Source organism: Paramormyrops kingsleyae, chromosome 15 (assembly GCF_048594095.1).
Source record: "Paramormyrops kingsleyae isolate MSU_618 chromosome 15, PKINGS_0.4, whole genome shotgun sequence".
In the NCBI taxonomy this organism is placed as follows: Eukaryota; Metazoa; Chordata; class Actinopteri; order Osteoglossiformes; family Mormyridae; genus Paramormyrops; species Paramormyrops kingsleyae.
Genome location: NC_132811.1, coordinates 13,464,955 through 13,753,312, shown reverse-complemented (window position 1 = coordinate 13,753,312; position 288,358 = coordinate 13,464,955). Strand labels below are relative to the sequence as shown.

The 288,358-nt window shown below is 40.1% G+C and overlaps 2 protein-coding genes and 1 non-coding gene across 5 annotated transcripts in view; 2 read left to right on the top strand and 1 right to left on the bottom strand.

The window, feature by feature from the left end:
• dpyda (dihydropyrimidine dehydrogenase a) overlaps window positions 1-116,421 on the top strand; it is a 121,281-nt gene extending 4,860 nt beyond the window's left edge. Inside the window, exons 2-23 of the mRNA XM_023804550.2 lie at window positions 5,749-5,859; window positions 8,939-9,021; window positions 18,112-18,199; window positions 21,107-21,268; window positions 26,131-26,327; window positions 28,869-28,950; window positions 30,455-30,542; window positions 34,344-34,451; window positions 35,778-35,947; window positions 38,066-38,276; window positions 45,115-45,299; window positions 47,970-48,185; window positions 65,665-65,829; window positions 70,768-70,836; window positions 73,329-73,412; window positions 77,772-77,892; window positions 79,608-79,727; window positions 90,206-90,348; window positions 96,577-96,756; window positions 112,873-113,016; window positions 113,211-113,351; window positions 114,851-116,421. Coding sequence (XP_023660318.2) covers window positions 5,749-5,859; window positions 8,939-9,021; window positions 18,112-18,199; window positions 21,107-21,268; window positions 26,131-26,327; window positions 28,869-28,950; window positions 30,455-30,542; window positions 34,344-34,451; window positions 35,778-35,947; window positions 38,066-38,276; window positions 45,115-45,299; window positions 47,970-48,185; window positions 65,665-65,829; window positions 70,768-70,836; window positions 73,329-73,412; window positions 77,772-77,892; window positions 79,608-79,727; window positions 90,206-90,348; window positions 96,577-96,756; window positions 112,873-113,016; window positions 113,211-113,351; window positions 114,851-115,021 — 3,039 coding nt within the window. The 3' untranslated portion in view covers window positions 115,022-116,421. The remainder of the gene's footprint in view (window positions 1-5,748; window positions 5,860-8,938; window positions 9,022-18,111; window positions 18,200-21,106; window positions 21,269-26,130; window positions 26,328-28,868; window positions 28,951-30,454; window positions 30,543-34,343; window positions 34,452-35,777; window positions 35,948-38,065; window positions 38,277-45,114; window positions 45,300-47,969; window positions 48,186-65,664; window positions 65,830-70,767; window positions 70,837-73,328; window positions 73,413-77,771; window positions 77,893-79,607; window positions 79,728-90,205; window positions 90,349-96,576; window positions 96,757-112,872; window positions 113,017-113,210; window positions 113,352-114,850) is intronic.
• A 38,381-nt stretch (window positions 116,422-154,802) lies between these two features.
• On the bottom strand, window positions 154,803-278,937 carry ptbp2a (polypyrimidine tract binding protein 2a). Of its 3 annotated transcripts, XM_072699948.1 has the most exons (17): window positions 278,764-278,937; window positions 259,582-259,648; window positions 245,103-245,209; window positions 170,297-170,327; window positions 163,479-163,551; window positions 162,577-162,749; window positions 161,998-162,141; window positions 161,586-161,750; window positions 161,078-161,188; window positions 160,688-160,886; window positions 160,150-160,227; window positions 159,442-159,557; window positions 158,005-158,038; window positions 157,507-157,599; window positions 156,535-156,751; window positions 156,368-156,445; window positions 154,803-156,216 (listed from the first exon to the last, which is right to left on the bottom strand). In XM_072699948.1, the coding sequence occupies exons 5-17, from the start codon at window positions 163,531-163,533 to the stop codon at window positions 156,087-156,089; spliced, it is 1,593 nt and encodes a 530-aa protein (XP_072556049.1). In that variant the 5' UTR covers window positions 163,534-163,551; window positions 170,297-170,327; window positions 245,103-245,209; window positions 259,582-259,648; window positions 278,764-278,937; the 3' UTR covers window positions 154,803-156,086. The 3 variants fall into 3 exon arrangements, with proteins under 3 accessions (XP_072556049.1, XP_023660415.1, XP_023660414.1); XM_023804647.2 differs by lacking the exons at window positions 245,103-245,209; window positions 259,582-259,648; window positions 278,764-278,937 and adding an exon at window positions 171,574-171,662; XM_023804646.2 differs by lacking the exons at window positions 245,103-245,209; window positions 259,582-259,648; window positions 278,764-278,937 and adding an exon at window positions 171,272-171,513.
• An 8,736-nt stretch (window positions 278,938-287,673) lies between these two features.
• trnae-cuc (transfer RNA glutamic acid (anticodon CUC)) lies at window positions 287,674-287,745 on the top strand. Its single transcript has one exon. It is a non-coding gene; the product is annotated as a tRNA-Glu (tRNA).
• Window positions 287,746-288,358: the final 613 nt, after the last annotated feature.

Here is a 288,358-nt window from a genome sequence, read left to right as displayed (position 1 = left end):
CATGACTGCTCGTGCAGTACCGGGTGGTAAACCTGGCAAGGCACACTCAGGATTGGATGCTTTATCAGTGCAGCTGATATTGAATGGAATTAATTTAATAATGCCTACAGTTAAAATTCCTAAAAATGTTAGTGGTGAACAGACGTCCTTAGAGGTTTGTCACTGAACTGAGCTTGAAGTTCTCTAGATGTTTCATCTGATCATTTAGAAAATAGGCATTAGCTTTAAACTGTGCACTGTGGAATATATACATAGTCAATTATCCATGAAGCTGGAGACAAAAGGTCAGAGAAATTGTCGAGTAAAGTCTCTAAACAATATTATGCGATTTTGTCATTATTTAAAATGGAGAGTGAACAGAACAAATGTAAGTGTTTAGAGCAGAATTGATATTCTGCAATTTTGATATTTATTGCAAGACTTGCAAAAAAAAAAATAGAATAAAAATCGAGTACTCAGAACAGTAGTAAAGATTGCTACTATTATCATTGCCACATGACTTTGAAAGAAAATCAAGGGACGTTATTTTTGCCTGAATATTTGCCATACTTTAGACTTTCAGTATTGATGGTGCCACAGGCATATACCTTTAGTGAGGTAGCCCACGATTAATTGTGAGTTACAGTTAGTAGGACTGTGGAAGTAAGTCATCACTGACCTCAGAAACTTTTTCATTGCAGATATTTGAAAATGTTAGTGCTTCTATTATAACTATAAAAAACTAAAGTATACATACCAAATACATATTTTGCAAGCCTTTAGTGATACGTGTGTTAATTGTGGGTTTATTCATTTTTTTTTTACATTTTCTTACGTTTCTTGTCTTCCTGAGAAAATAGATACTGTAATTTACCAGAAACTCCATAGACCTGCATGTCTGTATGGGCCAGATAAATGTGTACAGACTGGAACTGGCTGCATGGTGAAACTCATGCACACAATCCTGGTCCAGTGCAGTGATACAAAATGAGAGCATTTGTGGAAGCTGTTAGCCAGTGTTAACTACTATAAGCTTGTAAGGGGCCATACTGCCCATATTTAGAGGTCAGTGTTGACACACCACAGCACACAGTGTACAACAACAAAATGTGTCCTCTGCAGTTAACCCATATGTGACATAGCAGGGGGCAGCTAATTCAGCGCCCGGGGAGCAGCGCTTGGGGGCGGTACCTTGCTCAGGGTACCTCAGTGATACTTTGCTGGTCAGGGATTCAAACCAGCAATCTTTCAATTACAAGTGCGCTTCCCTAACCATTAAGCCACCACTGCCGCAATCTTGTTTAATATTGGTGTTGTCATGCTAAACTGTGATACTACTGATAACTTTTGCATCAGCAGATTCAGTTCTCTTTGACTTCAGCATGAAATTCGGAAAAAAATGCTCTAACATTGTGTAACATCTGACTCATCCATCCATCCACCCATACTTCCTTCCATCTTCTAACTACTTCCTAATCAGGGTTATAGGGAGCGGAGACTAAAAGACTCGTATACAATGATTATATTTCAAAAAGTTGTGTTTACCACATTAAAATTTTGATCAAAGAAGTTTAACAAAAAAACGTGTTAGCCGATGATCGATAAACAGTTTGATTTTATCATTAGAAAGCTGAAACCATAGTCAGACAGCCCCCAGGTTATGAACGAGTTCAGATCAGTTCCTTAAGTCTGTCTTTACCTCAACATTGTAGGAAAGCCACAAAGATAATAATACAAAACACAATAATAATAATTAAACAGTAATAATAAAAGTAACTGCATGAACCGCTGAAGCAGCGCAATGATTTAATGAGCGTCACAAAGTAGTGCATGCTTTTGTTATTACAAACCACTGTATTTAACCCAAATTCTATATAATAGTTTTTTATGGCAGGTCTGTTTGTAAGTACGAGTTGTTCTTAAGACGTATGTTCTTAACCTGGGGATTGTGCTTAGCGAGGAACATGAATCGAACTCTGAAGTTATTTACTCACATTACTGCTTCGTGTAAATACTGTTCATATTTACTGGATGCTGATCTGAAGTTTTCTTGCATTGAATATAACTATATAAAATGATGAGTAACATCAGTCTGTCTTTCACCCTGTATAGGATGCCAGTCCGTTGCCGAAAGGATGAATAACATTCTGATGCTGTATTTAATATTGCTGATTCAAGGCTTGTTGCCATATTTCTGTAACAGCCGATCAATATGTGGAAATTTCTGTATTGATTTCATGAGAAGACGAAGTGTATGCCAAAAAACTGCTAAGTCATGTTAGCCACTGGCCACCTCATAGACGTAAATCATATCCCATTCAAATATTTGAGCTTCTGTTGTGAAGAATGGATCCCGTATGTCTTCGTGTATACATGTATGGATTGCTTGTTTTTTAATTTAAGATATTAATTTCATTGTAATGCACCTGTTTATAGGGGAAAAAAAGTCAAGTTATCCTTATGGTGTGTGAGTGTGCCCTGTGATTGGTCGATGCCCTATCCTGGGTTGTTCCCTGCCTTGCACCCGTAGCCTCTGGGATAGGCTCCGGACCCCCCACAACCCTGAATAGCACAAGTGGTTACAGAGAATGGGTGGATGGATGGAAGTTATCCACATGCTGGTATGAATGGTTAAACCCCTGTACCTGTATTGGTGAAAATGAAGTCATATATCGATTAAGCAAATAAACTGAACATTCTTTAAAATTTATACTAGGTATATGCGACTTAAATGTTTATTTGAACAAATTTTACTCACCTGAATAATTTTTGTCATTTCTGATGTTGTTTCTGTAATCATGCATTCCTCCCTTTGTTTTTCCTTAACTTCTGAACGCTTCCCCTGTTTTATCACTTGCATTTTAAGGCAGCGGAGGCCTCACTCTGGCAGGTATCGATCCCCTGTCTGTCTGGGGTGGCGTGATCAGCCGTGAATGATAAACACAATCCTTAAAACATGTTATCGAGATGGGGGGGGGTTGGGTCCCCTCCTGGGAGTGTCCATTTGATTAAAGAAACAAAAACATACTGAACTTACACTGTGAAGTGTAGACAGCTTAATAGCCCAGGTCTGTCCCCAGTAGACAGTGCATTGTGTTTAAATTAATTTAAGACAATTAAAAAAATCACAGTTACTTACAATGAAAATAATTTCTTATGCACATTCACTTACTTTTCAGTGTTTTTTTTTAAGTAACTTTTTTTCGCTATTACATTAAGACATGTACTTTGTTTAACACTGAGTTTGTTAAAGTCATAAGACAGGCGTGCTTTATTGGACGTATTGATTGACACCATACAGATGGTCGCCAGTCCCTTCGCAAAGCATTGACCTTCGAGGCTGGAATGCATAATATCTGACATTATTTACAAGGTGCTGCCTGCCCACTAACACGATTAATTCAGTTACTTTGGCTGTTCTTTGCTCCATATGTGCATCACTATGTACGCGGTTTAACGGTGCCGTGGCGGCGGTTACTTTTCCGTAGCTGCTCAGGAGTGTCTGCATCCGTATGCCATAGTCGGTATAAAAAGAAAATGCTACTTATTCTCGCCTCTGGTATTCCACTATTGTGGATTTTTTTATTTCATGGGTGTGACAAAATGTGCTGCTGTTTCTGAATTCAAGAAATTATTACCATAAACAAAATAAGGAGATGAACATGTTGACCATTTTGGGTTACTTTGCTCTAATGATAAGCATTAATTTCCCGTAATGGCCACTTTAAATGAAGTGCAGATTCTATTCTTGCTATATATAGAACAGTGATTGTGGTTTTTGTTTTGTAAAAATAATTGGCTAATTTTATGTCTTCAAGTTTATGTCTAAGTAGCTTATATTTTCAACAGTTATACGGGATTTGTGGCATCAAAATTGTGCTTTTTTAAAGTTCTTATCTTTGACATGGAGACCTATGTCTTGCTAAATATTAGCAACAACATGAATAAAAGATCTCATCTATATTACATAGCTTTTAAATATACAGATCTATGAATATATTCTCAAATAATGTATTTTACTCTCAGTATGTGGGCAGCTACTGTTTTCATTAGTAATATTTATTGACAGGTTTTAAAGGTTAAGCAATATATTTAATGACCTTTATCATTTACCGATGACAGTTGTTTATTTTCTTTTGTGGGGGGGTTTTGTTTGTGTGTGTGCAGGGTCAGGTACAGATTACATTGTAGGGATGAAGTGCTGTACAGTAAATGTGATAAAAACCTGCTTTGGTCCCCACAAGGGGAAACTCTGTTTTATAAAAATCTGTGAATGCAATCAAAAAACTAAAATAACCAAAAGTCTTATATTTTGTTTTGTTACTTATGGTTAAGTTTACGGCTGGGTAGGGGTTATGGGTAAGGTTGTCAATGTTGGGATTAGGGTTATGCCCAAAGAAATTAATTTAGAGACCCCACAAAGATATAGATACGTAATGTGCGTGTGTGTAGGTGGATTTAGTTTACCAAATGTCCCCCACAATGCAATTAAAACCTGTCTTTTTGACATGGTGGGGACCATTTTTCTGGTCCACTCAGAGATCTGTGAATGCAATCAAAAAAGAAAAAATGCCAGAAGTCTCGTATTTTGTTTAGTTACTTATAGTTAAGGTTAGGGCTGGGTAGGGGTTAAGGTCGCCATGTTGGGGATTAGTGTTTTCCTAGGAATGATTGCAGAGTCCCCACAAAGATATAATTACTAACCTGTGTGTGCGTGTGTGTGTGTGCGTGTACATGACATGTGCGTGCGTGTGTGTGTGTGTCTTCTGAGGTGTTAGGGTTAGGGTACCTTAACCCCAACCTTGTGCACTGTGCTGTTCTGTATCAGCCTTTGACTTCCTATCCTGACTGTAAGAGTCTGGAAGGCTTATAGATGAAGAAGCTGAGGGTTAATGCCAAAAATGCTATGTGTTTCCACAGTTTTGGCCACTAATGCAAACTGGACAGAAACTTTAATCGTTTTATATTGTGTAGCTGAACAAACATTCATTATAATTCAAGTATTTGTATTCATTTTAATTATTAGCTTTGGTAATTCAGTATTGAGCAGTTAAGTATATCTAAAACAGAATCTTGAAGATGGGCTGTGACACTTTGCTTAGTTATTTCTGCCTTTAACAGATGGTCCTTCTGCTTGGGACTTTCACCTTCAACCTCTTGGTCTGGTCCAGAAGCCACTTTATTAGTTGTTGCCCCTTAGACAGGGGGTGACGGGGCAGGAGGTGTTGGCTTTTTGCCCCTTCCTGCTGGCAGGTGTGTCTCTGAGCGTTTTGTTTAAGGGGCAGTCCAATCTGTCGGATTCAGGTAGAGCAGAGCTACTTAATTTGCCATTCCTACAAGAGCAGAAGTGTGTGTGTGTGTGTGTGGGCTTTGGTCACAACCCTCATCAAGGAACTAATTACACGTTACCGAGCAGATAAACCCCTGCTGTAAATGTGAATTTTGTGTAGAAATTAAGATGCAACCGTTTGTAATAGCTTGCAGAAGTGACACCTCTATTTTGAGAAATGTGTGGCTTCAGCTTAGTTTTTGATAAGCAAAAATGACCTTTTTTTTTGGTAAATCAGTTAAATGAGATACAACAAGGACAGAATGAAGAGCTTGCATAAATTGAGGCCCACAGGAACAAGTCTTAAGTACCCCTAATTTAGGATAGTGTAAAACAATTAAAATGAACTTCACCTAATTAACAGATTTACAGTCCCTTTGGTGTTCCTGAATTTGACCTGCTTTATTTATTTATTTTTTGACATGCTTTGTATTTTACAGAATATCCTGGCGTTAAATCCCAGAGTGAAGAATCATGCTGCTATCTGTTCTACAACCTCAAAGAAAACGGAAAAGAAGCTTTGGAAGAGAAACCCAGAGAAAGGCTGCGATGTAAGTGTCTCTTCTTTGATTTTTTTTTTTCACGCTTGTACAAGCATCAAAAAGGACCTTTTTCCTCTTCTAAAACACTATGGATATTTATATAGATCTTTAAAATCCATTGAGGTTCTCTTTTGTTGCAGAAAATTAAGTTATCACTATAAGGCTTACATTACTGACAGATGTAGAAACCACAACTATGACATTCATGTACCTAGAAAAATGAAAGATTCATAAGTAAAAATGTTAAATAAATTATAAGCAGATCACCATATTTACACAGCAGAACCATTAATATTACAATGTATGTCATTTAAGTTTGTTGCCTGAACGCTCTATCAACTAATACTTTTTTTTCCTCCGTAAATGTTGTTCTGGAGCATTTCGTTTAGGGTATGTTGATCATGCATGGTGGTTGAGGACATGCACAAACTGAAGGCTACACAGCAATACTAATTTGGAATTGAATTGTATAATTTTTATATATATTTAAATTGAATATTCATATTAACTGTTTTGACATTCTGTAGGTTTATCCAGATTGGATGATCTGTAAAAAATAGCTTTGATATGAACATTTTTTGACAGTTACATTATGCAATAAAAATGCAACAGCCAGGAATTATTTATAGAACAAAGCACACCGAGGTTAAAACTGAAATTTAATTTATTGCCGTGCACTTGCATCTTAAAATGCAAAATCGCTTTGACAAGGTTTATGTTCAATATCAAACGTGACTTTCTTACGTTCTGAGTGCATTCTAAGGACGATTAGTGAACGCAGGGGAAATTATTTTTAAGCTTGAAATTCCTGAACTCACAGTTAAAAAAAAAAAATCACCTACCTTTCTCAAATACGTGTATTGTGTTATGGATGAGGTCCATTTAATGAGTGTGCCAGGTTTATATCTCACTATTGAGGAGATATTGATCAAGTAAAACAAGGAACAAATGATCCATTCAATCATTTTGATATATAAGTAAATTAATCATGTCTAAAGGAGTAAGGCAATAAGAAGACAGATTGCTCATTAAAAGTTTTGCATGTTGAAGAGAGGGTTGTCTCTATAACAAATATCGCAACATCAGAATAAAATAAACTAAATAGATTCTTCACAGTGTGCAGCCCTGACACAAATGAATGTGGGTAATTTTTGACCTTATTTTATCCCATTAAGCACGTTAAGTTAAAAAGTATTTAAAGAATACTTAAAATACTTAAGGTTTGCTTTTATTTATTTGTATATACAATATATATATATATATATATATATATACACACACACACACACACACACACACACACACAAGTTGCTTTTTAGAATAGCCAAATCATAGAGTGAAAGGTAGCCTTATGTGGAAATTCAGTGTCGTTAGTGAATGGAGTTTATTAAACAGCTACTGGGTGACAAGACAAGAGCTTGAGTGGATCCTCTTCGGTTCCCACACATGGATTGCAAAGAATTGCTGTATTTAAGCACAATTCAGCATACAGAGGATTTCAGCTTATAAATAGAGTTTGCTGCGCAGATTGGTTTATGTACCATAAGTGTTCCGTGCTGAGGGAGAAAGAGGGTATCGAATGAATTATGTTAAAGATCCTGTCTCACCAAATTTGCATGCTTTTCAGTGGATATACCAAGTGTTTTATGTCTAGTCAGCTAACTGTATTTACAAAGTGAGGTAATATCCTGAATGGGCTGGGAAATGGGAAATGACATGCACATTAATTTTGCATTGTGGTTGCAGCGAGCAGATCTTCTTAAGTCAGTTAAGTGTGTCCGGCGCTAAATTGTATTAGTTGCATTTGTATTTCCATCTAACCTTGTCTCTTAGCTGGTGGGGGGTTGGGGGCGGGGGCATTGCCATATCACAGTTCTAAATGATTTGCGTTAATACTGCTTACTTGAAATTAAAATTTCGCAAACATCTAGTAAGATTCCAGCATCAATTAACTTTTACTTTTAGAAATACATGTTTTCTTTAATATTTTATTAACTAGTTGTGTACAAAATTTGGTTTCGAAATATTTAAGCTTGTGTATTTCATACATACGTCCAACATTTATATGTGTTTTTGCTATGAACAATAGTTAAAACATATTTAAATGTGTAAAACTAAATATAAATTAACATTTGTAAATTAAACACATGATAAATTATACATTTTATAAAATGTACTGACATGTGTAAAATGTAACTATCTTTTTGTGTTGAACACAAACACAGCTGAAGAACCAATAAAGTACTCTAGAAAATACATTTTAACATTACAACATAAAGCCTATATTTGAAGCCTCAGGCTACTTTTGTTGTACATTTTTCTTACTCAGAATGAAAAAAGCATTTTGCTTAGGTGTACATTCGTTAACTCCTTGACACCTGATCTAGTGAGTGTCTTACGTCTGTTTTGCTTTGTTCTTCAGCTTATACATATACGAAAATGTTTGCCTTTCAAAAAATTATTTTCCTATTCCAGAATCTGTGAGTATAGTTAACTTTACCATGCAACGGCTATCAGCAAAAGTTGATATTTTTGTGATAATCTTCAGATCAAATAGCCTCCTTTCTTGTATTAAATGATTTGGGATTAAGGGTATAAATACCTAGTAATGTTACATTATTGTAATATTTAAGGACCAAAGAAAATGTTACCTAATCAGTCGAATGGAATGTGTGGTTTTATTGTGACTGTTTGGAATTTAACTAGCAGAAAGGATATTTTTGGGCCCTCACTCTGTGTTCTGTGGGGGGGGGGCAGGGGCAGCTCTGCACTAATTATGAGTGTGTCAATAACAACAGACGTTTTTCCATCCTGACACTTACTCCAGGGTTAGGAAATTGATAAGAGCATTACCATGGCAACAGCACGCCGAACAAAGGGAGGGACTTTTCTTTGACCCACAAGTTCACATCGCCATTTTTGATTAATCACAAAGCCACCTGATTTGCACGAGTGTTTTCCATAGGCTGGGGAGAAAAAAAAGAGATTTCCACATTGTTTGTGATTTCCACATAGTTTAGCGAGCAAAAATAAATAAATAAATAAAATCTTTACCTTACCAGACGCTACTTTTTTTTTTTAATAACAGACCTGCATGAAACTGGAGAACAATTTTGATGACATCAAACACACGACTCTGAGTGAGCGAGGAGCACTCCGAGAAGCAATGAGGTATGACAGGGTCACCATGGAAACAGTCAAAGATTGGGCAAAAAAAAACTCTTCATTTTTGGGGAACATATTAGTTTATTGCAGCGTTCAGCTTCACTCTCAGTGGTATATCCCTGTGGCCTTATGTTTGAGGCCACAGTAAAGGTGGTAAAGCACTGTAAAGCCCTTCAGTGTTTATTTTATATTTTAAAATTTCTCACAGCTTATTCCGAAGAGGTCTTTTATGCCTTGACACATATATGTATGTATTAATTGTACAGGTATTTTATTTTCTGTTTGCTTTCGCTTAATGGTAACTTGTGGGACTTGCGTTTGATGCCTTTATTTGAAGCCATACAATATTTGATTTTGTACAAGTCAAAAGGTAGTAGCTCATGCACATATCTTATATTAATATCACTGCAATTTAGATGATATCTTGACCTCCAGTCACATAAAAATGGATACTCCTTGCATTAAGTATTTAAAAGGTTTAATCATTTTAAATAAAAGCACTGCGTGCCGTCATGATGTGATTTTGTACTCTTTTTGTCTAATTATCGGCTATTATAGTTATATGAAGAAGGTCCAGCTGATGAAGCAATTCATTTTCGAGCTGGAAATATAGTTGTATGTCTATATGTTTGTGTCTTTTTTCATAAGTTATTTTATTAAAATTTGCCTGATATGGGTGACTGTTACTCTGATCTTTAAATTAAACAGTCAATTAATTTAGTTTTAATATAAAAGTTATTCTATTATGTGATATATTTTTCAGCTCTGCATCTGAAAGGATGTTGCACTTTGTTTAAAATCTCAGCCCATGATTTCTTACGAACCTGCTAACGCCACCGTGATTCCATTGGTACAGTACACCACAGTGTGTTACGGCTACAGTAAGACAGGAATGTTCGTTATCAATAAGTGAAATTGATGGTGAGCTGTCAGCTGGCTTCCAGTATCGCGATGTCAGAACGTTTGAGAGAACAGGGAGTGAACAGCTTAGGTTGGTACTTAGATTCCAGGTTTGGTTGAAGAAAGTCACAGTTTGTTTATGTTTGTTTTGATTCCTGAAGGTGGTGAGTGAAGGATTTTGCATATTATGTAGGTAAATATCGAGTGTTTGTGATATCAAGATAAATGGTCACATGTATGTTACGTTTGTAGACAATGGAAACATCCTCTCAGTGCCATTAGATAGCCTAGCTTTATTTGAAAAATGTTGACGATTCTGTGTTTATTGTCGCTAGATTGCAATAAAAATGTTTTACCTTTCTTTTTTTAATTGGTGTATTGCTATGAATCTATCTATGAATTATTTTGAGTTATCTAAAGTACAAACTGCTAAGCGGTTCATAGGTATAAGAGTCCTCATTTTGTTTGTTTTTAATAGAATAGGATTACAGCACCTGCATGTTAATCAATGTAATCTTTATCTGAAATCTAGGCATCTTAAACAGGAATATGTCATTGGCGACAGACAAACATAACCAAAAATAATTAGCTGGATATTTATTATGAGTGATCGTAAGCTATTTTCCAGACTTTTGAAGACTTCATAGAAGATGCATATCTTCCTAACATGTGTATGTGTAAAAAATGGATAACTTGTGCCAAGCAATTTTCCCTGACAAATTCAACAAACACAAACACCAACCACCTTAAAGCCTGCATGGTGAAAATGGAGATCCATTAACATTCAACTGATTTAATTCCTTTGTAGCTGACCCCCCACTGAGCTGTGCAACAAATTTGATGAAAGAATTGGATTCCCCCACCAAAAAAAGCTAATAGCGTTGGACATCAAAGTCTGAACAGCAAGCCTTTATCTGCAAATGATCATAAGAAAGTTTAAGCTTTATGGTCTACTGCTCAGGAGCTAAGAAATGGTGTGACTCTGACAATCAGATTCCTTATTTGCCTTGGAATGGAAAGTAGAAAGTATATACTGTAATTTACGAGCAAATAATTATGCAATATAGCCAGTGACATATTCATGGCACACAAGGGGCTTAAACATATTCTGGTATTTCCCTTAACATATGAAATATTCACTATTCCCTTAGTAATAATATCAGCTTTTTTTATCAATATGGAGCTAGTTAAAGGAAACTTTTTTTCCCCAGGAATTAATGTGTTCTACCTCAATGAAAGGGTGTTTCCGGTATGTTCCCGGTGGTCTGATTTCCTCAAGGTATTTAGTTTCAGCTGTATTACTGGCATTATTTTTTCAGCCTTTTGTAAGTATCAGTGATCTGGATAGTGAATTACTATAGATCTTTCTTGAAGCTCAATATCTGATGAAAAAATTAAGATGGAAGGTTAGCACTTGTACAGTATGTAATATTTGTTATGCATGCAGTGCTATGTAAATTGTATGGTTATTTACTGCCATTGTATGAGAATGATTTCGGAAGATGTGGGTGTATCGGTGTATCACTGATAAACTTTTTATATATTTACAAATAAATTCCCTGGAAAAGAAGCAAAACATAGTTTTTTCTTAAGCATGTTTTGTTCTGTGATGATTATTTCCCCCTTTTTTCTTAATTGGGAAACTTGGTCATAATTACTCTCAGCTTAGTAATAATGCAGTGTAAAGTGTATGGAGAGCAGCCAACCATATGATTAAAAACACAGAGAACCACCAATCAAATATTAGCATATTCTGCAGCGTGTGTCAGGACTGTATGCATGTTATATCATGTGACACTGTGACACCATGAAAACACTGCTGACACTGTGAAGCCGCAGCCCTTTTCATATCGTTTATCACCAGCAAATGCTGTATAAAAATGTAGGGTGAGGGAATGAATGTTTCATCATTGGCTGGTGTGAAACGCTGACCTGCGCTTGACAAGGGCAAAGAGGGGGTGGCAGGCGACACGGATAGACAGTGCGGGGGCCTCAAAGGAAAGGCCATCAATCCGGGAGCGCTAATGAATGCCGTCGCATGCCCCGCGTGGCATGGAAAGATGCTGCATATTCGTGTCCGTGTCCTAATCAACTGGGCCGACCGTCAGAATGAGCGAATAGTGCAGATGCCATGGGGCTGGCTGGAGATGGATGGTGGCCATCCCATAAACCTGGCTCTCCTTGATGAGGCTGCTACTGGTTATTTATTCATTTTTTTAAAAACAATTTTGCGATGCATTTACCCCTTTAAGCCCTTCTCCGATTTGAGTGACTCGCCGGAGGAGCACAAGGACCGAAGGAACATCTCATTGATTGGCACCAGCTGGCCTTGTCATCGGGCATTGACCTTCGTTTCTGGGTGATTAAATTTGAGGATAAATCCTCATTAGATTAAGAAAAAAAAGTATTTTTTGTAATCATTTGCATTATTCTCATAAATATTTGTATTGTATTTTATTTTTACCATGATTGTTAAATAGGATGTTAAAAACATGTAACAGCCTGTAATAACAGTGGCACAGATGGTGTGTTTTGTAATTTACCTCTGTGCAGACTGTTGTGTGCATGGTGTGCATAATTCTCCCTAATGCTGCTCTCTGCTGTCCTCTGCAGGTAACTGTTCTGATCATTTGTTGCGCTTCGTGTTACTATTTGCACTCAAATGGTTTGTTTACAAGAATATGGAATATGGAATATGGCATGCATGAATATTAAAATGTTAGGATTATATTCTAGAAAGAGAAACTTTTCCTTTTCTTTTCCTTTTTTTTTTGCTTTTTAATGCAAATTCCATGATCTGGGAATGGTTTTACAAATACATAGAACTGGTCAAAAATACTTGTCACTGGTGTTTTTGATGTCAGAAGCGTACTGGCAATTTTATGGGTACTTAAAACACTTCACAGCTGTCCAATAAAAAATGTAAAAAAATAACTCAATGTCCCCTAGTGACATCTCCACAAGATCTTTATGAGGACTGCCTTTTGAAAATTTTTTGTTTGACGTGTAAGACATTGCTGAATAAACAGTTTGTCGTGATTTTAAAGTCAAATTTCATCTTAAAGTGTACAGAAATACTTATGAATATGATCGTTATTAAATTGCCAAGGTGATTTGTGAAAGCAGTAGCGTGAGGAACACTACTGTTGAAATAAGAACAGAGCAAAAGAAGGATGGCACACATTTGCGATGCCTCTGGTATAGTCAGCCTTTATACCATTACAAGCACAGCTGTATGTCTGCCTGCACTGCATGTGGAATGTTGTTGTGTTGCAGTCAGGGTTTGTTGAGTGGAGCTGTTGGGGTGATTGTGCTGTAACCACAGTGGAGTTGAAGGGCATCTCTTTAACCTTCTCCATCTGCCTGTGCTGATAGCACCGTGCATTGTCCCCGTTTGCATGCTGCTGTTTGCTGTCCCTGTTGGGTCCTGTGTTGGCTTCCATACGAGGACAGCTCTAGGGATTCCTGTGGAAACCGCCAAACATGCCATAAAGCTCTTCTCCTTGCCTGGATTCCTCATGTCTGTTATTATGTTTGATGTGCACAGTGAACATCTCCATCATATCTTTATTCTTTTTTGGTTTATTAATGTACCTTTTTTTCTTGCTTTTATGTTCTTTTTGGCAATTTTGCTACCACTGTGCTATACCTACATAGCATATGTGATCCTTGTTAGAATGCACTTAGATTTTAATGTGTGAGTGTATATATATGTGTATATATATATATATATATATATATATATATGTATATATGTATGTATATACAGTATATGTATATATGTATGTATACATATATAAATAAATGTTCCAATATATATATATATTGCAATTACTCTTGCACTTTATGTCATTTGTGTCCTTGCTCAACTGCCCTGTGTGCCTTTAATTGCCAAATAAAGTTATTTTGAATTTGAATTTAAATATATATAAAAAATCCCTTATTTGGTAAACAGGCAAACTCTACCGGCAAAGTGATGCCACTTTGAGCCCAGTGCTCTGGAAATATTGCACAGTGTCGCCCAATTTTGTCACCCAAAATAATTTTTAAATGTTATATTAAAAGCTGGAAGTCATACTATGTACACCTCGCTAATGAGGTTTATTGTCTGTTTTCGGTTTGATAAACTGTCATTGATTAGCTATTTTAACTATGTTCAGTATTAATTTATGGTTGCCCTTCACAAAAAAAAAAATAGTAATAAATTAATGCTGGAACTTGAGTTGCTGTAAATCCGTGATCTGGAAATTCGATAAGCTTCAGCCTTTTGTGGAAATATCCTCCCCTAGCTACTGACTTCTAGTGGTAGGTTTTCTGCATGGCAGGTAAAATTACATCCACGTTTACTAATAATGAGGCAGAAAGGGAAAAGCCCCAAGACTGACCCTTGAGCCACAAATTGATATACATTACTTTAACATGACTTTGACAGGTCTCTATTTCTTCTGCCTTTGAGCCAATGGCACCATAAGGATTGATAAAAAGATTGTGGTGGCTTACAATTGTAAAGGCGAGGAAGTGAAACTAAAGGGACAACTGTCAGAAGATTGCAAGATATCTTTGACAGTTTTAACGAGAGCTGTTTCTGTGCTATAACTGCATCTCAGTGCTGCCTCATTTCTGCTCTCTGCGGCCAGGAGCTGGTGAGAAATGGCATTTCATCGGGATTATTTGGGGTAAAGAGTAAAATTGCAGATGTGGCCATCAGTCAAAAACTCTTTATAAAATGACTCTGAGACTACTTTAAATGTGTCTTTTTTGTTTCTGAAGTGGGAGAATCTTTTTTAATGGATCCCAGTGTCAGAACTTTCAGTCTTGTGTATATGTTACAGAAATATATATTTACTATATGAGTATAGTGTTTTACTATATGAGTATAGTGTGTTATATTCACTGCTAAGAATTAAAATATGGTGAAATATTCTTCAGGTGTCTTTTTTATTGTTTTCCAATAAAACTTCTTGGTTGCATCCTTTTTTTTATCATTTTTTTTTTTTTTAGAAAATTCTTGAGTAATTTATATTCCCGTTTTTGCCCTTAAGCTGTTTTCAAGTGAATGCTGTGAATTTAATTTGCTTGAACATTTTTTTTTAAATTCTGCAGTGTAAGTGTTAATTGTTGATTTGGAAATGTAATTCCCTTCTTCCTCACGCTGACAATGACAATGAAAATGATATATTAGCAATTCTGATTAAGGAATGACCTTTACGGCTAATTTGTTGTTCTCATCAAAAGTCACTGCTTTCTTTCAAATTGCGTTGCCTTTGCATGTTAAGAATATTGCGATTATAATGGGATATTATCAGTTGATTTTAACACTTTCAGATGCTGTTAGTGCAAATGGCTCAATCAGTAGCCATTATTTTAATAGTCTTTTTAAAGCTGTACCTCAGTAGGACACCTTTGACAGCACATTTAACCTTCTGCACCCATCTTGGCATTTGTAAATGAATGTTTTAATTGTTTTAAATGCATAGAACTGGATGCCTCATATAGATCGTTATGATGATTGATAGCTGATTTTGAAGTCTTCCTTTTTTGCATTGATGACGGTTTACTAATCTGAAAGAACGAATAAATAAATACAAAATTGTCATTTAAAAGCACAGCTGGAAATACTTATTTCGGGTATTAACATTAAAACAACATGGTTGACTAAGGTCTTCCTGTTTGAGCCGCTGCCGTAGACCTTCAGAAAGGTTCTGTTTTACCGAACTCTTTGGTTCTTTCGCTGCTGTATGACTGTTTGAATGCATAGGCATCGAAAAAACATGAATTACATAATTAGGCAGACGTACGCACAAAGGGTTTGTATTGCCCTGGAATATGCACAAAGTGTGTGAAATGCCTCATTCATAGATGGGAGCTGGGAAGCCATGGAACTGCTTTGTGTGAACACTCAGGGAAATAAGTCGTATAGTAACTTGATTTTATTATGCGCTGGAAACCACAGGTGTCGCTCCGAAGGTGCAGAACTCAGAAATGTTCTTTTGTGAGGGTGCTCTGTGTGCCTGCCTGAATTACTGTGACCCAGGGCAATTCCTGAACAAATAAGACTGCCTTTGTGTGCGCATTATTTTCTGTTGACATTTACCATGCACTTGGACGGCTGGCCGGGGAGATGAATGAGGGTCTAAAATGTAGCTGTATCATCCTGTGGCGTTAATGTTACCTTGAGAGGAAAAAGCAGGGGAAAAAATCTTTCCAATATAAAGCCAACATTAGCTTTATATGATGGAACGGTAAACAGGTTATTTTTCTTTTGGGTTCTTTGTGATCTACCCCTTCAGGTTTCTGTAAATCTTTAATTGTTCTTCACTGAGAATCTTACATACTAGGTTTTCCATGCATAGGGTTTTTATTGTATGATGTTTGTGTGCTTGATCTCTTTTCTTAGAATTAGTGTTTTGGTCTCTTCCCATTAGTTCTAAGCCTCTTAATAGTTTGTATTTAGTTTCTAAATCTTAATTGTTTTTCTTATTTCTTTTAATAAAACACCACCATATTATCTGTTTAATATTCAATGTATTGTTTCATCTATATTGATAATTATTAATTTTAATTAAAATTGAACGGAGCTAGCTAGAATACTTTAGATGTGCCTGTAGTACTGTATACACCATAAATATACATTTAGAATGGTTGTAAAATTAACTGATCTTGTATTTCAATTATTCTTATAAAACCAGAACAATCACTGGTATATGTTGAGGGGTGCATATGGATTGCAATCAGGATCCATGTTTGATGAAAGATTGCAACAGTTAATTTACTGGAATCAGTATTTGAATAGTCACATATTATACTAATTTGAACAAAACTTCATTGTTGTGGTTGCGTATGATATTTGGTATTTTATAATAAAGTATTTATATTTTTGTGATCACATCCAAGGTTAAAACAAATTGTAAGTTTCTGTGTAAATGGTTCATTTCATTTATGTTTTTGCGACTTCCTGAAGTATGATGCTCCTGTCTGGCCTACTGTTGCTCTTGTTTGGCTCAGTAAGCTGCAGTGCACTTTGGTTATTTTTTTTTTGTTTTCCTTTTTTTCTCCTAATGCAATTGCTGCAATGTAATAAAATAAACCAGCAAGGCTGGAGGTGACCTGAGGCTGGGGTCCAGATCCAAAGGTTTTAAGCTCTAGTGACAGCAAGGGGGATGCATCAGTTTAAAAAAAAAGAAAACTGAGCAAAAGGTATTACTACTGTACTCTGTTTAAATACAAATCTTTATATTCCTGCAAAGCTTAAATTCCGCAGTGCAACAGGACTTTCTTGGAATTGAACATTGACATCTAAGTAGTGGCAAAATATTTTGATGAACTTACTGGAGTAGATTGTGTTTGTGTGTGCATTTATTCCTTTATTTACGGTAAGTTCGGAGGCACATTATTTTAAAACCGACTTATTTATTTTTATCTGTCCTTGTGATATTAATCAGGCTGAGCCTGGAGAAGAGACAGGCTCCTGGATAAAACCTCTGCAGCATTTAACTTAACGTCTGCATTGCGCGACCATTCCCTATGTTGCAGTGGTGGCTGTTCCGCTAGATGGGACTCTGATGCAATATCTATTATGCTGTGGGCAAGGGATAATTTATTGTCAAATACAAAAATAGGTCAACACTAATGTCACTTGATGATCAACCACCCAGATTTAATAAAACATCTTACGGGTGTGCTTTCCTGTGCGGCCGCTGCTCCTCCAGTGGTACTAACGCACCGCACTCGCTACTCCTGTAATTACCCCTCTGTCAGCTTGATAAGTAGTATTAATGGGAGCCATGTGCACTTTAGTCCGCAGTGAGCTCTGAGAATTGCAAGACGGTATTATTACAGGAGGCTGGCTGCACTGGCCCTCTCTCCATCTCTTTTCCTCTCTTGGTACTTTCACTTTTTGTAAAAAAAAAAAATAAAAAGACAAAACGCCATTCCAATACATGCCTCTTCCTTGCATTAGCCCTCGCTTGACTCTCCTTTAATTCTCTTCTGTGGGAAAAGCAGGTTTGTCTAGTTTGCTTTCTTGGAGCTTTGTGTATCCATAAAGTCTTTTTAGAATGCACATGTTCATACAATTATTCTGCATGCACCAATTATATCTGCTTGTTTGCTAGGAGGGAAACGTCCAGTATTAGATGAGGCAGTTCTGTCTTAGGTGGTGAAGTGAATACATGTATTTTCTTATTTTATTTTTAGGTGTCTTAAATGTGCAGATGCACCATGTCAGAAAAGCTGCCCAACCAATCTGGACATTAAATCCTTCATTAGTTGCATTACTAACAAGGTAAGATGTCTGTTTATTTGGGTTTTTTTTGCTCGTTTGCTTGTTTGTTTGTTTGTCTTTGTTATCTTGATTCTGGAAGCAGCTACACAATTTTTTATACGATGCAAACTGACATCCTGGAATCTTAGAGTTGCTATTAATTACCATTTAACGTCATCTATTGCTGTAGCTAAGGATACACTGTTCTTTTTCTGCGAATGAGGTACAAAGTACAAAGTTTAACATGTACCCTTTGCCATCTAACCACGATCTGTATTTTTGAATAAAACTGTTGACGAACTTATTGAGACTGTTTTCCACGATTTTCTAGCACATGGCCTCACTGCACAAATGAACAGTCTAATGATTTGAATTTCTCAGTGAAACCAGGATGGCAGACCATCTTGGTTTAAAAATTGCAGGAACTGGTTTTGTAATATTATCTCTGGCAAATTTACCAAAATCAGTAAATGATATTCTGATGTTTTATGTATGTTAAGTATTATAGGCAATTTTCTAAATTTCTGATTTATACTAACTTTCGACTTTCAAACATACAATTAATGCTTTTTCAACAGGCCTTTAATAATTAATATATTTCTTGAAAATTAAAGAATTAAACTTAATGCAAAAGTTAACTTTCCCTTTGAACTGCTTGGTATCACGTAAAGGACTGTTACCATCAAGACTAATTATTTTTCAAAATAGATAACCATGCTGATATTGCATATTTGAATTTAACAACAATTATGCTTAAGATATAAAATATGACTTTCTTCTGAACTCAGGGTTTTAAAACAAAAAGAAAAGCTGTACTGTTGTCTCTTTGTCTTCACTAAAGTCCATTTTCATGTTGTTTTGTTTTGCCAGGATAATCAGAGTAGACATGCACCAATTATATAGACTTTCTAATTAAATAGCCAGAAAGGCTTAATGGTTTTACTTTAATGAAGTACGACACAACTAATGGTCAGCTGAAACTCTGAAACAGGTCTTATCTGTTTAAATAGTCAATGTAACCTTTTCTATTTAAAGGGCATGTCAATTAAACCACACTGCTTTAGACATTAGACAAAATTCTGAACTTCTGTATACAAGTTCTCAGTGTTTCTTACATTTTTTATTTTTTTCATAAAATTAAGTTGAAAGCAAGAACAACTTTGAAGATTATATTTCAAAAGAGATCAATTTAAGAAAATTATTAACTACATTGTTTTTACTGAAATATTCAAATATTTTATTCAAAAGCCCTTTTTGGTAGGCATCCACTTTTTAAAGAAAATAATCTGCTTTTTTCTTTATTGAAATCAGCCATTGATTGTATTTCAGAGCTTGTCTTAATATGTGTTACTTTATTGCTTTTGTAATTTTAAGTTTTTCCTGTGACCCATTTAGTCCTCATACTGTATATAAATATAAACGCAGTGCATTGACTAGGTAACGGTAAACACTTATGTGTGAACAGGGGAATTAAATGACAATGTTTAGAGCAAATAAAATACAGAAATTTGTTGGAGGGCATAATGATAGCATACACGATAATGAAAGTGAACTTCAGCTTTTTCTCTGCTATGGCCATTGAATGGCCGTCCTGTAAAAATACTAGAAGGCCTCAGTCATCATTATCCTAGGAGTGCTTGTTACAATGTTTTGTTGAAAACTAAATTGAAAAATCCAGCAACCTCTCTGCTCGCTATTTGCCGTACAAAAGTCAAGTTAGGCACTGATTTCAGAAATGAAAGGGAGGGTGGGGGGTGTAATCTTTCTGAATTCTTGATGAGTAATCAGCTGCTAGATAAATGCGGGCTTCACTTTTTTTGGAGTCATCAGTGACAGTGAGATACGTTTTGCCTTCTAGCTCAAAATTTAAGCTCTTACGCAACAGTGGTACTTAAACCTCTTCTTAAAATAAATGGAGTGTGTAAACTATTTCACAAAGAAAAAAAATATGTATGGAGCACTGCCGTCTGAGTAGTCTAAATATTAATATGGCGTCAAAGCAGAGGAGTCTTCAGGGGAACATTGTAACTGCAACCTCAAAATGAAAAGTACATGCAGGGCTATGTAAACGTTTGCAGCAATTTTTTTTCAGGTCCAGCATGGTGATATTGCCTTGCTTAATTACAGATACAAAACATTAAATTAGCTTTTATCTATTTTTTTTTGTTAGCCTTTATTTATTTGTTTATTTTTTTGAGAATGCAGGGTTCCTGGAGCAATTGGGGTTAAGGGCCACGGTTAGGGGCCCAAGAGTGAAATCACTTTGCCAACCCTGGGGTTCAAACTGGTGACCTTCTGATTATAGGCATAGCACCCTAACCCGCTGAGTCATACACTGCCCCCCCTAACATGCCTTTATTGCCAAATCAATGGAATAAGCTATGGTATGATGACGCGTTCTACCTAACGAAGGCCTCGGACTTAAGAACTGGGCTGGAGCTGCTCCCTGTGACACCTTGGCAACCTGCTATTTCTTGACCAGAAGCATCTCCAGCCAGGGTGTCGGTGTTATTGGACGGATGTATTGAATTGAAAGAAATAGCTGCCAAATGTCAAAAGCCGCCCCTCTACATGAAATGGGTTGCAGTTTCGCTCAGTGCCACCTTTCACGGAAGACGTGGAATTAGATTAAGTCTTAAGCCGCGGATATACTTAGGCTGTACTGCCAGCTGCCACTTTGTAACTCTGATGCTAAAGTGTTATTCTACTTAAAAAAAAAATCTCCTTGCCCAGGTTGGCTTGAAAGGGAAGAATTTGTGCCAAAGTTCTATAATAATTTTTGAAATCTTCCTTAGCACCCTAACTTGTATGGAGTTGGTTCTTTGTATCTGGAATCATTCAGGGCCTCTGAGGATCCCTGATAATCCCTTTGTGGCTTCCTGTGCACCTTTCCTGTTCATATGCATCGGGCACATGTGTCTGTTGCAGAACTACTACGGTGCAGCAAAGGCCATCCTGTCGGACAACCCGTTGGGGCTTACATGCGGCATGGTGTGTCCCACGTCTGACCTCTGCGTGGGGGGCTGCAATCTCTACGCTTCGGAGGAAGGTCCCATTAACATCGGTGGACTGCAGCAGTTTGCCGTGGAGGTAGGTCTAAATCTTCCCGTAGTTGCATCAGCCTCTTTGAATTGTACCTTCTCATTTACTGCTGTCGTTCTACACCATGTGTTTCTGAATCTGGGAAGACACAGACCTGTTGTTTGCATTCATCGTGTTGTGTATCCTTCTTAAGACTTCACTCGAGCTGCTGGATTGTCAGTTTAACCCTTGTTAGCGTTTTTTTGTCCCGCTCACCAGCCATGTTCCTGCGTACTTTGGCAGTGATAACTCCGCTCCTCTCGGTTAAGTTCACGTAAGCCGTGATGGAGTGGCGCTCTCTCATATCCGAATCGCATTAATGTCGCCCCCGAACCCCCCGCAATGGCAGCCTCTGCCGCTCAGACTCATGGTGTCTGTCAGGCCGCACCATTACAGTCATAATTCTCCCTTATTTTATCACACAGGCCGTCTCCTGCTATGATAAATGTCAGATTTACCATTAGAAATACAAGCTTACACAAAATGAGGGGAAAAGGGGAAAAAATGACTTATGGTAGATGTCAAAGTCACCACGCATCAGAGAAGTAAATGTGAGTGTTTGTCTAAAACACGAGATGTGAAATCAAAGAAAATTCACTTTGTATCATAAATAATAAATAAATACATGCATACATACATACATAGAGAGTGGGAAATATATATTTATATTTTTAAGGTGATTGTTAAAACCTTCACAGCTAGTATATTTACATATTTCCGGAATAGCGTCGTTTTTTGGGCCCTTTGACTTCAATCATAAATGACAGACTTTATGTTTTTTTAAATTGTTATATTCTTTTTTTTTCTTTGTTGAACAATGATTTGGACTATAATCAGGGTGTCTGTTGTCAGTGTCATCGAGGGTTTTGTTTAGTTTCATGATAAATGCTAATTAAGTGAAAATGTCAAACATAGCAGGTGGGCTTGAATTGCAACCTTTGATCTTCTGCCTCGTGTGGCTGCTGCTAATGTTGCATTTTTCTGGCCTGATGAAGAGATGAAAGTGTCGTCCTTTGAATTGTACACAGCATATACAATGCGTGTAATCAGTAGATGCTGTACAATTTAAATTCGTGCTTCGTCACTCGAGCACCAGCACCACTTAATGAATTAACGCCACAATCAATTTCATATGATTCGGTGCACACAGTAGGTAGGAGGTAGCACAGGAATTCTTACAGGCAGGCCGGGAGTTTTGTATGGTGGTATGTGATCAGTGGGTTAGAACTCTGTGCTTGTGATCAGAAAGTCACTGGTTCAAATACCAGCATTGGCAGAGTGATTTCACCATTGGGTCCTTGAGCAAGGCCCTTAATCCTTGTTGATCCAAGGACCAACTGCCCCTGCTTTCTCAGTTGTGTGTTGCTTTGGATAAAAGTACCTGCTAAATAAATAAATGTAAACGTTTGCTGTAGGTTGATGTCAATAGCTTTGTAGCTAGCTCTAGATATGGTTTTCACTAAGCTGACCTTGAACCTATGTCTTCTTCTTTTTTTTTACTCTCTATTCTGTGGATACTGATCCAAATAATACTTTTTGTCACACCAGTAATTATAAATAGGTTTTTTAGGCTAATCCTCTTGTCACAGATCCATCAGCAACATGTGTTTTATGACCTGTAAGCTGTCACTACAGTCAGTCTTTATGCCGTGCTGCTACTTCCATTTATGTATTTTAATTGTCATTAATATGCTCTATTTGGACAAAGGTATTGGGACACACCTCTTAATCACTCATTCAGTCCCATTGCCACAGGTGTATAAAATCAAGCACCTAGCCATGTGGTCAGGTTTACAAACATTTGTGAAAGAATGCGTTGTTCTGAAGAGCTCAGTGAATTTAAGTGTGGTGCTATTATAGGATGACACCTTTGCAATAAGTCAGTTGATGAAATTTCTTCCCTGCTAGATATTCCACAGTCATCTGTAAGTGGTATCATTGCAAAGTGGAAGCGTTTAGGAACAAGAGAAACTCAGTCACAAAGTGTCAGACCACGTAAAGTAACAGTGGGTCGCTGAGGGCTGAGGCGCATAGTGCGTAAAACTCGCCAACGCTCTGTTGACTCAGTAACTGCAGAGTTCCAAACTTCCTCTGGTATTAACCTGTGCGCTAGGGGTTTCTTGGAATGGGCTTCCATGGCCGAGCAGCTGCATGCAGGCCTCACGTCATCAAGCTCAATGCCAAACGTCAGATGGAGTGGTGTAAAGCACGCCGCCACTGGACTCTGGAGGAGTGGAAATGTATTCTGTGGAGTGACGAATCGCACTTCTCTGTTTGGCAGTCTGATGGACGAGTCTGGGTTTGGTGGATGCCAGGAGAACGTTACCTGCCTGACTGCATTGTGCCAACTGTAAAGTTTGGTGGAGGAGGGAGGATGGGGTTGTTTTTCAGGCCTCTTTCAGTGAGGAGAACTCTTAATGCTTCAGCATACCAAGACATTTTGGAGAATTCTATGCTTCCAACTTTGTGGGAACAGTTTGGGGAAGGTTCTTTTCTGCTCCAGCATGACTGTCACCCAGTGCACAAAGCAAGGTCCATACAGACATGGTTGGGTGAGTTTGGTGTGGAAGAACTTGACTGGCCCGCACCGAGCCCTGACCTCAACCCCATCTAACACCTTTGGGATGACCTAGAACGGAGATTGTGAGGCCTTCACGTCCAACATCAATGCCTGACCTCACAAATGCTGTTCTGGATGAATGGGCAAAAATTCCTACAGACACACTCCTTAAATTTGGAGAAAGTCTTTCCAGAAGAGTGTCAGCTGTTCTACCTGCAAAGGGGGACCAACTCCATATTGATGATCATGGATTTAGAACCGGATGTCATAAAAGTTCCTGTAGGTGTAATGGCCAGGTGTCCCAATACTTTTGTCCATATGGTGTTTATCTGTAGATTTTATTTTACTGAACAGCAAAAGCTGTATGAAAAAAAGAAATGTAATGCAACCAATGTGTTTTTAACAGAAGGTGATGTTTTATAGTTTAGTTTCAGTTTTTGGCCATGTTTATCATTGCTGTAAGTGGAATGCCTTTTAATGTCTTGCAGTCTTATATTCAGCCCAAATTATTATTTTGCTCCATTTTTTCCACTTTCTGCCTGTTATACTTTTCAACACAAAGAAGGCTCAGTGTAAAGTTTTACTAAGGTTTACAGGATAAAAAGCAGTTATTATAAAGTGACGGTTCTCTTATGTCACCTGCCACCCCTATGACTCGTTAGATATCTGTGTCTTGGTGGCAGTTCCTTTTTCCTTAAATGTTAAAGGTCACAGTGGTTATCGGGCTGATAATTAGATAACCTTAGGGGAGGAATGCCCAGCTGTATTCACTAGTGCCCCACTGGCTTTGAGTGCAGATAAAGTCATTGCTTCTCCACAAGCAAGTGAGAAATGCGGTATTTCTTCTAATCAAGTCTGGCTGGAGGACCAGGAGAGCTTCTGATTGCTGCTTTGGCTTCCTTGATGTAAAGTGCATTTTGAGCTAATCCAGAACATCCATACGTTTCCTAAAACCACTTGTCCTATTTAGGTTCGCAGGAGACAGGGAATAACACAGGATGGGGCACCAACCCATGGCAGGACGTACTCACACACAATTTCGTAACTCCAATTAGCCTCAGCATGTTCCTGGACTGTGGGGGGAAACCTGAGTGAGGAAACCCCACGGGGAAGAACATACCAACTCCACACACATGGAACCCTGGTGGAGACTCAAACCCTGACCCTGGAAGTGTGAGGTGACAGTGCTCACCACTGCACCCCCATGCCACCTCTCTGAGCCAAGCCATTTCCTTGATATCCACAAGTAAAAAGCTGTGTTTGAGTTCAGGATTGCTACATGTACAGAATAGTGATCCTTTATGTTACAGGGAAGTTCTATTTTCAGCTCCCCCACCTTGCTTTCTATGAGACACACTTGCGGGTGAGAGCAAGCGTGGGGGTGAGAGCACAGGGTCCGTCAGTGTGCAGCACTCCTGATGCTGGGGAGAAGGAGCCTCACTTAATGGCCCCCGGACACGTGATTATGGTGCCAAGGCGGGGGCACAAACCGGCCAGCTGCCCGCTGAGCCACACTCCACCACAATTAAATTCTTGGTTGAATGATGCTTTATTGTCACTTGGCACGGTTGCACAGTGGCTCAATGAGTAGCAGTTGTGGCCCCTCACCACCATGGTTCAGATATTGCCCCTGTTTGTAAAATTTGGGTTCTCCCCTTTCCCTCCTGACCAAAAATTTAGAGATGCAAATTGAAGTCTCTGAATTACGATGTTATAGTTTATATAAAAAAAAAGTTAAATTACTGTGGAACATTTAGGTGCTTATTGCTTCTGCGACTACAGTCAAACGTCATCGTAATGATATGCCTAAGTGTCTTTTAAGTGCCATCATTGAGTTTCACTTAGGAGCTGCGTCATCCGGTCCTCATTGTCGAGATGGCCTCTCATTCAGGTCTTTTCATGGTTGTTGGGGACTTCAGGGGAAGGGAGGAGCACTCCTGGAAGGGAGGAGCACTCCTTCAGGCTGATAGATTTGGATCTCGGTCTGCATTTCGGCTCAGGGTCCGGAGAAAATTAAGTATGATAACCTGAACGAAAGTCCACACTTGTCATGGTGTCTTTCTGTTTGGCTACGCATTGTGGTTTCTTAGCAAATGGTGATATATAAGGAAATGGAGGATAAGTAAACATGGAAAGGCATGGAAATAGTTTGCTTTATTATAATGAACCAGTACTTTTAAATAGTGCAGTTAGGGTAATAAAAGCGTTGAACCTAATCCATGGTCCACTCTTTTGTCATGGATGGGTCTACATTGTTGAGAATTTTAAACAGCTTTTTTTTTTTTATTAATTGCTTGTTTTTCATCTCCAGGTTTTCAGCCAGATGGGTATTCCTCAGGTTCGAAATCCTCAACTGCCTCCTCCGGATCAGATGCCAGAGAGTTTCCACTCGAAGATCGCCCTGATTGGCTGCGGCCCAGCCAGCATCAGCTGTGCCTCCTTCCTCGCCCGCCTTGGCTATGACAACATCACCATATTTGAGAAGGAGAAATATGTTGGGGGGTTAAGGTAAAAAACAAAATAAAAGGGGAAAAACACCATTCATCTATTATTTGGTCACTTCTTGTTTTATAATGCCTAGTGTGAAAACAAAACAAACCAATATTAACGTTGGTTGTACGGCATGACAAGCCTTTTCAGCTTATACTGCATAAAAAAATTAGTATATTCAATTTAAGCAGTTGGCTTATGTTTCACAATGAACTGTCGCCAAGGTGTTGAGGTGTTGATACTGGTGTTGAGCAAATCATCAGCTCAGGGAAAAGGTGGATGAAACTGCTTGATGGTTACATTCAAACATTGTTTTGAGTAACTAACTCGGAATCAGCTGACTCCAGATGTCAATCTAAGGTACAGTATGAGCAGCCACTTTCATCAATTCCTACCTGAAGAAATCTGCAGAGATGCTCTGTCTTTGTTGCGGTGCATAAACTTTTTATTGCACCTAAAATACACCTAAAAGTTCACAAAGAAAATACTGAGATATCCTAAACAGTGGAATATTATAATTAATTGATAAATGATTTTGTCAAATGAGTCATCCTTCAGCTTGTTGCCTATAAACAGAAGAGTATGAGTGTGGCATATGGCACAGAAGTCTAGAGGATCCAGTGCTCGATTCCAGTGATGAAGGGGCTTGGCGGCTCTGTAATAGCATGGGATTCTTTTCCTGGCATGGATTAGGTTTGCTGAGGCGCTTAGAGGGGAGAGGGAATGCTAATAACTACGAGGCAATTCTCAGTGCTGACATTTATCCAGTGGCGAGACATTGATCTCCTACTGAGAGTTTGAGAGGACAATACCTCCATCAACAGGGTGCGAGTAGCCAGTGAACGGTTTGATTGGTTTACGTTAAATGATGCAAGACACAAGTTAGCCGCTCTTCTCGTTGGACCTCAATCCAGTTGAGCTCCAATACTTCACCGGCAGTTGAATATAGGTTCTGAATCCCCATTTTCCACCAGTGCCATCAAAATATCACAAGATGGGAATTCTCATGGAAGAATCTATTTGATCCAACTTCGCAATAGTCATAGACACATGCCAAGGCGCAGTGAAGCCTTTAAAACCCATCTCTGATTATTTTTGCATAGGGTAAAAACAATAACGAAGGTCACATGTATAAATATTTCTTGGAGAAAAGTAGAAACAGGCGCTTGTTTATCAGCATCTAACAAGAGTCAGTTTTTTAATCTCTAGGACCTGCTCTCAGTCTCTGTAATGCATTAATTTTAATGTTCTAATTATGTATGAAGGTCACACTTTATGGGGCAGCATGGTGGTGCAGTGGGTAGCACGGTCACCTCATACCTCTGGAACCTGGGTTTGCATTTTGCCAAGGTTCCATGTGTGTGCAGTTTGCATGTTCTCCCCGCGTCCTCGCGGGGTTTGCTCCGGGTATTCCAGTTTCCTGGGCTGTTCCCCACCTTGCACCCGTAGCCTTCAGGATAGGCTCCAGACCCCCTGCAACCCTGAATAGGATATGTGGTTTGAAACCAGATGGATGGTAACACTTTACTTGATGGTGCACGAATGCTTAGTAATAACTCACTTACTTCTGAAGTACAAATTATGAACAAATCATAAACAAATATAGTTGCTACTTGAGATTAAAGATGCGTCATGTTTCATTAATGAGCAAACATGAGATTTCACTTGTATTATTCATTACTTATTCCCTCAATAGTTCCTTAGTAGTTCCTTCAGTAGTTCACAAAGGTTTATAAAATTAACAGATGTAGTAACGAATATAGTAACTACTTGGGATAAAACTTAATCATAAATGATGAATTAACATGAGATCAGTATGTAACTAAGACTTAGTTTGTGGTTAATTAATACATATGTGATAATATAATGCTATATGATTTGTGCCCCATGTTACCAGTATGAATTTCCATTCTAACTTGTCTGATATAAACATACTGCATGAACAGGACTCTATTCAGCAGGAAGCAACTCTTTGCTTTTGTTCAGGTTGACCGATTTACAAAACAAGACCCTTTAACTGTGTGTCGCTGTAAAAGCTGTACATGTACATCCTATTTATATAGTTACCTCTGAAGGGCACTGTTGAGATCAATACACAGGCAAATAGGCTTGAAGGTTAAAGATGTTAATGAAATAATTAGTCATAGTCATTCTTAAAGGCCTTGGTTTTTCGGTGCTTTTAATTGTGTGTTGTTGCATATTTATCTCGTGGCATCGATGCGGGTTTTTTCCTGATGCTGGTCGTCATGGCTGTGGGAAGGTGTGTTACCCTCCCCCTCCCGCTCCCCCCACCGCTGTTTGAACATTCTGCTAACATTGTGTTTCCGTTTCCCCTCCAAATTTCAGATCTATGTCTATGTCATATAAAAGTTCTGCTTACATGTCCAGTACTGTTTTATATCCGTGACCCAAGGAAGATAACTGTGAACAGGGCATTTCTTTTTTGCCAGAGCAAAGGATAGATGAGAAAAACTGGAGAGACAGATGCATCATTTTCCCCCAACTAGCTGTGTGTATAACCCAGAGTGTTTCTCTCTCTCTTCTCTGCCTTTTGTTTAGCACTGGAGAGATCCCCCAGTTCCGGCTACCCTTTGAGGTGGTGCAGTTTGAGATAGAACTAATGAAGGACCTGGGTGTGAAGGTAATGACCGGGCTCCTCGCTCTTCTGCATCGGCCGGGTTCATCCGAGCGGCCGAGGCCGCGGCAATCTGGAAAGATTACCTGCCAAATGTCAGCCACGTTAGCTAAGAAAAATTAAAAGCAGCCATAGGGATGCCCGCAGGAAAGATGCCTCCTTCAGCCTTTGGCTGCCAGCATCCATCTGTCTGTTTCCTTAATGCCGCTCTGGTGATAAAGGGTAATCTATAGTCTTCATCTAGAACAGCAGCTCATGATTAATTTTGAGGAAGAAGCAAATTCCCCGAGTTGCCCGAGAGGTGATGAATTTGCATATTTTTAAAATAAATTTTCTCTTCCTGTGTTTTTTTTAATAACCCCTTTCATTAATGGCCACATTAGTCTTGTGAAATAAATTAACTGATTTATAGTTCATTTATTAAGTTCATTCATGGCAATAGAAAATGAAAGAAAAGGCATAAACATTTAGTACTTAATATTTACCATTATAGTCAGATTTTAGAGTCAAATAATCATCAAGGCCGTAGCTATGCAATATTTACATAGTGTACCTGAAATTGGTGTCCAGATATGTGAATATGGTTGTATATATGGACAGTTAACACATCATTCTAAAATTGCAAATATCCTTAATATCTTGCAATGGCAATCTTTACTGTTCCATCCAAGGGAAGCCTTCAGTACATTGGTGAGTAAAGTGCATGGTATGATTAGTAAAATTACTTTGTGTTGTCATAACTGTTTTAATTCCAGTTCTATCTTATAGTCTTGGTGAGAATAGTGCTTGGGTAGAGATTCATGCAAATCTTCATAGTAAAAGTAAGAATAGCGTTTGTTAACTGTAAACTTGCCTTGTCCCATAGCATCATACTGTTTTCTGACGACAGGAAAATTGATTCTTTTCCAGTATAAGTATATGGAATAATCATTCATTGTCAATCACTGTTGGGTTTAACACAGTGGCCCCCGGTGAATCACAACAATGGTGGGACCAGTGTTTGACAGCCCTTGCCGTCCCACCTGCTGTGGGTTGTGTAACCTTGTCTTTCTCCATCCTTCCTTTTTGTTTTGCGGTTCAACGGTGTTATTTATGGCACCAATTGCATCAGCAAGATAGACGGCTAGAAGATGGTTGAATGTATGAATGGTCTTAATAATTAATATAAATCATTAACTTTCGTTCAATAGCTTGTATTGTACAGTACAGCAATACTGTTTTGATTTTGATTGGATGTTAAGTTGCTATTTATTGAAGCAAAATACCCCATGCATCACTTTCAGTTTGAACCAAACAAATGTGTTTACACACAACTTCCTACTACACTTACTTTTTAACCTCCGCACAGTTTTTCGTGTCACTTCCTAATTACTTCTGCAATCGTCCAACAATTTATATACTTGCCTTTTGCAGATGCCCTAGATGTTCATGGTGACTGTTTCACGTGTAACAGAATCACAGATCCTGCAGTCTGCCGCCGCTGTTTACATGTGCCTCTGCTGTTTTGCAGATTGTGTGCGAGAAAGGCCTCGGTCAGGATGGGATGACTTTGACCACGCTGAAGGAGGAAGGATACAAAGCGGTTTTCATTGGAATCGGTTGGTTTTCCTTTATTAACCCCCGCTTGCTTTTTGCATTAGTCGCTAATTGCCTGCTGAAATGTCAGGTAAGACAGTAATGAAGCGAGTGGAAATGGAAAAGTGCAGTTATATAAAGCAGAAAAGTTCATACAACTTATTTATCTGATTAATTGGACTTTGGTGGTTCTTTTGACCCCTTGAAAATATTTCCGCTGGCAATTTTATGTTAACATCAATGGCTGCATGCTTACATTCACCGCGGCTTAACTCATATGATAAAAAGATCTGCCAAAAACAACCAAACACAAATGTTGTAGAAACTCGAACTTCGAAATGCTATTTTCTCATTCACGTCACATTGCAGTACATATATAAAATATTTCCTATAACTTCTGAAATCTCAGCATCTACCCTGACATTGAACATTAATAACCGCATTACGACGAGAGTTGCTGCGCTTGCCACATGTTTGCCCATTGTATTACAGCCCGTATTGCAAGGGAAAATCCTGTACCATGAAAAATGCTATGATCCGCACTAGGTGACAATAGGGAATAAAATGGTTACTATTACGTGTCATATTGTAGAAGTATGACAATGTTTATTAATGATGACATTTGTGTTGAATTCACTATAACATGACGGATGGCCTGTGTCCGGCTTCTCGTCGAGTGATCGGTGCGATGGCTTTGGGAGGTGAATGAGCCGCACTATTATGTATTGCTGATAATCTTTGGGGAAACAGCAATGCTTTATTTGAATGATCGCCCAGTCTGTTCATTATCATATTGGCAAATATATAATTATTGGATGATTGTTAAATAATAATAACTAATTGCTGTACTATAAATTTATAGATACATATGATCACTATGCATGCAGATAATTCTGTGTTTTGCTAGATATATAGGTGCATATTATTATACATTTAAAAATAAAATGCATTTTTAATCTTGCTGTCCCTGTTCTGCTCCTATTAGCTTAGTGAAAAGATTAGAAATCATAGCAAACTAATAGCCTTAGGTGAAGGACTGTTATTTTAAGAAATATTCTCACTTGCTGTGTTTTTATATGTATAAATATTAGGTATAACCAGTTGTATGTAATGATATAATTTATTCTGATGGATTATTCTTTTGTGCTCTCCCAACAATTCAGTGATGCATTTGTGTACTTTGAGCTTGATGTAATACTATACATTTATCTGAATCTACATAGTCTGACCTTAAAGAGGCTGGGATCATTTATGGGCTGCATCCATCATGGAGAAAATACACTCATTCAGCCATAATGGCCAAATGGTAGCAAAAGGGCATTTAAAAAAATACTACTCCACTTCAATTTCTCACTCATTTTAGGACAAGGTTAAAGAATATCATGTGAAAATGGCATTTAATGCGTTCAGAGTCTCTATTTATGTTAAATCCCCGTATGCTTAGTTTTCCACCACAGGTTATTGCCGCGGCCCTGTCTGTTCACGTTTGTGTGATTCACAGGGCCGGTGACCGGGTGTTGAATGGACGTCAGAATGAAGTGCTTTTCATTCTTAGCTTCGGGCAGCAATAGCTTCCCATAACATGTGATTAAGGAGTGCCTGCCCAGTGGAAAATAATATGATTTATTGTTTTCAATGGTATTCGCCTGCTCATTGTCTCTTCTGTAATTGAGGCGTGTAGATCAGAGCAAAGTAAATGAGAATCACTCTGTGGAAAATGGAAGCGTATTGCATATAAAAGATGGGGCAGAATAAAAACTGTTAGTGTTAAAATGTGCATTTTAACAGGCTTTTCTTTTTGACTTGTAATGAACCCAGTGAAGTCCATAATGGTTGGACCAACAATCTTTGGGGTCAGGGGTCAATACCATGGTGAATTCTGCCGGAAAATGTCATCAAAATTAATTTTTAACCACGCACGTGGTATTTAGAAACAAAGCCCACATAGTTTTATTACCACGGACACAGATAAGTCTTGTTACGGATACGTTTATTTGTGTGCAGACTGGTTGGCGATCTCTGTTTACAGTCTCTTAGCCGTAACGCACATGGATACTAAGGCAGTGTGGTGGAGTCCAGCGTAATGCCAAATCTCCATCTACAGAGAAAATGGACCATTCAGATTATGACGAGTACATACTTAAGACTTGTTTGTATGGTCACTGAATATTCTGGGTGGTTAAGTGCCCCTCCATGGCTGTGCAGAGTTTTAATAGGAGACTCCTGAGAGGGCCTGTTGCCAAGGAGGTCCACAGTGATTATCTGCCCATCCATTTCCAAGCACAATTCAAAAAATATGCATTGCCTGCCTACACTTTTCAAGTGTATTCGGAATCATTTAAACTGATTCCAATGGTTTTTTTGCATCAATATATTTGTTCAGTTTCTTTCATCTGAATAAATGGTTAAAGGTCACATTGGATAAAACTGTTGAGTAAGCAAAAAATTACAGTAAATTTGTGTTGAAAATCGAACAGTTTGGTGCAATATACCACAATTTATATTTAGTGTGAAATTAAGTAAATTGTATCCTCATTACAGCTCATAAATTGGGCAGTACATTATAGGTTAGATAAGCCAGTTCAGAGGATTACGGGTTTCAGATGAAACTGTTTATTAAGGTATGATAACAGCAGTGTTCTGCCCTTTGATGTATAGCGTTGGTGACTTCTGTGTGACTTACGGTCATTTCATTGAGCACTGAGCACGGCAGTAAGCCAGAATGCATTTAACCGAAACCCAAATGACAGCTTGGTAATGAGATAGTGATTGATAATACCCCCCCCCCCCCCAGCCCCCGACACATACCCCATGAACAGTATCCTACAAAATATGGATATCTATTGGGGGTGGAGTGTTCAGTAAAACAAAACCTCACTCACTTATGTCATTATAATTGATTCATATCCAGAGGTTGGTTCAAACATCTCATTATTTCACTTTATTTTGATTAGTCCCATATTTAGTAAATAATAAATAATAAAGCCAGTGGTTATAATGCAATTCATGATAGTCTGTGAAATGCACAATATAACAAAAAGGTGTATAATAAAAGAATTCACAGAGTCATATCTGTTTATATAGATTTATATGTACACATGTATACAGATCTTACATATGGTACATATATATGTATGATTGTATATGACTTAGAGTTGTCGTATGTCTCACAATTTATAAATTGTAAGATATATTTATGTCATATATAATCATTCATATACAACATCTTAGAATGACAGTTTGACTTGCTTAGAGGCCTGTACAGATTTCTCATTATTTCATCACTTGCAATACCATTTCGAAAATCGGAATTAATAAACCAAGTACATCTGGAGACACCAAATGTGTTAGCACCGGGGATATCGCAGCACGCATTGTGTCGAGGGCGTCCTGTTCCTCATATCTGATTAGCAGGAGACACGGGGGAACAATCGCGGCATCAGAGCTCCCGGTTAACAGGCATCGAGCACTCGGCGAGTATTTTGCTCGAGTGAACAATTACAAATCACACTTGTTATGGAGCATGCATGCCGTTTTGGCCTGGTTTGACACTTACTGAATAGGATCCCATTAGAATCGGGCAAGCTCTTACGAGCCTCTTCAACTGTGTGCACTGCGATACGCACGTATGGTGAAATCCAGTGATAAGCTGTTCAGGCTTCCTTGCTGTGGTAGACAATGTAAATATACAGTATGCCTAGGGTGCTATTTTCATCTCCAGCAAAACACAGAGACATAGATCTGTGTATTATTCTTTTACAGTATAGTATGTATGATATGAATATAAATATTTTGTTGTTGTTTTGTTCTCCCTGGTCAAACAGGTCTACCCCAGGCAAACAAGCACAAGATCTTTGACGGCCTCTCAAGGGAGCAGGGTTTTTATACATCAAAGGACTTCTTGCCAGTGGTTGCCAAGGCCAGCAAAGCAGGTAAGCATTTCTCTCACTGACGGAAAATCTGCACGTTGAACTGGGGGGTGAAGCTTCGTCACTGTATTCCCCTGTGACAAATATTTACTCACATTCATTTCCAAATTTTATAAGTTGGGAGAGAGAGGGTTGCAGTTCTGATCTTCTCCCTTTCAATTTTTTATTTTTTTTTTTAAATGGACATCTGCTAGAATGATGTCATATGTTTCATATCTAGGCGTTTTGTTCTGTGAAAATGCATTGTGTAAAGTTGAGGTCGGAGGAAAAATGCTGTTAAACTCAGCTAAATTCATTATATATAAATATAAGTGAAAAAAAACGAGTAAGAGCACTTTCTTGTGTAACTTTTTTCTCCTCAATCTTTTCTTGCAACACTTTATCCTTCACAATGTCTGCACAATAAGCACAGCTAAACATAAGGGATGCTTTAAAGTGGGCAGGAAGTACAATGTAAATACAGTAATTTCAGAAGTAATAATATGCTAGCAGCTGCTAAGTAGTGTGTAATATCAGTTGTTATGCATGTTCAATTTTGTCGTCTAATGCAAACCTGGTTTGTGTAAGTCTGAACTTTGCTGGCTTAGAGTTAAGGGTCTACTTAGCATTTGTATTATGTTTGCGAAAATGTTGGCATTAATGTTGGCTTTTAGCTTTTTGCGGAAGTTATGCTGCCCTGACTGTCACTGAACCTGTGGAATTTTGTCCTATCATCAATATTTGTCGACCAGCAGACTATCCATGGTATATTTATGACTTATTATTATTTATTGTTATTAATTATTATTGTTATTCATTTTCTATAGATAATTAATCAGGACAGGTGCCTTACAGGAAGATTGTAATGAGAAAACTAAAAATGAATAATAATAATAATAATAATAATAATAATAATAATATAAATACAGTCTTTATTAATGTAAGCATTAATGTAAAGAGTATGGTGACCTGCTAAATGATGCAATTTCTTGAAATTAGGATGAAAATTAGGATGCAAGTGCAAGTAGAACTTGAAGAACTAGTAAGAGAAAGGTTTTAAATTTAATTTGACCAGCTTGTGACAGTCGTTTACCTCACGCATGCCCACCACTCTCATCATGACCCTGTTTCATTGTAATTTAACTACTAAGAAAGTCCGGTTCACTGGCATCCAAACTTTTTCTAGAATTTGAGGCATATTAGTAACCATTCTGCGCAATCTGCACTTGACCATTGTATTGAATCAAGATATGTACTTTATCAGTGGCCTGGTTACTGCGAAGAAGCAGTTGTAGAGCCGTATGCATGCTGAGGAGACAGAAGAAGAGGTGATATTTTGTCCCACCCTAGGAATGTGTACCTGCCGCTCCCAGCTTCCTGAGCTGCAGGGCAACGTCATCGTTCTGGGCTCTGGTGACACCGCCTTCGACTGTGCCACCTCCGCCCTCCGTTGCGGGGCCCGGCGTGTCTTCGTCGTTTTCCGAAAGGGGTTTACTAACATCCGAGCCGTCCCTGAAGAGGTAGGGGGCCAACGGTGCTCCTTCCTGCACTCCTTCCTTTGCTCTTTCCTGCGCTTCTTCCTGCACTCCTTCCTGTGCTCCTTCCTGCACTCTTTCCTGTGCTCCTTCCTGCGCTCCTTCCTGCTCTCCTTCCTGCGCTTCTTCCTGCACTCCTTCCTGTGATCTTTCCTGTGCTCCTTCCTGCTCTCCTTCCTGTGCTTCTTCCTGCTCTCCTTCCTGCGCGTCTTCCTGCATTGATGACACTTGTTAAGACGTGTCTCGTTAAGGCACCTGCACGGGAGATACTCCATCCTCCCCACTTGCTGTTTCCTTGAAACAAATACATTTGCCATTTTTGGAAATATATTTCATTTTCATCAAGGGCGGGGTTATGGTGTGCAAATAAGGGGCATCTGAGAGTCACAGCTAGGAAGATAAAAATGTGTCTGTCAGTGATTGTTACTTGTTTCAGTGATGTATCAGGAAAAGCAAAGAATCTTTCATCAATCTTCCATAACTGCTTATCCAGTATGGAGTCTGAAAGTCCAGGGAGTATGGCGATCGCAGGGCAGACACAGACAAATGCTACTGACTGTTTCATGTAGGGGGAACCAAGGACAGCTGCTGAATGGGGTCAGTTGTTGAATGGACTTTTAACTCGCTTTAACAAAGGAGCACTTCAGCTAGCTTAAGGCTCCTACCAGCAACTGTGATGCTCATGAAACTTGTCATACTAAAAGTAAACATATTAATGAATAAATAGCCAGATTCAATTCAGCAATTATCCCTGGTCTTCCCTATCAGATACTCTGTCTTCGATCTCTCAGAGGTATCTGGAGTACCGGAGGAAATCCGTGCAACACAGGAGAGCATGCAAAGTCCTCTCACACTGTTCCGGGCTTTTTCATTAGCTATCTGTTAAAGTATCTTTCTTAACTGAAAAAAACAGTTTGTATTATTATTAATAAGTAGATTAACTCCAAATAAAAATTGTAACTCACAGTAAGTACTGTTTGACATAAGGGGTATGTTATGCAAAGTACATTTCTAACGATAAAAGACATTAAGGCTTCATTTACGCAGATGATATATTAGGATTAATTTAGCTACGGCAGTGTATCCACAGTTTGGCATGTTTTTGTTAAATGAGCCCTTTATCTTTCCTGATGTGCGTTACATTTGTAAGTTGGGTTTGAGCTTGTTGCTATGCAGTATAGCAGTTATTTATTGCCAGCTGATGACCAAACAATTGTGTCAAGGTTTAGTCCTCAGGAGAGGACTTTATACTCAATGTTTAGGCAGTGCACTTGTTCTGAAATCATATAGTATATATACAGCTTTGCAGAGGAAAGATTTTCAAGCAGACAAAAAGTCATCTAGGCAATTTAATAACAGCGGTAACAACAATAACTACTTTTGTCAGTTTTTACATTTTTCTCTTATCATTATACTCTTTTACTTCTATTCCACCTATAGGATTGGGAAACAAAATAATGCGTCTAAATATGCATTTAAAATAACATGTAAATATTAAACCTGGTTTCCCTGTTGCTTTTAAGTTTTGATTTGTACAAATTATTTTGTGCTTCTTTTAAATACACGTTTTGAACCCGGAACCATGGAAACAGCTGGTACCATGGAAACAGCTAACAAAACTGAAATAAATCAGAAAATGTGATAGCTATTCATATCTCTTTATTTAAAGAATCATAATGCTGTGCCTCTGCTGGCTTATGCCAATTAAGTTTATTTATATAATACATAATATTTTTCATTCTAGAAGGTGAATGCAACACAAGGAACTTTAATTTTAAGGACTAAAGATAATTCTTCCAGCAAATAAAATATATCTCATAAAGTGTATGATATTGCTATATATATGTAAAAATAACTCAATAGAAGCTTTTCCTTGGGCCATATAATTCATTTTATAATTGAGAGAGCTTTACTCTCTACTTTCAAGGAACACATTTTTGCAAATGATTTTATTAACAATGCAATTTGACTTTTACAATAAAAAAAACTTGCTTTGAGAACCTGGAATGTTACCTCTTCTGGACGGTTGGTTAAGATTTTACAACATGTAAAAAATCTGATTCGTTGTTGATGTATTGATACATATGCATTGAATTTGTTTAGGTTGAACATGCCAGGGAGGAGATGTGTGAGTTCCTGCCCTTCCTGTCTCCGCGTAAAGTCATCCTGAAGGGCGCACGAGTCTCCGGCATGGAGTTCTGTCGTACTGAACAGACTGACACCGGTGACTGGGTCGAGGACGAGGAACAAACCGTACGCCTGAAAGCCGATTTCATCATCAGTGCCTTTGGCTCATTGCTTAGTGACCCCAAAGGTAAGAATTTGTTTGGAACAGTAATGAACCACAAGAATTCCTTCAAAAGAAAATAACGGGTCTGGTTCATCCTTATAATTAAAACCATAAAAGCATTACATAGACCTGTCCTAAAATAAGCATTTTTTTTAAATACTGGTCAGCTGTTTATTTTACTGAGATTTCTTTGATACTAACCTTGTGAATTTGTTTGAAATGTTTGAATCTACATAGTCATCACAAAATCTATCTTTAGTAACATGTAACAAATACTGAAACAATGATCAGAATTTAGTTTTCAGATTTATTTACATGACCAAAAGTAAGCTATCGGGAACTTTTGTATGATATTATAAATTTTTTTTTATAAAATTATTCACATTCATCGACATGAAATACAGTACTAAATACAGGAATTAAAAATCACCGTCTTTATAGATTTAATATAATTCATCTCTTTTTAGAGAGCTGTTCATGTCAACTGTATAGTTTATACATAGAAATAATAAGAATAACAATTAGCACCTACAAGAAACTGGAAGATCATGCAAACTCATGCGAACACAAACATTATATGCACAAAAGTGTTGGGACACCTGACCATTACTCCTACAGGAACTTTCATGACATCCAATTCTACAGTACATCCATAGGCATCAGTACGGAGTTGGTCCCCCCTTTGCAGCTATTACAGCTGCCACTCTTCTGGTAACACTTTCCACAAGATCTTGGAGTGTGTGGGAATTTTTGCCCATTCATTCAGTAGAGCATCTGTGAGGTCAGGCACTATTGGACATGAAGGCCTGGCTTACAATCTCCATTATAGTTTATCCCAAAGGTGTTTGATGGGGTTGAGGTCAGGGTGCTTTGTGGGCCAGTCAAGTTCTTCCACACCAAATTCGCCAAACCATGCCTTTTTGGATCTTGCTTTGTTAAAGGTTGAAATAGAGTTGAAAAATCCTGATCAGCCTGATCTACCTCTAGCTAATGCACTGTAGTATGTATCAGTTTTATTAAAGTGCAGTAGAAAACTGTTCAGTACTGTATTAGTTAGTGTAAAGTATCTTGGCTTTTTAGGCAGCACAGATACTGTATCGGGTATGTTTACAGTATATATGATGTTTGCATAGTGTCCGAGTCGCCTAACGTCTTATTGGGCAGAACATAATGTGAATGCTAAGTGATACATACCTGATTAAGAGTAAATTACAGTACATGATATATACACAGTATCAGTCACAGTATACAGTAGCTATACACTATATCAGTCACAGTATCACAGTATACAGTAGCTATACATAGTATCAGTCACAGTGTCACAGTATAGCTATACATAGTATCAGTCACAGTATCACAGTATAGCTATACACAGTATCAGTCACTGTATCACAGTATACAGTAGCTATACACAGTATCAGTCACAGTATCACAGTATACAGTAGCTATACACAGCATCAGTCACAGTATCACAGTATAGCTATAGACAGTATCAGTCACCGTATCACAGTATAACTATACACAGTATCAGTCACCGTATCACAGTATACAGTAGCTATACACAGCATCAGTCACTGTATCACAGTATACAGTAGCTATACACAGCATCAGTCACAGTATCACAGTATAGCTATAGACAGTATCAGTCACCGTATCACAGTATAACTATACACAGTATCAGTCACCGTATCACAGTATAACTATACACAGTATCAGTCACCGTATCACAGTATAACTATACACAGTATCAGTCACCGTATCACAGTATAACTATACACAGTATCAGTCACCGTATCACAGTATAACTATACACAGTATCAGTCACCGTATCACAGTATACAGTTGGGGGTGTGTAAGGATCTGTGCCCTTGGGAAGTCCTCGGCATGCCCCCCCACCCTGACTGCTCCAGGGGTGCCAGGTGCTGGCTCTCTGACCCCAAACTTCCCTCATTTGTAGCTTACTGTAGACAAAGTGTCAGCTAATTTAATAATGCTAACAAACTGACTTTGGAACTTCAGAATAATAAAGAGAAACTGTTTTACACGCTCGTTTTTTTTTCAGTTACTGTTTGGATGCTACAGGTGCCGCATAGGAAAGGACTGTAGTTTAAGTACAGAACCCCACCATCATCCTGGCTGGTGTCAAGAGCGCACTCTGCTAACAGTGTTACTCATTGCATTCAGAATATTGAGCTCGAGCTGATTACGAATCCGTGCTTAAAATGATTAGACAAATACATTCTGCCGATACATGAAGAGGAAGACCTTAACGGGGAATCATTTTCAGACATCTAACAATATCGACTTTTCTTGTTTTCTAATTGGTTATCAGTGCTGTTTTAATTATTTGCTTTATACTGAATGAAGGGCTAAGTGATATAAAAATTGTCTTTGTTATTACTGTTTTTCAGCATTAGTTTCACAGTTTTAAGGAAACTCATTGTGGTTGTGTCCAGGAAACTCATTAAACAATATAATGTATCTTATAAGGATAGTAAAAGTTATACCTACAATGCTATTTTATAAATATAGATAATGATTTAAAAATTCTAAAGAACCCTTCTTAATTTTTCATTATCACTGTATTTTTTATTTTGCTCCTGGCAGTTCTGATAGCTGTATTCCTGCTGATTGTGTTTAATAGCATCAAAAACAAAAATAACATTTAAATCCATATAGTCAGAGCAATTGATGCTTCTGTCTCTGCATGCTTGCTTCAGTCTGTAAGGTGCAGCTGAAGCTGCAGGGTGATGTAATGACTCAGTAAGTACCACTCTTGTCTCACATCTTTAGGGTTGTGGGCTTGATTCTTGCCGCTAGGTCCATATGTGTGGAGTTTGTATGTTCTCACTGTGTTTGTGTGGGATACCTTCCGTATCATGTATCAGAGCAAAAGACAGCCGTTTCAACACAGGAAAATATACAAGAATTTGGTTATGTATGAGGCTGGAGTGCAGTAATGGCATGGGGTCTAGCTGTGTTTTTGGCCAGGAGGAAAGAATCTTATACAACTGATAATAAGTCACACGTGAAGTGAATGGATATTCTTGAATTTACTTGTTTGTTATACATATCACAACATATTTTTTTCAAGGAGGGTTTATTGCATATGTTACGGTCAATCCAGGAAGATAAAAAAAACAACCTACTACTGGCCTAGTCATTTCCATTGAGATAGCATTGTATTACCATGATTTTGGATTCTGGGCAAAATTTGGTTCATACATAAACAAGGAGCTATTGCAGTCTGGAGATGTAACACTGCCCATGGTCAGGAATCATATTTGAGCACAGAAACTTTAAGAGGTTACATAAGTGACGGAGATAAAATCCTTACGTGTCAATGGAGTAGGAAAAATAAGGTGAAAGACTTATCACAGTTCCAGGTTTTGTACAAGTTGAAGGATGTTTAAGGAAACTTCAGAGATGCCATAAAGCATTACATAAATATAGCCTTGATATAATAAAAGTATGGGTTGCAGAATCAGTTACCAACATGCAATTTATAATTTGTCCTGTTTTTAAGCTAACGGCAAACTGTGGAAGAATGGGTACGGAGTTATGTGTGAGTCCAGAGAGTCATCAGTTCAAAACCCCGTGTCTGGGCGAGTTATCATATAACTGCTAGGCAAAGCCCATATGTGTTCCGGGGGGCCAACCCTGCTCAGTGACCTCAAGCTTTTCTTGCTTTGAATTAAAAGGTTTGCCAAATAACTAAGTGAAGTGTGGTGTTTTGAGGATTTCTTTTTAAACTTGGTTTTAGAAGAGAGCTTGTGATCAAGTCCTTATGAAACTGACAGACATCAAGGGGTTACACTTTGCCAAATTAAGAGAAAGAGTAACCGCAAAATGCATTCCATTCTGCATTCGAGTGTCTAATGGAGAAGAAATTAGCATCCCTGTTTTAAAAATGTATTAGCATGAGCTTTTATTGTTATGCAGACACATTCATGCATCTGTTTTCAATTTGCTTTTCCTAGCGAGGGTTACAGTGTCATGTACATACCTGTGACTCATTTTTTGCAGGTGTTATTGTGAGTCGAGCTGACACACGTACCACAAAGTGTCAGCATCTGCGCTTTTGCAGAGACCCATCATCTGAAAGTTAAATACGGGGTCTCATAAGGCCCCCGTGTCATTCTCTTTGCTCGTCACTTTATGCCAAATTTGTCTAAAGTAGCGTGTGGGTCTAGGAATTCTGGTAGAGAAACTTTCATCTCCATCAGCAGGAAAAGAGAAACCTTTGTCGATTTCAACGGGGGCTCCCTTATATGAAGGCTGACAGTAATATTTCATTTCCATTACATGTCCTTAAAAAGCTGTCACAGACGCACATTGCTCTGCATTTTCACATGAAATGCTAATGTTACATTTTGAGGATGTTCTCGGTTGCATTGACCCGAATTACGTTCCTTGAAAACGGACTTGATTATCACATGAGGCATCTAAAAGTGAATGAAACAGCATTTTCTAAGCATCGCTTCTGGGCAGCACAAGGAGACTTCAGAAGTCTTTCTGCAGTTTCATCTTGTGAGATGGTGGAATTGCTCAGAGGATATAAGCTATTCAGTGGAATAACTCTGTCCTGGTACTCGCCTTTGTTCTGGAGCATGTTAATGGAGGATGATGTTTTGTATGGTATGGGTTGGTGGTCTGTGATACCTCAAGTGGTCAAACATGGGCTTGTTTCATATTTGCACTTGTTTTACATTTGATCTGTGATCATTTTCTATTTTCTGATAGGAGAGGGGAAAAAAGTAAAACCACCACCTGAGTTGAGATGGTTCTGCAAAAAAATGTGACAACCAAGTATTGGAAATAGAACCGAAAAGGTCGTTTCAGCTTCTGCTGTGTAGTTCAGAAGCTCGTGATGACAGAATGACACCTCTTCTACATCACGCTACTCTCCTCCAGCTCCCGAGAAGATCTGTGATTTAATCCTTAATCATCCTTCATTGTCTGCAGCATGTTTGTTTCGGAGCATGAGTATGACGTTGTTTTCCTTTATTTATTTATTTTTTTCATTTTAAGTGCAAAGGCACAAGTAAGTTTGTTTAATTAAGTACATTTATTAAATGATCGGCAAATCATAATGAAACTGGGATTTGGGGAGCTCATCAATAAATTCCTGAGCTATAATAGAATTAAATATATGGGTAATAGAGGTGTGAAGACTCAGACTTGATTGAGGAAAGGATTTAGGTTTGAAAAGTAATAGGAAATTGCTGTACTTTGACTGGGTTATAGAGCAAGACGATTGCATTAAGTATCTCCAATAGGATGCCCCATAGGATTGAACCACATCTGAAGGATGCTTGGGATAATGGATATGTTTAGCTATGTTTTGCATAAACTAGTGATGAACAAGAAGGTATGTCGTTTATTAAAAAAAAAAAAAATGAAAACAAAGTATGCACTCAGCAGCACCCACCCACAGAGTATGGAGTACATATCACGGCGAGGTTTGTTCCCCCCCTTATGGAGCGTGTCGTCTCGCCGTGTGCTCCACCACGCCGTGTGGGATGCCGTGCGTTCCTCTGCTTAATGGAGCTTGGCAATCAGCATCTTCCACAGCATCTCCCTCCCGAGAGCAGCTGGCTGCAGAGATGCTGGGGGGGCGGGTGGGGGTGGGGGGGGGGGGCTGGCTGCAGAGATGCCTCTTTTTTTCTCCTTTTCCTATTCAAAAATAATCCTTCAGCGGTGAAGCGCTGTCACACTCTGCAATGTCTCAATAGCAGAAATGTAAGGGGTTCGGGGGGGGGGGGGGGGGCTGGGAGATTTGAGTGCATGTTTGTGTTGAGGGAGCGGTATCATGGGCTGTCGTGATCACTGAACACTCAGTGGGGGGGGGGGGGGGCAAGGGGGGGGTGCCAGATACAAAGGTGAAGTAAAGGGAAGGTGTCAACTATGTGTGTGTGTTTGTTCTTCTGCAGTGTGACATAGCTAATCAGTTTACCATTTGCCATATGCATCTCTCAGGACGCTGGGGCGGGTGGGTTAGTCTGATTATCTGTTCGACCTCCTTGGATTGTGCCTCCTTCAGGTTCATTAGCTAGACTCCCTTCCTTGTCTGATTAAACGAGTAGCGACCCGGATTACACGTGCCCCCCCCCCCCCCCCCAGGTGCTGCTCTGGACCTGGTTCGAGGTCACTAAAGCAGAAATACAAGACTAGCTTTAATATTTATGATATAAGGCTCTCTATGGCAATTCGCTCTGGGCTTTTTTCCAGCTTCCTCCAAATGAATCCATTCATCAAGGTGAGACGACTCTCGTGTGTATGTGTGTATCCATTCACACCCACCATAACTTGATAATTGTGTTCATTCATCTATATTGTTCGATCTTTTTCCTATAAGAATCAAACCCCGACATGGGCTCACTTTCTCTGTATCTACGTTGGAAAATGTATGTATTTTTTCCCTACAGCATTTATGGATCTTGCTGTAGAGTATTTGGGTTTCCTTATAAAACCACTCCTTGTTTAGCGACCACTTCAGTTGGTGACCATTCACAAATATGGTGATAACACTGCATTCATTGACCTGGTCATTGAAACAAAACATGATCGCTAAATGGGGATTGCTTGTACATCTTTGTTGTATATAAAAAATAAAGTGTTTAATAAACCTTGTAATATGTTTATGCACTTTTGCACCTTATATGCATTAAAATGAACGTAAGCAAGCACTCATGCTTAAAGACTGTTCCTGAGAGATCAGTGATAGAGAATTAAGGGTAAAATATGCATTTTGTAGTGTTGATTAGACCAGTAGAGAATCTCCTTATGGCTAAACCGACCAACTCTCCAACATCTGCTCCGGTGTCAGCACACCGTAACGGCTGCTTCCCCCCCCCCCCAGTGAAAGACGCCATGACTCCCATCAAGTTCAACAGATGGGGTCTCCCCGACCTGCACCCCGAGAGCATGCGGGCGAGCGAGCCGTGGGTGTTCGCCGGCGGGGACCTGGCTGGCCATGCGCACACCACTGTCGAGTCAGTCAATGATGGCAAGCAGGCTTCCTGGCACATCCACAAGTACATCCAGGTGCTCGACGCCATGCTTCAGTCATCCGCCAGCTTGCCGTCGCGTCTTCCCGCTTATTCTGACTGACTCCAGCAGATGCTGAGAATTAAGACCCATGTTAGGGCTAAGAAAACAGTGTAACAAGGGAAGCGCTGTGAAGCCGATTAAAATTACAGAGACAGGCTTTTACATATGCGCCAGGCAGGAATCCTGTTTTTTTTTATTGCCTGCTGTGTCTAATTAAATATGTGTCATTAAATTTATTAATGCTCACTGTAAAGTATTCCAACCAGCAATAACCTAGAGAAATGTTTTTTTTTAAGTTCCTTTTATCATTGGTGCACTTTAAGTTCAGTCTCAGAGTTTGGAGTTTACTGGTATAACTGGAGGCAGATCGAGGTAAATGCCCACCCAAGTTAGCCAGGTGTCACAGAGGGGGCGAGTACCATGCCGATAAGGCGGGCTTGAGCCCGACCGCGCGGCATTCGGCGTTTTGTCAGGGGCGGGGTTTGGCGGTTAGCTCCGTTGCCTGTCGCTTCTCTACGGTGACGCCTACCATTGGCCGAATGCCTATGGCACCAGTGTAATAATCACTCTCCCAGAGCTGGTCTGGCCGTCACGTAAGGTGTGACCTGCTGGGCTTACTGGCAGTTCCAACCTGGGAAAAAAACAACAAAAAAAATTCAATTACACATTCAATTAACAGTGTACCTGAGTCCTATTTCGAATGCTTTTTATAGGCGTTGTGGTTTTCAGTCCTATTTCGATATTTAATTATGCCATTAGAAGTACAGTGTATAAGTAGATCATAAGTGTCAGCTATGCATTGCGATCTTTTATAATGTCATGTGTCAAAATTGAGCTGAATAAATTAGCTCTATTTAAGTAGAGGTACTGATAAACTTAGGTAAGTTTTCAGGCTTATCCATGGTGGCGTAACAGACCAATAAATAATAGAACATTGAACAATTGTTCAATTTCATACTGCCTTTTCAGTTATATGACAGTTCATTTGTTGATTATCCAGCTGGTGGTGTTTACACTTTGAGCCGTTTCCAGCTGAGATTATCACAAAAAGAACAAGTGACCGTCGGAGAAGTGAGTTTGACTTCTCGCCATAATGAAATGCACGGAACAGCCACAGTGTTGCATAATATATCACATGCCACCCAGAAAGGACTGGGCGTGTTTGGGAGACGCTTGGAAAGAGCGGCTGCACAGGGGACAGTATGGCTTTAAATGTTCAAGTTATAATTTATTATTATTATTATTATTTTATTGTAAAAACATCTGTAAAAACAAAGTGATAATTCATATTTAAAACTGCTGCATAGCTACAATATTTAGTTGATATACAGTTTCTTTCTCTGGGAAGCCTATGGAAACATATATTAATGAGCTTACTAATTACTTTAAAGTTATATAGACAAACTATGAAATGCAGGATTGCTCTTAATATAAAAAATAATGTGGTGCTGTAGTTGTCATCATATTCAGCTGCATTACTCTTACAGATGTACTCGTAATGGAAGGTGCATCTATAAGCTATTCTATGAAATGAAACTTTTCTTTGACTACTATAAATTACCATTTAAAATATATTAAATGTTATTACATATAAGTATAAGGACCAGACTCAATTAACACTTAAGTGTGGAGTATCATTTGAATTGTATATTTCATATATATAATTTGATGTTTTTCGTTTATACAGCTCTAGTTAATGCAAAAAATATTACTCTGCCTTTGCTTATGAAATATCACTGTGTGCCACTTGCAGGTTTTATGTCTGAACTAAAGTTTAATGAGGTTCATTTGCATAAGTGTAATGAGTTTTTATTTAGATATAAAGTAAATACCAAAGTTTAATGCACGTGTGCAGAAAATGAATATTTATGATCATAGGATGGGAGGTTTGTTTGTATTCTGGATGTTATGTATTTTTTATTAATTTTTTTTACCCCCGTTTATGGAGTCACACGCTTTCCAGTGCTTTGGGTGGTCTGCGATTCCCTACTTCTGATGCCTGTGCTCTTGTGATGATTTTGCTTTTGGCGAACAATCCTTTTGTGAGCCCAAACCTGATGCATCTTGTAAAAAGAGCAGGAGATCAAATTTGCCCACAATGGGGGGAGAAAGAAGATTAAATGCCAGATTTTATGTGCACGACTTAAGAGTTTTAATTTGCATAGACCTCTACGTTAAAATCTGCAAATATTTAAACTTGCCTTTTTGCGCATTTTCTACATTTAAGTATATAATTGAAATTTAACTACATTCCAAACACTGCACATGCCTACTATACAAGCTGGCTATCTTCATTCTCTGCCCTTCGTATGCTTTCCCTATGCTGTCTTCATGCTTGCCAGGGTGTTATTTACTATGCTGATGTGACATTATTATAGAAGCAATTATGGCGCCTCGATAAACACTTTGCTAATTAAAGTGAGTACTGATGTATGACTGTTTTCCCTTTATATCATAAGGAGTAAAAACGTGCAGAATGATTCTAAAACAAACAGTCTGCTACCGTATCATACCGTCAATATCGTCCTTCAGACGTCATTATATCCTTTCATGTGAAACAATAAGTGAATGATGACATCACACTATTATCTAGCTCTCGGTGTAATTGGTGGGGAGATTGGAGAGAGTGGTAGTGATGGGACCTGTATATGCTTTTGTTTACAGTCGCTCCACGGCGTGACAGTGGACAGTGACGCCCAGCTTCCCCTCTTCTATTCCGCCATTGACACTGTGGACGTCGGCGTGAAGATCGCTGGGATCTGCTTTCCGAACCCTTTCGGCCTGGCCAGCGCCCCCCCCACCACCAGCGCGCCAATGATCCGCAGGGCCTTTGAGGAGGGGTGGGGCTTTGCGGTCACCAAGACCTTCTCCCTAGACAAGGTACGTGAAAAGCCCATCTGACATCAATTTGTCTGTCCATCTTCTGTAATCATTTATCCAGTACAGGGTCAATGAGAGCCTGGATCCCATCGCAAGCAGCACAGGACACAAGGCAAGGGGACATCCTGGATGGGATGACTTAACCAGAAGAGTTTATTTTATTTTGGTTATTTATTAGGATCAGCCATTTTTATAGTGGCAGTCTGTACTCATAACGTCTTCGTACTATTTCATCACAAAGGGTGACTTAATACGCTGGTCAGATACATGGTCTTGAGGAGTTCCTTGCAGGGCACAGGCTGACGACATTTTTATGACTGCTTTTGAGAAGAAAGAGATGTCTTTATTGAGGGAGATTTGAGACCTGTGACCCAGTGCGAGATATATAGTCGCTGTTTATAGAGTGTTAAGCACTCCATGTGTTCCTGTGGTCTGGCATGCGTATTTCCTGTACCCTTCGATGCGATTCCTGTTCCGCTACCACAGAGCTACTAAGAGTTATCTCATCTTTTTCATTTGTCTTCGTAGTGATGAGGTAAAAATTAGTCATTGCAGAAAGAAAAATGTCTGTGTGTCTGTGGCTGAGTATGTATTAACGCCATTCAGATTTCCGAAGCCTCCACGTCTTTGGACCATAACATAACATAACATTTCACGTGTTTGATTTCCATTAGGAGTCTGGTTACTGTTCATGCTGCCAGTTAGGGTTTGGTGAGGAATCCAGAATCTGTTTTATTCCAACTGGTCAAGCATAAATGAACATGGGTTCACAAGTTCATCATGAGCCTCATCCTGGAGAAGCTGTAATGTTGCGTGTCTTTTTGCTTAATGCTAAGCCAGTCGATGCTGGCTTTCTGTAATTATGGAGATCGATTTAAAAATAACACAACATGCAATATATGCAATATATACCAAGGGCTATAAGTTCTCTTGTACCAGTTATATTGCTCTCAATTAAGTGATCCATAATTATAGCTATAACAATCATCATCACCATCATCATCATCAGTGGAATAATCCCTTTTACTGCAACCCTGTTCAACACTGAATTGTTGCATAACTGTTGCATTATTGTTTAAAAATTTTAGTGCTGGTATTTCCATAACAATTCTAATGCCTACATAGCTTAATAAATCTTAGTTATCATGTGCTAACCTAATACAAAAGGATGAATTAATCTTGAATAAAAATCAAAACTTAATGAGAAAATTCACAGTGATTTATAAAATGACTTTTTCTTTTTCTTTTCTTGTTCTTTTATTAATATTTGCAGTATGTTGATGCATTTTCTTTTCGTTATTATTATTATTATTATTATTATTATTATTATTATTATTATTATTATTACTGTAGCGAGAGATGCAGTGTGTGTTTAGATGAAATACTGTATATGCAGAAAAAAATCCCACGGTTATTGGTTAACGTTCAGAAGTGATAACCAAAATGATAACCTAGACCGTATTAACATTGCAGATTATAGTTCTGATGACATAGACGTCCGCTTGCCTGCCCCACCAGGGGAGTTTGATGTGAATTAATTAGTAGCTTGTTTGAACATATGCTTTGAATTGTATTATCCCACATCCAGGTTGATGGTGAAGATTGACAGCTGAATATTGTTCTGATTTGGCGTCAAATATGTTTATGTGAACTTTGTTGCTTTTTTATGAGTATTGCATCTAGCCCAGCTCCTGTCCTCCTCCCTCTACCTCTGACATTTGTAGACGTCAGATTAAGGTCCCTTACACTGTTGCATCTATTGGCTGTCAGCGTGTGGCGAAATACCAGCTGATATCACAGTAAACAGAAGTCGCATTATTCTTTATTGTATGCCGTGTGTGAAAGATTGCGCTGTGCTTTCTTTTGGGAGTAAGATAAAGAAGTTCTTAATGTCAATATGAGTGAATAGGCGGCTCTGTGCTATCATTAAACTTAAACATGAGGGACTTCTTTTTTAATATCCTGTTCCTTGGTATCACTCTCCTATCTAGGCATTACCATAGTGCGGCATTGATACTATTTCAGATGTATCAGGGGAAAAGCTGTGTATTGAATCTGTCATTAACTCATAGTGGAGAAGAATCTCTGAAAGGTTAAACCTGCAAGCTATGCTGGTATTAAGTATGAAGGCATGCTTCTCTGTAAATGTTTAGCTTTGTTACCTCTAAAATATCCAAGACCTTGTATTTCTGGTCACATCACATCAAATATCGGAAGGCTGCGTCTCTGATTTAGACCATCCCTTGTTAATTATAATCCCCAAAGATCTATTTCGGCGTGGCACACGGAAGCTGGAGAGGCGGCTAATCTTTGATGGATGGACCACAGGGGCCCAATTAGCCCTTTAACTGATCAAAGTGAGATAGATCACTGGACCATGTGGCTACCTAAGGAAGAGCTGCAGCTCACCGTATGGGAAGTGCCAGGCTCAGGGATTACACCTGTAACTGTTAATAACCGACATAAGCAATAGGGACTCTTTATATAACCCAATAGGCAGTTCAGTGTAATTGTCCTTTTCAGGTATTCATCCCTACAAAGCTTGATGACCTGTCAGGTACAACGGAGAGCGTGGTGAACTGAGATATTATTAAATGGTAAATGTGGAGGTTGGTCTTTCATGCCATCTTGAGTTTCTATGGATTCTCAACAATTAAACCTGTAACACTGTGCATATTTCTGTGTGTGCCATATGCCCCTGAATCCTTATAATGATGCAGAGAAATTCAAGAATGTGTGAACCATAAAAATTCTGCCAAACTTGTGGAGCTTCCGCAAAGTTTCCGGAATGTTGATTTCAGCTTACCTACCTTGTAGTAATGAAAGCAAATTCCACCTGTGGTCATGAAAAATGATTCTGATTCTGAGTCCATCACAGGAGTAACATGTCTCATCCTGCTGTGCGTCCGGAGAAGTTGGTAAATCTGGCCTCCGGTGACTGAAGCGTCACACGAAGGTGACAGAGGTGATGACTTTTGAGATTGTCAAGCCGAGTGATCTCCTGTGTACAGATGCCATGCCAAGCTCATGCATGATGCAGGTGTCAGTCAATATGTGGTATTTACCGTGTTGTAATGCGGATTCCAAGTTTATTTTCATAGTGGTGTAATCCGGAAATGCATTTAGTTATTAAGCAGAAGTGAATGGGATGAGTAAAGTACTGTGACTTCTGACGTGTACTCATTGTGTTCCTGACCTATGGAAAGCCAGGTATCACTGTTGTTGGGTATCCATCTTAATTCTTTATGATTCGATGCCTGGAATAGGTCGTTAAGAGTGGAACTCTTGTTTCTTTGTCTTGTTTTGATGTTCCTTTGCACTGTTCAGAACCCTGCAAAGACGAAGGTGAAGTATGCGTTTAATGTATGCACCTGTCAGAGGCATTAGACCAATGATTCCATTAGTAGTGACTGACATATATTTATATATTATAGACACGCACACAAAAACAGCTCATTTTTTCATTTATTTAGAATCATTTTCTGCAGCTGATATGAGTCACTACCCTTCCTTCGGACAGAAATGTTTGAAAGCCGTGAGAAACTGCTTACAGTCAAATACGATCTGTCTCCGAGATCTCTTCTTCCGAAGGGTTTGCGAAGAGTTTACGATTGACACGACCGGTTTATCGTGCGGTTTGCTCTAGTGTCAAGGGGGAGTAAAGCAAGGCACTGTGGACTCTTTCATTAAAACCCAACCTGTCTGTCTCCTGCCATACTATACGTCTAATTATTAGTGTTCAGCAGCTGATTTTACACTCCAAAATTTAACTAACATCATTACAGGTGATGTTTTCCCCCCCCTCCCAAATCTATGTAGAAAACAGGGCTGTCAAAGCAGTCAGTAGGATCTGAGAGGTGTTGACTAATTGCCTGCTAATTAAACAGTAAATTGTCTAATTAAGCTGACGGTTAATTAGGGTAAGCTTGCACAGCAGTCCTGTAGAATTTTTTTTTTTCAACTGGGTGTCTGGGAAGCAGCTTGTATAATTGGCAAACTGGCAGTGACTGGTGAGGAACATGACACTGGGAAGTGGTGAGACGGAGTGTGACAGTATCGGGATGTGCAGGAAACATGGAGCTTGTCACGTGTGTGTGTTTGTGCGTGTTTTCGCTAAGGGTGTGTGTGTGTGTGTGTGTGTGTGTGGGGGGGGGTTCCTTCATACAACCACTGCTGAGCAGAGGTGGGGAGAAATACCAGATATAAAAAAAGAAGCTTTGTTTCTTGTCTGTGTTTGTCTACTGCAGCCTGGGGATCGCTCGGGCTTTCATTTTAAAACACTGAGCCAATTTCGTTCCATCATGTAAAAGCTACAGTCGATATCTGTTGTTTTTCATCTGTCGGGACACCGTGAATATAAGTCTTGTCAAAAGAGCGTTGTTTACTCCTGGACCGAAACTCTTGACTCCCCATTGCCCATATGGGATGTGTCTGGCAGCCCATTCAGTGATGTGACCAAGGGTCTATTGCAAAGTCAGAGATGCTCATTTCCTCGCAGTGTGGGTACAGCCAGAGCTTTGAAATGTGAAATGATGATAAACATTTTCTGAACCACATGCAGGGTCATCATTACAATGGGGCTAACTGAGGTCAATGGGAACATGAATCTGTGTGATTAATAATAATAATATTAATAATAATAATCAGACAGGCAGACAGACAGACAGGCAGGCAGACAGACAGACAGATAGATAGATGTAATTAATCATACATTTTAAAATTTGTTTGCTGAGTAATATTTTTATTTTGATACCCAGGAATATTAGCTGCTGAATAGAGAAAAGGTTCCCTCAGTGATGGTGTAACACAGGAAAGGGATAAAAGGGAAAGAATATAAAAAAAAAACTTTGAAATTGTATTACAGAGGAACACCTTCTATTGCGGGTGAGTTCCAGGAGATCCGGAAATAGAATTACAGCTATTATGCTAACTGATTCAATGCGACTGCCTTATTTCTCAGTGCTGTTAGTGGTTTGAAGAGACGGATTCAGCTCATCAGGAGGGCCTGCTAACTATATTCACACCTTATAGTGAAGCGACAGAAGGAGAAGAGTCCTGTAAGGGGGTGGGAGCTCGAGGTCAGAGACCAGCATCTCACGGCATGTGTGGGTCGCATTTAATATAAATAGCGTATCATTGTATGTACTGAGGTATTTAGACAGGGGAGTGATAATTACAGCGGAATTACTCTGGAAATCCGGTCATGGTATAAACAAATGTCATGTGATTACTGTACTTGTGCCATCATGAGGTCTGATGCTTTCAATATCCGGCAGCGTGTGTCTGGGCCTCCTTGCATGGGAATTAGCAGATAATCTGCTTGGTTGAGTAGCCAAGTTCGCATCAGTTGTGCTTGGTTTTGAGAACGACAGGTTTTTCATTCCTAATTTTTGCAGAAATGTATATATTTTTTTATTTATTGAATAATGTATGTTGTATACATCTGTCTGTCCATCCATCTTCCACTGTCTTACCTTGGACAGGGTGGTTGTGCTGTTCAAATGAAAAGATGGAACTGAGGTTTTTTTGTAGTTTACTGCTCTCTGATATACTTTAACTGTGGTATTTGTGGGGACACGGAAGGGTCAATGGGCTTGTCGTCTGCAGGGAGGATGTAGCCCTGGTGGGAAGAGGTAAGAATGGTTACATAAACAAAGAACGGACCCCCGTATGGGACTGTTTAAGTGAGAAAGATGAGTGTGTTGCAGTGCAGAAACAAATGGCTGTGCGTGTCGCCCATTTAAGACACGGACAACATCGGATAAGACAGTGACCCATAAAGAAAACCCACAGTGTCAGTGTGGCAATATTAGTGAAGAATGGCAGCCCAGGAATGTGGAGACATGATGCGCAAATGGGTGATCTATTAGCTACACCCCGTCGCGCGATCAATACAGGATCGGCGTGCATGTGTGCCAGCGAGCGGTGCTACCACTGCCTGAGAAACCTGTCCGCCATCCATGAAAGAGTATCCAATTGGGGAGAAACGTAAAAGGATGCTTCGGGAAGACTTTGCAGTCAGCTGCGTTTGATGGAAGGAGCCTGCGCGGTGTGCAGGGTTTGTGTAAAGTTCAGGTGCAATGACATCTGCAGAGCTCTTCAAGTTGTGTTTTCCTTTAGTTTTAGCTCTGCTTTTTAGGCAAAGTGCGTTATGTTTATTTGCTTTTTTTTTGTTTATTCATTTAGTTAGCTGTCTGCTTGTTTGCTTATTTGCTTTTAGATATGAGAGACGACTTAATCCTTTAAAAATCTGATTGTAGAATATGTTTAAAATGTTATTGAAACTAGTTTTGTAACACAAAACAGACAGATGCTAATGAGCTATTTGACAAGAGCATATACTGTACTGTAAAAATAACTGATATCAAGAAGTTTCAAGATGTTTTATTGGCTGTTTGTAACTAGTGCGCTGGAATGCATATTCATTAAGTCACACCAAGTACAAAGAATTAACAGTGTACAGATAAATGCATATTTATTAAATACATTTATTTAGTAAACAGCTGACATGCAATAGTGAGAAACCAGTGAAACATTGCAATTCACATAAAGAGTTTTGAATTACTGAGAATTTAATTTGGGGAAAGTTGGCTTTGGGAATTAAAGATTCCGACCTGATTCTAGGCATGAAGTATCAGTTCCCACATATGCCCAGGTCCATTCACATATATGTGTCTCCACCGCTGTGCCAGACAGTGGGTGAACAATGTGCTCTGCACTCCAGGGCTGTGGAAAAACACAGTAGACAAAATATACAAAAAGGCAGATTGACCAAAATAAGTGAGCCGAAAATGTATTTGTAAAATAATTTGAATGTATGAAACACTTGTGACAAAGCAACCCCTGTGCGAATGCGAGAAGCAGGGGGCTATCGGCATACTTATTAATAAATCAGGAATGTCGGAACTCTTATAAACAGCACTGAAATGCAAACATGGCACTGTTCTTAAAAGTGTGCAGGATTTCAGATGTATAGATGCCGTTCATTACCCAGCTGTCCTTGTGCTGTCACGGCTGGCATTTACCCCCCCCCCCCCCCATAAAAGCTGTGCCAGGGGTGCCATGTTGACAGAAGGCCCGCTCATTAGATTCTCCGGCAAACATGAGGCACAGTGAAATGCACCCCACGCTGATGCCGGTGCACCAGCCTAGCTATTTTTAATTCTGTTTGTGGGGGGGTTTGCAGAAACCTGCTCTTTCATTTATAAAAATATATAATGATGTATGAGAAGGATAAGATGTATCATTCAACTTTTTTGTCTTTAACTGATATTTACTCTCAAAATATTTGGTTCTCCAAAAATATTTCTTTATGTGGAGACATCCATCCTCAGCAACCACTTATCGAGCACAGGTCACGGTAAGCCTGCAGTCTACGCCAGGAAATAAAAATTGCAGTTGCTTGTTTTAATGCCTTTTCATTGGCATTTCCCTAAACTCACTTTGTCTGATCTTTCTTAAATTAAACACGAGGACAGGTTGTATTTACGAGTGATTTGATGGCGTTAAAAGGTTGTCACCCGGTTTGTCACTATGCTGCCTTCCTGTGTGCGGATCTGACCACTGGATGTTGCAAATGGATTAAAGGTTGCAAGTTGTTAAGGGATAGCTACAGAGAAAGCTTTAGAGGAGCTGAGCTTAACTTTGTCTGCGGTCTATACCCGCATCAGTCAGGATTACACAGATCAATGGATATCTTCATGGGCTATAGTAACGGTAGGGTTCTGTTTTGGAGAAATGGGGAATTAATGCCTTCACGTACCATTTCCCAGTCTGTTTCCAATGCTGCTCCCTTTTCCAGTTGGTAATAATTATAAAACACTCTTAACTTGTTCATTGTTTAGTCCCTCCCCTTTATCGTAAAGACATGAACATCTATTACTATATAGATCGCACATAGAACCTGTTTAAATTTATGTTAAAATCAAAGAAGCAGTTAATTAGGTATCGCACATACCTTGTTGTATCAAGGTATGATATTTAAAAAAGGTCGTTAAAAATAAGGACAAATGAAGAATATCTCCCCTGCTATTAAAATATCGATAGATCTAGGTAACTAATTGTAAGATTAAATGCAGGTTGTGAACCTAGCGTAACAAAAGGTTTTACTATTTACTAATAACTAAGAGGGAATTTTTTTGAAAGCATTTGAATAAAAGATTTAATTGTTAATTCTTTTGGTCTCACACATTTAAATTTCTCCCCTGAGCGCTCTTGGATAATACTGTGTTAAGAGTGGTCAGCCAGCCAGTCTGTCTGTTGGCCAAGGCTTATCCCTGGGTGTGTTAATATGTGTGTCAGTTTGACGTTGCCATCTATGCACCAGGTCGTATCCCCAAACTCCCCCTTCCAGAAAAAAAGAAGTCTTGTTGCGGTAGCAGTAACAAGCCGCGTGTTAAACCTGACAAAGACGAATGTCATCAGCAGCCCAGAGCAGCGGGAGCAGCAGCAGAAACACCAGCACCTCTTTTTTTTCAGAGAATGTTCTGGAAGCATTGCTTTAGACAGCCAGGCTGTGTCTGGGAACTGACACGGACAGGCTTTGATTTCCATGTCATGGGTATTTGCAGTGATTAATGCTTCAACTTGGGCGACTCAGTGTTACTCTGGTGCCTTGAGATTCTCAATGTAAGTGGTGCACTCTCTCAGAACCACTGAGCTTCCAGTTTTGAGTTTTATTTATAATTGTATTTTAAAGCTAGTTTGGCGCTATGTTACACCAAAGTCCGCATTAATATTCTTTGGCCTTTCCCCTGCAGGAAATGCATGACATACAAATACAGAATTTGTACATCACGCCACAAATCACGCCGAATTTACAGTTTCCTTATATTCTAATACAAATATGTGAAGATTTATTTATGAATAAAAAGCATCTCTGTAGGCCATTAACTTTGTAGCATAACCATCATCGTGCGACGCTGTCAAAAGAACCTCGCAGCATGTCCGGAGGGGTACAGTATGCAGTGGTGACCACTTGCTATTCGTTATCTTTCCAAAAATATAGGGAAATGAAGAAGTACTTACACTGCAGCTTGAAACGGTTCAGAAAGCTTGCAGACATGGGGGATATTGCAGTAATGAGCAGCAAGCCTGACTTATCTTTAAAGGCGTCTCTGAGTATATAAGAATATTTCTGTTGCCGCAAAAGTAGCTTAAGTTGTAATGTGCCAGAGGCAATCTACCAGATATATATAGGTGATAACACAAGCACTAGAAGGCTAATGCTTTTAGTAATGACTGAGACATGCCCATCTATCTCCAGAATATTATTATTATTTTTTTATGATTGAAGGGGGAAAAAATGAAAAAGCTCTGCCTGCAGCCACAATTTAAAAAACAGAACTAAGACTGAGAATGTGCGTGAATTGCTTTTTAATAAATGCTGTAAGTTGCATGTATGCATTTGTGCAATGAAATGCTTCAGTTAGAGTTATGCCAGTTTCGTTATTATATTTATACGTAGACACACAGGCTTATTCATATATTAATTTATGTCGTAATATCCATCCATCTATCTACCAAGCATTTATCCAGTGCAAGGTGATGAGGCAATGTTTAATATGTTAGCAATAAAATACAAATACAATAAAAACAATTACAATGCCTTAAAGACCAAACCAAGAGAGAAATGTAGGATAATTTTTGCTTGCATTGCTTCCTGCAAACAGATTAAATCATCCTGCTTCATCCAGGACCTGATACTGTTTCTCTAGACATGCAACCAAAGATCGACACCTCAGAGCGATGTGATATTTGATGTGACGTCAGTGGCAGCGGCCCTCGTACGGCGGCCCTCGTACGACAGCCCTCAGAAGGCGGCCCTCGTATGGTGACCCTCGTACGGCGGCCCTCGTACGGCGGCCCTCGTACGACAGCCCTCAGAAGGCGGCCCTCGTATGGTGGCCCTCGTACGGCGGCCCTCGTACGGCGGCCCTCAGAAGGCAGCCCTCGTATGGCGGCCCTCGTATGGCGGCCCTCGTACGACAGCCCTCAGAAGGTGGCCCTCGTATGGTGGCCCTCGTATGGTGGCCCTCGTACGGCGGCCCTCGTACGGCGGCCCTCAGAAGGCAGCCCTCGTATGGCGGCCCTCGTATGGCGGCCCTCGTACGGCGGTCCTCAGAAGGCGACCCACGTAATGCGGCCCTCAGAAGGCTGCCCGGGATTTCCTCAGGGCAACAGAGCCGTTTTAAAAAAGTCTAATCTTGCTATGGAAGGGAAGAGAAGGAAATGGGAAGAAAAACACTTAAAATTCATCACCATTAACCTCAGCCTCCCAAGATAATGACAGTTAAAGTCTAAGATAATTGTAGTCGAATGATTGTCTGTGTCAGACTAAAAATAGCCGACATTCAGTGGAATTTCTAGTATGGTCTGATTTGAATAAGGATTTGTCACGATAAGGTCAATGAAGGTAATGGCCTTGTAACTGCTATAAAACAATTACTTTCATACAAATATAACATAAAATTGGACCAATCGCATTTTGTCTGCTTGGTAGGTGCCGCATAACATTTGCTTGCTATTTATCTCATTTTCCTGTTTCAAATGGCTGTTTGCTGGGTGCAAGGATTAGGAGCCTGGGCCGGCGTGATAAACCCGGTTAGCTTAAAAACATAGAAGTAGCTGTAACAAATGTTAACGTGTGTGAAAGGCATGTAGCCAGATTGATGTTCAACAGGTTGCCCAGGAATTGTCCCCCCTCCCCAAATTGTGTTAGAGGTTTTACTGTAAAAAGAACTGGAAATGGTTGCGACAGAGGTGTAAAAAATGATTTAATAAAAAAATAAAATACGTTTGATCTGCTGGGTAAGTATTTGAATCAGCCTTCTGCTTTTCAAGAGAATTTTTCTAAGCGTGCACAATAATGTTGATTTGTGTTGTTATATATGGTTCTGCGAGGCACATGTCTACTGAGATAAATTTTCCCGAATCCAATTTGCTCAGGATGCTAGTACAAAAACTGGCAAAGAAAAAGTAAACCTTATCTCTGGCTGCTATGTGTGCCACCTCTGTTTCTGTAATGTGCCATTTCCTTTGCTTTAGGCATTTTCATGGTTTCCAGTTGGTTAATATTAAATCTCTTGTTCCGAAATGTCCTGATAACAAATAACGCCAAAAGCTAAATGTTCCCGGGTCACAGCTTCATTAAATACAGTCTTGCAGCGTTGGTCCCAAGGCCCTCGAATGCCTGTTCCAATTCTCTATTGTAGTTTTACTGCAGGGCACGGCACTCATATTGAAAACAAGCTATGTCTTCATTCACTATTCACAACCACATTCCAAATTCAGAAAAAGAAGGGGGGGGGGAGGGAGGGAGGGGGTTGTAAAGCACTGGAATAAGTGCTAAAAAAAACTCAAAATGATTTTCTGAAGGTGTTCCCTGACAGGGTAGCTGTAGGTGACTATAATGAAGATATGAAAACAGGGCATATTTCATATTTACAAAAGATTTTTTTGTTTGACATATAATTTTATTATGTTTGTATATAATAATAATAATCATCATCATCATCATCATCAACCGTCTAAACATCCTTCATCCAGTACAGATCCTGAAACTTATCCCTGGAACCACAGGACACCCTGGATTGGACAAATATTATCCATCCATCCATCCATCCATCCTTCTATCCATCTTCCAAATGCATGTCCTGGTCATGGTCGTAAGGAGACTAATATCAGTCTGGTATAAAACAGTAATTGGTTGTTGGATGGATGACATGGTGGCTGAACGGGATGGGGGTTTCAATTCTCCCCCGGCTCTGTATGTAGCATTCGCATGTCATGTGAATTCTGCTTCGCGGTGTTGCTAGGCTAATTGGGGTCCCGGAACAGTCCATAGTTTGTGATAGTGTGTGTGATAGTGTGTGTGCGTGTGCCCTGCGATGGGCTGGCGCGGTGACCTGGGCGGATCCTGGCGTGGTGCCCTACGGTGCCTGGGTTAGGGTACAGCCCTCCATGCAACCCTGAGTGAGCATGGAAATAATAAAACAAATGTTTCTGAGTAAGAAGAGTGTAAGCAGTATCACAGTATTAAGTATTAACTATTTATGTGAGGGTCTGTGTGTGTTACCATTATTCAGAGGGATCATCAGGATCAGTCCAGAAATTCACCAGCTGCAAAGTGTTTGCTGGAACTGAGTCGTGAAAGTGAATTTTTTTGTTATTGTATGTTATTAATTTTTGTAAAAATGCTCATTATACGGCAAAACAAGCATGTACTGTTATTACACCATTAATGTACTGCTGGTACCCCAATTAAATGAGAAGAAGATTTGGGGGAATGAGGAATGAGGATTTTAGAATCTGCTTATTAATTAGCTGTTCAGGAATTTTGCTTTTAATTACAGGCAAGTTTATCAGATGGAAACTCCTGTTCTTTGTGAATAAGCAAGGTAGAGATAGCGGGAGAGGGAGAGAGGAGAAGGGAACAGAGGAAGTGGTAATTAGTTTTTCATTAGCTAATCAGATAGCCCACTTTGTAGAAATTGTAAATCATATGACCTTTTAAGCTTTGTGTGTGTGTGTGTTTTTGTATGTATAATTTATACCCTTATATACACGCTTATGTGTACATATGGTATGAAAGCTAAGGAAAGCAATAATAGTGTAATTGCTAATACCTAATATTTGTCTAATTTATTTATTTTAACAACTTAATGAGAGCCAACTGAATACTGGGAGACTTGGAAACAGTTGGTTAATTTTTTGTCTCTTTCTTCAGTGTATGTTATTGTAATTCAGTGTTGAAGCTGACAACCTGAGGATGAACAAAGTGTGTCTGTATGGTAGTTTGCAAGTCGGAAGTATTCAGGGTTATTAGCATTAAATATGCAGCTTAATGAATGTGGAGGTGTGACGGGAATGAATGGCATTGTGGTAAAAATCATCCCAGCAGCTGAATGTTCAGGAAGATGATGATCTGTTATGTTGATGCATTCGAGTGAATGTTATGAGTCGTCTTCCTCAGAAAGGGAGCAAAGTTTTGCATGTAGGCCACATTTTTTGGTGTTAGCCTGGGATGAACAAATGTGTTGTCAACTTCAAATGTCTGTGTAGAAAATCAATTAAATTCAGTTTATAATGTGTTTATAATGTGTATGTCGATTTGATTCGCTCAGTTCAGGGGTGCATTTCGCGAAGATGATGGATCTTGGCGAATAACGAACAAGATAACGAAGGATGTAGGTAAAGAATGAGTGAGATTCAAGTATTTCCCAAAAGCCATCATTATTCCAGAATTAACAAAAAAAACTTGCAGGAATAAAGCACAAAAAAAAAAAAAAAAACTAAATTAAGACCAAAATAAATTAACCTATTTGTTGAAAATATATGAATGGACTCAAAAATGTGATGTTGCTTCCTTACAAGAAAAAACAGCAGGCAGCAATAGAAAAAGGAAGTGACATTTTTCAAAATACGTAGTAAAACTTTAAACTTTAAAAAATGTATATTAATAAAATAAGTACTGCAATGTTGTGCAGCATATCACACACAACAATAACAGCACAATATCATTCGAGGTCCTGAGGACTCCTAAGGCAGGCATCAGAATCACATTTTCCACATTGCCACCGCACTCTATGCAGCAGTGTGTGTTCTTTGCTGTGTGATGTTGTACCTCTGCTCAGCCGCAGTTACACTGGAGCCAGCAGGTGTTCGCTAAGAGGATTCCTGACGTCTCCCAATAATCAGCCACCAGCAAACACACCATCCTATGCCATCTGACACACTACAAACCTGGACCAGATTTAAACATCATGTGTCCTACTTGGCCACTTGGACACAATGTCTATAAAATGTCCTTGATGGCTGCATATCAGCTAGACATTTAGGCCTAGTGCCAGGAGCCCTTTTTGACAGGTGCAGGTGGGATTCAACAGGCTGCGAATATGAATAGGACTGAGAGTTGCATCCACTGCACCTTCAGTGCCAGGTATGCCTACAATGGCATGAAAAACAATTATAGTGTCATACAGGGTATCCCCTCCAGCTGGAACATGTGTGTAGTTGTGCATACGGTGCAACAAAAATGTGATCAGTGCTTGCACAGATCTGGACATGGCACCTTTTCAGAGGCCATGTGCATCACCAGTAGTCTGCAAGTGTCCACCGGTGGCATAGAAGCAGAGGGCTGTCAGAAGCTGCATGGTGGACTGAGGGCAAAATTCCGGTGTGTTCCTCTTTTCAGTTTATCCTGCACCTGACCAAGGAGGCTCATTATGTCGCCCCAGGTCAACCTGCATTTCTGTCTGAATTATTCATTACTGAGATGTTCCAGGGGGTTCAGGTCCTCCCACAAAACAGCATTTGGACGAACATCCTGGCTTCCTGCACAGTCCTGTCTCAAATGAGTGGTACTGTTTTCTGCCATTGCTGGTCATGAGGGGTGATTCACCTTCCAATTCAAAGGATGTGACTGAACACATAGCGAGTTTGATTGGTTGGCTCATTATGTACCAGGTTTGTTCAGAATTTATGAATTGTGCCCCATTCAGTTCATGAATTAGAATTTGAATTGAATTGACTATGCCCTGTAAGTTGTTGAATTAGAATTTGAACTGGAATGACAGGAAGAAGAATTTTAATAATTTCAGTTCAAAGTAACTCAAAGGAATCACACAACACAGGAATGTCATTTAATCCAACAAAACATAGATCATTATATAATAGATTTTCTTTCTAGATGGTAGATGTATATATTGACCATATATATGTACTAGTGAGTGAAGTGTATTTTATATTTGCACGATTGTATGTTGAGTTTGTGTGATTGTTTTAACCTTTTATGACGATACACATTTGGTTTATGTCCTTTTCCATGGATAGGGTTTTGATAAGGTTACTTGTACGAGTGTATGAAGTTCTCTTTCACCATGACACACAAAATGAGTAAAATTACTGTATGTGTTCTATACGTGACACTTCAAATGTGGCATTTTGTCATTCTGAATAACAGTGACATGCAGACTTTCAGCCAGGTGCTTGAAATAGCGTAAATTGTCGTGATTGTGGGGTAGGGGGTGTATTCTGTTTGTTAACATCCTGTGTAATTCATACTGAAACATTAAGCTGAGACTGCACCCATACTATTTTATGAATGTATGATAGATCAATTTTAATATATTCAAATTTGACAAATTTTATGAATTTGAATTTCAAGGTCATTCTCGATTCATTTCTCAATGCTGCACAACCCTGCTACTCAAATGGCATAAGTTATAAGTTTTATATTGCAACGCTGGCCTTTTATTATTATGAAATTACCAAGCAACGTTATTATTATGTTTTCCAAAAAAGGAACGTCAGTTTGTTTTGTGATTTATTTCGGGTGATCTCTGTGTTTCTGTAACGGGACTGCAGGCAAACGTTCAAAGAGCAAGGTAGAGAATAACGAGTGGATCAGAGCGAGATTATAAACTGCTTTAGTTACGAAGGGATTTGAGAAACACTTGTTAATTAATAATCTTAAGTGCTATATAATGAAGCTTTTGGGAAACCCACCCCAGAATTTTTGCAAAAAAGTAGTATATTTCTATTTGTAAGAAAGATTTACAAATGGAGTGTTCCCTTGCTGAAAATGATGGAGACCCAATTTCTCTAGGCAGGTCACCTTTCACTCCTTTTCGTGTAAAATCCAGATTTACGTGAGGTATGTTTACAGCCACAGATCAGCTCCTGGGGCTGTGTGTGTTATTTCCTTTGTCGTTTTTGTCACTTGTTGTTTTGAAAATCGTAAATCTCCCCCAGCGCTGAAAAGTGTCAGTTTTCCATGGTTGTTCACGTGTTTGCCTTAATCGCTTGCAAATGTTTTTTTATTTTTTTTTCATTTGCCAATTTTTTTTTTTTTTGGTATCCATCCTTGTACTACATTCAAAGCTTTTCTGAGCTATAATTATGATTCATTGTCCTTTCCGCATTACAATGTTCTTAAAACAAGTCAAACAAAACAGTGAAAGGAAACGGAAACTCAGAGTTCAGTTTTTCTGTGAAATTTCTCTCAGTTGTCTTTTTGTTCTAAAAAAAATAAACAAAAAAGAGCATTTTCCAAAAAAACACATAAAAGGCTGCTGTTGTGAGGCATGATGTATGAAACACACAAATAAGGCATAATTACTGCTAATTAGTTTTCCTTTTTTTGCCTATTCCCAGAAAGAATTTCCAAATGTTATGAAGTTAATGTGCTATTGTCTTAATTGTTTTAATGGGATAATCCCTGATTAAAATGTGTATTTTCTTAATTGCTAGGTACTAATGGTCCATGATGTTGCAGTAGTATCTTGCTTCAGGTTTCATGGCCTTATTGATGTCTTCAAACCTCAGAAAGTTTCTCAGGAAGTTTTATGTACATGTTATTAAAATTATGCATTTAAAAATTGTCTTTGGTATGAATGTGATATCGCATTCCATAGCACAGTTGGGGAAATGCTATTTTAAACACTGGCATTCTGTTTTTATTCTCTAAGGAATCAAGCATACACTGTAGCAGGAGATTGAGCATATTGCTGCATGTAGCGCAAGTCAGGTTCCTTTTTAAAATTGCACGTCCGTTTTTTGTTTGATGTAAACAGAGTGACCTTGCGATGCGTTGGCGTTCCTGCTCCGTGCCCAGCCAAAGCCGTTAGCGGGTTTAGTCACAATGCCATGCCCAGCACTCTGCCAGTTGTCTGCACTGTTTACATCACGAGTCCACGGCAGACCGGTCACAGCTGCTGAGAAAAAGAGAAAAAAAAAACAGCTTCAAAACCGTTACACTCCATGAGAATCCAGCCGCCGTTGGAGCCCGTGTCCGTTTGGCAGAATGTTCATTGAGAAAGCGTTAGCCAGGCGTCGAAGCATGCTGCACGCTTCTTAGCGCCAAGGGAGCGATCCATCACGAAATGAAACGTGGCTAGGTCCAGTAATCTCTGATGTTTCCTCAGGTGAGAAGATGCTCATTTACTGTCAGAAAGCCTTATGTTACAGGAATACCACAAAACAAATATTTATAAGAACTGTATATATTTTTTTATTATGAATGTAAGTGTGACTTTTTTGTAATGAATGCAGGTGTCCCTTTGAACACTGTGAAATTTTATTTTGTCATGGATTGTATTTCGAAGGACTTACTGCTGTATGTGATTAAACATACATTTCTCTCAGCTTCAGTGCCTCCAGAAAAATAACAATATTGAGTTTATGTCATGTATTTTGCTGAATTATGACCATAATAATCTTTTTACAGTGTTTTACATATAAATAATTATTGAGTAACATGCTCAGTTAAAGGTTTCATTACCTCAGATAACATCCAATTAATAACCGAAGCCGCAAAGCCGTCTACGTGTTCTGCTTTGAAGACATATTAGGGGCACATAATTAGACATATTTAGTATAATGGCTTGGATTTTTCTGCTCGAAAAAATAATGGGAACTGCTCCACATACGCTGAATGTGAGGAAAATTGTGTTATTTTGTTCATGTCATTTTCCCGCAGGATTTGGTCACCAATGTCTCCCCGAGAATTGTCCGTGGGACGACCTCAGGTCACATCTTTGGCCCGGGACAGGGCTCCTTCCTCAATATCGAGCTCATCAGCGAGAAGACGGCCGCGTACTGGTGCCAGAGTGTGAAAGAGCTCAAAGCAGACTTCCCTAATAATGTAAGTCATTAGTGGTGCTCTTCGGGGTTTAATGAATGAAAACTCCTCTCTAAGGAGTATTTCCTTTCTTTTTATCAGTATTTGGCTAATAGCCACACATCATATATGATTTCTCTGTCTCTAATTTTGTTTATATTATCTGCATCCAGAAATCAATAAGCCAGTTACATGGAATTGCAAGCATGTGCATGAAAAGGGTTGGGGGTTCGAATCTGCTCACCTGCGCTCTGCATGCGTGTCTGGGGTTTGTGTGCAGCTCCCATGTGACGCGGGTTTCCTGCAGGTAATCCACTTTCTTCCATCAGTCCAAAGACATGCGCTTAGATGAATTGGCATCTCTAAGTGTGCATTTCTTATGCAGTTGTGAAACAGGTGACGGGGGCCTTTTATCGTTACCATGCGTGGCTGGAATGCAGTGCGCAGTGAGAAGGTGGGGAGGCTTTGTGGCCTCTCAGCACTTTCTTGGTGGCAGTGTGGTGAACCTGAGAGATGGCGCTTTATTTAGCCGTGACGATTCCGCTGAGCCTTCTCATCCCGCCTGTCTGGATGCTGTTTGGTGACAGGACTCCACATAATGGCACATTTTCAAAAATAACATGGTGTTCGTCCTTGAACTTTTAGTTGGGGTTTAATTAAGTGCTTATTGTGCAGTGTGTGTAAATTTATACACACACAATAGACTTCAGCATGTGAATAATAATTTTAAATTAAAGTTTATTTTTACTCACATATAAAAAAGTACAATTTTCTATTTCATTTCAATGTGGTAATTTTTACTTTAATTTAATGCAACTTTTGAATATTTATGACTCCATTCATCCATCCATCCATCCAGCCATTTTCAAAATCCGCTTATGACATCTTAGGTTTGCAGTGATCCAGAACCTAGCAACAGAAACACAAAACTGGGGAAACCTTTTTCAGGTCACAACAGTCAGTTTCAGGGCGCTCTCTCACGCACACGCATTTGTATTCCTGTCTTTGTGGAGACCGTCCATTCATTTCAATTGGCAAAACTGCAATACTAACAGTGACAACCTTACCCCATAACATAATAGCCTTAACCATAAGTAACCAAACAAAATGCAAGACTTTACTTTTTTTATTGCAGTCACAGATTTTTAAAGTGTTCTTCACAATGTCAAAATAACAGGTTTTTATCACACTGTGGGTGTGCACACACATGCACACCCACGCGCGCACACACACGCACACACACACACATGCACACACACACAAATACACATGCACACCCACACACACATGCGCACACACACACACACGCACACACAGAAGCACAAACATGTGGATTTACACATTAATGGCAAAGCACTGTCCCTAGGTAACCTAAGCCACATGTCTTTGGATAGTGGGAGCACTACAGCACTCCCCTGGGGAAACCCCAGTAAAAAGCCTGAATTTAAGCACCCCTTGCTGATTATGCTCGATAGCGTGTGTGCAATGCCTGCCATGCGCCTGTATAAACATGAATTCAGCATACTACACGTGCTGAAATGCCTGGACAAACTCTTCTGAGGTGAGCTTCACACAAGCAGAGGGTGGGCTGGCCACCATTGTGACTGCGGCCAGGTCTGCGATTCCCCTTTCCGCTCTTGTCAACGAGAGGCAGACGGGCAGGGTCAGTGTGCCTTGTCACACAATGCATCCGATTCCCCGGGTCTGCGGATTCGTCATTGCGTGCACTCAGTAACAAAGCCTGCCTTTCGCGCTGATGTCGCAGAGAAATAAATATCAGACACGCAAGGCCAGAGATGACTTGTTAACGATATTCATAAAAAATGTGAAAAGAGTATAGAAATAAATCCTTATCGTTGAAATTTTATTAGTTGGCTTTGTAGGTCATGGCTGGCTGCCTTGTTTCATTGATTTCTTTTATCACTCTGTAGATGTATTTCATTACTCCTGCACGAAAACTGTGTTTTTCTAGAGAGAACGCTTCATCCCAAAATTTTAATATGTCCGTATCGGCAAAGATTGACAGTTATCAAGCAGTCAGTATCTTGGAGACACAACGCTCTGTAGATGAGAGGAGATGATGCCTGTTACTTCAGTAGTCTTATGAAATTAATAAAACAACTTTGGCTCACAGTGGCCTACTTCCTGTGCTGAGTACACTTCATAGCTGGGGTGTGACTCATATTTGTTCATTTGTTTCTTCTATATTTTGATTTGGGGCTTTTTTAAGGTGTTCTCCTCCAGTTCAGATGGACATACCCTTAAATGCTATAGCCAAGTCCCACTGGTTATACTAAAATGACTAACATGCTCAGCGTAAATCGCTAAAATCTGTCTATAATGTGTAAATAATATGTATATAAGATTTCCCTTAAACTCATATACTGGAATGTTAAACTACAGTATCTTTTTGTCCGATAGAAAGCCCTTACCTGTTATTCAAAATAACAGTCATGATTAGGTCATTAATATACACCAATAAATTAGTCTTAAACAGGGCGGGATTTCCATCAGCCTTCAAAATACTATCACGGAAGGACATGTTCTTCGGGAAATGGAATTCTGAAGAGGCGGCAGCAGTACCTGTACGCGTGGTGGCTGATAATGGCCGGCGAGATGTACCATCGTGGGGTCGCTCGTTAAAAGTGCAGCATGCCGCTGTCCTGCAAAGCTTGTTTCTGGGTATGAGCGACCCCCGGCCATCTGCAGAGGTCAGCTTTTAGCCTGGCACGACTACACGCCGCGGGTGACATTAATATCGTGAACACCACCACGTCTGTCCCGAGCTCACATGACCGGCACACATTTGTGGTAAATGCCGGGGGGGGAGGCACGAGTGCTGGCAGATAGGACGTTTCCACCAGTTCAGTGTGGTTTCTAACACGAACTTTGAAGGAATGATGTCATTTTCCCCTCTGGCACAATACACTTTTAAACATTTAGCATTTTCACAAACATCAATGGATAATTGACAGGCAGTACTTTTATTAACACTGATACACAACTTACTGAGTGATTTTAAAGGTAATATTTAACTCTTCCATGTAAATGTTCTATATATATATATATATGGACACTGCCTTTATAGTAAATGGCTTCCATGGTGGAACCATATTCCCTTTCATTATGTGGAACAATTAAATTCAGTCCAAAAGCAATGAAGACGCGGCATTGATTAAAATGTGAGAACATGTTCACTCATTGTGGATGTTATTCACCTAATGATTTAACTGCATTTAGCTGAAGTGCACATACAGTAATAACAGCAGGTAATGTTGCATTGTTAAACAAATGTTATCATGTATATTAAAAAGAGAAAATTGATCTCAAGCAGAAGCTTCAACCTCTGTGTTGACTTTAAAAATGGAACTTAAAAGAATTTGCCAGTGTTTTTGTGTTACTGTACTGCCTGTTACTATACAGTTTGTTGCTTTATCATTATCATTAATCTTATTATTATTATTATTAGTTTATGTTTTAAACTTTTGGTCTCACTGGAATCAGTTTAGAAAACAAAATATAATAATCCATCCATCCATCTTCTAATCATTTATTATTGTCAGGGTCATAGGGAAAATATATGATATCAAATTCTGATGGCTTTTTCTTTGTACTGTTTCTTGTTTTATTTTGCAAGACCGTTTATTCCATTTACACTCAAATGAATGAGCCAAAAGCACACATTCCCAGCTACCCGGTCTTTGAGAATCGTCATCCATATTACTGCCTCGTGTTATTGCATTGCTGTACTCTGTATTCATAATTTAATAGCTGGTCTTCTGCTATGTTTTTATGTCTGTAGCATAAAACTCTGCAGACTTTATATGTCACTGTCATCAGTGTATCCAGATTGTGCCCATAATCATGTTCTGTATGCTTTATTTGTATCACTTATTCTGAATTTTTTATTGGGTCCTTTAACTCTTGCATCATAGGGGATTTGGAACGGAAATCTAGTGCCAGAAAGGACAGAATCTTCAAATTTGACACACAGTTATGCGTTTATGAAGCCATTTACTTTTTACAGATCTCTGGAAGTTATATACACACATGTAATAAGTAGCCTCTTTGATTTATATGGAATACTACAGTTTATAACCTTTGCAGTGACACATTAAACCATTGTTGTTGGATGCAGATTTGAGTTTTCCTAACATATTTCTCTGGTAATTAGAAGCACTTTCCTTTGGAGGCTGAAATATTCACATACATTCATATAGAATGTTTTTATTCACACATACAGAATGTGAAGGTGGCAAAGTTAACCATGAAATACATCAGTGAACCACTGGAATAGCATTAAATCTCTTTGTCTCCCCATTAGAGTGTCTGCAGGATGGTTTTGTAACCAGATGTTTATCAGGGTGGCGAGCTGTACCTTTAATTAGAACAGACTGGGGAAAAGCATTTCATTTTTTTCCCTTCAGGTTGAGTATATGCCATTAGGAACATATATTTACTGGATAGAATAATCCTTGTTGTTGCAACCCTCATGTTGACATTTCTTCATGGCAAATATTTGCATTATTATATTGCAGTCGATTGTTTATATTCTGGTTTAAAAGACAATAACAGGAGAATATTTTTCTATTTCCTGTTTTTATGGGCCAATTACAGCACATCCGGTGGAGAGAAGGGAAAATAATACAGGCTAATCCAGCAATACCATAAGGGCACTTAGCTAATGCCATCCCTCTATTGTGTTTATTGTTTTAATAATGCTTTCACGCCAGGGGATTTGTCTTTATCCCGTAAATTATAAATATTGATTTTGTGACTTTGAGCAAAGGAGGACGAGGCCGCCGCTTTTAAAGATGGGATAATAGCTTTCAGATCCATTCTGTAGCGTGTTGAAACAGGAATTGGGCCGTAAAAGCGTCTGTTTGCGAAGATGGACTCCGCAGGCAGAGCTGTGCGGGAGCTGCGATTATCAGGCCGCTTTAACTCTTTGCATTTCCGTAGGTGGTGATCGCAAGCATCATGTGCAGCTACAGCAAGCCGGACTGGACGGAGCTCTCCAAGATGGCGGAAGTAGGTCGAGTATTTCTCCTACCCTGTTATTTGCATGCTTCATCATCATCATCATCATCATCATCATTATTATTATTATTATTATTGTTTTTGTTATTGTCATCATAAATATTTATCATTTATAATATAACTATAATGTCATTACTATTAATAACATTTATTATTAATAATATTTATAGTAATCATCCTTTTTATAATCAATAAAGAATGAACTAGTTTCATTTTTATTTTTCCTTCCTCCTGAATTGTTTGATATTCTGTTTTAAGTTTAACAGTCTAGTTTTGTAAATTCTTAATTAACAATTCAGTACACTTTGTAGTTTTTTTTTTCTTTTTTAATTTTTCCTTTCTCTCTATCCTTTTGGGGGAATGGTTTTGTGTTAAAATTGTTTAACACAGAATTAATGTTGCTAAGAGACTAGCTTCTAAACCCCTCCTCCCCCCCCCCATTTTGCAACGCTGTCACGTATCACACATACCGTACCACCAAAGCTTATCCTGACACCCTCTGTTTCACCGCACCTGGAGTTCATCCCTACTGTGCGCACCTGCCTATACCATGGTGCCCCATCCCTCCCCCCCGCCGTACCATTTTTCATGCAGATCTCTAATCTCACAGATTACCCCAGTCTTCCAGAGAGGTGTCTTCTGTGCCTTTCAAACCAATTTACCATTGCGTATATTTGCATTGGTTCATGCTATTAAGGTTTCATTTACTCCTGAAACTCTCATACTGGGGGATGTGCCGACCCCTGTGTGACCCTGAATAGCGGACAGGGGTAACTGGTTAGCGGACGGTTTGCCTCCGCGTTGCCCTTGATTAGGTAAGAGAAATCTCCTGCGTCCCTAAGCCCCATGGATCACACGCTCTTCCCCATATCCTTGGTGTACTGGGTTAACTACCTGTCCAAGAAATACAGAATATAAACCCTGTTTCCATGGAAACTTGGTCTTCAAGTAAAGTAAACTGTTTGTTCTTTCTTTGAAATGTGTAAGGGAACACTTAACATTGCCTAAGGATATCATTGAAAGGTTATTTTTTTCCAGACTGATTTTGTTTGTGTTGATCTGTTTATTTGCTTAGTTTTAAATAATGGATTTTGGTCCCCGAAATTTTTGAAGCCTTGGCTCCAGTTCAGTGTACTTTGTCCTACGTAAATAACCCCTTACGCTTCTGAAAGAAGTGCTACATTAAATGCAGGCCCTATGTGCTAATTACATTTGTGATTTCCAGACCTTTTACAATGGCTGTTTTACTTATTTAATTTGACTGAGAGTTTAAGAGATTTAAATGTAATGCCTGTGACTCTGAGCCGAAATGAGTGCAAAATTCAGTGAAAATGGCATTTTTAGTTTTTCTTTAACTGTGTTGACGGCAGCAGTCAGAAATGATCTCCTGTCTGTAATGCAATGTGCTCTGTGCTCATTTTGTTTTTATATACCTGTATGTTTCACTCAGATTAGAAAAGAAACCCTTGTCCGTAGTTGTATTGTGAGATCCGGGTGAAATTAACATTATTTGTAATTGGCTGGGAGACAGCCTCGCATCGTGTCTGCTCCGTACCTGCATCGGCCTAATTGACCGCGAAATCTGGTACTTAATCCGCGCCTGACACGGCCGGCGCCACCGCGACTGAGACGAATGGCTTCCCGCGGCCACTGGGCCCCGCACACTTTGTAAGGTTAAAACGCGTATTACTCTCTTGCTCTCTAATGGACGTCAGTTTGAGCAAAATCATAAATCTGTGGCAGGGCTCAGTGTAGAGTGGGCCGGGTGGGGGTGGCTATGGAGCTTTTGTAATTGTTTAAATCCCTCCCCTGATGCATTTCAAAGCCCCTTGAGAAACACAATTGCTGTCAAACATTATTAGCTGTAGACACCATCTGTATATGTGTGTGTGTGTGTGTACTGTATGTGTGTGTGTATACATATAGACACACACACACACACACACACACAGACCTGTATATATACACATATCAGGGCAGCATGGGGTCTCAGCGGGTAGCACTGTAGCCTCACACACCTCATTCTCTATAAATCCATCATTCTCTGTGTGTGTGTGTGTGTGTGTGCGTGCATGTGCGTGTGCATGTGGAGTTTGCATGTTCTCTGCATGTTTGCCTAGCTTCCCTCTGCATGCCTCCTCCCACAGTCCAATGACATCTGTCAAAGTTCCTCCTGGTTATAATTCCAAAATGAGTCACACTTGGTGAAGATTCAGAAACTGACACAAATATTTTTTTTTTCCCCTTTCTCTTTCTTTGGACGTTCTGATGTTTTAAGTTTAATTTTATAGATTATTTTCATCATCCATCCATCCATCCAACCATTCATCCATCCATCCATGTTCTATCTGCTTATCCTGGGGATGGGGGTTATTTATAAGACACAAGAACAGCTTTACCCATCATGCTGCTTCTCCAGCTTAGAAGCCGAGGGTGGATGCTGATGAAAGCCTGACTCTTTCTGCATCCTCTCCATCCCACAGGCGTCTGGGGCAGATGCTCTGGAGTTAAACCTGTCTTGCCCTCATGGAATGGGGGAACGTGGCATGGGGCTTGCATGTGGCCAGGTGAGGCACGCACGCCGGCACTCCCCAGCTTTAACACAAGGGGGATGGGGGGGTACACCCTTCTCCCGCGAGGCCCCACTTATCTGAAGGTAAACTACCAGAAAATTAAATTTTTTAGCATTTCTACTGATTCTACAGATTTCTACTGCAGTGAGTCGCTTTGAGATGTGGGGAAAACTTGGTTTGAGTATATGAAAGTAACAGAACTTTTTTTTTTTTTAAAAGAAGTATTTCCAACTATTGTTTTTATATTGTTACTTAACTCAGTTTGAACCCATGTAATTTGTAGGTTGTAAGTTGCATAACATGGTGTAAAATGATAATATCATCATGCAAATTTAGCTTTTTATGATTTATTGTCTAATTTTAGTGTCTGTCAAATGTATGGCTGGTTAATTGAGTTCTCATACTGATAAACATAAAAGATGAACATACTGATAAACATAAAAGATGAACTTAATGTAAGTTTAAATAAACTCTAACATGGAGGTGTTAATTGTGGGGTGAATGCACCACGAGGGGTACACAGCATGACACCAGTGCTGCCCAGTGCGCTTCGTCACTCCGTAATGGTTTTGAAGTGGACAGAGACAAACAGCCTGGACCGGGAAGCCACATGACTAATATGGAGCACTAAGCTGAGGCTATTAAAGGGAAAGACACAGGCCAGTGAAAACAGGGATAGCCGAGGCTATTAAACGGAAAGACACAGGCCAGTGAAAACGGGGATAGATGAGGCTATTAATGGGAAAGACACGGGCCAGTCAAAATGGGGATAGCCGAGGCTATTAAAGGGAAAGACACAGGCCAGTGAAAACAGGGATAGCCGAGGCTATTAAAGGGAAAGACACGGGCCAGGCAAAACGTGGATAGCTGAGACTATTAAAGGGAAAGACATGGGCCAGTGAAAACGGGGATAGCCGAGGCTATTAAAGGGAAAGACACAGGCCAGTGAAAATGGGGATAGCCAAGGCTATTAAAGGGAAAGACACGGGCCAGTGAAAACAGGGATAGCCGAGGCTATTAAAGGGAAAGACACAGGCCAATGAAAACGGGGATAGCTGAGACTATTAAAGGGAAAGACACGGGCCAGTGAAAACAGGGATAGTCGAGGCTATTAAAGGGAAAGACATGGGCCAGTGAAAATGGGGATAGCCAAGGCTATTAAAGGGAAAGACACGGGCCAATGAAAACGGGGATAGCCAAGGCTATTAAAGGGAAAGACACGAGCCAGTAAAAACGGGGATAGCTGAGACTATTAAAGGGAAAGACACGGGCCAGGGAAATTATAGGTCTTTAAGAGTTTATCTTGTCCGGAGCAATAAGAAATTTTTTTGTCGCGTTTTAGTGCGTGGAGAGAAAATATTTGCCATACAGACAGCCAGCAAAGCCATTGTCATCCAGAGCTGCCTGCCTCGGCTCCAATCTCTCCACTGTAAGATGTTCGGCTAATGAAAAGCGCTGCGCCCGAGGCTGCCTAACCTTTATGTGAACTAAAGAGGCAGTGCCATTTAATCACAGCAGTCTGCCACCCCCTCCCCCACAGCTGGGTAAAATAATATTTCTGTTTGTGCTGAACTGGGTGGGATTGCATAATGGAATATTAATATGCCATTGTACCCACGCACTCCAGTTCAACTGTAAGACAAGCTGTTTACACCGAAGTGACATTTTAGACTGTTCATATTTTACCAATAATACAATTCTAAAGCATTTAATCAATTTAAATCCTATATTTTGATATATTTAAAGGTGGCACTCTGGCTCAGTGGGGTAGCTCTGTTGAGTTACACTTCAGTCTTGTTCTGTGTGTGTGTGTGTGTGTGTGTGTATGCGTGTGTGTGTGTGTGTGGAGTTTGCATGCTGCGTCCATGTCATGCAGGCAGTGGACTCCCTGTCATAGGTAGGGGTCCCACTTTTCTGAATATCTTTCAGCCGAACTGCTTGCTTACTTTCCACACTAGAAGACATTAAAAGATCAGCGATCAGAATGGCTTATCATCAGTCCTTGACTGTCACTTGCTAGATAGATTGTTTCCGTGTATCTCCACCAGTCCGAATATATTAGCATTAGCATTTTTGCCTCAGCTTGCCACACTCTGAGTCAGAAATGAGTAAAGTTAGCAATCTCACAAAGCATTCATTGATCAATGGCAAGTTCTTGTCCGTCTCGTGAAGATCTGTTGGAAGATGTGTGTCGCATAACGGAAGTTTTGAGTGTAACATACCCTCTGGCGCTCGGCCCACTGTGGCCCGTCCTCAGTGGCTCAGGACTTCCCGCATCTCCCAGGTCCTACGTGGGCCCACAACTGAGAACTAATCTTCTGTGGACTACCTTGCATTCAAGTGCCGCTTGGTCTCAGAAGTTCCTCCCCTGATTGTATTCTCCCACTGCCACAGATGCCATTGGCCCTCGGGTGAATTGTTAGGTTCCAATCAAAGCCACACATGCCTTGAACCGCTGGTAGAGGGTTTAAGCTGATATGGGTGGTGAATGTCACCGCAACCCCAAAAACATGTCCCTTACATGTCACTTTTGTTTACTTCTCAAATGATGCCATTAGTGGTTTCCACAGAATTATGCCCATACCTGGTTTAATGCATAGGTTTTTCCTAGACAGGTGCAGTCTATAGTGCTCTTGCACTATAAAACTGCTGTTGGTAGGAGGCATCCAAAATAGGCCCAGACTTCCAGCTATTAATAAAATCGTTGCACCTGGACTGCAAGGGGTGAACATCATCAAGCTGTCACTGTGAAAGATCTTGAAACCTGCATCTGAGTCATCGCTGTCTACGGGCTACGACCCGGGAGAGACGGAGGATTGACGTGATTTTTCATATGGCTGTTAGAGGTAGGGAAGACTGTCTCCCATGGGTCCTTTCTAACCGGTCACATGATTGAAATCGAACGCTCTGCTTTTTGAGAATGTCTGCTCCACAGACGGTGTTGTTTTGCCTCACCTTACCCCTTCTTCCATCACCAAAACTTTTATGATGCACTGCTAACTTTAATATATAGGAAAAAAACCCTAATGACCCCTGGGTAATTCCATTATTTTGCATTTGTTCTTTTTTGTTATGCCAGCTTATGATTCTCATTTTTACAATCCTAAAATTTTCATGAAATAAATGGATACAGTCAGGTGGAGCACATGCTGGAAACACCCATCCATGACATCTATGATCTTCTCAACCTTTCTTTCCAAAAAAGCGCAAACATTATCTCCTCGGTCCCTTAGCTGGAAGCTTGTCGTATTTAAGGAGTATTGTGATTGTCCTGCACAAGCGTACAGTGCCGTCCCAAAGATACTAAGCATTCAGTTCTCATCCACAATACATTTCTGAGACGTAAGGGACGTCGAATCACGCTGCAGGATTTAAGATACCAAAGCAAGTAGTGAGAGGAGGAAATGTTGACTTTTTTCCCACAGAACACACAAATCAATTTTGGGTTATCTCTTTTGAGTAGTATATTTTTCGGGACTAACCTTTACCTTGTGTTCCCCTGGAGATGCCCTCAAAGCTCTGTTTTGTTTAGAGACCTTATTAATCTCTCTTCTTTATATAGGAGAGCAAAAACCCTGGCACGTGGGGATATATGCCAACTGTTATTGGATGTGTAGAAGAGAGACAGAGGCAGAGAGTACAGGTTATTGCCAAGGTGCTGCCGCGATGGGAGATGGCAGCACTCAGAAGCTGGTCTATCGGATCTGTCTTTAGCTATCTGGCCGCATTAGAGAGCTTTTTTGAAAAAGAAAGAAATGAATGAAAAATGCAAACTGCAGATAAATAACTGAGCTGACGTGGAATAATGCACCTGGAAGAGAACCAGACTTACGATGATTATAACGATAACAATAACAGCAATAATAACATATTCTTCTTCTTTTTCTTGTTATTATTATTATTATTATTATTATATAAATTGATATGAATATCAACTACAGGATATTTCTTTGAAATCGTCTAAAACAGCATGGGCTTGAATACTTGAAATTTCATAATGGCACAGATGTATTCTTTTCCATCCTGCCATCTTTCTTTACCATTAAAAATGCATAATAATGCCATTGTCGTCTCAGTGTATTCAATGTGGCGTAGAGAGGAACAAAGAAAATGGGGGTATAATCTAGTAAATAGCCACACAATGATATATGAATGTGGTATGATGCATGAATGTAGCTTTCATGGTGGCTTGCTGCGGTGTAACAGACTTAGCGTAAAAATACATGGAATGTCCCTCCCATGCCTGCAACGGGCATCGGGGATTGGCGCCAAATTCGTCTTTTCTTCTGCACGTGCAGATTTAACAAGATTAATCTGACTCTGAGATTTCGGTGGCTGACCCTTTCTGAGCAGGACCCAGAGCTGGTGAGGAACATCTGCCGGTGGGTGAGGAGGGCTGTCGCCATCCCGTTCTTCGCCAAGCTGACCCCCAACGTCACGAACATCGTAGATATCGCCCAGGCCGCGCACGAAGGTATCTGACTACTTACTGGCGCGATTATCGGATGCTGGATGCCAGGCAGAGATCTAAACTGGAAAATGCCGAAAGGCTTAGGCGCCCCCCTGCTGACGGTAGGGGATCAAATCAGTCCTGAGCAAGGTAAAGGTTAAAGTTAGTGTTATATCATGCCAGCCAACAGGATAATGGATGTGCTGTACTATTTATATTGATATTGTTAAATCACATAAAGCCACCAGAGAAGGTAATAAGCTCTTAATCTGCCTTTTCCCCCTTTCTTTATAGATCTGTGCAAGTGTCATTACATTGATATTTGAAAAGTTTGCAGTTAAACCAAGTAGTTGAGTCTTGTCCGGCTCATATTGGCTCTGACTTGGTGTTTTATGTTAATACTGTCACCTTGAGCCACTCCTTGCCTCTGAGTGAAAACCACCTTGCAAAGAGTCAGTACTCCTTGCTAAATGTTAGTGGTTAAACCCAGCATGGTCACACCTAAAGCACCAGAAAAGTTTCCCTGGAGCACTTTGGATTTGTCACGACGGGGATGATGTTATGGTAGCTCCCACAGCTTAACTTCTCACGCTAAGGATGGTTAAAGCATAGCTATTCATGCATTTCTGTCCCAAAGCACATTTAACCCAGAGATCTTTTGTTTTGGCTCAAGTGCCATTCAGCTTCCAAACCCATGAGGCGGAGGGCACACAAATAATTTCCAAAAAGCAGTGATGCGGGCGCTGCATCGGTCTGTCATGGTGAAGAAAGAGCTGAGCCAAAAGGCAAAGCTCTCGATTTACCTACGTTCCTACCCTCACCTATGGTCACGAGCTGTGGGTAGTGACCGAAAGGACGAGATCGCGAGTGCAAGCGGCCGAAATGAGTTTCCTCCGCAGGGTGGCTGGGCTCTCCCTTAGAGATAGGGTGAGAAGCTCGGTCATTCGGGAGGAGCACAGAGTAGAGCCGCTGCTCCTCCGCATTGAGAGGAGCCAGATGAGGTAGCTTGGGCGTCTGCTTAGGATGCCTCCTGGACGCCTCCCTGGTGAGGTGTTCCGGGCATGTCCCACTGGGAGGAGGCCCCAGGGAAGACCCAGGACACGCTGGAGGGACTATATCTCTCGGCTGGCCTGGGAACCCCTCGGTATTCCCCCGGAGTAGCTGGATGAAGTGGCCGGGGAGAGGGAAGTCTGGGTTTCCCTGCTGAGACTGCTGCCCCCGCAGCCCGACCTCGGATCAAGTGGAAGATAATGGAACTGATGGATGGATGGAGATTGAGGAAAAAAACCTCTGCCCAGTAGCCTTAACAATTAGCACAACAAATACCTGCTCTTCTTTTTTAGTTTTAAGACATGGTGGCAGCTGGCTAACAGTTTTAAAGCGAAGAAGATGTTTTATTTTGTTGTAATTAATTTAATTTTGTTTCATTTTGTTTAGTATCATTTGGGTTTTTTCTTGTAACCCGCTGTTTTTAAGTGAAGACATTTTGTTAAATTTTATTTGTTTCGTTTAGTTTTGTTTAATTTTTAGTTTCATTTGTTTCATTTTCTTGTAACCTCCATATTAAAGTTAAGAAGACTTTTTGTTTTGTTTCGTTTTGGTTTTTTTAGTTTCATTTGTTTTTTTCTTGTAACACCCTGCATTAAAATGAAAAAGACTTTTTGTTTTGTTTCATTTTGCTTAATTTTGTTTAGTCTCATTTGGGTTTTTCCTTGTAACTCACTGTAACCTCCACACAGGTGGTGCAGATGGCGTCACAGCGACCAACACTGTGTCCGGGCTGATGGGGCTGAAGGCTGATGGGACTCCCTGGCCCTCCGTCGGCCGAGGGAGCCGCACCACGTACGGAGGCGTGTCCGGTAGGTGGAGGGGCCGTGCAGTAGTCGACCATACTGAAGGTTGTTTGTGGCATCTCTGTGGTCTCAGCACACCGCCACTGGTCAGCTCCTCCCATGGAGGTGAGAGAAGGAGCATGATGAGAGACGCAGTGCTCATTCCTGTTTTCTGTGCAGCGGTAGACCATGGTGGGTGACTGAGAAAACAAGAGGATTCACAGGAAGGTCCAATGGCCCAGGCTTTTACAGTGTGTGTAATTTCACATAATCACCTTATAAATATAGATTTTGAGTTACATTACAGTATGTGACATCATGTAAATGATTTTTTTGACAGGTACATAAAGCATTTTTCAGATTTGAAGCACACAGTTACATCCTGGCTTGGAAGGTTTCAGGATATTTACAAGGCTTGGTCATCAGTTTCCTGAAGATTTTCGTGACTGTTTTTTATGACTTGGGGGCAATGGGCAGGGTATTATATCTAGTATCACTTAACATAAAGTCATTGTAGCAATTTACACTTCAGCACTTCCCAGTTACATCATCCCAGTTACATTGTCCTTACTTGCTATATTTAAGGTTATGCAGAAGGTCTGTTTAAAGTTTACAGGCATTGCAATATATTCTGCATCTATGTATTGCAGACTCAGCGAACCAAGTTCCGCATTCTTTGCACATGAGCATGGAGTACTGACATGCAGTGGCCTCAGCATGCAGTGGCCTCAGCATGCAGTTCTTACCATGTTCAGCTCGTTCCACCTCTCTTCCAGCTGCTCTTTAGACGGCGGGAGGAAGCCCCGTCACATTAAAAATGAATATAGAAACTGTCGCGGTGGTACTTTATGTAAGCAAAACTACCACGTGCCCTTTTTTGCCCGTGCCCCGGGCCTGTGTTCCAGTCGCAATCGCTGGGGTACCTGTGGTGTTGGCCCTGATGTTCGGAGTGAGCCAGACATCAATCATTCGGTTCTGCAGAGCCGTGGTCACTTTCTTAGCCTCTGGATGTTGGAATAGATTAGATATGCATTCTGTATGGGGGTTACAGCGTCTGCCTTTAGTCAGGACTCATCGCATGTTCAGACGTTTATTCTAGAGTGGGGTCATTTAGCCTGTTCATTTATTTATTTATTTATTTGACACGAATGACAGTGCCAGTACTACAAAGGAGAAGCTAGAGTGTAGCATAATGATTTGGTGTTCGAACTGTTAAAAGGGAGGCAAGCCAGCCTTTCTGTGGCGTGATTAAAATGCTGAGCACACGCGCGGTACCTGCAAATCACACACCTCACCGCCGACCTGAAAACTTATCTGTGTGTTTACCACATTTGCAGCAGCGATCTTTTCTTTTAAACACCCATTACCCGCCGCGTTTAACCGAAGCGAATGGTGCCGGCCGCCGTCCACGTTCTGCAGAGCCTCCTTGCTTCTCCCGCCTCCCCCCCACCCCCTCCCCCACCCCCTCCATGCTGCATCTCACAGTGGCCGTCGTGGTCACAGCTGACGAGCAGCGTGCCGCCGGATGAGCCTGTTTGACACAGAGTCAGCCGGGTTCCTGCTCATATCTGTATGTGCTGACCGTCCAACGTGAAACTGCTGTCACCTGACCGGATCATTGTTTTGTTATGTGTTTAGTGGCTTGGTTATTGTGCTGCTGGATATTTTATTTTTTTTACTTAGAAACATTCGTACCTCGTTAGTATTCAGTACTAACTTCGCAACTGCAGCAATGAGCTAGCATTATACTGCAGCAGTGCAAAGTGTTTTGCAATTCAGCATTTTGCTGTTAATTCGATATAATTTTTGTAGAGGTGGGCAGCTGTTTGGAGCGGGGGGGACGACTACCAAGGTTTCCTCATTATGTAAATGGATAATCAATGTCCACATGAAAGACATCAGGTCCACTTCTGCAAAACCCAGAAGTATCATATAGTGAATTGTCTTGTGAAGATTTATCCTGGTACTTGAAGATAATGGTACTGATATTAATAAGTAATGTTATGCTGAATACAACTACAGGCCTACAGTCCTTGTGGATGTCCTGGTTCCTTTTGCAGACTTAATAGGTATTTCCTATTTATTTTCAAGCTAAATTTGAGAATATAGCGGTTATATATTATGGGAGAACGTCAACCTGTCCATCCTGCCTCCTGATCTTCATTTCTAAGTATATTTTTTGCTTTCTTTTCTCCCTCTGGATAAAGTGCATTGACACTTCAGTTTAATTTTTTTTTCCTTAGCGACCAAGAATACTAAAGTATACTAAAATATTATTGCAGTACATTGACGGAGGTCTGTTTCTGTGACGCTTCCCTTAAGCACCCCTTATTGTGCTTCTCCAATAGGCTTTTCCAGAGCATTTGCATAACAACAGAGGCGATCGGTGTTGCCATGTTTCACGCAGGGTTCGCGGCCCAGATGGCTTTGTGAGTGGTGTAGGTTTGTGACGGCGGCCGCTGTCGCGCTCTGTTTAGCGGAATTTCCCTGTCGGTGATTTGTAAAGCCCCCCCCCCCCACCCTTACAATTCCTGTGTAAACTGCAGGATCAGGAGATAATTCAGCTCTTTAAGAAAGGGAGTGAAAAAGAGCTCAGGTGCTACAATGTTCTAAGACAAGAGATAGCCCTCCTTCACTGACATTACCATACATTTGTGAGTCATAAGAAATCTGGATTATTCTGAGAGCAACCTGAGTGCTGAGTGATTTTCAGATTTGCATTTTTATCCACTAAACAGATACCCTACCCCCCGTGTCTGCTTCCACCCATAATAAAACACTACGGCACAAAGATAAATTTCCTCAGTTTTAGATGCAAGCTCGTGGCTGTTTAATTTATTACTGCACGTCTCAGTAATCTGTGCCATGTTAGATGAGCACGGTACAGTAAGTCTGATTAATTAAAAATGCATCGCTGAGAGCTGACTTCTCAGTGCTGTCAAGATTTCAATTTTATGTTAAATATTTTCCAAAGGCCAAACCCTTAAATCTCAGGGGCTGCACCGAGCAGCGAGCTGTGAATTTAACCATAGGCTAACTGCTAATGATAAGGACACCGTCCAAGACGAGGCTCCTGTAATACAGTCATTGGATTAGGCTATCAATCAATGACGTCTCCGGGGAGCAGGAGAGGAGACAAAACAGTGGGAGGAGAAATCAGGAGGCAAGCATGACTGGAATATATATACACATATACATATATATCCAGGGGCACCGTGGGGGGGGGAGGGGCTAGGGGTGGAGTTTGGATGATTCCAATGGGCCCCTGAGTGACATGGGCCCTACAAAAAAATTTAGAGCATATTTGGATTGGTCTCGATTGGGGGCCCAGTGTGATGTGCTTTCCTGGGGCCCAAAATCTCTAGTGGCACCCCTGTCTATATCAGATTCGCCTTGTCCATAGGGCTAGAGGAGTACCCCCTCTGCTTTTGAAATTTAATTATGAACCAAGTCACTTTAAAATAAGTGAAATAAGTTTATTTTTTGTCATCTATGTATAAACACACACATTTTCTCTTCTTTGGAAAAAAAAATCATGTCATTTGTATTGTAATCTTTTAAAATGTGTCTATTTCCGTGCTGGTACAACTGAATGGCTTTGGTTCTGTGCACCTGGAGGCATTTAGCCATAGAATGTGGGAACAGAACGCAAGCAGTCGCCATCATTTTTTGTGTTGTAGAAATTGTTGCCCTCGGCATTAAAATAAAGAGGTCTTGATGACCCACACTAAAAGATTTCTGATGCATATAAATGAAAAAAAAAAAAAATATATATATATATATATATATATATTTATTTTTATTTTTTTATATAATCCAAGATATTATTTGAGTAAATGCTTGTTTATTTCTCTTTGGGCAGTGGTGGTAGGCATGCTAAGCTTAAGTGGTTTATGATTTGTCTTCAATCGAAATGGGCTTTAAGTAAATTACATATTTTTAGTTTTTTTTTGGTTTAAAAATTGTGAATAATACAAAGCACAGTGTGACAACTCAGAGATTTCCTTCTGTGTCTGCTAATGTTCAGTGACTGCCGCCTGAATATTTTGACACTGCGCAACATACAGTATTTTAATATATTTGTTTTTAGAACAGTTTAAATGTAGTTTGTAATCTTTTTGGAAAGGGTGCCAAGCTTTTTTTTTTTCAATAAACTGAACTTTTATTAGTAGAACAGATGGGAGTGAAAAAATTGGTTGGATGTTAGTAATTTTTATCATGTTATTTTGCATGTCACTTGGTCCTTGATCTCTACATTTTTACTTGTAAACTTTCTGCGCATTAAAATGATGTTGCATGTGTGATTTTATAACATTTTTCCACTTCTGAGTCAGCATTGTGCTATGTTTAGTATTTATAACTTTAAACATTACCTAGGCTTGTATTAAAAATGTACAGGCTTGCTCCAATCCATTTTCATTTGATTATTTAGTAATATTAAAAAAACTAATAAATAAAAAAGCTGCTTAATTGTACTTTTATGGCATGCTGTAGCAAGGTAACAAGAAGAATAATTTATCTGCTTTAAGTAAAACTGCAACAATTGAGCGAAAGTTGAGCAACAGACATCACAAAGCATGAAAACTCTTCTATACCACCGGTCAAGAAATTTTTTATATTACTTTCTCAAACTTGGCTTTTCATTCAAGTATCGTATTTATTTATAGTATGGAGTCAAGTCACATTTAATGTAGCTTTGACGCCCACACACTGGTTCACAATATTCCTTATCAGGCACCAATGGCAAGGGTGTTTTTTTTTCTCCCCCCCCCCACCTTGAATTGCCTCTTTGGCTTTGGATCATACTGCTAAAGAGCATTTACCACTGATGAAAATGTATATTTCTCCGAGGCCTGTTTCATTTAAGGTGCATCAGATTTTTTTTTGTACAGTCGTTTTATAAAAAATAAATGCATTAATAATAAAAAAAAATCAGAAGCATAACTTGATAAGGCCGATCGTAGAATGATGCATCTAAAAACAATGAGGCTGCCCTCAGATTCAGGGATGCTTGCATATATTACCCGGCCCGGGTTGCCTGCGGCTGCAGCTGGTTATGTGCATTTCTCTACCCCGTATGTCTTATCCACTCACTCCCCATCCTTTGAGAAAACTCCCTCCCCGATTTCATATCGTTTTTAAATTTATGGAACGTTCACTGTGTGTGGTCTTTGGAAGGGAGCTGATGAACTGCAAGACCTTCCGTGGTTGTCTGGGGATACAGACGGAATATTCCATGATGCGGAGGTATTACCGGCCAATGCAGAAGGTGCTCTTGACTTTTTAATTCCATTCTGCATCCCTGCATTAATTGCCCTCGCACCGTTTTGTGTTTACCTAAGTATTTACCTAAGCGTGTAGAAATTAAAATAGACACATGGCCAAACCTGTTTCTGTCTGAATTTGAATTGAACTCCACTAACTGGTGTCTACCATGCTGGGTCTGCTGCTGTTAAATGGGAGGGAAATTATCGCAGGTGCGTTTTCGAGATGTTTGACACGTGTGGAGGTTTGATTCGTGCAAATTAAAATGGAAAATGGCATTTGATGCTCGGTTTACCCAAGTAGCATTTCTGCTGTAAATTCCCTTTGCTGTGAAGCCCCACTCCCCACCGCCCCCCCCCCCCCCACACACACACACACACACACACATACATCCCCCCAACAGCAGGAAAATAAACCTTCTGCTTCAGGCTTCCTTTCCGTTCTGCCTGTACTTCAGGAGCACAGAAAGCCAGTGGCCTTTTCAGAACCTGAATACCAAATACACATATCAAGTGTTGAATTATGCATCTTCAACCGGAGATAATAATCACCGGTATCGGAACAGAGCCGCTTTGTCCTGTGCAACAGAATGGCCACACACTGAAGAGCTTTCTATTATTCCATTGAAATTGAAAGTTTGTCCCAACATTCAGCAGGTTCTCTGAAACAATGGACGGGCACCAAATTTTGCAGCCTGCATTATTAAAAACAAGGGACAGCATTAGCTTATTTCTGGATCGCTATCCCAGTTTCGGTCTGATTTCAGGTAATGTGATGTCCCATTGAGATACACCTCTGGTACACAAACCATAAATATTGTTTTAAGTTCTCATTGAGTCATTCTGTGATGATAGAATAGTTCTTATAGAGTCATTCTGTGAAGACTGCATTGTTCACATTGAATCATTTTGTGAATACTGCATAGTTCTCATTGAGTCATTCTGTGAAGACTGCATAGTTCTCATTCAGTCATTCTGTGAAGACTGCATAGTTCACATTGAATCATTCTGTGAAGAGTGCATAGTTCTTATAGAGTCATTCTGTGACGATAGAATAGTTCTCATTGAGTCATTCTGTGAAGACTGCATAGTTCTCATTGAGTCATTCTGTGATGATAGAATAGTTCTCATTGAGTCATTCTGTGAAGACTGCATAGTTCTCATTGAGTCATTCTGTGAAGACTGCATAGTTCTCATTGAGTCATTCTGTGAAGACTGCATAGTTCTCACTGAGTCATTCTGTGAAGACTGCATAGTTCTCATTGAGTCATTCTGTGAAGACTGTCAGGCCCTTGCTTAACTATAATGCTGGAGCATTTTCAAAGGAGAAGGTGAAATGTTGACATTTGTGAAATGTCAGAAATAGCCTAACATTTTTATTGCACGATATTAAAATAAAACAATGCATTCCAGGAATTTCATCACAGTGATTTTAGTTGAATGTATGTATTTTCGTTCGAATAAGTCTCTCCGTATCTCAGTCTGCTGGGATTGAAATACAGCTGGTGAGTTAGGTTGAAAGTGGCTGATTGTGGCCACCTATGGGCCGGGATGAAAAGCATAATGTAAGCAGCATACGTGGCATATTCTGGGAAAAAAGCCTGAGGAATGAATGTTTTTTGGTATCATTCAGCTGCCACAACTCTGTGACTCTTAAGGGCTTTCTTATTGAGCGTTTGTACCGTTATTTGCGCTATTTCAACGTACATGTTTGTTATATCACACCTGGGAGCCCTTCCTGTGATCTATTGTGTGTTTTTATTGGTTTCTTTATTTATTTATTGTTGTCATTGCTGATGCTGTTGTTTCTAACTCTCATTCCTCTCGAGTTTGTCATGTGTGTTGGATTTTTCTAATTGATTGACCTTTACTTAATTGGACTCGTTTGTTTTACCTGATAGGTGTCTAATTGGCAGTGAAATTTGTGGATATGGTGTACTAACTAAACTGGTATTTTATGCATATCATAGAAGCAACAAGGGCTGTCTGTGCATGCCTTTTTTATTTCATCTTCCAGAAATCATTTATACAGTACTCTCTGTGAGGTTCTAGAATCTATATATATGGTCCTGTGATGTGAGACAGGGGTACCTCTGGATGGCATACCAGGCCGTTACCGTGGACACATGCATAGGCACACGTATGAATACAAAGCATAACCATCCCAGTTGCATTTACATTTTTAATAAGTGCCCTTTTTTTCTTCAAATAATCTGCCACTGTTTTTGAGCTCTGTCCTGACAGGTTCAACATCATACTGCATGGTTGCATTGAGATTCATTATTCAAAATATTCGCTTTTACATGCACAGACTGAGCCATCGGTTTTATTACTTATTGACCTGACTGCTAGGCACAGTTCCCCCCACAGCACCCTGAGGGGCACTAAAAAAAATCACACATTCCTGCTGCACGCTGAATAACGATGGTCTCCAACACGTCGCCTTATGTTTAGATTAGGACAGTCCGCCCGTATGTCCAGAAATAACAAGAGATATTAGTACAAGAATGTGTCCCAGGAAACAGCCAGAAATGCTTTCTGTCATTTGCTATTGTCCATTGAGGCTCTTGGGCTGTTATTTGTGATGTAGGTGTGGCTATACTTTCATGATTGCTTGCATGCTGTTGATCCAGTGCGTTGCAAATCCTGTTCATTTCATTCAATTTCCTCTGTAGCGGCCTACAGTGAGATTCGTATGATAAACACTTGAGAAGCACTTTGAATGCGAATGTAGATTAGGGCACAAGGCAGCGACACACTGGACCAGGATACCAGTTCATCACTGGGTATGCACACACACACACACACATGTAGGGTAAACATATCTTTATGGGGACCGCTCATTCATTTCATTGGGAAAAATGCTAACGCTAACCATGACAACCTTAACCCCTACCCTGCCCTAACCATAACCATAAGTAACCTAACAAAATACAAGAGTTTTTGCATTTTTAGTTTTTTCATAGCAGTCACCGATTTTTATAAAATAGAGTTTTCCCTTATGGGGAGCAGGAAACCGGTCCCTATAAGGGAAAAAAAACGGATATTTATCACGTTATGGAGACATTGTGTCCCCATAAGAATAGGTAAACCCGCTCACACACACACACACACACACACACACACACACACAAAAATACGATGGCCAATTTAAAGAAACCACTTAACCTGACTGCATAGTGTGTGGATGCCAGAGGCCACAGAGAAAACCCTCACGAAAGGAAAAGCAAACTCCACACACACAAAACAAGGGTGGAAGCTGAACCCCCAACCCTGGAGATTCAAGGCCACAATATAATCCACTAAGCCACCATCTTTCCCACAAGATAAGTAAAGTAACATATCCAGTTGGCAGAGCAGCGAATGGGATTTAATTTGTGTCTGTAGTGTACCATAAACATATTCTGAATAGCTCATGGCACCTGCTCGATAGCCAGTTAATGATTCTGACAACTGCTCCGTGGCAGATTAGCTACTTAAGTCAATTAGTAGTAGCAGCTCACTGTCCGGTTCGTTCTCGCGTTTGCATTAATGTATCAAGACATTGTCACAAAAATCCAAAGCAATAAATTGATTGGTCTGTATGAACAGAAGGCGGAACCTTTAAGCAGGCATGTTACACAAAATATAAGTGCTGTGATCCTCAGTTTTATGGTTAACGTAGGAAATAAATATCCATCTTATATAGTACAGGATGATAGTGAGTCTGAGGGTGTACAGAGCAGTGGCCAGAACAACAACAACAATAATAATATTTTCATGTATATTTATTTATATAGCACTTTTGACACTTGGAATGCAGCTCAAAGTGCTTCGATTATGGGATTAAAATAAAATGAAAGACACAGAAGCAACTAAAGTACAGGTCAATGAATAAATTTAAGCAAGAGTAAATGTAAGCTAAAAAGAAAAAAAAAACAGCTAAATAAGTTAAACTGTATGTTTTCGATTTGTACATGCTTAAAAAATGTAGACGTTAAACTTATGAAGTCAGTGGTCAGTGAAGAACCCTCCCCCCCCTCCCCCCCCCAGGCCTATTTACTGGTCTATTTTTGTATGATATGAACCAGTTTGTGCCATGAAAAGCCTGGGAACCCCTACCAGTAGCACTTTGCTTGAGGGGACACAGATAATGTAGCATATGCTAGTACTTATGTATTAATTAACCACAAACTAATTGTTAGTTACAAACTGATGTCATGTTTGTTCATCATTAATGAACTGTCACATCTTTAATCTCAAGCAAGTATATTTGTTACTATACCTGTTAATTCTGTAAACCTTTGTGAACAACTGCAAAAACTACTGAAGGAACAAGTCATGAATAACATATGTAAAATACTTATTGCATGTTTGTTCATCGTTAATGAATTGTGACGCATCATTTATTCCAAAGTTACTGTATTTGTCAGTATATCGGTTAATTCAGTAAATCTTAATGCAGTTCTGAAGGAACTACTGATGAACTACTGAAGGAACAAGTCATGAATAACACAAGTGAAATTTGGATGTCATGTTTGTTCATCATTAATGATGATCATCTTAAGTAACGACTATATTTGTTCATGATTTGTACCTCAGTAGTAATGGAAATACTGTCGTCTGCTCGTTTGTAAATTTCTTAAGTATTTGTGTTCCATCAAGTAAAGTGTTACCCCCCTGCTGTGTGGGATTCCATTGCATTGAAGGTCCCGTGCATTGTGGGTAATTTACAGACATAGCTGCCTGGTTTAAGGTTTTAGCAGGAAACCCAATCTATTATGGGGAGAACATGCAAATCCTACATACCCAGGGGAGGTAATCGTACCCATAACCCCAGAGGTTTGGGGCTACAGTGTTGCCCTCCGAGCCACCATGCCCCCTCATGACAGACATCCCTTTCTTTAAAATACGATTCATTTTAATATGCATGTAGCTTGTGTCACTGTCAGGAAGCTGCTGGCTAATTTGATCCAAAGCACATGCTTCCATCTGTTAGTGTGATTGAAGAAGAGATTTGAATTCATTATGGGCTAAATAAATGTAAGGGAAAACATTAAAGTTGAGAAATCAGACTTCTCTAAAGTACATTCTCCCCATTTTATTTATGTGCCGTGAATAGAAAAGATGAACCTTTGACACTGTAGTACTGCAATCAATTTTAAAAAGCAGCATAAAAATAAATTAAAGCGGCCTACTGCATTTGGTTTAAATAAGTCATTTTTACGTAACTTCTTTAACAGTGTTTTTCTGTGATGGCAGGAAATGCTATTCGGCCCATCGCCCTGCGCGCCGTTTCCGCCATAGCCAAGGCCTTGCCGGGGTTCCCTATCCTGGCGACGGGAGGGATCGACTCTGCCGAGGCCGGACTGCAGTTCCTCCATGCCGGAGCCTCTGTCCTCCAGGTGACGACTAGCTTATATCTTCTTTAGGTGTTTGTTCACACATGCATGTGCACATGCAGATCCTCCTGTCTTCACTAGAATCATCTTCCCTCTCATAATTAGTGTAATGTGTAATTAGTGGCCAGTATCTATCTATCTATCTGTCTATCTATCTGTCTGTCTGTCTGTCTGTCTATTCTAGTATTAGCATTTTTAAATGTCGCATAAATATCTCATATTGTTTTTCTTTTTCTTAAATTATTTTGCTAAATCCTTACTGAAAAAAAAAAAACACGTGCGCCTGATTTCTTACCCTAAGCTCCACAGATATGATGTTGGCATGTAATTCAAGAGAAGGATCTTGTAAGGAAAAACCAACACTGGGCAGAAGTAGACGCTCCAGCTGGGACTGTGATAATCATGCAGCCATTTGATATAGGCGGCACAACCAACAAGCCTCTGTAGAGAAACTGGCTGAAAGAGTCCCAAGAGTTTTATTGAGCTGGATCCTCACATAGCCTTCCGATGTCTGGTTTCAGCTCAGGGTTTCTGCTGGACACTCATGCATTTTCCAGGAGCATTTCTCATTATTCTGGAATCATTGCACTGCCAAAATGTTCATCCCAGTTTCAGACAAATATAGTTCTGTCTAGTAATTGTTTACACGTTTTCCCATCTCTTTTTTATTCAGTTCATGAGTTCTTGTTCCCCGTGATAATTTTGACCTAGCCACAGGTCAACACCATGACGAATTCTGATGGACATTTGGATCAAAATGCAATTTTTACCAAAGACATAGTATTTAAAAATATAGCCTACATAGTTCTTTTTTTTCTCATTGAAAGCAAGTCTTGCTACGGACACGGTTTTCCGTGTATGGACAGGTTACGATCCCTGCTCATTCAAAGTGAGTCATGCCGCGCAAACGTTTGTCCGTGTAGCGTCCCTGCTAGATAGAATGTAGAATGCAGATGTAATCTGGTTGATGTGACCATCCAGGGTGTAGTATCAAACCCGCTTATGGCGCTGCCATCCAGGCTTCTGTGACTCTCTGACTGATGCACGTTTTCGGCCATCTTTGCTGTTGATCTGTACAGCTCAGTCGCTGGCCATACAGTGCCGTTCCTACCTGATTTACTTTTCTGCTGCTCATTTTCCAGGGATGGCTTGGCATGCTCACTTTCTTAATTGAGGTGACCAGTTAATGTCGTAATTAATTACATAATTTTCCTCTGACCGCTCTCATTAACATGGGGCTTTCTGGAAACTGAAATGCCATGAACCGGATATTTCTTTTATCCATCACACCATTGTCTGTAAACTCAAGATGCTGTCGGGCATGAGAATTTCAGGAGGGTCACTGTATCCGTTGCAACCACCGTGTACCACACTATGTTCCATATCACATTAATTAGGTATCTTAGCCATGCTTTGGGTTAGATGGACAATCAGTGATGGATGGATGGATGGATGGATGGATGGACCATCAGTGAACCTGTTGACCCTGTGTATACACTGTATTATATTGCAGCTACTGGATTAGCTGGTTGCAGGAGCAGATTGTTTATAGTAGCAATCAGTTGTGCCTAATATACTAGCTACTGAATTACCTGACCAAGGAAAACTTACGGAAACTGCTGGCTCATTCTAGAACAATAAGAAGAACTATTATTGCACACAGACAGAAGTCATTTGCTTAATTATGTAGCTTGTTAAGGTAAATTAATATAGAATTACCAGAACAAAGGGTTAGGATCGTTTTCTTCCATTAGTCTTCCAAATTAATTATTCAGTTCAGTTCAATTAAATTTTATTTGTATAGCGCATTTTCACAATGTTACATTGTCTCAAAGTGCTTTATATTATCCCTGCCCAAAACCCCCACTGAGCAAGTTAGAGGCGACAGTGGCAAGGAAAACCACCATAGGAGGAAGAAACCTTGGTAGGAACCAGACTCAAAGGGGGAGCCCATCCTCCAGGGACCAGCAGAGGAAGTCAAATGAAGAAGATGACAAAATCCTAATTTACGCAGTCCAGATTTAAAAATTTGAGTCTCAAAGCAGGGGGCAGGCTGGTGCTGGTGCCTGTTCTGGGGGCAGCCGGGTGCTGGTGCCTGTTCTGGGGGCAGCCGGGTGCTGGTGCCTGTTCTGGGGGCAGCCGGGTGCTGGTGCCTGTTCTGGGGGCAGCCGGGTACTGGTGCCTGTTCTGGGGGCAGCCGGGTACTGGTGCCTGTTCTGGGGGCAGCCGGGTGCTGGTGCCTGTTCTGGGGGCAGCCGGGTGCTGGTGCCTGTTCTGGGGGCAGCCGGGTGCTGGTGCCTGTTCTGGGGGCAGCCGGGTACTGGTGCCTGTTCTGGGGGCAGCCGGGTACTGGTGCCTGTTCTGGGGGCAGCCGGGTGCTGGTGCCTGTTCTGGGGGCAGCCGGGTGCTGGTGCCTGTTCTGGGGGCAGCCGGGTGCTGGTGCCTGTTCTGGGGGCAGCCGGGTACTGGTGCCTGTTCTGGGGGCAGCCGGGTGCTGGTGCCTGTTCTGGGGGCAGAACAGGCACCAGCACCAGTGAGGAAGCGGCTGTACTACCTGAGGCAGCTGAGGAGACCTTCTACTCAGCTGCTGTGGAGAGCATCTTGACCATGAACATTACAGTATGGTTTGGGAGCTGTTCTCTAAAGGACCGCAAAGCCCTGTAGATGGTGATCAGGGTGGACGAGCGTTGTGTCAGATCTCCTCTGCCCTCCCTGCTGGACACCTACAATAAACGCTGCAGGTCCAGAGGTACTAAGATAATTAAGGACTCCTTACACCCCACAAACTGTCTGTTCCGCATACTGAACTCAGGCATACGGTTCCGTTGCCTAATGTCCAGGACAGAGAGACTCAGGTAGAGTTTTTTCCCCCAGGCCATAAGGTTTCTCAATTCAAACTAATTCTGGTCCTTCTGTACACTACGTACGTTTGTACTGGAATGCACATATACTGCACATGTTCACTTTACTGCAAAAATAACTTTAGTCTATACATCCTCGCCATTTCACTCGCCATTGCACTATATTTTAGATAGTATATTTGAATTGTATATTTTAGATTATATACTTGATTTGATAGATTGTATTTATATATTGTAATTTTCTTTTTTACTCCGACTTTACTTCTTACCTTTTTCTTCTGTTTTTGCACGGCCAAATAAGGGCGACTCCGAGATACATTTCACTGCATGTTGTACTGTATGTGACAAATAAATCTCTTGAATCTTGAATACATGTATATATGCACACCACGTACTGTGTCAGTGTTGCCTGCTCCGTTTCAGCATGAGGGCGAGGTTAATAAGCAGTCACTATAGTGCTTTTGAGGCCCAGCTGATTCGATCTTCCCCGTTTCTGGAGAAGACGGCGCTCTGCCGAACGCCGGCATTTCATCACTCGCGGTAAAAGACCCGAGAGGAGGGACGGCGGCCTGAAAAGCATTTGAGATCTCAGAAGGAGCTGAAATCAATGCGATGCCGCGGTCGCAGGGTGGCTAAGAAGAGCCCGCTGTCTCAATCGCTCGGCAACTGCTTAGAAATTCTCCCTTCGATTTATTTTTGCAGTCAGTAACATTAGCACTAAATGCAGTGTACTGGGGGCATTGCATCTTTGATGTTTTGAGGTGAATGAAAAACACTAATGGAGTTTCTCCTTCCATCACTGGACTGTGGTGCTTAGGTTGTACAAAGCACTCCCAGAATGCATTTGTTTTTTTTTTTTGTTTTTTTTTTATTTTTCCCTGTGTATACATTACATTGCTCATCACATTGTTACAGGACATAATACATTGGTACAGAGCTAGACTGCATCGTAAATTTGCTAGAATTTGCTAGAGTTTTATGCTGTGCTGATTTCTATAAAGGGCAAATGTTTTGCATAGATATAGAAAGTAGAATTTTTATGCTAGGATTTCTCCAATAAATGGTTTTAATTTAGTGAGTCTTTCACATCCAGTATAATTTTCTGTTCTGTATTATAAAACGGTGGATAATGCTACACTTACCAGATATCCACATTAATTGGCTCCCACCAGTACTAAAAAAGATCCTGTGCTCTCACAGCTAATGTATTGTACTTATATATGGTACATTTCAGCTACAATAAAGAATATACTGTAAATGTTCTTTTTTATACAAAAAAATCAAGCTGAAAAGCCACAAAGGTCTTGTGTCTACTACCAATCTTGCCTATCTTTTCAACCATTGCAGAAATGATTGATTTCTCATTCCTCTTTATGGAAGTATTTGAGAAACTCTCGCCCTGCACGTTGCTATATATGAGCAACTTGACCGCTCCCTCCTCCTCATCAACTGTTTAATGTTGCTTAGTTAATATCACTTTTCATTATTCATGTGATATAAGAACCATACATTCCATGACCACAGCTGATAAATAAGCTTTTTAAAATTAATATGATTGACCATAAACTTTATATAATAACTCCATGTAAGTTTAATGATCCCTGTATAAAATCAGGGCAGTCCCTATTGTACACTTTAGTTTTCTAAGATATTAACAAGTGACTTAATAAGGAGAGCAAGCTTGGCAGTGAAGGGCAGCCACCTGCAGTGAAACCCTGGGAGCTGGGGGTTAGGGGCCTCGCTCAAGGGCCCACATCCTGTGCTGAGACCGGGCTTGAACCAGGGACCTTCTGATCACAAACACAGAGGCTTAGGTTATGCCACCTTAACAAAGTGCATAGTTACCTTAAATTTCATGGTCTCATGAAATCCAGTACAGCTACCGAATGCAGACTCCTATTTACACGTAAATAGCCCAAAGAAAAATACTCAGATGTGTAAATTGCTGTAAAATCATTTTGTCTGTAGGAGGCACAAACTGTCTAATTAATGTTCAGCGTTTTCCCCTGGAGAACAAGAGTCAATCTGCCTGGAGAGAAACGGCAGTAGCGTGTGCATGAACTGCCTTTGTTAGTTTGTCATCTGCATTTCTCACGTCAGCTCAGCTTTTCAGGGGCTTGTGTTTTACATTTAAATCTTTCCTGTGCTTGACGCTATGCCCGTCCAACTCCTCTCTTAAATCTGCCGTTCCTGTTAGCATTTCAAAGTCAATCATTACACGGCAAACTCTCATTGGCTGTTTTATCATGCCGTGCGGTACTTTCTGAAGTTTGTTTTCACTTATATTCAGTGTGTATTGTCTGTTTTTGTAGAGACTGGGGTCTGTCTTAACTAATCACAATTAGTGGAGCCATGTAAATGTAAAATTCTAATCAAACAGGCAGCTCAGAGCATGAACTAAGTGTAATGTCAATTTTATTTTATTTTTTTTTAGTTTGACAATTGGGATTGAATATTCACTTAAACATATAGCTTTTGTGTTTTTTTTTTGGTCAGAAGAGCTATCAGTAATCTATCCTATAGGTGACAGGCTGGGGCACAAACTTCTGAGGGGGCAGCACCTCGGGGAGAGCTTGCTTAGGGTGCCCCCCCTGCTAACAGGGAACATTTAGCCAGTATTATGTAAAGATCTTCTTGAAGTAGGTAGAAAATGTCCATACTGTAACGTCAATGGGACATCATTTCTATGTTTTACATTTTAACAATGTTGCTGAGAATAAGAGTATGATTACATTATTACCTTAACATCCTTTTAACGTAATTAATGTTGAAAAATATTTTTTATAATATGTGTATACTGAGAGCATGCCATCCAGCCTTGAACCCTTAACCTTCGAGGTGTAAAGCCATGGATCTGCTGGCCACTTTACTATGTCCTTTACTCATTTGGACATTATTGTTCTTAGCTGTAGTAGCAGGATAACATTCTAGGAAAACTGAACACTTTGAATGTTCCCATGCCTTAATCGCAGCATTCAGTAAATGTTCCTAAAAGTAAAAATTGTTAGCTGGGAAATGGGTTTGACCTGCTAACTAACTGGATAACTAGGGCTGTCGTTATCGATTATATCAGTAATCGAGTAATCTACCGATTAATCTGACGATTCGGGTAATCATTTATCATCTAATCCAATATAATATGCTTTGCAGTTAGTTTACATTCAGTCAGACATACCAATACTTGGCCTGTGGAAGTGGGACCCCTGATAATCATTGAAAGAGTCAATCAGCCGGCTAAAACTCACCTTTGTTGTCTGGCCTGTATTTGTTTTTTATTATTATTATTTTCTGGATGAGGCACAACACTGACATATTCATATCTTGACTTGTGCCTCTACCATAAGCTGTGTGCTTACGTGTGTGTTAACAGGTATGCAGTGCTGTTCAGAATCAAGATTTCACGGTGATCGAAGATTATTGCCTGGGGCTAAAGGCTCTCCTCTACCTGAAGAGTACCGAGGAGCTTAGTGGATGGGATGGCCAGTCTCCGCCCACTTTTCGCCATCAGAAAGGCAAGATGGTCCCCAAGGTGAATGAGCTATTGGGGAAGGTGAGCTTTGCATTCATATTGTCTTCATTGTCATTAGCATCTACAGAATACACTGTCAGGCCAAAAAAAAGTCACTGTTTGAATTTAAATCAGCAAGTACTTAAGAGCCAATGATTGGATCATTATTACAGCTCAGCAATGTTATGCAGTAATAAAGTGAAGTCAGCTGAGTACCTGAATCTCTTGAATGGCCAGGTTACCTCATCAATGGATTTTTTTCTTTCCTAATGGCCTAATGGGTGCAGTGGTGGCTGTGTGGCTATAGGGATCTGAGCTAGCAATGGGAAGGTTGCTGGTTCGAATTTTATGAATGCCAGAAGTCATCCTACTCCATTGTGGCCTTGAACAAGGCCCTTAACCTACAATTGCTTCATCCTGGGTATGATGTTAATCTACATCTAGCTCTGCAAGGAGGTCCGCCAACTTTCAGGGAAAATTTGGGAGTTGGTGGCAGGACTGGCACTCCAGACACTAGGAAAAAACTCATAACGTTCTATTAGGACCAGTGTGGTGCTGAAGTATCACCTGCCACATGGCTGCACTCAGGTTCTCATCCCTGAGGTGGTCGTGTGGCAATGTGCTGTAATCCTCACATGATCCTTACCTCTATCTCTAATGGCGTGAGCATATTCCAGGACTCATTGGGCTTGAATTATCAAAGAGTGGTTCAGGGAGCATGAGGAATCATTTTCATACATGAATTGGTCGCCACAGGGTCTTGACCTTAACCCCATTGAAAGTCTTTGAGCTGTACTGGAGAAGACTTTATGGAGTGGTTCAACTCACCTATCCTTGATACAACATCTCAGTAAGAAATCAATGCAAATCTGGATTAAAGAAAATATTGAGATGATGCATAAACACTGGAAACAATGCACTGATGAATGTGCGCCATATTCAAAGCTAAGAGTGGTCCAACAAAGTATTAAAGTGTGTGACTTTTTTTGGCCAGGTAGTGTGCAATTGGCGCAAGGCAGGAACTAACCACACATTGCAGGATGCACTCTCAGTCACATATACAGTAGATTTAGGGACTCCAATTAACTTAAGTTTAATGTTTTTGGACAGTATGTGGAAATCAGCGGATCGGCCAAAATGGCACCCACTCACAGGGTGAACATGCAAACTCCACCCAGGCAAAGCGGCGGTGGGCAGTGACATTGTTACCCACAGTGCCAGGCTTGCACAATGTTCAATGTTTGACAAGATATACTGTAGTCTGCTGGGTTCAAACTATCGATAAGTTGCGCTAAAACATTTTACGTTGTCACAGGAAACCAAACTCGGCAAGCTTTGCAATTTTAATGATGGTTCCTGTCCAGCATTATCTAGTATAGCTTTAAAAAATCAGTCTAAATTTTATCTTTATTGTTTTGCATTAGCATTGCCTGCGATCGACTGAGATAAGTATAATCATTCCTGTCCTTGGAGCTGGACTAACTTATAAACCTTGTTGCACATTTATGAGAAATAAAAAAATGAGTCAAGGGAGAAAAATGAAGAAGAACTGGTCACGAAAAGATCCCGCGGTATGGAAATATTAATCATAGGGACAATATTGAGGAAAAGCAAGTGATTTGTCTGCACTGCTTTGTCTGTTGGCATAAATCAGGGCAATACCACCAACTTATCTGATAAACATTGTTGGTAGATAATCAGTTCTATTTCGCTATATGGTTCATTTTCAACTCCTACAGTACATATCACGATGTAATTTTTTTTCAAGTATCTTTCAGCCCTGTTCAAATCACACAATATTTTAACAAAAATAATTGATATTAATTGGTTATTATGTACCATATTATGTAAAACGATGCTGCTAAATGACGGGGCTAACCTTTGTTTTAGCATCAATTATTTTGACATATAACAATCATAATAAGCAAAATAATTTAAGTCAAAGTGATGACAAAGACAGACTAGATTACTTTGAGAGGCTTAATGGGACATATCTATGGCTATTATTGGGTGAGCCCAGCAAACCTGAATGTCTTCTTTTAATATGTATTTGAACTGTAGTCGTTCTGTGGTGATATGTAAGTTCTGTTTGCAATACTGACAGACGACTGCACTTTCATTCACTTTTAATGTGAAGCGCTTCCACACAAATGATGCTTTCACTCTTTATTTGGACACTCATCCTGCAGGTGCCGTCTTTCTTCCACCAAATTGCCAAGTAAGCAAGAAGGAAAATTTTAATCGATGCTTTTAATAATCAAGTAATCGAGTTTAATTGAGTAATCGTGACACCTCTAGCTAATATGCACTTTTTCTTGTCACTGCTTACTGCTTTATCGTTCTGTTACAGCTACAGATAGCAACTGATATCATATAGTTATCACTCCTACAGATGTTTAACTAACTCATGTCCGTACATAAAGTTTAGCTCCCAGGAATCCAAAATGTTTTATTAGATTTTCATAGAAGAAATGAAGTTGGTTTGTCTTTTTGGTTGCCTTTTTCAATTGGAGTGATGATCTGACAGTTTATGATAGAAACAGTACAGAAACAACCAAAAGCCACGACTATATGCTATGATTTTGTTATAACGGTGAAAGGCATGAAAGGTCATGCATGTCAAGGGCTGAATTACATCCGGCATCAGGTAGAGCTGCCTTAAGCATTAGAGCTATGAAGAAATGTGCAGGATTTGTGGTGTTTTATTCTATTTTTTATTGTGATGTATTGACAATGATGAATTGCTTTATGTTTTATCCAACAGCAACAATGTAAGAGTTGTTGTTAAAGGAAAAATACTTTTTCATAGAGAATACACAAAAAAATACGGAAGGCATGTTTAGTTGTCATTTATGAGGCCCCTTGAGAGATAATTCATACTTGGTCTCAGACACACCATCATAATCTCTCACATACGCCACTATATTCTTACATAAACACTATACCTTCTTACATGCACAATCACACTCTATTTGTTTGATTGATAAGTTAGATTGAAACGGAAGTTGATTGATGTAACAAGACGGTGAACCAGGAGCGACACGCTGAAGAAAACACATACAAATTCTGAGAACATATGCAGAAGAAAAAAAACGCTGTAAATCCACTCACAGCACAACACATGTTTCCAGGTGGCAATGAAACGAGGACATGGAGAGTATGACTATGCATGTAAGAGGGTATAGTATTATATATGTAAGAGTATAATGGTGTGTAAGATTATGATGCTGTGTGTGAGACCAAGTATGAATTATCTCTCAAGAGGGCTCTTATAGTTATTAATTCTATTTATTACATATTAATATACAGTTTTTAAAAATAAAATATACTAATTTAAATTGTGGAAGCACAGAAATATCATGTTATAGATGTTATGTTATGTTATGTTATGTTATGCTTAATTTGTTCTGGTCGACATTCAGGTAATTTTCAAAGGTAGCATTAAAATCTTAAAGTACCATGAAGCTCCTAAAAGTTCTATAGCTTCTGAATGATATGGTTATAGATGTTTTTTTTTCCGTATTTTAGTGCCGTAGTTATGCTGTAATGATCCTTAGTGAAGCCTGGGATTTAGGTGAATAAAGAATAGCACCTTTAAACGGAAGCATGTCAAATGTTGGTAATTGCCCATTGTGCAGAAAGGATTGACAGGAAATGACTGTGTGCATGTTGGATACCGTGTTGAGGTTTAGAAATTGATGGCCAACCACTGTCCCTTCTGTCTGACTTGGCATCTGGGATTGCGTGTGCACGAATCTCTCAGACCTTTAATTTAGCTAGTCGTGTGTAAGGCACTAATTGTTTGATTATCCTCAGCCAATTAACTTACTAAATTATAATGACATTATAATTAAGGGGCAGTTTGATATTTTTTTTGTTGAGTTCATTTTTACATGTATTACTGCTTGAGTGATAAGAAAAAAAAACGCAATGCAGTCTGCTGCAGAAAACTTTTTAAAAATAGCAATAAATGCATGACTTGTGAAGCATGAGAAGGTTGTAGCTACACTGTTTATCTTTTTGTAATCAACTGTGTGATCAATTAAGTAACATAAAGTGAAACTGTGCCTTTTTGATAGTTGACTAATTTTCTTTTGTTAGCACATTGTCCCAGTTACAAATACGTTTAATAATTTGTTGCCACTTTAATTGCTTTTTTTCTTACTTTTAACACATACAGAAATCTTTTCACATTTTTTTTTCTTGGTATGTCTCACAGATTCGATTTTTCCTGGCTGGCAAAAAAAACCACTTTCATGGAAATTTTAATGACTTATAAGTTATTTCCTTTGAATGTGGCCAGTTCTGTGACTGAAAAGGAATATGATTACCTAATTTCTAAAAGCTCCATATTATGTGTCCTTAAATATATATATATATATATATATATATATATATATATATATATATATATATATATATATATATATACAGTAAAACCACTTATTCAGTGCAGGGTCAAGCTGAGCCTTGAGGTATTTAAATAAATGCACAGTATATATAGTATTAATGCTTGATTAATACCTGCAGATAAGCACTGAACCACTTCTCTACACAATAAAATGTTACTTATTTGTATTATATTTATTATTTCAATCTTTCATTTGAAAGCTGACATTCCTGTCCATAATTCTCAACAGTCCAGAATACATAAAATGTGAAAAGTGCTTTATGAAAGGAAGGAGGGGGGTGGGGGTATTACAGCAGGAGAGCCCCCGCTACCCAACTGGGCGACAGAAGGGGACTGGGGGGCATGGGAATAGCAGCGTACTGCATGTGTGGACTGAGCTTGTCACAGAAAATCACGGCCACTGTGTGCCGCGGACCAGCCCAGGGGAGGCCAACCGGCTCGCGTGGAAGGTGGAAGGTCACCAGTAATAGGTCATGGTAACAGGCCAGTAAAGCTGCAAACATTAATGCACATTGTGCAAATGTACCTGTACACGTACTTGTACAAATGCAAAATAAAACACTTTACTTGAGGGGACACAAATCCTTAGCAGTAACTCAGTTACTACTGAAGTACAAATCATGAATAAATCATGAACAAATATAGTTGCTACTTAAGATGAAATATGCATCATGATTCACTAATGATGAACAAACATGGCGTCAGTATAACGTCATTAGTTCACTAAGATTTACAGAATTAAGAGATATACTGACAAATATAGTAACTGCTTGGGATAAATGATGCATCACAATCCATTAACGATGAACAAACATGCAATCAGTATTTTACATATGTTATTCATTACTTGTTACTTTAGTGGTTCCTTCAGTAGTTCACAGAATTTTACAGAATTAACAGGTATAGTAAGAAATATAATACTTGCTTGAGTTACTGTAAAAGATGTGACAATTCGTTACTGATGAAGAAACATGACAATTTGTAACTAACCCTTGTGGTTAATTAATACATAAGTAATAACACAGATACATTATTTGTGTCCTTTAAAATAAAGTGCTACCAGCATTGTTTAATTTTTTATGGTACAGGATCTGAACAATGTCTGAGGCCAGTAGTTTGGTGCGATACCTCTGTAACTTCTTACGAGCTAGCTGGCCCTGCGTGTGGTCACAGTTAAGTCGCACTGTGGACTCATGGGAGATGTAGTTTTTAATGGATGATTTAGTGTGTACTGTAGCTGTCAGCAGAGCGGTGCTCCCTACCGCGCTGAGCAAAGTGCCTCCCTAACATTCACGGCGCCACTGAAATCGTCCAATAAGAACGAGCGGCTCCCAGGAGATGTGGAAGCTTGTGTCAGGCATGCGGTGCGGTGACTTAGATACAGAATTACTGAGGTAAAATATTGTTTGTTGCGAGAAGCATCCCTGCTTGCTCGATTTAATTGATCATACTGCAGAGCAAGCTGGGTCGCTAGGCAGCCACCTAGGACAGAAATGTCAGGCTCTCTCCTGGATAGCTCATTCCGAAAATAATGTAAGCAGGTAATTCACATTAACGACTTATTCATTTCTATGTATATCGAATTACAATAAGAAATGACAGAAAAATATGTCTTATTTAAGACTTAGCCAATTTAATTATCAAATATTTATAGATTTTTTTCTCTTTAATTTGGGATGACTCTAACTAAAGACACTTAAGCACTCTTTCTTATTCCCAATCAGGTTTCCTTTGTAGGAAGTTTTATGTTATAAAACAATATAAAATAGAAGACATTTCCTGTATCCCTACTTCACAATACAATATGCAAATTATATCTGCATATAGTTCTAAACACAGTATTCTGAATCTCAGAAAATAGTCACAATTAAAAGATACTGCTGAAATTATTATTATTATTATTATTATTATTGTTGTTGTATTATTTATGAGGAACGTGCCAAAGATTCTGAGTGCATTTGCTGTTCCTGTTTGTTAATTTTAACCGGACTGCAATGTTTTCAATGGCCCTGTGACTCAACCTCGGTGGACAGTGGGGAGCATGTCGCAAGGCATTGTGGGAAGGAACATGTTCAAATGGGGGTGTTTGGGTATAGTTGAGAGGATATGCTCGTCCTGCAGGTAGTTTCAGGTGAAATGCAGCTCTGAGTGGACTTCGCAGGTACCGGGGGCAGGGGAATGGCCCGCGGTGCTTCCTGCCGTCTGTAACCCGTGACTCGGTCTTGACCTCGGGCCACACTGAACGAGAGGTGTTTCTTCCGCCCCAGGAGGCCCGCGGCAGGCAGACCACTGCTAATGCTGTACCTTTACTGACTGTTCCGTGCCTTGCTGTGCCGGGGCCTGGCAGGGATGCTGAGGTAATGAGGCCTTCAGTGTGTCCAGCTTGTTTCTGTACTGGGGGGGCACACTACTTTATTGTTGTCCTGGGGTAGAAGAAATAGATGACCGTCAGCTCTGTAAGCGGTACAGATGTCATGCCTCTCTCCTCAGATGAATGTCAGTAAATCATTTTGACATCTGTAATGCAAAATCTTCTCATTCTTCCTCCTTTTCTTCTTATTCTTCCTCTCATTATTATTGTTGTTGTACATGTTGGGTCTGTGTGGGTTTCCTCTGACGACTCGCAGTCCAAACTTGCAGTTAGATGAATTGGTGTCTCTAAATTGCCAAAATAGTGTGTGTGCCCCGTGATGGACTGCGGTCCCGTGCAGGATGTGCTGCTTTGTGTCCCGTGATGGACTGCGGTCCCGTGCAGGATGTGCTGCTTTGTGTCCCGTGATGGACTGCGGTCCCGTGCAGGATGTGCTGCTTTGTGCCCCGTGATGGACTGCGGTCCCGTGCAGGATGTGCTGCTTTGTGCCCCGTGATGGACTGCGGTCCCGTGCAGGATGTGCTGCTTTGTGTCCCGTGATGGACTGCGGTCCCGTGCAGGATGTGCTGCTTTGTGTCCCGTGATGGACTGCGGTCCCGTGCAGGATGTGCTGCTTTGTGTCCCGTGATGGACTGCGGTCCCGTGCAGGATGTGCTGCTTTGTGTCCCGTGATGGACTGCGGTCCCGTGCAGGATGTGCTGCTTTGTGTCCCGTGATGGACTGCGGTCCCGTGCAGGATGTGCTGCTTTGTGTCCCGTGATGGACTGCGGTCCCGTGCAGGATGTGCTGCTTTGTGTCCCGTGATGGACTGCGGTCCCGTGCAGGATGTGCTGCTTTGTGTCCCGTGATGGACTGCGGTCCCGTGCAGGATGTGCTGCTTTGTGTCCCGTGATGGACTGCGGTCCCGTGCAGGATGTGCTGCTTTGTGCCCCGTGATGGACTGCGGTCCCGTGCAGGATGTGCTGCTTTGTGTCCCCTGATTTCTGCAGGCTTACCACATCCTTGTTCTGGATACGTAATTATGGATGACAGATAGATTATTATTATTATTATTATTATTATTATTATTATTATTATCACCACCACTAGAGAAATTCAGCTTAACTGCCTTGCTAATGGGTACTGTAAAACCATTATGTTAGCAAATAAAATTTCATCAGGGGTATTTGTGGGCAATAGAAATCTTGTTTATTGTTTTTTATGCACATAAATTACTAGAGAGGGAATTTAACTATTCCATTCATTGCGAGGTGGTAAAAGCATATATTGATATATAGTTGTACTCTGTTGACACTGCTGCTCCATTCAGCTCCCTGCACACCAGCCTGTGATTGGCTGCATTCAAAACCCACCTGGAGCACACAAGCACATGAATGTTCCTTTTGAGGTGTCCCATTGGACAAAGGTAATGATGTGAACAGCCAATCAGGGCTAAAGTAGAAAAAGTATGGAAAAAATTGGGTGAGACAGCTTTGTATATTGACACCCCTATTGCATTATTTTCAGTAATTGCTAGTTAGGAGAGTGGCAGCTTATCCACAGTTACATTTATGACGGGTATGTATGTATGACACGTATATTGTCATGCAAAACTATTTACTCTCAGCATCAGAGAAACAACAATACCTGGACCTTGGGTGTTATCTGTGCTCAGACACAGTGACTAAAAACATTAATCCGTCTCTACTTACTAGCTACTTACTCCTGTTGCTACCTGGTAATAACATGACAGCAAAAATAATAATATGCTATGAGGCTACATAATAATAATTTGCCAAATGTAGTTCATTCCTGTTTCTAATTTATGCAGTATTGCTCAGCATCATTCATCAAAGCCCTGACGCTGTTTACTAACTGCAGCTCTGGGGAGAGAGCAGTGGTCAGGGCATCGTGTATCATTGTTAAACCCTGTCACCTCTGCTGTCCCCTGGTGAACCAGGCAGCCGGATGCTCTTTTCAGATGCTTGTCACACTCGACGCTCACGCGGGTATTAGCTCCCAGCAGTTAGGTAAAGATGCCCTTTCCAGCCGGGATCGGCTCAAAAAAATAAATAAAATAAACAGTGACGTTTGCCTCATCACTCGGAGGTGCTGCTGTTTTGAAGATTCCTGGCTGGCGTGAGAGGAGAGCACTTTCCCTCGATGGCATTTTTGAGTGACAGTGACATCTAGCTTTTGAATTGCCAGCACCACAGGCTTGTACCGTTGCCCCATTGCTTCGACAGAGCAGAACCTTTTAGCTGTTTATTTATTTATTTGTTCATTTGTGTATTTTATCATATTTTCAGGACAGGCATCAGGTGTCGTTCAGTCAAGACCTCAGTCGGGTTGGGACCGGGGGGTTGTTGTCATATGTAAATACCCACAGCTCAGTGCAAATCGATAATGGAAAACCCGAACAAGACCAAATATTAGGCACTTTATGGGTGTATAACAGTTGCTTGGAAAATGCAAAACTTATTTTTTATTTTTTTAAATGCAGTGCAAACTGTGCATCTGTATAATATACAGCCGCGGAAAAAATTAAGAGATCACGGCCCAATCTTTTGTCTCACTGTTTGTCTCAATTTCTCAATTCTCAATTTATGGGCATGTGACTCTGCCCTGTGAAATTTTTTTTGCAAGCTTCAGCTTGGTTCTTCTCTGTTTCTTCCTCGCTTTATGGGACTTCAGTGCACCTCACACCTGCACTTAATGAATCCCACTCCTTCTGAAGGTCACTTGATGTCACCCTTCTATTCATGAGAAACTGTCAGATAAGTTGACGGTCATCTCTGGCAATCGAAAGTCACTTCCCCCCCTTTACCTGCCTGGTTTTTGGTCGTTCCCAGTGTTTCCTGCTTTAACTTGTTCTTGTGTACTGCTGTCTTGGAAATGTTGAGCCTGGAAACATTCTGCTGCTCAGCATAGCCTTCTGCCAGCAGAACCACGATTGGACTAGGATTTAAAGATGCAGATGTGTTTAAAAATATAGAGTAGACTCCATTTTTTTTTCCACAGCTCTAGGTACAGTATGCTATACTTAATAACGTGCCCTGAATGGGCTGGCATACAATATACAATATGTGCTACCAATTACCCTGGATGGACTTCCGATGACTGCAACCTTGTACTGGTTATGCAGTTTTGGAAAAATGGATGAATGGATTAGTGATGTACTTATATATAAATGAATAATGCTCGTTATTTTATTTCCATTTGCTACACCTGTCTTTAGATATAAACGAACCATTAACAGGTTCACTGTAGCTTTTAACTATTTGCATGTGGTTTGGATTGGCTGCCATCCAGCCGTGTTTTCATCTTTCGGGACCTCTGGCCCATGGCTCGCTTAGGACTATGTTGGGGGTAGATTGACACCTGGTCATATTTTCATATTTCTTTCACTTTGTGCTGCTAGGTTACATTAGAATGGCTTTTTGAATTATATATGCTGTCGGGCTTAAAATACTGAACATATGAATACTGAAAATAATGTAACATATGTATTGATTTTGGATGTGGCTGATTTCCCAAGATATCATGCCGTCAGCTACATCGACACCAGCTTTGACCCGGAGAAGCTCCCTGTATCTGACCGGCAGCAGTCACAGTGAAGCATCCCCTCTTGACCCTGACCAACCCAAAAATAAAACAGGTTTCATTCTTGGGGGAGGGGGCTGATTTTCCTCATAGCAGGGAATAAAGCCAGTCTATCACAGGGCACACACTCGCACACCATGGGCATATTAGAGACACCAATCCGCACATTTTGTGGCCTGCTGAAGGTAACCAGAGTCGCCGTAGGGAGAACATGCAAACACCGCATCTACTGTTGTCAGACCACAGTGCTGCCGACTAATCAGTTATGTCACCCTGTTTAAAGTCTCATAAAAGTGTACTGTAACTTACCTTTGTTATATTCAGTTTACATCAGCGCTGGAAATGTAAGCATTTTAAATATGCTTACAGCAAGCTCCTATGCTGATCCACAATCAGATTTCCCAGCCCCAATCCTAGAATTAACCTATATAAACGGGTCTTGGGTCTGCGAATGTTTAGCGCAAAACTAGTGAACACCCAACCAATCCAAGAAGCCAAAACACAGACGCTTAATGATTGATTGGCATAAATTGCAGTGTGCACTGCGTGCTTGATCATAGTGTTAATTTAAACCTTGTTGTTCATTGTATAACCTCTTTTGTGTTTACAGTAGACACTTCAGTATTTTGCTTGGTATCTTGGCTTGTTTTTTTGCCATTCTGTATCAAACCCCTGCCAGTCGACAGCAATTTTTCACACTGTAAGTCACCCAGGACCCAGTGATGATACTGTGTTTCTTACCAGCAGAAAGACCACCACTGTCAGGCTAATAATATAGCCTATGTGTGAGCCAGCAACGTCTGGGCCTTAGGACCAGCACTACGCACCGGATGAACGCTTCCGCTGGCTGAGTCACATGGGAATCCCCTTACTTATTTGTTTTGATGATGTTTCTGTATTTATTTCAAGACATATTTATTTATTTATCGTTCGCAGGGTTTGTTCTCCATAATTAACTAGATAGTGTTTGTTGGAGATTACCACAGCAACAATTTAGATGACAGCTATAGCTACAAATGTTTGTCCAACTTCCATCTGGCATCTTAGAAGACTGAGACCCATCTGTCAGCACTGTTTCCATATATGGATTTGCTTTGTTACTCTTTAAATACAACGAAAGTACTCTTGGTTTGCTGGGCAAATTTATTAAACCTAAACCAGGTGTGATCCACTTCCTGTAGTTACTGTAACAGGAATAATAATTCTAAGAGACCAACAGATTGAGGAACTGAGAGCAGTTTTCTGCTTTAGGAGAAGAGGAAAGACCTTAAATTCTTTGCATAGCGAGTTATTCAAAACTGGGCCCTAACCAAGTTTTGTATTCCTGAGAATACTATTGGAAAGCATACAGTCATCTTTAAAACATAAGCCCATATCTCATACTGTAAGCTTTTTTATGATGTTATACTTTCTTTTATGATGTTTCTTCCTGATTTGCAAAATCAAGGATTCAAAGTCATCAAATTGAGGCCATATTTTTCAATACATCTCAGTTTATATATGTATATGTGTGTGTGTGTGTGTGTGTGTGTCCAATTGATGTCGATAAAAGCTAATTAATCTGGTAAGTTTTATTTTACTGTGAGTCACAAAGACACTTCACCCAGCATATATAAACTTGTTGATATCCACTTGGTGAGACTCTCAGGAATTACAGTCCTGTTTATCCACTGTAACATATGGGACAATTTGGAACAGATTTAAAATGGTAAGATTGGTTCAGAGAATGCAGAATTGCTTTTGCATGCATAAAGAACCTGGGGAGCAGGCATGCATTCGCCTGTGGGCACATACAGAGGCAAGACGTATAGTTATTGTTCAAGTTCTCAATGGGATCTTCCATTAGTCGGCTTCCTTATTTCACTCAAGGGGCCAAAAGCGATTGTGTCCGATTGTTAGCCATGCTCAAGCTTATTATTGGGAAGGTGCCGCTCCGAACATGTTAAGTGGGAATTGTGATGGTGGGTCGTGCTTGTTCTGGAAGAATCTAACATGTGTAACACATTGCATATTATATATTTGTTTATTTATTTTACCTATTTATTTTCAATCAGTTGGAATGCAGGGCAAGGTGAAATTTTAAAGACCATTAAGGGATTTTTTTCATTATCTTTATTAACCTAAGATTCTGTTGAATCTTGAAATTATATTTAGGATTTTATGGACATAGACTAGCTATTTTTGTTTTAACATAGTACATGGATGAAGAATCATGAAGAACAACAAAGGACATATGTGCTGAAAAAAGCCTTGCCTAAATAAAGGAATTGCTCATGTAGTGTTGAGTAAATTAAGTATTAGCAAAGCAATCAGGATGGTGTGTGTTGTAACGTTTGTTACTTGTGTTTGGAGATACAATTCCTCTGCAGAGTTTAAGCAGGAATTCAGTCCGTGCCTTTCTAATAGAAGCTGTCTGATATACCATTCTGGGAATTAAAAACAAAAAAAAAAAACAAAACAAAACAAAAAAACTAAACAGAAAAAAAAAACAATCAAACCGTTGACAAGCCTTGTGTTTGGGAAAACATTGCATCCAATTAGGAGTGCTTCTCTGACTGTTCAAGACATCGATTTGGCAGTTTGCTCGCACCACACATCCCTCTCATTAAAGCAGCCACAGTTCACCAGCTCCAGCAGCTGTGAATGGACTTGTGGTTAATTATTACACAACAAATACGTCGCATTCATGTAGAAGGCGAAACAAGCAAGAAGCAGCTTTGTCTTAATGGGGTTGTGTGAGTGAGCGTCAGATGATCCAGGGGAAATCCTGGGCCTCAGGTGGGTGTTTATGGATGTCAAAAATCTAGTATGTTCTGCAGTATTGTATGGAAATTACATAAGAATGTGCATTGCTGCTTTCAATTTGTTAAACGCAAAGACAAAAATCCTTCACATTTCAGCAAGACTGTAGCTTTTGTTTGTAACTGCCAATTTTTAGCTTTTTTTTAAATGTCACCTCATTGTTGTCTAACATTTTATTGCATTTAATTGTTCGTTTAATTACAGCACAAGTGGCTATTTCTATCATAGATGAAAGCTTTTGAGTTACACATTTGAAAGCAAAATCTTCCACTGGTTTTGGTCGGCTACCGGAAATTTTAGAACCATATTTAATTAACGGCATTACCGTGTTTTGAGTTCCCATGTATGTGCCCTGTGTCGGGCTGTCATCCAGTCTGCTGTGTACCCTTGGCTAATACCCTGTTCTGCCTATGATGGGCACTTGGGTCCCCACAACTCCCTACGAAGCAGTTCGAAGGCAAACGGACAGACGGATCAATCGATCAGTTATGATGCCGCGCACGCATAATTGTATTATTTTGCGCGTGTTTTCAGATAGGAAAATTACCTTACATGCAGAGTTAAGCAGAAGTACTCACTTGTTATGACACTCCAAGAAACCTATAATTTATTTCTTCGCCAGAATTATAGCTAGCAAATAAAATTGCAAAGTCTCTTCTGTAGCAGGCGCACTACATTTATTTATTATTCATTTTGAATGGATATGACATGATGCTAATTATGATAATTATGCTTTGCATCAAGTGGCAGAGGCTGTCTAGTGGGACTCTTGTTGAGCATAGCCTGGGCAAGCCGGCTCTGTTCAATAGTCCCAGAAGGATAGATTCCACTTGTCCTACCAGCGATGCCCAGTTGAGAAAGGAGGGCAGAGGAACCTTAGCTGTCACAGTGGCAGCTATCATTGCATGAGGTCTCCTGCTGGGTTGCCTGTCAGAGTTTTTAACAGGGGCGTTGAAATAGCGCTTTCCTTGGCTCACATAGGTTTCCCAGGACTTTCTCAGACCTAGAGGCTCCACTTAAGACCATATCTTAGCCAGACTCAAGGTTAGAGAACTATAAACTATGATAAGAAACAAAGTAGAGAAGTAGAAAATGTCGTAAAAACCTTTCACATACACATCTGTGATCCGGGCCCAAGATGTACTCTCTAACCTACAGCCTTATCATAATGAATAATGGTTAATCACAAAGTAAGTTTGATTATTAATAAATCCCCATACTTATCAATCTTCAGATTATTCATATAAAATACAAGTTTACCCATCTCAACTTTAAGAAGAGTAGAATGAGAAGTAGGTGCACACAGTCACAGTGTCAAGTGGCAAAAGCTTGAATTTAATAGGTCAAAAACTGTTGTCAAATAGTGTTTCAAATAATGATATTCTTGGTATTTGATATATGATATTGGGGGATAATTTCTAACATTTTTTGTGGTATATGTAAGATAACTTAAAATCTTAACCTCTTGAGAAAGAAAAAATTGAATTAATAAAATCCAGCAGGGAAAACTTGAAACATTTTTGAGATACATATTGTACTTCTCCCAAAATTACTTTGGCATTCCTTGTTTACCCTCTTAGCCTCACAGACCACTATTTACATTCAGTGGAGAGAGGCGTCTCTCACATCTTCCATGCGGAAGACAAACTGCCTGCCAGTTTGCTTTAATTCCTTTTCAATGTTCAGGCTAACGGTGCGGAATTCTTTTGCTCTCGTCTGTCATGAATATGGTAATCTGGGGAAATCACTACAGGCAAGTACTTCTGTGGCACGGCATGGAGTAGAGGAAACAAAATGTCCCGTTCCTGCCTATCCCCCTGCCGCTACAGGATTGTCGCGAGCGCTCTGCCTGACAGGCCTCCAGCTGTGCGCAGCGATAATTGGTGCGACTCGGTCTTTATCAAAAAGCCTTTATCGAGGCGGCTCGTAGAGGACGGTGGACCTCAGAGGGAGGAGCGAGAAGCAGCTCCAGCGTCTACATGGCCTTTGTGTGGCTCGCTTTATAGTCGACGTTATGCTACACGTTTGCTCCTGCGGCACGGCGCGTACTCGGGGTTTTCAATTCCTCGTGAACCATTTACAGAACTCTGTGCGAAGGGAACATGTGTGCGTCGTATACATTGTATCCGTTTCAATTTCTCTATTTGTACTTCCAATGTGATGGAGGTCTATTATCAAAGAATCATCTATTTCTCAAACTGAAGGAGTTTTATCATCAGAAGAAACATCAATTTCACACATTTCCTGACAAAAACAGTTTGCATCATCATAGTGTCTTTAGTTTAGCAATTTAATGACATATATGTCTGTTGACTCATGGTACTATAGTGTTTCAGTCTATGCAAATCAGATAAACCTATATATGTATATTCATTCATTCATTCATTTTTATTTATTATATATATATTTATATATATACACGCACACACACACACACACACACACACACATATATATATATATATATATACATACATATATTTTTTTATCTTATTCATTTTTGACAAGGCAACAAGGCACTACTCCTAAACAATATGACCTCTGAGGCAGTAATATATACACATACACACATATATAGATACATCTGAGCAGCATTCTTCAATCTGGAATGCAGATTAATTAATATAGTTCTGGTGGTCATTTAACTTAATATGCGATCAGTTGATGAAAAATGCTAATTTTGATGAAGTTGTTGAGCATTTTCCCAGCTAACAGGGAACGTTCCCAGAAGGTTTTCTCAAAGCTGGCAGGGAACGTTCTTATGTAACATTAATGGAACATTATTTTCACATATTACATTTTAACAAAGGTTCTGTCAATGTCAGCACGATAATCTTATTACCCGAAACTCCTTTTAACATAATTATTGTTGAAAAATATTGTTTTATCATAAAATATTATTTTATAATAATGTTATATATGTGACCATGGGACATTCATCTGAAACAAATATGTATATTTTTTCATTATTTACCTTGCTTTCCCAATTCAGAGTCTCCCCAGTTTTGGCCCTTATCTTGTGGAGAAGAAAAAGATCTTAGCAGATTATAAGCAGAAGCTGAAAGACATTGATGTTACAACAGAATCAGAGGGTCCAAGAAGATACAAACCACAGAAACCCATCCCTTGTGTTGAGGTAAGTTGCTGCTGCACGTTCTGGCTTGTCAAGTACCATTTTCTCTGTAACAGATGATATAACGTCAATGTTTTTTGGTTGTTTGATTGTGTTTGATAGCTAGCTTTTTGTTTCCGAGGTTACAGAGCTTTGTAGATAAACGCTGTATCAGTATAACTTTGGTTGGTCCCTTGTCAAACTGAGACATTTCTTAGGATGTCATTGGCAAAGCTCTGAGTCACATTGGGGCTTACGGGGAGCTCAGCCACGAGGAGCAAGTGCAGGCGCTGGTGGACAAGGACATGTGCATCAACTGCGGCAAATGCTACCTGACTTGTAACGACTCGGGATACCAGGTATTGGGATTCCACACATGCATACCTTCGGGGTCAGTGATGGCAGCATCATCCTCAAATGCACGCACACACACACACACAGACACACAAACAGGTTTGTAATTATATAATTATATCTTTGTGGGGACTCTCTATTCATTTCCATGGGGAAAACTCTAATCACGACATGATGACCTTAACTCCTACCCAACTCTCACCTTAACCATAAGCAACCAAACAAAATACGAGACTTCTGGCATTTTTAGTTTTTTAATTGCAGTCAAATATCTTTGTGGGGACCTGAAAAATGGTCCCCACAATGTCAAAATAACAGGTTTTTTACACATTGTGGCGGACATTTGGTCTCCACAATGTAATATACACATAATCCAGACACACACACACACACACAATGGTCTGTCAAACCAACCACATTCCCAGCTACCAACATCAAGATCCTAATCATCCGCAGTCCCTGTGCATTTGGTAACTGCGTTGGTGACCCGGTGTTCCACACCCCATCCCAGACGGCATGGGTCATGGGGCAGGCAGCACCCTGTACTAACACACAGTTGTGCGCTGAGCTGGCAGTTAAAGCGAGCGCTGCAGAGGGAGTCCGTGCGGACATGAGATGAGCATACAATTCTAAACATGCAACACGCTGATCCGGGCCTGGAATCCACCCTCTAACCCTGATGGTTTGAAGCAGCAGCAGTACTTTATTAATTCACGTCACAAATGTCCTTCCATGCGTGCATCTCCCAAGCACTTATCATGATCAGGGCCACATACGGCTCTGGAGCATAGGGCAGAAGGCTGGGACACATCCTGGACAGAATGCCAAATGCCACAATTATCACAGTGTATATTTCTGACATAATCTTTGCATCACTGACTGTGACATAATCTTTGAGTCACTGTCGGCATCCACCCCCCCTAAAGGAAGTCTCACTGTTTTTGTCCTTGGTTCTGTGGATGAATTTAGGTCCGCTACTTGTAATACTTAAATTCCGGTCCATTTCTATCAAAGCTATGTTGTTCACTGCGATTTTTAAAGCTCACAGAACTAATTGTGTACTGTCACTGCCTTCCAGTAAAGACAAATATTTGCCCTTCGAGTTAGGCCTCAATCCACCAAACACAATGTAGCATGTACGATTGCAACTACTCTGGGTGTTTCCCTCCTATTAATAATGACATTACATACAATGATACTGATTATTTTACTATCATGTTTTTTCCTGTATTGATAGATGACATTTGAATGACATTTATGTTTAATGATGAGAATTGTGCTGATAAACAGAAATGTTTATTTATTCACGTGATTGCAGATAAGCCCGACTAAGTGCAGAGGTTGTTAAAAAGGCCATGTGTGATTAAGAGAGGCAGCATAGAGCAATGCATAGCCTGCTTGCTGTGGGTGGGGGTGGGGGGGGGGGGGGGTGCTGCCCTTGCCGCAAACCCTCCCACAGAGCACCTAATAATTCTAATCTAATAGCCTTTGCTTCCTTTTTTAGGCTATTACGTTTGACCCTGAGACCCATCTCCCCATGGTAACTGACAGCTGCACTGGTTGCACTCTGTGTCTGAGCGTGTGCCCCATCATCGACTGCATCAGAATGGTTGCCAGGACAACGCCGTATGTGCCGAAGAGGGGCCTGCCTAATGCAGTACATCCTGTTTGCTAGGGGAGGCCTGGGCTGCATTCACCGGAGAAAGGAGCTGACGTCTATTCCGCAGCATTGATTCCGCACAGAAAGGCTGTGAGTGTGTGTGTGTGTGTGTGTGGTGGGAGAATGAAAAGTATTACCAAAACAAAGGGTTATTTGGACAAATTATTCCCTTACATTTCCAAGTCAATTATTCAGCAATAATTCTGTGCAAATCGTGCTGCATTATTTCTAAACAATAGCCAGCAATGTTGTTGTCCTTTGTCAAGGCTGTGATAATGAAACTGAAGGAGAGGTTGGAAATAATGGATGTTAATGTACTGCTGTAGGACCCATAAAGCAGTCCTACATTTCTGTCTGCCTGTTAGATTAAAGGCCGTCCACAATCCTAAAGCAATAAAATAAGATACTTTGTCATGGAAAAATAATAAGACAGACGAGAAGTAATAATGAACAGAGATGAATGTAGCTTTGAAATGTTCTGCCTTTGATTATCTGTGAAGTCGCTGCTCTCAGACTGCAGGTGGCCCCGTTTAAACCTTAATAGTTTGTTTACCTCCTATTGCTCCTAGTAAATCCATGTAGTGACATGCAATGTATGTTATTTGTGCATTTCCTTTGTTTGGCATCCTAACATACAGTTTGCATGCAACATCAATAGTTGTGATAAAATTTCACTGTTCATTAATTTTTTACATGTGTTACATTGTTAATATAATAACCTTTCACTTATTTTGGCCCAATAACACACAATGCGCAGAATAATTAATCGAATAAGACTAATAATATGTTACTAATAAGACTGGTGGGTATAATATGGTTTTCACAGAAATTTGATCATTGTTATATCAGTCTAAGATCCCTGCATTTTTTTCTTTAGGAGAAATGCAACATTATTCTCTTGTTATGTTTTATTGATTGAGGAACTGATGCAAAATATGTCATGTAATGAATATGCACAAAATAATCCGGTTCAGTTTTTAAAACCGCATATTTTTCAGTTGTCTGTATATTTTAGCTGTACACATTGTGTTTGAGTAACTCTATAGTGTACACATAACCACCATATAAGACTTAATAATACCTTCATCTGAAATGCTATAAAATGTGTCTTTGGTGCATGTATTGGTTTTTGTTTTTAATTCAGGTTTGTCCAGAGCTGTGCCTTTAACAGAAGTGACCTTAAAAAAAATCTCAAGAGATCACATCTCACCCCTTACTAATGTCGCCTGTGCCTTATGTCTAATGATTTCTTTTCCAGTCCTTGTTATATGAACTATGACTGGAGAAAATTATGTCTGAACTATGCAGAATGGATTTCTGTAACAATAGGTGTAATCAAGTATATCGTATTGAAGAAACAAATAATTATAAAGAAAGTAAATATCTGGCCATAAAAATAAAGCAGTAAAATCCCACTGTGCCTATGCGTGTCATGCATTTAAGAGTCTTTTTTCTAAAGCCTTCATGCAGGTATTTACTAACATCTGACATCTGACATATCATGTAGAAAATAGGCAAAGAAGTTACATAGGATGATTTAATATAGAAAACAGTTAACATAATGGTATTGGCTATAGTTATAAATTTTTCAAATCCTTCTAAGCTACTGAACAAAATGTAAATGTGTAAATGTGTTTACATGCCAGCATTTTATGCATAATTGAAGTAAAAATGTTATTGTTATACATGATAATGTATCCACAGTAACATTTATGATATTTGGCCTTAATTAAAAGCTACTGATTTTAGAGTCCATTTTTTTGTAGCCATCAAGTGGTCTAAGCCTGAATTGCACGAGTTAGAATGTTATCAGCTGATCCCAGGTCATTTAAAATATGTTTGCCTTTATTTGAGGAGTAAAGAGGTAAACACTTGGTTCACAGTTCAACATCGTTACGAGTTTGAATAAAGTCGTGGCCACACACAGGGCTAATCAAGTGTTACTTCTTTGTTTCCACACGCCATGGCAGAAGGCACCTTCATTCATTGGCTCCTGTGGTGTGGGTCTGTTTCATATGCAAAGAAGCTTATTGTTGCATTACTGTACTTGCATGGGCTTCCGTTTGATAAAAAGGGTGCATAGTATAAATCAGTTTCCCAACTGGTCCAAAATTAATGGCAAATCAGTGGGGAGCATAATCTAATGTAATTTTTACTTTTGATTATACTTTGGTGACTTATTACTCAGCTACGCAAGCGATACATCTTAATCACTGCCTAATATCGGGCCGACTCTGTTTCTTCATTAATGAAGCACAGCATTAATTCACTTTTGGCGCCGTGAGAATTCAGCCTTTTGTAACATGCATTTCTTTTGTGTTTAAGACGATGGCATTGATATAGAAGACGGCGATACAGAATTTTGTTAGAAAAGCGGTCTGAGAAATGTAATCATTTGGCATGAAATGATCTTTGTGTGGTGTTGGGGGGGGGGGGGGGACTCGTATGGCATAAATTGCTCTTTACACGCATAACAATCCAATTTCATGCAACACAAAGAGCTATTGTGTACACATCCCCCCTCCCAGGAATTGAACCCACAACCTTGACTAAAAAGCCGGCCCCCATAAGCACCACAGCAACCTGCTTCCCTAACATTACGCCTGATATCCGCTTTTTAATTTATTCTTTTAATATGTCTGCTGTTCCTGCAAAAAATAATTACTGGTTGTTTGTGTTTAAGAGGCATTAATGTAGACTCCTTGACAAAGAAGCACAAAGCAGTCAACACCATAATAAATAAATGATGCTTCATTTTTTTTTGGTAGTATAGAATTAGAATTTAATTTTTGATAGCTGACTGTATTTTTGACAATGTCTGTAATTTTGAGAGCATGACAATCCAATTTCATGCAACAAAAAGCTATTTTTTTTATTCGAAGGATATCTTGTCCCTCACAGGGGATGGACTAACCACTTACCACTTACTTGGCATCCCAAAAATGCAACAAGAATTGCATTATTTAGCCAGCAACAAAATTCATGCCTGTTTTTTTACAGGTTTTACTGCTTCTGTGTTTTCACACGATAACAAGCCTCCTTTACAGGTGGCAGTGCTGTTTCTTCTGCAGTATGGACACCATGCTTCAACATATGTCAGTAACCTCAGATGAAATGTAAATGCAATTTTTCATGCAATAGTAAGTGCATTAAGGTGTCTATTTATACTCATGTAATTTCCGGATGTTTTTATAAAACCGCTTTAACACTCAGTATAAGAGAAGTTAACCCCTGGCTTATATTAGCAGCGTATGTTTCCTCCAACTGTATTACTTACTGCCTTATTTGAAATTTGTTCCGTATCTGACACCTAATCTGTACATCTAATACCTAATTTGTATATCAGTTCAATTATCGAAATTTGTACACTGGGGAAAATGGCATGTAAGTTGCATTACACAGAATGATAGTGTTTATTATGTAAAACCATCCACTAAAATATTTTAATTATTCTTTTTGTAATGCACATTTTACCAAAAATGAAATTGATATGAAATTAACATAACATCCAATTGTAAAAATTAAAAATTAAAATCAGAAGTGGAGAGGCATTAGCTGTTACAAATTGCACACATTTTTACATATACTGTATTGTTTTTACTTCCAGAAGCTGAGGTTTTCAGGCTACCTTAGATTATAAGCATCATCTTTCACATTTTACAGTAGCAAAAAAAAAAAAAAAAAACATATATTGAAGTCCACCTACTATGCTGTAATATTTTTAATGTGCAACTGGTGTGGTGTGAACTGGAGGGATGGGCATTCATCACGAAAGGTAAAATTTGCGATAAACAGTTCCGGCGGTTTACGGACGTAGCGTGTGGCTTCCTGTACTGCCTCAGCACCCCGGCCTACCTTATTTGATTTCGGTGAGATCGAAATCCCCCCCAGCAAGTGAATCATCGCACGCTGGTCACTTTGCAGCAGTCCCAGTGAAAGAGTACAGGAAAGAGGCCTAGCAGAGGTCCAGGGGCCCGGGGTCTCGCACCACTGCCCTGTCCGGGTGCTCATACGAAGTACCAGGTGTGAACCTGTGAGTTCACAACGGAAATTAAGCAGAAAGTAAAATAATCAATCATGACTATAAGGGGTGTAAATCACAGTTTTCCTCGCGATACGATACAGTATCGATTCCTTAAGCCAATGGTTGGATTTTTTTTGATACCTCAGAAATTCCCACGATACGATGCGATACGATACGATTCGATTCAGTTCGATACTGGGGATAGTAGTCGAAATGATGAAATTTCACACAATCCTTTACATTTCAATGGATTAAAAAAGGCAAATATAATTAGCATTTTATCATATTTTATTGGGAACTGTAAACAAAATCTAGTGTAGTCAAGTATGTCCCATAAATCAAGCAAAATAAAGTGCAATAAGGTAAAAATAAAAACTTCGGATGGATGTAGATTAACAGGATGAATAATGTTTATTTTGAATCAAGTCATCTCCAGACAAATACAAAAGTGTAACAAAAAGTATGTCCATAACTGTCATGACCTGCTCGTATGACCCTCTCGTGTGCTAGAGGCTTCTTACTTGGTCCAGCTCCCCCATTCATTTTTATACCCTTTCTTAAGTTTAGTAGAAATAAACTGGAGGCTAACTAGGCGACTCGGTAGCTTGCAGCAGCTGGCGCGGGTAAACGCGTCATCCATCCTCTATTTTTTATGCCATACAATCTACCCACACCACCTTTGCGATCGACCAAGAGATCGCGATCGACGTATTGGGCACCCCTGGTGTAGACCATGTATACGTCGGAGTGGATCATGAAAACAATACTGGAACAGGCCAGAAAATAAAAACGCATGTATCGATATTTATGGGGTCACATCGATGCATCGGATCGTTTGCCTTTGAATCGATATATCGATACAAACCGATGTATTGTTACACCCCTAATAACTATTAGCTTCTCATCCATCTTACATAACCACTTCTCCAGTACATTATGGTGTACAATAATATTATTAATAATAATAACTATAACAACAGTAATAGCTGTAGGACACTGTGCCTGTGATCGGAAGGTTGCCAGTTCAAATCCCAGACTTGCCAGAGTGATTTCACAGTGGGACCTCTGGCAAGGCGTCTAACTCTAAGTAATTGCCCCAGGGACTTGTTGGACTCAAAATATTTTGAAAAAAAGTGTCTGCTATAAGTGTGGATAAAAGTGTCTGATAAATAAATAAGATGTAAATTACTATTATTGTGTTATTATTATTCTATGGTGCCATGGTGACGAAAAGGATGAGATTGAGGATCCATACAAGCGGCAGAAATGAATTTCCTTTGCAGGGTGTCAGGGGCTAGAACTTAGATACAGGGTGAGGAGCTTGGACATTCGGGAGGGACTCAATGTAGAGCTGCTTCTCCTCCACATTGAGAGTAGCCAGTTGAGGTGGCTTGGGCATCTATCTCGGATGCCGCCTCCTGGGTGGCTCCCTGGGGAGGTGTTTGGGGCACATCCACCCCGGAGGAGACCCCAGGGCAGACATAGGACACGCTTGAGCGATTATGTCTCTTGACTGGTCTGGGAACACCTTGGTATTCCCCTGGAGGCACCAGAGGAGGTGGCTGCTGAGAGCGAGGTCTGGGCATCCCTGTTCAGTCTGCTACCCCTGCAACCTGGACTCAGATGAGCAGAAGTTGGATGGATGGATGGATGGATGGATGGATCACCAGGTGGCCCCTCGCCACAGGGTCTAGGATTCACTTCTATGTGTGGGTGCACTTTGCATATCCCCTGTCCCTCCCTCTGCTTCCATTATTGGTTCAGCATATATGAAAGATAGATGAACAGATAGATTATAGCTACTTTAGCAGAAGTATAGCTAAATAGATAGAACATTCAATGGGACAAAGTTTCACAATGCTGGAACTTGGACGACAGTTTACTTTATTTATGGTGTAGAACATCTTGCTTTACAGTTTGCATAAATATGCTACATGTCTGCATGAATATTTATATGTTAGGCTTCAAATGAATCATTGTCTAAGCCTTGATCTGGATCCATCTTTGCTGCCGCTGATACTGACTTACCAGCAGGTGCCGTGGGGGACAAATGTAATTATATTTATAATTCAGAGCTTAGCACCTGTTGATAACTTTACTGTATCCATGGCAGTTAATATAACCAAATTGGGGACTGATTAATTAAACAGCCTGAGTAATTAAATACATGTGACTATATTAATCACTAAATCTGATCTGTCATCTCCTGTTAAGTTGAATTAGAACATTATAAATTACATATCCAAGATGTAACTGAAAAAAATCCTACTTGGTCTGATGATTCATTCTTTGTGTTAATTACATTTTATTCTATGCACTTAATGTATCCACTAGCTTAATGTATGTCAATGATTTTATTTTTTTCATTTTCACCATGGATTCATCTATATCAGTGTTTTCCAATCTGGTCCTGGGCAACCTGCAGACAATCCACATTTTTGCCCTCTTCCAGCTCCCGGCAGGGTGGGAGCGAAAATGTGAACTGTTTGGCAGGGAGCTGGGAGGGAGCAGAAACATGGATTGTATGGGGGTCATGAAGAACCAGGTTCAGAAACAATGGTCTCTCATCTCAGAATCAACTATATTTTGACTCAGTCTTGCCTTGGTCTCTTACATAGAGGACTCCTGGTTTTATTTGAACCCCAGTCAAGATCACTCATTAAAAACCCCTCAATATTTATCACAATGGCTTAATATTCATCGGTTTCTTAATACCGTACTGTGATTGGGTGTAAAACAACCTGCTTCAAATGCAACCAATAAGTTGTGTCCTATTTGAAAAAATGTTACGTTTGTACAGACGTATTTATATTGGGGAAAAAACGTCCATGGTTCAAATTATACTGTGACAAAAATTTTAGGCCACACTGCCTAGCCCCAAGATGGTGCCTATGGCCACATTTTATAGTCCATCCATCCATTTTCCAAACCACTTATCCTTCTGGGTTTCAGGGGGTCCGGAGTCTATCCCAGAAGCTACGGGCATGAGGTGGGGAACAATCCAGGATGGAGGACCAGCCCATCGCAGGACACACTCACACACCATTCTCTCGCACATGCACACCTATGGGCAATTTAGTAACTAGCATGTCTTTGGACTGTGGGGGGAAACCAGAGGACACGGAGGAAACCCCGCAATGACACGGGGAGAACATGCAAACTCCACACACATGTAACCCAGGCGGAAACTTGAACCCTAGTCCAAGAGGTGTGAGGCAACAGGTGCTAACCACTGCACCACCATGCCACCCCTCACATTTTATAGTGTGTTGTGTTATGTAGTCTGTTTCTGATCTTGACTTAGTCTCGTCCTGTCTTGGTCTTGGTCTTGTCTCGGTCTAGATACAATCTGGTCCTGGTAATGACTTAGTCTCGGATTAAATGACCCTTACCAGTATAAATGGTTAAAAGATGATGGATGGATGGATGGATGGACGGACGGACAGACAGGGAAATGGATGGATGGATAAGGCTCTATTTCTCCCTGTTGCCATTTCTTCCTTTGTATTACACTAAACATTTTTCCCCAAGCAAAATGTCAAGTTTTTCAAATAATTTACTATTATTTACTTCTTGTGTAAGGGTCAATCCCATACCTTCTTTACCTTCAAATCCTCGGGGAAAAAAAACTAATAAAATTTTATTTAAAATGCATTTCTTACATTTCACATCAACATTTAAGACACTGATTTGAATGTCCTACCACAACTTGTCGTTACATTGTGAATTCGTATGGCTGCGGCACTTCAGGCCAAACATACACCCATGCCGCATTCATTTATGCGTGATTAAGAGGGATTCTGATTCAACGGCAAAGGCAGACATTGAAAATGCAGCTCCTTTCAATTATAGGCTGGAGAAAACCCCCTTCTTTCAAAATTACTCATGGCTTTTTATTGAATGCTATATTGCAGACCTTCATCTTTTATCACCACGGTTGCTTAGTCACCATAGCAACAAACCTTTACCATTGTTATTTAGTCATTGGTACAGAATGTATGAAACAACTTTTGGCTGTTGAAAAAGCTAACATCTGCATGTTGGTAGATCAGCAATGATCTATTAACTAAACATTTCTTCCTTTTTTAATTTTCTCCACTGCACACTTATAGATTATCTCTCACCTGCCTCTACATTGATTCTCAGCTGGGTGATTATGGTAAAAAATCACCTTCTCTGCCAACTTCCTGGTGTAAGTGATCAACGGCTGGAAGCACATTAAGCACTAAAGATTTTAACATACATTTTTCCCCACCACACTGTCTTCACATCACTCCAGCCAAAGAGAGGAAACTTAATTTTGGCTGCCTGCCTGCCCTGCACTTATGGGACTTCTAAAATGTACCATGTCGATCCAGGGGGATGGTATTACTCAGTAATTGCCATTTCGCCTAATGTTACAATTCAACTCAATGATGGTTTATTTTTGGTTACATTTCGAATAATATAAAAGGAATGCATATGATTACCTTTTTAACAGTCTTACTATTGTAACTATTTTAACTGTTTTTTAATCCTGCTCAGACAGTCCATGGTTTTCTTTTTAAGATGTTTCTTACAACTGTAGTTGCTGAAAATATTTCTGTGTGTAGTCTGAAAAAGTTTCTGCGATTTCACACGGACATCTTCTAAAAATGCCGTCTAGTTGTTTTCACCCTCCTCACTGCCACTTGGTTTGTTTTAAATCCACTATTCTTATACCCTTTATAAATCGTCTGTACAGCACAATATACATGCAGTTTTTATTGTATCCTCTGTTGGACATTTGAAATAGAATAACTGGTAATTCATGAGTGTCGTCCAATTTCCTTTTTTCCACCAAATAATATTTTAAGTACAAATAGTGTAAAACAATTGTATTCACTTTATATAATGATGTATAGTATGATAAACATGAACTATAAAATACAAACAATATTAATAGGATATGCAGGTGAAACAAAATATATATACTGTGTGTGTGTATATATATATATATATATATATATATATATATATATATATATATATTCTATATAATGCATATACAGTATGCGTATATAGATATATAATATAAAACACATACGCATATACTTTGACTGTAGTTAAGAAGGACATGTCTATACACTCAGGTGAATGTAAAAAATTTTTGTTTAAAAATGTATATTTTATATGATCATTAAATGATTATCACAGTGAAATAGTTAATAATGTATAATATAATGTGTAATAGTTTATAATTTTCCTTACAGCATGTAAACGATAACGTAAGCATGTTACTGATGTGTTTCGCTTTAAGCATTTCTCCACTTCAGGTTGGCATGGAAACCATAACTTTTCAGAGAACAGCTCTTTATTGTACTTAATGAGATACGATCTGATTAATTGTCCTTCAATATGTTCTTTGTAAATGGATGTAAGCAAGCATGGCATCAGTCCAGGAACCTCTACAGCTCAATGTGCGTGATGCCAAAAATAAATGCTCCCAGTTATACTATGCAGAATAGACTGACATTTCATTTTCTAGACATGCCCAATCCTTCCATCAGAAGACAGATGGTTAGGTTGGCATTCTACATTATTATCTATAGCTATTATGTGATTATATTTCATAACAGTTATCCAGCACTTTGAAGAGCATGAATACAGAGTTACAATAGCTCCTGGATCTCAGTCCCTTTGGGAACTGTTTAACTGACTGCAGAGAGGTACCAGGACATTTGAATTAAGCTAGCATTAAGTAATTAACAGAGTCACTGCAGTGTGGAATAATATTGGAACTTACTTATATAACTGCTTGAATTGGGGGCATTTTCTCCAGTAGCTACAAAAACTGCACTAGACATTTGGCATCTAAGAAAGATCTCGCTTTATCGTAAATCTTACCAAAAAGACTTTCTTTGCCACCCTGCATGAGCATCAGCAAGATGAATCGACTGAGGCTATGTGGAATTAATAATTTAATTACATATTTAGCAGATGCTTATCCAAATTGTTATACATTCGAGAAAGTAGGATCATCTCGTCATTGGAGCAATTGGGGGCAAAGGGTCGTGCACAAGGGTCCGGTGGTTATGGTACCGCTCTGCTGGGCACAGGATTCAAACCAGTGAACTTCTAATCACAGGAACGGAGTCCTAACCCAACAAGACACACACAACCCCATTTATAGGTGAGTGAACTAGTCTAAAGAATATCTTAAGAAATACATACTTGGAATAAGGAAGAGTTGTCTCTTTTATCATGTGCATTTGTGATATTAACTTGCATAGTGGGTCTTTTGTTATATTGTATTTTATAATAGCTTGGGCATGTACTTTCTGTTGTATATGCACTTACTGTAGCTTCCCCTCATCATTATAAACTGCGCAAATTTGTTGAACATCGATGACTCCTTTTACAGCTGTACATTTGGTGTATAGACGGAGTGGTTCATGATCACTGAGCCCTTTCGAACACTTTCGAACACTTTACTGCCGCAAATCCATGGTTACTTCAGCTCCAAAAACATTCAGCCCATTAAACGTCCAGCCTGACCAGTGTATTCAGTGAAGTCATGTATCACAATCTAAGTACTTTTTCCACAACAAACTCTCGTTGTGGAGGTAAGATTCATTCACTGCTCCACATTCGTAGTCTCCAGGCTTCCCGTAAAAGTGAAGGAAAAAAAAAACGCTTCAGTACAGGAGGTGTGGGAAGTCTGCATTGGAAAAGGCTCAACAATGTATTGTGTGATTCCTTTGTGTGCTGTGTATGGCACCAAACGCTTGCTGCATTTCCAGTAACAAAACCACATAACACCAGCATCAGAAAGTCACTTTCGCCCTGTACCTGCCATGTTCTGGTCATTCCCAGTGTCTCCTGCTTCACCTTATACTTGTGTTCTGCTGTCTTAGAAATGTTGAACCTGGAAGTAACTTGCCTTCTGCCAGCAGAACCACGATTAAAGCAGGATTTCAAAATGTAGATTTGTTTAAAAATATAGAGTGGTCTCTTATTTTTTTCCATGGCTGTATATTGCCTGAACATCCCATGTCCTTGGATGTACTTTAAGAACAGGCCAAGAAAGCAATGCTGAAAGCCTTGAGGAGCTTTTAAACCATCGTTTAATGAAATAACAGCCTAATGAAGGGAAGAGGACTGAGACTCCAGTAGAGCAGGGGTGAACGCTTGGCTTAATGAGGGCCAAACAAGTGGCTTTAGAAGTGTGCTGTGCGACAAGCTGCATCCTCGCCTCTGAGCTACCGATAATGCAGGCTGACTCTCCCCAACCTGAGTATGGATGCTCGTCGCAAGGTTCTTCTTTCCTATCCCTTCCCAGGAAGTGAAATATCATCTGAAAAGCCTCAAGAAGCCGGCTCAGTATATTCCCTGATTGATCTGGTTTAGTGTATCGACCTGCTTACTTAGAAGTTGATCTCAGTAGCTTGAAAAGAGCTCGCTTTGCCGTCCATTTCTGTTTCCATGGCATCCATTTAGGAAATACAGCAAACTCTTCTGTTGATTTTTTGAAAATTACTTGATTTCGATTTTGGAGCAGATTTTTGGAAAAAGTACGAAGCATAAATTTAGAGGCACAAGCATTCAGCAAGGGAAGCCGAGTCATTATTATAAAATGAGCAGCATCCAGTTTATTTGTCCTGTATTAGTTGGAAGATCTTCCTTCCTAACTATTGTCCACTTGCAAGAACAGAAAACACAGCCTCGAAGATTGGTCTGTGAATTTTTTAAGATATTTAGGGTTTCCCTGGACTATATTGTGTGCGTCCAACATCACATACATGGATTTCAATGAAGCCTTCAACTTTTATGCTGATGCCAGGGTGTAAATCCTGGGAGCTGGACAAGAATTCAGTAAAGCCACTTCTGTCACTTTAAGAATCCTGAAATTGTAAAATTGTACTACAGCATGTGTATTGAACTCTGCTTAGAAATACAAGAATTAAGAAAAGTCTGCATAAAGTCCGCGCTAATGTTACTCCAAAAATGTAAATTATTCATAACCTTTTGCACCTTTGACACCATCACTAGAGATATATGTTCCAATATGAATATTCTTAAATAATATATATGGCAATAAATGCTAGAAAAATCTGAGAAATCCTAAATAAAACCAAAGAATGTGAGAACCTACTGCAATAAGCACAAAACACAAAACATCGATATATTTTTAATGCATTTTATACTAAAAACAGAAAAGTGTTTCTAGCCTTTGAGAGGATGAACATTAGAATATATTTTCCAACAGCCAGTTGGCTCCTTCAAAGAGTCACTGTTTACCAGGCCACAGTCCCAGGAAGCTTTCTACAGAAAAATACTAACATTTAAATGTGTATTTGGAGCAAGTTTCTTTTTCAGTTTGAAAACGAGAACGCTAACTTGGAAAGAACGGTTAGGATTTAATGGGGGGGGGATGCTTCTGTAGTTCTGTCATATGTTTATATATCAAAATAATTCTGAACACCTGTACAGGCAGTCCCTGAGTTAAGAACATGCGACTTCCAGACAGTTCGCACTTACGAATGAACTACCATAAAGCCAAATATTAAAAATGTGGGTTAAATACAATGACTTGTAATGACGCTCATGAAAATATTGCGTGGCTTCAGTGGTTTGTCAGCTCGAGCTTCAGTACCGCATGTAGTTATTTTTATTACTAATGTGTAATTATTATTGTTGTGCTTATTGTGTTATTATTTTTCTGACTTCCCTACAAATTTGTGTTAAAGGGAGACTTAGGGAATGGATCTCGTTCATAACCTGGGGACTCTGTACTTAGTTGCACACAGCACATTAGTCTAAATATCCTGTGGTGTCCAGTACTGAGCATTTATTGTCACTTTAAAAAAAAGCAAATGGAAAGGAGTATGGAGGCCATGCTTGTTCTTCATTCAAAATTAATCTTTGATTTTTTTCTAGCTGGAAAAGTATTCCACTTGTCTGTTTCATAGCACTGAGTGAAAATCTCTTGACCTGCATTATTTTTTTATTTTTCACATCACACCTCTAGAATTGGGGTCCCTATTATATTGCGGCAATTGTTAAATACATTAACCTGACGAATGTTTAAAAATAGTATGGTTCCCTTTCAATTTCCCAGGTACATCTGGAGCAAACTGGTTCAGCCTGCCTGTTTGCTCAAATGGACCATAGGTATAAATGGAGTTTGTCCTCTATACACTATTCTCTAGCATAGGAGCAGAAAGATTCAGGGTACTAACAGTCAAAACTTCGCTGAACCATGATAACAAGCATGAAAACATAGACCGACTTTTTTTTTTTTACTGTATGCATGAGCACACTTGCCACCAGTATTGTGACACTGCATTACCACTAACAACCAGGGGGGCGCTGAAGCACCCTCAGCGCCCCTACTTCCAGCACCACTGTTTTCTAGTCTTCCGACTATAATAATAGGCAATTAATTCCAGTTTGGCCATCAGACCCAGCCCACCACTAGGACGGGAGCTGAACTGAAGAGTAAAGTACACCCAGGAAGAGAATGAAAGTTAGGAAATAGGCTAATTTGAGGTGATTATAGGGACTCTGGGGGGCCCTAGACAAACAAAACTCTGTGGGGCCCTTCAAGTCACCCGCCTCTGACGTGGTGAAATTTATTACCATTATTTTAGCACAAAGTCTAAATTACTAATAACAAGAAAAAATGTTTTAAAAATACAAGTCCTTTATTTTCACTTTTGTGAGAAACAGAAGACACAAATAAAACAAATTTGTTAAGCTGCCACTCCAGAGGGCACCCGTCCTGCCCGGGGTCCCAGGGGTTCGCCTATCTTTCCTATTCTGACACCACGGCTCCACTTGAAGTCATCAGAGAAGCACCGTAACCAAACACTGCATGTTCGCTTTAACAGAATCTAAATAAAGCGTAATAGATGTGCCCTGGCTTTAATAGGAACTAGGAACTTTCTTGAGATTATCTCCTGCAATGGCGTGGGATAGAAGTGTAACACCCCCTTGTGGATGGGCAAACCTTTGGCATTTATAAAAGTGAATATTTATACAAATATTTAGGTACAGAAGTAAATTACACCACAGAGACAGGGAGTCAAGTTTAATTCCAAACAGAAGGATAACATGAGTCATCATTATTATGTAGCTAAGTCTCCACCTTTGTGTTATGATACAGTGACGTTTTACTGTCATCAAAAGGCCTCTGTTGGGTTAACAGGAGGGATCAGTGACTTACATTTTCTTTTTTTCCTTTAATAATTAAATAGGCTTGGTTTCTGCACGCTTCAATGTATGCATGGGTTATAATAAAATTGATTGTATGAGCTTTTACCCCCAGTCATATCTAAAGTAATTCATGAAGCTCTACTTCTTCAATATTACATCAGACCACCTTCTTTTCCATTCTGATTGCAATTAGTAAATTATGTAGTTGGAGGTATGCCAGCCATGCTATATTAGATTTAATGAAAATGTTAATACTCTAGATTATGCCTCTTTCCACTGCACATCTTCAGAAATATTGACTTTCCCACCGGTTGGCTATATCAGAAGGATGGCAAATGTTTCGTGCGACCCTTTGCATTGACGTCTTCCTTTCAGTGTGAGGGAACAGAAGCGATGTAGAATTGGAGATCAACTGATATCCGCATCTCCCTGATATACCTTTATATGATAACCTAATAAAGTAATTTGCAAAAATATCCTATCCCTCTTACACACAGCTGAAAGAAATGAGTCAGGAACACCCGCCACTCACAGAATTTTAGAATAGAATTTACTGATTAATTGTCGACACACCACAGGACAGCACACCAACGAAATGTGTCCTCTGCATTTAACCCATATGTGCCCATGTGACATAGCAGGGGGCAGCTAATTCAGCGCCCGGGGAGCAGTGCTTGGGGGCGGCACCTTGCTCAGGGTACCTCAGTGGTGTCTTGCTGGTCAGGGATTCAAACCTGCAATCTTTCAATTACGAGTGCGCTTCCCTAACCATTAAGCCATCACTGCCCACACAGGGGCTGCTACATGCACAAACCCTCATAAACGGCACAACAAGGATTCATCAATTTACATGTAAACACTGTGCAATCTAAGGCCAAATCTGTGGCCATATTTAAACCAATCCTTAAAACTCAAAAGGTGCTATATATGTATATATATATATATGTATATATATATATATATATATATATATATATGTATATATATATATATATATGTATATATATATATATATATATAAAATGACTGTAGAGAAAACCGTGCCTGTGAGAAGTAGAGACTATAAAAGTGAAGTTATCAAAGTAAAGCTTCTTTTACCATGAATCAGTACTTAGTTTTAATTAGGGCCGTCCGCACAAGGGCTGTGCACCTCCACTCAAGTATAGCTACAATCCATCGGACATGCCAGATTTTTTTAACTATGCAGCCAGACCAGAGGGAATGCATCAGGGATCATTGGAATAATGAGTGCATTACAGATGGTCTTGTCACCATGTTGAGTCGGTTTGTAAGAGATCATTAAGTCTCCTGTGCCAGAGATCTGGACCCTTTGACATGCTGGGCTAAATTCTCCTTCCAAAACTTTTATGCTGTGTGGTTTCAAGATTAAGATATGCCACTTCACTTTAGGGCGAATACTACAGGAATTAACACATTTATCCAAATTGAATATATAATGCAGTTGATGAATAAGGAAAAAAATAGTAAATATGCTTAATAGTCAGGTAATAGTGAGTGCGAACCTGCTTTGAAGCATTTACTTAACCGTTAGCCGTTAAATTGAAATTGGTTTACTTCAGCTAACCTACCCTTAGAAGGAATGCAAGAGCCTGCTCTCCATTAGAGGGTGCTGTTTCATCAGGTCCCATGGAGACACAAATATGAGAAGTGGTCCAAACCCTTCTGAATGTACTGTAAATGCCTTTCAGAAAATATACTTGTCATGTTAACTTGACAGAAGGCTAGCAAATTCAGGCGAGAAACACTTGTAATTATAGGAAAATATATATGCACACAAACTCTCTCTCACATGTCATTATTTGTAGTGTTCAACTCAGTCTCGTACATGCATACATACATACATTTGTGTGTGTGTGTGTGTGTGTGTGTGTGCGTGCATGTGTGTGTATGTGCATGTGTGTGTTTATTTTGTTTATCACAAAAAATCAACAATGTGAAGTCTGCACTTCATGACATAAGATAAACAATGAGATATTTGTGGGATGTATTGTAATTATATGGTTTTTGATTAGTGAAAAAAAGTAAATAATAAATATGGGTATGAATAAAATTCAAAGCAACAATTTATATTATGTATTGAGCTGGCTGCGACTGGACCCACAAAACACACAATGCTGTGTGAAACTGTGATGTATGTTTACGATCTGCAGAAGCAAACAGCACACGTTTTCTGTTCCATGCTTGTAAGAATTGCATTCCTTTCTTTTAGGAATTTAATGAAGCAGGAAGGCTGCACAGCTATTTTCAACTTGTATTCATTTCTTTTTAAATTTAAAGTGCTTTATGTCTGTTCCTGTGATTTTAAGTAAAAATATGATGTCACATTATCTTTACCTAGTCAGCTTCTTTAAAATTTGAAAGCAAGGTGGCGATTGTTGTGGGGATCCTACAGCAGCCCAACATATCTGTTGTCTGCAACTATTAAATGCTGCTCATTCAATTGAAAACCATATTTTAAAATCAGTGCTCTTGACCAAAGGGGATATGCACAAGGCCACAGCACAAGCTGCCTCACCAGCCATTAAAACAAGATAAAAATGTTGAAAAATGCTGTTCATCCTAGTTACTGTCACAGGGCTTTTGTAAATGGTGAGCTAATTACAATGTGTTTGATCTCTCTTATATGTTTTTATTTGGTGGATGTCATTGTCCAGGATGATTTACACTGCAGAATGCATTCCAAATTCACCCATAAAGAAAACCTGACACTTATCACTGCAAATGAGTGTCAGCCTTTATCATTGTCTGAAAATGATTAGTGAAAACAAACATATCTGAGGAATCATAGTACTTCGCTAATTAGATAACAATTCATCCTCTGAAGCAATAGCTGTAATTATAGAATGCATTTTTTGCTGCTTTTTTCCCCAATTAATGTTTATGATGTATGAAGGCTTGTTACTCTGTAGTAACCATTATTATTATTGAGGAGCATCAATTAAATCTACAATAATAATTGATGCTATAAAAAAAAAGAATGTCGAGCAATGTATGTAGGGTTGTGGTCGGCAGTCAGCTAAGAAAACATTTCGCACAAGGGTTGAAATATTTGTAAGCATGCACAGTAAACAGCAGCAAAAGCTTAACTCCCATTCGACAAGAATCGATAGTGACCTTTCAACATATCGCTTCTGTCCCTGTCATTGTCTCTGACAGGCCCGTGTGGTCTGGGCCTCCGTTAAAAATAGCCCACGTTGCTAGCTGTTTTGTAATGTCCGCCTCGGAGCGAGAGGCTGACAATGAACATGAAAGCGAATTAAGATATTGACGCAATGGTGAAAGCCTGCCAGGACTGAAACAGGGCGGGATCTTGACCTCTGACCCCCGGTAATTGGCAGTACCACAAGGCGCGGTTGTAAAGCTTTTCCACATACCTCTTCTCCGACATATAAATGTGTATGTGAATGTGAAAACAACATGGCTGAAAATCCAGTGGCGACTTTTGATGATTAAGCCGCAAGAAGGAATAAAAATTTTACAAAAACTTTGACATCATTACAAATGGTTGTAATTTCAAGGTGATTTAAAAACATAATTTGACGCATAATTGTAATAATTCATCTTTTAAATGCAGCATTGGATTTTGCATTAATTTTGAGACAGAAGGTAGAAAGGCTATATCTATCTGATGGTGATTGACCTTACACTCATATACGGTAGGCAGACACTGTTTTCATTCTTTGACCTCACTTTAATCCCAGAACTACTGAGCGTATGCTCTGGGGGTACCTCAGTCGATCAGTTCAATTGTCTGGAACCCGAGAATTTATTTTAGGCTGCAGAAAAAGGGTTTGCCCCTTTGTTCCCTTCACAAAGGATAAATACTTCCTCAAAGTGGTTCCCTTGAAAAACCTGTGCTGGCGAAAATTACCTTGATGCTACCCCCTTTCCGTATTTTAGATGAGAAAACTTTGATCCCACTTGTGTCTTCCCTAACATCTCTTTCAGCCAGGTTTGGGTCTTTTGTAGGTGTCTTCCTGAGTGGTTCTACAGTTGTCTTGTCAAGGTCTTGTAATTGCTTTCCTTCCTCCTCCCTCCTGTCTGTTTTTAACTTTGTCACTGTGTTAATCTTCCTGACAAAGTCAATTATAGGGTATGATGGGACTTGCTTTGACTGGTACATCAGCTTCTTTTCCATCCCACATTAGTTGTTTTCATCCATCTCTGTGATTAGCTGCTACGAAACCAAACTAATGTCTATCAGCTTGTATTATTTAAACAACAGATTAATGCCTCTTTTGTGCCCTGAGATGTCAATAAATCTCTCTTTCTTTAAATTCTTTATTCAGCTAGATAAGTAATTTCATGTGTGTGGACTTCTTAGTCAATTATTACTTATTACAAAAACTAAACTCATGGATCAGGTCAAATATTGACCAGCTGGTATGTTAAATATATAATACTTTGGGCTAATTCAAGTAATGGCACACCTGTACTCAAAAAAATCTATCAATTAGAGATATGGATCTTTCCATCTTGTCAAAGCTGTTTATCAATTATAGCAAAAAAGTTATAGGAAAAAAGCAAATGCTGTGCATTTTGATTAATGGCTACTAGCATGAAGGCTAACCAGTGAGCTGTTTACGAATACCAGCTAAGTTCTTACATTATAGCTGCTCGAACATTTCAACTCACTGAGCAATTTTACATTTTCTTAGCAGACTTTTACCCAAAGCAATAGACAATTAAGAGAGCTGAGTCTCTGGAGCAATTGGGGATAAGGACATAATGCTGAAAACATTTGACTGATCAAAGGATTCAGACCAGCAGCTTTCAAACCACAATGTTCTAACCCAGTGAGCCATACAGCAGCCCTACTGCTGGTAAACATGATCAGCAGTCACACCACCTGCAGTTCAGACTAGGTAACCCATCTGAAGATAAGCAGGTTTGGGCCTGACCAGCACTTGGGAGACCAAATAGGAAAGCTGGGTTGCTGCTGGAAGAGGCGTTGGTGTGGCCAACAGGTCAGCCCATCCTGTGGTCTGTGTGGATCCCAGTGCCCCAGTGCAGTGACAGGTCAGCCCATCCTGTGGTCTGTGTGGATCCCAATGCCCCAGTGCAGTGACAGGGATGCCCATCCTGTGGTCTATCTGGATACCAATACCCCAGTGCAGTATCGGGGAAGCCCATCCTGTGGTCTGTCTGGATACCAATACCCCAGTGCAGTACCGGGGAAGCCCATCCTGTGGTCTGTGTGGATACCAATACCCCAGTGCAGTAACGGGGAAGCCCATCCTGTGGTCTGTCTGGATACCAATACCCCAGTGCAGTACCGGGGAAGCCCATCCTGTGGTCTGTGTGGATACCAATACCCCAGTGCAGTATCGGGGAAGCCCATCCTGTGGTCTGTGTGGATACCAATACCCCAGTGCAGTAACGGGGAAGCCCATCCTGTGGTCTGTGTGGATACCAATACCCCAGTGCAGTACCGGGGAAGCCCATCCTGTGGTCTGTCTGGATACCAATACCCCAGTGCAGTAACGGGGAAGCCCATCCTGTGGTCTGTGTGGATACCAATACCCCAGTGCAGTAATGGGGAAGCCCATCCTGTGGTCTGTGTGGATACCAATACCCCAGTGCAGTAACGGGGAAGCCCATCCTGTGGTCTGTCTGGATACCAATACCCCAGTGCAGTACCGGGGAAGCCCATCCTGTGGTCTGTGTGGATACCAATACCGCAGTGCAGTATCGGGGAAGCCCATCCTGTGGTCTGTCTGGATACCAATACCCCAGTGCAGTATCGGGGAAGCCCATCCTGTGGTCTGTGTGGATACCAATACCCCAGTGCAGTATCGGGGAAGCCCATCCTGTGGTCTGTGTGGATACCAATACCCCAGTGCAGTAACGGGGAAGCCCATCCTGTGGTCTATCTGGATACCAATACCCCAGTGCAGTAACGGGGAAGCCCATCCTGTGGTCTATCTGGATACCAATACCCCAGTGCAGTATCGGGGAAGCCCATCCTGTGGTCTGTGTGGATCCCAATACCCCAGTGCAGTACCGGGGAAGCCCATCCTGTGGTCTGTGTGGATCCCAATACCCCAGTGCAGTACCGGGGAAGCCCATCCTGTGGTCTGTCTGGATACCAATACCCCAGTGCAGTATCGGGGAAGCCCATCCTGTGGTCTGTCTGGATACCAATACCGCAGTGCAGTACCGGGGAAGCCCATCCTGTGGTCTGTCTGGATACCAATACCCCAGTGCAGTACCGGGGAAGCCCATCCTGTGGTCTGTCTGGATACCAATACCCCAGTGCAGTACCGGGGAAGCCCATCCTGTGGTCTGTCTGGATACCAATACCCCAATGCAGTGACAGGGACACTAAAAATGGTGCTGCCCTTCAGATGAGGCATAAAACCCCTGAGTGATCCTGACTCTCTGAGGTTATTAAAGATTCCTTGGCAGAGTAGAGATTGGCTAAAATGTCTTGGCTAAAATTGTCCACTATGGCCCTTTCAAATCTGGCCTCCTAATCATCCCTCATATCTAATTGCTGAATTCTCTCCTGCCCCTTCACCACCTTAGCTACTGTATGGTGAGCATACTGGTGAGTGGGTGCTGCACAGTGGTTGTGGATGAAGTGGCACCCCACTGGTTCTGTAAAATGCTTTTGGTGCCTTGTAAAGCACTATAGAAATGAAATATTCATTCATTCAGAAAAGCCTTCCAGGTACAATCCATAAAATTCTGAATGGGTTTCAGTGAGTACATTGTTGATATGAGCATTACATATAAAATCAGTAAATTAGCATATGTGGCGTCTTCAGCTGTTGTTTTGTTTCTGTTCTATGTTAGAATGCCTCTGATCATATTGGATAGCATTGCTATATACTAACAAAGGTGCCAAATACGCATTTTTAATATATAGCAGGATATATGTGTAAATGAAAATCTTTTGATTTGCTCACTCTGGTCACATTCCAGTTTGCTGACAATTACACTGCAGCCTTTAACCACGAAACAAACACCAGCGTTGAAAAGCATACATGCCGTGACTAGTTATCCTTCTGAGCAAATCATCTCCATCCAATCACAGGGAGAGTTTTAAATCTAATTTGCCCCGTTAATGGAGTTAGCCCACGGGAAAAGGGACGTCTATGGCATTCTGTCCACGGTAATTCGATTGCGCCAGCTCTCCGCCGGGTCTGGCTACGGGTTTCTCGAGGATGCCGTCAGGCTTTTGGCTCTGTCTGACGTCCATTCCGCCTCGGGTTTCGTCAGAGGGCTGTGGCGCGCGGCGTTGGGGCCCACTGAGATTTCCCGCGCGTTTCCACTGTGACGGCTTCCAAAACGGGGGAACGCTTTGTGGCACCACTAGCATAGCCTGTGAGGCTCTTAACAGAAATACCTACTTCAGTACTTTTTTTATTTATTTTCTAGAGAGAGATGCTGGGGGGGCAATTCCCCTTTCAGCCACTTGTTTTCCAGTGTGTCCAAAAGCCATCAATTAATACTAATACTCCAGCTGGCCCCACTGCACTCCAGCTCAGCCACTCATCCCGCTGGGGGAGTGAAGCATTTTCCCTTTTAGTTTGCAGGATAAAATGGGGTGGGGTGGGGAGGGGGGGGGTCCGAAAAGTAGCCCCTCGATAAACGCACTGATAAATGGTAATGGAGGTGATTAGCTAACTTAGAAGGCAAATAGATCTCTCTGCCTTGGAGGATTGGTGGGATTGACTGGAGCTTGGGGGGGCAGGTGGGGGGGGGGGGTGATGTGGCAGGAGATAGAACAGGAGGGCAGGCTGGTGAATTAAGCCCTGCCACTCACCTCAGATGCACTCCGCAAGGTCCATCCCATAGGCGAGGATTTTCCTGATTACTTGTGCAAAGCAGAGGCTTGGCAGAGAGGACTGCACAAAATATATCTTTAGCCCATAAAACTCAACTGCTGTGTTTTTTATTTTGCATAGGAAGAATTAAAATGTAAAAGTAAAAAAAAAGAAAGAGAAATATGAAATAGTGTCAACATATCATGGAGCAGGAGAAAATTATATAGATAAAAAGAGAAGATGAGAGGTGTCTGTTGCGAAGTGAACTGTGTGCATTTTATACTTCTTTATGCTATATTTATAGATGTGTCTAAAAGACAGGATTTGTTCATGTGCTGCACTTATACGCGGCGGCCGGTTATTGCACAGCGCTCTTCAGAATTAAGCACCACCAGACGGAGAGACTCTGCAGTGCAGGCAATGACCCAGAGGAGAGGAACCTAGAGGAGGAGGGAGAGCTGTCAATCCCGCAGTGCCTCACTGGAGCCAGGGAGAGAGAGGGAGAGGAGAGAGCGGGAGGGAGAGGGATGAACTCTGCTCTCCAATGCTGAGCACAACATTTCCATGATGAGATGAAGAGCACCTCGGGGGATTATCGCTGTTGATACTTCGAAGTCACGTGACTGCGGGCTCCTGGAGACCTACAGAGGCGTCAATGGCCCTCGGCAACAACAAAAAAATGTATCTTTGGAATGCTATGCATTCTGTCAGTAATGTGCACAGTCCAGGTTGCGTGGCTCCTGTTATCGAATACTGAAAAACAGCCTCTCTGTGCAGCAAATGAAAACGGACAAATAAAAATAAAAATAACATTACGCATGTTCCAATAGGGTATTATTGTTATAATGTTCACATACTTATTAATATTCCATAACTACTTTCTCAAACATGCCCGTTTGGATAGTTATTGTAGCTAATTTAAGTGATCTTGGTAAAACCTTCTTTTTAGGATACCGCCTCTTCAGCTTCATGTTAACATTGTGTTCCGTTAAAAATATCTCTGCATTCAACGTATATTCACAACAATCGAGGACGGCGGAGCGGACAGATGCTTCTCTGCTGCTCTCTGTTAACACACGTCTTTTGGTAGCAGCCTATCACTGACTGATCTCTGTCCGCCAGTAGCACAGGGTTTTTTAACCCAGCTCACTCCCACTAATGCTGACACCTACATCCCTCAATGATGCTACTATTAATTTACAGAAAGTTATTACAGCTCTCACTCAACTTTTTGATACTCTTTGACACATAACTATGGCAGATACAACAATGCAATACATTTCCCATGGCCATGATTGTATGTAAACAGCATATACTATACTAAACTATGTATGGTAACTGCAATATACTTGCTTTTTTATCAGATTTTTTATTTTAACTGCATACATATTATATTCCTTGGTCTGTTGATTGCAAATAAAATGCCTTACGGTGACAAAGAACACCACAACTAGGCAAAGTCATAGGAACCGTTTTACGAACAAAATAAGAGTCCAAAAACCATGAAATGTATGTGTATAGATATATTCTTAGAGTGTACACATATTCGTGTTTGACATGTACTAATTAAAAAAATATAATTCATAATGATGTTTCCTGAAAACGATGTATTCGGCTCTACAACATGATGCAGTACACAATTATCACAAACGTCTCTTACGAACCTTTTTTTTACGATATCACTAATGAACACAGAACATCAATACCTATATATAAATACTGTAGTGACACCAGTCAACTCCAAGTTGCTTTTGAAGGTTATAGCCAAGCTTATGCGTAAATTTAAATATTCATTTAGGCCTAGCTGCATTCAGAACAATGGGTACAGGTGGAACGTGGACACTTGGTCCACTAGGGATTTCCTATCTGTCTGTTATGCCAGATTATGGAGCACAGATCACATACAGCGGAAACAAACAATAAATAGCTGGATATATGGGTAAAGGAAGCCATGCTTGGCCAGTTAATATGAGGTTGTGGACATGCATGACTTCCTAAATACTTTGAGAATAGGTTCAATGACTTTTTCGCTTAGGGTTGGTCTGAAAACTTTTCTCCCAGACTTCCATCAATAACTTCAGTTATTCTAGAATGCACGTTGTGCTTCATGGCAGTATCTTATGGATAACATTACATTAGCATTCATTTCATAAAAGAATGAAACACATATTCTTCTTCTGCCTGCCACAATGGCTCAGTTCCTTAGCATTGTTTCCTCATACCTCAAGTGCTGTGGGATTGATTCTCATCCCCAGGCTCATGCATGTTTAGTAGTTTGCATATTTCCCCTACATTCGCACAGGTTTCCTCCCCCAGTCCAAAAAACACGTGGTTAAGTAATTTGGTGACTCTAAGTCACCCATAGTGCATGACTGTGTGCTGATCTCCCGTCTCTCTCCCCACGTTTGCTTTGTAACATGAGTTTATTCAAGAACCATTAGGGAAAAGAAACTGAATATGTTAATTCACACAAAACCATTATAAAAAACAAGTTATTTCCCAGCAAGCTTTCCCCCACGAGTAACAAGTCAAATACAGAAAGTTACTGAAGCAAACATACTTGTATCCTTAGTTCACCTTCTAGCAGGACGGCAGGCTGCATGATGTGATTTACATGGCCGCATGTTAATTAGAATCTCCCCGTGAAGTAAGCAATACATCTTCAACATTTATGCTATCAGCTGAAAAATACATTAATTAAAATAATGCGTTATTATGACAATACCTGAATTTAATTAACTAAATTGGATGTCGATTCCACAAATAACTTGTCAGCCTAATAAGTAACTGAAGACTTTATACTTTGATATGAGGTAGGTTGTGAAGAATTTTCTAGAGTGTATATCTTACCTACATCGCGGAATGTAAACAGTATATTACCCATTGTGGTAAATTAACGGGGTAAAGTCTCCCAAAGCAACCCAAAAAATCTCAGAATGCCCTAACAACTGTGATGGAGGGGCTTAAATCGCCCCCACAAATTTTGAAAAAAGATAAAAGATATAATCCATTATTTTACTTTTATACAGTTCATTTAATTTTACTTTCCATCTCTAATACACACTCCTACAAACAGCGCAGTTGTTCGCAGTACATACGTACTTTATGTAAGCGTATGTGCTACTATGAAACGCTGTTATGAAGACGATGGATAAAAATCACCGCAATTAAACTACTTCATTTGAAAAACTGTAAAGAGGTTTACACTTTGTTCATAAACCAATACAGTATACATATATTCATAGGCTACTAAGAGCTAAATTAAAGCCTAAAGAACTATCCCCTGCTTTCTATCATATAAAGATGATTTCACACTTCACTTTGGAACAGCAATAACATGCTTCTTATTTACATATGTAGGCTGATTACTGCATGCATTTTAATCTTGGCTCATTTCACATTAAAAACAGAAACTTTATGCATTAATTACTACTTTTAAAACCCCAAAAAACCCCAAAAAAACTTGTTAATGCCCCCGTTTTGAAGACAGTGGAGGCAAAAGTTTCCTGCGTAGACCTCACATACCACGTTGTATTGCTTGTCAATGGACTTTTGTTAAGAAATTTGCAACATTATTACACAATTAAGCAAGCATCCCAAGTATTTCTGTGAGCACTGTAACTCAACACGCAGCCATGGTTAAGTGAACATCCTCATAGCCTGCATACATTTGAGCTACCAAACTGTAATATAAAATGCAGTCTATTAAGCTGTACTCGATAAAAAGAACAAAAACAAAAAGAGAGATGTGCTATTACTGCATTCGTTTTTTTACAGCCGGTAAGATTGGTATGGGACACACTGAAATATTTTATTTAAACAAAAAACACCAGGAATCAGTTCAAAAAAGTCACAGATTCTTTTATGAACCTTGTCTTCTTCGTAGAGTTTGTGCCGGACTTATTTCTATAATGTGCAAACTTCCCAGGAGCAGAACATGTGGAGGGATGCCGAGATGGGGGCCCTGTCTCCATGGCTAATAATTTAAGTCAATGCGCCACATGAGCCGGGCCGATCAGACAAGCGCTGGCTTCACACTGCAAGCTCCTTCGGTCTGGCCGGAGCCTTTTCAGTCATTAGGGAGAGTGGCAAACTTGGCTGCGTGGGAGAAAGGAGCAATTAGGCATGCCATTTCCACTGCTTTCTGATAAAAGGCCCCCCACATGTAGAAGAAATACAATTTGAAATTCAGAAAGAAGGACTTGTGCATGACATACACCTAAGCGAGCATCATTAGTCTTATTATGGGTCCATTAAAAGCCCCAAGCAAAGGGTTCTTGGAGGAGAATAAAGCTGCATGAAGGACAGCCGTGCTGCCATGGATGCTGCACTAAGAAGCACATCAGGCTTAAGTTTCGATCTGCTTAGATTTGTAGCCTTGTGTGCTCCAGGCTTTGTGGTGTATTACAAACCGGCATTAATATGTGATAATACCACTCAGTCTTAGGGCCGTGTCACAGAGACGTTTGTTTGTCTGGTTTGGGTTCTGCGTGATATCATTTTGGGAGACTACATCATTGATAGTGATTTTTCCATGCAATAATCTCTATTTTTCAATTATAAGCAATTCACATCTATGTGAATAAAGTGAAATACGGCACTTTTTTTTCCCTATCATCGAACTATCAAATTCATAAAAGGAAGAGCACAGTTGGACTCAAGGATTCAGAAGCTTTATTGTGATTTGTACAAGTATTTGTGTACCTCCCTGCAGAATTAAACAACAAAATAAATACAGTAACAGAATAATGAGCAATGGCACACATACAAGATGCATACAATATATACAATATACAAGCAATATGCAATATACATACAATAAAATATTAAGTTGCATAAAATATTGATGAATACAGGGTGTGTGTTCCTCTGATGCATTTCTAAGGAGATATGTAATGATTGTTATAATGAATCTCTAACTGAATAGCTGCTAGATGCCATTCACCTGCTATCTGATGATGAACTTACAGTAGGTGCTCATGTAATGGCTCACCAAACTGTCTTGGCTGCCCTCTCCCATCCCACTGAAAAGTGCAGAATAAATTTAATTACGTTGTGCTATTGGTTTTATGTAAAATACTAAAAAAGTTATTTCTTATAAATTGCATATACTGGATGTATTCTGCAGCCAGCTGTCAGTGCCGTCTTAATAGCCATGCTGTACTTCAAAATGATATGCAGCCCAAACCTGTTCGTGTAAGCGGTGCTGGCTGTTTTTTACAATGAAATGTTTTGTTTTTAATGCACGATATTTGCATGGTGCATGGTGGTTGAACAGTTATCTGTGCGAGTCAATATGGTCGTCGAATGACAGCGGGACTGATACCACGGTTAATGTTAAGGACATATCTTGGACAATCTGTTGCATAAGAAGAAACTTGTGGATACGCAATGAGACAATCTGTGTCACAGAAGTGACACCTGGCTTGGAGGAGGAATTTTAAATACCCATAGTGTAATGCTACGGTAGAGTCACCAAGTAGAATAATTAGAACGGAAACCGGTCCTGGTTTTGTGTCTGGGGAAAATTCTGTAATTGAAATATATAAAACCTTGAAGGAAATTAACAGTTAATTGTTTCTTTTACTGCAAATTCCTTACTTACAACCTCCACTGTATAATATGTTTATATCATAAAACTTTCAAAATGACTTAAGTGTAGGAAGGAAGTTATTTGAATAGCGATAAAAGTTGGCTTAATATTTTAAATTATACCATTTTATAGAGCAACTGCAAAAAAATAGCGTTAATCTTCAAATGAATATCTTCTCTCCATAATGGAGTATAAGCAGGGGGATATCAAGACACCGTAGGGAAAGGTGTCACAATTATTCTGCTTCTTTTGTATAATTGATCATTTATTTACTGCTGCACAATCCTGCTGTCCTCACTCATACAGTCGCAATTATATTCAAACTGCTAACTGGCAGCAGATTTCAGTCAGCTTGAGCAGCTAGGTCATAGGCCTGTCATGTGACTAAAATGGCGGGAAAATTAGTATGCATTACGTCAAGCCCAAATCACATGTTAAGGGGGGGGGTGGGGAGTTGGCCGAGAACAGGCAGCATTTTACAGCAGGGAAGGTTAATTGGAACTAAGTACAGAAAATAAACAGATGCTTATCAATTTGAGAGTTTGACTGAAGTCAGTCACGGAAGGAGAATGTCTGTTAAAGCATGTTTTTCATTGTAGGCTTAAAAGGCATAACTATGAAGTTTTTTCACAAAGGACAGTTGCATTTTTACTTAATCAGTCACTCGTAATATAACAGCATCTGTGATTTTCTCTACCATTATTTAATAATAAAGATGAAAAACACTGTTAGTGGTTGAAAGAATAAGTATTATAATTATCAAAATTTGCTCAACTGATTTAGATATGCAAAGGTAAAACCTCTCAAAAATTAATATTGCATACGCGAAACCATCCAAAAATAAAAGTTTACCACTTTGACAATATACCGTTTGAAGCCTTTTGCACCCCAAATAAAATATGCATGATCCTCTGGTACTGTAAATTGTGCCATCTGCCTAATTTTAATTTGTAATGATAAATTATGTAAAGCAGTCAGTGAGGAAATGGGGTATTCAGACAAAAATTATGTTTCCAGTGACTATTCTGTAAAAATGGTATTGTAATTATAATCCACAAAATCAGGGAAGTTGTATTCTTTTCTTGTCTACCTTATTGTCTAAGTTTAAGCTACAATAAATGTGTGAAATTGTCAAGGAGCATTACTGGAAATATTGCTGAGGAAAGAAAATGTTCTAAGTCAACCGTCAAGCTTTAAATAACATTGAAAATTGGCGTCGAAATATCAGACATCTGCCGAGGTAATTGACAGTCTGAGCCACAATCCAATTAGACATTGTTTACTAAATAAATAAATAAATAACATTCAGCACTTTACAGTAAAACTTCAGCAGCTATTTATATGCATGCTGAGTCCCTCTGCTGGATAAGAGGTTCTGGAAAATGGGTGGATGAATTCAAAACTATTAACAAAAACGAATAACCAGATTACGGAAAGCATTTGTCATAAGTATATGCACACTGAGTAAATGTCATGTATTACTCAGTTTCTGAACCAAAAGAAGCCTTCTTGTGTTATTTTAGCCCAATCCCATGCAGGCCAAATTGGTCGACCCACCCACTACTTTTGGGATTTCTCTCAAGGCAGCAGGGAAAACTGGACAAGAAACACAGACGAGCATTTTTCCACAACTACCACGCTTGGCGACAACAGTCTCCATGGTGATGCGCGGCCCGCAGTTACTAAGGAAGAGAATTCGGCGAGCAGCAGGCCCTACGTAAAAAGACACAAGGACCCACCAAAAATAACAGTCAAAATCAATACTGTTATCATCAGCCAGACGGAGCCGAATTAGATGTCAAAGCACCCAGGGCGGAGGTCAGACACATATAAACATTAAAAAGCCCCATGATGGATAGGCATGTCCTGTCGCTTTAAGAATAGTGGGACTTTCTTGGCAGGAACCAGTATGGATTAGCAGTTAGACTTTCCGTTACGAACCAGTGATCAAGCACTGAAGTAAATTGGGTACACTATCAAACTTTGCAAGGAAGAGCATATTTTTATAAATAGCAAGAGGGCAGGCAGAGCCAGCAATGAGGGTTGATCTGTGGATTTTTTTTGCTGAATTCTGAGACATCTACAGATCACTGAAGGAGACAAGTACATCTGCTTCGAGGAATCCACCAGCATCAAAATAAGTGTACAGATTAGTCTGACAGCTATTGGCAGACAGTAGGCCCATATTTGTTGCTTTTCAGAACTGCAAACAGACAAAAACTGCAGCTTATTATAATGATCATTTTAATATTTGTCTATTAAATTTAAAAAAGAGCAAACTTATTTTTAATATAAAAAAAAAAAAATCTTTAATGGCCATTGTAAAATTTGCTCAGCCTTTATGGTAATGCTGTGTATAAGGTCTCACATTTTGTTTTGAAATGTGTTTTCATGGTTGAAAATTACTAATCTTCCAGCTATCATAGAAGTGCCAATACATTTAACATTAACAAAATACAAGTCTACAAAACATTTCACATAACAGTACATAACACTACGTGGCAAAAAGTTATAGAATTTATAAATAATTATTGTAATGATTTTAGGATGTAATTGTATAATTGTACTTCGGTACTCTTAAAAAAAAAACACCTTTTATCCAATCATGCTGAAAAACTCAAAAGAACTGAATTGACCATTGAGTGCAACCATGAAGCTAATCGGTTTCTGTTCCTGCCTGGCATAGGGTTACCAGTGTGACCAGTATCTGGCAACTCCTCTTTAAAGGGGCAGAGGTGTTACCCGCCCTGCACACAGATGCGGCTTGTTTGTTAATCACTGTGAACTCAGGTCCTAAACGTTTGCAGGACATGGCAGTTCTAAGTAACTCTTCACTCTCACACATTTTACCATCAGTGGTGATGGTAACTAAGGGGAAAAGTGAACAGAAATAATATATATATAACATTTCTAAAATGATAACTGAAAGTTAGAGTCTCCCTTCTGTGATACTGACCTTTTGTTGCAGAATGAACAATAACACAGTAGTCATCTGAATAAATCTGAATCAAATTAATTATTACATTGTTTGTAGTTGAAAAATCACACTGTATTTGACAGTCCTGAAACTAATTAAACAAAGCAGTCTAGCAGTTTCCCAATGGCAGCTCCAGGGGTTGGTATACTGCATGTAGGTAAAATACTAGAGGGCCCAGCATAGCACCCTGTGGTACTCCAGTACTATCAGTGTGTATCTGAAAAGCTTGTTTATACTGCTCTGAAAGAGAAGGCCTGACCAGGAGATAAAAATGTTCTTGTCTATCCAATAGATCGAAGCAAAGCAAGAAAAACGGGCAACAGAATGTAAGACCTGCTGGTTGTTCTTAGAACGTGGAAACATATTTTTTATATTTATCCCATCCAAATAAATTCTTAAAAATTTTTATGTCATAAATAAATCAGTTCGTTAGTAATATTTCATGAACTGAAATCTACAGGCGTTATCTATAGTCATCTCAATAACAATAACAAGTTTCAGGACACAGACCCTTTAGGCAACTTTACTCTTCCAAATCCTCTGACATGCATCTATCTGGTACATTTTTGGTAGCGAAGCTCTGCTATATAACACATAACAAATCAAATTTGCTTTACAAAACACAACATTAGGGTCAACTTATTCTCCTTAATTCATTTTGGTTATTAAATTGTCTGCCCATCCATTCATTTTCCATACTGCCTATCTAGTTCATCATCCATCTGTTTTCCATAACCATTCAGCCAGTGCATGTTCGTGGTGCCTGGAGCCCATCCCAGGAAGCACAGCACATATAGCAGGCCATACCCAGGATGGCATACTGTAGCAGAACTTATTTTTCCATGTAAGTTATCAATTGTAACACTTGCAGATAACAGTGCAAGTAGCAACATGGGGTATGGTCAGAGCTCACTGGATTAAAACCAAGTGTGCGATAAACAGAGATATACAGATGAAAACTTTCTTCGGCCAACCCTTCATGGTGAGGTCTGACAGGGGTGCAGCCATGGAGAAAAAGGAGGGGATGAATCAGCAATAATACCCTGCCAACCTCAGGAAAACACAAACCTGAGTTTTTGTTGTTAGTCTGAAAGGAATCCCTTATGGCGCCAACCTTCTTCTCCTATGGTCTCAGGAGAACATTGCTAGTCCTGCATTTGCATTTACTTGTATCTCTTTTGTACCATAACAACAAAGGCATTCGATTGTAGGTACCATGCTTCCTGTAGTCCCTGTTGGCATTTTGGGGGTGGGGTGGGGGGGGGGGGGTTGGCAGTGAGGCCTGCAGCCCACGGATCAACTAGCACCTTCTGTAACCACCTGAGGTGTTCTGACCAGCTTTCCAAATGCACAACAGCATCATCTAGATAGGCAGTAGCATTCTCCAGGTGGGGTCTCAGCACCTCATCAGGCACTGGAAGGTGGCGGGAGCCTCATATAGCCCAAAAGGGAGGCCTGTATGCTTCTAATGTTCACTGTGCATTAAAAGGGCATATTGGCTGTGGAGTCCCCTGTATAGCGAAGAATGCATACCAGATCACGAGATTGCACTTATCTCTGTCCTTGTCTGACGCCTTCTGTGCACAGCTGATGGACTGCCCCTAGCGCTTGACCTTGGTGGTTGGGGCCAAGTGTTCTGTCATGTAGGGTACATCCAGCCAGTCCAGCTTTGGGGTTCCAGGTGGACGTCATGATGCTTGAGTGCCTGGGTTTCTGCTCCTCGCTGGGCCGGTCCATTTTGTGTTTACCCTTCCACTTGCCCCAGAAAATACTTTAACTGAGTATTTGCTCTTGTTTGGGGGAGGTCTCTCCTGGTTCCTCTTTGTAAATACAGGATAGGGTGCCCACCAGGTATGCAGGTGATTATCTGATTATTCAAGGATACAGGCACTTAACTGTCTGAAGATATTGAATATTATTGTGGCCTGTTATCACCAGAATAGAATGTTTTGCACCCTGTACCAGGTTCCCATACATCAAGAGCCAAACAGTTGCTGGTTATGAGAGGGAAAGAGTAGCTGCTTGTAGGGCTGGCTGCTTCTTGTAGTGATTTTATGTGATTTATCATGCGTCTGGAGATGCTGTTAAGATAAGACAAGAAATTATGCTGTTGATTGCCAAGTCAATTTGAATATATTTTTGCTGTTGCTGGATCTACAGTATGTATGAGTATTCTAGCATACTTGTGGCAGATAATGTAAGGAGTAACATGGTGCAAAGCCAGAGGTGGCTGGTCTGGATCCAAACATGGAGAAACAGAGAAATCCAGGCTGTAGTGGTACAAAGAGGAACATACAAGAACAGGAATTACATGTAGCCAAATTCAAAGATCAAACACCAAAATAAAAAGGCGAAAAGAAGAGGCAATGCTGAAAATCATACAATTAGACAAAGACAGAAATCAATAGGAGGTTTGCTACAAAAGCCTGCAGATCCTTTGCATTTAAATTATTAAGTTTTGTCCCCCCCCAATATCATACTCTCTCCTCTGCCCTCGCTCACGAATGAGCTTCTGCTGCTAGCTTGCCTATGAAGTCTATGAGTTCAATGAGTTCATTTCTGCGTTCTGCATGAAGGACTACTGCAGCTCCAGTTCCCCCCTGCTGATCTGGCGAAGTCGTGACAGCAGAACTCCAATTGCTAGTCTTTGAGGAGAATTCGCTAACATCGGAGTAAGATCTTTATACCAGGGGACAAACGTTTTACGTTTAACATACTTATTTTTGTTGGTGCTGCTAAATTAATTGTATTTCTCAGAGTGGTGAAAAATTAATAAGCGAGTCCAAAATCTAACCTTTGTTTAAGTAGGACACTAATGATAAGTGACCTTTAGATGTTGCTTGGGTGAAATTGTGAACAATGCATTTGGCTTATGACTTATACGTAATTTGTTTTACATGTAAAATACTTAAGTACTTTAAATTAGGGTAGTTGAGCTCCTCACCCCCCATATACAGTATACAGACATACTGTATACCTCCATCAAAGTGCATTTTTTCAGCCTTCTTCTTATTTTCGCTTTATGAGCTTTCTCAAGCAGTGTGAGCTACTCTGAGCTCTGTTCACTCGATTCAACCCACAGCCCTGCTGGGATCCAGCCGACAGCCGACTTTGGTGTGGAGTGATGACAGAAGAACCCGTCCAGCTCATCTGACAGAATGCAGGTCAGTTTGCAAGGGTCTACTTACTGTACCACAGCTGGCTGAAGCCACGATAAAGGCTGCACATTATGTAAAATATTATACGAAATTTTAAATGAACTCAATATTATTATGGAAAATTAGGAAATTTATGCTAGGAATCATTGTATATTTCAAAAATTAATGAAGAATTATAGTTCATTATAGTGTCTGCTTGTAGATCTCTTCATTATTTTTAGTATTTTTACTGTGAATATGATTTAGAATATTAAAATGATGTATATATATATTAATAATGTTGTTAGTTGAATAATTATAGCCACACAAGTCTTACACTGGAAAAGAAAGGGTTAAAGCGGTTAAAGAAGTTTCCACAGTTAATATATCCTTTCTCTTTATTTAAGAGCAGGACTGCTGATGAAGTAACAGATGAACAAATTTGTGTCATTCCTTATAACAGGTTAAAGGTAATATATAACTACTGTTAAACTATATATTAATACTCGTGCAATTTCTCATGCCTGCAGGAATTTCATAAAGTTAAAACGATAAAAGTAGTAACATGGTTAGAGATTAATTTTTAATCTTTGGAAAATGACTTATGGAATATTTGACATGTACAGAATTCACCGTTAAAACCTTTGTGTTAAATTTCTAACGTGCTACATGGGTACATCTGAAAACTGCAGGGATACTTAAAACTCTGTAAACTATAAAACCCATAACCATCCATCTCCTGCCAGTGGGAGGTTTCCCTGCCGCGCCTCATGGCGAAATAGGGCGTGCAGCTCAGCGGGTTAGGATGCTATGTCTGTTTAAATCTCTGGGCCGGGGGGAGTCGTTTCACCACTGGGCCACTAAGCAAAGGCCCTTAACTCCAATTACTACCTGTCTTCTCAAATGTATGTCATTTTAGATTAAAGTGTCAGGTAAATTGCTGTATACACACAGTGCACATATATGTATGTATGTATGTATGTATTTGTGTGTGTGTGTTGAATATGGTTTATTCATTCATTCATTTCTGAACTTTGAAACACAGTAATAATCACTGTAGAAAACAATGGTTTATGTTGGAACATATTAAGAAAATGTTTAGTTATTCCCTGTGTTGAGGAAGATCTAATTTTACACAGGTGAAAAACAATTGCCCTAATGAGGACTCAATAGACTGTTGTGTTCTGTAAGGCAAGACCACAGACAAAAGCTAATCTGCTTGTGAATTTGAAAGACAGCTGTGAAAATGAAGCTTAAGGAGGATTTCAAGATGATGTAAGAGAATGCATAGTATTAAACCATATCTAAGTATCTGGATGTGTCACTGGGCACGGTCGGCTCAATATCCCCACGCCATTAATAAAGTATCACGATCACTATCGGGTAGTGGAAGGTACATCAAACCGCAGAGATGCTACCTAGAAAAGGTCATCCCTGAAAACTGCCTATGTGGAAAAGAGACAGACTTGTAAGGGAAGCCAGAGAGAGGCTGCTGGTCACTTTGAAGGCGCTGCGAGGCTCAGTAGCTGAGAACAGACGAAAGGTGCATTAGTCAGCCATGTGAAGAGTGCCGCGTACCACTGGCCTGCTTGGGAGGGTGGCACAAGGGTGGCACAAGAGGCACCGCAGCCCAGACATTAAAAAGCATGTCTGGAGTTTGCCAAAGGGCATGGAAGTGACCCAGTTATTATGTGGAAAAGAGCTTTTTAGTCAAAATCCTAAATAATATGTGCAAATCTAACACTGTCCATTCCTCATAAAACACCTTATCCACGCTGATTTCAGCAAAGACCGGGCATCTTATTAAACTAAAAGCAACAGTGGATGGTGGGAATCGCAATGAAATACATCATGTCAACCAGTGTATCAGTTTGTTAAACAAATAAAAATTGGGAGAAAGAATGATTTCGAACACAGTGACAAAGTAACATTAAAGTTACTCAAAAACAACAAGGTAAAAGCCCTACAATAATATAGTCAAAGCCTTGTGCCAATCTGAGAATCTGTGGCACGAACCTTTGCTGAAAACATAACACAGTGTCTCATTAAACAAATTAAATTTTGGATTTCAGCCCTCTTACACATAAATTACAGTGTAGCATTTGAAATCCAGTAACATAATACAAAATGGTGTATATTAAGCACTTTATGTATATCAGCTTATATATTTGTCAACCCCTACAATGATCAAAATAGGAAATAAAATTCAGCATTCATTTGAATTAATGAAATGCATGCAGCAGCCAAACTGATGTCAGTTTTGAATACCAGAAAAACTATTTTGTACAATGACCTAATTTGAAACTGTAAAACTAAAGCTTGTGCAGTTTACAATCACATTGAGTGTATATTATCATGAAAAGGCTAATATTGAAATGTATTATAGTTGGCTATATAATAAGCTTTAAGGAGTCTAAAATAATTATAGAACCACAGAAATTACTGTATGTTAAGAGTATCGCCTATATTTTATGCAAAAAAAGGAGTAAATTATTGTTTTGTCAGATACTTTCATGCAAATAATTCTGCTGTAGAAAAAAGACCAAAGAAATTTCTATTCTGAAGTGTTTTATTGTACTTAGCTTGTAATTATCAGACTTACTGAATATAGGTTGTAGATTTTTTTAATTACCCCTTTTATGAGTTGAAATGTAACAAGGGTACCCCATGTGTCTTAGGATAACCTTAATTATTCAATAGGTTCAATGATGAAAAATGGAAATCTAATGTCCATTTACATAATATTTCATATTTTATTCATTGGTTCTTTTTAGAGTGACATGGTTTGCTAACAAAATATAGGAGAACTGTAATAGATTGAATAGATAAACACTGGACATTGTTAAAACAAAACTAATTGTAACTACCTTATTACTATATATAATTTATTCGTGGTGAATTCAATTTTAGACCTTAATTTAGTGGGCTGAGCTAATAACATGGAAAAAGAAATTATCAGTCATTTAAACTGGGAAATGACTTTGTTGTCTAATTGGAAGAGGAATATCTGATATGTATCTAGGGCATAGGTTCACCCCGGTTCTGTGTTTCGATTTTGGCATTAAGGAATCTTTAATGACTTTGAATATCCATAATATGTAAGTGTAACTGGGTTAGGTAACTTGTTACAAATGCAAATTTAGCTTGATTGATTAAGCACAGGTGTTTGCAGTAATTTGCCTCATCTCAATTAGTTTCAGATTGCCCTCCCCTTGATTAAAAGGTTGGGCGCTGCAGTAATGCCCATGGTTAATGTAGGGTTTTAGCAGAAGCACAGGGTATGTTTATAAAAAGTGCTGTGTATCTTGCAGGAAAGTTCATTATTATTATTTTACAGTACATGCCTACAATAAGCATAATTATAGATCTTGCTAAATACTAACCATGCTGATGTTGGCTTGATCAAAAACAATAGGCCACCTGCCTTGAGACATGCTGTCATCTGATTGGGCTTTTTAGTAGGGTGGTTGCTAGGTAATGTGTTTTAAAAGCATCACGTACGTCAAAAATCATAATCCTGTATTAAGGTGGGATTTTACTCAGCTGCAAACAATTTCGTGCTAAAATTGTGCGTTCTATTCAAAAAAGTAAGCAATAAATCTTAAAATTAACCTTTTTTGGCCTTTAGGCACTCCACATATATTTTTAGTCCTTTGTGTCGCATCTTTTCATATCATCCATGACATAATTTCCATACATATATATATATGATCATTGTATTAAATTACTTCTAAACTGTCAATGTGACGTTTTTACCATCACGGTTTTAAAATGGGCTTACTATGTTACATGGCATTGTCTCTGTACTAAATTGTAAACTTAATGTATTTATAGTTATTGACATTGTGTCCACAGGTATCAAAAGATGTCATGAGAAAACAGGACCTGCATATCCAATACCAACAGAATGACAGCCACCCACATAGCACATTGCTATATATATATTTACGCACACTACAGCCCATGAAGTCAAACATGTGATTTTAGCCTAAAAAGAACACTATTCTACAGGTGTCTTAGATCTTATGAATAACTAGTGTATTATTGTGCCGTTCAATCTTTATATTGCAATCTTCATGCATTATTATGTATGGAATGTAATACTAATACAATTTATTCTGTAAATAATGAATTGCCAAAAAAGTGACATAGATTTTGAGAATATGACTTGTCGAATATGACACTGATTTCCTCCATTAGTCATGAAGTCTGTGTTGTGATTTTCCATGGTATTCTTGTTTATAGGCATAGATGGGGGAAGTAAACATTCCAACATAAATGTCTGAAATAAAAGCGAAATAACATCTTTGTTTTGACTGATCACACCATCTGAGGAGCTAATTCACATGACGCTAAGGCGCCGTCTAGATCGGGCATTCGGAGAACAACCAAGATGGAAAGATCAGCCAGCAGGCAACTTGCAGTGAAAAATGCAATTGTAATTCCAAACCATACAGTATAATGGTCAGGGAAGTAGCATAACCTATTGATCTGGAGATGAAATATAAAATGATGTAGGCTTGAATTTATGGAACAGTATACAGTGTGTGTGTGTGTGTGTATAAGCATATGTAGTGTATTTACTGTACATCAACAGGACAACAGGTAGCATAGTGGTAAATTAGATGAATAGCATGAACGGTGGCAGTTTCTAAGTTCCAAGTCGGGATTTGCAGTAGTACAGTGAGGCACACAGCAGCAGTGCTCCAGTAAAATATTAAGCAGTTTAGACGGCTCAAAAAATTTTCCACTGACGGACTCTGGGGGTAATCTCAAAGATAATTATCTCCAGCCTATGGATCAATCACATACCCACCGCGCACATCTGAACAGCAGGTATAACTGAGGGGAGATGTGACATTTGCCACTGACTTGGGGGGGGGTTGGCAACTTAGAAATAAAGCAGGAAAGCAGGAAAGTCAATGCCGAGTCTTTATCAAGAGGCGGGAGCAACCAAGCGCGAGTTAAAACAATCCTATTTAGACAAAATTAACGGAGAGCAAAGGAATTAAGCCAATAAACCAACAAAAGACTTCCTGCAGTATAAGCGGTAAAGGAGATACCGAGGGAAACTTTGCCTTCTGGCAATCATCTCGTCCTTCCAGGATCTACTTACTGGCTCCTATGCCAGTAGAAACCTAAGACAGCTCATGAACCATTCTTTGCCTCATTACATTCCATCGCCCCCTAAAAGCCTCCATCCATAATTACTACATGACACCTACATGTCGCTTGGATGGCTCTCAGTCTTGACCACAAAGGTGAGCGAGGTTTCAAAGGAGCTGTCCCAAAGCTCAGGTGCTGATACCGTCTATGAACGGCCTTGAACCATCAGATTAAGAAAGTATATTGGGTTTGTAGAACCCATCACTGCTGGAAGCCAAGATGTTCCTAGCTGACACATTGTCACAGTCCAAAGCTTGTACTTCAGCTGCTGAATCTCATAAAAAGTGATTAACTTCGCAAAGACTTCACTCCAAAGAGACATTCATTATTATTTTATTTTTATGTTGAGCTTGAGAAAAGATCAGGTGGAGTCTGAATCCATGCCGGAGAAATTCATATGAGAATAACAATATTGGGAATGGTTTTCGAACAACAGAAATGAGAATGCTTGGTTTGGTCTTAGCGTTTGTGGGCTGTGTGGACATTAGTTGAGACAGAATGGTTGAGCGTAGCCTCTTTAGTAGAGAGAAGGTGAGATGGCTTGCAGAAGAACATGACACCCTTGCAGTGTGATTAGTAGGGTTAGTGAGAAAAAAAACAGAGGCAAAACCCAGAGAGACAGACCTATCTAAAGAAAAAACAAAACAGGGTGGGAAATCATTTCGGTGTACCACGTATACAGTTTTGTGAGATATGATATTGGGTTTTTTTTCCCTTTCTTACGGATTATTTTCCAACAAAACGTGTGGTACAATGGCGCACCTTTCCCACCCTGACTGAGAACGTGACATCAGAAGCAAAGTGAGGTGAAATACAAGAGAGAAGCAGCACAGACAGAAAGAGTGAGCAGAGCTACAGAAGTATTTATTGAGCGTGCTACAGAGGAAGAAGCAGAGTAAGCGCTGAAATCAAACCGTCAAACCGCCCGGATTGTTAGAAAATTAACCTTTAATTGTGCCATTTCCAAACTATAAATGATTCATACATTTCTAAAGATGTAAAAACCCAAATAAAATATAAAATATACATGACATTTTCCCAAAGCAGACAAAGGTTTTTTTTTTGCATTTTCTATTGGCAAGGGTAGACAAGGTTTATCTTAGGCAGGTAATTCATGTATTGAATCACTTGCGTAAGTTCTGTATACAACTGAGGTCATGAAGTCACCGCCTGACCAGTTCCTGCTGATTCTGCACCGTGTTTTATAAAGCGTTACTCTTTCTTTATGAAATATAAAACATTTGAAAAGTTTAATAAATCAGATTTTTTTGTACAATGAAATGTAAATTAAGACTAAAGGCACATAAACTTTGGTCCTACCAGGATCTCCTTTCAAAAAAACTGCCAAGTAATGGCATGACTGTCAAATGACTTCTGTTAGCCTTTTTTTGCCTTTTATAAATAATGCATGCAACAGCAGTTCAAATGATAACTTACTAGACCACTCAGTACATGCTCAGAAAACTGCAGCCTTTTTCAAATACCCAAACAAAATATAAATGCACATAAGGAAGTTTCAAAGAACATCTAAAGTATATTCAAGTCACAAGCAACACTAGTACTACACACCATAACAGTAGGTGAAGCACAAACAAACAAAATAAAGAACTGAAGTCTTAATTAAACTAGAGTTTCAGCTTTATCTTTGGCTGCTTTGGATACAGCCACTCTGCTAGAGAATTATCATCCCTTTAAAACAGATAATTCACAGCTCAGTCCAAATCCTGTGCCAACACTTACTCTACAACAACAAACAAAGGGATGAAAAGTAAGGTCCGCCATAAATGATAAGAAACCTTCAGAGGCAGAATTTCAAGCTGTACAGGTACACGTGAGGAGGAAAGGGGAAAAAAATTAAAATTACAAATCCATTTGACAGAGAATAAGTGCCTTGACAGCCAAGTTCAAGCATTTATGCAAATAAACAAACAAGGAGGCGTTGATACACTTTTATCAAGTAAGGCACATAGCTCGTCAATTATAAAACTTAACTACCTTCCTTGAAATGGAAGAAATGGGAATAAGAGGGGTAGAAATGTCTTTAAAGCATACTAGAACAACATCCTTACAAATTAGTTTCATGTAACAAATTCATCGTTTCTTAAGGAATGACTGGTTAATTTTGAATTTGTCAAAACAGTGGTCCCACGTCTGAAAAGTCAACTGGCTTTGCCACTAAAGACCATGAAGACACAGATAGTTCCACCAATGCATTCAGATGGTTGACTTTGAGAAGGAAACACGCAGGTGATGGTTGTCCCCCATGTTGTAATTGTGGAGGTCAATCAAGGCTTGAATTGCTTCTTCAACAGTAGACATCTGCAGAAGGGCCATTTTGCGGTCCCTGCAATAAACAATTAGAATTAGTCGGTATTTCTGAGATTTATAATGGTGACGTTACTTCAGAAAGCCATGTTCCTCTCAGATTTCAAACGCAGATCTCTTTTTGTTTACTAAAATGCCCCTTTTCAAAAGTTCACTAGCAAAGTTCTTACTGAAAAAACTTGAAGGCTTTCACAGTGCCACCGGAGTTTGAAAACAGTACCCGCAGGTCATCCTCCGTTACGTCTTGTCTGCAAAAATAATAAGGTGACAGGTCACCGTTTTGGCAGTGCACATAACAGGGAGGAAAAAAACCAACATAAATAATGCCTTTACTCACGGGATGTTTGACAGGTGAAGAGTTGCAGACGGGGGAAATATGTTCTGGAAGTTCTTGGAACCGGGTTTCTTGAAACGATGCAAGGGGGAGTTTGTGAAATCCTTTGTGAGCCCCTGGTCGTCCAGTCCTTCTCTGGGAAGCTGCACCATCTGATGCTTTGACAGCGTGACCCGGATGATCTTACCGTACATCTTCTGCCCGTTAAGATGACTCATTGCTATAACGGCAAAGGAGCTAAAATTACACTTCTCATAAACAGCGTTGTGCCATTTCCAATGAGCCATTTCCATAGCATAAACAAGGAGGTAAACACTGGAGACAATCAATCAATAATGAATGCACAAGTTAATTACAGCACATCATCAATCCATCAGTGTTGAACATAAAGGAGCTACCCAGCACTCAATAACAATGGATTGCGATATTTTTTTTCCTGACCATATTTCTCTCCACTCTAACACTGATAAGTACTGTTTACATGGGTGCTAGTACTCTAAATGTTACCAGTATACAATTATGTAAATGAAATGAACAAACATTTAACATACCAGTACTTAATATTGTACCACCAATACTGGGCTGCCCACAGATTATAAATGGTTTTCTTTTTATTTTTAGAAATCAATCATTAGCCTAACGAAGCACAAATTACATATGCCTATATACATCACAATTATATATACCTATACACATTTTTAATTTTTCCCTCTACAGAAAGGCTATTCACAAAAATTCTTGAATAAAACTATACAAAAACCAATATTCCTTGTCAATATACAATGTTTCTTTAACAGTATAACTGTAGCAAAAATGGAAGTTGAAAAATATCACTACTCTCTGTGGCTCATTAGATACTAAACGGAAAGAGTGTCAAGTGAGGACAGCCTTCAGTCCGTTAAACCTGACAATCATTATGTATGGTATTTTGGCCATTGTATTCATTTTACCTTGGGTAAAATGTCTCTCACTTACCAAGCTGGGCTTGATTCCCATCAGCCATCTGTATGAGCGCGCTGTCTTTCTTATTGTAAAGTATCTTCACACGTTGAGCATCGCCATACACACCTGTTTGAAGTGAGAGGTCACCAGGCGCGGAAATAGAACGGGAAATCACTGTTAGCACAGTTAGCATTTGCCAATTAGCACAAAGTGAACAGACAGAATGTTCAACAAAATGAGCAAACAAAACAAGTTTGTTTGTTGATATACCCTCTAAAAAGCTCCGCAAATGGAAAATTAAAAAAATACATGCTAAATAATTTAACCATGCATTAAAATAAAACTGTCTAAGGACAAAGACTTCAAAAGTGAGAGAGAGAGATAAAACTAAACAAAAAATGAAGGAAACTATAATAAAAATGCAATTGAACTACAAGTCAAGAACTCATAATAAATTCATAATAAAGTCAAAATATGAAAAACATTAAAAATAATTCTAAAATTAAAAAAAGAGTGCTAACGATAACATACCGAAGAGGGTAAACAGACTTTGGGGCGTAACCATCTTTAGAAGGAGAGAAGAGCAAGCAGCGTAAGACAGGAAGAGAGAAGAGTCGAGGAAGAGCGTAGATGAACAGATCATCCATAACGAAGGGTGGTTTCCCGCAGAATGGTGAGGTGGTCATGGATCATGGTTCAAGGCAGTTAATTGGGGCAAGTTGTTCCAGGGTACATTTTGTTCAATCACAGAGCATGAACAGAGGGCAAAAGGAGGGGTGAAGACAATAGAGAAGAGGAGAGATGGGGAGAAAACAGGGCAACAGAAAGAAGGGATGGAAGGGGGAAAGGATAAGCGATGGGAAAAAAAAACATAATAGGGAAACAAAAATAAAATATAGGTCAGTACACAGAAAATGCAGGACTTTTGTCAGAAAATGGCTGGTTTATGGGGTTTTTTGTATTTAATTGTCCCAAATGTAGTCACCCAAGACTATTGTGGGCACAGTAAATCAGTCTTAAAAAGTATATTCTAATAAATAATGATGAAGAAAAAAGGACATGCGGTAGAATTTCAAAATATACCACAGCAGTATGAAATATGAAATGCAGGTAAACTGACAGAGAACACGATTTAAGCTGAAATCGTTTTTTTTTTTTTTTTAGCAATTTCCCCCATGAAAACTACCTTACAAAGTTAAGGTATAATCATTAGAATTGTGCCCGAAAAATGTTTCATTTGTTTAATTTAAAGATCTGGAACAGTCCGTTTGTAGACTCAGTGAAGTTCCCACATTTCATATCAGCTTTCACAGCACACAGGGAAATTAAATCAGAAGAGTAGAAGTGAACAGCGTTAACATATCAGTTCACGTGAGAGAGAACAGGAAACAGGTAGAGGGGGAGAAAGAGAGAGAGAGATAGAGAGAAAGTGCGTTTAGGAAACCCGCAAAGAAAAAACACCAGAATGGAAAAGAGGTGTTCATCCATTCTCTTGGAGAGAACCTTGAAGACAAATGGATTTCAGTAGAATAAAATCAGAAAGACAGAGACAGGACATGCTGCCACAACACAGCAAAACAAAAAAACGAGGTAATGACAAAGAAAGTAATGCCAAGAAAGTAATCCATTATTATAGCATTTTTTAACCAGAGTGCATTGTTGGGAAATAAAAATAATGAGTTAATTACTAACAAATCACTTTTACGACACTGTGCATTACTTTGTTCCACTATTGAAATAAACAGAAAAACCTTAAACAAATTTAGCCAGACAAAGCTAAATTCTTTAATATCACTGTTTGCAAAGATTTGGTATAAATGACAGTTGCATACAGTGACCTTTAGATATCGTATTTACTCTGTATACATAGACAGGGGAGAAGATGGAGTAACAGGCAAAATAACAGAAGCACAGTGTGCAGTGAGCAGTGGAGCGAAAGCCAGAAGAGGGAGAGGGAGTCTGACTGACCTCCTCGTTGAGATTGCTGACCAGCAACACGCCGTTGGTGCCGGAGTGACCCGACAGCGCCACCCTGCCAGCAGCGACTGCCGCTGCGGCCGCCGCGCTCAGCGGGCTCAGAGCCCCTGTGACAGCAAAAAATAATAAAAAAGCGTCACTCAGCAGGAGACGCTAACGCGAGACGATTCAACCCCAAGCCGAGACGGGAGCACAGCACTGCCCAAACCAAGCTACTCTACTGTAACGTGGTCGTCACAATCACGGAGAACAGCTGCAGGAGAGAAGAGAGCTTCGCTGTGCCGGTACGGCGCTGGCCTTGCATACCATTAGGCTGACTCTGTATGCTAAACAAATGGAAACTCTCCAAGGCAACTCTGGCAAAGGTCCCAGTTCATTACTCCAATTACGCTAAAGTCCACAATCAAAGCGTCTAATGACGACTGAATAAAGTGAAACATAAAAGTGTTTCAGAGTAAATATCACTTTCCTTTAACACAACTTTACTGGAAAGGCTTGGTCCAGTTCTGCCTAATTATTTACATTTTTTCACTTACAGGTTTTGTTAAACCAAGCCCCCCCCCCCCCACGCCCCCACTCATACATACACCTCAGAAAGATGCCAGTGTTTACATGTACTATGCAAATAAAGCTACACTTTATGTTGTTTAAAATGGCGTTAGTGCCAGAAAGGACAGATTGTAATGAAAGTATAGGTACCTCCACCCTGTGCAAAACCAAGAGAAGATGGAAATCCTCCTCCACTAGTATAAGGAGCCACAATTCCAGATGGAGTACCTGGAGTAGAGGGAAATTTGTACATTAAAATTAACTTCATAGAGGCATCTGGTAAATAGCTACTACAGTACAGAAAGAAAAATAAATAATCCTGAGCACCTTATGTTTAGATACAGTATTTAAATCCTTGCCTTTCAACACTTCATGTCTCTCATTTGTGAGAAGGACTAATTATCTGAAATCATATTTTCTTGGATCCTTCTGCCCACCAACCAGCTCCAGATGCATCTGAATTCACCAACTGCTTTTTAAGTTATAGCTTTTAACATTTTGTGTGCCAGGCTTCCTTGTTTCCATGTAACACATGAAATGTATAAGTGGTGAATGCTATTAAGAATCAGACTGATTTGATCTGATCATAAGCAGCAGTCAGGTATGATGTAGATGGCTGGTAGAATAAAGTCGCATAGTCCTGGAGGCCTGGATCTGGAGATGAACAGTCCACTAACTCGTCTCTTACCAAGTAAAGATGAAGAATCCTTGTTAAAAGTTGCAGCCACGGAGGAGTCCACAGCGGGCTGACCATCTCCGGCTGGGAGCTCTGGTCGAGTGTAATCCCGACTCTTGTCATTGTTATACTTCACGTTGAGGTTCACCAACTTGGAGAAGTCAATCCTCAATGTGCAGCAGGCATTATAGATATTCTGTCCATCTAAGGCCTGGAATGCAGATATCCATATGTAACATTTTTTTATTTTAGGAAATAGTTTTTTGATGCAGAGTGATTTTATTAATTTGCACAGAAATATTTCACGGGCTTCAGATTAATTAACTCCGTTTCTGGCTCATACATAAACACAAAATAATTGTACAATGAGTAGATTTCAACGCAAGGTGCCAGGTCACCCACCAGTTTGGCCTGCTGTGCATTCACAGGGTCGCTGAATTGTAGCAGGGCTTGGAACTGATTGTTCTTGGTGAAAGTGATGATTTTCATGACTGTTCCAAACTTGGAGAAGATCTACCAATGACACCAATACGCGCATAAGACTTAGATTACACTTTAACTGATGTTTTTTTCAAAAGTGACATGGAAATGAGCATCAGTGCACAGGGTCAGCCAGTGACCATGAAGAAACTGGGGTTAATGGCTTTACTCAAGGGTAAGATATAGTATTTGAAGCAGAGACCTGGTAACAGGCATGGTGTTGGTGTCCAAACCCACAGAGGCACAGATCGCTCCCATAAGCCTCCTCTATTAATGATGCATACATATCAAATTTTATCAATGTAACTTTCAAAGAAATTCTTCAAATAACATGAATGTACAACACAGAGTTTTAACTTGTCGAACGCATTGTGTCTGTCCTCGGAAGGCAAGAGTTAAAAAAGAGGAACTAAGGTAAATCTAGCCCCACCTGCTGAAGGACATCCAGAGTGACGGGATAAAACATGTTGTCAATGATTATTCTAAGCACTGGGCTGGGAGTCGGGGTCAGCGCATTTTCACTGGAGGCCGTCACTGGAGTGGCAGCGCCCCCTGCCTGCACAGCTGAGACTGCTTGGAGAACAGCCTGGGCGCGCTTTAGCGGGGGAAACACACAAGGCGAAATCATCTTCAGCTACCATCTTCCTTTTATCAGACTTCACTTTGAAGTCCATTAAGGACATTCTGGCTGCATCCTAAAACACCTGGATGCAATTTAATTAATTTAATCCACTGTTGATCGTTCTTACGAATTAAAAAAAAAAATAAAATTAAAAAAAAGCAACAACATTTGTTGACAGGCTTTTAAAACAAACAGGTTCGAAGATCGAAAATTCACTTGCCTGGTTTCCCGCGTTGTCCGTCTTCAGCTCCTTGTGATTTGAGTACTGGATAAATACGGGAACATTGCGGACGTGAGGCGTTACGGCAGTGTAGTAGTTCACCATGGTCATGGCTGCTTCTTCGGTTCCAAGCTCCAAGAAAGCCTACAAATAAACGCCATTTTACCACTCCAGCACAGAGCAGAATCATCAATTAAAAGTGCTCCTATTATTGCATTTTATCATCTAAGGAAGAAATGTACAGATTCTTTTTTATGTTTCAATTAAATCATTGTAATACATTTATTGCGTTAACTCTGAGGGTAATACTTCCGCCTGTATCCACAAATGCTGAAACACATTCTCTGTTTTCCGGCAGAAAGATTGCTGGTTTACTCGCACGGCTTAATAATAACAGACCCAACTGGTGTTACAGGGAGTGGATTAAAACCTTGTTAAAATCTGGGCAACCTTGTTAGGATAAAAACTAACAGGGTGGAAAAGCAAAAGCTCTGCCTACGTAATGGAAGGCTGTTTAACTATGTGCTGTCAGTCCACCTCCTCCTTTGCAAAAAACTGCTTTGCCGACAACCCACACACCTGATTTTTCCCCTTGAGTGTCAGGATGTTAGTGACTTTCCCAAAAGGCAAGCCAAGAGCAATGACTTCCGTCTCCGACACTTCATTGGGCAATTTGCGAATGTGGATTACCCGAGAGGGGGGGCAATCCATTCTGTCTTCCACTCGTAATTTTTTGCTGTCATTGCCATTGGCTGCAGCGTAAAGAAAAAAATTCAAGATGCCGTGACGGTCATATTAAGCACATCATAAGATCAAACAACACAGCTAAAAAGTAAATATACATAACATTCAAATACATATACAAAACATTGAATAACAGCATTTTTTTTTGCTTTGCTACAGGAATTTTTATAGAACATCAATGTTTGAAATTAAATTAATGAAGTAAAAATAGTTCAAAAGATTGAAACAAACTCCAACTTCCTACAATTCGACTTTAGTACATTTTGGTACTCATGTTGTTTCATTTCTTGTCATGTAACTGCAAATGAGCCAGTAGCTTTGTATCCGGCTGCTCCAGCCTTCTAATTAGCTGGGCTTTGCAGATTACCTTATCTTAGTTGCTAGTCAACTAAAAGTGCCTGAAACTGGGGCCTAGCCACAAGGGGCAGGCCTACTGCTAATGCAACATTGCAACCTGCTTGTTCTTTGACGAAGCAGCCTGTGTTGGTGTGTTGATGCAAAAATGAGAAACAAAACCAAACTACGAATAGCTACAACTGATGTTTACATCGTTCCTATACAATGCAATACAGACGTTATTTACCTCAAAAAAAATCTTAACAGTTCCCAGTGAAAGTGCATATAATTTTCATGGCTTAACGGCCAGAATATGACTATGAATGCACGTGATAAAAATTACTTACAAAAATAAATTATACCACCATTTTCCGGAACACGGAGGCGGGAGGTGAACTCACCAGTTACAATACCGGTCAGCCCAGAGGTCGGACTGTTATATAGACTGCTAGACATTAGCTCATCTGATCCTCTCTGGAAAGAAGACACAATAAACAAATAAATAAGACGAACACTCATCTAAAGACTCCTTTCATTGTCCCAGGAAGAAGAAATGAAATACAGCTCTCCTAAGACAGTTTGAGGAAACGAGAACATAAAACACTGGCTATGTTGCACCCTTTTGTGTTGTTTTAATCTTGCGAGTCTGAGGTGTCAGATGGTGTAATTTCATCTGCAGCTCCCGTCTTCCCCAAAGGCTCCAAGCTGTCTGCAGCTCAGTCAGTGACACCCTCAGAGCGATGCTAAAAGTGACTGATGCGTGGACGGGCAAACACAGAACCATTACAAGCATAACTTTTTAATACGACATCTTGGTTGTGTCTTTGAGTGAATTCCCTTAAATTGTTCTTTATCGCTTACGTTTTTACGGTTACGATAAATTAAATGTGAGGCTCTTAAAGCAACACAGCCTACAAATAAATTGCACGTAATAAAGTTACCTCTGACAAGAACCTTTTGTGACATGCCAGAATATGCTGTTGGTGGGGTGAGGGAGTAAACTTTGGTAGAATGTTCTCAAAACCATTTTTTTGCATCAAATATTAATGGAAAAACCACAGAAGGAGAGACCAGGATTGAGAATTTGTGTAACTAAGGGGTGTAACAATTCTCAAAAAGGTTACAGTGTTTTGAACATTGTGTAGATGATTACATTATGGATGCAAACATGGACTAAATATTAATGAAATACAAATGTATTGTCAGCAATCGTCATAAATTGAGAACTGTACTTATGTAATTTAATTGATACTTTGATATCATCTCCTATGTGTATATATGTGTATATATAAGCATATAGAGCACATTGTTCATTTCTGAGTTTGAACTAATGTTACAATTTGCTCTGCATCCTCTCTACTATTCCTGCAGACCGTGTTCCTAATTAAACAGTGGAGTGTTTGGCTATTAAAGATCCAAATAAAATGATACATTCAGGGGAGTCCTGGTACCGGGGATCAGGCGATTTCTCTGGCACAGTGCCAAGTCAACTGTGGCTCTCTACTTTAAATTCTTCATTCATTTTCTGTAGACAGTTCAAAAGATGGAATATCAGAATATACAGTGGGGAGCCATATGTGAAGATACTACATATCTCTCTTGCCCCCGCTGTTGGTTAGATCATAGCAGATGCATTTAAACTAATCACACTCATGTCTCCCTAAACCAGGAAGCTGAAATTAGAAGATTTATCTCACATCAGTTATTCATTACTTTATATGTGGAAAAAAACAGACCACAATTTAGTAGGAAACAGCAGTAGCAACAACAGTAATAATAATTATTATCATAATTTATTTATTATATATAATGCTGTATGTTGGGATACCTTGCACTAAGTTAGTTTCAATGAGAGTTAAAAAATCTGAAATCCTATGACAGCCTACATGTTTCTCTTTTAATATTGCACCTTGATATTTTCTCCTCTCGACTCCCACTTAAAATACACCGTTCCTTTTTTCTAGTTCAATAATAGTTAGTATCCCTATTTCGCGATATCTCTTATATATGCCAAAGCTCTGTGCTAGAAGGGTTTATTTCATCCTCATTATAAGACTCCGTTGCTTTCAACTTGGAACAATGAAGTACTTTTCTAGACGAGGTTTTGAACTTACATAGCGAGTATGGTCTTCAACATGAGGACAAAGGACATATAAAATGGATACTACCCTCCACCCATTACAGCTCTACTCACATAATTTCATCTGGAATAAAAGGCTATGTTTTAATGAAATATCAATATTGTACTCTTAATCAAAAAGCAGCAGCTCATCACCTCTAAACCTCAGGAGGCAGGGATCCGAGAGCAGAGCAGGCAGGTGGCTAAATGACATCATGCATATTTGTGTGTCCCAGTCCATTTTCCGTTTAATACATAGCATTTCCAATACATTGAAATATGCAGTTTCAACATGCTTTTATCTCAAAGTTCAAAAATATCTGGTGATGCAAAAACGTAAAAACAGTTAAAATTGGTATTTAAGAAATTAAAAACTTATATTAATTAGGTATAATTCAATGATTGAAACCTTAAAATTCATTTTTTAAAAGGTTGAAAAACACTGAAGTTTTAAAAGCATTGAAATAACTAAAAATATTTGTATACAAATGTACATGACCTCAAATGTCAGGTGGCACAACTGGGAAAAGGGTTTTTGTTTTATTTTTACTATTTTAAGTAATTTTAGAAAACAGTAGATGAAAGATGACCCCAAGTGATCTTCACAGCGCAGTGAAAAAGTAGATCCAAGTGAAATACTGAGGAAAGTTACCATTTTCGATGGTTTGGCTTGCACAGCTCCCATGTGCGGTGGTACAACTCATGGAAAACCCACGGAAATTCACTTTTAAAGTGTGAATAAACTTGAAATGAAGGACAAAAAAGAAGTCTGCACAGGTGTCGAAGCAGATGTCTGTTTACTGTGAAAGTAGCTTGAAAACGCAGGTGGTAAAACAACAAGTAATATTACTAATAATCATAAAAGCATAGATAGATAGATAGATAGATAGATAGATAGATAGATAGATAGATAGATAGATAGATAGATAGATAGATAGATAGATAGATAGATAGATAGATAGATAGATAGATAGATAGATAGATAGATAGATAGATAGAATTAGTCTGATGCATTGCAGATGCTTGCATGGTTACTTTTTTTAGGGGGGAGTACAATTTCTTCAGCTGTACCCCACCTGACTTTGCTATTGTGTGAAAACCTGAATTTGTAACAAAGTATCAAAGGCAAGAGGCAAAAAGTCACAGTCTGAAGTAGAAGGCAAGGTCAGAAAGCCACACACACACACACACACCGGGCAGGTAATAGGGAGTGTCTCACACACACACAGGATGATGACCAGGTACTCAGAGAAGACTGGGGATCAAAGACACCACTCATGACTGTAGATCATGAAACAACAATTTTTGGTACTCAAGGACTTGGCTACATCGGTTAAGTAGGCAACACAATTAATGAAAAAAATGAAACCAGAATCAGAAGCAGCTGAATCTGAACTGCGGTGAGGGAGACCGGATGAGGGGGCATGGCTGCGGTGAGGGAGACCAGATGAGGGGACCTGGCTGCGGTGAGGGAGATGTGATGAGGGGGCATGGCTTTGGGGAGGGAGACCAGATGAGGGGACCTGGCTGCGGTGAGGGAGACCGGATGAGGGGGCATGGCTGCGGTGAGGGAGACCAGATGAAGGGGCGTGGCTTTGGGGAGGGAGACCGGATGAGGGGGCATGGCTGCGGTGAGGGAGACCGGATGAGGGGACCTGGCTGCGGTGAGGGAGACCGGATGAGGGGGCATGGCTGAGGTGAGGGAAACCGGATGAGGGGGCATGGCTGAGGTGAGGGAGACCGGATGAGGGGGCATGGCTGCGGTGAGGGAGACCGGATGAGGGGACCTGGCTGCGGTGAGGGAGACCGGATGAGGGGGCATGGCTGAGGTGAGGGAGACCGGATGAGGGGGCGTGGCTGCGGTGAGGGAGACCGGATGAGGGGGCATGGCTGCGGTGAGGGAGACCAGATGAGGGGACCTGGCTGCGGTGAGGGAGACCGGATGAGGGGACCTGGCTGCGGTGAGGGAGACCGGATGAGGGGACCTGGCTGCGGTGAGGGAGACATTTTTATAATTGTTTAGGAAGGAAATAAACATCACACGCCATAAGCCCCAGAATCGGCAGGACCTGTATCAATGGCTGACAATTCACCTAGAAACAATTCCATGTGGTTTTGAAAAGAGCATACCTAGCAACCCTGTTCATTTCATTAGCCTCTAAAAATGTTTCAAAAAAATTATATATATTGTTTGAGAAGGTCATCATATTAGAAGGGGACTGGCAGACTAGGAAGACAACAGAAACCACATGGATATCAGTTATTTTACTTTTACGAAACTGAAAAGGCATCCCTTATAAAGCAGACCTGAGAAAATTGAAATTCTGAAGAGATTTTACATCAGTAGCCTAATAACTGGCATTGGATGTCTGACATGTTAAGCACTGGAGGGAAAAATCATGTGAGAAAGAGTTCATTAGAAAAGATATGTTGAGTTGTTCTGAATATCTGAAGTCATAAGAATCATAAAGGGCAACTTCAGCTTGGTATTTTGAACTATGTAGTATAAAACGTATAGCCAAATTAGACACGAAACTTAGACTATCTTGGAAGCTGCAGGCACAAGGCAGCAAACACCCCATGGCAGGGCACACTCACACACCACTCACTCACACACCACTCACACACCAGTCACTCACACACCACTCACACACCACTCACACACCAGTCACTCACCACTCACACATCAGTCACACACCAGTCACTCACACACCACACACTCACACACCACTCACACACCAGTCACACACCAGTCACACACCAGTCACTCACCACTCACACACCACTCACACACCAGTCACTCACCACTCACACACCACTCACACACCAGTCACTCACACACCACTCACACACCACTCACACACCAGTCACTCACACACCAGTCACTCACCACTCACACACCAGTCACACACCAGTCACTCACACACCACTCACACACCACACACACACCACACACACCAGTCACACACCAGTCACACACCAGTCACTCACACACCACTCACACACCACACACTCACACACCAGTCACTCACACACCAATCACTCACACACCATTCACTCACACACCATTCACCATTCACTCACACACCATTCGCTCACACATCATTCACTCACACACCATTCACCATTCACTCACACACCATTCACCATTCACTCACACACCATTCGCTCACACATCATTCACTCACACACCATTCACATTCACTCACACACCATTCTCTCACACACCATTCAGTCACACACCATTCACTCATACCATTCACTCACACACCATTCACCATTCACTCACACACCATTCACCATTCACTCACACACCATTCACCATTCACTCACACACCATTCTCTCACACACCATTCACTCACACACCATTCAGTCACACACCATTCACTCACACCATTCACTCACACCATTCACTCACACACCATTCTCTCACACACCATTCAGTCACACACCATTCTCTCACACATATTCACTCACACCATTCACTCACACACCATTCACTCACACACCATTCACTCACACCATTCAGTCACACACCATTCACTCACACACCATTCACTCACACACCATTCACTCACACACCATTCTCTCACATATCCACCCCTACAGGCAATTTGGTATCTCCAATCAACTTCAGCATGTTTTTGGACTGTGGGGGGAAACCAGAGTACCCAGAGGAAACCCCACAATGACATGGGGAGAACATGCAAACTCCACATACTGTACATGGACCCCTGCCCCCAGAGGTGTGAGGCGACAGTGCTAACCACTGCATCACCGCACCACCCCTGTCAAACTTCCTCAATAAGAAAAACAATGGTCACAATAAGGCCACATATCTGAAGAGTTACTGCAAGACAAAAACAGTTGGACCAAATGACGTCTGCCTTTGCCTGAGAGCATGTGGCCTGATCGAGAACATTCTCAGCACTTGGTAAAGACCTCAAGTCTGCTTCGTGTCGTCATAGCACTGTTGTTAGTCATGTCTTTGGTGCTACCCACTTTTCATTGTAGGTGAGAGCATTCTTACTGCTTTTACCAAAATAGGGGAACATGATTTATAAGAAACTTTTACCAGTCAAGTTGGGCAAAGTTTTTGAAGTATAACTCAGGAAAATGTTTAGTATCACTAATTTTTCAATTTATGGGTATGCGCCAGGGTAAAAAAATACCTTTTTTTTTTCTCAAACTTCAGCCTGGCTCTTCCCTGTTTCTTAATGATGAAGGGCTTCTTCTTTGCTTTATGGGTCTTCAATCCTGCTTCTAGGCAGGCTGTCATGAAATGTCCTGTGCTTCACAACACTTAATGTTTCGCATTCTTTTTGAAGGTCACTTGAGGTCATCTATGACATTAGAAAGTTGTTTCTGCCCTCTACCTGGCGTGTTTTTGGTCATTGTCAGTGTCTCCTGCTTCACCTTGTTCTTGTGTACTACTGTCTTTATATAGTTTGAGCCTGGAAGCAGCCTACCTCTCAATATACTGTAGCCTTCTGTCTGCAGAACCACGATTAAACCAGGACTTAAAAATGCAGATTTGTAAAAAAAAATATATAGAGTGGTCTCATACTTTTTTCCAGCCGTGTACATCATGAGCTACTCTTAATCTGGCAGAAATTTATCATTCACATGCAAAAGGAGTACTTTAATTAATTTTTAAACACGACTTTTATTAATTTCATCTGTTTGAAATCAGGTAGAAATTCATAATTAATAAATATGAATTCCATCCATTCATCCAGCTTCTAACAGTTTATCCTGGACAAAGTTGAGAAGCCCCATCCCAGAGAGGACCCACATGAGACAGGAATTACATTCAAACTCCACGTGCAAAGGCAGCTTGTGAGCCCACAGCCTACTGCTATAGGTGTGAGACAGCAATGCTACCAACTGAGCCACGCACCTCCCCGTGGGAATTTCATAAGGAAAATGCCTCAATTCAGAGTGCAACTTTGGTCTAAACTGACCCATTTCACTTAATAATAAACGTAAGAGCATCCACTATATTGCCCATTAAAAGAAAAAATGCTAATCAAATTAATCTAGCTTCCCTTTCACAAATTTGATGAAAATCCTGAACATGAGAAAACAGGCAAGCTTACCTTTACACCAATGGCCACATCACTGACAATGCTGCAATTAAAAAAAATAAAGTTATTGTTGCCATGAGGCATAGAGCACAAGTTAAACTCACACAACCCACACAAACAGCACCGCTTGCTACCTTAACGCATTGCAACCTTTGGTCAACAGAAAGACCCCCCAGACTCCACTACAGATGCATGTGATATACGGTTTGTATTATGTAGTGAGAATGACCACTTTTTCCTATTTATATGTTTAATAATAATAATAATAATAATAATAATAATAATAATAAATTACATAATACACTATAACACCTATTTTGCATTTTATGGCAAGTTAGAGGGGTACATCAAGTCCAATAGTTTTAAAGGCTGTCTTTTCCAAGTTTTATTTTCATTGTAGCGGTGTCTACATTTTTCTATGTTTTGCTACTGTTTAATAAAACAATACTTTGTCATTATAATGGGATTTTTTTAAACACACAGGAGCGATTTAGGAAGTTGATCTGGATCCGCCTCAAACACATTCTACTCCGCCCCCAGCCCTAAAGTTTTCTTTCTACCAAATATTTATACAGAACTTTAACATTTTATTTAACTCATATTTACGAGATCGCTGATGTTCAGATGCCTTTCATAAAGCAGCTGGTTAGCTGATAGCATAAACCAAAGACATCTATGTGTAAAACTTTGAATGACGTATGCATTACTAAATAAATAAACAAATATATAAATAAAAATCTTAACTTCCTATGTTAAATTGAGTGAGGTGTGACCGGGGGTGTCTAGGCTAGTAAACTCCCAATGTAATAAAACATCACTTTGATTGCTGAGATCGCTACCAAGGTTTAACAAAAAGACAATGCTGTTCCTGTCAAAGCATGCAAAATAATAGCCCCCATCCTGTGAATCCAGACGCAGATCAATAAAGGCAAACGCCCACACAAAGGGATGCCCGATGCACTCACAACAAAGCAGGCAGAGGCGCACCTTCGTTCCCAGCCTGCTTGCTTCATCGACACTACCCATGCAAGCATGCAAGCATATAGTTTTCCAGTATCAACAAGCTTATGGTCGATTGCACAAGTAATTTACCGAAGATACATGGAAATCGGTGTGTAACCTGGAGGAGCCCCAGGTGTCTAACGTCATACTCAGGAGTTCCTACATCCAGATATACACTCACACCCTATACACGGATCACGCGTTGGAAAAACCTTCTGACACGTCTAGTTATTAAACCAGGCCTCCCAAATAAAAATGACAATAAGAAGTAATAAAAAAACACATACCCGTCCATTGCCGGAGACTGTCACTATGGATGTGATCTTCCGTGCGGTTCTTCGGCCAACAACATTCAGGGGCGACAAAATGGTGGCGGAAGCGCGCACGGAAATGGCCGAGAATTACCGAGCGGCATACGGAGATTTACGAAACGTGATCAGGAGGAGCCCTTTCCCTGTTGCCGAAAGTAATGCGTGCAGACCAAATATGTCATCAAATAACTCCAGGCGAATAAATACTTAAAATAATCGACATGGCAATTTAGATACAATGTGAGAATGTTCACAGTTGTGCAGAAGGGCCATACCAGTGAAAAACAGGATACTCACGAAACAACTTATTTGTCTTTAATTGCATTAAACCCTTGGCTGTTTAAATGCCAACACCTATTATAAGTAATCCATGATTCGCTTTACATTGAAATTATGATTTCAGTCAATTTCAAAACTAAACTGTGAGATGCCATTCACTGTACTCACTTTGTGCTCTGCTGCACTTTCAACGGGAGATGCTTAAAATGCAGCAGACAGAATATCTGCAAATAATTGGTTCACTTTCTACAGCTTTTGATGTATTTTCTCCTCTGGCTATGTAACGAAACAATATATATATATATAGTCAGAGCTGTCAGATATCACAGAGAGTGTGACTTTATGTCCCAAGAAACAGAAAACTGGTAGAGTGGGACACTTACGTTTTGTTCCCTGCAGCCATTGCAAACAGTCCAATGAACTACAGCAGATCTTGTCAGATAACCTCAAAGCAGCAAGAACAATGCAAATTTAGCTTTTAGTAAAAGGAGGAAGAAATATGTGTATAACGCAGAAAATATTTTTTAAAGCCTCTGAGATCAAGATCTAAAAAAAAATAATAAAACATTATAATTTGTAATACAATGTGCCTAAGGTTGTGGGCAGCTCTTGATGTCTTTGAGGATCTAAGCTGGCCGTGTAACTTAGAGCACGGTGACACTTCGTTTGTCCAGCCTGCCCAAGCTACTACAGAAGCTGTATCGTTTGGGTCACCCCTGTGCTGCCAGGCCTGTGGACTGCAGGCCTTAGAGACGGATCTCTCTCTCCCTCTCTGTCTCTTTCACCCTCTTTGCAGGTGAAAGGCAGTAGCTCTGTGCCGTGTTTGCTTACAGTAGATTTTGGGCGTCCAACTTCTTCCCAACATAAAAATAACTGAAGTCACTGAATTAGTTCTATCATCAAAAATTAAATTCTGATGAAGATAAAGAATTGGAAATGGGTTTTTTTTTCTTCACATAGGGAAGTATGTAAACAATTAAAGATAATTGTATAAAACTGACTTAGTTTTGTTCATGTGTCAAGTGCGCAACTCTGTTACATCTGTGCTTCATTGTAATCAAGTAATTACACATGGTCCGCATGACCTTGCCCTGAGCCAGTGGTAGCTATTTCCATTAAGCAGTGAGTATTGCTCAGCTGTTGTCACTGCTCTGAGCATAAGGCTGAGTGATTGGTTAGGTTCTGAGTCTAGCTCTTATCTACTTTAGCTGCATTTCATTTGGGAGTTTTAGTTAGGGACGCTGGCATTGTCACTGGCTTTGCGGTTCTGTCTTGTTTTCTGAGTTGCAGTTCTGGATTATATTGTCTTGTCTTGAGTTTCATGGTTCTGGTTAAGCAGCAGCTTGTTTCTGTCTTTGTGGTTTTGATGAGCCTCAGTTCTGCAGCTGGCATCCGATGTAACTGGTGTCATGTTTTAGGTTAATCATGCTTGTTTCAGTCCCATTTCCTGGTCCCTTTTCCCGATTTTCCTGTGCTTTTTGAGCCCTCTGTCTTGTGCCTGTCCATCAGTAGACCCAAGTCCCACTGATGCCAGTAGCACTGGAAGTTGTCTGTTTTGTCAAAGGAAAAATATTGTTTACGTTATTTATGTCACAATTGCTCAGAGGCGCCTTTATGACTATTTCTCCAAAAATACTGCTTTTGTTAGCCGTTGACAGCTACCGATGATACAAAACAACTTCAGTAAAGTTTATTGATCATTCCAACTTTCCAACTTTCAGCACCCTGAGCTCATAACGTCTTCCCACACCTATGACTGGTGCTGTCCTTTATTTAAATTTTTTACATGACATTTTGCATATTCAACCAATAAGATTGTAGAGGAGGTGGGTCCAAGCAACTAGAGGAGGCAGGACCAACTAATCAGATGTCTTGGTCCCACCTCCTCTATCTTCTTATTGGTTATCTCTCTGAACCAATCATTTTTGTTCTGCCCTCAACATTTTTGTGTAAGTAAAGCTCCCACAAGCTTAGTTGACTCTTGGACAATGTATATGTTTGTAATCTCCTGTTTAGCTTCTGTAAAGGTTACAAAAAAGAATAAAATGGACTAAAATCAAAGCAATTAATTGGAAAGCATTTCTGTAACCATTAAGGAACTTTTTAGTAAAGTATTATTAATCCCCAGAAAGAATTATTAACATGGTCAAATGCATATGGTTCTAACACAAATACATATAGCAGCAGTGGACAATCTTATACACAAAGGGCCTGTTTGTAGGCAGGTTTTTGGGGAAACCTTTAGGTCATCTGTTCAAACCCACGTGTGAGGACTCCTCAGCCAATCAGTCCTCTAATTAGTGATATAATTAGGGAGCTGCAGCGAAAAGCCACATACACACCGGCCCTTTGCGGATAAGATTGGCTACCCCTGACATATAGGAATAAAGTTATAGGCTTGGACAGGGATACAGACATCAGAAAACTTTGGATCCTTGCAACTTTACGCCCTAAGTAAAGTTAATGCCTTCCATCTTCTAAGACTAGGGACTTAATTAAGAATGACATTTCCCCAAACACTCAGCTGTGCTTTCAATACCGGAGCATTGAAATTAGAAACGGGAGCCCAAGAGTGAGGGAAAACACACACTGTCAACTGCTCAGCAAATCACTAGCAGTTTATCTCCAGCACTAAATAAATAACTGCCAAATGACGTGCAGAGCAAAGAGAAGCGAACCGAAATAATAATAATAATAAAAAACTAAAGTATTATAATGAAAAGTCAATCATGAAAAGCAGTACTGTATAGAGTCAAGATTCAAGATTCCTTTATTGTCATTGTACAGAGTGCAATGAAATAGAGTAGCAGTCTTTATGGTGTCTTCACACATAACAAATATCAAGTTAAGAGAATTCAATAAAAAATAGAAAAATAGTAAAGCTACAGATTAGAGTAATTTAAGTACTGAAAGGAATATATTATACAGATATAAGATGTGCAAGTATATTTGTGTGGTATGTATATAAATGTTTTGGGCTATGCTAAGTGGAAGCAAGAAACAATGTTGAGCATTTTCACATGTTTTGCCATGATTGTCTGTCCTTATTTCCATCAATGAGGGTTCGATTCAAACCCTGGTCCCCCGGTGATCTCTGGGTGACCCTTACAGATAAGGCCATATAAAACATGTATGAATGTGCTTCCTTAAAAATTAATAGGAAACATTGAAACAAAGACACAGATGTTTTCCCAGCCCATTGTGTCACTGTTAGATATTTTTCATATGATCCAGAGGGTCACAGATAATTTTTTTCAGTTGATGCCTTGCTAAGTGAAAATTAAGTTCACAATTTAAAAAAAGAGTCAATTGTTATCTGCATTTAGTTGAATTGAGGCATTTCTTGAATGCAACATGCATTAGCTGTATAAAGAGAGTATTTAACATTTCGATTTTGACATGGTACATTAGGGAAATGAGGATGTGAAAGGGAAATGGGCAGGGTTTGATCTAAAAGCTTCTAACATAACTGATTCAAAAATTAATGTTTGGTATCAGTTTATTGTTAAGTGTCTCCACAGTAAGGAACAGCCAAATGATGTGAAGAGAGAATCTTTTACAGTTAATATTAAAGACCAGAACATAAGGAGTTAAAAGCATTTATTGTTTATTTTTTTATTTTGAGTGATGGGATAGGTACGTGATTACGTATGTAAATCACTTTTCCCGTGGTAAAGTACTAGTATGTGTGTACCTTCTGTGATGGACCGGAGAAGCACTCGCAGAAAACGCTTGGCTGAATGGATCGCTTTCCCTACTCCGGGAGTAAGGTTACTGCTTTCTTTTTCACTGCCACTCCAGCCAAAAAAAGAAAACGTGCTCTATACACCTATGTTAAACTCAATTTATATTATATTATTAAGTTTGATACATAATATAAACGAGGGCAAACAGGTGGAAGGCATTTAAGGCGTTGATTTCAGTGCGCCGGGGTAAAACAGCGCACAGAGATTCGTTTCCATCTGACAGCTGGAGTCGCCTTCATAAACGTGATGGACAGAATCAATATGCGTCAGTATCGGGGATACGGACATCGCCTCTGAATTTTGGCAACGGTATTCGCGGATGGGGCTATTCTGTCAACACCACCTGCAATTTCTAACCGGCATACTTGTTGAGTCATGTCATTTTGACAGTTTCTGCCTCCGTAAACACCAGTCCGATTTAAAGCGCAAGCGACTTTAAACGGTTTCGCGACACTGGTTTTACAACAGTGATTGTTGTAAACGTTCTGGATTGCGTACAGCAGCTTTAGTATAACCAAAACTATAAACGTGTCATCCAAACAGCCTCCTTTCCCTTGGTCATTATATCATGTTTATTTATACTTTCTGGAAGTTTAATTCAACAAACATGAAGCAGAGAATTATGCAAAACTCATTCTAGTACCAGTTTTTTTTCCCTGGAACCATAAAACTAGTTTTTAATATCTTAACACTTATACACTGCCAAAATAAACAACAACCACGTCACACATGACCACATAAATTTAAAAAGAGTTTTCAAATAATATTTTTCATTCTAAAAAGGATTTTTCAAATCACATACATTGTGCCATTATAATTATACAAATTAAAGACCACTTCATTCACATCACATGCTTATGTTGATTTTATTTATGTACCCCTTTGAAATGAGCATCATGCACTTAGATATACAGCAATCCGTTTGGTCCACCTGTAGCAGCCTGCCCCTACCAACAGCGAATCATACGTGACCTAAGTGGTATTGGACGTAGTTTTATGGTTGGTTCCAGCATCTCAGAAACAGGCACCCTCCTGAGATTTTCACACACTGCAGCGCCTGAAAATGATCCATTTCTGTGGCCAAAAAAACACCTTGTTAATGAGACATATCAGAAAAGAATGGTCAGACTCGTTAAAGGTATAACAGGAAGGCCACAAGTTCAGAAAGGTATCTGAACGCACAAGCCACTGAACCTTAATGTAGAGAGTACTACACAGGTGTACCTAATAAAGTGACTGCTATGGGAACAAAATACTAACACAATTTGGTACCATCAGTCCATTTTCAATTTTGCTTTTTTCAGGTGAGGCTCTTTTTATTTTTCTCCTGTATTATAATTAAAATAGTCATGCTGTTTAATTAGCTACAACCTCTGTGTTTGGTTTAACCAATTTATTAAAATATTTCACAATAAGAAAAAACAATACTGACATTCCTTGAAATGAATGGTGCCTAAATTATACCCATCTTCGATTGAGAAACCCTTTTATTTTCATAACTGACGAATTACAAATAAGACTGATAGCATCAGAAAAATGACAGGTACTTTCCCCAGGACAAAACAGTCAGCTATATCTAGGAATGATCCCCGAGGCACTGATCCAACTTATTAATAAAGAGCAATACATCTGTCTGGCCTCTCCAGCCATCCAGTCCTGTCATGTTGTCATACGTTACAAAACACCACCCAAATTAAGTGAGCATCTATTGTATACTGGGGGAAAATTGACAAACATTGATTTTTTTTTGCAAGACAGTGTCAAAAGTGAAGGTTCAGTTTTAAACGCTTCAAATAACAGAAGTGTGTGCTTAAAAGGCAATAGCATATATGGTGAGCCTCAGAGGTGAAGTGAACGCAAAGAGCAATGATTGTGTTACCTCATGCTCACATAACAAGGGAGGCCAGGCCCATCCTTACAAGAAACTCAGCTGACCCTGATTGTAAGGATTGCCTTGTTTGGATTAAATAAATTCAACTGGGTGGATCTGTAAGGATGCAGGAATCAATACTTTGAGGACCATTGAAGAATGTGGTATGTAGGACTTGGTTACAGTTTCACTGTTCTTCATGATGGCCTAGCTGTTGTCAATGGCAATGCCCAAGGATTGGTAATTATGTAGTATTTGTGTTTATACAGGGTTCTTGAACAGGTAATGATTTACACAGTAAATAAGTCAGTTCAGTCTTAGATGGATTTAGTTGTAGGGAGAAGTAGTACTGAGGTAAACAGAGATTAGCTAGGACACCTGTGATTCAGAGAGAGAGGGAATGAAAGGAAGACTTCAGTGTTGTCTGTCTAGCTCTGACAGGAAAAATAGCACAGATTACAGATCTTATAAAGAGAACAGCAGGTTGTCTAGAATAAAGGCTTGTGGGACCCACAAAGAGAGGCTATTATTGACAGAATAGAAAGCCCGTCATGTGACTACATAGAACCAATGTGATAGGTAGGAGGTGACCTAATCGAGGACAGTGAAAATAATGCCCAAGTCATGAGAAGCAAAGGTGTACAGAATCAAAAGCAAATGTTCTTGTCAGCCTGACAATGTTTTTATCAAGGTTTAGATAAAAGTATGACACCGTGTCTGACAAAGAGAGGGGGACAAAGGAGGCAATGACTGAACATCAGGCAGGTTTCAGGGTCCATGAGGTGTATGGAAGGGAGAAGATAGCATTATGAAGCCTTAGACTCTTCTGAAACAATGACTGGGAAGCTATTCTCTAGCTGGTGAGACCAAATGATGACTGAAGAAGACATTTGTAGTGGGTGGGTTGTAGTATCAACATGTAGAAGCATGTAGCTGAAATACGAGTATGAGGAGGATAGAAAAACCATGGAAATAATTTCTACTTTTCAATCACATGCAGCACCGGTCATGACCGGCAGGTCGAGGGGAGAGAAAAGACGGAGGATGTTGCAATGGTGCCTCTGGGAGTTGCGCATGTTCAGCGCTTTGGCTGATTGACAGGTGGCCTCACACCGGCTGCAGGACCACGGACAGCGACTGCATGTCAGAACTTCAGCACTCATGTTTTGGATCGCTGGTCAGCACATGGCTGCGAAGCTCCATCCTAACGCTGCGTGGTGAGATGATTGATTACACCAGTTGCAGCCACTCTCCTGATGTACAAACTCCATTTAAAACTACCTACTCAGCAGTGCCAGGAGGTCAAAGCAGGTTCTACTGCCTGATTTACAAATCATACGTGTGCATAATATGTGCATAATCTCGTTTTGTTGACCTCCTTTCAATTTTTTTTGTGAAATCGCTCCATTTTATCTCTCTCATTCATCCATAATTTATACAAACCTGGACCCAAGTGAAGATGTCTCCACCCATCCTAGATCTCCTTCACCTCCTCCTCAGAGGTCTTCCCCAACTCAGTTCAACCTACTTCCTCCATACTTCTCCAGTACATCCTCCCTGCTCCTTGCTTCACCTTGTTTGTGTAGAATAAAATAATCTCTCCTGTACTCATGAAACTGCCGCTGTCTGTGTGTGTTTATGCTAACACTCCACCGCAAGAAGTAGAGAAGATGACAACAGGGGTAGTTTGTACCATCCAATGAGATCCACATGTCTGTGAGTGCAGGCAAGAGCAAGATGAGCAAGAAAAGCGAGCTGAAGGAAGGACGTGAAATCCTATACTAGTGCTTTCGACGTGACTGACAGTTTTTGAGTTAGCATGACAGGATCTGGCAAAGTGAAGCAGGTTAGAGGCCAGGCTGCAGCTGATGAAGGCTAAATTTAATATTAATTAATTAGGGAAGAAAACAACAAGTGACAGATAAGTGCTGAGATGGAGTGACACGCATTTAAGCACAGATGTCTATTCATCCTACGCAGAATCCTATAGACTGACATGGTTAATGCTAAAATACAAACACTAATTCATTCAGTGTGTCATATAAACAGTTACATTTTACGCCCATTATTCTCTGTGCTCTGTATCTATCGCTACGTTCCTTAGTCTTTACCTCAAGGAAAATGACAAATGCCATGCAATTTGCTTTTTTTTAATCTGAAGGTTTACTTTCCTACTTTATGTTACGGTAAAATTGACTGCGGGTTGGTATTCTTATAAGTAAACTGAGCACAATCTCTGTAGTGGACTGATTTGCTCGATGTCTAATTGTCACTTTGGCTTTTCCTGTTTTCTTTTTTTGTTTTTTGCGAGCCTGATATAGTGACACCTTGACATGGACAAAATGCAGGCTTCAATACTGATCTCGACTTCGCCGTCACGTGCCAAATGCACATGCATGGGTCAAACATAATCTTTTGGATCGGATTAGTATTGAGTGTGTCATGCGCAAGGGTGCTAAGACTCAGTTCCGAGAAACACGGCGGAGCCGTCAGGGAAGGAGAGCTTTTCTTTCGGTTATCAAACGCAGCTACAGGGAGTATGTTGAAGCCGTTGCTCGGGGTGATCATTTGCCGGCTTCTTGCACTGAGCCTTCAACAGCATTTTCCAGATTATTGTTCTGTGCTACGCTTAAACTAAGAGGATTTTTTTTTCACCCAAATTAAATGCTTCAAATTCATCTGGGGTTTAACTACATTTTAAGTTAGGAGATTACGAACGCATTAAACATATAATTAAGAACTACCTAGCTTCAGAATCTGTTTTCTGTCTCCATGTGGTGCAACCTGAGGCAGAACAATCTGGCCAGTATTTCTTCTTCTCATGCGGGAGGGGGAGAGAAGGTGATGCTGGGATGGTCATGGTGATAACACACACTTACACCACGTCACCACCTGCTCACCTATAGCCGACAGCTTGCTGTATGCCGAAAATCACTGAATGCTGCAAATACTTCTTCAAGAGGCCCAGAGTGCTCCAACGCCTCATGGGGATTATTCTCTGTCGCTGGAGGCCTCTGCCGATCAGGGTAGCCATGGCCGACTTGGCTGTTTGGTTGGCCCTCCATTGCCCTCCATTGTCGGTATGGTTACAGTGCACTAGGGCGTAAGCCACTTGATTCTCTGACTCCCATATGCCTGCATGATTGACTGGAAAACTAACCCGCCTTTTACTCCCCTCCAGAAGTATGAGGGAGTCCCAGGAGAATGCTTAATCACCTATTAAATGCAGCTGGGCATGCAACGAGTGACTGAGCATGCAATGAACGTCTTACACAAAAATAAGCCTAATAGGAAGCAGTCAAATTTCCTGCGCCATCGATATGGCCCCCATTAACTTGGAGAACCGGGGTTATACAATGAGAAGTTGCCTGCTCTCTGCTCCCGGTAACGGACGCACAAAAACTGAGGCGCTCCATCCGGACAAGATTTTCACTCAAGGAGTGCGGTCACGGAGACGCATCTTTCATTTCCGAAGCTAATTTGACTTCGGCATAATGTATAATTTATGGAAATGTCGGAAATTTTTGAGCCGAGAGAAACAATAAATAATGTAGGGCTGCACCGACTCGGCTGAGAAATGTTGCCAGATGCAGTGGTAACATCTGGGTGGTAGGATGACACCTAGTCAGCCTGTGCATTTAAAGAAGAGCACCAGCACATCAGAGGCAGATTTTTATATGACGGAGAGCTAAAGTATAACTTGCGGAAAGAATGACAGCAATCGCCATCTGTGCTTTGATGACCACGCCGTACCATCAGGTATAGAGAAAGGAGATCTAGCTTTTATAGGTAAGACCTTATGACATTTGCTATTTTAAATATTCATACCTTGATGCCTATGGACATGACACGGAATTAGATTTAAAGCAGGACGTTATTCCTAAAACATGATTTTTTTATTAAACAAAAATACAACATTACCTCAGCATGCTGCTGAACCTATTTATCACATGCTTTATCCAAAGCAACATACAGTACATTTCTAAGAGCAAGGACCTTGCTCATAGGCCCAGTGGTGAGACCAAGGGATCTGAGCCAACAACTTTCCAATCACAAGCACACTGTCCTAACTCACAGAGCCACATACCACCCTCTATTATGCTGCTGTAGATTTTTTTTTTTGGGGGGGTGGGGGGGGGGGGGGCTGGTTGCCCAAAGGTAGGCACATTAATCATTTTAATTCTCTACCAGAATGTTCACAAAAAAGAGGACAGCCAATGAGCTGCCATCCCAGGTCCGATGATGATTCAGAGGCCACAGCTGTGCCTTCATCCACAAGAAACAACGGAACAACACAAGTGCCATGATGACATTTGATATGGAATTCTGAAGATGGAAACACTGCACTGTCTGCCAAAGCAGACAGCCACCTTCCAAGGTAATCAATGCGGTCAATATGACACCAGGGCCTACAAGATTCGCAGCCACTCAAATCCAATCATCATTTGAACCCTTTATACTCCAAGAAAAGGAGGAGCGTGAACAGGAGGCATGTGTTTCAATAGAATTACACAGGTTACCTAACTAGCCTGAGATTATAAATCGAAAGGAGAAGCGACTGGTTATTTATGGAATGCAGAGACTGGAAGGGCAATTTTTTCCAGCAAATATGTTGCTAGAATCATTTCAAATCATGTCTAGGGTGATGCGTTTTGATTTCAGACCCACTCAATGAAAAAGTAACTAGAAACCTGCTATGAGGGATGTATGAGAGATATTGGTGGAGATTACACTACTTGTACCACTGCGGCTCCCATGTAATAGCAGACAGATACCTTGTTCCATACAGAGAACAAGGTGCCTTTTAGCAATACCTGCCAAACAAGCCTGAAAGGTATAGCATCACGATTTCGGTAGTATGACCAATCCAGCTAGAATATGAAGGCTTTTGCTGGAAAACCATCTCAGATTCAGAGCTTTCTAATAAGCTTCTGAAAATGCAGAGTAGATCAGTGAATTCTGTGAAATGTGTCCTTTCTAAAAGATTTTCTGTTGTATCATAATGCCCAGAGAAAATCTGGAATGTCCTTGTAATGGGCAGAATGTATAAACAGGATTCTCTGAATAAAATATGTTATAAAAAGCCACAAATCCTGGATAGCGATTCTACAAAAGGAGGGGTCGACAGCCTTGATAAGGTGAGAGCGACGTACAGCTGCCAACGCATCACAGCCTCTTAGCCCCTGCTGATTTTTCACAACATTGTCAATGTGTCTGGACTAAAACAAACCGAACCGGCAGCAGAACGATGGAAAATTGCATCAATGTCAGATATTCCTGGAGGAACTCCGTAAGGCTGTCGTCAATCCCCAGATACGGAGGCGAGACTAGCTACCCACAATCCTCTGCAGCTATCTCTTTCGTTTAAGGAGCTCAGGCTGCAGCACCAAGGTCTTCCTTCAAATCAGCTCTGGTGGATACAGGTAATGGTGAAAAACAACTAAAAGAAACTGTCTAATATCAGAACATAACAAGGGGAGACACACAAGAAGTACGAAATGGTCATTGGGTCACGGAAAGTGTGTGGTCAGTCACGGAGGTCTGGAAATGAGAGGAAACTTGAGTCAGTCTTTAGTAATAAGACACAGGTGAGGTTAATGAATGAGTTCATAACCTTGGTTCGTGCCACCTTGAGAAGTTTGCTTGCTTTCTCTTACACCATTCATTAAGAAAAAAAATCCAACTCCTACAAGACATTGAATGGTTGGATGGATTAATGTCTCATGCTCTGAAATATCTGAAGTATACAGGTGTCCGGGTAATTCCTAGAATAAATAAACTGTAGGGATCTTCATGCACTGATCTGTCCAGATAATATATGGGATAACCCCTTTGCCTCCATATTTAAATATAAAATGAAAGACCTTCGATTAGATTAACTAACTCTCCCATCACCATAACCCTTAACAATCTCATATATATTTTCGTAGTCTGCATACCTGGAAGCCTCTTCATCCAGGATGAACAAGAGTCAAATGTGAATTGCAAAAAGGAAGAAAAATGAAAGGGAAGCGGGAAAAAAAGGCAGTAAGGAAAAGTGAAAAGTCGATCAAAATCACATTCACTGCTTATACATTGATCTGTTTTTACTCATACAGAATGTGCCTTGTGTTTACCTTTTACCTAGAATTTAGTGTTGCAAGAGTATTTTACTTGAATTTCTCATTATTTAAGTGGTAATAAATGTGATTTCAAAAGGCCAGGAACTCTAAAATTGTCATGTCCCTGCCTATTTCCTCTTGAGCCACACCTATCCCTCTTGTCCTGCCTCTCGTTACTAACCCTCATTTGGAAATCACTCCCAGCTACCTCTCGTTAGTTCCCTCATTAGTCACGTAATTACGTGTTTCCCAGTCCCGCATTCCCCAGTCCGGTTATTGATGTCGAACCCTCTTGTTGCCTGTGCTCTTCATCGCTCTACTCCTCTTGTTCTGTGATCCCTCGCAATCCCGTTTAGTTCCAGTCACTGTTCTTTGAGTTCAATAAACCCCCTTTAGTTTGCTACAACGCCATCTCTCGAGTCCTGTGTCTCTCAAACCATGACAAAAATATGCCAAAATTGCTTCTTCACTATAGACCCATGTCAGTCATAGTCCCCAGAGCCAGCTGTCGAAATGCTTTGGCATGTCAATGTATTGACTTGTTTGTCAGGGAACACAAACAAATGGCCTTTCGGTCTTGTAGGGACGTTTGTCTTAATTTAGTGTAAAATACCTTCCCTTTCCCCTATCAAAAAATGTCTTTTTTTATGAGATCACACAAATGATTTCCTATTGCTCAGCATGTTGCCTAATAAATCAACAATAAAGAGCTGAGACTGGATTAGGGGACTGTTTTTGTAAATTAGATTTCCCTTTCAAGAGTGCATTCCATGGAAAAAACAGGCATGTTCTTTATACCAGAGCAGAAAGAAACGACCAAACAAGGTACAAACTTCAGCATGCAACTGAGACACAGGACATGGGAGGTAATCATCAAGTACTAGATCTGTTTATGGGAATGACACATGGAGTAAAATCAACTTTTGTTTTGAACATATGGTTTTGATAATCAGCAATCCGGTGCCTCACAGTTCAGATATAGGTGAGATGGTACCTTTAACTTTATTCATTTAGAGGACACTTTTATCCAGAGTGATGTACAATTGAGAAAGCATGGTCAGCCAGCCCCTGGAGCACTGGCCTCAAAGGCCCAACCGTGAAACCACTCTATGACAAACTTTTGTTCATGTGCAGCACCCTTACCTACTGAGCCACACTCTGCCCTAAGATGTATAAGCTTGCATTGTATCCAGAAAGAATCATGTATCAATAATATGTTGCAAAGCTATACTGGTTATCTTTGCGTGGAACTCCTAGTCTGGTTGGTCTGAGGCTGCATGTCGGATTCTGTGATTAAACCTTCTGTTTACAGAGGGCAGTCTTCTTTAATCAAGGTGCTCATACCCATGCTTATTTGCACAGAAAACTACACACTAGTCTTAACTTAATATAATTACCTTCTCATTCTCAGAAGCAGAGTCCTGTAAGCAGAGCTCACTCCTTGATTAACTGATAAGTCTACACTATAAATCTGGCTTGATGTGGGCAAATGGAAGAGTGGTGTTAATCACGGAACCTTCAAGTGTCACAAGATGTGAGGTCAATCTGATATAGGGAATAGTCTAAAAAAGGAAGGTCTGCATGATATCACAAAATAACACATTCAAAGATATTCTCACAGTCCAGTCCAGTTCATGGTCTCTACAGCAATATAAATTCTCAGAGATTAGGGGGGGAAAAGTCTTTTGAGGGAATGAGTTCAGAGTACAAAGAAAGACCTAACTGGTCAACAGAAAATCTGAAAGGCACCTGATGTTGTCTAACAAGCAGGATACTAAGATAGGAAACCCATCAAATCTTTCTACCAGATCTTGAGCATTATTAACCTGGAAACAAACATGTTCTTCTGAGAATGATAGATAGATACTGTATGGATGTATAAAAACATTTGTCTTCTCTTCACTGCCAGTGATGCTGGGAAACAGCAGACATGAGATGAGCAAATGTATTACAGTAAAGGTAGCGGCGTCATTGAGAAGCTATTAGAAAACAGCCTAAAGAGCAGAGATAACATTACAGAACCTGCTCGTGTGTTTTTGAATCTTATGCTGCATGCTGCATTGATTTTATGGAATTTTATTAATTGAGGAAAAAAGGCCAGAAAGTTATATATATATATATATATATATATATATATATATATATATATATATATATATATATATCAGACAGATGTAAATAAAATTATAGAATAATAAAAGTGGCAAAACTGCTCTATTACTAGGCAAAATGGTACGTAATATAATTCAAGCTCCTGTAAAGCTTAATTTAATTTACCATTTTATTTCCTCTTCCTGATGACAGGCATTCCTTGCAAAGAACAATCAGATTTGTGGAATTTTTAACTGCATCAGGGGCAATTGACTGGGCTCATGTGACCACCTGCACACCACGTTCAGATTACATTAATAATAATCAAGGCCATTTCCATGTCATGAATATGCAGGTGCACTCGGAAGTCAGTTGAGAAGTTATCAATGCACCTGGCAATTATCACAACGGGAGGTTTAATTCCTTAATGTTCAACTGGTTTCCAGGACGCCCAGAATGAAAAGGTGGTCTGGATTATTCAGGATGCAAGAAGTCTACTAGATGAGACATCACAGTCCCACATGAAAAAAAGTTAATTGACAGTTTTCAAAGTTTTTGAAACGCTTTCTCGAGCTATTCATTTACTTTTGTATGGTCTGTTTTCTGGTATCACTCTTTTGAGAAGCATTCATATTCTGAATATAAATTTTTACCTGTTTTTAACTCACTTAACAATGGGCCATAAAAATACAATATTCTTTAAAATATAGCACTGAAATTCTTGTATGTTTGCTCATATTGCATCGTCTAGCAGACTAGGGTATCGCAGCAGCAGTGAAAGAGGAGGAGGCTTACTTTAAGAGAAAATAATGCCATTTTATTAAGCCCTTAAATGGACTAACACTGGCACTAAATATCCACCAAATCAGGTATAGTCAGTATACAGAGGGAGGTCAGATGCAGGACAGGAAGGCACACATGCAGTGGGTGATTTATACAATGGATAAAGACACACAAGGATCGAACAGGGTTCACGCAAGACACAGGCAAGGGCACGCACGACAATCGTGAACACAGCAAGTATTAACACTAACACACCTAACTAGATAACACACATATGCTGAAATGTCACTGTATTTTATCTACTGTACAAATAGTCTGTATAATTATCAGCTTTTAAAAAGAATCATGAACAGTGTCCTAAAGAGTGATTATTTTAGGTTCCATAAAAGCATTAAAGGATCCATTACTGGCTTTCAGTCAGTAATGTGTACATTACAGGTCACATCTACTCGGCAGGAACAGAAAACAAACACAGTTTGTTTGCTTAAATTGTCCTTGGCAGAAAGGTGGCGGAGTTGCGCTGTGCCCATGTGATGGGCATGGATGAGAAGGCTTCCTTTTTAAGTGCTTGCCTTTCCAGGGGCACTCTGCTGACTTTATGTGTCGCAATGTTTCTCTTTTGTTTTAGTAACGATGCACAGAGGGCTACTGGAAAAGCGAAGGACGTTCCCAGCGGCGGAGACAAGCATAAACAGACTCACTGAACTGTCGTTTTGTTGTGTACAGTAAAGGTGACTAATGTAGGGAATCGGGATAAATACAGAGGTACTGGGGATGCCATAACGGACAAGATGTAGCCAAATGTTTTCCAAGCTCACCAGATAAATCATACTAATGGCCGTGTTCTTTTCTAAAGTAATGACATGTCATTGAAGTAGCATTTTCCATTACTTAAAAAAATCTTAAAGATGTGATACTCGTTGACATTTGTTTGGAATTTGTGGAAGACCAATTGATCTTAACAGATTGTGGTTTCTGCTAGCTGGAGAGAACATGTATTGCACTTTCAGAGAAGAGAAGATCACATGCAACAGCAAAAAAATTAGCATGGAAAGTGCCAGTTTATAAGAGGATGTGTCACACAGAGGTCTTGCCTAGAAGTCTCCCCATTTGAAAGTGGCCCTATTACCGTAGTATCCATAGTAGAAAGAACACATACAGATCCAGCCGCTTAAAATTTCCCCACTTTCCATGACAGGTCCTTGACAGGACCTTGACTGGCTCTTGGCTGGTCCTTGACTGTAATGAGATCCCCCACGATGATGTAATGAAAAAGGGGGCCGGCATGATCCACCCCTCAACTCTCTGTGTGTAAAGTACTTGCAATGATCTATCCATCCACCAGGGAGAGCAGTAATCTGAAGTGACTTACCTGAAATCAGGTAAGATACCTGAATCAGGTATTGTAACTACACTGCAAAAAATGAAAATCTAAGCAAGTACAATTTTCCTATATTTAAACAAAATTCCAATTTCATTAATAAACTTACTACACTGCAATAAATGGCCTGTGAAATTTAGAAATAGTTTCTGTTGTGAGGCAAAGATAGCCTAAAACTGTCAAAATGTGTTTTTAGTGTTTTTAGGGAGAAGAGAGTGACCCAAGATGTTTGTGACAGACTAATTACAGGTCTAAACAAAGTAATAAGGTTTACTGTGGAGAATAAAGGTGTGTTCTTTCTTTCTGTCTGGCTAACAGCCGGATAGGCTGCTGGTGGCTGCGCATCCACGGGGGGGGTGATGTGTGAATGTATCATTAACTTCTCTGCTTGGCCACAATGAAACAATGAGACAGATGAGACAGATGTTTGAAGCGGTCAAGGTGAGGTTATTTTTTTAACATAAGAAACACTGCTTTCAGATCATAAGAACATAAGAACTATACAAACGAGAGGAGGCCATTCGGCCCATCAAGCTCGCTTAGGGAGAACTTAACTAATAGCTCAGAGTTGTTAAAATCTTATCTAGCTCTGATTTAAAGGAACTCAAGGATTCAGCTTGCACTATGTTATCAGGAAGACTATTCCATATTCTGACTATCAAGCCAGTCGGTTAAATAAACACTACTAAACAGTCATTACACACTACCAGTCAAAACTGTTGTTGGCATGTAAATTAGAAACCAGAAGACTATAGTGGGAAAAAAGTATGATCGTCTACCAAAAACATTTATACACTGTATAGTCATGACTGACATGCTGAGGCTGGGTTTGAACCAGTGATCTGGGGAACACAAGCACACAGGCTTAGCCCACTGAGCCACACAGGGACCCTGAAAGTGCAAATGTTTTTTGCATGAAAGTTCACCATAGCAAATACCCTGAGCAAGGAACTGCCCACAAGCACAAGAAAAGTGGTGGGGCTGGGGGCTGGGGGCTGGGGGGTCAACTGAATGTGTGAAAGTCATTAACATCTCTTTTGACTGGTAGTATGTGTGTGTTTGTGTGTGGGTTTGCATAGATCACATTTGAGGACCAAATTGCCCCCAAAGTGTAGTAAAACCTGAAATTTTCCTACTTTTGGGGACATTTTTTGAGGTCCCTATTTGGATAAACACTTTTAAAGCCTCTGGTCACAAATTTTTCTGAACACATACAAATCGAATTTCAATGAAAAAGTTGGCCAAAACTGTTCACGACTATACGCTCGGGTGGTGAACAAAAGCACTGGCAAAGTCTTGCATTTCTGAAAAGTTTCAATACGCAGAAAAAGGCTAGTCACATTAGAAACGCTATTTCGTGAAGTCTGGTCCACCATCTAAACGGCTAAACACACCAGAAGCCCCTGAAATAGAAGAAATCACAAGACAGAAAACACTTTAACATCCCTCCATCACAGAGCCAGACTCGCCATCAAAACTGTAAGCTCCTCTAAACCCAGCTTATTGTACCTTGATACCTTGTACGTTGCTTTGGATAAGTCTGCTAAATGCTTTAAATGTAAATATAAATATTGTACAGTGTAAAGCCATGTAGCAGAAATGACTTGGGGTCAGTAATCCAGGAGACATGGAGGTGTACAGTAAATATCCATTGTCTTCCCAACATCAGTCACTGAATGGTATTAAAAAAGCACTGGAGAGTTCAAAGCATACAATTCTCACAGTCTATCAGCACCACCAACATTCAGATGTAAATGAGCTTCAGATGTAAATGCACGCTGGCCGACCAGATCACCCCCCCTGGAAAGAAAATATCCCTATTCCCTTTTATTGTCCTTGGTGATTTTAACAGAGTGAATCTACACCAGGAACTTCCTAAACACAGACAGCATATTGACTGCCCCACCAGGGACAACATCACACTGGACCACTGTTACACCATTTTAAAAGATGCCTATCGCTCTGTCCCCCGGGCAGCTTTAGGACATTCTGATCACTGTATGGTCCATCTTATTCCAATTTACAGGCAACAGCTTAAACGTGCCAAGCCTGTAGTCAAAACTGTGAAGAAGTGGACCAATACAGCAAAGCAGGAACTGCAAGACTGTTTTGACTGCACTAATTGGACTGTCTTTGAAGCTGCATCTGATAATCTGGATGAGCTGACAGACACTGTGACATCATACATCAGTTTTTGTGAAGATGTGTGTGTCCCGACCAAGACCTTCTGCACATACAACAACAATAAACCATGGTTCACTCCCAAACTGCAACATCTTCACCAGGCCAAGGAGGATGATGCCTACAGAAGTGGTGACAGGGCCCTGTACAGGCAGGCCAGGAACACGCTGACCAGGGAGATCAAAGTGGCAAAAAGAAGCTACTCTGAGAAGCTGAAAGAACGGTTCTCAGCCAATGACCCTGCATCAGTGTGGAGAGGCCTGCGAGATATCACCAGCAACAGACGACCCCTACCCCCCGCTGAAGCAAACAAAGACCTGGCAGACGAGCTGAACAACTTCTACTGTAGGTTTGAGATAAACAGATTCACACCCCCCATCCACCCCACTCCAGAGACAATAACCCTCATCACACCTCTCACCCCCCTATCCTCCCCCCTGGAACTCAGAATACACGAAGCGGAAGTGAGCCGGCTGTTCCAGAAACAGAAAACCAAGAAGGCCCCGGGATCAAACGGTGTATCCCCCTCCTGCCTCAAAACCTGTGCTGATCAGCTGGCTCCCATCTTCACCCGCATCTTCAATAGATTTCTGGAGTTGTGTGTAGTTCCCTCCTGCTTCAAACGCTCCACCATTATCACGGTCCCCAAAAAACCCACCATTACAGGACTGAATGACTACAGACCTGTCGCCTTGACGTCTGTGGTCATGAAATCCTTTGAACGCCTGGTTGTAGCCCATCTAAAGGACATTACAGGACACCAGCTGTACCCCTTGCAGTTTGCCTATCGGGCAAACAGGTCGGTGGATGATGCAGTGAATATGCAGTGAATATGGGGCTGCATTATATCCTGCAACATCTGGACCGTCCAGGAACTTATGCCAGGATCCTGTTTGTGGACTTTAGTTCGGCTAAACGAGCATAGATTTTAACGAGCAGTTAAAATCATTTCAGATCCGTCACATCCTGGACACAATCTTCTCCAGCTACCCCCCTCTGGCAGGCGCTACAGATCTGTTTACAAAAACTGTTTACACTATACCTCGCACCTTAAAATTGCACAGTGTTACTCACCTGTGTATATTTATAATATTTATAATTTTTCACATTTGTATTGTATGTGTGTTGTATTGTACTGTATTTGTACAGTATTTCTTGTATAGGGTATTTTGTTTTTATAGTGTCTGTGGTCATGAAATCCTTTGAACGCCTGGTTTTAGCCCATCTAAAGGACATTACAGGACACCAGCTGTACCCCCTGCAGTTTGCCTATCGGGCAAACAGGTCGGTGGATGATGCAGTGAATATGGGGCTGCATTATATCCTGCAACATCTGGACCGTCCAGGAACTTATGCCAGGATCCTGTTTGTGGACTTTAGTTCGGCTAAACGAGCATAGATTTTAACGAGCAGTTAAAATCATTTCAGATCCATCACATCCTGGACACAATCTTCTCCAGCTACCCCCCTCTGGCAGGCGCTACAGATCTGTTTACAAAAACTGTTTACACTATACCTCGCACCTTAAAATTGCACAGTGTTACTCACCTGTGTATATTTATAATATTTATAATTTTTCACATTTGTATTGTATGTGTGTTGTATTGTACTGTATTTGTACAGTATTTCTTGTATAGGGTATTTTGTTTTTATAGTGTCACTTATTGTAGAGCTGGGTGATATGGCCTAAAAATAAAATCTCAGATTTTTTCACAAAAAATCTGATTTCCGATTTCAATCGATTCTCCCCTCCCCTACACAAAATCAAACTACTTTATTTAGCTTTTTTTACTTTAGACCACACCGTTAGGGGCAGTGTGTGGCTCAGTGGGCTAAGCTGTGTGCTTGTAATCAGAAGGTCACTGGTTCAAGCCCAGCCTCAGCATGTCTGCAGCTCCTTGAGCAAGGCCCCAACAGGTGGCCTTCACAGACAACTTATTCTTCAAAGATCAAGTTGAGGGAGGCATAAACACAATTTCCCCACGGGGATCAATAAAGTGTCAGTTATTATTGTGAACACTTTTAGAAAGGTTTCTCTATAGCTTATTTTAAAACTGGCAACAACACAATACACCCTCAAACTTATAAATAAAAGTAATAAGTAATATTGTAATAATAATAGAAAAAAAACACATAATTTTATCATGTCAGCTTAGTATTAAGTAAATACTTTATGCCATTGGGTTTGACATATTATATTACAATTCCATATTACAGAAGTAGCAACACCTTTCTTTGGGCACGTGCCATCTTTTCCCCTGTCATTGCCATGTTGTTAGTGAATCTGCTACAGTGTTAATTTACCCGTGAGGAATGGTGCATCGCATTAGTTCCGCATTTGGCGCTTGTGTGTAAAAAAAGTAATAAAATCGATTTCATGAAAACACATCGTCCTGAACTGTAAATTCGAATTAATCAATTAAATTGATTTATCGCCCAGCTCTAACTTATTGTTTGTGTATGAGAGAGTATCAAACTGTGGGAAACTAATTCCTTGGCGAATAAAAGCTGATTCTGATTCTGATTCTGATTCTGATTGCTGCAGCAGGTGAGGATCATGAACTCCCAATCACCTACTGTACAAATTCTTTAATCAATCAACAGTTACAGTATCAACAATCAATGGCTGGACAGTTGATACAGGGACAATGATCACAACACACATCAGAACAGCCTTCCCAAAGCCAACAAACTGAACCCTATTGAAAATTTGTGGACTATGCTTAAAATAAAGCACTTTAAAACAAATCAATATACTGTAGGACCAAAGTGCTGTACAAAGGATAAATAAGAATAGACAATAAACAAACCAATAAAGCATATTAAAATAAAATAAAATAAGTAAATAAAATAAATTAAAACAAAAATGAGCTTTTTTAAGTCATAGCAAAGACCATTCAATCATTTAACCCTGTAAAAAGAAAAGTAAAGTTTTTGTAAAGACAGCGCCATCTAATGGTATCACCCTGCAAGTGAATGAATGGGCGGGTTTATAGTCAAATATAGGCCCACCCCTAGAAGAAGGGGGGCTCTAGCTTTCGGATGGTAATTGGAAGGAACTTGGCTGGGATTTGGCTGCCAGCCAGACTGGAGGGGAAATTTTAAGTGGCTGGATCTGTATCTTCCATATCTCCCATTTACAAACAGGGCTCATTTTACATTATGGTAGGTTGTCTCTCTTTGCCTTTTTCATTAGATATTTCTGCAAATTACCTATTGGGTTAATTACAGTACATAGCTCAATGTTTCAGCCTGTATGTGAACTCAGGTTCTGTTCAGATCCTGGAATCTACTAATGATCTACTACTAATGAATCCCAGACTAGTTGATTAAACAGCTATTTCTCCAGAGCCGTGACTTTCAGTATCCCCCCCCCCCCCTGCCTAAACCAAGCACCCATCCCCTCCCCCTAGGATCATTACACACATAGCTGGACCCCCCTAGAGCTGCTATTTACACCACACATACAGGTACTTTATATATGCACTCTGGCACCTCAAAATATATTTATCTTTCAAAGTATATTTATATATTTCATATTTATACTTTGCCTTCTGCATAATGCCACTTTATATATAGTAAGCAACACCTATACTGTTCTCTCCGTTGTCTGCACTTTTTTTGGAATTACCTGCTTTACTGTCTAGTAATTAGTGTTTTTCAGTTGTCCGATTCCGTTATCATTATTTTTACAATTGCTGCACAAGAAGAGATGTCAACATTGTACTGAAGTATAAAGACAATTTATCATTTAACATCTAAGTAAAAAGACAATAACATTTATCACTTTATCTTATCTTATCTTATCTTATCTTAACTTATTGCATCAGTTCTGAAAGAGTGTGGACATTTTTTCCCAGATTATTGTTAAGCTTCTGTGTGAGAATGTGACTCTAAATATAGACAATCAGGTGACTCAAAGGATTGTTATGAGTCGCTGCTAAAGTAGGAAGTGAGTTTATAGAATAAAGAAATTAATGGGCCCACCTATTTCACCAGCTTTAATTATATTTCTTGGTAATGACAAATGCTTCGCAAGTGTAACTGGTTTGTTCTCCGCTGACCCTTGTGAAGTGCCAAATCTTAGCTGTATATAGGTATGTCACAATGCGTTAATCATCAGTTAGTCATCCACTGGGAGCTGATATGAAGATTGGCAGTTGGAACAAAAGGATATACACTTTGTGCTTGAAGCAAGTTAATACATAAATAACATCAGGGTGTTAAACCTAATTATGGAGTGAACCTGCAAGGATTGGTCTCATTTGACAGGTGCTGCATTTTCCTAACCTTGCATTTCTTGTGTCCTGCCTAATTAGTCGTGTCATTGTCTGTGATCATGCGCTGCAATTAGGTGCCTCAGTTCTCTCTTTAGTACATTGCATTTGAAAATCACACGATGTTTGGCACAAAGCCCATAACAAGACAATGTTGTTTTTCGCATTTTCTCCATTAAACGTAAAGCACAAATTAAGCAGTCCAAGATGTTGTGGGACAGCTATTTTTACAATGCGCTATATTGTCTGTTTCCTCAAGCTGTATTTATTCTTCAAAGTTCCGTTCTTTGTGTTTGTTCAATAAGCAGTATAGTGCCAATCATTCATTTCAGCACCTCCATTTCCCTAAGGTGGACGAAACATGCCAGTAACATATTTTCATCTAAGAATTTCTGTCAATAATTTCAAGTAGTTTTATTCAGATTTATATTACATTATACAACACAAATCAATAAGCCACCGGGGTAGATAATATAGGCAACAGTTTGTGATATGCTATACACAAGTGGTCAGTTAGAATGAGTAACACTATCTGGGCAATTCAAGGACACGGCACCTTGTCATAATTAGCACTCCCATCCTCACACCTGTTTCAGCTAGAATCTCCATGCTGTGTGCTCATGTTGTTTACATTTATATTTCCATTTACTTTATTTAGCAGGTACTATTGCAAAGCAACACACAAGTGAGGCAAATATCACATAACAGACATACGGCTGTCAAGGAGTCAATTAGGCATACAGTAAGTGCAGCTAGGCTGCGCTTCCAATGAATGTCCAGGTACAAATATAAGCAGTTTTGGGGCGAAAGCTGAACAACATCTTGCAAATGTGGCACAAACCTAATAAGACTACTTTTCAAATCAAACAAAATATAACACTGAGAGCATCCTGGGAGTGGTGTTAGCTAGTAGAGGAGTTATTGGAACAGTTGGGTCTTGAGGCATTTCTTGAGGGTGGAAAGGGAAGCTTATTCCACTATCGGGGAACCACACATGAGAAACATCTGGAGTGAGATTTCTCATGCAGTGGAAGGTCTCCAAGCTGCCTTAGTTTGTTGACCAAAGAGTTCATATACAGTCAACATTTTCATATGAGAAATATTAATCTGGTCTTAGTGATAAGTAAAATGCTGCCATCTCCCAACCCCTTAAAGAATGGTAATAAAATGGTGCCTACAGTTTAAAGCAGAAAAAAAAATCTCAAATAATAGAATATCTGGTATAGGTATCTCTGACAAAGCAGACTTCATTTTTCTAAGTCATAAGCTGAGGATTTTTGCTTTATTTCCTTGCATGTAGATTACAAACGGTGGCTGATGAGTTCATTTGGTTTCAAGTGAGCGTTTTTCCATTCTGTTGGCTGTGTTTCGCATTCCTTTAGCTTTTTGAAACTGAAAAGAGCCCCCATTTTAATGTAAATATTCCATTGTAAAAATCTTTTTAAGTTGACTGCATCAATTGGCAGCAGTCTATTAGAAATATGTGCAGCAAGCACTGCCATTAGGATCAGAAAAGTTCTGATGATTTGCAGATTCAATTTTCTTATAGGCTTCCAAAAAAAAATCATTTTAAATAATATTATATTTGTTATTGTTGCATTTATGTTGTTCTTTTGTCATTTAAACAGTGTACGTCTGCATAGAACAATGTGAGCTTATGGAAGCGTACAAGTGATTCATAATATTTTTTTTCTTTTTTGCATAAAACAGAGAGCGAATTGAAAATGTCACATTGATTAATACACTGGCATGTGGGACTTTTGCAAAGAAGTTTAAAGGCCTAGTAAATGTTTTATGAATACAGTGCATGGAAAGCTATTGAGCAGACATCGTGCAGAAGAGCACTCAGTTCTTTCAATTCTTCTAGTTCAAACCCAATAATTATTATGACTATCGTTATTATGCATGGTGATTAAAATAACTATTGTATACATGCTGTTTATAATTTGCCTTGAATCATATTGCTGTTTATATTATTATAATAATTATTATAATAAAATTATTATTTTAGTCTAGGTGTGTTTATGGGGATACTTTTTCATTTGAGGAATTTGACTCACACAAATCCATACACTTCCTACTTCATCTCTCGTTTCACTATTTAAATGTTTACCTTAAGCCTGTCAATGGAAAATAAGTTACATGCCTTTCATTTTATGTCCCCATAACATGCTACCCTTTTAGATTTGAGCAATGTTCCTGAAGCACTTTGTCATTTCCTACGTTGACTTTTAAAAGCTTATGACAGATGGGCTTGTTCAACAGCTGAAAATTAAACTGAAAAGGGAATCATTCAAGGTTTTGTATATTACACAAATAACTCTCAGCCTTTTAAAATATACTGCAGCCTTTTTACTGGACCACAAGCTGAATTCAGACCTGCAGTAACAGATAGATTACGCCGAACATAAATGTACAGAGCTACTTCTTTTACTCTGACTTTTTCTCTTGAATTATAAAAGCAGGCGTCACCTTGGGCCAGAAGAGATTTTATGATAGGGTAGTTTGAATGAAAAGATTTATATGTGACATTGTTTTGCCATAATTTACTAATATCTATAGAAAGTGTTTTTTCCATTAAGTGATATCATGGGAAACATGCAGTAGCATGGCAACTGTTGTGTTATTAAATCACTCAGGCAGGAGTACGTTTAATTAAACAGTGGCTCAAATTATCATATTACATGAGTAATGTATTGTTTATCTGAAAAGAGTACTTTGTTAGTCCATGGATCTGTCATGTGGAAAAAACCTAATTCATGATACTGTATGGTAAACAACTAAAAAAACTGAAAATAGCACGTTGACTGTGAGTGCTCCTATCATCAGCATGTAGTCAAGTTACGTATGTTACTATACTTATAAAAATGTTTATTAATGCAACTGTCGTACTAAATACTTGACAGAGTTTTCATAAAAAGTAATAATGTAGAAGTAGCTACAGAGACTCGAGTCTTTCCGCAAAATGCTTTTTATCCATTATATTTGCTGCTGTTGGGTAGCACTCCAGCCTCAAACCTAAAGGGTTGTGTGTTTGATCCATCCTTCTGTTCATTTGGGGTTTCTGGGTACTCCATGACCTGTGGTCGGGGTAGACTAGCATATCCAAATTTTCAGCAACGAGTATGTGCCCTGCGCTTCCTGCTACAGGGTCAAGGATCATCATGACCATTGGTCATGGTTAAGGTAAGTGGAGTATGGAGAATAGGCTTCTTGGCCTCATACTTCTTTAGTATACTTCTTTAACATTCTTTAATATTACTATAATGAATTTCCAAGATAGTGACATGAAGCTGAAGATTTAAAGAAAAACAAGATGATGATTGCGGTACTGATGCCTGAATATCGTTAAGTATGTTAAATAGCTGATCCAATCCTGGTTTCTCTAAATCTGAAAAGCAATCTAGACTTAAGAACTTTGTACGCCGTGGGTTAAGCTACCATAAGCCAGGTGGCAGGTCCCAAGTCGCTCAACCAAAGTAAAAATAAGACTGAAGAGAGTGACAAGAAGGCGAATGGGAGTGGAAAAGGTTAGCTAAGCTTTAAAGGGCACCGTGGGCGGGTGTTCAGACATTTCATACCACCCTTATATCACAATGCATATTCACATGACATTTACATTACAGCGTGTGGCGGGATAAGCTCTAGGGTACTTATAAGAATACGACAAACTTGTGCTTCAGGTGATCATCTGTTCACAAGAAAAAAGAAAATAATCACAGACTGTTTGTGCTCCAGTATTTCTACATCTAAAATCAGCTGTTGGTTTAAATTTAAAGACAATTCCCCAGAGAAAGATGCCGGAAATCTTCAGTCAACAAATCTGTGCTAACTTTACTTCAGGGCTGTACCTTCAGCCAACGCTGAGCACACATCTATGATTTAGTGCATAATACTTTCCTGATGCAGAAAAAAAGGAAACATCCTGGGACCTGACTAATAGTGACCAGTCATGTAGGTATTTTAGCCTTCCAGGGTGTGTTAAGTTTTTCTCCTTTTGTTATTACATTTCAATTAGCTGTTGCAGGTGGCACTGACTTTTAGATTGCTCTACTAATCTTCAGAGCCATGCGGCATCCCGTCACATTTTGACATTGCATTAAGCTGTCAATGGGGCAACACAGTGGTACAGTGGTTAACATTGTTCTCTCACATCTCTAGGACCAGGGTGTGTGTGTGTGTGTGTGTGTGAATGAGCGGTCCCCATAAGGATATGTTTACCCTACACGTGCGTGTGTGTGTGTGTTCTCCCTGTGTCATGATGGGGTTTCCTCTGGGCAATTTCCCCCCACAGTCCAAAAACATGCTGAGGCCAATTAGAGTTTCTAAATTGCCCCTAGGTGTGAATGGTGTGTGTGTGTGTGCGTGCGTGTGAATGGTGTGTGAGTGTGAGTGAATGGTGTTTTAGTGTGAGTGAATGGTGTGTGAGTGTGAGTGAATGGTGTGTGAGTGTGCCCTGTGATGGGTTGATACCACATCCTGGGTTGTTCCCTGCCTTGCACCCCAATTGTCCGTTATAGACAGAAAATTGATGGGTTGATTAAGCTGTAGGGCTTGTGTCAAGATGCAAAATGGTCAGAGATGAGTGGGCACATTAGGTCCTGGTGTGAGATGATTTATTTGCAACAAAATGGCAAACCAGTGGAAAGTGTTCTAACTGAAGGTGGGGGATGGCAGATGATTGTGGGTCTTGTGATGGGACCCTGCCATCCCATTGGGGCAGGGCCAAGGCCTGGTGTAGTGGCAACAGTCACTAAGGGGAGAGTGTTTTACAGAGGGGTGGAAAGTCACAGCTTATTGTCCCATTCCTTCTCCACACCTCTCCTCCAAGTCTCACTTGTAAATGATGAAAGGCGCCACACCCGAGTGGCTGCAGTACCCATTAGCTGCAGACAGCCAGAGTTCTTGGTTGCCAACATAGTACTAATGTTAGAACAGCGTGCATGCATGCATCCATCCATCTATCCATCCATCCATCTACAGTATTTGTTTTCTAACCATTTCTACTGATCATGTCGTATATTTCTTAATTGGAAGATTGTGCTTGAATTTATATTGATGCAGTAGATGTTGTAGGAATCTGACATGTGACACTATGTATGTACTGCAATTTGGGAGCCATGTACTCAATGTCACCTGCCCCCCTCACTTTGGTTGACAATCAGGGCAGGCAGGCTGATGTGACATTAAGTTTGTCCATCTAGTGACTTATCTTAAACATGATGGCCTGATGTAGAAGATAAAATCTTCTAATACTCTGGGTCTGGACTCACTCCAGAGCATGATGGTCAGTATCCAGGTGGATTTCCCCATCCAATTAGCTGCAGCTGTGATCGACAAGGCCCCTCCCAGCTGCAAGACTAGCTGATATCCTTACAGATGTTTTAAGCAGTGATTTATTATTTTCTGAACATTGAGAGCAACTCATCTATTTTGGATATGGAAAGACAATTAACTGACATATTTACATTTACGTTTTACATTTATTTTATTTAGTAGGTTCTTTTTGTATGGGAACAGGAGCTACACGTGGGGCAGCAGAGCAGCCAAACATTGTTCTTCACGAGGACAATCGTGGGTTTTCAGCGAAATCTGATCAAACGCTTAATGACTCCGGGGTTCTTCAAGATCAAGATTTTCTTGTCTTCCAATGTACTGAGCAGCTGTAAAGTCTATGTCACAAATAAGCTGGAGTCGGACAGAATATAGTTTGAGCCTGAGGCAGCACCCCGCGACTGAGTGCACTATGAAGGGCAGCCTTTTTCACACTCCTGATACCTGTCAGCTTCAAACTTCCTTTGGTTGTTCTTGGTGGTGGGAAGCTTCAGCTGCACCAAGTTACCCATCTGTGGATGATAAAAGACTCTTGATAGTGATGATTCCCGACTTTCCGACTGGTTCTTTAGTCTTTCAGGATGCCTTCAGGGACATCAAGGTTTGAGGAATGCTGAGCATGAGAATTTCACAACAACTGCTTGGCAGGGCTACAGATGACTATGGGGCAAAGCCAAAACTACAACGAATTAATCCTTAGGGTCACGCTTCTCTAATGGTCGTCTGCCACCTTCATGATCCACAGGAAAAGAATTGAGGTGACTAAAGGGATATCAGAAAAGTGCTGACCATTGAACCACAGTGGTGTTCTGCTTTTTTATAAATGTATCACACTGTATGGTGATTCCATGAAGGAACACAGGAAAGGGAAATCATTTGTATGTTGCTGATTTTGTTAACCTGGAATTCCTGTCCATGGAGTTGTGCGAGTTGCATGCCATTCTTAACACTGGGTCAATATTCATCGTGCAGGCAGACAACAGCCCAGCCTGTCACAAACGAGCGATTCTGCCAAGACTGTAAGCTACATTCTGGCGCGCATACGAGAAAACAACTGTTAATATCTTTCCTAGTTGTGCCAGAACCAGCAGCTTATAGGACCAATGTTGAGAGAGAAATATCTGACTCCTCTATCACAAGCATTTATCAATTGGTAAGTGATTGTTAAATCATCCATCCATTCTGTACCCACTCACCATATGCAGAGTCATGGAGTTCCAGAGCCTATAGTTACAAAGCAGGAATTATCCTAAACACACAACCAATTCACATATACTGTACAGACAATTTGTGGGCACAGACCCCAGAGACTTGAACCCTGGTCTCCAGATGTGTGCTAACCACTGCATCACGGCGCCACATTATCAATTCAATAATGAAAACAGTAATATGCAGCATCTCATGCATGAATCTATAACCCTTCAATGCAGTATTGGAGTCTCCAACTAATACAGTGCTAATAGCTATTAGCATATTAACCTGTAACTGTATTTTAAATGTATCAAGATTGGTATAATTGAACGAGAAATTTGACATCTTGAGAAATATCGACTCAAAATACCAATTCTAAAGAATGAATTCAAGTTTTAGATATTATTTCAGTCAATAGTCTGCATTAACAATAAAATAAAAAATATAAAAAATAAAATGAATGGATCAACAGTAAAATGACATTTTAGAAAACTTAATTTAAATTAGTGATGCAGTTACTGAATACCTGCATAACTCCATTAAACCCACTCATATTAACCAAAACATGAGTCTTCAGGTAGCAATACTTGAAGCAGTTATGGAAATAAAGTTGGGTTTTGTGGTATAGTTTCATTTGTATTATCATAGTCCAGCTTAGTCATCAAACTCTATGTACAGCCTGTGTTATGTATGTACAGCCTGTGTTATGTATGTACAGCCTGTGTTATGTATTTCCTGTATTTAACATGTTACACTTAAAATAGATTAAGCATTTCTGTTGTATTACACTCCTGCTGTTACTGTTTGGCTCTGAAAGTGTGAAGTATATTTTTTCTTACCAGGTGTAAAAGGCTTTGCTTCTAATATGTTTCTTAGCGGGATCATTGAGGAGCTGAAAAATCCTGCTCTGCAACCCAGTCTACCACCCTGTTCCACTGGATCATACCCAGCAATCACGAACATTGGAAGTCAAGCTTTCTTAAGGTACGAGCTGCTTCCATTTTAAAGGTTTTATGTCCGCATTCGTCAAACCCCCCTGACAACAGCTGTGCGGAGCAATATCAGAGACCTTCTGACGAAACTCCTTCGCTTTTGCGCGCAATCTCCATAAAACGTCTCGACACCGGGCCTCGCTGAAATATTTAGTGACAGGATCTCTCTGGCTATTAGCCGCGGCGCTTCCTGGAGCCATTGGGGGCCGGCGGCTGTCCCTCAGCAGCCCAGCTGTTATCTCTGCCACTAGCGATGGTAAACTCACATGAAATGTAGTATAGCATTTTCAAAAGGCAGGAGAATGGCTGGGGGGAGCCCATCAGAGCAACGCTAAAATCTCCGTGTGCTCTATTACACTCTTAGGGGCTTCAGGGGAAATTAAAGACTGAATGCACTATGTTTGTTAGTAGGGGTAGCTGAAGAAACATATGTCATGACGATGAACTGTTCAACTCAAATACCTGCGTTGGCGTCAGAAGCAGAGCTAATAGCTATGCATTATGTCAAAAAAGAAATTACGTGGAAAAGTTTTTTTTTCCCAGTGAAAAAAGATCAAGAAAAACATAGATTGGGTAAAGTAAACTTGTTATATATAATTTTTATAATCTATGTAGCTAATGGACAATTAACAAAGGGCTACCTGTTGTAATGTGAGTTTTTTTTTTCTTTTTAAACCTTAGTTTATCTAGAGTACACAAATAAGTCAAAGAGAATTTTTTAAAAAGCAGTAGCTATTAAGCAGAACAGATTGTTAAGTATTGTGTAAAAATATTTCATGTTCAAATCCCAGAAGAAACATTACTGTTGTACCTGTTACGATCCGTGTCAGGCGAGCAAGCAGGAAACGGGGAATCAGGGTCAAGTAGACGGTATTCCAGAACAAAGGGGTTTATTTGGACCAAACAGGGAACCACACGGAACGAACGTCAATGACAGACCTACAGGAGACAAGCTAACTCACGGACTAAATACACAGAACTGTGGGACGAAAATGCAGAATGGCTGAGAACGATCAGGAATTCACACGAGGTTGATGAGGGGTCGTGGCACACAGGAGGATCGTACCAGCAGGTCATGACAGTACCCTTGAAGCACTACTTTTTTTAAAAGGGTAAGCATAGTCTGACTCGAATAGGGTGACTGAGAAATTAATAATGCAATAGGTTTTGGATGCTTATTGACCTTTTTTGTAAAACATTAATATTTGGTTTTCTAATGACACATCTGTAGCACAATGTGAGCAGCACATTTAGCAAAATCTCATTCTTATGTACTAGCCCATCCAGCTCTCCCACGGACCAAATTCTCCAAAATGTACTGGCTTCTATGTCTCTCCCTATGATTTCATGGTAGATTTCATATATGCTCAATACTTCAGGAAGTCTGTTAAGAAGCCATTCACTGTGCAAAGCAGTGGTTTTGTTCGAGGTCTAGGAAACAAGCTATCATCTTAAAAAACAAAACAACAACCTTGCAAGTCAATATGTCTGGCTAATGCTAATGAATTTTGCACAATAATTCTAATTAGCTAAAGTGCTAGCTAAGGACAGCACAGTGGTTAGCACTGATGCCTTACACCAGGGTTCGAGTCTCTGCCATGGCTCTATGTGTGTGGAGTTTGCATGTCCTCCCCGTGCTGCAGTGGGGTTACCTCCAGATACTCCCCCACAGTCTAAATAACATGCTGAAGTTGACTGGAGTCACCAAATTGCCCATCGGTGTGAATGGAATGTGAGTGTGCCCTGCCTTGGGTTGGTGCCCCATCCTGGGTTGTTTCCTGCCTTGTGCCCTGCCTTGGGTTGGTGCCCCATCCTGGGTTGTTTCCTGCCTTGTGCCCATAGCCTAGGATAGGCTCTAGACCCCCTGTTACCCTGAACAGGAGAAGTGGTTACAGAAAATGGATGGCTAGCTAGTGTTTGCCCATAATCAGCTAGCATACCCGCTCCTAACATTTCTGGTGTATTAAATACTGGTAACACTTTACTTAATGGGGCACAAATAATATAGTATTATGCTATTACTTATGTTTTTGTTAATTAACCCCAAGCAAAATCGTAGTTACACATCGATCAAATGTAAATTCATCATTAATGAATAGTTATGCATGTTTTATCTCAAGCAGTTACTATATTTGTTACTATATCTGTTAATTCTGTAAACCTTAGTGAATTACTGAAGGAACAAGTCATGAATAACACAATTTAAACACTGATCTCATATTTGATCAAGATTACTGATTTTCATGCAATGTGAGTATTTATCCAGACACAAAAAAGTCCAATTAAATGAGAACTTCAGGGTGAAACAGCAACTTTAATAGCCAGATAGACTGTAGCAACTGATGTAATATTCTATACAGATAACAGGAGTCAGTTTGGAAAAGAATCTTTCTCAAACAGCATAACCAAGAACCAACAAGGGGTTTTAGATTCTATTTCACTGCAGTAATTGCAAATGATAACAAGAGTACATTGCTCTCCAAATATTTAATGATCCATAACAAGTGATATAAAGTTGCTTCTGTGATTCTGCTCCCATGACTTATGACAAGTAATAGCTTGAGAACGAAGACCTAGATTTTCTCGCCCTCCAGTTTATCAGACTCTAGAGGCCCACAATTCTCCCACTTTATATCTTGTACTCATATTAAACAACAGCTTGTCTATGAAAGTGAGCTTCAGGGTTGTTTGTTTCTCCGCCTCTCCTGTCTTTACTCCTTCCCCCCTCTCTCTCTCTCTCTCTCTCTCTCTCTCTCTCTCTCTCTCGATCTTACACAGATGAAAATACATTGCTCCAGCTGTTTTAAAAATGCTTATATGACAAAACTTCAGTAAAGTTTACGTGAAAATGAAGGTTATCCCCAAACAAGTGACATTACCAGAATATGAACTAGCACTGGAAGTCATGAAAGGTCCAGGTCAATGAAGCCATGTGTAGTTTTACCTATCTAGCTTCAAATATCTATAATCAATACTGTTACCTTCTCTATATCTGTGTAGCTGGTATTTATGCGGACATTATCCTTCTTTTGAACCAGTCAGTGTCTAATAAAGAGAGCGAATGAGTCACCAAATCAACAGCCCAAAACTGCACACTGAAAATAATATTCTACAGATCTCTTAACGGCCCCTTCACTGTCCTGCTGAGTAGACGATGAGGAAATGAGGCCACAAAAGGTCGATTTGCTCGACTGAGAATGAAGCCGTCAACATGCACCACCATCTTACTATGGAATGGCAGCATTAAGTGTGGCAGCAAGTATCTCACCCAAGACAAACACCTCTGTCCTGTTGGATCTTCAGCTTTTAAAGGTTTCTTTTTGGGTGTATGATGTTGAAGGGCCAGCAGGTCTTCATGTTAAATATGTGGATGCGTTTTCATGCACATTTGTACTAAAAGGGATTTGTTTAATGGAATTGTGCACACTGCCATATGTACACACACACACACACACAAATTTATTCCAGTGAGGCAATGTTAAATGGTGATAAATGACCGGAAATCCTTAAGGATTACACTTGCTGCTGTCATATCAGCACAGTCTTCCTAAGAATCCCTCTTTGCTCGTTGCACTGTAGCTTCCCTCCTCCAGAACCTACGTTAAGTCCCATGTGCCACAGTATTGATTCGAAAATCACTGGCCTGCATATTCACACCATCTGTTCTGCTAACTGCAAATGCCAAAAAACATTTTTATGATGAGAAGAATCCCCCCCCCCCCCCATTTTGTGGAGTGCACACATTCATTAAAGGTAGCATTAAAATAAAGCAGCGGCTTTTTAGAATTTACAGAATTGTGAGCAGATTGGCAAAAGTTCTAGAAGAAGAAGGAGAGGAGACGTAAAGGACAAACCTGTGACTTAATAGATGGAAATGTATTTATTTGGTTTGGCACATTCTTCGTAACAATATGTGCCATTTAACATTTCCAATAGCAACTGCATACTGTTAATTAGCATTAATATTGTTAGTACCACCTCCGTGCAAAACAGACACAACCACATACTCATTTCTTGATTTTCTTTTACCTCGCTCTCTGCATTCTTCCGATGGACTACATCTACAATTAAATTAAGCTTTGGGCATAATAAGCGGATAAAACAGAATAATCAGATGTCGGTCTGCAGCTCATTTGTGTCCTCCTGAATTTGGGTGAATGTGACACTGGTCTGGGGGCGGGGGTGCATATACAACTCTGGAAAAAAATGTAAAAATTCTTCAATCCTGGTTTAATCCTGGTTCTCATAGGCTATACTGAGAGGCAGACTGCTTCCAGGCTCAAAGTTTCTGAGATGACAACACGCAAGGTGAAGCAGGAGACACTGGCAATGACCAAAAACCAGCCAAGAAGAGGGCAGAAGCGACTTTCTAATCCCGCAGATGACCGTCAATTTATCAGACGGTGCCTCATGAATCGGGGCATGACCTCAAGTGACCTTCAAAAAGAATGAGAAAATGTTAAGTGGTTAAGTTCACTGCTAGGACACTTAGGACTGGTAGGACTCCTAGAAGCCCTTAAAGACCCATAAAGCAAGGAAGAAACCATCTCATTAATGAGAAGCAGGGAAGAACCAGGCTGTGGTTTGCAAAAAAAAAACGCATTTCCCATAAACTGAGAAATGAGTGAAACTAAAAACGGTGCTGTGGTCTCTTCATGTTTTTTCCAGAGCTGTTTGTTGTCATACGAATTAGGCGACATGGTGACCACTGGGTCTCCTCGCTCATCCGTCTCCACAACATGATGCCCTCTTTGAGGACACCCCATAGCTGCCTTGCTCGTACATGGCCTACTGACTCCAGCAGCAGAGCCCAGGGAATGTTAAACTTCTAAAGATTTACCGTTACTTTGTTCGCTGATATCTTCCTGCCACTGATAATGAGTGAAACTGATGAGTGATTTCCTCGCACCATTGCTATTTACTTACTCTTTATTCAAAGTGACTTACGGAGCAGCTTGCAGCCATTAAGCGCTCTTTATAGTGCGTTTATTTGCAGTGCACAGCGTGGAAGCTCAGTGGGTAGTGCAGTGACCTCACACCTCCAGGGCTGTGAGTCTGAGTCCTGCCTCCTGCACTGTGTTTGTGAAGTTTGCCTGTTCTTGCTAAGTTTTTGGCTGCTCCAGTTTCCCATCAAAGTCCAAAAACACGCAGATAGATGGATTTCCAATTATGTATGCGAGTGTGTGCTACTGCAGACTGGCATCACGTCCCAGGTGCCCCCCCGCCTTGTGCCCTGTGTTTCCTGTGATGGACTGCGACTGCCCCTACCCTAAATAAGCGGTCTAAGAAGATGGACGGGTAGATGACATCATTCAAAGGTTTTCATCCCAGGTTACAAGAAGGGATGTGAACCTTCACCCAAAACACTCTGGTATCACCTTCCATGGAAATATTGAGCACCTATGGGCATCAACGGACCTACAGTACCATCAACTGCCTGAGGGATCACATGGCTTACAAACAATCCTCTGAGAAATAAAGGCTCACAAATGGGTTTAATTTCATAATAAATTGCAGCACAAGGTTACCTTTACAGACTATACACTTCTATAAATACAGGCAATTAAAACAAGGAAGTTGTAAAAACCTGTATCGATACAGTGATCCCTTATCTCAGTGTGTGAGAATGCTGTCAAGTTGTATTTTAAATTCCTAAATGAGTTATTCTTGCATACTGTTGGATACATTTATTCCTAAGAATGATCCCCAGCATCTCAGAAATGTACCAAGGATTTTCTGATCTCACAAACATATAAATATATTTACAATCTGGCTACAGATACTATGAACTATATGCTGTAAGTCAAGCCTGCAAATGCAAATCTCTTGTATAATGTTGGGGGAAAATGCAGAAATAATCAATGGTAGTTGGCACACACCGCATTTTTTGTGCCAGAAGTCAGCCTGTGTCTTCACTTGCATACTTAGTGCAACTCCACGGGACCAGAAATCTGGTGATGCCCATTATCGTCATGGAAACCAGGCAGACGGCGGCACAAAGCCACACGCCCTCTTTCCGCTGAAAAAAAGGAGCTGTTCATAGATTCTGCAGAAAGTACCGGCATTATTGTGTTGGAGTTATTCCAAGTGTCCCCCACTGCCCCCCCCTGCCTCAACACAAACACGCACTGGAGTGAGCACACACACAGCCCACTGATAAAAAGGACTAATCTACACACATAGACAGAGCTCCCTCTGCAGGAAGCGAGAGGCATGCCACTTTTCTTCATCATTTATCAGAATGATGTAGTTGAACACCACCCCCCCCCCCCCCCCGACACACACACATACATATGCATATGCAAATCCAAGCAGAGAAAGCATTTGAAAGTGCACCTACAGTAAAACTGCACCGTCTTCTGGGCTCATATTCACATCTGGAAACAGGAAATGTTCATTAAAAATATTGTAATCAAATTCTATCCATATGGTTGGACACTGATTAGAATGAATATGTTTTGTGCAGTAATACTTGACTGACATTTTTTTTCCATATTTTCTGAGATAATTTAAATGCTCCACTGGAAAGATTCTTTGGCAGCATATATCTTTATAAAAAATGAAAGTTAAGCTGCTCAAAAAAAGCATCACAACATTTAACTAGGGAAAGAAAATAATAACAGAGCCAAGATTTCAGAATATGTTAACGACTTATCCTCTGAAAATGATCGACAATGCAAGCAAAACATTAAAGTGTTTTAACTGGAAAAAAACATTTCTGAGAATATGTAACCAATTGCAGCCAAGTAGCAATACAACCACTCAACAAAAGTGTGTGTGTGTGTGTGTGTGTGTGTGCGTGTGTGTGTGTGTCTGTGTGTGTGTCTGTGTGTGTGTGTCCTGTCATGGAGTGGCTTATCATGGCCCTGCACTGGGTAAATGGTTATGGATGGATGGACTGATGGATGGATGGACTGATGGATGGATGGACAGACGGATGGATTGATGGACAGACGGACTGATGGGTGGATGGATGGACCAATGGATGGATGGACGGACGGACGGATGGATGGAGAGGTGTGTGGTTTTATGTCATATTAAGATCTTATTTTTGTCTGAAATTCAAATAGAAAAACCTGCATTAAAAGAATGACAAAGCCCTTTCTTCCTTATCTGTTAAATTTGCTGTGCTTACATGCAGTCATTAGTATTGTTATTACTCCAGTTGAAGAAAAACATCAAAATCAATTGATAATATGCAGTATTAATTGCATTATACAATAAGCTGAATGGAAATCAAACTGGAAGTAAATAAAACACATTAATATTAACTGAACACTTTGGATAACAAGTAAACATTAACAAGAATCCCTTCAATAATAACTGAGAACGTCTATTCTCCCAAACAGAAAGTGAGAGTAATAATGAAAATGGATCTTATTGTTGATTGCATGAGTCATATATATATTCATGCAGGTACAATACAATGGTCATGTCAGTAGTACCCAGAACAAAATGTACCAAACTTAGGTTTTATGATGCTTTTTCAAGCTTTGATAACTTGTTCACTCATCTTGTAAGACTTTAATATGAAAAAATACACTGTCTCAAAATGAATCACCTGGTTGATGACTAAAAACAGTCGTACATGAGTGAGAAGAGCATTTTTACATGGTAGACTTCAAAACCATTTGTATAGACCCTAGTATCAGTAGTCATTCAGAACATAATGGTTATTCTCTACAGTGGAGACCCCAAGCTTCACTTTCATCCACATAGGTGTCCGTTTGTCGCAAAACAGAGCTCCACTTCATTTTCCAGCAAACTTTAATTTGCTAACAACTTCAATAATAAGAGAAAAGCTTCATTAATGTGGTATGGGGCTGCTATACCAGCATAAACCACTCATCTTTTCCTGCTTAAAAAAAAAAAAAAACAACACCTGACATCTGGTTCATCCAATGAACAAAGGACACTATTCTGTTTGAAATAAATGCTATTATTTTATATTATGATAAAGTATTCTCTAAGGATAGTTAGCTGTGTTTTGTTCCTGGATTTATAAGTTCTTTGTTTGTAGTGATAGCTCACTTAATTCTTGGGGTGCCAAGGAAAAACAAAACACAAACTTCTACATATAACATACAACCCTGAGAGTAAAGTGAAATTGCTCCTTCATTTCTTCTGTCTTTGGAACAGTCTTCATGTACCCATTTTTGTTTTGTCAGGTACTGTCAGCTATTTGTGACACGTTTGATTCGCTAATTGTGATGCCAGTATAGAGAAGCTGGCCAATCCACATGTCTTATCTTGAGGACAGGCTTCCACTAAAGATTTATGAGTCAAATGAGAGTGATTCATAGGGCAACTGATAGATTGATTGCTGATACGATTGATGCAGAGGTATTATTGTACTTGCAGGTGACTCTGTTTGGTTAAGAATCTCATTTCTCCTGTATACTTGAGCCAATAACAGAAGATACTATATTACTGCTTTCTTATTACTTAAAGAAAGTGGACCAACCACTAGACTTTAATTTCCTATTGCTAAAATATTTTTATCTTTACTACAGGCAGACACACAGAGAACAGTACTGAAATAGCTACTTAAGCCTGAAGGCCATATTCAAAACCTAGTGTCTTATAATCAGAGTGTCTAATTGGAGGTGTAGACAATAACCTAAAATGTGGGGAAAATACATTTCTACTTGTAGCTATTAACTGATACCAAGCATTTTAGAAGAAATTTTTAATGTCATGTGCACCTCATTATTCCCATAGTGCATCTAGCAAACACTTTTATCCAAAGTGACGTACTTCTTTTGAGAAAGCAGGGTCAACCATGACAGCAAATGGGGGTATGACCCTCGCTCAAGGGTCCAACAGTGAGATCAAGGGCCCAACAGTGAGATCACTCAGTAAAGGCTGGGATTTAAAGCAGTGACTTTCCAATCACAGGCACAGCAGCCGAACCTACTGAGCCATGCTCAAATATACCAAGTCGTTTTGTAAACTTGTATCTTAATTCAGGCAGAATTTTGTAGATTTTTGTTTTTAGGAATCAATTAATTAAGGTGTCATTTGCTGACTACTTGTGGATATTCATGTCAGACCACTTCAGGGGACAGCTGGGGAGGTAGGAATGTGCGTTAAATGAACAACAGAATGCAAAAAAGGGAAACTTTAGCAAGGTACACCTGGCAGTGAAAGTGAAGTGCCTTGCTTTATGATAATGTGTGCGCCTCATTTTCGTCATTCTCAGGGATCTCGTTGATATTTTATTTAGTGTTTGGAGTGAATGTGGCCCATGTGAAAACAAACAAACATTAAAACGTCTTACTTCTCATTTCCTCATTTCTTTCAGCCTGCTGTTTTCTGAGATGCATATCTAATGTTAATTGGTAATCTTTGGCATCTTTGAGTTTCTAAACTGTCATTGTTAGAATGTCTTTAGATGTCTTGATTGCCTCTTTGCACAGCATTTTACCTACCATGCTATCAGGGCTGTGAGGCCGAACGTGCGCCAAATAAAAATATAAAGCCTGACCAGTGATTTTGGATGCCTCACGACGGCATGTGGCATATGATCGAGATCCCATGCAAAGGGACACTATGACAGCCCAAACCGCTCCTTAATTAGCAGGTCCCTTGTTCCCTTTACAATGACATCCTGCTCTTGCTTCAAAGACACTTTTATCCCATAATCGCTCCAAGTCAATTAAGCAACGATCAGGACCACTGTATGTCGATTAAGGAGGAACAGGTGCTGAGTAATTAATGGCAGTGGCTCCACAAGTAGCAGGAGATGAAGACAATCACTCATCCATAGTCAAACAACAAAAATGAACAGGCCCTGACCCTAAGGAGTGAGACATTTACCCATCGTTTGGGCCGAAAACTCTGAGCTTCGTATTTAAAATTTACGATCTCTTCAATTTTGCACTCTATGGAAACGGTGACACATATAGTTTACTGAACGTTTCATATGCAGTTCATCTATTTATAAACTGTTTGTGTAAGGGTCACCATATATGGAGTTTTGAAATTAAAGTCGACAGCTCAACATTTAACATCATTGGTTAAGTTATAAAGTAAATGGTGGCACAATTCCAGGATTTGAAAATGGAAATTTCTTCCTTACCTTCATCCTTGACTCTTTGACCCAAAATAATAGAGTAGCTATATAAAAAAAAAAGTAATAAAGTTTTCTCTGGAAGAAATTGTTCATAACATATGTCTGTGTGCATAAAATACATTTATGCTTGAGTGGTCATATATTATGCAATATATAGAGAAGCAGAAGTCGCAATGAATGCATTGCATTTCCTGTGTCTGATTCTCTTCTTCTGCAAATTATGCACATAAACAGTTCAAGCTCCAAGGTGATCAGAAATGCCCCTGTATCTTTTGCGCTCTTCTTGTTAAGGGATGCGGATGCATTTCATGGAAACATAACCACCTGCGTGGGGCATTTTCTGCGACAGCCAAATAAAGAAATCAATAAAAAATACAATTTATGCAAACATTTAGCAAAACCAGAAAAATAAAAAATAAATAAAAATAAAATCTGGAGCTTGTAACTGAAGCAGTCAATCCAAATGAGAAAAAAATATCCAAATAAAGACAAATCAGACTGTAATTCAGTATCTTTCCAGCGATATCTTCTCTATTGTCTGAGAAGGGAAGTACTTGAAATTCCATTATAGTTTAACACTATGCAACATAAATCACAGACTACAATACACATTGGTGAGTGACAGCCAAGGAAATAACTCTTTTTTGTGTCCCAATGACATATGAATGCAATTCTACAACAGTAATCTTTCCAAGATGCCCTCAAAGAGAGACATACATTCATACATTTCTACATTTTGATGCTTTGCCATAGTTTTTTTATGAAGTGGGTCATCTACAGTGAGCCAAAAATAATGCTAATATTTCTTTATTTGTAAGCATATTTTCATTTAAAAAATGTCTACTTAAATATAAAACTGGAGAAGTAAACTAACAAATCAATTTTCAAAATAATGACATGCTATATACACTCAGTAGCCACTGAGAAGGTACACCTAGCTAATTTCGGGTAAGATCCACTTCTGCCTGTAGAACTGCTTCAAGAGGCGATGAGCTGTGAGTTCAGGGAATCCTTTTTGCTCACCACGGCTGTACCCAGCTGTTATTTTTGCACTGGTAGCCTTCCTGTTAGCCTTAACGAGTCTAGCCATTCTCCACTGACCTCTCTCATTAACAAGGTGCTTTCGCCTCCAGAACTGCCACTGACTGGATTGTTTTTGCTGGTCACACCATGCTCTAGGACTGGCAGCGTGTGAAAATCCCAGAAAGGTGGCTGTTTTGGAGATGCTTAAACAACCTCGTCTGGCACCAACAATCATACCAATTCAAAATTGCTTAGATCCCAGACATTATAATTCTTCGAGAAATAGTAATTGAACCTCTTGACTATCTGTGAACTATATTCATTTGCAACCACATGATTTCTTGTTTGGAAAAGCAGGCAGATGTACCTATTAAACTAGCCACTCAGTGTATATAATTTATAAGAATACAAATTAAAAATACTTGTACTAGAAGGAAGCATCAATAATATTTTAAAGCAAAGCTACATATTCATCTATTATCATCTCTTTATGTCGTACGTGACATATTTTTATATTGAAACATGTATGTGGTGCAGTGTATTGTCTATTTTTGTTTTGTTGTGTGGTTGTGTAATATGCAGTCTAAAAAATAATTTCCTCTGGGATAATAGCATTTTTCTCTGACTCTTATTTTGATTATTTGTTCGAGAGTTTGTACAATTTCTAATTTGTAATTTATGTGATGTACTGTATAATGTGCCACAAAAGGAAGAAAAAACAACTAAAATGGTTTGGCTGATGAAATATTTCATCAAGAAGAACATCTCAAAATGCAGAGGCCGGTGAAAATTCTGATCTAGAAGATCAGATTCTGTTTATTGTGTCATTGAGGCCTGAACCGAGACATTGATATAGCTGGTTACATTTTATTCATTTCATACAACAAAACTAACAGTAGTGGGTGGTCTTTTGTTTTTTTAGTGTGTGCACCCTGACGTTCCTGGAACCCGTGTCTCTTGCATTGTCAGCACAACGCACTACTTGTTGAGTGACTGGGGCACTTTCACTTATGTGTGTGGTGTGCTTCCAACTAGCTGTTCAATAACTAATATAATATATTATAACTAATGCAAATAATAATTGGTACATGGATGAAATAATAATAATAATAATTAGCAGGGCTGGGAAATATATCGCATTAACGTGTTGTGTTAATATTGAAGTCATAATATGTTATCATTTCCTTGACTGTGTTAAATCATGCAGTATTTTGTTACCCGTAGTATAAGCATAGACTTTAATGCAGACATAATTTTGAGAGTTTTGGTGGAGACTTTGCACCGAATCCTAGAATTCAGCGCTCAGATCAGAACATTTGGTTAGCGTCTCACAGTGAATCTAATGTCACCTGGTAATTGTATGGGTTAAATAATGTTAATTAGAATAAAAGATTATAATGGAACATTGATTTACTGCTGTGATTTGCCTGGCCGGTGCAACATGTGTGGTTATAAAATTAATATTCTTCAGATTCAAGAATTTGACAGTGCTGTGGTATAATTTGTTTTTTAAAAATTCCAGATTAAAAAAAATATCGAAATTTGCAATATTTGATTTACTTTATTGAAGGTTCATACCTTAAAATCACAAGATCTTCCATTTTATAAAGTGCACTTTTTACAGGTTGTCAGACTTCTCTTATTAGAGCCTGTCAAATAGATTTCAGAATTTTTATTAAATAGTGTTTATCATTTATCTCCAAGGTGTTTGGTTAAAAATATATATATTTATGAACATCCCTTCTAATTATTCACTACCGCCTCATTTCTTATTGCCGTCTGCTCATCAAGCCTTTTTGAAAGCATTGAAATTCAGCTCGTTCTTGTTTGCTAGTAGTATTTTTGTTGGAAATGGATAATCTGTACATCACAAGTTTAGTAGGAAGAATCAAACAAATATTAAAGTTTGGGTCATTCTCACACATTTGAAAATAAAAAAAAAAACTAAATTAAATGCTTGTTTTTTGCATAAAGCAATGGACATTACCATAACTTTTTAGGTATATTAAAACCATGTCATTTGTTGCTCTGATTTGATGATTTTCCTAAAATAGATTTAAATATGTTATGAAATATGTTACTCAAAAATATATAAAATGCCTTTAAGTCTGTCAACTTTATTGCATGTAACCCACAATAAACAATCAATTTGTATGATAAGATGTATATTTCTTGTTCACTTTTTGTTATTTCTTCTCATCTCAGTAACTCTTGCCCTAGATTTGATGAACCATTTTCTTTATTACAGAAATAAAGGCTAAAATAACAAAACTGAGTAACCATCCCAGAGTCAAAATTGACAGTTTTGACAATGGAGTTGCGTAATTTGAGTCAATTTTCAAACTAATTTTATTAAAGAAAAATGTAAGAAAATTAATATGTTACAGTAATGAGTTTTTGACAGTGACCCATGTTCTCCATTTTGTGTTAATTCTACATTAATTTGGGGACTAAACTTATAATAATAAAGTAAATATTAATGATTATATGCTTAATACTGGGTGTGATTAATCACATTTCATTTCAGAAAACTGTACATTTAATAAGTTATTTCTTAGTTGATTCTCAGCCCTAATTATTAGCTAAAAATGTTATTTAATAAACTCTTTATCTGATCAATTCTGTCAGAAAACTAAAACTAAGCAAGACTCGGTCACAATTTCATCTTAAGACGCATAAACAGAAGAAGAGAACAAACTTGCCACCTGATTCGCACAAAGTGACATGTCTGTTCACGTCTTGATTGGCTGCTTGTTGATTAAGACACGTTGCATATGCGTCACGACTGACTCCTTAATGCCTTCCTCTACTTCCTCCTCAGACTTCAGTAAAACAAAACACTTTCCTTAAATGAACATTTTGCCTTTCAAAAAAAGAACAACAAAGCATATGTAGTGTGTTGATCGATGAACATCAGTACGCCATTAAAAAAAAAAAAAAACACTTACTCTTCTTTCTTCAAAATATAAATTCATTTCTGGAGCCGTCGCTTATATGTTATTGTAACCCCGAGACGTGTAGTTTTATACTCGTCTCGGCGGGGGGGGGAAACCCAATTTATTTTCACAGGCCTTGGTCCAGCTGAGCCCAATCAATGGCATTAAGAAATGATTCTGGGTTATAAATGGCACAATTAAATAGATCGTAGAAGAGGTCTTGCAGCGGTAATTGGAAGTCAATGGGATCTCACAATGCATATCCGTGAATATAGTATGCTAGGTCGTTACAAGTGCAACGATTAAAAAGCACAGGCCTGTCACACCATCATAGTAAATGCCTTATACTGTCGATTATGTGAGAATAAGATTTTCTGATGGAAGCGATAACATGAAGCCTTTCAAGAATATCAATACTGATACAGCCTTTATATCATTTTGCTTATATGATTTTGTCTAATACACACATATATATGCATTCCTCAATGGTGCACTGATTGCTTTTGACAAAGCAATTCAAACACCTCTAATAATCATTCTAACGTTACCACGCATGCTATTGTTTAATCTGCACCATCTTCACCCCAAATTCCCTGTGCCTCAAACCATGTGATTCGGAGACAGGGGAGTATACACAGGCAAGACCACAGGGGCACAGTCCCCAGCTGGAAGCTGATTGGCTCCCAGAATGCCCCTCCCCTGTCATCACCAATACAATGCATATTATTGGCTAATGATAATAGCTCATTGCCCCTCTGTATGGATTATGACCTACCATCTTATCAAATCCTAGAACCAACCTTCCCCAGAAAGCCATTGGCCATGCTGCTATATTTTCTCCCTTTTTTTTTTTAACCACAACAATTACGCTAAATAAAATGTACCATGAGACATGTTTCTGTTGAGGTCCTGATGTGCCGAATTGGGAGAAGGGAAGAGGGCCTTCGATGCAGGTTAAGGAACAGCTCCCATCTCCGGGAGGTTAAGAAGGAGACCCTTTAAATCATGACGCAATTTAACGGCCCGGGCCGGCTGAGGGGATGGATAGGGTGCAGGCGGCCTGGACCCACACACACTGTGCAAGAGCACAAATCAGCTTCCCTGACATAATGTACCACAAGCTCGTTAAGGGCCGGATGAAAGAATGTAGGGCCCACGGCTGTGGGTTTAACGAAGGTGTAACCATAAAGAAATATACTGCTGATATGCGCTTGTGGAGTCAGGAACCCACACCTGAGCACCTACAGTAAGTTCCAGTTATGTAAGTAAGTTACACTGGAAAATAAGTGACTTTCTGAAATCTGAGGATCTGGGTTATTCACACACACAAACATACACAGCAAACCTTAACAGACCATTATCCCAGGTTTTTGACCACTTCTAATAGGAATGAAAGGAAGCTTTAAATTAGTTAAAAAAAAGTTTTGTTTTAGTTTTTATCTGTCCACAAATTGTGGAGCAGATATTCTGATATGGGAAATCCAAGTTGTTGTTTTTTTTTTAATTTAAATTCTGTTATTTATTTTAAAGTCTGACTAACTTTGTAGATTCTCCCCAACAGTGCACACCATTGTATTGCATCATTACCAGCTAATAATACAGGAGTTTTCATAAAGCTGAATAGAGACAAAAGCCAAGGCAGATGTTGATGTGATTGTGAGGTAATATAATAAATATGTTACTATAAAACATACTTGCCCTATACTTTCTATAAAAGTAACATAGAGTATAATCTATATAAATATAGTTTAATGCTGCTATGATTTGTCATCCAATTGCCTTGGGCCCTGTGCTTTCTGAGATTGCAACCCTGTACTCAAAAAGTGGTTATGGATAATAAATCAATAGATGAATGTATTGTAATGGATTCTAGGAAAGAATTGCTGCATCTTATTAATCCTATCAACTATGTTCCGTTAATTTGTTAAAGTGTCTAAATATAGCAACAAATATTGGATTTTTTTTCTTTGTTGTTTTCACTGCTATACATTGAGCTCAGTGGAGGTGCTAGATGAGAAATGGCCATTTATGTAAAAGTAAGTGTCAGTCCGCAAAATAAAGACGATCCCAAGATGTCAGATAAGGATAACACCTTTTATCCGAGACCAGAATGTCTCTTTAAGCATCTCCAAATGCCATGGGCCACCTATAGCTTAAATGATGGGCTTTGGAGGCCACTGTGGGTTTTTCCCTTGTCGTCACTGACCCTGTTTCATCATTCAGTGCCTTATTAAGTTTAAAAAAAGGGTCTCAGAGAAGCGTGGCACAGTCCTCAGAGACCGGCAGACCAAATTTCACAAAGGCGGGTCGGTGGCTTCATCAAAGAGTCAGAGCAGTTCTTCTTAAAAGTGCTTGTCTTGAAGCCCCTCAGGCCCCAGCTGGCTGTGGTGAATCCAGACAGACCCTCTCTCAGCAATAACCGCCATCTGGAAGCCCAGGAATACAAAAGCAGACGAATGGTTCCCCTGGAATAAACTTATAGGGACTGAGAGGATAGAAGACAACAGCCGGAGCCTTCGCTGACATTACAGTGTCATTTAGGCTTTTATATCCAATACTTTCAAATGAGCTTATATGAAGCATTTATGAGTAGCAGGAGGAGACATCAAGCCGATGGAGGACCTTCCTTAGAAAGTTAACTCCAAAACAAAACAATTCCATTTCTGTGCATGTGATGATGTTCAGCGATGAAATTGTGCAGTCATCTAATTACTATAACTGGCAATAAAAAGGCTTCTCCAGGAGGGATTATGATAATCTTCAAGGAAAGCTTCACTATAAAGGGAATTATTTTATGCTTTGATATACTTCAATCTGAATTGATAACACAAACCATCTCTGTTGTTCCTAGTTTACTATGAGGCTTCCGACTATCAAGCGATCCTCATTTAAAGGAAGTCATAAAATCACTCAGCTGAGCATCGGGATGGATTAGAAATGCATCATTTTGGCCGGTATAACTTCTGCAATGGGTGGCATTCTGACTCAGTGAGTAGCACCTCGTCTCTGGTGTTGGTGATTCAGATCCTGTGTGGAGTTTCTGTTGAGTTCTTTGGGCAATCTGGTATCTCTAAATGACCCATTGTGTTTGTGAGCGAGTGTGCCCTGTGCTGGACTGGCATCCCCTCCCGGGTACCTATTGCCCTGTGCTGGACTGGCATCCCCTCCAGGGTGCCTGCTGCCCTGTGCTGGACAGGCATCCCCTCCCGGGTACCTATTGCCCTGTGCTGGACTGGCATCCCCTCCCGGGTACCTACTGCCCTGTGCTGGACAGGCATCCCCTCCAAGGTGCTGACTGCCCTGTGCTGGACAGGCATCCCCTCCCGGGTACCTATTGCCCTGTGCTGGACTGGCATCCCCTCCCGGGTACCTACTGCCCTGTGCTGGACAGGCATCCCCTCCAAGGTGCTGACTGCCCTGTGCTGGACAGGCATCCCCTCCCGGGTACCTATTGCCCTGTGCTGGACTGGCATCCCCTCCAGGGTGCCTACTGCCCTGTGCTGGACAGGCATCCCCTCCCGGGTACCTATTGCCCTGTGCTGGACTGGCATCCCCTCCCGGGTACCTACTGCCCTGTGCTGGACAGGCATCCCCTCCAAGGTGCTGACTGCCCTGTGCTGGACAGGCATCCCCTCCCGGGTACCTATTGCCCTGTGCTGGACTGGCATCCCCTCCAGGGTGCCTACTGCCCTGTGCTGGACAGGCATCCCTTCCCGGGTACCTATTGCCCTGTGCTGGACTGGCATCCCCTCCAAGGTGCCTACTGCCCTGTGCTGGACTGGCATCCCCTCCAGGGTGCCTACTGCCCTGTGCTGGACTGGCATCCTCTCCAAGGTGCCTACTGCCCTGTGCTGGACAGGCATCCCCTCCAAGGTGCCTGCTGCCCTGTGCTGGACTGGCATCCCCTCCCGGGTGCCTGCTGCCCTGTGCTTCCTTGGACGGGCTCCCGGCTCCCAGTGACCACGGGCCAAATAAATGGTTGGAAGGGAGACAGATGGGTAATTGCCGTGATACATCATTGCCGTGGAGTGCAGAATAAGAAATGTTTCACATCAATTTCTGTTTTACTCTTTCATTCAAGTTTCCAAATTCGAGGCCCCAAAAACCCAAACTTATTTAGTCTCAAATAAGCGCCATGGCAGAGCATAAGCAGGGGTGTGGAAGGAATGAAGTCGTCGCCTTGGCAAGTTGATGAGAAGACCGGCGCTCGTCTTACAGGTATTTTGATTGACATGGGTTTTGTGGGAACCTTGGTTACGTGCAGCTCCTCTAAGTGACACGGCACTAAGAAAGCCACTCTCAGCCCATTGGCGAGACGGTACCGTGGCATTCATGTGTATCCAAGAGGCTGCCTCTCTCAGTCTGAATCGGTATGTGCCCGACAGCCCCAAAATCCCGCCGAAACTCCTCCTCTTGGGGACTGGCAGCAAACATGGGGAAGAGGGAGAATTTTCAGGCTGTGCTTGCCCAAATGCTCCAGCAGATCGGGAAAAAACAGGACCAGCTATCAAACTGTCATAATGTAGCCATTTTACGAGCTTGTGCAGAAGAGGAGCAGCTCAACTGCCAACCAGTAAGACATAAAAGGTACCCAGCACAGAGCCTAGAAACAGCTGTTGGTATGAATGCATTATACTCCACGTAATGGCGGGATAATGATTTCATTACTGAGCATGGAGTACTGAAAATTGGGGAGCTTGTTGTTTATAAAAAGCAATACCAGGCTTCCCCACAAGGGGACTAAACATGTATGAGAAAGAGCTCAGATATTGGCATGGGGCAACCCAGTGATAGGATCTATTCAGTGTAGTGATGATTGGTATCCAGTCACATGTGACTGAATAAATAATTCTGATTGAGTTATCATCTGCCTTTTTAATGCCGTTTGTAGTAAGTTGCCATCTTTAGTGAGAGACGTGGTCTGCTAGTTTAGAAATGGCCAGTTGTCTATTGGTCTGTATGATGTGGTCTGCTAGTTTAGAAATGGCCAGTTGTCTATTGGTCTGTATGACGTGGTCTGCTAGTTTAGAAATGGCCAGTTGTCTATTGGTCTGTTTGACGTGGTCTGCTAGTTTAGAAATGGCCAGTTGTCTATTGGTCTGTATGACGTGGTCTGCTAGTTTAGAAATGGCCAGTTGTCTATTGGTCTGTTTGACGTGGTCTGCTAGTTTAGAAATGGCCAGTTGTCTATTGGTCTGTATGACGTGGTCTGCTAGTTTAGAAATGGCCAGTTGTCTATTGGTCTGCATATTCTACTGTAAGTACATCTTGCCCTATGTATCCATGGCTTCATCTGCGGACTCAAGCAATCGCATCTTGAAAATATTTGGGGGGAAAAAAAGTCCAAGTTCCAAAAATCAAAACTTGAATTTGCTGTACGCCAAACACTAGTCTCAATCCACATTGAATTAAGTTAGAATGGAGAGAGAGAGAGAGAGAGAGAGAGAGAGAAAGATGTTTTATATATTTTCTATTTTTAATGTGTTTTTCTATATGTACTACGATGGTTGTGTTTATATTGAACATGTACAGACCTTTAACCTTGTCAATATTCCCTAAACAACACAGTATAACAACCATTTACAGTATATAGCACTTACACTGTATTATTGTAGATTATGAATGATTGTATGTATATAGGAGGATGTGTGTAAGTTATGTGCAAACACTATGCCATTTTATATAAGGGACTTGAGCATATGCAGATTTTGGTATCCACAGGGGAGGCCAGAAGGCCCGACTTCAGTAGCATTCACCCACACACAGATAGAAGTTACACACAGTGCATGGTGTGATGGGGCCAACCTGACCAGCGTTTGACAGTCAGATTGATAGGAGGGGCCAGCTGAACTCATGTCACTCTTTTTTCATACAGATATTACTCTCTTTTCAAGCATTCAGACACATACGTTGGCAGCACTTCATTACCCACATCAGAATGTAACTTTCATTTTTTTTTCTGCTGCTTAATAAAGAAATGATTGACATCCAGCTCTGGCTTCCTCTAAACACAAACAGGAATACGAGGACCGAGAAGGGAAGGTTACATAGAAGGAGCATTCGTGTTTCTTTTAATTGAATGAAATCATATCAGCAATAAAATCTGGGGTGCATAGGCTGAGCCAGTGAAACTCCATACTTGTGCTGATGTACTGTTTTACTGCTGTGTTTATTGAGAATTGGCAGATGAGGCCAGAGAGATGAGATAATTACTGCTGTTCCAATTGTCTTTGGTACCATTAGGGGTATATTCAACAGATCTGCACCTGCGACCAATATATTCCCAGCAAAGAACTGGGCACCATTACTGTTAAGTCTGTTGACTTTGATAGAGTGTGAAATTTCCTTTGAAAAATAATAATGTTACTCCAAGTCTTTTTTTGTTGTAAATGTGAAAAGAATTAGGGATATTCTTTGCAGCAGGAACGGTGGAGTGCATTTATTGAGTGAATATTTCACAGTGGATTTTCGTATCTTTTCCTTGATCCCATTCTGAATAGCATGGTGTTATGGATATGAAAATATGACACGGGGGCTGCAGGTTGCAGGAGTAATTTTATGGAAAACTTTACCTACATCGTGACAATTATATTATGCTTCTTGTCACATCCGTTCCAGATTCCAGTTTAGTCGTCACATACTATGGGTGTGGTCTTTTCCCAGGGCCAAGGACTCCTCCCGATGATGAAGTCTAAGCTACACTTGTAATCGATATATTTAGTACAGTGTTTTCCAATCCGGCCCTCAGGGACCGACAGCCAGTCCATGTTTTTGCTCCCACCCAGGCCCCTATCACTGACAAAATATCACCTTGTGTGCCCCCTATGGAGCTAGGGTCTCCTGAGTACGTCTGACCATGCTGGGTAGGGGGTTCCCCTGCTGGGCTGGGCCCCCTGAATCTGCCAGGGCACCCATGCTCCTCCAACACCCTCACTGAGAAACTCTCCAAACAAAGGCTTTTTGCATTTTTGAAACAGGTTGGGGAACTCTAGACCTGAACGTCCTACCTACTCACCACAATTAGATATATTCTTCAATGCAACATTGGCATTTGTCATAATATAAGAATGTAAAATGGCACATTCACAGTGTGTTTTAATGCATCTTCTCATACTGCTCTTATTACCTTCTGAATGTAAGTGTTTGACAGTGAGTGAAGCCTGTAATGGCCTTGCAGTGGACCATGACAGTGGATATATGTGTTATCCAGGAAGTACCCCCTCCCCTCCCCCCCCCCCCCCCCCGGAAATATCTGTTTATTCATCACTTTCTTGTGCAGCATGAAACTCACAACTGCATGTAAGCCACTATACCCGTCACATTTTAGGGTGGCCTAAAGATATGTTCACCAGACTATTTTTATTGTCAAATAGCAAAGGAGCTTTCACATTTCCTTTTAATGCCTGCGTGTGTAAAGCGTGACTCTCATCTGGATGTGTGCCTTCAGAAAATAGAGAGGATGATTGCTGGAGATATATAATGCCGTGTCTGGAATACAGAAATTCCTGAATTAGCCAGAAAAAAGCAGGAAAATATAGCCCTTCATTTGTAAATGTAAGTGGAAGCACTCTGTTACATTCACATTTCGTTACATTTAATTTGAAATGAGATTACAGCCATGACAAGTCAATAAACACTAATTGTCAAGAATTTTGCCATAACTGTTCCAGCATATATAATGTAATCGTCTTTTTTATAGCTAAAATTTCCAGCAAAGTGTGTTTATTTGTTTTCCCATCAGGCTTTTTTTCCCAAGCAATAAAGGGTAATTTCATCATTTTACAGTGTGGAGATTCAGCCTGTGAATTTCTACTTGTAAACACAGCCCCACACAATCGTCAACTGCTGCCCTGTCAGCCATTCATCCTATATGTGCACTTGTGAATGTTTTTAACAAGCAGCAAAGCTCGGATCTCTTCATGCAGAAGAACCAGCTGGACCGAAAACAGCCTTAAAGCAATTATTACAGGCAATCTGAGGTATAATTTCCCCTACGATTTTTTAAATCACTCACACACACACAACATTCATAATTCTGAGTCAGGCAGGTATTTAAAGCTTGTCTCAGGTGGAGTATGAAAATATTGTTTTTAGTGGAATGAAGTAATACAGGAGTTTCCTGCTAATAACCAGACATGTGGATCTTTCCGGCTCTGTAATTAGCAGCATTGGGCAGCTAAAATGTGGCAAGTTGGCATTTCCCCCAGACACCCCTTTTCCCTTGAAACCCAGGTTGCTGGCTCTGCTTTATTTCAGATATGTTACTGCTCCAAACTGTGTTATTAACCCCTGAGTCATTTTGTTTAATTTCGGGATTAACCGCCAATTGGGATTGTCAGTAGTGTTACTGAGGATGACTGGGTAGCACAGTTTGCAGATTTTGTAGAGAAAGTCTTTTGTTAGTAAGTTTTGTTGTTACGTTGAATATTTTGAATATCAATATCACAAGAATAGCAATAGTAAGACACTAGTGCTAATTAACTACACCACAGTCCCTAAACACTCCATAGAGTCCGTGTTAATCAGAAGACAAAAAAAAGCAACTTTTGTGCTTCGAGGATCTCACCAGAAAAATAGAATAGAATTGTGATACTTTATTCATCTCTGTGGGGAGATTGTGTTTTGTACCTGTCCTACCTTGCTCTTCATGAGACACACAAGAGAAAGCTTGGGGGACACAGCACAGGGTCAGCCAATGGCCAGTGACCCAGGAGCAATTGGGGTTAAGGGCCTTGCTCAGAAGCCCAATGGGAGCACCAATCTGCCAACCAAAGGATTCACACTGGTGCCTTTCTGATCACAGGAAGAGAGACCTATAGCCCCTTAGGCCACACAAGGAGCACAACACAACAGAGATGCTGGGGCTTGAACGCTGGCCTTCGTACATGCAAAGCAGACACTCTGCCACTGAGATATACCCCTTTACAGTGTTTCAAGATAGAAAGATGGATGAAAGAAAGAAAGAAAGAAAGGAATTGAATCACTGGCAAAAATGAGTGGGTTTAGAAACCAGACACGGCATTAAATCAACGTTAGGTTTTAAAAAAATTATAATAACAGCAATAACAACCTTAAAATCCAACAATACACAAATTGTAAATAAGAATAAAGTTTACATAATTAAATTATAATTTTAAATATAATAAACTCCCTCATCAATGCAAATTATTTATTAATCCAGTTAATTGAAGCATCAGACTCAATGCTCTAAAGAGCCCAGAGGAGATTTGGTCACAACAGCATATTCAAACAACGAAGTAAAGGCTGAACCGTGAGCGAGGAAAAGAGGCACCACCACCGGAGCTGGAATAAAGATTTGTTTTTGTTTTGAGAGGGGAGCTCAGCTTGAATTAAGGCCAGCTGGGATCCGGAAAAACCTTCCTGTCTGTTCTGTTTTTTTATTTTTATATTCATCGCTGTCTGTCCATAAACGCGATTTCCTTCCCATGTTCTCGGGCACCAGGTGGGAGGCCGAGGAGAGACACCGGGGGGGGGGGGGGGGGGCCCAGGGAGATGACGTTTAAGAGGACTTGGTGCGTGATCAGCCCAGTCTGCGGCACAGCATCTAGACAGGAAGCAGTACCACAAAGACGACCGTGAAGGTTACAGTCACTCGCAACATTTTTTTTCTCACCTTCCTAGGACAGGAGACTATGGAAGCAGTGAGTAGAATTTTATTATTTTCTCCTGCTTGACTACTGATGAAATAAAGTGAAGAAATGTAATATCTGCCTTAAGCTCTGTGTGCAATGACCAGGCATGGGTTACTTCCCTGTCAGGGCAGTACATGTTACTGAGGTGTCATGAGAGAAAAGCCTGCACTGAAACCCGCACTGCGCTGCGAAGTGAGAGCGATCCGGCTGCAACTGCACAGAGTTTCTGGGTTTTGCAGTCACTAAATAAAATTTCAGGCCAAGATTATTTTTTCGTAAACTGTACTCATTTTGCATAATGTTTATATTCATATTTTTATGGAGACCATCCATTTATTTCTATGGCAAAAAACCCTAATCCCAGCCGTGACAATCCTTCTACCCAGCCCTATCCTTAACCATAAATAATCAAACACAAGACAACACTTTTGGCCTTTTTAGATTTTTGACTGCAGTCACAAATTTCATTAAATTGAGTTTCCCCTTGTGGGGGCCCAAAAAATGTCCCCACAAGATAAATAGTTACAAGTTTTGGTAACACTTTACTTAAGGTCATGTTTTTAGTCATTTATAAAGACATTCATAATGCATTATAAGGCATTCATAAAGCATTATAAACATGGCTATAAATATTTATAAAAACCATGTGTATTATGTATTATGACTGCCTTATCATGCTGTCATCTATAATGCACTATGAATACCTTTATAATGCAATACAAATCATCCTTATTGCTTATACTGACCATTGTAATGCATTATAAAGCTATCTATGGTGCATTATAGATGAAAGCTTCATAAGCATTTATAATGCATAATAAATATGGCTATAATGTGTTAGGCTTTTTGATAAATATGTATTGCCATGTTTATAACATTTTATGATTGCATTATTATTTGTTATGAATATATTTATAAATTACTAAAAACACAGCCTTAAATAAAGTTATCCAAGTCGTAATCATATTTTGTGGAAATCTGGTCCCCACAATGTAATAATTACAAAAACAGACACAGACACACCTCCTCCACACACATACTTTGGGCATGTCAGAGATAGCAATACAACCTTCTTCTTTTTGGACTGTGAGGGAGAGACCCCTAAATCAGATGGAGGACATCCAGATGCTGATTAAGCATGTAGCCCGGTCGCACACACCAACCGCATTTTTAATTGGTTAGTATTTAAATGACAAAGTATGTCAAAACTAACAGCATCCCATATCAATCTGCATTAGCAAAAACAAAACTATATATGTCCCCGAATAAGACCTAAGAACTTAAGATCACTTTTATTGAACTGAATAAAAGCTGAGACTGACTTTTACACTGGGTTCACTGCATCCAGTCAATGGGAATACCCCATCTGTCCATCTTCCAAACTGTTTATCCAGTACGGGGTCACAATGATCCTGGAACGTACCACAGGTGACAAGGACACAAGGCATGGGACACCCTGAACGGAATGCCAGCGACAGACATATTTGTTTTGAATATTAACTGAGCCAGTGGGCCACAGACAATGTTTTTCCACGTTTTTCCTTTGACTTCCTGGTTTCTACAGGCAATTCTAAATGAATCGTGCGAGCTGAGCATTGCAGTCATTTCTATGCATCGACAGGCAGCCTTTAAATCCATTACCCAATCCATTATAATCCATAACAAGTACTAAATTAGGCTTTTCTAACAATATTGCAAGACACAGGATCCCTGGTTTAAATAACGTTAATTGCCTCATCACATTGTGATTATACACAGTGAAAGACAATGGAATATGAACCAAAGTCCCCCACACTCACGTATATTTTTCTATTTCTTGTAACAATTCACCCATAGCTTTTCACATCACAATAGATTACATTTGATTTTAGGCACAGATACACAATCCATCCATCAATCTATCTCCCAGCCACTTGACCTGGATGGGGTTGAGGGAAAGATATACCTGTGATTGTAAATAATTCAGCAGAAAGATAAGGCCTTTTTTTAAATCAGGTTCCCATCTTCTCATGGTGGAGCTCCTCAGCCCAAGGTTATGTTCTCCTAGAGGTGATCTGGTGTCCCATCCTTCAATGAGCTCCACTGGCTGCACTAACCTATTCTGTCATGGTCTTTAGCTTCTCAAAGATACAAAGGCTTTGTCACTGCATTCAGAGCAGCTGCGTCCCTCCCCCCAAAACACAGAGGCTTTTGCGAGCTATGGCTGTAAACCCCATAATGGCATCTTCCAGCTTTCGGAGACTTCATTAGAATGTGACGTTTTTAAAGGCCGTTAGCAAGGCTAAACATTCTGTTAACTTAAAGACCAAATAAAATGCATCATTACCCACGCATAATATGCTATACCCAAGAGCTGCTTTGAACGCGGCTTCCATAAAGTTGGTGTCGTTAGTTTACTAGGGATGTCTGCTTGTTAGATCAATTATTTTGGCAGATTTTTATAATGATTCATTTTTATGGATGCCTATTCAAGCTTGCAGTCATCTGGAACCAATTGGTCAATATTATTGTTCAAGCTTTCTGTGTACCATAGTCAGAATAATGAGATCTACAATATCTTTAATAGCATATATTTCAGAGATAACAATATTATTGAAACCTTTGCCTTATATATTACAATGCATGTATTATGCATGAGCAGTAACAATCCATTTGCCAAGTAAGATAACTTAATGGCTACGTTCGTTACCTGGCTAATCTTGTCAGTTAGTTCTGTCCGAAAAATCTGGAAATGTATTTTAGCTTTGACTGTAAAATGCAACATGTTAATAAATAAATGTAATAAATGGAAAATAATTTACTGGCATCCTATCCTATGCCCTATGCTGCCTGGGATCTTGGATGGATGGATGGATGGATGGATAATAATTTTATATGGAACTGAATGGATTAAATCACTGGTAAAACTGAGAGTTTGGAAATTTGGGAAATTCAGTCTGCACCGGTGTTAAAGTATTAAGAAGAATAACAACCTCAAACTCAATAATGCACAAACTAGTGAAGATATTAATCACATTTTTATAATTTCAAATATAAATGAACATTACATAATAAAATTTCAGTTTTAAAGGTGATCATTGCAAATTATTTATTAATCCGGTTAATAGTAACATCAGATTGTAATGTTTTACATTAATACATTAAACAGGTTTTATCAACAACATTGTTGTTACTCTTTTCTTGTAGGAAGCCTGGGGTAACTTCTCTCCAATAATGATTCCAGAAATCTAGCAGAAATGCATCATGCACCATTGTGGTTAGAATTCCTTATGTTTGATTTGACCTGGGTCTTCCCTTAGGCAGTTCTGCACTGCTGTGTTTTGAATATTTATTTTAAGCAGCATTTTGGCTCTAATATACTGAATACATCTTGGTTTATGCCAATTTTGTTTTGTTTTCTGTGAGCATTTTCGTTGTTCAGGCCCACCCTGAAATTCTGCAGACCTCGGTTAAAATAAAGCATAATTTTAGGAACTCTTTCATTTTTGGTCTTTCATGTGTAATAACTGCCGCAGTTTGTGTGTGAGGGAGAGAATAAGGAGGAGATGAACAAGGATGAAGGACACCTTGGTGAACAGTCCCACGTGCACGCCCCCCCCCCCCCCCCACTTGCAGATCATGGGAGACAACATCAACATTATCTCTCTGCCAATGGGGGACACAAGGTGCCCATAATTTAATGTCACCGGGTTTTTCCAGCACCGAAAAACAGGAAACACCGGGAAAGAGGCAGATCACTGGGAGATACGCTCGCAAGGATTAACTTCACGGCGTAACACATTCAGGACAGACGTGCCTCTATTATCCTTATTTAAAATTAGCCCTCAGAAAGAGAGCAGGACGTAAATCCTGTCAAAGCCACAGTGAGATGATTTCCAGGCTGCAATTTTACATCTATTCTTTTTTTTTTCAAAAAAATAAAATATGCAGTAAACAAAAAGGCCACATCTCTTCAGAGGAGCAATATTGAACCATAGAAGAGAATTCAAATATGGCAGTAATCAGTACATGTATAAAAAATAGTGGGTTATTAGTTTTTTTTTTTTAACCATATTTATGTGTGCATTTCACAGAACTCAATTTGGATGTGTCCGATTTAAACAGTTCAGTCTGAAAAGTCCATTTTAAGAAGACAGAAATATAGCCTGTTTCACCCAGAGAGTATTTACAGGTAAGGTAGCGATTCCTGATCTGTTGGCCCCTTACAAATGGCTCGTTTTCTCCCTGTATTTGCAGCATTCCTGGTCATGAAATTTCCTAGTCATTTCGGCAACATGCAAATGTTAGAACTGGCAGCATATAATATTCTCAGTGCGTATAATCAATTCATTCATCCTCCAAATGCTTCTCCAGTACAGGGCAGCGGTTCTAGCCTGGAGCACAGTTCCGAGACCACCCCGGACGGGATACCGGTCCACCGCAAGGCAGACACTGTGTGTATTTCGATTGTGGGAGGAACCGAGAACACACATAGAGAACCTGAACCCTCCATACGCAGGGAACAGGGCTGTGATTGAAGCCCGAATCCAAAGAGCCACCACGCTTCCCATTCACAAACAACGGTGCCTCTAAATGAAATATTCAGCTGACCTTATAAGTAACAAAAAAAAGCTTTTAGTTGTCTTAGTGAAAAGACACATTTGTCTCATATGTACTTAGTGGATGAGCAGAGGTTTAATAGACTTTCTCAAATCCACAACAGCATAAATTAGCACAGATTGTACATTCTAGCACCTTTTATATGGGGTGGTAAATGCCTAGTTAATAATTCTGCCGAGTGTTGCATAAGGAAAGGGAGAACATGGCAGGATTTATTTTAAAAGGGAGCAAAACTTTAAGGTATATTGGTAGAATATATTGGAAGCTGTAAAATTATATTTTTATGCAAAAGCCTTAATGATTCATTGGATCTATTAAATATTCCAAATATTTCGCATCCACTAAGATTGTCAGGGTTCAAGGATAGCAGAAAGCATATTTTTCTTCGAAACACGCTGAATATGCAGATGAGTAGGACCATTGCTCAGCATTCTGTATATTCTAAAGGATTGTTATGTTATGTTGATGCTTTCATTTATTACATATATTTTAGCATTACGTTCAATACTACTGTTAAAGTATATGCCACAGGTTCAGCATTCGCTATGCGCTATGTGTGGAAACTGTGTGACAACTGTGAACCGATTAGTAAAATAACTTACTTAATAATTCATGAGTGTGCAAGGCTGTTAGCCTTTTGACCTTACACGCAAAGGTCAGGGTATCATTGTGATCCTTAGGAAATTGCATTAAAGTTTATTTTTAATTTTTAGCTCGTTGTCTTATTTTGCTTTCGACTTCTATTATATTAAAGAAAGATAAATAGAGTGGTGTTTGTCTTTGATTATCTTTCCAAAAAGGTTTCGATCTCAAGAGAGGATTCCATCTGGCTGTTTATTTAAGGTGTATGACAGACAGTAGGTGTGGGCACCGAATGGCAGAGGGCTGGAAGTTGGCCGGTGACCTGCCAGTGGCCCCTGTCACTCTGCCTCTTTGTCACAGCTGCCCATAAGGGGAGGGGACCGAGTCGAGGACTTGGCTGTGACACTTAGGGGATCCCCGCTGCTCCCCCCAAACAGCCGCAAAGGTCACACCAAGAGCTCTGCGTGGCCATCTCAAATGAAGACGTTAATTTGACTTGACGTGTTGTAGTGGGCTGTGGAGAGCATCTGGCATTTTCCTCGCCATAAATACACCGCCAGTCACCATCAAATGCAAATTCACAAAGTCAGCCCAATACATTACGCTACAACTGTCTTACTCTTTAGCAGGTACCAGCTATTAAGCTGAATTTCATTGAAATTCATTTATGTTGTCACATTATTTCTTTTTACTAAACATATCCATCAAAATCATGATGAAAAAGCATCCTCAAACCAAACTTCCATTCAAAATATACAATTTATTTTGTTGATTGTCCTGATTGTCTCTGATTGTTATGCACAACACCCCAAAGTAAATTCCTCGTACATAAAAGTACTTGGCCATAAATAAACTATTCTGATTCTGATCTCAACAACGATTTTATTGATGTGTTCCAGACTAAGCTTTTGTTTGTGACTTCTCATGCATATAAAGTCAGTGTTAGCCACATGCTGGTAGCATATAGCACCTCCCACACATAAGCTGGCCCGTATTTTAAAGACAGCTTTTTAGTAGCTCTGACCAAGGGGGAAGTTGAAGCCGATAAGGATCTCAGGGCTTTGCAAAAACCAGAGCAATGAAGCTGCATTCAGCCACCACTCGCTGTTACCTTTCAGAAGAGGTTTAATGAACAGAGTCACATTCTTCCCCAGAGCGAGCACGTGACTCGCATGAGCTCAGGCCACAGACGAAGGTGAATGATGCATGTCAGGAGTTAAGCATCCAGAGGAGTTCATCAACGGCTGTAGTGTGTAGATGATAGGCAGAGTTTTTTCAAGGAGTTTTTTGCGGTGCTCAAGTGCCTTGGGCAGTTATGATAAAAAAGGTCCATATGATTGAATTGAATTGATCTGAATTGAAATGAATTGAAATCAGTTCAACTCAACTGAATTAAATTAAACTGAAATCAATTTAACTGAATTTAATTGAACTCAACTGAATTTCATCCAGGGTGTACCCTTACCTTGTATCCCAGGCTGCCTGGGAATGACAACCTATACTGGAAAAGCAGTTGGGATATGTATGTATGGATGGATGAATGAATGAATGGATTGAATGATGATGTATTGTAGCGCATATTGTATATGGCTTCAGTCAATGGTAGATGAAAAATTCTTGATACTCTAGGTGAGCAAAATGCCAAGCATGGATTTAGACACATCATAAAGTGGTTCATATTGACATAGCTCATATTTGCAAGTAGAAACTAAAGACTCGTGCTAGATCCTGAGAAAAAAAAGTGTCCAAATTATTCAAGCCATCAGAGCAAATGTTTGAGGTCAAAGGTCCCCGAAAAGGACACAGAAATTAGGTGTTATATGCGGGAATTTTGCATGGCCTAGATGCCCATTAAAGAAACTGTGCCTTTCTTCGCCGGTTTTTGTTATGTATATGACGGCCATTATGTAGCTGTGCAGAAATGATGAAAGAAACCAGGGAGGGCAAAGACCTCAAAGGTATTGATATTCTGCAAGCATCGAATATATTTCCCCTGGGAGAACCTCTTTAGACCACAGTTTTATTACAGTGTCTCTCCATTATCTCTTCCTGTACTTGATATTAAGACAATAATGGCGAGAATGGGATTACATGCAGATGGCAGGAAATGCAAAAGTAATTCACAGGCATTCTTAGACAATGAAGGAGGCTGCATGCAACACCGATGCGGATTTTCTTCGGGAAAGATTAAAGATGTGAAATAAAATCTTAGCCCTTGAACGCAGACTTCAGAATTAATTCTTCCGAGTAATCTGAGCAACTTCACCTGGCTGCTACACAATTTGACACAGGATGCAAAGTGTCGTGGAAGAAGTTGCGACGTGTTTTGAAATAACACAATTTTGCGTTCTGGCCGGCCTGAAAAGTGGCAGGAAGTGTTCAATGTTGCTTCAGTGATTGCATTGTTTTTGGAGTGAAAGTTCTCTCCATTGATATTCATTACTTTAATATTATAGGGGATAGATGAAAAATATTACCATGATAAAATGTTTGCATTTCTTTGGTCCTGTACGTGTAATCAGCACAATGACAAAGTTGAATCTCATCTAATGAAATCATCTTCTATTTTTGCACCTTAAAACATCTTTTAAAGACAAAACCATTTAGATATTTGACCTTCTAAAAATACTGTCACTTAATTTTTGTTTTCAGGTTATTTTTCAATTTCTCTTCCCGCAGCCTCCTATCTCCTTCCTGTCTCATAAATGTGCCTCTGCCTGCCTATGTGACCAGCTCACTCCCTGAGCCACACATTTTCACTCCAGCAACAGCCCGCCGCAAATAACAGATAGTATCAGCAGGCCGCTTGGATGCTGCGGGCCGGACGTTTTGGCATGGGTGTTAAATACACTCAGTGGTCCAGTATTTATCGGTGATTTCAGAGATGCTGTAATATGTGTCCCGTGGGAGTCTATGATTCTGTTTCATTACAAAGGGGGGGGGGGGGGGGGGGCGGGCACAAAAGCTGCTCTTTCATGAAATGTTAAACAGCACAACTAGTCCTAGCCAATGTGGCGCCCTAATGAGCATCACTGCCAGTGAACTCTACTTAAAAAGTCACTTTAGGGCCTCTCCCTCCCCCTCTCCCCTAGTGTAGTGACCATTGGTGGAAAACAGAGAGCCCCCAAACTTGGGAGTAGTTGTAAAAATCTCCATTGCCTCTACCCAGCTACTCAGCCTTTCCAAATTGCATTAAGAGCATAAAGCAAGTTAGGTTTATGTGTTTAGGACAGAAATCAGAAGCAATTATCTGCCTCCCATGGGTTTAGTTTGTCTTTTTTAAGTTAAACAGCCCAGCGGTTGTTTTGAATTGCCTGCCCGTTTCATCCTGTGGGTGCCAATAAATCCTGCTTCCATTCTCCAATCCTTGTGTCCTGTGGGCCTGTTTGCCATCACAAAGATTCCGATTTTACACAGTCAGTTCAAATCGATCGTGCATTAGATGCATGTAAAGCTACTTTCTGAGCTCTATTGGTTTATCATCAGTCCAGAAATAAAACACTTTGGACGGCGTCCTTAAAGCCAGACGAATGGGAGGCATCAGCATCATAGCTAGTGATGTCGCTGAGCATCCGAGGCCCAAGAAACAGTGCCAAGGCATGGCAACCTGAAAAAGCCAGGCATCCGTTGCCTGGACTCTCTGCTTTCAGCGTTGCTGTTCACACCTGAGCTCACAGATCCGTATCGTTTCATGGCAAATTGATTTCCACATAACCTTTTTGTTAAATACCACCGATTTGAATGAGCGCTGAATGCGGACAAATCGCCTCGGACTGTTCATTAGAGCTTTAGGCCTGATGTTTGCTAGCGCCCCCCCCCCCCCCGGCGTTGGCGAGGTGGGGATCTTTGACATTTCCTATCAAAATCAGGGGCTCGTGCTCTTTATCACTCATGTGTGCCACCACTGATCAATGGTAAATAACAGGTCAACCGGCCAACATATTTGAACCTAATGAGGGCTGTTCTGACAAAGGCAGAGCAGAGGTGGCTTCTGAAATGGGGCCAGATGAAGAACGCACAGAAAAACACTGCCGAAGGAGATTGTCTGAGGTCTGTAACCACCGGCTTCCGCCACGGCAGAGTGAAGAGGCAGAGACTTCCCAATTTCTTAGGACAGTCCCTGAGAATAGCCCCCCCTCTGATCCACTAGCTCACAGTCAAAACAGGAAATTTTATCCGCAACTGCTACTGTATGCTCAGCTGGAGAAATCAGAAAGGGAAATGGGCGGGTAGATTTTATACATGCTGTATGTGTTCTTATCGCCTGTTTTCATTTTTGTTTTTGCACAATATTGAGTAAAAAAGCTCACTATTGGATCATTGGCACTATCGCTGCACGTCAATTGTTATCTGCCATCTGTGGCTTCAGGCTGGGGTGTAGGTGAATAGAGTGATAACAGAGTGCAGATAGCATTTTTCATAACTCCACCTTGGCTCATGTGACAGATTTGGGTGAGTTCAATACGTGGATGGGATCACGTTTTCAAATCTTAAATAGTTCTCTCACGTGAAGCAGACACATGGATGGGCCATCGCATTTTCTTCATGGATGTGCAACTCACATGAAATGGGACGACTGGTCATTAAAAGGCCGCTGTGTTTGGCCATTTGGAAAGATCGGGGTCAGAGATGCTGAAATCAAACAACATCTGTGGTACTTTCTAATAGCATTTCAACAATATTCTGAAAACTAATGTCACACATCCAGCACTCTGATGGCTGCCTCCAAAACCACCACCTTAGATAGTGGCTGTGTGACTGGAACCAGTGAAGTGATTTTCAGAATTTATTTATGGAATAAAAACACCAATCCATCCGTCCGTCTATTGTCCATCCATCCACCATCCATCCGTCCATCCATCTGTCCCTCCGTCCATTTACCGTCCATCTGTCCATCTATCCATCCGTTCGTCCACCGGCCACAACTGCTTATTCAGTAGAGGGCCGTCCGATACATAAAAATATGTCTTAGATTAACAGAAAACAAAGGTGTAAAACTCTGCATTACTCTCTTAACACATTAAGCAACTCAAAGGTAAGTAAAGAGAATCTAAAAACTTGCAAAGAACATGGTCCTGGAGGCAAATGGCTAATGTTGGAACAAATTATGGCCCAAGCGTTGTGTTGGCACATTTCTCTCCCGCCAAACGCCCCCGCCTGTTTGTTTTTGCCTCCTAGGTACTAGTAGAAACCCATTTCCTTCTGCTGTAACAGATGTGGTTTAACAGTGGCACATTCAGGCAATACATTTCTCCTCCAGGCTCTTTTGTTACAATATTAAAGGAAGACACCTGACTAATGTTGCATGATACATTTACTACACTTGTGCACATAGCATTTCGCTGCTGCAAGCCAGGAAATTCAGAGCAGAAAAAAACAGAATACAGGCCAGTTAAACACACTATACAGTAGGTATGTGATAGAACTTCTTTGAAAATTAAAGGGTGCAGCCGGCACTTCTGATGCATCATTGGACTTAGAAGAGCTATTGCAGGCGACACATCATACAGGAAAGGTACTTGTACCATTAAATCAGGAAACATTAATACATAACACGTCACGCTTACTGTAAAACTGTTTACATCTGTGTCGCGATGAAGACCACTGACACTCCACAACAGATGGAATTCATTCCTGAGATATGTTTCAAGTGCTGTGAAAAGAATCTTATACTGTATGCCGCATGTAATATTAGCAAGACTTAGAGCACTCTGCCATTTCATACTTTCGAAGATCCATCTAGAACCCAAGAACTTGGGGGATTAAAAATAAATGAAATGATTTTGTTTTTTTACATATTCAGGCGTTATGTATATACACTCCTGTGTTCAGCCACCCTGGTGTTGCTCTGGCCTGTGGTTTTGCACTTTTGAAACTCGTGAATCTCTTTGTCACTTCCTGTCTGTAGGTTGCACCGTTGTCCTGGGGGAAAGTTACCACATGCCACTGTACCATTGTGCACTTGCATGTGGATGCTATGACAATAAAGCCCCCCCTGAAATTAGTATAATGTGTTTTTGCAGTTGGCTGTGCAGCTAAAGTAGGGAGTGGTGCAATTGTTATACGTATGTGCTTCGCTGATGAAACCAGATGGCTTAAAAGGAACATGGACATTTTGCAGGAGACTTAAGTAGGGAAATTACGGTATTGGGCAGATGGGAGACGAGAGCTGCCTGTGAATTGCACGATGAATTATCTGTTTGGTTGTTTGTATAAAAGAAAACAAAAGTGTAAATAAAACTGTTCAGCTTGACTCTGGCTACTTTCAGGCAATACATTTTCAATATTTCAAAAAGATGAAAAGCACCCTATTCATATTTTTTTAATCTGCATTTCTACCTTTCCTGGTACTAAACCCTGCCTTGTGCCCGTGCTTCCTGGAATTGGCTGCAGTCTCCCTGCAAACTCACACTGGATAAGAAGTTATGGAAAATGGCTGGATGGATGATAAAACAGTAAACAGTAAATACGTATAATCAAAGGCATAGCTAGATATTCCGGGTCCCCTGGCAAAATGTCACCTTGAGCCCCCGAGTAGACTACCCCACAGTAGATTTTCCCAGTCAGGGGGTCCCTTTTAATAGATCTTGCCAGCTTCCATTTTGGGGCCCCTATAAAGTGTGGGGCCCCTTGAATCTGCCAGGGTATCCAAGCCCCTCCCACAGCCTTGTGTAGAATATTTGATATGTTTAATAATACATATAATAGCTCACCCTCTCTTTTCTTTTTGACAGTTTTCTAGTGCACTGTACCCACCGTTGTCCCACATTACATCACAGCATCGTAGCAGAAACGGCGTTCATTAGGCTGAGAGGCTAAAGCCACTGACACAGTACAGCTGGAGCAGGTCTCTGAAACCGGGGCTGGGATGAGAGTGAGGAATCACGCTTGCATTTCAGACAGCCCGCCTTGTACAAAAGGTTATTAATTGTTATAGGTGGCAGATATAGTTGTTATGTTCTTTCCTGAGCTGTCAAGATTCATCTGCCTTTCAGTACCCCCCACCCCCACTGAAAAAACCCCTCCTTTTGAGGCATGATCTGAACTACTTTGCTAGAGAAGGGGCTGCTTATCTGCTCCTTACAGACGCTTTGACGCCTCGCAAACTTGAGCGTTGAATAGTGACGCAATCATGAGAATCTGTTCTCAATTCTCCATAAAATCGGAGCTGACAGGCAGGAGTCTGTCCTGAATGCTGAAAAAGACCCCCTACCCCCCAAACACTTTTAATATCATTATTACCTCCGAAAAACGGGCCTAGGAGAAGAGAGGCCTTTCGCTCACCAGCGCTAAAGGATTTCACGGGTGAGGAGGCGTCTAAAGTGATGGCCCTGACAGGCTGCCCAAGGATCTGGTTCTCATTCAAAGGCGAATCGTTCTGGAACATTCTCGGGACACCTGCACTTGCTCACCCTACCTGATGCCTGAAAGAAAAGTGGAAAATTATACACCCGAGATGGCTGTGATAGCGAATTTGTCAGATGACTTTGTTCTGTGTTTGTTTAATTAGGCACACCTGGGTATGACTTGCTTCTATCATTTCATTATTAGCCACCTCTGAATAAGTCTTATATTGTAATATCGAACAAGTTGGACTACAACAAACAAGAAACAGTAGCACTTGATTAATTTGTTTTCTGATACGGTTGAGTTGTTATGGGGGGGGGCAGGGATGGGGCTGCGTGACTGGTTCATTGGCGAGGTGCCCAAATGTGTAGTCAACTCAACTTTTGCATGACTGTGACCATCTGATGATAAATTCTGTTGACAACTTGTGCAGATCTGCCTGTGAGTTCCCTCTGAAAGAGGCAGCTGATGAGTGATCGCAGCACACTGGGCCTGAATGTTATATAACGAGCGCATGTCGTAGCAAGATCGATGGCGCGAGGCGAACAATGGGGCTTATCTAGCAGGAAGCTGTTAGTGCATCGTGAAATTGCTACACTCTAAGAATGTACAAAACTTAACCTTACTTAGGGTGGTATTTCCATTTTTTACATCATGTATTTATTTGGCAGATGCTTTTACCCACAGGATGGTACAGCTGAGACAGAGGTGGAAAGTTCAGGTCCAGAGAGTACAAATCCTGATCAAGATTTTGTTTCAACCAGCCAGCTGAGCACTCTGTGACTGTGACTCTTTATACTCAACTGGTTGGTTGAAACAGAAGCTTGGTCTGGATTTGCACTTTCTGGCCATGGACTTTCCACCTCTGAGTTGAGTACGTAGGGTCAGTCATCCCCTGAAGCACCTGGACATCCTTGCCTTGGCCTAACAGTGAAATCCTTCTAATCGACCACAGACTCTGAGCCGGCACCCTAACCTACTGAACCCCACACCTCTCCACTACCCCTCACTAACCCCACACCGGGACAGGATGGGTCTGGATTCAAGCCCCAAGGTGCCAAGGACTGGGACATCCTGGATGTCAGTCTATTGCCGGGTCACATTCGCGCACACTGTCACACACTATGGGTGATACAGAAACACCAGTCTCTTAAGCCATATGGTTTTGGGACCCTGCACACCAGAGTACCAGGCAGAACCCTGCACAAGCTAATCATCCGTTCCACTTTGTTAAATGTAACTGAAAAATCATTCACGTGGTAGTTGGCACTTATACAATTTATTCTTACTTTACACTTTTTATACATTTTAATAGTTCATATAAATAGGACTTTTATGGATTCATATAATTTGCTTGTTTTCACTTCAAAATAGACCAGGGGTGGCCAATCATTTCCACAGTGCGTATGCAGGTTTTGGGGATAACCTTTAGGTCAGCTGTTCAAATCCAGGTGTTAGTCCTCTAATTAGTCATCTAATTAGATAGTTGCAGTGAAAACCCAGATATATAATGGCCCTTTCTGGATAAGATTGCCCACCCTGGAAATAAAGTGATTCAGTTCATATGTTCTATTCATGCGTTCTATTCCTGTGTTTTATGCATGGACCACTATGTATGTGTGGAATATGTGAACATATTCAGACTAAGGTAAAAATAAGCACTACATTACAACAGCAGTGGTACAAGAGGCTCAAACGCAGGACTTTCAAAGCTAATTAGCAGGAAGCTGTCTCTTTGTGGCACCTGGTGGCCAAGGGTTGGCTGGCAGGCTAGGAGTAACGGGCACATGGAAACGAAGTCCACACGACTGGGAAGCACAACAGCCCGCCTTTAGAAGCACACCCCCTCCCCGCCTCCCTGCTCCCCATCAAATCAATTTCTTCTCACGTGTCGGAGACGGGGGCCACATTTGCAGGTGTGCAAACGGGACGCCAATCTGACCTCTGCTGCGGTGGAGAGGTGTGTAAACAGACGGAGCACCAATAACGTCATGTGCCCCTTGGAGAACAGAGCCGGGAAGAAGACCTGTCCATGCTATTGGTCGCTGCGCTTCAGAGAGTGCCGTGATTGGCTGACAAAATGTCTCCAATTAAGCAGAAACTTAACAAAGAAGCTGTCAGCAGAACTGCCAATATAAATAGATTTTTCTGAAACAAATATTTATTGCAAAGTGTTTAGCTATTCAATGTTATCACTATGAACAGGAATGTAAACAAGTGTATTTAGTTAAATGTAATAAGTAATCTTTTGTTGAAGAATTAATCATTTGGATGCGAAGCCTTTGATATCTGTCATTTGCAAAAGCAAACCGTATCCTTCCTGTATATTTAGAAACCTGAGGAATCTAACGCCATTAAGCAAGATGGGCAGAAGATTGTAAATGCCCGGCAATCGTCAACTGCATGCCTAGCACACCCCGCGCTCCTCTACCACCGCCCTGCTGGCCAATCGTCAGTGTGGTTGTGTGTATCGACTAGTGCATTGTGACCCCCCCCCCCCCACACACACACCCCCCCCGTTAAATTTTAGTCTTTAAAAGCCCATCGATAAGCCCAAGAGCCAAGTGTGGAGGGATGTGATTTGTGATGTGGGCAAGAGTCACAATGCCTTGATTTGGCGGGGGGGGGGGGGGCATAGCGATGTTTCTGAATGAAAATATTTTGCACACCTTGCTAAACTGCCATATCACAATGCATTATATTTACCACATTTTACACATTTGATTTATTTCATGTCAATTTTCTTGTGATTGTAGCTCATTTCATTTTCTAAGGGAATTTTTACATTTATATTTAAATATAAATATCATGATATGTGACTAGCAATATGAGGCGAGGGCCAGAATGTGCTTCAAGATTACCAACTGATAGAAGTTCTATTTGTTAAAAACCATTGTGTTTGCTATGCTATTAAACATACTTATTTTTGAATTTTTGAATCCGTATAGGGCTAAGTCCAACCAAGGACTAGGTTTGCAAATTAGCCTTTGGCTAGAAAACCTCCGTACAAAACAACGGCTGCATTGTTTTCACGTGTGACATTGTCTTTTGTGCTGCCCTTGCTCAATAAATCCAAAAAATAAATAAAGGTAATTGTCAGAACTTTAAAAAAAATAAATAAATCTATCCATCCACCTTCTTACCACTTATCCTGGTCAGGGATGTAAGGATAAAAAAAAATAATAATAATTTTGCTAAAGATACAGCAATGACTAGGTCTATCAAAATATAATAAAAATAGGCTTTGTCGAAATGAAGAGCAATAACCTTAAGGCACTGACTGGTGGTCTCTCTGTGCTATTTTGCAGAGTATTCCAGGAGATGTACGCACAGATTTTTTTTTTCTCCTGAGTATGACGATTCCTATTAGAGATCCCTGAACGAAAGGGCAGATTGATCTATTCACTTCTTTACCTGACTGCAGTTTCCTTTTGCTGGGAAGGCAGCTGTAATGGCTAATACCCCTCTGACATCCCGGGTCAAGCGAATATATTTCTGTATGATTAATACTCTTGACACTCCAAGAGCTGGTGGAGATTTTTATTTATTTTTTTGCTGTGCAAGCATCCAGCTTCCTGCTATATCCTGCGTGATAGACTGGTGCTGCTTCACAGCATGCTGGGAGATGTGCTTTGTCATGCTATGCAACTCTCAGGTACGTAAGCAGTGCCGTCGGGGATATGGGTAACGCAGGATGACACCTGATATTTCACCCGCACTGATTTACGGCTCAGGAAGCCGGAGAGGAGACATGCTGATCGATCCCTTTAGTTTGGGGGGCAGTGGGGGTGATGTTTAACTTTAATGAGTCAGTGACAGAAACTAGTCATATTTTTCTGGAGTTGGAACCAATATGGGGGGACTCAGAGGTTGTTTGTTCTATTCCCACCCCTGCCTTTGTGTGAGGGGTTTTCATATTCACATTACATTACCCATAATACTTTGAACTGCCCTAGAAAGATGAAACACAGTAAATACACCATCACTGAAAGTATTTTTTTGTCTTTTTTTCTGCCCATCCATATGTGTAGTAGGTAGGTAAATGAAGCACTTCTATATATTCTACAAAAACATTTTGTCACAAGGAATAACCAAGCCTGAAAGACCTGATTTCAGTCATAACTCAATGTTCATAAAATATGCAGCTATGGTGTTTTGCCTTTGTACAGCAGTATTTTATTACTCACTTTCCATTTTACACCCCTGTCTTGTGCCTGTGGCTTTTGGGACAGGGTCCAGACCCCCAAAACCCTGCACAGGACGAGCAGAAAGAGAAAAGTGATCGAGGGATGCATCCTCGCGATCACTGCCTTATTATACTATAGTTATTGGTACATTACTTTTTTGTCTTTTATTGTTTTATTTCATTTTTATTGTTATTTTAATCCTATGTATTTATTTATCTTTTTATACTATTTTTCTTGGGGTTACATACTTCCATTTTAAGCACAGTACGGGTATCATAATTGCATAATAAATACATTAAATTCTTAATCCGAGGTATCATTTGAAATAATTAATCATAGTAGTTATTTCTGCTACCCAAATTTCTTGTATTGAAATACCTTTATCATTGATGGTACTAATGAATCTCAATTTTAAAGATATTATTTTTTCATAAATAAACTGAATAATTGATCCTAATTATGAGCTGCCACACTAAAAAAATCATGTACCAATTAAGATGAAAGGTGACTAAATTCTGACGGTCTCATCTGACAGACCTTATAACATATAGTAGAGGGCCTTAGTGTGGCAGTGGCACTTAAAATAATAGGAACTGGAGATCAGAGACATTTTTTAATAAAGCGGCGAGAGTGTGGAGCGCTCCGGCAAATTGGATTTGAGGATGAAGAGAATCAGAGAAGGTGGCAGTCCATGACATGAATATGGAGGGCTACAAATGCGCTATCAATGTGCAATTAGGCGCCATTGTGGCCTTGCTGCTATACCGTTACCATAATTGTTTTACGTATAATTGGAAACTCACTTCTTGCGAGAATAAATGAAAACACAAAGCAATAAATATGCCGCCCGTGTGACAGTGAATGAAAATAAATTGGCCATGATTATAGCCATTGATAAACCACGTTGTGTGATTAGTAATCAGGTCAACTTTAATAGGCCTCCGCGAGGTGCTCCTGATTGCATTCCACTTCTTGAGGAATCTGATGTGTGCCTCATTTTCCAGGGAGCTTCGGGGGTCTCAATCAATGGCAGAGACACTGATACACACTGTGTGATAATGACATTGGTCTTAAATTTGTCTCAGGTTTGGAGGAGCAACTAATCTGAAGGTGTTACTTTTACCTGTGTCCACCCTGAACATGAACGCCTCAGTCCTGCCTTTCCTTGTACTGCCAGTACATAAAATCCTGTTACACGGGATTTTTCTGTCTCCACATTTGTGATAATAGAATTTAACTACATGAAAGTTTCAAGTCAGCATAGATACAGGGTTTTACTGGTGGTTACCGCGTAAACCTCAACAAGTAGGTTTCATTTACACTTGTCTTTAATTTCTCTACCAGATGCTTCTATTAAACACACATTTTGCCTTCACTGTTAAGTCCATCACACCCATTTGTGTGGTCTAAAGCTTGCCAATCTGCATTCGACAGTATAAAGCATTTGTTATCTGACACACCTGTTTTTGTTGCACCTGATTTTGCCAAACCTTTTACCATGGAGGTAGATACTAGTGTATATAGTATCTTTGTATATACACTTCTTCGAAATGGATTAAAAAAAAAAGAGTTTTACAGTTGTGTTTAAAAGTTGGTGTTTGTGTCGTGTGTCTCTTTTCCTGTGTCCGTTGGTGTACCCAGATCACTAGCTATAACAGCAATTGAAGGATAAGGGTCTTACTCAGGGGCTCAAAGGGGATTTGAACTGGTAGCCTTCTGATGGCACGTACAGCATTCTAACCCACAGATCCCCCCCAATGAGCAAGCCTTTCCTAGTTGGGGAATCAAATCACAGTCTCCCACCTAACCGCTCTGAACACTGTCCACTACATTACCCAGGAGATTCATCCATACTGGCAGGATATCTGACTTTTGTACCCATGTAGCACAAAAGTCTGGACTGTAACCCCAGCACACCCATATCCAGCACTAGCCACTTTACTTACTTTAATTTCCATACTTAAAAATACAACAAAACTATAAAACTAAAAACAGTCACCATCTAGTGTGGGTCCACCATAATTGTACTGTACTATGTCTATTGCACAAAGTATTTAATTTAGTTTAATTTTATTTTTGCATACATGTATATACCTGAATACTTGTGTCTTGTGTGTCTGTCTTGCTTGTCATTGTTAATCCACTCACCGTGGGGTCTGAGTGTAACAATTTCAGTCCTCCCTGTGTCCTGTACATATGGCGGAATTGACAATGAAGACTTGACTTTGCCTTGATGTTCCATGCACTGTATGTCATGTGCCCACTCTAGCCACCAAAGCGATAGATCCTGATGATAGATATTTCGTGTGCAGAGCATACAAACACGCACAATAACGCTGCCATGCGCTCAGCTTATTGCCTCCAGCAATGGCACAGATGTCTTTGGAATTATCCTTGTCAGACGAGTCCATCTGAAAGAAGACCGTCTTCTATCGATGCTGACTAGGAGAGCGTCTTGTAGGTACGATACAAGGCAAGACCCAGCTTGAGACAGGAGGGCCCATTGTGTACAGAGATGCTTGCTGGCTATGCACTTTGTGTAGGAGCTGCTGGATAGAGTACTTGTTTTCTAAAATAAACATGTTCTCATCCTCGCCCCTCGGTTTGCCAAAAAAAGTTATTCAAGAGTGACATTACAGAAGGAACAAAAAAATAAATAAATAAAATTATTTTGGGGGGGGGGGGAGACTGAAAAGCTAATAAGAGGGATATCCAAAAATGAGGCTTAGAGTCACTATAGGGATGGTGGAAGAGTAGGAGTCCAGGAGAACTTCTGCAGAAATTGCAGAATGGCTGTGTGAAGCACGGATGAAAGCGCGTGGATCGCAACTTGAGCAGAGTGCGGCAGAATATTGGCGAGCGTAGTAGACAGCTGACCTGATTGGTGGGAGGAGGTCACGTGACGCAGGAAGCCAAAGAAAGGATCAGAGGACACTGTATCTCTCTCTCAGCAGGGTACCGCCAGAACCACATTCCCCAGAATGCTGGCCAAAAAAAAGGAAGAGAAAAGAAAGTTGTTGAGGATGCATTTAAACTAGAAATTACAGCAGTTTTAAGGTGGAAGAAGGCAAATGGTTTAGACAGCAATAGTTCAAATCAAATGGATGCAAAAACAGAAAAGCAGCATGAAGCCCTTTTAGGTGTTTAATGGCAAATTTCACAACTACTCAAAACAACAGGAGTTGTGTTATCAAAAGAAGCATGAACCTGCATGCTATAGAGCACTCTTACCCCCACAGCTCTGACATTCAGCCAATCTGGTTAAATAATAATCTGAAGTGTTTTTTTTTAATAGCAACCAGCTGTACATCATTGAATAGGATTGCTGTGTGGGACTGAAGATTAATCAGCATGACTAACCTGTTTGTGAAATACTCTTAAATAAATGAATGTTTCTCATACATTTATTCTTTAGGATAAATTCAAATTTCTTTAGTATAAATTCAATTTAAATATTTTTTGTTTTGTGCATTTTTTAATGAGTTAAGTATAAGATAAATGTTCTGGACTGACTGCTAGAAGATGGTGGTTGATGATGATGGTCTGTCTTCTCTTGTACTTTGTGTTTCACACTGTACATACATGACAGTTTCTAAACGATAGCTAACACTGGTAGGTGTAGCAAACAAAGAGCTTAAGATGGTTTTAAGGAATTATAAGTTGGTGTAACTTACACAAAAGGGATCTTGTTCAAAACTTCTTCAAAGAAAATGCGCCATGTAGTTAGACCTTAGACAGGCCATTGAAATCAATATATCTCTATATATAAGCACCCAAGGTTTCCCCTGCCCAGCTCCCAGACAAATTCTTGACAATTCATTTCTCTAAAATCTGCATTTTTTGAATAAGAATCATGCTAAGCATTAAACAGGCTTTCTTTTATGCACTGTGATATTATCTTCCAGTCAAATGCTTCTCTCCTCCCTTTCTATCCAACATTCCCAAGACCAGAATTCAACAGTTATCTGAGAAACCTCAGAGATCATGTGAGCTTATCTACAGTTGACCGATGGTCAAATGGTAAGGAGTCCTTATTAAGGGGCAAACCAGACAACATTAAAGGCTAAACTAGTCATCAAAAAAGAATAAACCAACACCCTGAAAGCAATCTGGGTCCACAGGTGAAGTGGCAGCATGAAGAACATTGTACCCCCACAGCTATGTAATTATAAATGCAAATTTAATATATATATCGCACCTTGTTATTTTATTAATAAATAATTTGTTGATTGAGTTACTTTGTGTATATGTATATTGTAACCACTTGTCCTATTCAGGGTTACGGGCATCTGGAGTCTATGCCAGTGTCACAGCAGGCATGGCAAGAGAAAGAGGGACCATCCACAGAGTGGCTCACGACAAACAGAAGACTAATGAGCTCAAAAGGAAAGAACAGTGGGAAAACCAGAAAAGAAAGGGATCACAAGAGGCAAAGTCAGAACAGGCAATACAAGAAACTAAGTCAATTAATCACAAAGAAAACAAACATTATTCAGGGAACAGGAGCAAAATTGGGAGACAGACATGCAGTAACAAGTACAATAACTGAGGAGATGAACAAAGGCAGACACTTAAATACACTTATAACCAGGACTAACAAGGGACAGGTGTGGGCTATAATGGACTAGGTGCAAGGAGGAGCAAGTGAGGTCAATTAATGGATACAGGTAAATACACCAAGGGAAACTAAAACAAGGGCAACTGAACATTATACAGGGAGCAACACAAGGGACTTCTTTCTGAAGTCATAAACATGTACTGTATGGCCAGGGAATTAAAAGTCTCACACCTGTACTTTCAGGAACTTGATAAAAAGTCCCAGTCCCAGCAACTCTGTGTTTCTGCTCCTTAGGTATAACACTGTGCCTTCCTAATTTGTCTATTTAATTATTATATGGGAAAATGACAAGCGTGTTTGTGCCCATGTTTATCATTGGGATTTTGTAATTTATTTTGTTGTTGTTGAGTTCCTTGTATGGAAGTAGATTTATGTCTAGAGGAACTGTACATAAAAAATGAACTGCAAATCCGAAATCACATTTGTAAATCTGTAACTTGACCCGTAGGCAGAGATTTTGCAAGTACTGTACATTTCTACTGACATTTATGACAACAGATCCACACATTCAGTTTGCACTGCTGCTGTCACACCTTACAGTTTAAATGGACTTAATATTTGTTCACTTACATTTTGCCCAGACTACCTTAAATCTGACAAGTTACCCGATAAGCCAGTAACCCCGCTTCGTAGTACAGGCCACTCGAGTCTTGTAGTGATGGAATGCATGTTTTAGAATTTTGTTTTTCTTATTACCATTTATCGGTTTATCTTTTAAAAGACAATGAATTTGAATCCTGTTAAATAATTTAAGCCCTTAAAAGACATTCAGACAAAATACATTACATGCAACTTTAGGGAAAAACAAGTATTTCAGTGGTATTGTAGATAGATGGGCATCATACACCAAAATATACATATGTTTTAGTCTGAATTTGAGTTGATTTAATGGTTGAATGATGTGCTATTGCTGGCATCCAATCAAATGTGTCACTTCTTGGGGAAATGCTGTAGAATATCTGTAACCTTGTACTGAATAGTCAGTTATGGATATATGTATGTATGTATGGATGGATGGATGGATGGATGGATGATTTAACATCACTTCACACTTAAGAAAATAAACACATGTTAGGATTAGACGTGAAACATCACAAGAACATACAGTAATCATAAAATCCACCCACAAGACTTATCATAACAAGATTTTAAAAAGGTGCAGTTTAAAGCCAGATATTATACGCACATCCACTTCAACGGGAAACGTGTCATAATTGCTTGTACACATCAGACCTTCATTTCGATGCGAATACTCAGCTCAGAGGCAGAAGAACAAATTGGGTTCCCATGTAACTAAATTTTGCTGGCTGTAAAGAAATGCCTCTTCTGTGAGTGAAGAGCTAATGATCCAAGTGTTGGCTAATCATATCACATGGATGCTAGGAATACATTTGAAATTTATACAGCTTTATTTTCAATTCCTGTTTTATTTTTATTACCACAATGGATCAGTTTTATATATATATGCAAAAATTGTATTGACAAAATAATTCATGAATGTGTGCACAGCGGTTAAAGCCATGCTGGAGATGTAATATTTAAGAAGTGAAATAATACTTCATGTTCTGGGAGCCAAGGTGAGCCAGATACACAATGCTACTAAATTAAAGTGCTAATAGATGCATCCAGGATGGTACCTAACTATATTACCCCATAGAAGAAGAAATAATTATGAATTGATAAATATAGATGCATATACCATATGCTACAGTAGCTGTAGTGATTCTTAAATAACTACTAAAGTTCACCATTTGTGATTTACTTCACTAATACTGTGGCAGATCACCGACCAGCAGGAAGGATAAAGACTCTGGACACCAGGCTTTTATCAAACACAATGATTTTGCCATAAAAAACAACAAATACAGAAAGAAGGCAGGATCTTATTAAGGCCAGTAAACAGAAGCAAAAGAAAATGAAATCGAAGGCCTTAGAACATACAGCAACATGGCAAACATGAATCCAATCCACTATACACACAAAGGCCCTTCCGTCAAAGCTGGCCAAGATCTCCTCACTTGCAATCCACCAGGCTGACCATTTTAAAACCCTCGCAGTGTACTCAGCCCAACAAGAGCCAGCTGGGCACTGTGAATCACAGTTGGCCAGCTACAGTTGCATTTGCTTGACAACTAAGATATTTTTTTATTGTTTCCAACTGCAATTGTATTTTTGTATTTTGATTGGCAGTATTTTCTGACACTAAGACTGAAGTGTATTATAGCACAATACTGTATGTCATGCTGCTACGTTGTACCAATGAGGTTGGGGGTTGAATCCCACCTTTGCTTTCTGTATGTGAAGCTTGTAGGTTCTCACTGGGTGCACTGATTTATTTCTGCATTGGGAAGGCAGGTAGCCAGGCTAATTAGCATCCCTAAGTCACCGATTGGGTGTAGGTGCCCTGTCATCCCTAAGTCACCCATTGGGTGTAGGTGCCCTGTCATCCCTAAGTCACCCATTGGGTGTAGGTGCCCTGTCATCCCTAAGTCACCAATTTGGTGTAGGTGCCCTGTCATCCCTAAGTCACCCATTGGGTGTAGGTGCCCTGTCATCCCTAAGTCACCAATTTGGTGTAGGTGCCCTGTCATCCCTAAGTCACCCATTGAGTGTAGGTGACCTGTCATCCCTAAGTCACCAATTTGGTGTAGGTGCCCTGTCATCCCTAAGTCACCCATTGGGTGTAGGTACCCTGTCATCCCTAAGTCACCAATTTGGTGTAGGTGCCCTGTCATCCCTAAGTCACCCACTGGGTGTAGGTGCCCTGTCATCCCTAAGTCACCCATTGGGTGTAGGTGCCCTGTCATCCCTAAGTCACCCATTGGATGTAGGTGCCCTGTCATCCCTAAGTCACCCATTGGGTGTAGGTGCCCTGTCATCCCTAGGTTACCCATTGGGTGTAGGTGCCCTGTCATCCCTAAGTCACCCATTGGGTGTAGGTGCCCTGTCATCCCTAAGTCACCCATTGGGTGTAGGTGCCCTGTCATCCCTAAGTCACCAATTTGGTGTAGGTGCCCTGTCATCCCTAAGTCACCCATTGGGTGTAGGTGCCCTGTCATCCCTAAGTCACCATTGGGTGTAGGTGCCCTGTCATCCCTAAGTCACCCATTGGATGTAGGTGCCCTGTCATCCCTAAGTTACCCATTGGGTGTAGGTGCCCTGTCATCCCTAGGTTACCCATTGGGTGTAGGTGCCCTGTCATCCCTAAGTCACCCATTGGGTGTAGGTGCCCTGTCATCCCTAAGTCACCCATTGGGTGTAGGTGTCCTGTCATCCCTAAGTCACCAATTTGGCGTAGGTGCCCTGTCATCCCTAAGTCACCCATTGGGTGTAGGTGACCTGTCATCCATAAGTCACCAATTTGGTGTAGGTGCCCTGTCATCCCTAAGTCACCCATTGGGTGTAGGTACCCTGTCATCCCTAAGTCACCAATTTGGTGTAGGTGCCCTGTCATCCCTAAGTCACCCACTGGGTGTAGGTGCCCTGTCATCCCTAAGTCACCCATTGGGTGTAGGTGCCCTGTCATCCCTAGGTTACCCATTGGGTGTAGGTTCCCTGTCAACCCTAAGTCACCCATTGGGTGTAGGTGCCCTGTCATCCCTAAGTCACCCATTGGGTGTAGGTGCCGTGTCATCCCTAGGTTACCCATTGGGTGTAGGTGCCCTGTCATCCCTAGGTTACCATTCTAGGGTGTTTCCCCAGCCCTATGTTGCCTGGGAAAGGCTTCAGTCCCCTCCCTGATCAGGAAAAGCAGATGGATGCATGAAAAACTGCATTACCTTTTTAGAATTGGTCAGGAATTAATTTACATTTTCCCCCCATCGTGGGCATTTTTTCATACCTCCCAGAAGAAGAAAAAAATCAATAAATTACTGTACAGCACTTTGTAAGGACTTTCTCGTGGAAATGCACTTTACTGATTTGATTGACTGATTAACTGGGTTACCTCTAAGGCACAGGGCTAGTGATCTGTCACCATGGAAACATAAGCAATCATCCAAACACAGGCCTGTGTCATAAATCTCCTGTCAAGCAGTTGGAAAAAAAAATATGTATAATACATACATACATATATACACACACACACATATATATATTTATATATATTTATATATATATAGAGAGAGAGAGATAGAGAGAGAGAGAGAGAGAGAGAGAGAGAGAGAGAGAGAGAGAGAGAGAGAGAGACTTCTGGGATGTTGAGGACTGGGATATACAGTAAAAGTGATTCTGGAGTTACCTCCCACAGGTAGATTTCCTGGATATAGTCCCACATTCTACACTCCTGACAATAATGTAGCAATGGTTGAGGTGAGAATCACACCCTGGTATCTCTCAGGTATATTTTCCCTGCATTACTAATTACCATTCTGTCATTGATATGGTTAAGAATACCATTAACATATGAGACCAAGGGCTTCATTTTCAGCAAAGCTCTCCTCAGTGAGTCAACACTTAGTCTGAATATAATATATATCAAATAAAGTGAAATTTACTGCGACATTTACATTAAACATGAATCCGATCAGGGCATAATGATTTTTGTAATAATGTACAGTGTGCTCTTTTTGGTTTTTTGAGTTATCTTGAACATCATAGCATGTTTTAAAAAGTATTTTGGCTAAAAAAAAAGGCTGTGAAAGTAACTTTTTGTGAAATCTCTGTGTTAAATATAGTGTAAACTTCATCTTGCATGGCCAAAAATATAAAAATAATTAAAAGATATTTTCTCTATTTAGAGCTGGAATAAGGCATTGATACATTTTAGCACTTCTGATTTTTGTCATAATGCTAAGTGTTTTCCCCTTTAATGCTATGCCCTGTAAACAGCTCCGACAATAACAGGTGGTGTGACGTCTTAGACTCGTGCCATGGAATATTTCTCTCATAATTGGAGATGGCCTTCATCACAAGGCTGGAATCCCAACAATGCTGAAGGATAAGAGCGATGCAATCTGAATTCCAGCCCATGACAGAAAACTGCTATAGACTCCCCTCCACATTGCATGCTGCTGATAAGGGAGATGAACCAGTCTGGCCTGAAATGCCCATCATTCGCTAGTCATATCCTTTTCCCCCACAAACTCCCTACAGCTTGTAATCCTGTACAAACAATCCCTGGATTCATCTCAGGGCTGACATTGATTCATTGACTTCTCACATATTTGAGGAGATCTCAGGAAGTTTGAGAAATTACTTAGCGATATTGAGCAATACCTTGGGACAGAAAAAAAATAAAACTACAGTGATATATTTCTGATTTGAGTTAATGGTTAAGGGGTTTAGGCCACATGTACTTTGTTCTGATAGCTTGTGTTTCAAAAGTGCATAATTTTCTAAAAGTACCATGTAATTATGTAAATATGCCTCTTTTACTCCAGTTGCAGTTTGACATTTTTCCTGGATAAGAGATATTGTGAATGGTTACTTAATTACAATAATCACTTTCTTAGAGGTGTAATTTAAGTATTACAGAAATATCATATGAAAAAAGGTATTTTAACTGATGTGTGTTTTGTAAATACCACACATAGGTGTTGTATCAGTAATCTATTGATTACATATTTAATTATTGTTATTGCCAAATATATACCATATTCAGTGTGACATAAAGTCATCTTAAAGGTAGTACATAAATCACATAAACTTCTATTTTAAGACACAACAAATGTAATTAATGTAATCTGGGAGTTGAAATTAATACATTTAACTCTAGGTATTTCTTATTTGTGGTGAGTTAACTTATTAGGCAACACAACCCACCTACAGCAGCATCTTCTGAAGCGGCACAAAAAGCACGATTATTTCCCCTTGTCTCGGACAGTGCGTTACGGTGTTTGCGCTCCTTGTTTGAAGGGGGGTGTCTTGAATCTTGCTGGGGGGGGTGCGTAGGGCTCCACATGGGCTTCATAAAAACTGAAGGATCACTGGCGAGTATCAGCCAGGCCGTAGGAACCAGAGGGACGTAACACCCCCCCCCCCCCCCCCCCCCCAAGATTTAATTGTGTTGGGGAAGTTACAAAATGAATCCATTACAGAGAGAGGTAGAAAGTTCAGGTCCAGGGACTACAAATCCAGGCCAAGTTTTTGTTTCCACCAAACCAGTGGATTATGCAGAGTCACAGTCACAAAGTACTCAGCTGGTTGACTGAAACAAAAGCTTGGTCTGGATTTGTACTTTATGGGCCTAACCTTTCCACCTCTGTCTGTAACAGATTCATTTTGTGAGTAACTTCCCCAACTCTGACGGTGGAACAATCCTCCCATCCTCCACTGTCCAGCAGACTCCCTTTCAACCTTCAGCAAACACCTGAAGACCTTTTTTTTTCTGGTAACACCTCAACTAACTTATCCAACCACTCACTTTCTTCCTGTCTTCATTGGCTACCCCTTGATTACAGTCGTTTTGCAACACAGGATGCTGATTCTGCTGTTTTTTGTTTTTTTTTAAAACCCCTGTCATGTCCGGCAGTTTAGCAAGCAGGATGTTAGTCTGGGTGCTTTATTATACCAACACTTTTATTTTGCCAAGTGGAGTTTCGGATTAAGCTCCTCTTGTTACTTGAGATATACTCTTTATTAACCATTTTAGATTATTGCGCCACAAAGCCGGAGCCGACAGGGGAAGTTAACTGAGGTAGAAGAGATAGAGAGGAAGAAAGGAAGGAGAGAAAGAGGAGAGAGAGAGAAGAAGAAGAAAAATAAATACACAAAAAAAAATGTAAAAGTACAAAGATAGTCCCTATTTTTTTTTTACTTTTGAGTAGCTTTTTCACAAGTAACACTGCAGTGTTACAGCAATACTAACTCTGCCTTGCAGCACTTCTGCCTAAGTTGGGTCCTTGATGGTTATATTTCCTAATAATGTATTACACGCTTCATTTGTACGTCAATTTGGTCAAACGTGTCTGCTAAATCAACAAATGTAAATTTAAATTAATTTAACTGCAAAATTATTTTCCAGTCAGGCTCTAATGTAGTGTATGAAAGTGAATTGCAATTGACTTGTCATTCTCACCATCTGTCCGTTGACTTTATAATAATGGTTATCTGCATATCAACATCTCAAATGCTGCCTTTTCATTTATTTCAGCTTTTGAAATGCAACAACCCTTTGAATTAAAATCTCTGCATGTCCTCCAAAATAAAGTTGAGTTATTGACTTTATTGATAAGAATCATTCATTTCCCTTCAGAACATTCATTTAAATCCTGTCTTCTTATTTCATACAGTATTACTACTATAGCGAATTTGAAGGGTACTTTTAAGTACTTGTGATTGAAATGGGTTATGAATTTTTATTTACATGAGATTATATGCGCGTGTATAATATGGTGTTGAATTTGGTGTTATATAGGCACAGTAAAGGTAATAATTGGATTTGATTAAATAAAAAATATTTTTTTATGAGAAATAATGATCAAAATTTATATAAATGAAGAACGTTGGTTCAAGTAAACCGTGAGTTTTCTGAATGTTCACCTTCAGGTCCTATATTCTCTATATCAAACTTCAGGACACAATAATTAAGGCACCTTGGAGTCATTATTTTCACAAGGCAGTCAAAGAAGTGAAATTTAATTAGTATCCTTTTTTGAAATGTCATTTCATTTGAAATAGGGACTTAATTAACCCCAAAAAGGTGGTTTTGCATGGGTCACATTAACTTTTCCCACCTATTTCACATGGCGGCGAAGGTTAGGCTTCCTGATTACCAACCTAGTTGGATCTGACAGTACCATTACCAAAGTGCTCCAGTTTGATGGCTCCCAAAAAGGCCCCTCAGAAATCTGATCAGCTGCTATGCTAGTGAGCTTTTAATGAACAAGGTTACAAATAGGAAGATAGGCTGGCTGGCGGAGTAAAGAAAGGACACTGTTTGGGGAAAGCATGATTGTAATTGCCACTCTGAGTTTTCATTTTTCTTTATTTTTCCAGAATAGGCTACAAATAAGGACGGCAGCTACAGGCTAAAGCTGTTTAGCGTTGCTTCTCAGCCTGCAATGGGCATTAATATTCATCCAAAATCTGTTATCGACAAAAGCGCAAGATGTGATTTTTTACTCCTCGGAGGAAAGTAATCATTTGTTCTTGCTTTAACTTTCAAGCCTTGTCAATTGCGGATTTCAAATGACGGCCGGCGCTACCGCTTCGGGAAATAATCACGCTGATTTTGGTGGAGAATATTTTCTGTAACATTATGTAATTCAGATAAGACAAGTAATTGCGGGAAAAAAGGGCTGCATTTAATGATTCGCCAGCAGGAATGTAGCCCTGCCTTATGATTTATCAGCTTTCTGATTCACTAAGCAAACCATTTACGACCTTCTCACTTATTTCATTTAAAGAAGAATCTTACCTTGAAAAACGGTGCAAAATTTATTACTGCTGGCAGTTTAAAATCGTACGAAAATCCATAAATGAAAATCAACAAACTATCCATAACAATGGGAAAATATTATGGGGTCCTTGCTTATGTAGAATCTCTCACCTTATTTATTAAATTTTATCACTAATAAGTATAATCTAACACAAACCCATGATCACCTGGTTTAAATAGCCTTATTTAGTACTTCAAAATGTATATTATTTAAATCCTGTTTAGTCAAGTTTTGGGTGTTGTTTTTATAAAATATGAATTAGATTACTGCACGGTACGAGGGCATAGGGCCTGGGGGGTGGCTGGGGGATCATGAACCCCCCCAACATTTAATTTGGCTTCATTCTTTCCCTCAGTAAACAGGCCTTTGCATGTAAATGATAAAGTTGCTCCCTCCAAATCAAACTCTCTCCTGCTCCATTGGCACCGTGTGCCTGCTTACAGTCATTTATTATAGCAGTTGTTTAATATATGTTGTTTCACTTTCTGTTTCATTATTGCCAGCAGCCACATAGCAACAGGGCACCTGCCACGGCCACCTGAGCCCAGCAGATCAAGTGCAGTACTGCTACTATGATAGCACAGAATGCTAATACATCATTAGAATAATCCTTATGATGATCCAGTTCTGCTGACTAGGATAAAGTGATCAGAGGATGGATGGATGGATGGATGGATGGAAGGTCTGGGCAGTCTCCAAATTTTTTTGTACTTTATTTCAACGACACTCAATTTAAGTATATGCTTTATTAATAACCAACTTACTAAAACTAACAGAAGAACATTACTGTGGAGAGTGCTTAAGGAGTGAATGATTGATGAAACCTTTTCCTCTTGTGTGTTTACTGGGGCAAACCAGGTCACTCTTGTGTGAGGCACCTTTTTGCCTATTCTTTAAAAAATCAAATAATAATTATACAGCCAGTGGTTTGCCTTATGTCTCTGCTGGGGAAAATTTCATTTGCATACAATAAATTACTTAATGTTTAATTCATGTGCAATTATGTAAATCTTATTAAATTTACCAAAAATTATTAATAAGAATTAAATATGTCTTATTGAAAATTTAATTATTTACAAGTGCAAAGATAACAGTAGTTTAAGAGAATATAGGCCACAGAAATGTATACCTTTAGTAAGGGGCAAAGTTTTGACATTCAAAATGAGCACATAAAGCTTAATAAGAGATCAGAAACATATATAGTGAATATAGAGTCATCACCCCTTTTATACCATTTGCTGAATTACACCCTGAGAGTAAAAAAATAAAAATAAAATAAGACTCATCTCCTTTTCATTAATACACGGTTGCCCACCACAGTCAGGAAAAAGTGAAATTCTGAAAAAAATATGACAATTAATTAAAATCACAACAGCCAAATAGCTCACTTGGAAAAATGCACATGCATTCCCAGATGCATCTGCAAACTTAATCAGGCAAAAGCAATCACTGAACAGGTTAACTGATGCCCACCTGTGATTATCTGTACCGACATTTATTCGTTTTGGAGAAAATCAACCGCTGGTAGATGGTGCCACAATTCTAAGCAAAAAACCCTCTATGGGTTGAAAAAGTACATCCAAACAGCTTTGACAGGAAGTTGTGGAAAGGCACAAATTAAGAGAAGGGTGTAAGAACATCACAGATGCCTGCACAATCCCTTTTGGCACTGTAAACATCATCATCATCACAAAATCGAGGTGTCACAGCCAGTTGAAGGTGCAAACATAGCAAAATTGACCTTTAGGGCCACAATAGCATGTCTATAGAAAGCCCAACAGATTTTACAACACAAAGAACGCCCCTCCTGCAATTAAGCACAGTTGTAGCAGCCTTACACTATAACGGTGTTTCTCTTCAGCGAGGACTGGGGCTCCCGTCAGGATCGAAGGGAAGATGGATGGTGCAAAAAATACTGACAGATTCTCAAGGAACACCTGCTACCTTCAGCTGGGAAACTGAAGATGGGAATACGGTTCACCCTTCAATGTGACAATCACATGAAGCACACCGCTAAAGCAACTGTGGAGTGGCTGAAGGACATAGGGTGGCCTAGTCAGTGCTCTGACCTCAATCCGATTGACTTGAAGAGGACAGTCAATCTACTGTAGCCAAGCAGTTTGACTGAGCGGGAACAATTCTGTGAAGATGAATGGGCAAATATGTCTCCCTTTAGATGTGCAATGCTGGTGTAGATGTAGCCAATCAGGTGCAAGGCTGCAGTTCAAGCAAAAGTTGCTTCCACAAAGTATTGAATCTGTGGGGATGTTGCTTATACAAAACATTTATTTTATATTTTATTTTTCTTTCAGAAATGTTATGTCCCTTTTTTCACTTAAACATCGTGATATGTATATTTGCTCTGTGTTTTTGAGTTGTAAGCCAAAAGAAGTTAACATTTTGAAAGCAAGTGATGATTTTCTATACGTCTATGTATACTCACACCTAATTAATAATGATAGATTTTTAAACATTTTTATTGCAGTACAAGTAATATATGTGGTTTAATAAGCAGCAGTCACAGGGACATAATACTACACTGAAAATAACATACTATGAAACAAACTATGAGGACATTGTCGACTCCATTATTAAATTGATTCCATGTAGGGGTGACACAATATTGTTTAATTACAGTATAATATATGCATGGTATATATCAGAACTTTGTGTAATTAAGAACTATTCTTAATGTCTTAAACAACACCAAGTTAAACTCAACAAGTTCATTCTGACCTTGCGGCAATCATTTGAGGCATTGCTGTACTTTTTCAGAATGAATACCCACATAACTTTCCCTCCACACCATCCACACATCCCATCCTGTCTTCAGTGTTCATTCATTTCACCCACCGCCAATCCTGTTACCGCTCAACCCTAGACTGGGTCATAACCCCAGAATCATAATAGTTCATTGATGTTCCCCCAAATGCTGGAAAATTCTGGCACAGGAACATTTCGTTTCATTCTGATGAATCTGCCAGCTTGTGTGATGAAGGCTGCATGTTTCCATTGATCAGTTCCATTTGTTACCATTCTCATTGTTCTGCTGTCAAGGACGAGCCGCTGATTCCTTGACATCAGACTTCAGAGAGCTAAATACATTAATTAAACAGAACCTGTAAATACACTTCCATGCTAGAAGGAAGATTCTGTATTTTCCAATATATCCCCTCCCCCAGTGAGACTGAATAATTGAATTAACTAAATATTTCACATCTCTGCTACACTGCATTATAAAATAACAAGGATTATTATGCAGGAATATTACTAATACTATTATTAATTTGGTTCATATTTAATGGCATACATTAACAGTACTGTGCAACAGTCTAAGACAACCAAAAAAAAAAATGTTTGAAACTTTAAAGCTGTATTTATTGTATTATCAGGGCAGTAAGTGTATTTTTGCTCAGAAAGGTTATTTAGCATTAAATGATATACTAATAATATTAATTATATATTACATGATATACTGATAATATAATTACACATTAAATTATATACTAATAATACTAATTACATATTAAATTATATACTAATAATACTAACATAATTTCTGATACCTTGGATGGCTAGAAAAACACAGCTTTGGTTCCCAAATTTATCCTCAGCGGCACCGCAGCCAATTCATGTGAAATTTGTTATATTTCACCACTAGTGCATTTAAGTAACTAACTAATTCATTTAATAAACTCAACAAGGTATTGAAATAAGATGTGCTAGTGGTCCACTTCAACAAATATCTGGGTATATTGAATAGTAACTGCAAATACTGTGGTGATTTAGTAGAGGTTTAGAAATGTCTAAGGTAACACACTTTGATAGATATAAAATGATGGTTTACACAGACAGAAACATAATTTAGACCTCATTTTCCATGGCAGCCTATGATTTTTGCACAGTACTGTGTATTTATGAAGTTACGTTCTAGACCCATCAGCGAAATCAGTGAAATCAGTGAAAATCTGCGATATAGAAAGACCATTTAAATAAACATTTTTTTAATAGTTTAAGCCTTAAAATACCCCTCCCACACGCCTTAAACACATGTAAACTTATTAAAACACACTTTGTAAACACATATCTGGATGTCGGGCTAAGGATATGAGTAACATAATAAATAATAATAATAATAATAATATGTAATGTATATGCATATATATACACATCGCAGAGAACTGTGATGTGTCGGTGGAAAATCCGCGATATAGCAGGGGCGTGATATCTGGACCGCGATATAGCGGGGGATCACTATAATTAACAAATAAATTGAACAGAAATAATAATAATTGAGGTTGTTATAATAGGGCACTAGAAAGGTCGTGTCTTTAGTGTGGTGGAGGGGGTTGCGTACCTTAGCAATCCATGGGGCTACATTATCTGGGGCTTGAGGTCCTGATTGTCTGCTTTGGTGAACATGTCTGCGGGGAGAGATCAAACAAAGTAAGATGTACTAAAAGGCTCCCAGTGAAGAAGAAAAAGAAGAAGTAGAAGATGAAGAAGAAGAAGTGTACCCTACCAAGGAGAGGGTTACAGGAAGATATCCCTAGAGCCTGGCCTGGTGGGGAGCATCTGCTGGTAAGTGTCTAGTAGGTATTGAGAAGGTCTATACTAGTAAAGTAGACATTAAATCATGAGACGAGAATCCACAGTTTACAGGGTAACCTGTATCCCGTTTGTTGCATGAACGGTAGGTAATGATCAAAAAAACAACACCACAAGAAATCAAGTTTGCTGGACTCTGCGATGGGGTGAGGAGGTTCGAGATCCAGACTGACCACAAAGTAGAGCCAGAGGTGGTCTGCACATCATATAACGATGCCAGTTCCTACAGAAACTCCTCCAAGCATGTCCCACTGGGAAGGAGGTGCCAGGGAAGACCCAGGAAATCATGGAGGAATTATATCTCCTAGCTGGCTTGGGAACATCTGGGGATCCACCAGAATGAGCTAGAGTCTGTGCCAATGCGAAGACATGCTGATGTGACCTGCTCAGCAAGCTTCCACAGGGCTCCACACTTTGGGAAAACCATGATAATATGATCCAAGTAGGTGATTATACATGCAATAATATATTTAGAGTCTCATTATATATTATATAATAATATATTCAGAATTAATTAAACAGGGTAATACTGATTTTTTTGTGGTACACTGCAACATGGTGCTTAATTTGAAGATTTGGATTAAAGTGCTTAGCTTAACCCAGTAATATATCCGGCTAGTTTCTATCCAACATATATAATTTGCCCGTTTTACATGGCTAGTTACTTTTCCTGCAGCGATTCAGGTCAAGTACATTACTTAAGAGTATTACAGCAGATCCCCTCCTGGGATTTTAGCTGGACTCCTTTGGAATGCAATGATATCTACTTAATCACCACACGGTGTTCCGCCCACTTAAGTCCTGTTGTGTGAAAGACATGGTTTAGGAATAATAATACAATAAGTCTTATTATGACAACTGAGAGTCCTATTGAGCTGGTAATGAGCTGCACGAGGTAACCACAAAGTCAGATGACAACAGAAAAGGTAGACAAACCATTATGGTTCCCTGGGCCCTGGACTGTAGGGGGCAGCAACAAGACCTCAGGAATATTTACGAATTCCAGTTCAGTGTTTGGTTTAATTTACCACAATCTTATTTATGTATTTATTAGTTTGTTTCCATAAATACCTAGATTTTCCATCTATGCATATGACTCCTATACCAGTTAAATTTTTTCAGTATTATTTCTTGAATCTGTTGTAATTCCAAAACACACACACAAAAAAATCCACTTCATTATGCGTAAAGGGTGTCAGCTGACAAGGACCCGTGTATGAATCCTATTAGTGACAAGGCTGCATTAATTCCTGTGCGCAGCATAGGTCAAGCAATTACAAAGAAATGCTAAAAATACCAAAGGCACCCCCGAGAGAAAACAGCAATAATACAGGGGGCGAAAATGTGACAGTACCAGAACTTGCAGTATTGCTCATCTGCTTGTTTTGGATCAACCCAGCTACTGACAAATTTTTTGATCCAACCCCTTTGAATTACTGTATTGTACAAGCGGAAGTAAACCACCCCCCCCAACCACTTCAATCCTCTACAGACTGTAACTCAAAATCACAGCATACATTTTGGCAGACGTTAAGCTTTCTAAAACAGAAAATCAGTCTGGGGAAATGCATATACAGAACTCATAGAAAGTCTTGGGATGCTTGCTTAATTTTGTAAAAATGTTGCAAATTTATTGGTTTCATGACAAAACTCAATTGACAAGCAACGTGTAACATATCCGCACATATCTCCCGCACAGACATTTCTATTTATGAAGCGTCATTTTTTTTTCACCGACTCATTCTGTTCCCTTCTTTCCATTATTGCTATTAATTGTACTTGTAGTCATTGGCTTCCAAAGGGAAACTGAACTCAGATGTTTGGTATTTGTGTTATTGCAAAGATGTTACTAATTAAAAAGCCCAATCAGATTGCTTGTCAATGAACTTTGTAACAGCTCTTTTAAAACTGTAATTTGGGTTTCAAATTAATATGACTTGAAATTAATGTTTCATGTAAAACTACAGTTTCTATTCATAAGATGTATATATTTTTGTAACCAAATGAAAAAGGTAATGTTCTAAATGTCATAATTGTTAAGCAAGTGTCCAAAAACTTACTGTGAGCACTGCAATAAATATGACTTGGTGTAAAAGACTTATACTGTAAACACATAAAACTAAAAGCTAAGAGTAAATATACATTATCCATACATAAGTGTTTAGCCAGTACACTTGCTGCGGACCTGGATCCCGTCCCAGGAAGCACATGGCACAGGACATCCTGGTCACACTGGCAGGCTATCGCCGGGCACGCACTGGCAGGCTATCGCAGGGCATGCACTGGTAGGCTATCGCAGGGCACGCACTGGCCAATTTAAAGACACCAATTCAACTTAGTGCATGTTTATGGACTGTGTGATGAAATCCATGCAAACATTGGAAGGACATGCAAATTCCAGACACACACAGAGAATCAGCAGTGGGGGGTGTGTAGCCCTGTAACTGTTACAGGAGTACAGTACAGTAGCATCCAGTGAACCGCTGTGCCACTGTACGTTCATATTACGACCTGCACAATTACATCATACATTCATTCATTCACTTTTGCTTTTATCCAAACCAGTGGCTGCAAGCTATCAAACAGACAGTGCATTTGATATTGAATCATTAAAGAATGAGGCGATCACAGATGTATCTGTAGCTCTTTGCTAAGAGCTAGTCGATAACAGTGAAGTGACCCAGCAATTGCATAATATACACATCCGCTTGTAGTACCACTTTAAATTACTGTATGTATCGGAAATCCCTATGGGAAAACTGGGCCAGATGTTAAATTAACTGATTTATCTTTGATAGGGATCAACAAGCAATTTGTACCATTAATTACAAAAAAATGATGTATTTTCTTTTAATTTTCAGTTTAACATAGTGTCGTTGTTTTTTTACACTACTAAAGTGTATCGTAATTCAATGGAGTTCCATACTCTGGGTTGTCAGTTAGCAACAATTCAGATGGAATCAAATGCTGAACCAAAATGTTGGCGATCTCGAGCTAAAACAATCCGATCAGACATCCTACCCACAACAGTAGTCTTTGACTGATGTTCAATGAACAGTTTAGTCTTGAATTTTCTCTTTTTTAAATATATCAGACCCCGTCGTACCGTAACACGAATTAAGGACCAAACGTGCAACAAAATAGGATCAGACAAAAAAGAAAAGAAAAAAAGTGCTCCTGATATAGCAAGACAGCGTCAAGCCTGCTCCTCATTAAGAGCAAAAAAGATGGTTTCTATGATGAGGGCTCAGCGAGTAAAACAAACATGTCTATTAGCGGGAGGTGTGCACTGGGTGGATTCTGGCTGCCAGGACCTAGGCAGCGCTGCTAAATTGCCTATTGCTGGAGTTTCCCATAAGGATTGTGCTACAGAAAACCAAATAGAACCCAGACAGCTGTTTTTTTTTGTTTTGTTTTTTGTAACATTTATCTAGAGATTAATTGGTGTGGGGAAAATTAAAATCTGTGAAATTGAGTTTGCTGTGCTATATTCCCCCTGCCCATCTCCTACCCAAAAATAAGGTCTCCGTAATGGGAGCGGATAGGAGAAGGCATATGTTAGGTTGCAAGGGTTAGGCTCGCACCAGTAATAAGCCACGGATGACCAAGAGTCACACCTTTCAAACCATTCTGTTTTTCTCCTGTTATCTCTGCTGTTTTTCTTTAAGCACAAGGAGTAAATGAGCATCTGGATGCTCTACACCTGTCTTGAAGAAAACACTCAATGTTTTTTTTCTGTCAAGGAAAAGAGCTTCATGAAATTTTCTTGTCAAGAATCATTTTCATTTTGCTATTACTTAACATTGCATTCATGTTGTTTTCTCTGCAAGAAATATACACCTAAGTTATGATGTTCTTTTTACCTTCAGGTTTTATCTGAGAGAAATAAGACCATTTACAATTAGTCAAAGAGTGGTGTTTTTATGCAGACAGTATGAATTATTCAGTGCAAAAAAAATATGCTTAAATTTGTGTAAGTCCATTGCAAATTTTCCGGGTCATGTCAAAAGAACTTTTTAAAGATGTTTCTTCTTCATTAATTCAGTATTAAACTGGATTAAAACATAAAGCATAATAGGAAAACAGAAGTACTATTTGACACCCTTGCACACAAAGAATACGGAACATTTTTTAAATCATTGCTACCTTATTGGATTAATACTGATGAATAGGTAAGACCATGTGTCAGTATCGTCATTAGTTTAACTGACATGTTCCAAGCCGTCCATAGAATGGAAATGATTAGGGAGATCCTTCAAGGATTTGGGCTGATTGCGATCAGCATCTCCTCCCTCTTAGACTTCACCCCCTGGGAAGAGTCACGCTGGACCTGATACCACACGGGAATCGCACATCTTTAAAAACCTGCCCCCATCGTTACGTCTCGAAATGTCAAGCGGCAATTTTTCTCCAAGTCAAAGGGTTACGGGGGCCAAGAGGACCGAAGGGAAAATCTGTAAGTTTGTCTTGTCTTTTCTATTTTCATCTTCCTGTTGTCTTCCCAGGTCATGAGTGGCCTTCCTTCCAATAGGTGCAGTGAAATTCCCGATGACAGGCCCTGGGGAGATGCAAAGGCACCCGTGACCCTGAACGCTGCTTGAAAAATGAAATTGCTAGAACAATTAACTTGGGATGCCAAAAATACGCCACTGCAACCCAACCTATACACCCTCCGTCCTCCTTTGAATGGGATCACCAAAGTACCTTTAATGTCAACACATCTGCTTCTATTCTCCTGATGGACTTAAGGAACTGTGTGAAAACACATATGATGGTTTTATCTAGGCAAAAGAAAAAGTTTACACTTTTTGCTACTTCGAAAAAAGTCACAGAACCAGCAATACCTGTGGATTGTCAACACAACGTATCTTAAGAGCTTCCGCTGCACATAAATAGCTTTCTGCAAAATGGATGGTGTTTGCAATCTACAGGTATCGCAGGGAAAATCTCTTTATGTAAATAGGTCTGTTTCTGAATTCTGATTTTGAATACCTGCAGCAATCTCAACTCACTGATCCAGACCAGGGTAAAAGTCTAAGAAAGTGTTTAATCTACAGGATCTAAGAAAAGCTGTAATGAGTAATCCTTGCAGGAGAAAACACAGAATATTAGACTAATTTACGTTAAAGTACAAAGTTTTAGCTTGAATATAGAACATGAAGTTGATTTGGACACATCATCAGTCTGCGGCTAACATATATATGCATGAAAGTTCATAACAATATTCTCATTAGACATGTTGCTTCAGAGTAATATGATCAGACCAGCCTGTGAAAAACAGAAATCCCATGTATGAAGTGCAGATCGAAGCCTAAGTGGAGTCCTAGGCAAGCTTTAGGGTTTAACTAGGGCAGGGGTGGCAAACCTAATCCGAGTGGAGCAGACATAGGTGCGGGATTTTGGGATGACCTCTCAATTAGCCAATAACAGTGGGTCCACAGGACTGGAGTTGAGAACCACTGCTTTCTTACTGGCTGATTGAGAGGTCATCTCAAAAACCTGCACCGGCCCTCCAGCCACCCAGAACAGCCCATCTAACACAGAGGTCTATTCCAGTATCAGCACTGCATTACTGCTTATTACCCCCATCTGGAACAGCCTATTACTGCATGGCAGTGTTGTATGCTTCCACCACTGATGTCCAGTGCTTGACAGAAACATCTATACTATGTAAAAATGCAACAATACAACTGTAATCAAACTAAGAGTCTGGCCCTCTCCTGAGGTATCCCAGATATCAACTCTGAAGTGTCCCTGTGCCAACGGTGTCCACGCCCACAGTGATCCGAGAGCGGTAGCAGGTTTCGGTATTGCATAATGTCCCCTACAGCACTGCCCTGGCATGCCACAGCGGGCAATCTGGAAAATAATGCATTCGTCGGCAGAAGAATTGAGCGCTGGGTGGACAGAAGCGTTCTCACAAACCGACGGGGGGGGGGGGGCTCTCAGCTGTGACTCCATTCTGATGCTCTGTGTCACACTGTCCCTGCTGTGTGTGACAGCCCATAACATTGCTTAATGCATTCCTGGGGGGGGGGGGGGGGACTTCTTTCTCGTTTTTTTTTTTTTTGGACTGTGGGAACTGGCCAATGTGTGCATGACAGAGCCTGGGGCAGCACAGTGGAAAGAGTTGTCAGGATAGACTCCACAGGATGCGGCATGCGATGACATAAGAGGTCTGGGGCGGCATGGGACACACCTGGAGACGTGGACACGCATGAATAAGAGGGGGGATTTAAAGCCAGGGCTGGGATTGGTGTTCGGCATGCTGGACATGGGCTCCCGCTGCCTGCTCCCAGGGAGGAAAGAGATGAGGAACATGAGCGAGGCAGTCAGGCAGGCTGAAAAGCTGACTGGAATCTCATAGAAAAGGCCGATGTGTAACTGGGATCAAAAAGTAAATCATTTCATTGAAAAACATCCTAATCACAGCATTAATCCCTACTGATATGCAAAACTGTGCTCCGTAAAAATAAACCAAAAAAGCACAGTTCTCATTATACTGGCTGTAGCAGTGTAGGAAAGCTTGGGAGAACCAAACAGCTGACTATAAAGTGTCACAGACACAGAGTACTCAACTGGTTGGCTGGAACAAAACCTCGGTCTGGACTTGAACTTTCCATATCTGTCTGTAATGGATTCATTTTGTCAGTGACTTCGCCAACACTGTTGAAATACAATGGTCTGTTTATTTGGGGGACGATTGAAGCCAAATTAAATATTTTTGGGGGGCAAATCCCCACTGCTCCTACAGACTGGCTGATACTCCCCACTGCTCCTAGACTGGCTGATACTCCCCACTGCTCCTACAGACTGGCTGATACTCCCCACTGCTCCTACAGACTGGCTGATACTCGCCAGTGATCCTACAGACTGACTGATACTCACCAGTGATCCTACAGACTGGCTGATACTCGCCAGTGATCCTACAGACTGGCTGATACTCGCCAGTGATCCTACAGACTGGCTGATACTCGCCAGTGATCCTACAGACTGGCTGATACTCGCCAGTGATCCTTCAGTATTTTTCTGATTAGAAAACTACTTTGCATCAATGTGGACGTACTTTTTTGCTATCAATATGTTAACATACACTTTAATGAGCAAAATTTATCATACGTAGGCTATCCCTTCATTAGGATTCACGTACCCCCCCCACCCCCAGGGGTGCTTGAATCCACAAATGTGGAGTCTCTGCTTTCGTAGGTACAAATGCAAGCAAATCCAGTTTTAAAGTGCCTCAACACCTGCTGATCCCCTCCTGGTGAAGTACCGTGTCACTGACATTTGCGATTAGGCCTGTCTCATGTGTTCTGGATTCAGTAAAAGGAAAACACAGAAGATGCAGCATGGCAACAGCTTACATGCAGCATTATGTTTTGCTAAGTTACAGGAACTGACACCCAATCTTTCAAAACCACAAGAAAAAACAAGCTCAAGGCCTAACGTTAAAGAACTCAAACTAAAAATGATAGAGAAATTAAACTTTGGAGGCTCTGAGCATAGAGCCAGCAGCCAGCATCCCAGACGATGTGTGTTGGTCCAGCTTGGTCCTGATGTGGTTCTGTTTTATGTCAGTCCCTCAGTGGTGTCTTCACCTTGGAAAGGAAGCATCACAGATTTCCTCCATAAGAGGAAAAGGGTCAGTTATGATGACTAGGTGCCCGTTATTATTATAATTAATAGCACATAAACGTCATGCTTTGAGGAGAGGGGTGCTTTCATACCATTCTAAGCTAGCTACATGAAAAGCCGTTTAAAAACTAGCTGCATGCAATCTTATCATTTAATCTAGCACAATAAAATAATAGCTAGGAATGATGTCCTGCTTTCTTGTACCGCTCGAGTAATCATTCGTGCTGTGCCGTTTTACACAAAGACACACTACATTAGGAGAACCTTAATCACGCTCTCGAGCGACTGAGCGGCCTGGCCTGCAGGGAGGCGGCAAGCTCGTATTTCATGCCCCTGCATGTGACACCAGCATCGAAGTGTTTGTTCCGAAAAGATGCCAAGATGGGGGACCCTCTCGAGAGTCCCAGAAAGAGCGGGAGGCCGCCCGATTCATATTCGACGTGGCCAACGCAGGATCCCAGAAGCCCACTGTCAGGAGTGGCCTTGTGTGCTTTCAGAAATAGCCTCTGATTCTTCAAGTAGGAAATTGAAAAAGCGCTGTAATCCGCTGCTAAAGAAAAGGATTATACTCAGGACTAATCCCCTAGCCATCGACTACGGAAGTCTCAAACTGTTCTGAGATCCCTTCACCAGATGACCACTTAGGTTCTAAAATGAAAATGCTTGCCACCCGGTCCCTAGGAGCGAAACAGGAGCAGAGAACCACTACCACCCCCCCCCCCCCACCCCCACAACGCACACACACCCCCGGGCAACCGTGTTAATAACAAGCGCAGTTAATTTACGCAGCCACCCAGAGTACATGGCCACATGCAGGGCGCCAACTGCAGCTCTCAAACCCAGAGCCGCGATTTAACGATAATCTATGCCGATATACCCACTTATGCCGGCCCTGTGACGCTGGGAGACCCAGGAACCGCCAGTATCGTGTTCCCCACCTGCCATATTAAATACTGACAAATTGCATTTGTTAAGAATTCAAACAGCTCATCTTTCCAAACCATCATACTTCATTCATGCAGCACATTCTTCATTCTAACGACGCTGGACCCTGTTTATTGACTTACTGATTGTTTCTCCATTTGTATTGTAGGTCTCAAGTGATTAGAGGCCAACCCTGATAGGTATAGGAATAAAATTTTAATTAGAATCTAATTTGGGCAATTGAGTGATTCAAGGTGTCACTGCCAAGACAGTAGAGTGGGGTGGATGTGGACAGCATGCACGGGGGGGGGGGGGGCAGAGTGGGCGGGAAGGGGAGAGTCTAAACCGCGAAACAGGCCTGGCCAGACCAACGGGGTTAAGTGAATCTTCATCGAGTGATATGTGGGGTCGAGCTGGGCAAAAATGAAGGGTATTTTAGGCATCTGGTCAATGGGGTTGGTGGTGGGGGGGGGCAAAAACTGAAAGCAGGGCTATGGGCTATTGTTTAGCTAACGTGATTAACAGGAGTTTCCAGAAAGCACCAAAAGAAAAATTACGCTCACAGAGGATTTCGAACACACGGTCTCTAAGCTACCGCCATTCACTTTAAGGGAAGCGGCAAATTAATTAATCGTTACAAAGGAGACACAGTACTTGTAAATCCTTTCACACATGTGACATATCCTGTCAAGTTTAACATAATGGGTTTTCTTCTTTGCATTGTAACAGTTGGAAATGAGTCCCTCTTCTCTTACACTCGCCTGTGTTGCCAAGTAAAGGGTATTTATTGTAATTTATAATAAATAGATTGTCAAAAACTGAAATGCAGGAGGTGAATAATAGCTCCTCGTTTTGAGAATTACCGGCATCATCCAGGTCAGGAAGGCCATGCTGTTTATGTTTATTTATTTTGGCTTGTATATGTACCTACCCAATCACTGAATATGCCTCTCTTGAAGGCTGCATTTCTCCGGAAGATATGCCAGTCGTCCCGGGAATATGCCAGTCAGCTTTCCAAGCCTGGCCCACAGCCGGACACATGTCCACGGGTCTTCTCCGACCGCGCGTGGCAGAGGAAGTCAGGCTGCAGATGTGTGGGGGCGCCACATTCAAATAATTACTGTGTTCTTGTGGGTGGCATGTAGCCCTTCAGATTACAAAGCTTCTCTGCTAGTGACCTCTTGGTCGGCCCCCCCAGTGCTCGTCTCTGATTATAGCTTTGGGACAAGAGGCAGTGGGTACATGCTGTCCCAGGAAAAGCGCTCCCCCCCCCACCCCCCAGCTATTTAGTCAGTCGTGAAGGATAATTGTTTTTATTTTGTTAGTGGAATCTGAATATTATAAACACCTCATATTTAACTGGAATTAGATTTGAATCCAAGTTGTGTTCGTTAATATGTATCATTCATGCATTACCACAGTAATATCACAATATAAATTTCGATTATGAAGAAGGTAAGACATGCCGGTATCCTGTGCAGGATTATCGACATTGTATCAGGCACTCGGTCTATAAATTACTGGTATAGTCTCTAAATGAACATTCAAAATCCAGAACAGCCTGTTTCAATCAATAAGAGCGGTAATCAGCAGGATAGTCGTGCATCTGAAAGAGAGAAATAAACACACAATTTCCTGTGACGATGGTTGATGATTATTTTCCGAGCAACCGCTAAGCACATTATATATTCATGGGCAGTGACAAATTTGCACACTCCGTGCCTGTGGACAGAAACGGCGACATGTCACCTGATCACTGGCAGCGTGAAAGACCAGACGCCGAGATAACAAACAAACACCAAGAATTTTCTACTTAATTGAGCAGGACTGGCAGCATGAAAGTGGGTAAGAAAGAACAACACAAGCACAGGAAGATCTGCCTCCTCATACATGGAGAGATCCTGCTGAATCATTCAAATGATGAGTTTTGTACTTTGGAAAGTTCTGGCATGGTGAGGAACAGGGGATGACTGGCATGCGGGTAAAATCTAAAAATTGAAGTCACCGTTCAATATCTTGAACGGTGTACTTAACAGTGCCCATCTGCCTGATGGTGCCATACTCTACACTAGAGATTTGGGTTGGGATATTTGAGTAAAGAAGTTCAATAAAGGTGGTTAACATTTCAGAAACATTCATGTGCAACTGGGATTCTATAGATCACACAACCAATTTAGTTACACTACTGCTACAATGACCAAAACTAAAATTAATAATAATCATTCCTCAGTCGTTCAACTGCATATCCAAGCCTTGCATAGCAGCAAAAGCACAAGGCATTCCGGACAGGATGCCAGTCCATCACAGGGCACACACACAATGCGCAAACACCAATTCACCTAGTGGAACGTCTACTTTGGGTGCAAAGCAGGGTCACGATTTAAACCCGTAACATGGGACAACAGGGCTAATCACTGTGCCACAATGCCACATAATAATAATACTAATAATAATAATAATAATGGATGTTGATGCATTTATTCTCTGTTACCATCTCACCGTTATGAAGGCAGATGCAGACTGTAAGCTAAATATTTATTCTCCTCATCACCAAACAATAACTCTCATCCAAAAGCGGTGTTAAAAATAAATATGTTTCTTCTCTCTAAAATATTAGATTCATTTGCATTCCACACAATAAAATGCTCATATGAACTTGCACTCCGCAAACTTACAGCAAGCACCAGCCAGGGAAGAAAGAAGGCAGTAAACAATACATCGTGATATTCAGTCTGGAATTAATGATCTGTTATTCGGAATAAGCTTGTTAGCTAGATAATACAGAGGCCAGGAAATAAAATAGCGAGGTTTCCATCTTTCAGCAGGAGATGTGGATAATGGGATGCTTACAATCTGGTAGCTGATTAATCAAAATCTGCGGTGTTAGCCGTGAGACAGAGCCGGCTTAGCGGGCACATTGTTCGGCGCCCGGGGGCACCGTCGACAGTGAAACAAGCGGTTATGCTGTAAAGGCACCACACACTTTCGGGGGAGATTTATTAAGCTGGAAACTGCATTTCAAAGTGGCCGGTCCAGAGCGATGAATTTCAAGCAGGAAAGAGGTCGTGCATTTCAGCCTCAAAAATAAAAACACCAGAAGAACAAGAAAAAGAAGCAGGAGAAGAAAAGATACTATTTCCTTGTGTGTTACACGTCGTAATAATTCATTGTGTGGTGTTTATTGGTTGTTAGGAGATCGCATCTGAATCCAGATGCCAATTGAACATTCTGGGAGCCCAAATGGTCAATTAAACAAACGTAGGCGTCAAAGGGAGGCGCCCCTCGTACTGGAGCGGTCCAGTAAGGAAAGGGTAAAGTGATGCAGACCTAAGTGGGTTGTCATTGATCCTTTCACTTCTCCTCAGCTTGACGGAGATGTTTCTTAACCTCACAGCGCTACTAGCATGGCTGCCTGGGAGCGTGTCTCAGTATCAGATGTGCCCTGTGTTTCGACGTTCCTCATGGTTCCCATATGAGGGCCGGCATCTTGTCTAAGGTGGCCTCCATCTCGTGCCTGATGCTCTGGGCTCATTAGATAAGCAGGTATGGCAGACGGATAGATGAATCATGTCTCATACGATGTATGTCACACTCTCTGTTGCAGCCATGCAAATTACAATTATCTTTACCTGCAATTCAGCATTGAGGCAGCTTGCAAAGTTACAAAGTTGGGCGAAGTCTCGTGTTCTCCAGTTAAATTCTATATTTCTGGTATGGTTGTGTTTTTATGAGTTCTTTGGGAATAGGAGGAAATAACAAAGCTGAGCTCTCACTCTGATGAATGCATAATACAAAAAAAACACGAAAAGAAAAACACAGCAAGTAAGTCAGATGTTATTGGCTCCACATTTCATGGGCTTTGTGCTTTGGACCTGGGCTTCCCTCCGCACATCAGTGCACACAGCATGGAGCTGGAGCGAGACGTGGCTCTTATGCCGAAGCCAGGAACTGTAAGACTTTCATTTAAGGCGACTGAAACAAGGTGGGGAAATTCCAGGGTCCCGGAGGTTCCCTTGTCCGGAGCAGGAAGACGGTCTCCCCTGGGTGCGGCGGAGGCCGGAGGCGCCTGATCCGTCAGCGTTGCGGTTTCTGTTGGGGTCACTGGATCAGGAACTGAGTTACACTGGTTGGGCATAATTCCAAAAACCGGCGGGGGGGGGGGGCTAGCAACCGTAGAACTGAGAGAGGGAGATAGAGAGAAACATAGGTCACTAGTGCTCTACCATGCCCTGCAGGTATCTGGGCCAAGAGGTGGGTGCTGGGCATGCTGGGAGATAACCCCCAAAGGAGCGAGTACCCAAACGGAGCGAGTACCCAAAGGAGCGAGTACCCAAAGGAGCGAGTACCCAAAGGAGCGAGTACCCAAAGCCTCAACCAATAGTCCACGGTCTGGAAAAATTAAAGAAAATGAAGCCTGGTCAATACCTGGTTACTTTCAGTTCAAACGCTTGTTTGTACAAATGTTAACTTTAAAGATTCACATTGTGATTTATCCATCCCCACCATATGCAAATGGGGTCTTTGGTATAACAAGTAATGTCATTCTCATCTAATACTGTATGCAAATAAAAAGCATAAAGCTGAGATATCCAGCATTTAAAAAAAAAAAAAGTTTTTCTTGGTCTTCTAAGCACTGGCATCAGTTAATAATGCATAAGAGGTAATTTTTCTTTGTTCTTAAATTAACGTTCTGGCATTCGCTAAAGAAACAAAATGTTATCTGTTATTTCTGTTTCATTGGCTATTTATATGTGGACAAAATTAGAACAGGTCTGGATAGCAGGTCCATTTTTTTAGACATGCATAATCGCTGCATTGCATTTCAAGTAGGGCAACAGCGCCCTCTGGTGCCTGTTGCTAGTTACAGCATGTATATGTAAGCACTACACGGAAATTAAAGGTAAGAATACCATTCAGCCAAAAAAACATAAGCATAAAAATGTCAAAGTTTTCATTTATCTTCTCTTCAAACAATCATCACAATGAGTTCTTGTGAATACAATGAGAAGCTTAGACCCTTGCATGTGACTAGAGAAATCTTAGTTCTTAGGGAAAAATAGGATTTTCAAGAAAACTAGTGGGTTAAAATGCATGCAGGATTTGGGAAAAACGGGCTTGTTTATTTATTTGTTCCTGTCTTATATTTTAGAGATATACACAATAAATATATTAAACAGCTAAGAGAGTAACCAGCAGCTTCAATATCAGATCTTTGCCTGCATTTATCCACAATTAGCAACCTTCTGAATTTAACTTGAAGGCCAAGGTATTTCCAGAAGGACATACGGCATTTCAGCAGAATACGCTGTACTCTGAGTGGTTTTCTGCTTTTTGACTCAATAATTCATTGTGTAAACAGTTTTCTGAGGATGTTTTTATTGGTAAATGTTAGCTCACATCACACAACGCTAGCGCGCATATTAAGTAACGCGTCACTCCTTCATTGTCTACCCACCTCCCTCTACAAACTAGTGCACACCCCCATTCCACAGTGTTACCAAATCATTCATTTAATGATATCCACTGCCATGAAATCCAGCTTTGCCTGTGTTTTATGGAATTTTTCTTTTATTCATTTTCCTCTCTTCTCTGACACTCAGATTTGACCTGAAAAGCTGCCAGGATGTAATTAAAAGACTGTGTATTTTAAATGTTTTATTCACTAATGTGTGTGTGTGTGTGTGTGTGTGTGTGCATGCTAATGAGCAAATTTATTCTAGCTGTTATTATAATTAAGAGACTGTGATCAATAATGGAAAAATGAAGTGCTAATTCCAAGGTAATCTAAGCAGGTGACTCCACCCGCGGCTGCTTGGAACAACAGGTCATTAAAACTATTAAAATGTTACAGCAAAAGGAAGGTTAAGTGACACATGAAACACCAAATGGAGACAAAGGGAGGGGAACCGATCATTTTTGTAGCTTTTCTTGTTCATTTCTTCAATACGTAAAACAAAGAAACGGATACTCTCCTCTGGCCGTTTCTCCCGCCTCACATCACAGCAAATCAAAAGATAACGATTTCCCGAAAAACAGACAACACACAAAGTCAGGGGCCTCTTTGATTAAGCACCAATAGTGTTCAAGTCATCCATTTAATAAAGCATAAAAATCCACCGTACCTCATTAATAATACCTAAGTATTTACATTTATTAATTTTTAAATGAATTTTAACTCTGAAATGTAAGATAGATTCCTCGCCCTGGTACCCTTAGTCTCACAATTCAACATCATGCAACATCAAGAACGTTTAAAACACTGCAGATGTTGCATAAAAAAAACAAACACCAGCAATATGTCAACCAAATACAAATTTTGGTGCCACATTAACAGAATATAAACATGCATGCAGGCTATCATTGAACGAATAAGCGCATGAATGAAAGAGTAAGTAATAGGACAAAAACAGGCAGTACACTGTATATTGGCGAGCATTTCGCCAGCTGCTCTGTAGCCACGGAGACCGTGTAAATGGATTCCTCAAAGCCTGGCTTAACAGCTCGCTTAGAGGTGACTCGCCCTGGAAGAGGAAGACGCAATTACCTCCTGGCACTCTGTACAAATACGTGCTGGTCAGCTCTTTTATCTGGGGTAACCGTAACGGGATGACCCTAAACAGAGCAATCACTGTCAGGTCAACAGCTCAGTGCAGTAATACTGAGTGAGAAGATCAAACAGAGCCACTGGTCAGGCAGACTGATTATTCACTTGCACATGAAACTTAAATCACTACCCAAAGCTCATGTGGCAACACAATATACATCTATGGTGACCACCTAATCGACGTCGCAGGGGTCCTTATGAGCTGGGACAGGGTTTGTAAACTACCATTTCAATTATAAAGACCTGCATTTCACTTTAGCGCTGAGTTCTTGCTGTGTGCTGATTGGTCAGTCTCCTATAATCATGCATGTGTCACTTATGTTAATGTGAAACAGCTGGATGAGTCTTTCAGTCAAGGAAACAAACCAGTAAAAGCACAAGAAGAACTGAACGAATTAGCCAAGCACAGGAGCCTTTCAGGTTTAAAGTAGTTTGTAAATCCTGAAGTAGCCCGTAGTGTCCCCCCCCCCCCCGACGTGCATTAGGAGGTCACCCTATATGCACCCTGACAGACTTGCATTCCGTAATGTGTACATCCTCAGCGGCTCCAAACACTCCATGTCATGTACATGTGCAGGAAACACAGAAAACATAATTATTAGGGCGGCGAGTGGACCTGTGGGTTAGGGTTTGCCCATGATGGGAAGGTCAGCGGTTTAAATCCTGTGTCTGGTAGGATGATGTCACCACTGGGCCCATGAGCAAGGCTCTTAACCCCAAATGCTCCAGGGACCCTGTCTGACCCTGGTCTCTGAACCTCACTTGTATGTTCCTTTGGACAAAAACAGCATCTGCTAAATGTAATCGTATAAATGTAATACAGGTGAAATATCCAATAAGCAGTACGCCCTGTAACGCTGTTCAGTCAGCACTGGAAATGTTTGTATGCGCATATTTGCTTAATGAAGTGGAGTTTTAGTGAATGTGGGGTCACTTGGCACGCAGTCATACACGCAAACTGTGAGCAACTTCAGGACACCCGCATATCACACAGGAATATGAGGCTCTACTTAATCCATTTTTGGATACGAAGCCTGATTCATTCAAAACAATCACCATCACTTAGATACCTACAGGCGAAAACGACCACAGAGAGATGTATGGTTATGAGTTAGCTGACGGGGTGTTAGCAAGCTTTGTCTGAGCGAGCATCACGTCCAGGCCGGATTCCCCCAGGACACCACCCCACGTGCTAAGGATCCCCCACCAACAGGCCTATCTGCCTCTAACCAGAACAGAAGCGTCTGACCTTCTGTCATGTTTCACGCCGGCTCGGCCCTGACCACCTGGGGGGCTCATCCTGCTCAGACAGCAAGGCCATGGGCGTATTTTGGCTTTTGCCAGAGCAAGGATTAGACCAAACTGTGGATTACGAGTGTAACAGCAAACTGAAAACATGGTAAGTGGAATCATACTGAAGAATACACACTCCCAGTAAACAAATATAGGGTTGCCAACTCACATCTGCCGTAATACTCAGACTTTCAGACTCTAATGCAACAAATCTTACAGCAAATCTATATCATTCCATTACAAACCTAAAATTAGCTACATCAAATGCATTGGAGTAGTTTATAAACCCTATAGACTATTTTCCAGGTAATAAAACTGTTACATACATGTAAATGAGTGTGCAGACTAGTCGCAAATTGAAAATCTCATGCCAGCCAGCTGACCAAAGTTGACAACTCTGCAATACGAACAATGCATACTGCACATTTCCACATCCTGTAATGTTTTAAACATAACCATTGTTTAACATCTCATATTTGGAGAGCACAACAACACGACAGAAGGAAAATGTCATACAAAGTAATTAACCAAAAATTAATCTTGACTGTGCTTGACCAAAAAGAGCAGGTCAATGTCCTCAAGTTTGATATTTGAAACAAACACTCATTAAAAGACGAACAGAGCCTCCAAAGATTCTTTTCCCTTAGAAAATCCTTTGCTGTTGAAAGCATGGTAACAGTTCTAAGGAATGTTGTACACACTATTAAATATGCAGAACAGTGACTGTCTTCTCACATAATGAGAGCGCAGACATTTCTGTTAGCAACAGGCATGCTGGGTAGGGGGGACGATCTCTGTCTGTGCTCCTCTCCTGAATTCTACAACTAATTGTAGTATGAAAACATTCAAAATATTTTGTTACAGTCAGTAAAAGAGTTTGAAAATATTAAGCAGTCTCCTGTTTCACTTGCCTGATTTACATCCTGCATGACAGGGTGAACCTGCAGATGGCAACGCTGCTGCAAGTCAGTCTTTTGGGTCATATTAAATATAATAATGTGAGGCTATGATGGAGAATTAAATTAAAATTGAAAAAGCTATTACAGTGTCATGACTGTAATTAATCAGAGAAAAAAATCCAGACAGCCTTAATTTAACAATAAAGACATTTCCATCCGTTCTGTTCATTAGGCGGCAGCTAGATGTAGTTCAGAGATCTACAAAGAGACTATTTCCTGGTGCTATATATCATTTAGCTTAAATAATTTAAATGATTTAAAATGCTGTCATGCAAATGCTTGCTGTTTTTCCGTGAGTGCACTGGACTGTGGATCTGTTTACTTAAGATTCATTCACATTTTGTCATGATTACAACCTCCCAATATACTCAGTGGCTACTGTCTGGCACCAAGTTCAAAATGTCCATTACTTTGTGTCATGAACTTTGAATTGTACGGCATTTTGTGGTGTGCTGTACTTTATTCGATGCAGTATTTTATCCTCAGTCAGTATTGTATAGTTTAGCACTAGTAATTTTGTCCAATACTTTGTTGTTTTTACTCTTGCACTTATCTCATTTGTAATGCTGCACTCGTGTTCGGTGCAATCCTGCTATACCTAGCATCCAGTACAATGTCCTGACTCCTGCTTTCCTTGATTGTAGCTATTGTGACTACTGCATGTGCTCCTATAGCAGTACGACTACTGCATGTGCTCCTATAGCAGTACGACTACTGCATGTGTTCCTATAGCAGTACGACTACTGCATGTGTTCCTATAGCAGTACGACTACTGCATGTGTTCCTATAGCAGTACGACTACTGCATGTGTTCCTATAGCAGTACGACTACTGCATGTGCTCCTATAGCAGTACGACTACTGCATGTGTTCCTATAGCAGTACGACTACTGCATGTGTTCCTATAGCAGTACGACTACTGCATGTGTTCCTATAGCAGTACGACTACTGCATGTGTTCCTATAGCAGTATGACTACTGCATGTGCTCCTATAGCAGTACGACTACTGCATGTGCTCCTATAGCAGTACGACTACTGCATTTGTGCTCCTATAACAGTGCAACTACTGCATTTGTGTTTCTGTACTTTTCTGTTTTATGTATGGTTTGTGTAAGCATTGAAGCTGCTACTCAGTTTAGTTGTTAGTGTAACAACGCTCACACAATAAAAATCCTCAATTCTAATTCTCTGCTGTATTTTATCCATTAATTTCAATTTGTACATGCCAGGCTTTAAGTCACTTTGGATAGCATCTAATGAGCAAATGCAAATGTCAAGACCATTAGTTAATTATAAATGAATTTTTAATTGAAGTCACCATTTTTATTACATTTTGGTGAAAGAAAACTAAAACAACTGTAAGGAGTATTAATAAACACATTTTAAATGTATTTGTTTTTGCAATATTCATTCTTCTATAAACTGTGAAATACTAAACTATCGGATTATTAAACATGCTTTATTTTGTTTTGCAGGAACATCATGGTGGTGATCCAGGAGGAATGTAACTCAGCTCACCTGTCTGGTAGCTATAATTTTGTTTCTTCTTGCTTCCGCTAGTAAACTGGACTCATGTCCTGGCATCAACCCCAAGACCCGTGGAAGAAAATGCTAGTTATGTCTTCTTCTGGTCCCATGTTCCATCTACCCAGGCATCGAGCTCCTAGTGCTGGGAAGGTGGGATCCTGCAGAAGCTGGAAAATGAGAGAGATCAGCTGCTTTACAAACGTTTTATAAAAATGATGCATCGCTCTGATCAAACTTAGAAGCAACACATTGTATTTTGCTCATCTTTAATAATTTAAAAAACCACCCCCTTGAATTTTTGGTTGAACTGCCAAAGACCTAAAGTCAGGCTTCATCGTCACATGTTGCAGCATCGGGAAGTAAAACTCACTCAATCCACATGTAATCCAATGAAGAACTTTGTGTCCCGTGGACTGAATGAGTTTTGTAAATTTTGCTCTTCAATTATGTTAGAATAGCAGCATGATTACGTTGGATAATAAGAAACAAGCTAGATCTCAGCATCATGAGCGTATTAAAGCTGTCAAAGTATGTCAGGATTTTAAGGTGTACTTATGTGCTGCTTATGAAGGTTTTGAATGCATTATGAAGGTGCACTGAATGTTCTATGAATGATTTATAAAGGTATTATGAAGGTGCAGGTAAAGTAAAACATTACCCATTTTAATGTTGATTTGGGGCTTTCAGATGCAACATCATTTCTATACTGAACCTGAATGTGTCTAGATAAGACGGCAGCAAGCTTGTATTGACTGAAGATCAATTTGTTACATTTGCTACATTTGTTTCTTATGTCAAAAACATGTGGACTGGCGACTCTAAATTGCCCATAGAGTTTCCTCTGTGATAGACTGGCTTCTCATCCAGGCTGCAGAGGTGCCAGCAGAAAGTTTCGTTTGGGATGGGCATCAGGATGGGCATCAGGATGGGCATCAGGGGCCAGTTCTATTCTCGTGTGGCTGCGCTGCACCCTGTCCCTTCTGTGGTCCTACTTAGAAAATGTAAAAAAAAAAAATATTTGGTTTTTATTATTTTGATGCGAGATGGCAGCAAGGGTGCCCGTGTATTTACCTGGGCTGATCATGCCCCTCCCCCCCGGGCAGCACGTAGAGCCACCCCTGCCACGCTGCTCCCCAATTGATGCCACGTACATCTTAGAACCGGCTCCAGGCTCCTCACAACCCTGTCTTAGATAAGTGGTTTCAAAAAAATCGATGGGTATAAAATACCCTTTAATTCTTTAATTTCTGTAATAAATTCTAATCTTACCAATTAATGAGGCTCTTGATCACCCTCTTTATGGACATTAATGAAGAAAACTGGTTATAGAGAAATATCAGCGAAGCCAGTCTGCCCTTAAATGTCATTAAGTCAGTACATCACAGTGGCACAGGATTATGGGAAAATAAGAACATCAGTAAGGAATGGAATATTATCATAAGAGCAGTCCACACCAGAGAAGTCATGGTGGGATTTAAATTTAAGATGAAATTCAATCTTGTAGTTTGTAGAACAAAAAGGATTTTTTCAAGTTCTACTGCAGATATAAACAAACCCAAATTATTATTAAGGACGAATTGGCATCAATACAGTACAGTCCAATAATTCCCCCAGATTACAGGTAAAGTATATAAACTGACATTTTTTGTCATTAGAATTAAATGACTTATCATTCACGCATGATTCACCTTCACCAGCAGTTAATTATTTATAGGTTTGACACTTCAGCTTACCAATTCCCTTCAAACCTTTACTAGCTATTATTCCAGATTTCAATATTTAAGTGTACCTATGTGCATTCACAATTTACCAAAAGTACCTGCTGTTACCTGTTGTAACATCATAAAAACTGTTATTCCCTGAATACACATAATCGTATTCTTAAACTCATAAAAATGCAGAGATTTTATGTTTCTGTGATTAAATTACAAAAATCTGTACACAACCACATTTTAATGACAGAAATAATGCAAGAGTACATTCTGTGACAAAATATTAATCAAAACTGAGCACATACTGACTGATTATACACCCTCTGAATGATGTAATAACATTCACACCGGCTTTTACCGTCTAATTTGTTTCTTTGGGCTCATGTAATGTAGTGTAATAGAAATGGGTTTCACCAGAAATAATGAATAAAACCCGATGCATCTGTTTACAAATAAATATGCATGGTTACAAATGACATGATCCATTATGATTATACCAAAAAATAAAATGACAAATGGTGAGGTAAAAAGATAATACAGTATTATATTAATAATGCAGTACTACAATAGTAAACACACACACCTGTACTCATATCTTTGTGGGGACGTCCATTCATATCTGTGGGCATAACCCTAATCCAAACAATGACAACCTTAACCCCTACCCAGCCCTAACCTTAACCATTAGTAACCACACAAAATACAAGGCATTTCTAGTTGTTTGATTGCAGTTACGGATTTTTATAATAATTGAATTTTCCCTTGTGGGGACGAAAAAAAAAACTGTTTTTCATCACAATGTGGGGACATTTGGTCCCCTCAAGGTAATGTATACCTAGAAGCCGCAGATAAAAGTGCTCAAACAATATCAGCTTTACAATTTATTACTTATAATGGCCGTAAGTTGGGGCATGACCAGCACTCAAAAACCGGCAATCACGGAAATGCATCAAGATAAAGACCCATCCATCTTCAATTAATGTACTTTAAAGACGTGATCAATAAAGCTATAAGGCATTGTGTAACATTCAAATGAGCTAATTTATGGAGCTTCCATAAGGAATAACAATTCAGTCGCCGCTAACATTTGAAGCTCCTCTGAAGAATGATTATAATGAATTATTATTGCTATTTCCCTTCTCCTTTTTTCCTTCAGAGCCACTGGCAAATAGGGAAATTAGTTGTTGCAAGAAAAAAAGCCACAACAACAATAAAACTGGGACAAACACAAACGCCTGTTTATACAAGATTTGGTTTGCCTGCATTCTCTTGCAGGTGCGCGTACTGTACAGGGCTGCGGGGAGGGGGGGGGTGACCTTTATTTTGTGGTACAAGTGAACCATGCAGCGGCTGGTTTCTTTGTTAGGCAAATGCAACACTCACTGGGGAAAAATCAGCCACGTTCCAGCCAAACATAAAGCTGCTTGTGACTTCTGTGCGAAAACAATAGGATGATTGATATTTAAGTGTGTATGTATGTGACATTAGGGGAGCGTGTGGCAGTACCAGGACACATGTGTGCATTGCAGCACACAGAAAGATTGGGGGCAATGGCAGTATTATGGATGTGGTAACTTAGACTCATACTGGCAAACAAAATGCCTCAAAGCATGACCAGGCCGGGTATCAATGAGTCAATCTGCATGTCCTGCCATCACTGGCAGCTGGTGGCTAAAGAAAGACAATTCATTTTACAATAGAGATTTTTTCCAAAGAAGAAAAGGGGGTTTTTGAACGACAATAATATTTTACTAACGAGTTATCTCAAAGTAATTTTCATATCATTTCAAAAATAAAGTAGATTTTGAGAACTGAAGAGGTGTTCTTCTAGCTAACCAACAAGATGTCCTTAACTTTTTGGAGAACAAGATAAATTCTTGTTGCTTTTTATTGGGTTATTCTTCATTTTTAATGCTCTATTGTTAATTGTCAAATAATTAACTGTCTGAAGTTAAATAGTGTTTTTCAGGGTAAAAACACAATAATTACCCAGATAAATAGCTTTAAACATTATCTTTGACTGCCTACGACTTTTGCGCAATAATGTACATTTGGTTTACCTGGATCACATGGGCTCTTTTACCCTGAGGTCTGCAGGAGATGCAATGAAGTGGGATAGAATACTTTTCAGCGTGAAAGTCGACAGGGGGAAAAAGGAAAAGAAAAAAGAGAAGCGTGCCGAGAAAAGCAAACGGTGAGAGTAATTAAGTCATTTGCAGCATCTGTGGATGTTATTCTGCATGTGTTCTGTGCCGCTGAAACAAGGCATCTTTGCAGGGGGAAAAAAACATCCACATCGCGGGGAAATAGCAGCAGCTGACCACTCTGCTGGGAGCAATTTGCTCTCTGTCGGCGTTGATATGATTCAGGCTTCCAAAATACGCCACAGTCTCCAAGTTAATTTAATCTCTCTAATGAATATGAACAGAACAGCAAAGGAGACTGAAGATTGTATATAATAAATTTTGCTGTAATAGCTACTGTGTCTATTGTCATTTAAAAAGTAGTCTTTAACATAATTCTACTTTCAAGTACTTATCCCGCCATAGTGAAGAGTTCATTTAAGGCCTGTTTATCACTTCTGTGACCATGTTTCAGTGACTGTTCATCAAACATTTCGACTCTGAAGGACAGGGGCCCCGCTAGAGATTGTGGGCCCCATGAAAGCATGTTTTATCGGGCCCCCGGACCAGACAAATCCAGGTATGTTCCAGATTTTTTCGAGCCTCTGGAATCATCCTAACTTTCCTCCCTTTTACAGTGCTCAGAGATGCAGTCACAAAAGTATGCATGTTTCAGATTCATTTACTGTGTAAACACATATTTCATACCATCTCCCATGGAGCAACCTGACTTCGGCTGAATATAAAGAGCACAATGAAGTGCTCCGTGGAATTCAATAATGTGTCTTCCTTAAACACTGTTGAATGTGACTGCAAATATATAACGCATACATGTTCCAGAATATAACAGCTGGGCTTTGTTTCAGTGTTTCAAATGCAATTCAGAATATATAATTGATAGAGTTTTACACCTGATAAAAATAAAGCTGATTATACTTGGGTGTCACTGTGACTCCATGGGTCACTCTGTTTCCTTCCATCTCCCACTGGAATCCCGTCTCCAGTGTGGTGCCTGAGTGTTTCCTCTGGGACAGGCAGGTCTCCTTTGGGTACTCCAGTGTCCTTCAGCAAGCTCTAGACCGGCATCTGATCCACGGTGTATCCCTGCCTTGTGCCCTTTGCTGCCTGGAGTAGATTCCGGACTTTCTTATGATTCTGTCCAGATGGACGGATAGATCTGCCGTCAACAAACTGATTTAACAAAAATCTACTCTGGGATTATGTTTCCATGGGGAGGATGTTTCCATGTCTGCCTGTAAGAAAAATCAATTGATCGAATTTGAACATAGCTGGACTCCAATAATTAATTTTTTAATGTAATGTTGTCGGGGGTGGTGGGGTCTTGCCCTCCCCGCCCTGGGATGGGGGCTGGGTGGTTGGGGTCCTCTGGTGTTCCTCTTAGCTGAGGTCACATGGTTGGTGTTTCTGGGTGGCTGCTGGCCCAGCCTGTTGGGGGCGATTTGGGGGATGGGGGGTCTGCTCCAGCTCCCGGGCAGGTGGTCGCCCGTATGTGGGGGGGGTCTGGTGGGGGCGGGTCAGTGTCTGCTGTCGGCGATTCCAGCATTGGGCCCTCGGGCACTGTGGGTTGGTTGGGGGGGTGCGGTAGGAGGAGCCTCTGCCTCACTTGGGGGGGGCCTGGGGTGGCCGAGGGGCGGGGGTCGCCCCACCTGGCCAGACCGGCTCCCCATTTGCCGGGGGGCCTGGGGTTGTCCCGTCCTTGGCTGCTAGCTGGGGTCTCATCGGGCGTGGTGGGGCCAGGGGGGGTTCCCTGCTGCCGGGATGCCTGTGGCACCCCTGAACACCCCGGTTGGCCGCCCCTGCCGGCTGTGAGGGGTCAGGGATGGGGACTAATCGGGGCCAGTCGGGGATCTAGCTAAGTTAAACCCAGCTAACCGAGAAATCCTGCTTCGTGGAACACCCCCCAGAGGCCACAATTAATAACCCACAGCCATGAACGCTTGTGTGGTCACTCTGCTACTCATTTTAATACCTATACAGCTATTTTGGAAAGAAAAAAATGCACTGTAAGGGAAACAAAAGTTTTGTCCCAATGTCATTTCACACTGCCAAGAAGATACTGTCCTGCTCTTGCCAAAGCTCCCAGAACGTGCCATCTTTGATCTGCTCTTAGAGCTTGGTGTCATAACAGGTTTCCATCTTCCACTGTGGCTTCTGTCAGCTACCAGATTCACCCGAGATCTTCAGCTAAGCTGGATGTCGCAGGTGATGCGCTCAGCTGGCCTGATTTCACACCCCCCAAGTAAGCAGAGGAGGCGCTCTCTCTTCATTATGCACCTAATCTACAGGGACCCCGCGGGCACTGATGACGGGTCCCCAGCTCTTCTCTCAACATCCCCCATCCCACAGCCCTCTGATCTCCGCACACAGTACCTTTTTTTTCCACTTCCAGAAGCTGCCAAGAGTCCCAGCATCACTCGCCGTGACAGCCTCACCCTCCACCAGCACACGTCGTCACCCGTACAGCTCTGTCAGCATTACAGCAGAATCTTACTCACTTAGCACCTACCCAGAAAACATGAAACCATACACTCCATCTCGGTCGCCAGGCTCTGCATCATTAGGGCCCTGCCTTTCTAGCTTAGAAGCAGGAAATGCGCAAAATTCTGCCTCTGCAGCCTTCTCCCCTCAGCCCGCACGCATGCAGAACAACTTACACATCCACTTAAGTAAAGGTGCAAAATCCATCTGTCCTCTCAGCAATTTATGCAGAAACACAGAGAGAAGCTGCCTTGCACATTTTACTTAAGCCTGACCGTATTTGATCATGGTTTCATTTTTAATGCATCCCGTGCACAGCTGTCCATGTAAATGCCGCCGAATCCCATCACAGCTCCGTGCTGCTGTCAAAATCATCACGGTGCCGGGTTTTTTATGCATGATTTGTTTGTTGCTTTAGATAAAGTCAGCCAGTAAATAAAATACACTGCACCCTTTCTCTCCACGACCCTGTACTAGATAACTAGTTGGAAGACGGATGGATGGTTGGATGGATGGATGGTGTTGTTCAGAGAATGCAAACAGCTTCAATCCAATTCAATCCAGTTCATATAACCAGAGGTGGATAGTTCAGGTCCAGAAAGTAAAAATCCAGACCAAGATTTCATTTCAACCAACCAGATGAGTACTCTGTGACTATGACTCTTTATATTCAACTGATTGATTGAAACAAAATCTTGGTCTGGATTTTTACTTTCAGGACCTGAATTATCCATCTCTGCATAGAACAAAACACAGATCCATGGTTGACTATTGAAAAGTGGAAGAGGGTCAAACCAGTCCCCAGACTCCCAATTCAAATCCTCATGCACATTGATCAAACAGAGCTCTCACGCTGTCACCTGATTCAAAGGACTCCTCCGCACTGCTGCTTCAGCTCACGGTGGGCGGGAGATACTGACCTATTTGTGCTGTGAATAGAAGTTCATTAAATTGCACTTTCTTGGGGGAGGGGAACAAATGGCAACACTCTGGAGTTTTAGGCTGTGATTTTGACTCTGCTTCCCACACCCACACTACGAAAGGGGGAATGGTCCTGTATGTTCTGTCTCTCCATTCTTGGATTCTTGGAAGCCCAGTCTATACTTTTCCTGTCATCTCACTGGCGAAACTGCAGTCATTTTAACTGTAATTGTTTACTATTTTAAGAGAAATCAGATTGGATGCAGGCAGATTTTCTCCTTCGTTTCAGGGTCTCAGAGAAAATCTTAAGTCATCAATGCAAAAGACCCAGCCTTGTAACACAGAAAATATCAATGCATTCCGTCATGGAAGCTCATATTACAAAACATCCCAGTTTGTCATTGAAGCAACAGAATAAGAAACTTTCCTTCCCATATTTATTAGTTTTTCCATTTATGGGTTTACTTAAATAACATAAACGGAAACTTTATTTCTGTCTTGGAACTATATTGTGCATGGCTATTCCGTTTAAAAATGGCCACTGTGCCCTTTCATGCTTCAGCAAATTTATGATAAAATTTACATATAAATGGAAATGGATACAATAGTCTTTTGATTATGATACAAATGCTTGACATTCATCCAAAAATGACACAGTAGTATCATATCTATCTTTTGTTCTAATAGAAATGTCAGGATTTTTTCTGCAGAGTGTTTGGCGTTTCTGGACAAGGGGATGTGGAGATGTACAACTCCGCAATAAAATGATCATCAGTGAAAACAACGTTTAGGAACAATGCTTTTACGATCAGTACTGATAGTACATAGTGAAAGGTGATGAGTGTATCATAGACATAATGAAAAGCAGGCACTGTGATTTGAATGGCTGTTACTCTATACTGTAAACATTGTTTTATCCCTTGGTAGCTGGTCATCAGGCAAGGAGGATATTCAAAGAGAAATTTAATCCACAACTGGATGTGCTCAACTGTCAGAAAAAAGATTATCCTTCAACACTAGAAATAAGTTTAATCAAAATAGGCAGGCTTCTGTGAAATATCTGAGGGATTATCTTCTGCTAAGCATGCTGCAAATGATTTTAATTTGAATGATGAGTTTGAAATATGATTTAGAAGGGGTATTGCTCATTTTCTGTGTTGCAGCACAATCTTACACATTGAAATGCAGAGCAAACACTTCCACATAAAATGCTAGCTGTAAAGTAATATAAAGAGTGAGGAAATTGTTTGGGGTAAGAGAGCCATCTGCTGTTCCTCAGACTGCATTAACATGCTATCTGAGATTGGGCGGTGGGGGGGTATGCAAAAGGCCATTTACATGTTCAGATCATTTCAGCTCCTCCTACAGCAGGACCGCTGATCCCTTGCAACTTACAACGTCACGGACAAGTTACATCTTAAGAATACAGGTCTTTTGACTGTAGCCAGTAAGTTATGGTGGTATTTAATGTTCTATTCATCTGGATTCACTGAACAGTTTATATAGCCTATTGTTGGTTGTATACAGATTTAGTTTAAATTATTATTTACATTTATAATGAACATGTGGAAGATTGTTGGTCATGTACAAAGATGTGTTTTTAATGCCAAGTTACTCAGAAACCAATAGCAGTTATTCAAATACTTTCCCTGGTGGTCTAGTGGTTAGGATTCGGCGCTCTCACCGCCGCGGCCCGGGTTCGATTCCCGGTCAGGGAACTTTTACAGTTAAATAGTTTGATGTTGTGCCAAAACGTAGACATTGGCCTGTGTTTTCTCATAATTATATATGAAGTGATACTTTCAAAAATGATGTTACGCTCCTTCTACCTAACGCGCAAGTTGCATTAGTGAATGATTGTGACCACGGACCTGTTCCCCCAGTCACTCCTTTGATCGGGTCCGATGACGCTTGTGGCAGAGATTGCAACTAACCCCATCATACGGAAAACATGGTTAGTTATAACCATGCAGATACCATGCGCTTATTTATTTGCATTGTCACTAATGTCCTCCTAGCCCCCCTTTGTTTTTTAGGTGTCCAAGCAAACAGTGCTGGAACCCAATTGTATATGCCAGGATTTTTCTTCTTATTAATAATCTTCTGCACTAGAACGAATTTCAGCAGGCTATGATTACCATTTAAAATGACCAAGAACCATGAATATTTGTGTAATGGTGCGGTATTCTTACTGGTACTCAGGCCAGGAAAAAGACACGGGTTGGGCTTATGCTGCTGCTACAGCGAACGCCCATAGACAATATGCCCTTATACAGTAATGTAGATATTATAAATTCATGCATACACAAAGTGCTTCCAAAGTTAATATAC

Coding starts and splice junctions, on each gene's coding strand:
- ptbp2a (XM_023804646.2), bottom strand. CDS start 171,318: ATGCTTGCATGGGTAGTGTCGATGAAGCAAGCAGGCTGGGAACGAAG. Junction 160,887..161,077: donor ATGCACAGCAGGCCAAACTG/GTGGGTGACCTG, acceptor TCTGCATTCCAG/GCCTTAGATGGACAGAATAT. Junction 157,600..158,004: donor AAGTCTGTTTACCCTCTTCG/GTATGTTATCGT, acceptor CACTTCAAACAG/GTGTGTATGGCGATGCTCAA.